Raw genomic sequence first — 206205 nt, 5'->3', positions numbered from 1 at the left:
TCTCAACTGGTAGCTATTTGATGCATCTCAGAGACATCAGAGAACAGGGCGAGTGTGAGGGCAGAAAGGGGGACAGCTGTGCATGTCTGACCAGGAGTTTTTGATCCATCTGGAAGAAGTACCCATGTCTGCTCAAATCGGATGTCTGAATCCAACCTTACACTGGTATCAATACAACTCAAAATCAGGCTAGGAAGTGATTTTAAAACTAAATTTTAGACATGCATATGAAGTACTGATGTTTTCTTATTAGTTTTATTCTAGCCTCCCATCCTTCCAAGGTCCGTAAAATGAGTCTCCAGCTTGCTGGGGGTAAAGTGTAGAAGACTGGGGAAGGCAATGGCAAACCACCTTGTAAAAAGTCTGCCACAAAAACGTCGTGATGTAACATCACCCCATGGGTCAGTAACCACTCGGTGCTTGGACAGGGGAACTAAACAGGTAAAGGTAATCCCCTGTGCAAGCATCAGTTGTTTCCAATTCTGGGGTGACGTCGCATCATGACGTTTTCATGGCAGACTTTTTACGGGGTGGTTTGCCATTGCCTTCTCCAGTCATCTACACTTCCACCCCAGCAAGCTGGGTACTCATTTTACCGACCTCGGAAGGATGGAAGGCTGAGTCAACCTTGAGATGGCTACCTGAACCCAGCTTCCTCTGGGATCGAACTCAGGTCGTGAGCAGAGATCTCAGACTGCAGTACTGCAGCTTTACTACTCTGCACCATGGGGTTCCCTACAGGGGAACTACCTTTACCTTTATTGTTTCTAGAACGGAAAGGAGGGATATAAATTCCTCAGTAACTAAATCAGTAGGAGGGTGGCCCTGTTTCACAGCAGATAATACCATTTCCAAAAGCAGCATCAAAGGCAACCCTGTGGACGACACTTTGCAAGAACCTCGCCTGGATGCCATACAGACATGAATGAATCTCCCCCAAAGCACTTCCTTTCCAGGATTCGTATTCTATTGATGAGCTCCACTATTGTTAACAGCTCAAAGGACACCAGTGTGTTTAACTTCACTTATTCAGACTGCCTCCTCCCCCCTCATCTTCATCTTGTTCGGATGAACAATTACAGGCTCCCTGGCTTATTATTTGCCTTCTCCTTGATTCTTCATAAGCCAGCCTGTCGTTTAAAAATACTGTGACATTTGCCCTGAGCAGCTGTCAATCCGGCACCTCCTTTCCTGAACATGGTTCTCAGCAGCCATTTGAAAATAGGATAGCATGAAGATTAGCAGGCCTCATTTTGGGCAGGAAGGAAGGTCTGGAACCTCTAGATTTCATTGTGCTCCTTCTTTCTTACCCCTCCCCCCCATGCTTGCTTCTGGGCTCCGCTCCATTATTCAAACCCCCTGTGAGAATTTTCCTGTACTCTAACATTTGACAAACTTTCTAGTATTTTTCTTCACAAAAAATGGGGAAATAACCAAAACATATAAAGCAGACAGATGGAAATCTTCATCATGCCACTGTGGCCACATTTGTTGTTCAGTCGCACAGTCAAGTCCAACTCTTTGCAACCCCGTGGACAAAGTCACACCAGGCCCCCCCAAAGTCTGCTCAAATTCATGTTAGTTACATCAGTAACACTGTCCAGCCAGCTCATCTTTTGCCGTCCCCTTCTTCTTTTGCCTTCTTTCTTTCCCAGCATCAGGATCTTCTCCAGGGAGTGCTCCCTTCTCATTTGGTGACCAAAGTATTTCAGCTTCAGCATCTGACCTTCCAAGGAACAGTCAGGGTTGATTTCCCTTAGGACTGATTGGTTTGATCTTCTTACAGTCCAGGGAACTCTCCAGAGTCTTCTCCAGCATGCAGGAGAAAGCAATTTTAAAAGTATGATGAGAGTAAGGTTTTATGATGACAATTATAATTCAAGAAGCATTTTAAGTAGAAGCTGAGCTGTTATAATTTAGTACTCCTTGCGGTGATGTCAGGGGTGTGTGGCATATGCAGATGAGTTATGCCAATGAGTTGTGCTAATTAGTTCCAGCACCTCTTTTTCTACAAAATGACCCCTGGTGATTAGTACAGCTTAGATCAGGAGAGGGCAGATGTGTTGTTCGGCTACCTAAATATTATGTGTGTGTTTTATTTACGTTATTCAGTGTGGGGTTTTATATGTATGTTGCAGTTAGGTTTGCCAATCCCCAGGTCCCAGCGGGGGTTGTTCCACTTTCCTAGGTTCCTTCCCGCCCCCAGTCAGCTGGCCGGCGGAGGGAAGCCCCGCCCCCAGAGCCACCATGTGACTTTCTCCCTCCGGAGGCTCCAGTCTCTGATTGAAAGGCTTCCTCTTTGGATTGGGTGTCTGTGCTACTTTTAAGACGTTGGCAGCAACCCGTGAGTAGAGAGGCCAATCCTTCGCTTCAGAGTCGCCAGAAACTGGGGGGGGGGGGACGTCTGCTGAGCACTTCATTATTCCCTATGTGGAGATCAATTCTCATAGGGTATAATGGGGAATTGATCTGGAGATTTCGGGGGCTCTGGGGAAGCTGTTTTTTGAGGTAGAGGCACCATATTTTCAGTATAGTATCTAGCGCCTCTCCCCAAAGTAACCTCCAAGTTTCAAAATGATTGGACCAGGGGGTCCAATTCTATGAGCCCCAAAAGAAGATGCCCCTATCCTTCATTATTTCCTATGGAAGGAAGACATTTTAAAAGGTGTGCTGTCCCTTTAAATGTGATGGCCAGAACTCCCTTGGAGTTCAATTATGCTTGTCATACCCTTGTTCCTGGCTCCGCCCCCAATGTCTCCTGGCTCCACCCAAAAGTCTCATGGCTCCACCCCCAAAGTCCCCAGATATTTCTTGAATTGGACTTGGCAACCCTAGTTGGATGGTAAGCTGTACTCAAGGGATGGTTCTGGCATTTACTAGGTCTGTAGAGAGGATTTTATGTGTGAAAGAAAGGAAGGGAGTTAACTGGGTGGAGAGACTGACTGAGGTGCTGTGGAGTGTAAGGAAAATCTGTGTTCTTTGTGGAAATTATTGGCTTAAGTGGCAAGTGAGAAAAATAAGCTAGATCTATTTAAGGAACGTCAGAGAAAGAAGAACTGTACCTACCTGTACCATTACATTTAGTAATGATATTGAATTGCAACCATTATGCTGTTTACTAAATAAACTCTCTGTTTAAGTGGAAACAACTGTTTTATGTAGAATAATGGATTCCCCCTGTGCCTGCCTTCAACGGCTCAGGCAAGTTCGTTCGCATCAGCTCTCAGAAGCTAAGCAGGTTGGCCCTGGTTAGTCCTTGGATTGGAGACCAACAAGGAAATCAAGGGTCACTATGCAGGGCCAGAAAATGGCAAACCACCTCTGAAGTCTCTTCCCTTGGAAACTCTTCAGGGTTGCCATAAGTTGGCTGATCCTTGACGGCACTTTACACAGAGAGAGAGAGAAAGTCTCCCCTTTAACTTCAAAGCCACTCCACACACTGACTGTTCTGTCATTCTACTGAATATAAGCCTTCCTGTTCTTTGAGTTCCACTAAGAAGTCTAAGAAAAGAGCTTTTGGTTGCAGTGAAAATATGTAAGAAAACTAAGGAAGGCAGCATAACAGACATCGGGTGCAGTCAGATGAGCACTTTGATCCGTTGTTGTTGTTTCTCCCCAATGGATTTAAAGTGCTCATCCATACATCTGTCCTTGTTCCCCACTCGTCAGTCACGCATTCTCACCCCCAACTTTCCCCACTCGTCGGCCACCCATCCTCACCCCCAACTTTTTGCTTGTGCCAGTCTCACTGCACACTTCCAATGTTTGATCTCTCTGTGGTTCTCTTGAGCCCCTTAGGAGGTCTGACTTCCGCTCCCTGGCTACCATTTTTGTTGTTGTTAGCAATGTGTGCATAACCACATATTTGCCCAATGGTGAGCGGTTATGTGCATGTGCAAAGTAGACTTTTTTTCCACCACCACCCCCAAAACAAAGCTGCCCACCCACCCTCTCTGGGGTGACTGCGCAGTTGCAATCTGATCACTCAACCATGGAGTGAGGTGAGATTAGGGTGATGTGTGTGATGGTATTCCTCTGGAACAAATAGTTCCAGAGAAATTCGAGGCACAGCCAAGTCTGTAGTCTGACTGCACCTATCATCTCAGAATGCTACAGAGAGATGACATTACAGATGTTACATATAAGGACTCTTGGAAAAGAACCAAAATATTACAGCAGGCTTTATGTTTCTATGGCTGCTTGTTTTCCCCAAGAGCTTTGGGAGCTAGATGTCACAAAATGACAGCTTGTACAACATGTCAGAACAAGACTACACTATTCAGTAGGGAAAGCTTTCCCCAGCTGTTTTCCCAAAGCATACCACTATCAGCTGGGAACCAATGAGGCGGTAAGGACAGGGGGAATGATGCTATGCCATTGGTACAAAGACTCTTCTGCTGAATACATCGAAGTGATGTCACATTGCTGGTGTGACACTGATGCAACACCCTAGGATTTGAATAAAACTCTATTGTAAAACCATAGAGACTTGCCCGAACTGTAGACTGTTACATTGGCATCACACTGGCAACATGACATCAGGGTGTTCACTGGAAGGGATGGTGTGCCATCAATGTAATGCTTCCTTTAAAAACATTCCCTCCCCCATCAGTCATCAGTAGGCTGGTGGGCAACATATGGGAAGGGTTGGAGGTCTCCTTCTCCCAACCCAAATTGTATCAAGTCCTACAAGGGGGGGAATATACAATTACCTCTATGTTTCCCTTGAAGAAGCAAGTAGCCGTTTTGACTTGCCATCGGATTACCAAGACACAGCTATCTGAATTATCCCTGTGATGTAGAACTCATCCAGGAATGGGATACTCTCAAACCTCTAAAATGGACAGCAAAACCGGCAATGTGCTCCAGACAAATCATAAATTCAGAACAGAGCAGAACCTTACGTGCAAGAATTCTAAGAATTCTATAGACATACAGCTGGAGGGCCTCATGGAATTCTTAGATATGTTTTTACCGGCTTACACTTGTCAGCGTACTATCAGTTCTGGCACCTTAATGAAGAGAATCCAATGGTTTGATGAAGAGTGCAAGGACGTCAAATGGGTTATTCAGCAATGCCACAGATGTTTCTGTTCAGTGAGTGATTCTGCCACGTTGCTGTTACTGGATTTTTAAACAATCTATAAATCAATGATCGAAAAGAAGAAACATGAATATCAAATGAAAGATTGGAAAATGTTAATTAGGGACTCTAAACACAATGACGCTAGAGCCTTTTGGAACCTAGTGTTAGAAAGTTTTGGCAAAAAAGTACCACTAAATTTTTTATATCAGCCAACACTTGGGAAGCTCACTTTTGCAATATATTTAAGACTCAGGCAGCAGATATCATGGAAGTGTATGAAGAAAAATCCAGCATATCAACATGGCCACCAGCATCATCTACGGAAGTGTCAATATTGAAAAGACACTTGGAAGCATGTAAACCTCCAGGGATTGATTTGATACCAGCTCAAATGTTTAAGAACAACCCAGAATGGCAGAGCACTTTGTCAGTACGTGTATTCTCCAGAATTAATCTGATGAGTAAAATAACTGCCACATGGAAGAAGATATTAGATTTATACCCCGCCCTTCACTCTGAATCTCAGAGTGGTTTACAATCTCCTTTACCTTCCTCCCCCACAACAGACAACCCTGTGATGTAGGTGGGACAGGGAGATCTTTCACAGAAGCTGCCCTTTCATGGACAACTCCTACAAGAGCTATGGCTGACCCAAGGCCATTCCAACAGCTGCAAGTAGAATAGTGGGGAATCAAACCCGTTTCTCCCAGATAAGAGTCCACACACTTAACCACTGCATAAACTGGCTCACCACTACACTCTTCATCAAACCACTGGTTTCTCTTCATCAAGGTGCCAGAACTGATAGAATGTTGACAAGTATAAGCACATAAAAACATATCTGATAACCACTATACCAAACTGGAGGCCTGCTCTCATTATTCCTGTATTCAAGAAGGGTGATCAAATGGACATAGGTAATTACAGGCCAATTAGTTTTCTACCAGTAATCAGTAAACTATAGACATCCTATTTTTATTACAAGTTAGCCAACTGAATATACTTTGAATCACTGGCAGGCATAGAGCAAGCAGGCTTCATACAGGAAACATCAGCCATAGACCACTTTATCATTCTACATCATTTAGCATAAAAGTATACTAGCTACACTAGGGGGAAGTTATGCATTGATTTTATGGATCTGAAATCTGCATTTGGCTCAATCCCTTGGACTCTCTTGTGGCAAAAACGTAAGAAAACCACAAGTGATCACAGATTCCTGTAGCTAATACAGATGTTATATGATAATCCAACTGGTCAGGTTACATGTGGGCCAGAGAGGCAAACTACAAGAACATTTATTATGAGATCTGGTGTTCAGCAGGGTGCCTGATGGCTCCACTTCTTGTACCCACTTCTAAACAAGACAATTTCATCTACTAAAACTCAGAGCTTTAGAAATTACCATACTACTATATGCTGGTGTATACTATATACTGATGTAACAAACACGAATTTGAGCAGACTTCGGAGGATGGTGGAATACAGGAGGGCCTGGAGTGACTTTGTCCATGGGGTCGCAAAGAGTCGGACTCGACTGTGCGACTGAACAACAAAATATGCTGGTGATGCAGTTTTAATATCACAATCTACTATTGGGCTTTGAAGATTAACATAGTCCTCAAACTATTGTTCCTGAGTTGAAAATATTAGTCTTTACAAAACAGAGAAGAGACAGCACCTATAAATTGAGACTAGAGAACAATAAATTGTAACAGGCAAGATCCTTTAAGTACTGTGGAGTAATCTTTGATGGTCATCTAACTTGGAAATCCCAACGGAAGGCTCTTATGGCATCAACAGCTTGCTCTGGTGCAACAGTAAAGCATTTCTTCTGTAGAAAAGGCAGACAATACTTCCCAATTACAGTTTATAATACCAAGGTGTTACCTCAATTACCACATGGAGCAGCAGTCTAGATTCATAAATGGGACCACAGACCGACCCAGGGGTGGAATTCTAGCAGGAGTCCCTTTGCATATAAAGCCACACACCCCTGATGTAGCCAATCCTCCAAGAGCTTTCAAAAAAGAGCCTTGTAAGCCCTTGGAGGATTGGCTACATCAGGGGTGTGTGGCCTAATAGGCAAAGGAGCTCCTGCTAGAATTCCAACCCTGGACTGACCACTTACACAGTTCTTATGGCAAATCTACAGAATACCAAAGTATGTGGCAGGTACTGCCATCAGATTAGAATTGGGCCAACATTCCATCAAAGCTAGAGGTTAGATTCTGGCATTGAATACGAGACTCAAAATAATATTATCTGAGAATAATAGTTTACGGTTTTATATGAAGCAAGATAATCTGCCCTGAGCCTGTTTGGGAAAGGGCAGAATATAAATTTACCTAAATAAATAAATAAATAACTTCTCTAGTGCATGGAACCAAGCAATAGAAGAAAAATGGAATGTTATGCCATGCTCAGAAAATGAAATTGCTGCACTAGGATGGCTTTTAGTTTGTAAAACCATCAACCCCCCCCCCCCCTAATTATGAAGATTGATGCAAATAGTACCATATGTAGAGCTACGTAGGTTTGCTCTTTTCTACATATGGGGATTCCCCCAATCTTTACAATTTCAAAGTATTTGTTCAGTTTAATAGTCCCAAAGTACAGATGAGCAATTATGCTCACAAGATTAAATGCATTACATTCTGCGATTTCTGAATGGGCATACCATTCTCAAATAGATATTGTAGCTGTGGTTCATGTGCTAATTAATCTATAAGACATGTTCTATTTGAACGTCCCTGGTATAATAAGACACGACAGAAATGGATTAAACCTTAGACCAAGTCCTCAGTGGATATCCTTTTTTCTAAATTACTAACAGCTTAAGAGTAGAAACTATTCTCATTCTAGCTAAATTTTTCGTTCAGGCCATGAAAGTTCAGGCAACGTACATGAGAACAGTTATCTTTGTAGCATACATACTAGCCCTGTCTGGTCTGAATTCTTCCTTATATTCCCAGTTATGTTTGATAAATGATACTTAAGACTTATACGTCAGAGGAGTAGAATAAAAAAGAAATAACAGCTTTGATGTAGGGAGAAAGAGTTGATAGCAAGTTCCTTTCCTGTACATATCATGTTCTCTCTTAACGATATTGCGAGACGATTTATTGACTCTGGAATGGATATCCTGATGTAGTGATACATCTCAGTCTTCATAAAATATTATATCATCTGGCAAAACTGTTTTCACATCACCATATGACAAGATGCGTCAGCAGAAAAATGCATTGTCTGTGATACACAGACCTTGGTGTTCACCTGGGTTCCATTATCTATAGCAACCTCCCCAGTCTGGCCGCTGAATGGCTGACTATGGAAAAACAGACTATGCTTACGGTTACTCTCTCAATAGTTTAATGTATGTTACTTTCAGCATTCTTTGATTCAATTTCAATATGGTTTAAAATGTGGATTGCATTCATAAATTTCAGCAGTTCTTCTAACAGCAGCAGCTCTTTCAGTGACTACAAGACCCACAACATTTGTGATGACCATGCAATGTTTCTCAGTGATGTTTTTATTAAGAGAGATACACTGACGGCATAGATTGTGTCAGTCGAATGGATTCTTGAGATATGGAGATAAATGGCTTGCCGTTCATTTTATTAAATCTCCCAGGATCTGAGCAGCTCAGATAACAACCTTCAAGAAACCGTAGAAGCTGGAGACAGATGTTTTCCATTGTTCCCCACAACTCCAGCATTGCTCTTTGCCTGTCCAGACTGTTTATGAGAAAGATTTGTATAGTATAGTTTTCTCTTGCTTTAATGGATACTTACACAATATGTAATAAATGAAATTCCTTTTTCTAGCAACTCTTCTCTTCTCGCTGTTCTTGGTTTGGCAAAGGGATTCAGTTGTGAAGTAGAGGCACAGTTAGCACAACTACACTGGAATCTGCTTTCCACTCAGCAGCCTTGTGCTTTAGGGTTGAGAAGATTCAAGCAAGAGTAGTAGCGTCTGCAGAGGAAAGGTTTTGGCAATTTGCTTGATGTTACTAATCTGTGATTGAAATAACAAAGCTTGCTTTTCAATCTTCTGCCAGAATTTAGCCCATTTAGATGAGAAAACTCTAGAAATAGATGTACCTTTGTAACATTTTTTTTAATTTTTTTCAAATATATGAAAAGGTACAGAAGAAGCAAACAGACACTCCTACAATAGGCAGTAAATCAGTGAACACCACAGTCCTAAGGGGCAGATGTTACAGTTCACCTACCCATCCAGGCTTCATCCAGTCCTCTCTCCCTTATTTGTTTCCTTCTCTCCTGTAGTGACTTCAGAATGTTCTTCTGATTTCATCTCTGGATAGAAGAGCCCTGCTAGATCAGACCAGTGGTCTACCTAGTCCTGCACCTCACACAGTGGCCAGTCAGTTTCTCTGGACGGCCAACAACAGAGCATGAAGGCCAAGGCCTTTTCCTGATGTTGCCACTTGGCACTACTAAAGTAAGTAAGTAAGTAAAGTAAAGTAAAATTTTATTTGTATCCCGCCCTCCCCCGCCGAAGCAGGCTCAGGGCGGCTAACAACATTTAAAAGTGAACAGTACAATAATAAGGCATTAAAATCACATTAGAACCAATCAATAATTAATTAAAAACATTTCTAAATGTTTTTAATTAAATATTCAGAGACTTGCTATCATTTAATGTAAAGGTTCTCTTTAGTCATCATGATAGATCTGTCCTTCATCTGTCTGAAAGTCTACTCTGCTCTTAAGAAGAAACGATTTGATTTATACCCTGCCCTTTAAGAAGATGAAGAAGATATGGGATTTATACCCCACCTTTCAATCTGAATCTCAGTGTCTCAGAATGGCTTACAATCTCCTTTACCTTCCCCCCACCCCCAAACAACAGTCATCCTGTGAGGAAGGTGGGGCTGAGAGAGCTCTCACAGAAACTGCGCTTTCAAGGACAGCTCTGCGAGAGCTATGACTGACCCAAGGCCATCCCAGCAGCTGCAAATGGAGGAGTGAGGAATCAAACCTGGTTCTCCCAGATAAGAGTCCACACACTGAACCACTATACCAAACTGTCTCTCCACATGTGGCTCCCGAGGCAGTTTGGCCACTCCTGGTATGGAACATAGGTAGTGAAATTCTTTCCTCAAATAGGTGGGGAACATATTTCCTGTGCCCCTGACCTATGGCCAGAGTCAGGTTGTTGATACACATCTATATTTATGTCAGGGCTTTTTGGGTAGAAAACCCCCAGCAGAAACTCATTTGCATATTAGGCCACACCCCCTGGTGTCACCATTGTTTCACATAAGGCTTTTATTTAAAAAAATCCCAGCAGGAACTCATTTGCATATTAGGCACACCCCTGACACACCGGAGCTGCGTTCCTGTGTGTTCCTGCTTAAAAAAAAAAAGCCCCGATTTATGTCCTTATTTTTCATGTAGCAAAACCTTGGAGTTGCTGGGAATTAGGCAGATGAGACGTGAAACGAAGCAGAAGCCCAGTGGCACCTTAAAGATGAATTAACATTTATTCCGGGATGAGCTTTCGTGAGATGTGAGATGAGACGTGGCCGGCTGGGGCTGCCAAATGCAATCCTTTTGGAACTGCTGCTCTGCCTCACTTGGGCCTGACATTATTACTGTTTACACAAAAAGTAACTGTGGATTAGCAGGGAAAATAGTTCCTCTTTCTTTAATGCATTATAAAATACAGCTGCACAGCCTCAATGCGGGGGTTATCCAGGAAAGTAAGCTAGGATGATATATCACACTTCAAGAGGCAGTGTGGGAATTACTCTAAAATATGTTGAAGATAATGGGGGGCTTTCCCTTTTCTGGATTTTAGATAAGACCTCCTAAAAATATCTGCTATGTTTGCAGTTTCGAGGGAGAAATCTGTTGACTAACTTTTTTTGTCCTTTAATGGTGAAAAGTTCACATACCCCGGTCCTTGATACGATTACAGTGCAGATTCATACATTTGCCTCCATACACCACACAAGCAGCCGGGTATTACATAGGTCACCCCTGTGAGAGAACTGCCAGTTGTAAATCTAGCCATCACTTCCTTCCTAAGAGATCACTGCTGTCTGTTAGATGAACTGATGATGATGCTCTGGCTTAAGGGTGGCCAAACTGTGGCTCGGGCGCCACACGTTGGTCTTTCACACACATTGTGTGGCTCTCGAAGCCCCCACCGCCCCATCAGCTGGCTTAGAGAAGGCATTTCTCTCTTTAAATCACTTCTCCAAGTCAAGCCAGCTGGCAGCTTGGAGAAAGCATGTAAAGTCAAAGTTGCTATCTTTCCACCTCACCCTCCTCCCTTCCGCATCTATTTCCTCCCTCCCTCCCTCCTTCCAACATCTGATGTTCATGTCTTGTGGCTCTCGAACATCTGATATTTATTCTATGTGGCTCTTATGTTAAGCAAGTTTGGCCACCCCTGCTCTGACTGCTGGGTTGGGTGTGGCAGTGGCACTGTTTGCGAGCACAATTCCCCATCCAGACAAGATGGAGAAGATGCTGAATGAGAAGGAGGATGTTTTGAAAGGGACTGCTTCACCACTTGCCTTGAAGGCAGGGCCGGTGCTAGGCTTCCTGGCGCCCTAGGCGAATCACCCACTAGCGCCCCCCCCCCTTATTAAAAAAAATATAGGGGAAATGAAGAGCACAAAACTTGAAACTTTTCACATTTTTAATTTACTGATTTTTAATTTTATTTTTTTTTAAAAAATGTGATATGTTATTTAAAAAATGTGAGAATAAGTGCTTGCCAGCCAAGCCAGGAAGGAGGGTGGCAGGATAGGATGAGGTGGGAGACCAAGTCACACATCGGGGAGAGGGGGGTGGCTTGACTTAGTTGAGGGCAGCTTGGTGGTGGGAGAAGACAAGGTGACAGTGGTCAGGAGCCAGAGTAATGTGTCTGGGAGGGGGCACCCAGTGGTACCCCCTAGGCCAAGTGGCAACCTAGGCAACTGCCTACTTTGCCTACTCCCACGCACCGGCCGTGCTTGAAGGGAACATTTCATGGGGCAGTTCAGCCAAGAGCTTTAGTGTGGTGCTAGACTCTTTCCTATCGATAGGGAAACAAGCAGGGCCGTCTCCGCCTCTAGGCAAACTAGGCAACTGCCTAAGGTGCTAGCCTTCTGGAGGGCGCCAAATTGGGTGCCCCCGTGTTATTTGGTGATGTTTTTTCATTGTTTTATTGTTTATTGACTGTTGTGAGCCGCCCAGAGCCTGCTTCGGTGGAGAGGGTGGGATATAAATCCAAGGAATAAGTAGATAAATATATAGATGTTATCAGTGTGGGGGGCGAGGTGTCAGACAGTCCAGGGCTGGCCCTGCCAGCATTGTTATCAAAAGCACTTTTGGGAGGAACTTCCTACAGCCTGAGGTAGGTGATAGGCCACTATCTCTAGCTTTACCTGGTGATGTTGCTGAAGTTTACAAGCTATATTGGGTGGCTCACAAAACTCAATGACAGTGTAGTGTGCCTGTGGGGTTTTATTTCATTGGCCAGGAGATCTCTCATTTGGTTCTTTGAGCACAAAATCCATCTTAAACTGGGTAGAGGCAAGAATTCAAAAAAATCTGGAAGAAGAAGAAGATGATGATAGTGGATTTATATCCTGCCCTCCACTCTGAAGAATCTCAGAGCAGCTTACAATCTCCTTTATCTTCCTCCCCCACAACAGACACCCTGTGAGGTGGGTGGGGCTGGGAGAACTCTCACAGAATCTGCCCTTTCAAGGACAGCTCTGCGAGAGCTATGGCTAAGCCAAGGCCATTCCAGCAGTTGCAAGTGAAGGAGTGGGGAATCAAACCCTGTTCTACCAGATAAGAGTCCGTTCCCTTAACCACTACGCCAACTTGTGTGTATGTTAATTGCCGATGAGCCTTTGATCAAATGACTCCCCAAATGTCCTATCATTAACAACCTTGTTTGGGTCTTGCACACTGGGGGCTTCCTTGACTGAGTCAGTCCATCTCATGTCGGAACTTCCTCTTTTCCTGCTGCCTTCAACTTTTCCTAGTGTTATTGTCTTTTTTTGGTGACAAGTGTCTTCTCATAATGTGGCCAAATGCAATAGCTTCAGTTCAGTCATTTTAGCTTCCAGGGAGAGCTTAGGCTTGGCTAGATCTAGAACCTACTTATTTGTCTTCTCTGGCAGTCCATGGTATCCATAAAACTCTGTTCCAGTATACATTTCAAATGAATCAGCTTTCTTCCCCGCAGCTTTCTTCATTGTCCAACTTTCACACCCATATATTGGAATGGGGACTACTTATGGCATGACTTCCCCTGATCTTGGTTACCAGCGACATATCCTTACACCTAATAATCTTTTCTAGCTGCTTCATGGCTGCTCTTCTCAGTTTCAACCTCCATCTGACTTCTTCGGTGCAGTCTCCGTTTTGGCTGATGTTGGAGCCAAGGAATAGCAAATCTTGAACAATTTCAGTTTCTTCATTGTCAGCCTTCAGGTTGCATAATTCCCCAGTTATCATCACATTTGTCTTCTTTTGGCACTTTCTGCTTAAACCTTCATCGGCAGCTGTTTCAAGTCTTTACTACTTTTTGTTAGTAATCTTATTGTAAAGTGAGTTCAGCCAGCTCTGAATCAACCAAGAACACTTTATTGCAAAGAAGAAACATTCACAAACAGCACAGGCACTTCACTCATTATATACACTCTGGCCATGGTTAGCCATGCCCCCCAGCAGGCAACTGTTACTCCTATTGGCTCACTCCAGAATCCCTCATTTGCATCTCTTTGTTACAAATTGTTACATGCCTAGCATCCTGATTAGCCAGTTCTTCCAGGCTTCAAGATCCTGGTTTGCAAGGAGTGCCTGTCTTAAGCTCAGGCAACAAGACCCCAGTACAACACAATACATAACAAATGTGGTACAGTCTGAATATCTCATATTGTTAATGCTCCTTCCACCAGTTTCTACTCTATCTTCATCTAAATGGTTCATATTCACTTAAACATAGTAATGTAAACATGTTTTTTACTTGGTCTTTAAACTCTTCAGAAATATTGTTTAGATTGTATTTTGACACTATCAATGTTTTGGTATTTTTCCTCAGCTTTATTATAATTTTTGATATTAAAAGTTCATGGTATGTAGCATAATCACCTTCTGGTCTTGTTCTAGTAGAGAAAACAGAATTTCCCCACCTTCTGCTTCCGATTCTGTAATCTATTCAATTTCTACATTGGCCATGTACTACAGTCATCTGCTTGATTGCCTGAAACGTGTTCACAATGAACAAATTATCTTCAAGAATTCTATGAGTTGTTCCGCTGTTTAATTTTGTTCTTGTGCCCCAAGTCCTCCAACAATTCCCCACTTTTCCAAAAAGTGTTTCCTACTTTTGCCTTCCAACCATCCATGATTATCAGCATATCTCCTTTAGGTGTGTGATAGGACAATCGCACAAAAACTTTCAGTTTCTCCCTCATTACTATCTGTAGCTGGAGCATAAACTTTAATGGTGGTTGTGTTGATAGCTTTCTGTTGTATATGTGATCTGAATTGTGACTATTATATGGAGTTCTTGCCTGGCTCATTGGAGCCTGTAGGACTGAGCTTGGGGACTTAGGAACAATAGGCAGCAGGATCCAAATCCCTGCTATCCTGCTCCAATCATGAGCCCCCTGCTGATTTGAATGGTCCAATAGCATGCTAGCGCGGGAACCTTGAGTGTATATATAGTTGGCCCAGTCTGCAGCCTTAGAGTACAGCGCTATACTATGCTGTATCTAATAAAAGAGCTATGATCACTTCTACCTTGCCTCATCATTGCACGGAACCCACTATATTATACTTTCCAATGAATTTACATTATTCTGCCAGACTTTGCATTATAGTCCCTGACAGCCTGTGCTACATCTTGATTCAGCTTAATTCCACTTCTTGTGTGTTTATTATTCCCTGAGAAAAAAACACTTTGAATTTTCTGACTGGAAATGTCCAAATCCAGTCCATTTTATTCAGCTCATTCCCAGTTCAGTTCAGGATGGTGGCGTGGGGGGAGGGGGCTTCTGTCTTCTGTCCCATGCCTTTTTCCTGAGCCAAAACCAGCCCTAGAGGGGGAGTTATTGACATAACTTTGGAAGTGCATGTGACATATTCTAAGCAGGTGCAGTTCAATCAAAAAAATGGTCCAGTTTCACATTGGACCCAACGCATACTGGGTATATCTGTCAAGTTCTGTGCAGCTCTCAATAATTATACCTTTTTGATGTAAATCAATTTAGGCTTTATTTATTGATGAGCATATTCACCGCAAGAACTGGTCTTGCTAGAACTGACCTCCACCAGCCAGGCTATGCCTTTATACTTTACTGTGACTGTTAATAACGCAGATATTTAGGTGCACAAGCTTTGGCGGGCAAATAATCTGCACCAATAATTCAAAGGTAGACACTCTCCCTCTTCCCCCCACTGTTCAGTCAGAGGAGATGTGAACATTCAGAGGAGATCACTGTACAGCGGAAGACTGTCTTCTCTTCTGTACACAATTGAGCCTGCTGGGAGGAGAGCCATTCATTAAACTGTTGTTCTTCAAGGGTTCAAAACTCTGTTGGAATTAGGCACACAAATTCAGTAATGAACTTGATGTCTCACTATATGGTTCCACTGATGCAGGGCTTTTTTTGTAGCAGGAACACTTTTGCATATTAGGCCACACCCCCCTGATGTATCCAATCCTCCTGGAGCTTACAATAGACCCTGTAAGAACAGCCCTGTAAGCTCTTGGAGGATTGGCTACATCAGGGGTGTAGCCTAATATGCAAAGGAGTTCCTGCTAGAAAAAAAAGCCCTGCACTGATTATTCTGTTTTATATTCCCCGTGGCGCAGTGTTAAAGCTGCAGTACTGCAGTCCTAAGCTCTGCTCATGACCTGAGTTCAATCCCTGGTGGAAGCTGGGTTTTCAGGCAGCCTTCCATCCTTCCGAGGTCGGTAAAATGAGTACCCAACTTGGTGGGGGGGAAGTGCAGATGACTGGGGAAGGCAATGGCAAACCACCCCGTAAAAAGTCTGCCGTGAAAACGTTGTGAAAGCAACGTCACCCCAGAGTCGGAAACGACTGGTGCTTGCACAGGGGACCTTTCCTTCTTTTCCTCCCCACCCTTTTGGTTGGCATTGTGTGTTCAGGATCGTTCAAAGCCAAACTGATATTGCTAGCCTACAAAATATGTATGCGTGGTCAAACTTTGAAAATATTGTAAATCTGGCTGCTTATTTAACATCTTTAGAAATAAATGGATTCAGAAGTATTGCAGTATTGGAAGGCAGATATAACAAAACTCCCTACTTGGAAAGGCTCTAGTGCTGTCCGCTAAGAGACATTGAAACTATTGAGCACGTTTTTAAAAACTGTCTACACTATAAGGAAGCACATGGCAAGATTATTACTCCTTTGTTAGACAAAATCTAAGTTAGACTTGATTATCTTCTTTCTGAAAAGAATGCCAAAATTATTCATCAAGTAGCTAGATTCTGTTTGATGGTTTTTAGATCTCAGAAACTGTACTGTAATTAGATTTCAATTTAAATTGTTTTATCTGGTCTATTATAGGCATTGAATCTTTTATGTGTAAATGTGTTACATAATTGGTCAAATTACTTAACTCAGAACAAAAATTAATGATTGCTGAAACCCAGTAGTTATCTTTTCTCCAGTAGTTAACAAATTATTTTCATTCACATATGCAGAGCATTTTTCCCATAGGGAAAGCAAAAAAAAAATACAATCTGCCTGTATAGATTATAATACCAACCCCCCCCCCCCCACACACACACACACACTCTCTGTTTTGATTACAAAACAGGTTAAATGTTGCGAGGTTGTAGCTGTCATTCCTTAGCACTGCCTCAACTTACTCTGTGTTCATAGCCCTTTTTTAAAAAACAAAGGACAGAGCTTTTAAACAGGTAGGGTTGCCAAGTCCCCCCCCCCCCCCCCCGCCCAGCCTCCGGTACCTATGTACCTATTGTACCATAGAGTTTACCCTCCCAAATTGCTAGAGCGTCTGGGGAAACCATAGAGTTTTCCCGGAAATGCCTAGAGCGGCCGGTGTGCAATGTTGCTGCCGCGATGATGTTACTCGTGGGTGACATTATCACGCCAGCAACATCAGGGGAGGTTCCCTCAGCTGGCCCCAAGTCGGCTGGCAGGTTGGGAACCTCCCAGGCAGGAGAACCCCTGCCCGGACTGTGGGCTTGTCAGCCCTATAAATTCTCTGACTGTAACTCAGAGTGTAACTACATGATACAACTGATACCTGCTGTGTCACAGGTGCATAACCAGACTGGCAGTCAGAACAGTCAAAACAGAGTCCGATGGATGACAGGGGAACTCGCCTCAAAAAGCCTGCATTCATTCAGTGCTCTGAAGAAGTGGTGCAGGGTGGAAGGAGGAGCTTCCATTTTCCTTCACACCCCATTTTCATTAGTGACAAGGGCAGCAGTAGTGAGCATTTACCCCTTTTCCCTCCCCCCCCCCCCGGTGTCATTACTGGGACATGAGTGCTTTGTAAGTGGAGTTCCCATAATATACATCTGACTGTGAGTCTGGTTGCACACCTGTGACCCAACCAGTGTTCCCTCTAAGCTGAGTTAGTGTGAGCTGCCCACAATTTTTTATCCTCCAGTTCACGCATTTTTGTCTCAGCTCAGGAAAAATGGCCCTAGAGCAAACTAATTTATGCAGTAGCTCACAACTTTAATTCCAGTAGCTCACAAAGCAGAATTTTTGCTCACAAGGCTCTGAAGCTTAGAGGAAACATTGGACCCAACGCATACTGGGTGTATCTGTCAAGTTCTGTGCAGCTCTCAATAATTACACCTTTTTGATGTAAATCAATTTAGGCTTTATTTATTGATGAGCATATTCACCGCAAGAACTGGTCTTGCTAGAACTGACCTCCACCAGCCAGGCTATGCCTTTATACTTTACTGTGACTGTTAATTACGCAGATATTTAGGTGCACAAGCTTTGGCAGGCAAATAATCTGCACCAATAATTCAAAGGTAGACACTCTCCCTCTTCCCCCCACTGTTCAGTCAGTTTCTTCAGAATCGAAAGTTAGCAGTCTTTAGCGGAACAGATAACAAGTGACCCTCACCGCTCCTGAGAGGAATGCTTGTTGCTGGCCAGGGCAGAGAGATTACTTATAATAAAGTTACAAAGAATGGGTGCATACAGACACAGCCCAAACAAAGGTGTGTTAATACAAAACACGTGAAAATGCAAGTTACATGATAACATGGCAAGAACCAAATCTTGACACTTGTGCAATTTGGCCCTTAGTGTGAGTGTTGATGGAGGGTGAAGCTACTTGTTACAGGAGATGGGAGAAGTGTTGCAGCCAGAAAAGGGCAAACTTGTACTGAATTCTCTTCTGTGAAAAGAGTGAGAATAGGGAAATGCAAGTGGTGACCAATGTCCCCTCTAAGCTGTGAGCATGAATAGCTGCTGAAGAAGACTGCAGATTTATACCCCACTCTTCTCTATGAATCAGAGTCTCAGAGTGGCCTACAATCTCCTTTATCTTCTCCCCGCCACAACAGACACACTGTGAGGTAGCTGGGGCTGAGAGAGCTCTTACCGCTGCTGTCCTTTCAAGGACAACTCCTATGAAAGCTATGGCTGACCGAAGGCTATTCCAGCAGGTGCAAGTGTGGAGGAGTGGGGAATCAAACCAGGTTATCCCAGATAAGAGTCCACACACTTAACCACTACACCAAACTGGCTCTCAGGAAGCCCCACTCAGCAGCAGACTGCATTCATGCAGGGTTTTGCACTGCCCATTGCACATTTGGCTGTGAGCCAGTGTAAGCGTAGTGCCTGTCTTTGAAAATTGTTTGGAAACACGTTTTTGTGCCCATGTAAAGAATTAATATTATTTGCAATCACGAAATGCTGTGGAAATATCAGTGTTAATTTTGATTTGAACTGGAATCTTTTTGCTTTAACATTAATGGAACACCCTATGCATGAAGAATGATCAAAGTAGGAAGTTTCAAGTCGACCCCCTGCACGTCGGGACTCTCCTTTGTTGTTAATCATTGTTAGCTATTGCAATTGTACCTTGTCTTATTATTTTGTTATTTGGTCACTATAACCGTGTGGTTGTATTTTTTCTCTGTCTGTGACTCTTTCCATTTTTTTCTGCCTCCTGAGAGTTATGGCTCAAGTTGATACACTATTTGCTTATTCTGAAACTGAAAAGGAACATATTCTTGCAGACATTCCGGACATACTGCATATGGATTGGGGTCAGTTTCTATATAGTAAGAAAAAAGAAATTAGGTTGCAATTTCATGCTATATCTTTATCTGAGTACTGCAAAATGAATAAGATTACTCGTGGGCTATGTATTTATAAACCACCTGCATTTTAAGATTACAGCAGTTATATTTTGCTCAGGATGTGAACTGCTTGCTCAGTGAGAGGGGGGATTAGAGTGAACATTGGTGGTAACACAATGGTGCAGAGAAAGTGCTACCATCCCTTGCAGAGTTTATGGGGGAGAAGAAAAGCAAACATGGGGATCCTGTTTCTGGCAGTAGCTCTGTATCAGCCACAACATGACACAGTGCCTCTCTACTGTGCTGCCTTTAAGGGAACACGGCTCAACAACCGTAGACAGCTCCTTCCCAAATGCTGAGCTCAGCAGAATAAAACAAGGAAGAGATGGGGCATTTCAGAGAAAGTTAGGTCAGTCAGTGGAATACAGGAACACCTTTAGTTTGGGTGGCATTTTTGAGGGTTTGCTGGCATCTAGATTGTATAGTCAATGTAAAATTTCCAGTGTTGTGAGATGAGCCAGGATTTCTTTCCATTTGCTTTGCCTGTTCCCCACCCCTGCATTAGAAATCTTGGCTAAGAGTCATCAGAGGATTAGGTGTAGTGGTGCATAAAAGGAAAAGAACTGGAGCCAGTGTTTCACATAAGACTATTTCTTTGTAAGTTTGCAGAATAAGAAAACACAGAGGTGGACAAACCATAAAAAAGCTATCACATCTCCTAGGAACTCTGTCCGGTGTATATAATTGTCTCTTCCTCCACTTCTGTCTTCACAACAGCTCAGAAATGGGACTCAGATCATTCTGAGTGGAGATTTGAATCCATGTTTCCCTATCCTAGTTCAACATAGCAACGACTAAAAAAACCTGGATCTGTGAGAGCTGCTATCAGTAGCATTTCCACCATCAAACTGCACCTTCCCTCTCGGAAAAGGCTCTTCATGCACTGTGGATTGCTGACATGGCCCTGTCCAGATGACCACACTGTTCTGAGCAGGGGTCATTTCATTTAGCACAACACATTAGCACAACTCATTTTCCTATGCCACACACCCCTGACATCACAGGAAGGTGTACTAAATTCAATCAGCTCAGCACCTAACTTAAAATGCTTCTTGAATTATAATTGTCATAATGAAACCTTACTCTCATCATACTTTTAAAATTAGTTTCTCCTATGGGGTCCCAATGGCATGAGAAAGATTTCCACGAGTCTGCTTTATATGTTTTGGTTATTTTCCCATTGTTTGTGGGGGAAAATATTAGAAAGTTTGTCAAATCTTAAAGTTCAGTAAAATTCTCACAGGGGGTTTGATCAATGAGCCCTGAAGCAAGGGGGTTTTTTGGAGGGGGATTAAGAAAGAAAGAGCACAATAAAATTTAGAGGTTCCAGAGCTCTGTTCCTGTGAGCTCCTGCCCAAAATGAGGCCTGGTTCTGAGGGAGTTCTCCCACCTCAAGATCGTTTGGTCATCTATATCATTCTACCCAGGGTTGATGAGGAAAATTGTGCCACACCTCAGCTAGTTACATGGATGTCTGTCTCAGAGCTGATGCACACACCAGAATCATAGAGATGGAAGGGGACCTTACAGACTGTCCAGTCCAACCTTCTCTTCAGTTCAGGTATTCTGAAACAAGAGCATTCCCGACTAAGGTTGCCAGGCCTTCAACTGGCAATTTAGGGAATAGGTTTGCCAACATTCAAGTGAGGCCTGGAGATCTCCTAAAATTAGCATCAATCTCCAGACATAAATAAATAAGAAAACGGCCGCTTTGAAGGGTGGAGTCAATGGCATTATACACTTCTGACATCCCTGCCCCCCCAATCCCCACCCTCCTCAGGTTTCACCCCCCCAAATCTCCAGAAATTTCCTGATATGGAGTTTGCAATCCTAATGGGGCACAGGAATGTAGTTCAGGTAAAGGCCATAAAAACTTGGGAAAATCCTGGAGAGTCACTCGATATGATGATGTCATTTCTGTCCAATCACTCTGAAGTGTCTATCATCTCAGTTCATAACATCGTCCCCTCACTCTGTTTCTGTAATATTCTTGCCATCTTGTGATTATTTCTAAAATTGAATTATCGTTTGACTGTTTTTAAAATGTGTTGTTGTTGGGGTTTTTTTGGAATTGTGTTGTGAACTGCCCTGAGCCTGCCTATGGGGGAGGATGAGATAAATATAATAAGATAAATAAATTATAACTTAAGCACATTAGGTCTAGTCTTGCTACCTGGAGTAGCTGAAATCGAGTTTTTGCCCTCTTGTATGCGAACAACCCCTTCAGATAATACCTCCCCCCCAACCCCCGATGGAACCAGGGCTTTTTTTGTAGCAGGAACTCCTTTGCATATTAGGCTACACCCCACCGATGTAGCCAATCCTCCAAGAGCTTACAGTAGGCCCTGTAAGAAGAGGCCTGTAAACTCTTGGAGGATTGGCTACATCAGCGGGGTGTGGCCTAATATGCAAAAAAGTTCCTGCTACAGAAAAAGCCCTGGATGGAACATACCGAGTTCCTTCAACTGTTCCTTGTCGGACTTCTCTTCAAGATGCTTAAGGATCTGTGTTGTCCTCCTCTAGTCTGAACTGGTTCAAATTTGTCTACATTTTGTCAATTTTGTCCACATGTAAACACCAACATTTTGTCAAATTTGTCAATTTTGTCTACATGTAAACACCAACACTAGACTTGGTTCTTCAGCTATCCTTTTTATACCCTTTCCAGATATCCTTTCTTGGGCCTTTTCTTCTTCTTGCAGCTGCATCTTACCAGGGACTCATGTCTAACTTGGGGTCGACTGCAGTCTTCCTGAGATCTTTTTGACCTGTCCCCCTGCCAAGCCAAATATCCTCCATCCTACACTAGAGTATCTGACTCCTTCCCAGCCACCCACCCCTCTGCAGATCTTTGCATTTCCTTTTGCTGAATTTCACTTTGTTTTGGCCCAGCTTTCCATCCTACCAAGGTCATTTAAAATTTCTCACTTTTAAGATGCTAGCTATGTCTCCCAGTTTGTGCCTGTACTTCATTGGCCTTCCTGCCTTGACATACTAGAAACATCTGGTAACCAGGATCTTAGCAACAAGAGCCATATATTTTCACTTTCCAGTTTATTTTGGGTCTTGCTTGGGTTGCCCGGGGCTGGGGGGCTCTGTCAATGAAGGGGTTTCCCCAGAAGTGACATGTCTCTTCAGGTAAAATAATAGTTTCTGGCAATTCTTAGGTGTGAATAAAGTGGGAGACCTCTATTTGTTACCCACTGGGGCCTGAAGTGCTGGTGGAAGGAACTGGGCGGGAGGGGAATTGGGATGTGTGCTAGCATCACACTGGAGCATTGACATCACTTCTCCAGTGTTTTTGCTTTTTAAAAAGGCACCTGTACTCATATATAAATTTGCATTCATTTTTTCCAACTGTCCCCTCAGGACTTGGGAGAGGCCTCCTAAAAGGTGCTGGTACTTAGTACTGCTGAGTACCACTACAAAAAAACCCTCCTCTGGCGCATACTGGAAGTGACATCATGGGTACTCTAGCATTTGCAAAAATTCTATGGTTTCTTCTACAATGCTAGACATTACCACCACTTGCTCCCAGGGGTTGTTAGCTGTGGCATGGCGAGTGTACTCTTGGTAGTCACATCAGTGGATCAAAACATTGAAGAAAGGGCGGCTAGGCATGAGCTGACATCTGTTGGGGGGTGGCTCTGTCAGTAATGGTGTGACTACTTCTGGGGAAACAAGAGGCATGATGTCATAAAGTGACATCATGCCTCTTCATAAAACCATAGAGTTTCTGGCAGTTCTTAGAGAGGTGTGATGTCACTTCCAGGGAGAATGTCTGGATTTCCCCTGTAAGTAACATCATACTGTTGAAACATCCGGATTTCCCCTGGAAATGTCATCATACTATGGACCCAACAGGATTTTTTTCTCTCCTGCCACTACTCCAAGTGGCAGAGGGAAAATCAGGTTGCCATAAGGAGGTTTCCTACTATAGCAGCTGAAGAATACTATACCCAGGAGGACAGATTCCTGCAGCATTGCACTCTCGCCCGCCCTCTAGGTTGATAATGTGTCACTATTTGAGTGTGGTTCTCCAAAAAGAGCCATGAATCCACCTGATAGGACTTAACTTGCTTTCTAATCAAAACAGTGTGTGTGTGTGTGTGTTTAGTACTATGGTCCATACCAGCAAATGGCCATATTTTTACAAGCACCTTCTCGAAAAATGCGCTCTACATATATACTAAACCTTTCTCTCTTGCGCATCTACTTTTATACATGCAGGGTGGGTTCTTTACGAGCCTTAGAACATTCAGGAATGCATCCCCACCCACAGCCTGAAATGGTGCGGAGGAGAGGAATTCAGATGTCTGACGTGGCTGCCTTTGAGCTTTGCCTAACCTGCAGAACTGCTTTGAGCTTCAAAGACGGCCACTCCTTTCTTGGACATTTTACTGAAATTGTCTATGGCCATTTCAAACTCCCAAATGGTTCTGCTTGGTAATGTTCATTATATTATTGTTCTAATGAGAAAAAAGGTGCAATATAAACTGTTAATTGGTTGGAAGTGAAGGACTGGGAATCGTCTCACTGCACATTATACACCAGTATGTAGAGGGGCCAGGGGTGGTTGCAAGGTGGACCGTTTGGAGCCATCCATCCTCTTTCCCCTGCATGTTCTTCTGCCCTTATCCCTTGGTTGCTTAGACTGCTATTCTCAGGGGCTTCCTACTTTCCAGCAGTCTCCTTTCTTGCCTCTCTCTCACCATCTTCCAAGGCAGCAACATAACTTTTCTGAGTCTCCATCCCAGGCTTAGACAGATAGCTAGAACACCTCCCTCTCCCTGCATTTCTCTAGCAATAAAGAGGATCCATCCCTCTCTCCCCCCGTAAAGCAACAAGCCTTGTGCAGACTTTAGTCTAAAGCAGGGATGGCCAAACTTGCTTAATTTAAGAGCCACATAGACTAAACATAAGATGTCTGAGAGCCACAAAACATGAATGTGAGATGTTTGGGAAGGAAGGAAGGAAGGAAGGAAGGAAGGAAGGAAGGAAGGAAGGAAGGAAGGAAGGAAGGAAGGAAGGAAGGAAGGAAGGAAGGAAGGAAGGAAGGAAGGAAAACAAATAGGTGGGGGCAGAAGAGGTGGAAAGAAAGCAACTTTAAATAGAAGCCTCCAAGCTGCTGGCTGGCTTGGTGAAGTGATATAAAGAGAGAAATGCCTTCTCCAGGCTGTCTGACCGGGCAGTGGGGCTTTGAGAGCCACACAATATGTATGAAAGAGCCACATGTGGCTCCCGAGCCGCAGTTCTGCCACGCCTGTTCTAAAGCAACCCCCCTGCCCTTTGCATGCCACTGCAAGCTCATGCTAATGTAAGTAAATTGAAATGACAAATAGACAAGAAAACCCATTCCATCCCACTGCTCTGTGCCTTACTTGGTGAGCTGGTGCTTCCACACTAGCAAGAGTATCTGACAACAGTTCAGTGCTGGCTCCAGGTTTGGGAGCCCTGGGCAGAAAATGCACTGCGGCAAGCCGAGTGGAAACTTGTTAGAGAGCCGATCAATGACGATCTGCTGACCAGGCATTTGGAAATGCGCATTGGATTCTTCTGAGCTGACCTTGCTGGGAGCAGCGCTTTGATGCCTCTCACATTTCTCCATCAATGGTTATCAATGAAATGCATGGTATCGTTAGCAACAAATGACCTGCTCTATGTCAAGTTCAGGATAAGTTCACAAAGTATGGAAATAAGGAGAAGGCAGGGGGGAAAGGACACACAATGGCAACAACACCACCAGGTGTGTCTGTGCAATAATAATCTGTTTATTATTGCAATAAATTATAGAGCAGAGATGAGCCAAAGCCTGCAATACCAAGCTGCTCTACCTTCTTTCAAAATGGTCACAATCTTATATACCCTTGATGACATATTGGCATGCGTTAGAATGTACACATAAAAATTGGCTGCAACATCCAGCATTATTTCATCACAAGAGCCAGCTACACACTGCTGATACATTCTGCCAAGTTGGCATCAGTTTATTGGTCAGGATTTATGTCACAGAAAGAAATTCTACTTTTGCATGCGCCTGGACCAGATAAATCCAGTTTGGGCTCTAAGAACCCCCTACTTCTGAAGAAACACAGTAGAAATTCAGTAAGGCATAGTGTAAGTTATGTTTCTGTTACAGACATGACTGGAATGTTGGTATCTCTTCCGTCTTCACTTCTTCTCAGTCAGGTCTAGCTGTGTGTTAACCTTAAGGATGTTACTTAAGCATGCTTGCGGCCTTCCCAGCTAAAGCTGTGTCCCACACTTAGAAACAGGAAAATATTGGGAGAACTTAGAGAAGCCATATGCCCACTTTGGGCAGGCCAAAAGGCACCCTCACCCACTCTTGTCTGCAGGACTTGTGGCAGAACATGGAGTGGTGGTGGTGAAATAATATTCTGCTACACAGGGCTAGCATCTACATAGCCTGAGGTGGGGCAGCTGCCAAGGACTCTGGTGGGGCCCACAATTGCTGATTCCCTACTCATGCTCCTCTGATGTGCACACTCACACCTCTCCCAGTGCCTGCTCAAGAGTGCTTTGGCACCTGTGTTCTTGGCTGCATATGCTGCCTAGCACTGCTAGAGGAGGATGTGTAGGTTGTATATAGAATATCAACATTCCCGGTAGCCATGGCAGTGGTGTTTCTGGCTACACCTGCTAGTGTGGGCAGTTTTGACTGCAGGTGGTGGTGGAGCTTGTGAGTGGACAGAGGAAGGCACGTGGGGCACTTGGATGGATGAGAGGACTAACAGTGGGAATAGTCCCCTTGGGCACTCTTTGCCCAAGTCCCCCCCCCCAAAGAAACCATGGAACTAGCCCTGCCACTACGTGCCGACATCATAGCTGGCAGGGCTCTTTTTCTATCAGGAGCTCCTCTGCATATTAGGCCATGCCCCACTGATGTAGCTGATCCTCCAAGAACTTACAGGGCTCTTAGTACAGGGCCTACTGTAAGCTCCAGGACTGGCTACATTAGGGGTGTGTGGCCTAATATGCAGAGGAGCTCCTACTAGAAAAAGAGCTCTATTAGCTGTACAAAAACTGGGATATGATGTTAGCGCATCAGCTGGTGCTCCAGCGTTAGCTGAGGCACAGATAAGAACATAAGAGAAGCCATGTTGGATCAGGCCAATGGCCCATCCAGTTCAACACTGTGTCACACAGTGGCCAAAAAAATCAGGCGCCATCAGGAGTTCCGTCAGTGGGGCCAGGACACTAGAAGCCCTCCCACTGTTGCCCCCCCCCCCGCCCAAGCACCAAGAGTACAAAGCATCGGTGCCCCAGACAGAGAGTTCCAACAATACTCTGTGGCTAATAGCCACTGATGGACTTCTGCTCCCAGATGTCCAAGCCTAGTTTTCACTTGGCTGTAATGCTGGTGTGTAGGGGTGAGTGTTCCCTCCAAGCGGAGTTAGTGTGAGCTAGTTGACAGTTTTTTAGCCTCCAGCTCACACATTTGTGTCTTAGCTCAGGAAGGATAGCCCTAGAGCAAACTAATTCATGCAGTAGCCAAATTGTTTGCTTACAACTGTAATGCCAGTAGCTCACAGAATAGACTTTCTGTTCACAAGACTCCACAGCTTAGAGGGAACATTGGTAGGAGCCACCCCCAAACCTCCTGAAGATGCCAGATAGGCGGTCCAGCATCTCTAGAAAAAGACTTGGTTTTATGCCCCACTTTGCACTACCTGAAGGAGTCTCAGAGTGGCCTTCCCTTCCTCTCCCCACAATAGACACCCTGTGAGGTAGGTGGGTGTGAAAGAACTGTGACTGACCCAAGGTCACCCAGAACTGTGACTGACCAAAGGTCACGTGGAGGAGTGGGGAATCAAACTCTGTTCTCCAGATCAGAGTCCACCGCTCTTAACCACTACACCACCCTGGCTCTCAGAAAAAAGCTCTAGTAGAAAGCACAGGTTGGGATGAGGGTAGTGAGATTGGTGTATCCATTCCATACAGATTCCCCTGCTGTCCAAAATGTATGGAGGGAATCTCTAAAGGCAAGCAAAGTGATGGGGATGGCATATATTTTGCTGTGGGGAAACCCAGCTTGCAGACTGGCTTGTACTGCCCAATATTTTAGAATAAGTTCCACTTCAGTTCAGGCAGCTTCCCACATTTTGCCCGAAATTTCACCATGATACAACATAGCACTGGGTTCTTTGCTAGAGCAAAACTCTTCCTGAACTGACTCCGTTATGGCTGAGAAAAGAAAGAACAAAGAAGAGCTTGTTCCAGATCACATGGATGCATTTAAAAGTACATTTCTGTTGATTTAAAAACAAATGTCTAGTGTTTGAACTCCAATGTCACTGTCGACAGGCAGAAATAATACTTGCCAAACTTTAAAATTTCAGAATGTGGGTGGGGCTCTTCCCCTCCCCCCTTTTGATCCAACCTTATAGCCTTGTCTCAATTCCAAAAATGACTTCAGCATTAGGCTACAATCAGTTGGAATTAACAGATTACCAATGCAAGAATTTTGTGAGCACCTTATTGCATTGAATAAGAACTAACACAAGCACTTTAAATTCGTTCTGTGGAGTTGGTGAAACGATGTCAGCACGTTAGGGTTTTTGACAGGTATTAAATGGAACTTTCGTGACATTTGTGAATGATTTTGTGAATGTATTATAGAAATTGTTCTTCAGTATATTGGAAATAGGCAGAATATTTGTAAATATTGTGTTCGTTATTTTTCCACAGTTATTCTTTGGTTTGGATTTCATCTTATTCTGTGGAAGAGACACTCGCACACCAAGCGAGGGGAGGGGGAGGCTGGGGGGGGGGAACAGTGGAACTTACCCAGCCATGGGCGACAGTCCTCACGTGCAGAACCTCCGGGAGCCTGGAAGCTGTGGAGACCTGGAAACAAGAGCAGTTAGCCCTAGGGGAGAGACCTCTCTCTCCCCCTCGTAAGTCAAAGATACTGTCAAAGCAACCACGCAGTGCAAAACCCGTCACCGACATGACTGCCTGTCCCTCACTCTAAGTCTGTATGGCTGGGAGCTCATCGGCAAAGCTTCCCGCCAACACTCCTCTCCCTGACAACTGAGTTGTGTGAGGCCAGAGTGGAAGTATTTCTAGGAGGGGGGAGACCGCGATTGGGTGCTGGGGAGGGGGCTCGTCAGCCCGAGGTGCAAGGGGATTGGTGAGGCAATCACGCCACTCCCTAAGGAGTTTGCGAGCTTCCGCAGCAGTGGAGGCGACCTTTGTTTTTGGTTTCAACGAGTGCCTATGGGACACGCCACTATTTTTGCTGGTGTAAAGTTGCGTCTCTCGGAGGGAGGTGTGTCATGGGCCAAACTGCTCAGGAAGCTGCCTAAGCCTGGCCGCGCCCCCAACTCCACCCCCTCCTCCGCCTGAATGCCGCGCTCCACCTCACTTCTGCCCACGCTCAAATGCAGCCCTCAGGCTGCTCCCCTCAGGCGGAGCGTTGCTCGGGTGGCCCCCCTGCCCACGTAACTCCCCTCCATTGTGGCGGCGTCGGTTGTACATCGGCGCACGCCCTTCCTGCATCCACGTAGCGGCTCATCTGCTCCCAAAAGACTTTCCGCCCCCCTCTCTGGATTGTGCTGTCATACATTACATTTATAATTTGAGATCCCGATTAACAACTTCTTACAGAGGGATACTACCCGAGAATTTGAATTATGTGAAGCTGTACGGCTGTAAGAAATTGTTAATCTGAATCTCGAATTAGAAGTTTAATGTATGAGGAGAAATGATTAGGCGAATTGCCCTGGGTTGGAATAAGACAGCTGAGGAACGGCTACGTCTTTGAAATGCATTAGACATCCAGAAATCACATTGTATATGTGTATTTTGGGGCTTCAATACCTTGTACCGTACTTATAAAGATGTTTGCAACGTGTAGTACTGAGGAAGATTACTTACTGTTACTTCAAGGACATTGCCAATGTACACCTGCTGAGGCTTTCAAAGCCCCTTGGGACTTTTGCTTTTCACCTGTAATTTGTTTGTTCAGTTGTGGAATGTATTATTAATTTTGAATATAATTTTGAATATAGCGGACCATAGAACAGTTTCCTTTGGGATTTGACTTTTGGCACCTTATTATTGTGCTACGCTTCAGTTACATTCTTACTGGCGGAACATCTCTGCCTCACAGGCCCTGTGGGATAGCATAAGGCCCCAGAGGGTCCAGATGCCACCTCCTTCACTGGGGAGCTGAAGCAGCATACATCATTCTCCTCCCCTCCATTTTATTCCCTGCCACACCCTTTGAGGGAGGTTAAGCTGAGAGTATGTGACTGACCCAAGGTCACTCAACTAGTTTCCATGGCAGAATGGGGATTCAAACTAGGGTTGCCAAGTCCCCTGCATTCTCCAGCAGGGGACTTTCGTGCATGTGCGACGCAATGATATCACCTAGAAGTGATGTAATTGCGCTGGCAAAGTTGCTCGCGGCCACTCTAGGCACTTCCGGGAAAACGCTATGGTTTTCCCGGATGCTCTAAGTCATTTGGGAGGGAAAAACTCTATGGCACATATTGTACCAAATGGCTAGAGCATCTGGGAAAACCATAGAGTTTTCCCGGAAACGCCTAGAGTGGCCACCGCATGCTGCTGAGATGATGTCACTTCCGGGTGACGTCATCATGCTGATGACGTCGGGGGAGGTTCCCCCTGCTGGCACAAAGTGGGCCGGCAGGTTGGAAACCTCCCAGGCAGGGGAACCCCCGCCCAGATGAGGGGCTTGGCAATCAAAGCCGGGATCACGCTAAAGAAAACACCTCAAAGCCTCTCCGTGTAACAAAAATAATACCCATTCCTACTTATCCAGTATTTACTAGTAACAAACACAGTGCTTACAGTGATAGCCAAACATAATATAAACAAACATATTTATACAACACAAAATCCCTCCAGAACCAAAAGCACACGCTGCTCCTACTGTATGATGGATCAATGTCCTATAGAAAAAAATATAGAGCTGTGATACAAGTCCGACAATATCCAAGACCAGTCCAATATTGTTTCGAGGGCAGAGACTCTACTTCTTGGGACCGTCTTCTTTATTGTTGATTCAGTAGGTAAGTGATGCTTCTTTTAATTTTTGTCTCACTTTCATGGCTTTGTTTTCATTTCTCCTTGGAATGCCTACAAATTGTCTTCATATCCTTCTGAAATGGCATTCCCTTTCCAAGGAGAAATGAAAACAAAGCCATGAAAGACAATTTACAATCGTTATTTACAATATATCATATTCCCATCTACTATTTTTCCCTGACCTAATTCATTTATTTCTGGTTCTTACGTCTTTCTTACCTATTATATCTTATTATACCTTTTTCAACCAATCATATAAGGGTTGTCAGGTTTCTTTACAATCCCGTATGTTTCCTTCCTTCAATTTCACTGAAAGAAAGTCCATTTCTGCTGTTTCAAGTAATTTTGGAACAAATTCTTCTCTCTTAGGCATCTGTGGTGACTTCCACAGATATCTAAGAATTGTTTATCTTGCATAAACAATTCTTGCAGCTGTAGTTGCGTGTGCTAAGAATCTAGCTATTAATTTAGATATGGGGGTTTGATATATGTTCAATAGATACAACTCAGGTAGATGTTTTATATTTGTTTTTACTATCTTTTGCAACCAACTGTGGATTTGGATCTAATATCTCTTTGCTTTTTCACATTGCCACCACATATGGTAAAAAGACCCAACTGCCTTCTGACATTTCCAACATTTATTAGAAGTGTTCTTCTTCTCCTCTTGATGGACTGATAGTTTGATTGCTAAGGCAATTTCATGTGTGTTCATGTGAATGTGTATCCCCCCAGTGACATTTATACTCAAAAATACATTTTGATATATTTTCAAACAACCCAGAATGCTGTAAGTAAGTTTAAAAAAAATAATCCAAAAAAGCAATTTAATTTCCAGGCTGGGTGCTGATCTGTTTTAATACAAAACGCAGGCTCGTTATATCTCCTTTTGTCACAGAAGACTAAACCAGTGGGCTTTTCTCCAAGCCGAACAGAAATTCCCTATTAAACGGTCACACCCCAAGTCAATTCTAATGTCAAGCAACAGAATGGAAATTTGCAGAAATGATTCACTGCTAAGGGAACCCCTTGGAAGGTGTGGGCACCTTTAGGGAGCGTCTCCCATGGAAGCAAAGCTCACCTTGGTACCCAAAGAGGACACGGTGATATCTCTTTCCCCCTTTTGTTTGATCAGGGAGGAGGTCAGGTCCTGCTGATAAGGCCTGCAAAGGAAAAAAAAAACTTGGCAAGAGGATTTTATGGCCTTTGGACAGGAATCCTGTCTCCTTGTTCTAAAAATGGAATGTGTTTGTGTGCAACAGCTTCCCCCGCCAGCGATTAAACAAAATTAGTTTTTTGGATTGGGTCCACCTGGAGCAATGGACAGAAAGAGCTGTTGTGCCTCTAAATCCCTCCCCTCTCCCTCCATCACCCCCATTCACATTTTTCGCATTCACATTTTCTTCCATCCTTCCCAAAGATCCAGATGGCAGCAGAAAAATATAGCAACTTTCCTATCTCCCTAATGCTCAGTAGGGTTACAGGCTCTGGGATGGGAAATACCCAGAAATTTGGGGGGTGGAGCCTGGAGAGGGCAGGGTTTAGGGAGGGGACTGACCTCAGCCGGTATAATGCCAGCCAGGGGTGGAATTCTAGCAGGAACTCCTTTGCATATTAGGCCACACACCCATGATGTAGTCAATCCTTTGAGAGCTTACAAGGCTCTCTTTTGTAAACTCTTGGAGGATTGGCTACATCAGGGGGTGTGGTCTAATATGCAAAGATCCTGTAGAATTCCATCCCTGATGCCAGCTATAATGTCTAAAGATCATTTGTAATAGGCTCCAGGGCTTTTTTTGTAGCAGGAACTCCTTTGCATATTAAGCCACACCTCGATGGTGTAGCCAATCCTCCAAGAGCTTACAGAGATCTTATTATAGGGCCTACTGTAAGCTCTTGGAGGATTGGCTACATCAGGGGTGTGTGGCCTAATAATGCAAAGGAGTCCTTGCTACAAAAATAAAAAAGCCCAATAGATCTCCAGGTGCCACCTCTTCTTCTAAGAGGAGAATACATGGTTGCCTACCTCATATCAAAACCCTGCAAGGCTGAAAGGTACCAAGGAACCCAAGGTCAGCATGTGGGGGATTTGAACCCAGGGTTCTCAAGCACTCTATCCATTATGCCACAGACTCTCTAAAAGGAGGAGGAGGAGACGAAGAAAAAGGCAAAGAAAGAGAGGAGATTGATTTATATATGCCCTTCACTTGGAGTCTCAGAGTGTCCTACAATCTCCTTCCCTTCCTCTCCCCACAACAGACACCCTGTGAGGTAGGTGGGGCTGAGAGAGCTCTTTTGAGAATTGCTCTTGGGAGAACAAGCTCTGAGAAAACCTGTGACTGACCTAAGGTCACACCAGCAGCTGCATGTGGAGGAGTGGGGAATCAAACTCGGTTCTCCCAGATTAGAGTCTGCAATCTTAACCACTACCAAACCGGCTCTTTAGCCCCCTTTACATGATACAGTGAATGCATATACTTTCTGCACATACATGAGTACATGTTCCGCTGTAGTTGTGTTGAGTGTAAAATTACAATTACTCCGGGCACATGCTTAAAATATCGAGTACACTGTACAAAAGATTGGATGTGCATTCAGGGTAACTTGTAAAAAGCTGAACGTGGACTCACTTTCTGCGCTGTTCACACACACTTCTACAATATGCTTTTACTGGACTCAGAGCCTAAGAAGAAAGATTCAACGATGGTTGCATGCAGCAATGGCCCACTAAATCCTTCCCCTTAATCTCCAGTATCTGCTAGATCAGGGGTGGCCAAACTGTGGCTCTTTCACACATGTTGTGTGGTTCTCCAAGTCCCCACTGCCCATTCAGCTGGCTTGGAGAATGCATTTGTCTCTTTAAATCACTTCTGCAAGCCAAGCCAGCTGGTAATGTGAGAATGTGTTTAAAGTTAAAGTTGCTTTCTTTCCACCTCTTCTTCCCCAGATCTATTTGCATTCCTTTCTCCTGTGCCTAGGGTGGCCAGAAAATATCTGAGCACTTTGGGGGTGGAGCCAGAAGCAAGGGTGTGACAAGCAGGACTGAACTCAGAAGGGAGCTCTGGCCATCACATTTAAAGGGCTCGTGCTCCTTTTAAAATTTCCCTCGGTTGGAAACAATGGAGGACGGAGGCATCTTATTTTGGGGCTCATAGAATTGGACCTGTTCATCCAATCTTTTTGAAACTTGAGGCGTCTTTTTTTTAGGGGCACCAGATGCTGGTGCCAGAGCTCCAGAACATCTGGTGCCCCTACCTCAAAAGCAAGCCCCCTGAGCCCCAGATACACACAGATCGATTCTCCATTATACCCTATGGGGACCAGTCTCCACAGAGCAGGGGTGACAAACTCATTTGTTATGAGTGCTGAATCCAACATAAACCTTGTTGGGTGGGGCCATGTGTGTCATAAAATGTAATGCCAGATAGCAGAGCTACTTTACGAAGGACACAGACAAGCACAATTAACGATTATTCACAAAAGTTTAAAACAAGCGTAAAACATTAGCAGTTGTTAGTCTTTCAGGTGGTGCTTTCTTTGTATCTCTCCCATGCGATCTGGGGAACTGGGCAAAGGAAACTCTGGCTCTTTCTTTCCTTCCTTCCAGGGGTCCAGGAGGAGGAGCAGCCACAGCCAGTAGAAGGAAGAGAGGCTTGGCTCAGTAGCTCTGCTGTGCAGTTGAGACAATCTGGCAAAGCAAGCTCTTCCTCCCCAAGGGAGGAGCCTCAGCCAATAGAGAAAATAGAGGCTTTGCTCTGCAGCTCCTTTCCACCCCAGATGCACTTCTCTGCTGCTTAGGGTTGCCAGTTCTGTGTTGGAAAATACCTGGAGACTTTGGGGGTGGAGCTGGGAGACGGCGGGGTTTGGGGAAGGGAGGGGCCTCAGCAGAGTACCGTGCCACACAGCTCACCCTTCCAAGCAGCCATTTTCTCCAGGGCAGCTGATCTCTGCCAGCTGGAGATCCGTTGCAAAAGCAGGAGATCTCCAGGCCCCACCTGGGGGCTGGCAACCCTATTGCTGCTGTTGCTCAAAGAGCAGCGAGAGAGGGGCTGCCCCATCTTCCTTCTTTCAAGTCCGTCTCTCGCGAAGCTGGGCCTTCCGCATCCTAGGCCTGTTCATTCACCTCGACAGCCTCCTCCGAGCCCCCTTTCTCCTGCTTGCCCCGCAGAGCGGCAACCCGCTTGCCTTCCCCCGCCGGCTCCCTGCAGCCCCTGCCCCGTCGTCCTCTCTGCCCAGCCAGCCAGGTACACCTGGGGTGAGGGGCAGCCCCTGCGAGCCGCCCTGCCCTTTGGTCTGCCTCCCTTGCGCAGGACGAGCAGCTGCCCAGGAAGTCCCCGGGGCGAACCCGCGCGGCCGGGGCCATGTGATCGCTTGGCAGCGGCACAAGGCCAGGCTGGGTGGGTTGCGTTGCGTTGCCCTGGCTGGCCCGGGGCGAGGGGCCAGGATGGGCGCCCGGCGGGGGGAGCATGTGACCGAGGAGCCGGAGCGGGACGCCACCTTCTAGGGCGAGCCGCCCGGCAGAGAGCAGAGCAACGCCCAGCCCGCCGCGCTCCGCAAGGTAAATGCAGCTGCGCGCTTGCTTCTTTTTTTAACCCAGCAGGTGAGGTAGGTCGGCTCTCGCGGGGCTGGGTTGGCCTCCCGCCCGCCCGCAGCAGCTGCAGCGCGCCGTCGCCAGTGGAGGAGGGCTTGAGCCGGGAAAAGAGTTGAACCAAGTGGCTGAGGTAAGGGGCATGTGGCGGTGGGGGAAAGGAGGGGCACTTTTCCAGGCTGGAGTTTGTAGAAGCCCGTGAATCACCCGCCAGGGACCCAGTCCAGGAAGGGGCAAGCGCTCCCTGGCCTCCAGGGTTGCCAATTCCAGGTTTGGGAAATCCCTGGAGATCTAGAGCAGGGGTGGCCAAACTGAGGTTTCAGGAGCCACATGTGGCTCTTTCACACAGATTGTGTGGCTCTCAAAGCCGCCACCGCCATGCCAGCCAACTTGGAGAAGGCAGTTCTCTCTTTAAATCACTTCGCCAAGCCAGATGGCAGCTTGGAGAATGCATTTAAAGTCGCTTTCCTTCCACCAATCCCTCCCCCTCCCTCTCCTTCCTTCCCTCCCTCCCTCATCTGACATTCATGTCTTGAAGCTCTCCAACATCATTTATTCTGTGTGGCTCTTACGTTAAGCGAGTTTGGCTGCCCATGATCTAGAGACAAAGCCTAGAGAAGAGGAAGAGCTTAGCATGGATGCCCACCATACAGTCCCCCCTCCAAAGCTGCCATTTTCTCCAAGGGGAACTGATTTCTGTAGCTTGGAGAGCAGTTATAATTCCAGGAGGTCTCCAGGCCTCACCTGGAGGTTGGCAGCGCTACTTCCCTCTCAGGCTCAGGCTCTGAGGGGCGCCTTTGGAAGGGGGAGAGCAGATCCCACCCTTCAAATGACCAAGGCTGCCATCTGTCATGTACACCTGGCAGAAGAGGCATCTCCCGTTCCCCTTCAGGGACGCCTGCTAGTTCCCTGCAAAGACAGGAACTCTTCATGCCTTTGCCCGTGGGGGTTTGGAGCTGGTGATGGGAGCTGGGCTGGAGTGTCCTATGCCCCACTGAATTGGAGGTATAAACCAGAAAGAAAAGGCCTGTGCAGAGTTGGACAGTTTCGTAGTAACTTCCCATTTAGTAAAAATTTAGCAGGAAAATGGACAGATTTCTGGAAGCATGTCCAGTGTTTGGGCAGGCCTGGTCTGGTGTAGGATGGACATGATCTGGAAGCCTGGTGTGTGTGTGTGTGTGTACATACATGCACACACAACTGGCTACCCCTGGCAAAGCAAGAGCTTCTTTTCAGTTTCATGCCAAACCTGCATAAATCCCATTACGGGGCAACTGCTGCTGGTCAAGTGATGTGCTGAGTGTTATCTGCCCTCAGCCCATTCTGCGGCTTGTTCTCTCTTGGTTGCCGCAAGAATGTCCTGGGCTTTGGCCGATTTGTAAGACTTGTTTTGACTTCATCGACGTTTTAGGGTAGAGCAGTGGGGGACTGGGACCCCTGGGGAGTCTGCCAAGTGATCACAAGGGGTCTGCGAATCCAGAAGTGCACTCAACAGTGACATTTTGATCTCTTTTTGTCGTTGTGTATTTTCTCAGCAAGTGGATGTGAAGAGTAAAAGTACAGTCAGGTGCTGCTGCTGGTGGAAAGTGCCACCAAGTCACATCTGTCTTATGGAGACCCCATAGTCTCCCCTCCAAGTACTAACTAGGGGTGACCTTGCTTAGCTTTTGAGATTTGGTGAAATCAGGGCTGCCTGGACCATTCAGGGCTGGATACTATCATGTGGGAGATTTGCAAATCTGTTTGCAGTTAAAAAGGGGCCCTTGTATTTAAAAAGGTTGGGAGCCCCTGGGACAGACATTATATCAGCTTAAACACTGAGCCAAGGTCTGGGTTATGTTCTGATTTTTACCCAGTTCTGAGCTCTTCTGTGTCAACTGAAGATAGTCAGGAGCGCCACTGGGGCACAAGGATGAGGACTGGAGTTTGGGGGTGGGAAATCCAAGGTCGCGTCAGAGTCACTGGATGACTGCTGGCTACTCTTCCTTGGCAACACCGCTGAGACCTCCTCAGAAGAAAAGCAGCAGATGCAAAAGGAAGAGATGTCATGAATTGGGCCTCTTCTGTCTGCCTTTACAGTTCTGAGGGGAAGCACCCGCCCACTGGAGCTCATCTGTAGTGGCTGTTCTTTGGCAAATACTTGTGAGGTGAATGTTTCTTTATTGCTTCATACTCAGACATATGTTTCCGCAGTCACTGTTTGCTAGGGACAGCCCTTATTTCTGGCCCTTGTGTCTGGAAACTCAGGATCCTGTTTTTGCCTTGGCAGGTTGGGGCGGGGTTTTTTTTAAAATGCTGCCACTCTGAGTCCCTAACATTGTCCCTCCCCTCTCCAGAAGTTGCATCTCAGCATGGTGTTTATACCCAAATTTGTAGGTGCTGATTGTGGAATAATGCAGATGTTTTTAAGAATGTCTGCTGCTGCCTACTAACTATGTACCATGGCTTGGCATTCCCCCCCCCCTTTTTTGGGCAATTTTAGGCTGGTAGCAAAAAAATGGACTCCCAAAAGCCATGCGCTTTCAAAATCTTCATTTAGAAGTCAGGTAGACCAGCATAAGTGAAGTCCCTGCTACCTTGAGATGATACACACTGGAGAGCTGCCCCAAAGAAACCGTCACCCGACTATACCCTATACTATGGGTGGTCAGATTTGCTTAATGTAAGAGCCACGTGGAATTAACATCAGATGTTTGAGAGCCACAAGACATGGACATCAGTTGTTTGAGAGCCGAAAGGAAGGAAGAGGGGGATGGGGAAGGGAGGGAGGGAGAGGTGGAAAGAAAACAACTTTAAGTGCATTTTCCAAGACACTGGTTGGCTTGGCTAGAAGAAGTGATTTGAAGAGAGAAATGCCTTCACCAAGCTGGCCAATGGGGCAAGTCTAGCTTTCCATGGAAAATTATTCTTCTGTTGCTAGTGGTGGCTGTCAATGAGGAAGTCCCTTCTTTGAATTTAACCTCTGCCTTCAAGCATCTTGACATCCTTAGCCAGACAGTCTGTCCCCAGTCTGCAATATGTGGGCAGAACTGCAGTCTGAGCTCTCTGCTCACGACCTGAGTTCGATCCCGGCAGAAGCTGGGTTCAGGTAGCCGGCTCAAGGCTGACTCAGCCTTCCATCCTTCCGAGGTCGGTCAAATGAGTACCCAGCTTGCTGAGGGGAAAGTGTAGATGACTGGGGAAGGCAATGGCAAACCACCCCATTAAAAAAAAGTCTGCCGTGAAAACATTGTGGTGCGACGTCACCCCAGAGTCAGAAACGACCGGTGCTTGCATAGGGGACGACCTTTACCTTTTAACGCTGATCTACCTTAACAGGGTTGTTATATGAATTGCAGCAATGCAGCTGCATGGAAGTTACTTGGAAGATTCTGAAATACTATTGAAATTGGCTTATGTACTTTGCTTAATAAGCTATCTGATGTGTCCAGCATGGGAGAAAGGTGGGGTTGCCAACAATACTCCCTTTAAACTGTGGAATCCTGTGAACAAAAAAATCTACTTTGTGAGCTACTGGCATTAAAGTGGTGAGCTGCTGCATAAATTACTTTGCTCTGGGGCCATCCTTCCTGAGCTGAGACAAAAATGTGTGAGTCGGAGGCTAAAAAGCTGTGAGCTGGCTCACACTAACTCAGCTTAGAGGGAACAGTGCTTGCCAGGTCCCTTCTGGCCACTATCCAGGGATGGAGGGGATGGTGGGGTGACCAGATCCTCATAGAGAAAATCCTGGAGATTTGGGGATGGAGCCTGGGGGGTGGGGTGGGCAGGGACCTCAATGGAGTACAATGCAGTAGATCCCACTCTCCAAAGCTGACATTTTCTCCAGGGGAACTGGCCTCTGTAGTCTGGAGATGAGCTGTAATTCTGGGGGATCCCCAGGTAGGTCACAACTGGAGGCCAGCATTCCTAGGGAAAAGTAGGACAGAACCGTTGAAAGAAAGAAGCCATGGCATCCTCCATCCTTCTAGGAATGGCGGGAGAGGGAGTCAACTTGATTTCCAGATCCAGAGTATTGTCCTCTGTGGGAAGATGGGTGAAGGGCATGATCAGGAAGCTTGGGCTTAGCAGGGAACTGCAGCTTCAGGCTTTTCCACAGCAGCCCTTTATTCTTGTCGTTCCCAAAGCCACTAGGAGTCACATGACTCATTAGTGGACCCAAGAACTGTGGCTGGTAGGGCTGCAAGACTCACATCTTGCCTTTCTCACCATTCTTCTGATCAGGTCCGGCTCTGCTGTTAGGCAAACTAGGTAATTGCCTAGGGTGTTGGCCTTCTGGGGGCGCCCCCATGTGGCTTGGTGACATCAGTGCAGGGGGAGGGCAACAGAAGTTAGCCTTGCCTAAGGTGCCAGACAGTCTAGGGTTGGCCCTGCTCCTAACTCCATTCTAGGGTTGCCAGCCTCCAGGTAGGGCCTGGAGATCTCCCACTTTTACAACTGGTCTCCAGCTGCCAGAGATCAGCTCCCCTGGAGAAATGCGCTACTTCGATGGGTGGCCTCTATGGCACTGTACCATGCTGAGGCCCTCCCCTCCCCAGACTTCACCCTCTGCCAGATCCACCCCCAAAGTCTCCAGGTATTTTCCAACACAGGCCTGGTAACCCTACTCTTTTCCTCCCGAAGAAGAGGAACCCGGTTCTCCCAGATAAGATGGTTTCTGGTACCTCTAGTGTTGGCAGCTCCAGGCTGGAAAATACCTGGAGATTTTGGGGGTGAAGCCTGAGAAGGGTGGGGGTTTTTTTTGTGGGGGGGACTTCAGTGGGTTACAATGCCATAGACTCCACTTTCCAAAGCAGCCGTTTTATCCAGGGGAACTGATCTTTGCATTAGTGGGAAATCTTCAGCCACTGTCTGGAGATTGTATGAAAAACACCAACACCGTGTTTAAACAATGTCAATCTCTATGTATGCAGTACCAGCATTGTGTAATACTGGCAGTGCTTGCATAGATATTGCCATTGTTTAAACACGGGTGTTGGTATTTTCCATACAGCCTTCTGTACCTGTGGTCACTTAGGAGGATTGCTAACCTGGAGATTGGCAGCACCAAGTATCACCTGTATGCAGAGTTACACCCTTCTAAGCCCATTGATTTGGATGGACTTAGAAGGAGAAGAAATTGGATTTATATCCTGCCCGACATTCTGAATCTCAGAGTCTCAGAGAGGTCACAATATCCTTTTACCTCCCCCCCCCCCAACAACAGACACCCTGTGAGGTAGGTGGGGTTGTGAGAGCTCTCCCAGAAGCTGCCCTTTCAAGGACGGCTCTATGACAGCTATGGCTGACCCAAGGCCATTCCAACAAGTGCAAGCGGAGGAGTGGGGAATCAAACTCAGTTCTCCCAGGTAAGAGTCCGCGCCCTTAACCGCTACACCAAACTGAGCTTCCGCTCAGAATCACAGTATTGGTGTCTCAGTTGCTCTGCTGCAGTTAAGGCACATCTTCGAACAGCCCTGGGCACCCACCTTCAGGAAATCAGGTGCTTTTCCCTGTGGACCTCCAAATAGCGTTGCCATCCTCCAGTTGGAGCCTGGAGATCCCCTGGAGTTACAACTGATCTCCAGATGACAGAGATTAGTTCCCCTGGAGAAAATCCCTGCTTTGGAGGGTGGCCTCTGAGGTCTCTTCCCCCCCCCTAAACTCCACCCTGAAGCTCCAGGAATTTCCCAAGGCAGAACTGGTGGCTCTTCCCTCCCAGGGCCCCATGTTAGTCCTCTGAGCCCACCTCTCCAGTTTAACAAGAGAGTGGGAGGGCGTCCCTGCTAGAGCAGGAGAATCTCTTCCTTCTTCCTGGGAGGCAAAGCCAAGCCTCTTTCCCCCACTCTGAGAAACTGAATGGTTCTGGTTCCCAGCCCGGAAGGTTCTATCGCATTAAGGCTCAATCATGCAAGCCCTGCAAGCTCTTTTTTTAAAAAAAGAAAATAAGCCAGCATTTTAAATAGTTCTGCAAGAAGTGGGGGGAACCCTTACAACATGCATAAATCTTCTCTCAAGCTTCCAGAAAGCATGAAACAATGCTTTCTGACCTGTGCAGGTGCGAGTTCACTGACTGAGAATTGAGTCTGACCATTTCAGTGCACACCCCATTAATAATTACACCAGCTGAAGCAGGATGGGGCCTTCTGTATCAGTGCAAACTATGCACACTCAATGGGGCAGCTCAGCATGGTTTGTTTGTGGAGGGGTTCTTTTTTTGGGGGGGGGGGGAGTTTTGCAGTATGTTGAAAACACTGCTCTCGTGAGGGTGGCGCATCACTTCCTTCGGATGGAGGCTGGGGCCAGGCTCCCCCGTAGGACTTGCAAAAACAAGCTAACAAAAGGGTGGGGGGCTCAGGTGCTGTCTTGTGATTTGGGAAGCTGACCCATCTCTTAAGGTGTGGTGAGGAGCAGTGTTCCCCCTAAGCTGAGTTAGTGTGAGCTAGCTTACAGATTTTTAGCCTCCAGCTCACACATTTTTGTCTTAGCTCAGGAAGGATGACCCCAGAGCACACTAATTGATGCAGGAGCTCACCACTTTAATGCCAGCAGCTCACAAAGTAGAATTTTTGCTCACAAGACTCCGCAGCTGAGAGGGAATATTGGTGAGGAGATGTATGCTACAGTCTTTGTGCATTAAATGTGTAATTTACATAATTTGTTCTAAAGTCTGTTTTGTTTTGTTTTTAAAACCTATTTTAGTTTTTCAGCTTCTAGCTGGACTAGCTGGTTTCTGTATTTGATTGCATTGTTTATATGGGCTCTTTTAATCATAGTGCAAACACCGTGAACTGCCTCGGGCAGTTACGGCACTGGGTGGCATATATGTGTTTTAAAGAAACAGCATGCGTTTCCACCAGTCTGTGAATCCTTCCCCTTCTTCCAAGCCCTCCCATTGCCTGGGCTCTCAGCTGTCTGCACTGCATTCACACCCTTTCCCCAACAACATAGGCTGGTGCGTGCAGCCGCTGTGGACACCGGAAGCATGCCACTGTGTACCATCTGTGTGCACTTCTCCATTCACACTGGGAAGCTGGGAGCATGGGTGGTGGCAGGGCTTTTTTAATAGCAGGAACTCCAGTTTGGTTAAGTGCGCGGACTCTTGCCTGGGTGAACCGGGTTTGATTCCCCATTCCTCCACTTGCAGCTGCTGGAACGGCCTTGGGTCAGCCATAGTTTTCACAGAGCTGTCCTTAAAGGGCAACTTTTGGGAGAGCTCTCCCAGCCCCACCTATATCTCATAGGGTGTTTGTCGAAGGGGAGGAAGGTAAATGAGATTGTAAGTCACTCTGAGACTGATTCAGAGAGAAGGGCGGGGTATAAATCTGTAGTCTTCTCCTCCTCCTCCACACACCCTGATGTAGCCAATCCTAGACTTATCCTCCACACACACTCTGATGTAGCCAATCCTCCTAGAGCTTATTAGCTCCTGTACTAAGAGCTCTGTAAGCTCTTAGAGGATTGGCTACATCAAGGGGGTGTGGGCTAGTATGCAAAGGAGTTCCTGCTACAAAAAAAGCCCTGGGTGGTGGAGTGCTTGCAAGCAAATGGGCAGGGAAAGGCACATGTCGAAGGTGACAGGGGAGGTGAACAGGTGCAGGGTCCATGAGAGTGGGCCCCACCCAAAGTCCCAGACCCTGGGCAGTGCCCTACTTCAGTATTTGCTGGCACCAGCCCTGGCTAAAAGCAATCAATATTGACTCCTCCCTCCTATTTTGTTTTTCATTGATCTTTATAGTGGAGGCAGGTCTTTGCCTAGTAGCGCATAATGACCTCAATTTTGATAGATGGGAAGCATTCATTCACATCAGTTCCAAGAAGTGTGTGTGCAAAGTATTCATGAATACCACTAAGTCTGACTCGGCAGCCTCTCCCATGATGTGAGGTGCACATCTGCATGGTCCCTGACGAGGACCAAGGCGAAACAAACTCCTCTTGATCTATAACATTGTAAACTTGGCTTTTCATTCCAGTTTGGTTGCATCTGCTAAACTTGCTTGATGTAAGAGCCACATCGAATAAATGTCAGATGTTTGAGAGCCGCAAGACGGCAGGGAGGGACGGTAGCTCAGTGGTAGAGCATCTGCTTGGGAAGCAGAAGGTCCCAGGTTCAATCCCTGGCGTCTCCAAAAAAGGGTCCAGGCAAATAAGTGTGAAAAACCTCAGCTTGAGACTCTGGAGAGCCGCTGCCAGTCTGAGAAGACAATACTGACTTTGATGGACCAAGGGTCTGGTTCAGTATAAGGCAGCTTCATATGTTCATGTTCAAGACATGAACATCAGATGTTTGAGAGCAGGCAGGAAAGGAAGGCAAGTAGATGGTGGAGGAATGGAGGGAGAGGTGGAATTAAAACAGCTGCTGGCTGGCTTGGAGAAGTGATTTAAAGAGAGAATGCCTTATCCAAGCCAGCTGAAGGGGTGATGGAGGCTTCCAGAGCCACACAATATGTGTGAAAGAGCCACATGTGGCTCCCGAGCCAGTTTGACCACCCCTGTGCTAAACACTGTTATTCTGTATGTTAATTTGCGGCTCACCCTCTAGGGTTGCTTTGTAGAAAAATAGGTGGTGGAGCTCATCCAGGGATTGTTATGCATCTGCACCTGCTATTCAATGGACAAGGTGGGAAGGAGGAGGGGAAACCCTCAGAAAGGTTCAGGAGCTGCACTCCTGTGAGCTCCTGCTGAATCCGAGGCCTGTCTATATCTCATACCAAACCTTTAATGGCATAATAGATTCAGATAAAAATACACAGAATATAAAAATTTAAACATTGGAGATAAAATCAAAATAAAACCGAGCTTACAGATACATTCAAACATGGTCAGAATTAAATTTAAGGATGTCAGCCAGAAATTTTGCCACAGCCTCACTAACCACCCCCTCAGTATCACTCAATAAATAATAACAGGGTGGCAGAATAGACAAATCTGGAGAAAAAGAAAGCATGCCAAATAAATCTTTACGGAGGTTATGGTAAAAAGAACAATCAAGCAATATATGCTGGATTGAGTCAGGGGTATTCGCTCCACAGGAGCAAAGTCTGTCGGCTAAAGGGACTCGCTGATATCTCCCTTGTAAAACTTTGGAGGGAAACGCGTTTAGTCTGGCCAACATAAATGCCCTGCGATGACTTGGAGTGGTTAGGTCTGATAGATAATAGTGGGCAAATTGTATGCAAAACATTTAGAACTCCGATTAACTGACTGGATGCGCCTAGGCAACATCATAGGTCCTGAACAGATTGGCTTCTCCAAAGGCAAATCTGCTATGGATCACTGCTGCACTCTGGCCTTCCTTGCTGAAAAATATACGCATACCGGGTCAAAAAAATTATATGCTGCCTTCATCGATTTGAAGGGTGCTTTTGATTCAATAGATAGAGCCCAACTATGGATCAAGCTAGGTTACCTGGGAATGGACCCTCGTTTGCTGTTTCTCTTGAGGAAACTTCATTCTAATACCTTTTGCCAAGTGAAATTTTCTTCTAGCGGTGACTTGACTAGTAAAATCCCAGTGTTAAAGGGGGTAAAACAAGGTTGTGTGCTGGCCCCACATCTTTTTAATTTATTTTTAACTGACCTGGCACAATTTTTGACCCCTATCAATGGTCATCCGCCTAAACTTGCAGGCCGAGCGGTCCCCTTATTACTTTATGCCGATGACACTACCATCCTCTCTTGTACAAGAGTGGGCCTGCAAAGGTATTTGAACGCCTTTTATGACTACTGTAATTGTAATTCACTTACTATCAATTATACCAAATCTAAAGTAGTTGTCTTTTCAAATTGCTGGGGCCCGCAGAGATGGTTTATTGGCAATTCAACAATCGAGCAAACAAAAAATTTTAAATACTTGGGGATCACTTTTAACCACAAGTTAAGCTGGGTTTCACATCGTAACAACACCATCAACTTGGCTAAGTGTTCAGCTGCTCAAATTAAACAGTTTTTCTTTGCAAGGGGCAACCAATTAGTTCCAGCAGCTATTAAAGTATTCAAAGCCAAAACGCTTGCCCAAATCCTCTATGGTATCCCTATATGGATCTCAGCTTTTACCAGGAAAGTGGAGGGCATTCAAGCCTCATTCTTTAGACAAATTCTTGGTTTGCCAAAATGTGTGTCCTACTTTGCTCTCTGCTCTGAAGTGGGTCAGTCTTTGGTGGAGACAAAAGCCTGGATTGCAGTGTTTAAATTCTGGCTCAAAATTCATTTTAGAACAGATCCCAACAGCCTTCTTGATTGTATGAAAAGAGACCCATATATTTCGTCCTGGACAGCAGTGCTTCTGTCTAAACTCAATCAATTGGGGTTAGAGGTAGATGATTTTTCTACCTCTGAAGAGTCATATATCTTCAGATGTATTAAACTGAGACTGTGGGAATTGGAGGAAATGAAATTACGGCCAACTCTCCCTTATACTTGCTCTCCAGCTTCCTTAGGTCTTTATGCTTTTTGTGGCAAAATGCCTGTCTATATGTTTGGACTGGTTACTTCCATTTCAGTGTACCCAGAGAACTGTGCGTGTGCACAAAAGCCTAAACCTTGAATAAAACTTTGTTGGTCTTTAAGGTGCTACTGGACTCAGACTTTGTTCTAATGTAAATAATGTACACACATAGGATGATTCTGTTAGCATGTAGCTTTGAATTCACGTATATAAGTGATGCAGTGATGTGCAGTAGTTAGGAAATGTCAGACTGGGATCTTGGGGACCTAAGTTCAAATCCCCGCTCTGCCGTGGAAGTTAGCTTCATGACCCTTGGGCCAATCCAATACTCTCTGTTTGTCCTACCTCACAGGAGTGTTGTTGTGGGGATTAAACTGAGATCAAAATGGGCAGCTGTGTTAATCCGTATGTAGCAGTTGAAAAGAGCACGGGCCCAGCTTTGAGCGAGCATTGAGCTTGTGCCGTCATTGAGAGAATGTCGTCGGAGTCTTAGAATCCTTATGAGTTTGTTTTGAATTAGTGATATTTATTGAGACTATACCTTGTTGACAAAGACTTTGAAACAAGTGCATCAGAAGTCGACAGCCTGTCCAGGGATTTCTTTGTACACATCGGTTACATCAAGAAGACCAGCATAGTTCATCCTTTTGAGGAACAAGTTATAAGGACGTTTATAATTTTCGGGTCTTAAATGTATTTGTGTAATGATAGTCTATTTTTGCAGTACATTAGTTGACCAGGGACCCTGAGATCTGATGAGATTGGGCTATTCTGGGCCATCCACATCTTTATTAAAACTCTTTATACTTTCTTTGCACAGAAAGATAAAATACATGTATAACAACTTTACAATACGGCCATGCTAGGAGGAGACTTTAAAAAAAAAAAAAAAAAAAGCTGGGAATAACAGTCCCTATAACACCAGCACAGGGAAAAGTTTGGAAATTATTTTTTGGCACCAGGGGAGAAGGAAACACACATGCACCATATAAATCACTGACTACTATTTGCATCATTATGCATCTCTCTTTGCCTTGACACCAAGGTTAGTAAATATAGCTGCTACTGGAGCTATGAAACCAATGGGGAACCCTGCACAGCCCTCTTTAATTCTGTCCCTCCTTCCAGTGGCTCCCTCAGCTCTTGCACTCTCCTTCCTCACTCTAGGTCTCCAGGTGACCTTTATGGTGGTGGAGAAAAGCTTGCAACTCACCCTATTTCCCCCTCCTTCCCTGGTTCACACACAGCAGAAATAGTTGCCTACCTATGGGTCAGTGCTCAGAGGGTGACTGAAGTCCCAGTGCTAAGCATGCCTACTTGAGAGTAAGCCTGCATTAAGTTTCTCCTCGACCTCCAGGAGGTGCACATACAATATGTGTGAAAGAGCCACATGTGGCTCCCGAGCCACAGTTTGGCCACTCTTGGACCATAGTATTTTAAAGGTGATTAAATATTAATGTTAGTTTTAAAATATAAGGAAATGATCCTTCAAACTAGCCTCCCAGTCCACAAATGAAGCTCCTCAACAAACTGATTGGCAGCGATACATCCCCCAAACACTCTCCCACCCACCCCACCCCCCGCCAGTATGGAATCTTTTGCTAATTGAACCTGATTTCATTGAGCCAGATTTCTCTGCCTGATTTCATTACTTCAATAAATAAGTGGCGGTTTGCTGTTTTTTTTCACTGGAGGGGAAGAAATGCTCCGGAAATCAGCTGAGAGTCATGCTGAATTTGTTTTCCTTCTCATAATAGGAAGCAGTATTTTGCCTGGGTGTTGGCTAAACGCTTTGGCTGTAAAGGTCTATCAACTGCCCAGTATTCAGATCATCTCCCCTAAACAGAAGGAAACTGTTGTGTGTGTAATGTAATTTCTGAAAATGCTCAGTCTTATCTGAGAAGCACACCATGTGTTTCTGTCTGCCTTTTGTATGGCCAGAGCTAAAATTATAGCTTCTCTTGGTTTATTTTTCACATCCTAAGAGGCTGCTGATTAAGATGATGCAGGGACTGGAGCATCTTTCCTTCGAGGAAAGGCTAAAAATTCTGGGACTTTTCTGTTTAGAAAAAAGGTGATTAAGTGAAGTCAGGGCTGTGGTTTATAGAATTGCAAACCTGAAACCTACAGGAACTTACAGAAGGCATCTCATTTTCTGCTTACCCACAGTTTTCCTCCTCCTTTTCTCTGAAACCCCCCATAGCCTCGCCCTTCTCCTGTAAACCGTGGGCATTTTTCAACTTTGTAGTCAGATCTGCCTTGTCTGTCATGGCTTCAGTCTCCAGATTTAAGTATCCATGGCCTTGCTGAGAATTAGGTATATTGGTAGTTGGTGTGGAGACAATGGATAGAGCAGGGGTCCCCTTTTAAAGCTTGGAAATCTGACAGAGGGTGGTGGGCACAACAACAAAATGACTGCCATGGAAGGCGGAGCCAGCCACAAAATGTCATGGAGTTAAGGTTAATCATGAGTCTAGTAGCTCTTCAGCATTTGAGACAGAAGCTCTGTTTAATAGAATGCCCTGCAAAATTGACATATTGTTTAAACATATATTCTTGCATGAACACACAGTCTGCATATTGAGCTAGCCCTCACCTGGCCGTCTCTGTTTGCATTTTGCAGGCATCCACCTGAATATGTGGTATTGTTAAGTGGTCTGACTGGGGAAGGGAATGGCAAACCGCCTGGTAAAAAGTCTGCTGTGAAAACATCGTGATAGTGACAGCACCCCACAGTCAGAAACGACTGGTGCTTGCAGAGGGGACTACTTTTACCTTCTTAAAGTGGTATGGTATTCGTGGTCAGCGAATGGCTCTCTTTCTTTTCTATCTTGGCAGCCATGTTGGACAGAACTGGCTGAGAGGTGTGGCATCAGCAGACTTTCTTGGCAAGCCTTTAGAATTCTTTATTGGCATCCCTTTGAACACTTTTTCACTTAGCCAACTTTTGGCAGACAAAGCCTCTCAACTTAGTTTATTTATAATATTTATGTGTGTGTGTATGTGTGTAAAGGGGATACAGAAAGCAAAAAGGGATTATAAAACATAATAATGGATATCAGAAATAATTATATATCACAGAGTGCATAAAACAGAAAACATTTCTCCCCAGCATCCCCTTCATTACAGTTTTTCAGACACCGTCCATAAGATATAACATTACTTCTGTTGGGGTACATTATATTCAGCATTTTAGATTTCAGATTTCATAACTTATGTGTTACATATACCCAGGGGTCGTTTTGTAGAAAAATAGGTGGTGGAGCTCATCCAGGGATTTTTATGCAGCTGCACCTACTATTCAATGGACAAGGAGGTGGAACTCTCAGAAAGGTTCAGGAGTTGTGCTCCTGTGAGCTCCCACTGAATCCAAGGCCTGCATCTACTCATTGGTTTCATCTTTACTGTATATTCGGTATTACATATTCTCACCTCTTTTACCTGCTCAATGGAACTTTTAACATAGTTAACATATCAAAGTATAAAAGGAAAATCTATTATTATGATTATCTCATAACAAGAAAGCAGAAGATATTTCTGCTCAAGATCCACTTCCTTATACATTTATATTAATGAAGTTATATTTAAAACTTATTCTTGTTCTACTTCTACATTGCAATACATTTATATACAATTTTTGAACTGTTTCTCATTCTAAATTTATCTCCTACTTGCATAACACACACTCCATCACTCCTCATTACTTTTGTAATGTTTCTCAAATATATTGTTAATTTTGACATTACTGCACATTTGGCAGGTTTATTTGCTTCTCCACTAGTTTTAAATGCTACAAAGAAATACACCCAGCTTTTAAAACCATCCAGTATGTTATCTGAATTTCCTTCAGTCATTTTCTGGGGCACCTCCCCTATGAGGAAAGACAAAACATTCCTCCATTCCGGCCTCCCAGTTGGAAAGGGGAAGAGGTTCTGACACCCTCATTCTTGCTCTTTCCTTCCAGGAGCTCAGTCCCTCCTTCCCTTCTTCTCTGGCTGGGTGGGGTGCCTTTCCTTTTCTGGTAGGGTTGCCAGCCTCCAGGTGGAGCCTGGAGACCTCCCACTTTTACAACGGATCTTTAGCTGGCAAAGATCAGCTTCCCTGGAGAAAATGGCTGCTTTGAATGGTGGATTCTATGGCATTGTACTGTGCTGAGGCCTCTCCCCTCCCCAAACCCACCCCTCTCCTGGATCTACCCCCAAAGTCTTCAGGTATTTCCCAGCACAGACCTAGCAACCCTATTTCATGGGGTTCCTGGCCTGTATTCATTCCTGCCCATTGTGCTCCATGTGGTAGGCTATAAAAGGCTGCCTCTTCCCTTCTCTTGTCCTGACTTTCTCCAAGTCCAGGCTAAGCCTTGTCTTCGGACCACAGCCCTCCCCGCTGCTGCTGGGCCCCCCTCTGCTCCCTCTCCTGGCCTTCCTCACATGGGTGAGCCAGGCCCCTGGCTGTCCTGAGCCAGTGTGTTACAGAAAGAGAAAGGCTGCCTTGCTTCCTTTTTCAAAATCGTTCAGTTTAGTGGGATATGTGGGGGGTGTGTGTGTGTGTATTATTGTGGCTAATCTCAGAAAGCGGGAAAAACTGGCAGTCGGGCATTTTGTAGTCCCTCAGAGGCAAGTAACAGTAATACAGCAGAAGTATACATTCGTTAACCCAGGAAAGCAAGCCACTTTGTAGAAGGGGCTCAGGAAGGCGTTTGTTAGTTGATTTGAATAGTAGTGCCAGTCTGTACGTTAACATTTCAGCAAGCTGGCAGGCAGTAATTTGTTTCCACCTGCTGAAAGATGGGCAGCGAGACATTATGGGCATTTGGGAGCCTCATCGACGGCAGGCAGAAAATGGAAAGGGAGGTGTAGACAGAGGTAGGCTTTAAAGGAGGATTGAGAGAATTTACAGAGGGGATTGAGAGAACTTACAGAGGGGCACTAAATATTAAATAAATTTAATATTTATTTATTAAATTTCATTTGTATCCCACCCTCCCCTGACAGGCTCAGGGGGGCTAACAACAGTTAAAACAACATAGCACAAAATAAATTAGCATCAGGTGTTAGAGCTGTTGGAAGATTGGCAGTAGATCAGAGAGGATCTTAACTTAAGCAGGTTATCCATGTTGTAACGTTAGAACATTAAAAAAATTGTTGAACGTTATCTTGGAACCATTTTTCAACAAACCTTTGTGGTTAGAATAAAGTATACTTAAGTAAGCGTTGATGTTAAGGCAGTAGCCCATATTCTTGAAAGACACTGTGATATAGGTTGGGGATTTATTTTCTTCCAGTATGCAGAAATAGGAATTTTAGGCACTGTTAATAAATGCAGAACTACTTTAGAATTTACAAGCTCTACTTTGCTTTTCAAATATCCCAAAAGAGTTATTTTGGGATCAATGTTCCTTCTGAGCTTAGGATCAGTGTTCCCTCTGAGCAAAAATTCTACTTTGTGAGCTACTGCATAAATTTGTTTGCTCTGGAGCCATTTTTCCTGAGCTAAGACAAAATGTGTGAGCTGAAGGCTAAGAAACTGTGAGCTACCTCACACTAACTCAGCTTACAAGGAACACTGCTAGGGATTAAGCCGTGTCAGAACAGAATTAAATGGTTCATTGGGGGGAAATTTGTACATATATCCCTATGGTTGCCAGCCTCCAGGTCCCTGTGAAAGAACCATTCACACTGTTTTCTTAAAAGTACTTTCACATCTAATAGCTTGAAACAAAACTGATAATATTCCAAAAATACAGACTTTCGAAACACAGAATACAAAATGGGAGGTCGGACATCACAATAGCTCCAGTTACAGTTCAAAAAATGGACAACACAAATATCTTCCTTCCTCTTCCTTAGGTGAATGTAGGTAGCTCCCATAATGTAGCAAAAAACTTCCAAAAGGACACCAGCCCCTGTCTCTGTCCTCTCTCAAGTGCAGTTCACAAACTTTTCTTCATGTACCTGATAGTTAAATGGGCATTTCTGGAACATTTCCAACCGTGTTTTCGCCAAAAGATTCCTCTTAGGTTTGTATTCAAGGCAAGGCTTTTTTCAGATCCAAACTTCAACTCTTACATTTTCAATAGATTTCAGAAATGCAATTTCAGCTGACTTGGCATTGGGGGTGTGGCCTGATATGCAAATGAGTTCCTGTTGAGCTTTTCCCACAAAAAAAGCCCTGGGTATATCAATTTTGGAATGCCTTCCCTCGGGGGATCATCTGGCATCAGATTTATCATCCTAGTTGTCACCAAAAAGACCATGTCAGGGGATGCAGATATGAATGTCTTCTTTACATGAGATAATGTCATCTCAAGTCTGTGGAAGGGGAGTCTGGGGCAGAAAACTCGAACTGGGAGGGGCTGAGAAAGTGTGCACTACTGCATGGTGTAGAGTGGTTAAGAGCAGTGGACTCTAATCTGGAGAACAGAGTTTGATTCCCCACTCCTCCACATGAAGCTTGCTGGGTGATCTTGGGCCAGTCACAGTTTTCTCAGCCCCACCTACCTCACAAAGAGTTTGTTCTGGGGAGAGGATGGCAATTATGTTCTTCTTCTACCATTTCTTTTGACTAGCAGAAATTAGTTAGCTGGGGAGGCTTCTTGTGTGTAGAGGTTGACCTAATGCAACTGACTGGGACCCCTCACGAGATAACTTAAATGACTAATGATGGAACATGCTTGGGCTCTGGTGGATTCGGATTACTAATATCTGCCATTGATGGGCCAGGAGATGAGTTCATCCTGCGTTGATTAAGCATGTGATTAGGTTTCCAGAGAAGTCTTCATTGTAATGGATGTTCCTAAGCAGCCTGGCGTGTTTAGTTTAGGGGTGTCAAACTCATTTGTTATGAGGGCCGAATCTGACATAAATGAGACCTTGTTGGGCCGAGCTCATTTGCATGTTACCTATTTAAGATTAGGGAGCAAGATATAAATTTTATAAAGCACACAGACAAACACAATTAAAGATTTTTTTTTAAAAAAACCCTTAAAATAAAACATGCTTAAAACATTAGCACTCGGTCTTTGCATCTCTCCTATGGAATCCAGGGAAATGAACAGAGGAAGCTCTGGTAACTCAAAAGTAGAATTTTTGCTCAGAAGTCTCCACAGATTAGAGGGAGTAGACCTTTCTTCATCACTGCTAGATGTATTGCTTGGTATTAATAAATTAATATTTGGAGTGTCTGTATGTTCTCACTTATATAAAACCTTGCCAGATAATTCTACAGGTAAATCCAGGCATCCAATATTACTTCCAGAGGTAAATTTATAAATAAATATTATGCACTCTTGTCGGATCCTGATACTTAGATGCAGTTTTAATATCCAATATCCACTAATGCTATAAATCTTACTAAAATATCCTATTGGTTTATATCTATATATTCACATTGATCAGTATTAATTAACTGATATTTATACAAATTTATGTAAAAGGTCACAGCACATCAGGATGTGTCATCATTATTGCTATGTCATCTGTATAGGACATGATTTTACTTTTTGTTAAGCCAAATTTGAGTCCTGATATATTTGTTTCTTCTAATGGTGGTTGCAAACAGTCCTTTAACAAAGGACATCGCTGTTATATCCCTCTATAAAGGGGGAATCTATTGAAAAGATGTTCATTAATAAAAACCTGAGCTATGGATCTATAATAAATTATAGAGACCCATTTAAATTTCCCACCTTGATCAAAGTGAGGTAATAGTTGTTAAATATGGCCACTCCACAAGGTCAAATGCTTTCTCTGTATCACAAAAAAGTAATAAATTCTCTTGCTTTAGTTTCTTTGCTAGTGTCAGCCTGTGTTACATTGAAGTCACATTTGCTTTCTGAATTGATTATTTGTTGCTTACTAACCTGAATGCGTAATAACTTTTATAATACTAACCCAAGTGCCTGCTTAGTAATGAAAGGGAGGGGGAGATTGAAGGTTGAATGTTGCTAAGGTGCCAAAGGCCAGCCAAGCCTTTGAAGTGCAAAATACTCGGCTAGTTTCCCAGGCGCCTCCTGAAGCCGAGCAAGGACATCACCAGGAGGGGGATGTATCCATCTAACATGAAAGATAAGCGGGCCTGTGAAAGTGTTACTTGCAGAGACAGACTGTAGTTTTATTATGAGAAGTAGTTTAAAGCCTCAATCCTTTGAAGTGTATGCATAAATGCCAATGGTTCAAGCTATGTGTTATCAGTTCCAATGCATTCATGTAGAGAGTAACATTGTAGTTATCAATAAAGACAACTTAGTTTTTTTATCAAAGACAAGTCTGATCATTTTGAAACTTCAATGAACGCTTTGCTGACAGCTAGGTTGATTATACTGTGTTTTTAAATGTTTGGAACATTTTTTTATCCCTTATCAGTCCCATATACCTAACATTTAACTGGCTGTCACAGTACAGCCCTTGAGTGTCACCAGGGTTTTTTTAAAGAAAAAACCCAGCAGGAACTCATTTGCATATTACACCATGCCCCCTGACATCACCATTGTTTCACACAGGGCTTTTTTGGTAGAAAAAGCCTAGCAGGAACTCATTTGCATATTACACCACACTCCCTGACATCACCATTGTTTCACATAGGACTTTTTGTAAAGAAAGCCGAGCAAGAACTTATTTGCATATTAGGCCACACCTCCTGATGCCAAGCCAGCCAGAAGTGCGTGACATAGCTTTAAGAATATGGGAATATTGTGTGTAATGTATGCTGTACAGATGGCTGACAGTGGGCCTTGCATTCTGGATGTTGTGGACACGTAAAGAATCTGGAAGGCTTCCTGGGAAAGACCCAATCTTTACCTTGGACATTGAAACAAAGGGTTTTGTAGTAACACCTCTGATTATGACTTATTTGATTTTTGTTGCTTATTTCTCAGGTGCTTTGCTTCCTAAAGATGGGAAGGAAACTGGATCTCTCCAAACTGACAGATGAAGAAGCCAAACATGTTTGGGAAGTGATTCACCGGGACTTTGACCTACGCAAAAAAGAGGAAGAACGTTTGGAGTAAGTACCTAGTAATCAGAATTTGGCTCTTCTCAGAAAGTATATAGAGAGTATGGAGGTGTGAGGTGTCTTCCGTACTTAACAGTTCGTAATCTGTTCCCACCTACCATTGAACAACTCACTCTAAATGCATTAAAATTAGCCACTGAAAAGGTCATGGGGTATAATCTACACTGTATGTTATCACCACAACATTTGTTGTCTTTTTGTAATACCGTAGTTTTATTGAAACTAACAGTCTATTGAATTTTTTATTAGGCAGATTCATTTACTCCACAGATAGCTGTCATATTAAATCTTTCAGAACATACCTGCACCCAGCTGTGTGGTTCCAGGTAACTGGAGGAAGAGGCAGCTTTCATCCCTTCAGACCATTTTCTGGGCGCTGTTTAGCAACACAGTCGTTGTGTTTAGACACTTGCAGTTCTGAGAACATTTCCCTTGGGAGTAAGGTCCATTGAATAAAACATGACTTAATTCTGAGTAGACAGCTTATGATTGTTCTCTTGTAGAGTATGCTGAAATAGGCCTCTTCAGAAGTAAGTCCCATTTGATTCAGTGGTACATACTCCCAGGAATCAGAATTTTATTTTTCTTGGTACAGAATTTGTGGGCATTTGGGAATATAATGGATCCTTGTAGGTGCATCTCTGCCAGAGTTGGCACTGGAATGAATTATCGATTCATCACAACTGCCACAAAATGTCTGGAACACTGGAAAAGTGGAATGAAACTGTTAGTCAGGGTGACAGCTAACTGCTTTCCCCCCAGACGGTTAAGAACTGATCCACATGATGGGGTTTGAGGCTTTTACCAGACAGAACAAGCTGCCTACATTTTCAAAAAACAATTAAGCGTTATCTTGAATTACGACAAGGATATGAAGGGGTGAGGGGAGGAAACACATTCCTTGGGTAGAGAAGTGGGGAAAGTAATTTGTTCCTGTTAAAGGAATTATTTATTTTGAGGGATGAGGCAGAAAGTGAATCATCAAAAATGGGAGGCTCCTTCAAAGAGTACATTAATGGCTTTATGGTATCCATAATTAGAAGAAAAACATTTTCCTATGTTCGTGGTGAGCAAATTGTACCATGAGTGGTTCAGCAGGAGATACCTTTTCAGCACAGAATTGGGCCGTAACAATCTCCTCAGGTTTAACCACTTTTAACTTGAAGAGAACGTACCATTCACACTGCGTGTTCCTCTTATTCTAGATCCATTCACACTAACTGTCTAGGCTTGAGCCTGGATTTTCTTGAAAGGCAGCAATTAACTGTAGAACTGTTCCAGTGGCTGGGAGCCATTTTGGCCATCAGTAAATCCAGCTGCCTCCTTTTCTCCATGAAAGCTTTTCCAGACTCTTTCTCCATCCCAGAAAGCTTTTATCAGACATTCTGCTCGAGGCTATAGCCTTTGGCAGCAGAACCCTCTTGTGATGCTTGTAAAACTTGCTCCCTTTCCACTTCAGGCTTTCTTCAGCACCCCTCGCCTTCCTTGGCCTCTGCCTTTCTTTTTCCTCTTGATCTGGTCTCTCTCCCACATTGCTGTGTCACTGGCAGCTTGTTTCCATTGTAGCCTCTGGCTTTCCCGTCCCACTCATGATCTGACACTCTGGAATTCCACCTGTCTGGGGGAGGAATTAATCAGCCTTATCTATTAATGGTGTTTTCTTTATGCGTTGATCCTGACATTCATGAATCTCTCATGCCAGGTAGTGTGTGTGTTTGTGTGTGTGTAAAGTGCCATCAAGTCGCAACTGACTTATAGTGACCCCAGCAAGGGGCTTTCAAGGCAAGTGAGGAGCAGAGGTGGTTGACCATTGCCTTCCTCTGCAGAGTCTTCCTTGGTCATCTTCCTTCCAAGTACTGTGACCCTACTTAGCTTCTTAGATCTGACAATATCAGGGTCTATACCATGCTGCCTTCCCTCCCATGTCAAGAATCACCAATACCCTTATTCTGGAAAAGTTAAGGGAAAGTTTACATTATTGATTCCCCAATGGACATGGTGTAGATTTAGAATGAGGGTGTGGCTCCTGACAGGCAGAGCTTCTGATTGGCCACTGGACACTTGATTGGGTTAAAACAACATTTCAGTGGCAGCTATCTGCACAGTGTTGGTTTTATTCTTTCCCAGTTTTTTTTTTTAAATTACCCTTCATGTCACCTGCACTTGGGTTTCCTGTGTGTGTCTCTGTCTCCTGTGACAGCCATTTTGTGACTGGCTCCACCTTTGGGGGCAGCTATTTTGTGGTTGTGCCACCACACTCTGTCAGAATTCCAAAGGTACCCACAAGTTCAAAAAGGCTGAGGACCCCTGTGAATGTACATTGTTGTATCCTTGACAGCAGCTACATTGGCAAAGCCAACTCCCAAAGTGTGCCATGTTGCCACCTGGGTTATGGCTGCCAAACTCTAGGTGGGTCTAGAGTTCTCCTGAAATTACAACTGATCTCAAGACAATGGAGATCAGTTCCCTTGGAGAACTTGGCATCTTCAGAGGGTGGACTCTGTGGCATAGCATTATTCTAAGTGAAATCCCTTCCCAAATTCTCTCCACCACAGAAACCACCCCCAAACCTCCAGGAATTTCCAAAGCCAGACTTGACAGCATGATGCCAGATGCTTTCTCATTCACACACATTGATTTGATTCCCTTCAAAGTCATTTGCCATCCTATAGTCATATGAAGAAAAGTGACACTAGGACTTTTGTATTCTTGGTGCTTGGGGAGGGGGCAACAGTTGGAGGGTTTCTAGTGTTCTGGCTCCACTGGTGGACCTCCTGATGGCACCTGATGTTATGGTCACTAAGTGACAGAGTGGTGGACTGGATGGGCCATTGGCCTGATCCGAGATGGCTTCTCTTATGTTCTTATCTGTGCAGACAGCACCTCAGCAGCTCCTGTGATGTTCTGTGAAGTTCTGACAGGATGGCCCAAAGAAAGGCAAGAAAAGAACATTATAAAACCAATTTAAAGCCAAAAGTAAAATTCATATATAGAAAGGCAGCTTTCTGACAAGAAGTGGGAGCAAAAATGTTCCAAGGGTGAATCTAGCTCCAAATACTGGACCAGTGAAGAAGCAGAAAATCTCTTGTAGGATTTGCTGGAATTTTGAATCACAGCCTGAATGTAGTCGACTATGATTAACTGTGACAGGGATTAGTTGTGGTTTTTTCTGCTCATTGGCTCTGAAAACACTCTGTACTGATTCACCAGATAAAGGGAAGGCTTTTCCTTGTGACTTAAGAAACTAGCCGCTCTCAACAATGCCAGTGCTTTGATCATATAATTGTAGGGGAACAAAAATCTGAAGACATTTTGAGCTGCGCAAGGCAGTATTCTACCAGCTAATCTACACTGGGAAAACAAAAGTAAATAGACAGTTTGACATTTAGAGCTGCCCAGTTTCCGCCTGCTGTGAGAATTTCTGGGTGCTTCTGTATGCCTGAGACGGTGGCAGATTTTTTGCAGATTGTAGGGCCCAGTTAGATGTCACATGATGGTGGGAGCTGCACTGATCCAAGTCATGTCTTGCCCTCATTTAATGTACAAATCTGGACTCAACTTTTTACACTGAATGGGACATAAGATTGGGGGAGACCCATGGATGTGTGCACATGTGCATACACGCGCACACACACTATTGTAGGTTGCTTTCCAGGAAGACCGAGGGTTGGCAACTGATGAGAGACTAAGAGGCAAGAACATGGGGGGGGCACCACTGAAGTGACAGGGTGACATGATGTCATGCTGCTCTAAGATTCGGCAGAAACTGTGATTTTACTACAGAGTTTCTGTTGAATCCTAGAGCAGTGTGATGTCACTTTTGGGTCATGACATCGCAATATTGCTGCAACAGCTATTTTAAAATTATATTTACTCTTGCCGGCCTACTAGGCTGGGGCAGGAGTGGGCAGCTTGCGGTAGGAGGCCTCCCATTACAGGAGCAGACCTGGCAAACCTAGGTGAATGCAAAGCAAGGGGTCTGGGGAGATACTTTTCTCCTCACCTTTCAGCCCCTCCTTAATGTGCAAATTTAGTTGTAAGGACTGCTTGTTTCATCTGCCGTGTGTTCAGTACCCTCTCCTACCTGCCTTATGTTTTAATAGCTGAGTTTATGTTTTTAATGTATGTGTTTTACTTTTGGCTTCAAATTGGTTTTATGATTGTTTTATAATGTTTTTTATTTTAACTGATAGCTGCCTTGGTAGCTCTGATTAGACAGAAAGGTGGGATATAAATTCTGTAATTAAATAATGATAATAATAAAAGTAGAAGCAGTGGTAATACGAAACAAACAGCTGCCAACGTATATAAAAAAACTGGGCTTGTGGAGTGCAGGGTTCATGTTCTCAAACTCTGGTTTCACCCTCTTGTAAGCTATCAGGGACTGTATCACCATGAAACTGAAGAGTATCCAGGGAGGATACTGTTCATTAGCATTTGAGGAAATAAGCCAGTTTGGTGTAATGGTTAAGTGTGTGGACTCTTATCTGGGAGAACCAAGTTTGATTCCCCACTCCTCCACTTGCACCTGCTGGAATGGCCTTGGGTCAGCCATAGCTCTCGTAGGAGTTATCCTTGAAAGGGCAGATGCTGTAAGAGCTCTCTCAGCCCACCTACCTCACAGGTTGTCTGTTGTGGGGGGGAGGTACAAGGAGATTGTGACCATTCTGAGATTCAGCGTATAGGGCGGGATATAAATCCAATATCATCTTCTTCTTCTCTTCTGATTCTTATTAACTGGCCAACCAGGACTTCTTTAATTTCAAAGTAGTTTTCAGTCCCATAATTCCTCTTGGCCTCAGTCTAGAGTTGGGGTCCCCAACCATTTTGAGCCTATGTGCATCTTTGGAACTTTAACACAAGGTGGTAGGCACAATCACAAAATGGCTGCCGTGGGAGGTAGAGTCAGCCACAAAATGTCAATCATGGAAGGTGGAGCCACACAAAAAGGAAGCCCAAGAGCACAAGACAAGAGTTGTAATTTTAAAAAAATATACCAGAAAGAGGAGTGAGGGGATAAAACACCTAAGGTGGTAGTTGTCCCCAAAACTAAGTTATTTTAAGATGTACAACCAATCAGATCTCCAATAGCCAGTAAGGAGCTCCACCTGGCTCCAACCACATTCTAAAACCACTTGACAAGTGCCTGAAAAGGTCTCAGCAGTTACCTCGGTGCCTACAAGCACCATTTTGGGGTTCTCAAGTCTGTCTGGGCCCTGCTTCAGCTGTAACTCCAGGGCCTTGATACAGTTTAAAAAAAAACCAAACAAGTAATCTATATGGGGTTGTATATGTTAAAGTTCCTACAGTTGAAAATCAGATTGGATAAAAGATTGGACTGCCTGAATCCATATGTAATTGTCCTCCATAACTTCTCAGGTTAAATGCCTAACCCAGGTCTAAAATTTCCAGAACAGTCAGTTCTCTTCAGTTCTTACTGGCCAAGTCCCTAGCTTAAGACACTAGCTTCCCATTCCTGCACCATTTCTGTGGGGTATTATTAGTGAACGAACCACAGGAGACATGTTAATTACTCTGCATGTGGAAAAAGGTCCAGCCCTGCCTACATGTAAAATACGCCCTCAGGGAGCCCATCCTACAAACCAAACATTATACACGTTAATCATATCCCCAAAAACAAACAGATGATGAGGTGTATTCCTAGCTGCCCCGACAGCAAACAGAAACCTATCGGATAACCTGGCAAATCTTTTGCTAGCTGAATCCAGCATTAAAACATTCGCTCTGATTAGAGGCTAATTGGAATGTGTGTGTGTGTGTGTGTGTGTTTACCACATGTCAGAGTGCTGCTTGGGTTGCAGTTTGTACATTCATTTTCTACCATGGTCACTGAGAGGCTGGGATCTTGATCTTTAAAGCTGGAGGCTAGAATGAGCAGTCTCAGTCCTAGTCATCTGCAAGAGTCACTTGATTGTCAGGAAAAGCGCACACACACACACTTGTTTCTCCATCAGTTGCTAGCCTTTTTCTTTATCAATCTGCAGTGGAAAGTGCTCTTGAGTCACAGCTGATTTATGGCAATCCCCAGGGCTTTTTTGTATATTAGGCCACACTCCTTTGCATATTAGGCCACATCCCTCTTATGTAGCCAGTCCTCCCAAGAGCTTACAGGACCTATGGTAAGCTCTTGGAGGATTGGCTACATCAGGGATGTGTGGCCTAATATGCAAAGTAGTTCCTGTTACAAAAAAAGCTCTGGCAACCCCATAGGTTTTCAAAGCAAGAAACCTTCAGAGGTGGTTCGCAGTTGCTTGCCTCTGCATCATGACCCTGGTATTCCTTGGTGACCTCTTGTCCAGTACTAACAAGGGCTGACCCTGCTTAGCTCCCGAGATCTGTTGAGATTGGGCTAGCCTGAGCCATCCAGGTCAAGGCATTTATCAATCTACATTGCTTTATTGTCTTAATCAGGGGTGGAATTCTAGTAGGAGCTCCTTTGCATATTAGGCCAGACACCCCTGATGTAGCCAGTCCTCCAAGCCCTTACATAAAAGAGCCTTGTAAGCTCTTGGAGGATTGGCTACATCATGGGGGGGGTGTGGCCTAATGTGCAAAGGAGCTTCTGCTAGAATTTCACCCCTGTGAATAGTTAATATAAATATGATAGAGAGTGAAGGCTTTGGATTATATCACTGTTACTTCATTAAGGTCTTCATTGGTTTTATACAATTTCATAGAGTTGGAAAGGGCTATACAGACCATCTAATCCAACTCTCTGCTGCATGCAGGATCAGCCTAAAGCATCTCCAACAAATAATCATCTGCGGGGGAGGTTCCTCCCCTCCAGGGCTCCAGGTTAGGAAATTCTTGGATACTGGGGGGCTGGAGGCTGGGGAGAACAAGGCTTAGGCAGCAGCATAATGCCATAGAGTTCACCCTCCAAAGCAGTCAGTTTCTCCAGGGGAGCTGATCTCTGTCTGCTGGAGGTCATCTGGAGATCCCAGCTGGAAACTGGCAACCCTATCCCCACACATTTGTGATTGCTGATATTTGGAGGTAGCCCTTTCACCTTAGCTATCATCAGATGCTATTGTTTGTGTACACCGATTGTGCATCGGGGGGAGCAATGCATGAAGAGGAAGTTCTCTCCTGAACATCCACATGTTCAACAGGTCTGAGTAGAACAAGTATTGGCTCTTCAACACGGTCTTGAATGCTACAGACATAATATCCCTGTGTGTACAGAGCATCTGTATGGATAAGTTCTCTTTAGACCTTTGGATTTACAGGAGTACATCTATGGTTGTCCTGTCCGGCGCTCCATTAGGTTCAGAGTGCCTTTTAGGTGTGATCAATGCACTGAATCATATCAGTTTTTATTGATCTCCCAAGATGCACAGTAGGATATTTACTCAATGTGTTCCGTTACATCAGGTAGGGAAATTCATGCTGGATTCTACTGTAATCATGTATTGTGGTGAAAGAAATGTGAATTCCTCCTCTCTCTCAAGCTAGCTACTGCAGCAAATACAAAACAAAGAAGGGGGAAAAGGGCAATAAAGGGCAATCAACACAAAAGAGTCACAGAATAAACATCAGGTGTTTGACAGCCTCAAGACATGCACACCAGATGTTTGAGAGCAGGCAGGCAGGCATACAGGAAGGAAGATAGATGGGGGAGGAAGGTGGAAAGAAAGCAACTTTAACTTTAAATGCATTCTCCAAGCCTCCGGCTGGCTTGGCTTGCAGAAACGATTTAGAGAGAAATGCCTTCTCCAAGCTGGCTGATGGGGTGGTGGGGGCTTCGAGAGCCACACGGTATGTGTGAAAGAGCCACAGTTTCGCCACCTCTGGCCTAGAGTATTCTAAAACTACACATCCCATGATTCTTTGGCACTTAAATGTAAAAAACTATTTTCCCTACTTCGTTGCCTTTTCACCGGGTAGCACAGTGGTCACCATTACAAAACCTCAAAGTGTTTTTGAAACAGCTCTTCTTATGGCAGAATGTTAGACAGAGATTTCTAGGTTCCATGCCAGGAACAGGAACAAGGTCGTCTTTTTAGCTTTCCTTCATAATGCTTGGGGCTCTTTAGCTTGGAGAAACATCGACTGCGGGGTGACATGATAGAGGTTTACAAGATTATGCATGGGATGGAGAAAGTAGAGAAAGAAGTACTTTTCTCCCTTTCTCACAATACAAGAACTCGTGGGCATTCAATGAAATTGCTGAGCAGTCAGGTTAAAACGGATAAAAGGAAGTACTTCTTCACCCAAAGGGTGATTAACATGTGGAATTCACAGCCACAGGAGGTGGTGGCGGCTACAAGCATAGCCAGCTTCAAGAGGGGATTGGATAAAAATATGGAGCAGAGGTCCATCAGTGGCTATTAGCCACAGTGTGTGTGTGTGTGTGTGTATTTGGCCACTGTGTGACACAGAGTGTTGGACTGAATGGGCCATTGGCCTGATCCAACATGGCTTCTGTTACGTTCTTATGTTAGGAGGGCAGTCAACTAAAGTGGAAAAAGTTCAGAATCCTACTAACAACAGGCTATGAACCAGATTATCTCCTTTATGGTCACTCAGCTAATTCAAACATTCAGAAATAGTCGATGGTGTGGCTTTTCCTAGAAACATTCTGCAGGGAAATTTGTGAGGAGCATTCACTATCTCAGCTCAGGAAGGGCTGACATATGTTTAATAAGTAAGCTTTGAAATAATAAAGAGCAGAGATTTTAAAGCAAACAAACAAAATAGCGAGTTAACTGAGATTCAGATGAGCCAGTGTAATTTTCAAATAGCATCATTGATTCCAGGGGTTTTTAGTTCAGTTTTACAGTGTTGTATTTAAGAGAAGGTTATATGAGGAATTAAACAACTGCATCTACATGCTTCCTTGGATTAGAGGGAAAATCAGTTGGCATCAATAAAAAAATTATTGTGAAATGGAAAACCATGCTAAAGATGTGTTGAATGCATTCGACTGTTAGCTGTGATGAAGAGGACACTGGCCCATGAAACCTTATGCCATAATAAAACTTGTTAGCCCTCGGTGGGCAGCTGTGTTAGTCTGAAGCAGTAGAACAAATTTTGAATCCAGTGGCTTCACACGAAAGCTCATACCTTGAATAAACTTTTGTTGGTCTTAAAGGTGCAGCTGGACTCAAAATTTGTTACTTTGTTGTGTTTGCTGCATCATGAGTATTATTCTAAATTAAATTATGACAGGGTTAGGGTTAGGGTTTCTCTTTAAAGGAAAAGCAATAATATTGTTGAGAATTTAAGGTTGGGACCTACTTGGAAAATCAGGATTTATTATCAGCCCTGCCTTGGGGGCAAAGCGGTCAAAGGGGAAAATATGTTTCTATTGGCCCAAAGGAATCCAAGAAAAAGGAGTGTCAGTGAAGGAATTATGGGGCAGATAACAGTCTGGTAATCGTCTGATTATAATTTGACAGATACAAGACTTTTTCTTTTGTTGTAAAAAAGTAAATAAGAATGAAGCTTTCTCCCTGCTGTTCAGCTAACTTGTTCAATCAGCCATCATCTATTTGCTAACCACTTTCCACTGTCAGAAGCCCAACTGTTTAAACTTAGCTGACTCTCTGCTTCTCAGGCCACAGTTCCTGTTGGTTGCTGGAGCTTCTCCCCCCCCCCCCCCCGCATTGGCTCCTCTGTTGCTGAGTAGCCCCCCCCCCCCTTCTCTCTATCACAGAGCTGTTTTCACAATGTGGCTAAGGGAAATCCCTGATTAAAATCTCCCCTCTGCGTGGGGACCTTTGGGATTCTGACAACAGCAGCCACAAAATGGCTGCCACAGGAGGTGGAGCCAGCCACAGCTTATTTTCAGTCACACCAGGGTTGTTAGGTGCATTCCTCCTGCTGGCTGGCGAGGGGATTTGGATAGCATTCTAGGGGTGGGCAGGGATGTCAACAATGCGCTGACATCACTTCTGGAAGTGCTGTCATCATCTTGGCAACATCAGGGTGATGCTCTATTTTTTGGGCAAAACTCTATGGTAAAAATGACTACAAAACCATAGAGTTTTGCCTCAAAAGTAGAGCATCCCCCTAACATAAGCAATGTTGCCAGTATTGTGTGGGCATGTCTATTTGGGGGAAGGGTTCCCCCACCATCCGACTGGCTGGTGGCAGGCCAGAGCCACAAAAGCGGGGGATCCCCTGCCCCCACCTGGGGATTGGCAAGTCCAAGTCACACAGTGAATATCCATGTGCTTTGGTGGCAGCTGCCAAAGTAATGTCTTTTTTAATTTTCATAGCCAATCAAATTTCCAGTGGCCGGTCAGAAGTTTTGCTGAACAAAAGCCTAACTTGGCCCCACACACTTTCTAAAAACACTTGATGGGTACCAGAAAAGGTGTCAGTGGGCAACATGGAGACCCTGCCCTCAGTGGCGGACTGGCCAGGGTGTCAGCTTGCCTGATGACAAGTGGGCCCCTGATGAAGTGGGCCCCCTTAAACTTTAGAGACTAGACAATATATTAAAAATGTTAATGACCTTTTAGTAGTTTGAAAATATAATAAACGTTCCCAGGGCTTTTTTTGAGCAGGAACACAGGAAAACAGTTCTGGCTGGCTTGCTGTTCAGTGATGTGGCCTAATATCCAAATGAGTTCCTGCTGGGCTTTTTCTACAAACACCCTGTGCGAAACAATGGTGATGTCAGGGTGTGTGGCCTAATATGCACAGGAGTTCTGCTGGGCTTTTTCTACAAAAAGAGCCCTGGACGTTCTAATATTATTATTGTAATGCAACTAAAATTTATACCGTATTTAGGGTTGCCAGCCTCCGGTATCTACTGTATACTGCCAGTAATATGTACAATATATGTATAACATAATTACTAAAATATATATTAGTAATATTAAGGGAGGGACGGTGGCTCAGTGGTAGAGCATCTGCTTGGTAAGCAGAAGGTCCCAGGTTCAATCCCCGGCATCTCCAACTAAAAAGGGTCCAAGCTGGTAGGAGTGAAAAAACTCAGCTTGAGACCCTGGAGAGCCGCTGCCAGTCTGAGTAGACAATACTTTGATAGACCGAGGGACTGATTCAGTTTAAGGCAGCTTCATATGTTCATGTTCGTATATATACATTTATTTCACAAAAGTTTTAATTGTACCTTTTTTCCACTTATGTATTTTTGAAAATTTTATTTCTTATAAAAAATTAAATGATAGCTTTATAGTTGTAGTTGGGCCCTTGTCTCCTGGCAGCCCATATTTTTTGACCCAGTCCACCACTGCCTGCACTAGATGGTTTTGGACCAGCCCCTCTCTTTCAGCTTTGACCCTCCTTCGTCTGCATCATGAGCAGGGCTTTTTTGTAGCAGGAACTCCTTTGCATATTAGGCCACAAACCCTGCTGTAGCCAATCCTCCTGGAGCTCACAGTAGGCTCTGCACTAAGCTCCTGGAGGATTGGCTACATTAGGGGTGTGTGGCCTAATATGCAAAGGGTTCCTGCTACAAAAATCTACAGTACAGAGCTGCTGAATGCCTAACAAGATGGTGTATGTGAAGCACTCAAGTGCCATGTAGATGCTAAGAGGGTTGCTCTTACAGGAATTGGTCATGAAGAACAGATTCCCAAACCTCCCTTGGAGAGTGTTCTCTTCTTGTTTTGAGAACTGTGGTTTTGGAATATAGGCCTGAATATAATTATGCATTAAGGGCTGCCCTGGAACCCCCATAATCTTTTTTCCCCTCAACAATGAGTATGGGTTTTGATAGAATTCCATAATGGTTTGCCAGTAATATATGACTTTCCATTCCCACCCATGTTCACCATGGATGCCTGAGGAATTGAAAAACCAAATGTACAAATCCTGCCTGAGTCAGGTTTTCTCAATGGCTTCTATTACTCCAATCTGGAATTTTTTCTCTCATGATCTACCAAAAGCCCAACCCCAACAGTCATCTAGAAAAAATACAAAATTCTGTCTGTGTATTTTTTATTTTTTTTTACATTTGGTGTAGCATTCAGTGGTCAGGAAGATAAATATTAGCCTTGAGAAATTATGGTGTGAGTGAATTATATTTGTAAAGAAATTACTATGGAGATACAATGTTCATAGGAGAGAAAAATAGGGCTGCTTGTTTTAAACAGGCATAATGACAAGACATGATTTCAGGCACAAAGTCATGAGGCAATTTGAGGATCCCAACAAGGGTTGCCAACCTCCAGCTGAAGCCCGGAAATATTCCAGAATTACAACTGATCTCCAGACTACAGAGACCAGTTCCCTTGAAGGAAATGGCTGCTTTGTAGAGTGTGCTCTGTGGCATTATAAACTGCTGAGGTTCCACCCCCCCAAATCTCCAGGAATTTTCAACCCAAAGTGTGGCAACCCTAGCCCCCACCCATCTTCTGTAAGGCTCACAATGAATCTTTGAAGGCTTTATTGTAGTTATTGAGGCAATCCAGTCTAGTAGCACCAGGGCTTTTTTTGTAGCAGGAACTCCTTTCCATATTAGGCAACGCCTCCGTGATGTAGCCAATCCTCCTGGAGCCTTCAGTAGGCCCTGTACAAAGAGCCCTGTAAGCTCTTGGGAGGATTGGCTACATCAGGGGTGTGTGGCCTAATAAGCAAAGGAGCTCCTGCTACAAAAAAAGCTGTGAGTAGCACTTTAAAGGCTAATAAGAGAAGAAGAAAAGTTTCCCAGTCTAGAGCCCATTTTGCAAGTTGGGCTACTTAGATTGTTAGTACTATAAACTGAGTTCAGATGATGCTGGGTGGTATGAAAAGAGGATGTTTTCTATAGCTCGCCTTGGGTGTGAGTTCTAAATACATTTTAGAATCTTAATTGTTGTTTGGTGGATGTTGGGTGCCAGCTCACGGAATGTACCATGCTCACTATTACCATGTTTTTTTCCCCACAAGGGAATTGAAAGGCAAGATTGAAAAAGAAAGCACCAAGCGAGAACTATTGTCCAGCCAGTCCCACCTCAACGATACACACTGCATCCATTGTCTGCAGCCCTTCAGGTTCCTGGTGAACAGCAAGTGCTGCTGCTTGAACTGCCACTTATACACCTGCAAAAACTGCAGCCTTTACAATAAAAAGGAGCAAGGATGGGTGTGTGACCCATGCCGCTTATCCAGGTAGGAGTCTGGTCTTTATGCAGGAATTCAGTCAAATGGTCACCCTCTCTTGCTTAATGCACTTGGATAAAGTTCCATAGGCGATGGACTTCAGGGCCCACAGTGCTGTCTTTAGCAGAGCTACTCCCTTCTAAGCCCACTGGCTTCCATGGTCTTAGAAAGATGTAACCCTGCATAGGATGGCACTGTTGGGCATGCAGCTCACAGCAGAAAGGGGTCGTCACGACTCAGGGGGGTATTAACAGTTGCTGCCACCACTCTGGGTTAAGGATTCCCCTTGAGAAGGCCCAGAGTTCCCTCCCAAGCCCATCATGCCTCTTGTAGCTCAGGGCAAATAATAGGTGTGAGGACCAGGCAGAGTAAACAACAAAAAGATTTATTTTAAGGTCAGTGCAAGATAGCAAAACAAAGTGCATAAAACAGTAAAAGGGGAGAAGGGGAAAATAACCAAATGCCCTAGCACGTCTGAACGTACTGTCCCTAACTGTCTCAGTCAGACCTGGGCCTACTCACCCTGCCTCACAGGGTGAGGGGCTCTCCCAGGCAGCACCTCTTCCTCAGCTCTGCCTCCTAGGAAAAGAACACCCACTTCCTGGGCTTGGCCTTTATATATTCTCTCCCCAGGCCCCACCCCTCTCTGGGCCTGTTTCCCTCCAAAACCCTCGCTACCCAATCAGAAGGACAGAGGGGATCCTGGGAGATGTAGGCTTTTCCCAGTAACTCCTAAGCAGGCTTCCCTGGGCCTGCAGGCTTCGCTAGGCCCAGGATCATGACACACACACACACCCCGCTAGACCAAATTATGGGGTCTGGCAAGCTAGATCCCCATCGATGAGTTGTACCCAAAATGGGGTTGCCTTGGAAAACCAACCATAAAACATGAATATGCTCAAATAGCAATAGAACCCATTTATACACTATACAAGCACAGTCTCTATCTCAGGAGCTTAGGGTTGGTGAGTTTGGCTGCCTGTAGCCACCTCCCTCCAGTTTCCAGAACCCATGAAGCGGCCTGAACTGCATCCACGATTCCTTTGCAGTAGCAGTTTGTATCTTCTCATGTCAAGTGGGCACCAGGCCTCACAGAACCTTTCCTTGGAACTGCTAGCTTGAGTCCTACCACCCAACCATCCACCTTATGTGGTGCAGCTGCCAGTGCAGCATTTGCCTCCCCCTGGCAAGAATAGGTCATAAACACAAACCCACGGGAACGTTTTGTCTGTGGATCTCTCACTACCACATAGTCAGTATGCCCCAGGTTTCAAAGTGTTCCCTCAAACTGTCATCAGTGGTCTCAAAACTCAGGCCACCAACAGTTTCCTCAGCTGTTCTGGTTCCTTAGAACCCTGTCCCTGTGAAGATCTTCTCTTCCTCTTGTCCTTGCAGACCACTTTGGGAAAGTGTTCAGGCTCTGTTGCTTCTTTGGCCAGCTTGTCTGCCTCTCTTTCCTGCCATCGAAGCACCTGTTCAGCCAGATCCTGCCCCATAAACATAGCCACTGGTGTGTTTTCATACACAGCAACTTTCCATGTTCCAGTCCAACCCTCATACTGGATAGGTATCCTGGCCACTGGAAGGGTAACTCCTTCAGCTTCGTTGATGCGCAGTACCTTCCTTCCTTCACCTGGGAGGAAATACTTCAGATCCACAAGAGAACAATGTACAGCAGTGTCTCGCCAGGCTACAACATTATGCCCATCCACACTCACTTCCCTGCGGTGACACTGAGGAATACGCTCAGGGTTCGGTCCAGAAGAAGTGAGTCCAGGGCCCGTTGGCATCATGTGGAATGCCACAGTAGTTGTAGACTTTGGGCACTGACTCTGGATATGCCCCAATTTGTTGCAGAGATAACAGCGGGGTACTTTCCAATCTCCTGTTGGCAACTTCACACCAGCACCTGTAGAACTACGAGGCTGTTGCTGGGACTGTTCTTCCTTCACTTCAGACTGCTCCTCGGCACCAGGGTCAGGAGGGAGCTTTGGGCTTTCCTTTGGACACCAATCACGACTGGTGCTGGGTCTCCACCCTCCATATGCCTCAGCCAGGTGGTCTGCCCACTGTCCAGCTTCGAGGGTGGAAGGGCTCTTGTCAATCAGTGGCTGTCTAATGTGCTCAGGAATGAGAGTCAAGAACCGGTCAATGCACATTAAAGTCTTTACATCATCAACAGTCTTTGCATCAGCTGCTTCAATCCATAGGTCATGGCCTTCCCCAGCCTATACATCAACTGTGGGTAGGACTCCTTGGGTCCAGGTTTCACTTCCTTGAACCTCTTTCAGGCTCCTTTGGAGAACCTGTCAAGCTCCTACATATATCTCTAGGTTTGAATAAATGAATCTGTTTGGAATAAACAAAGGGTATCGTTACTTGGACTATTGGAGCTTGACAGAACCCTACCCTCTCACGCACTCTCTGCTTAAACGTAGTCTGACTTTTCTTTGCCTTCCATCTGCCCAGACACTCGGGACTGCCATCTCTCTTTCTGGTGTTTTCTCCTCAGACATCAGACCAACAGCCCCTGGTTGGGTCTTTGTTCTAGGGACAGGCGTGTCCTCTGGCTTCTTTTTCCCAGACTGGAGGAGCATACACTATCTAGCCTCACTATCCAGTTGACCCAAGAGCTAGAAAATAAAACATCCTTCCACCACCTTTACCAGACCTTACTTGGTCTTGCCAGCACCTTGAGAAAATGTGGCTTCCTTAAGCCAGCAGGGAAAAAAAAATCTGTCAGGCCAAATGGCACTCTGCCTCACCAGGGTCCAAAACTAATCCACCCCATCGCTGCCACCATGTCACGACTCAGCGGTATTACCAATTTCTGCCACCACTCTGGGTTAAGGGTTCCCCCTTGAGAAGGCCCAGAGATCCCTCCCAAGCCCTTCAGGCCTCTTGTAGCTTAGGCCAAATAACAGGTGTGAGGACCAAGCAGAGTAAACAACAACAAAAAGGTTTATTTTAAGATCAGTGCAAGATAGCAAAACAAGGTGCATAAAACAGTAAAAGGGGTGAAGGGGAAAATAAACGAATGCCCTAACGCACTGTCTCAGTCAGACCTGGGCCTACTCACCCTGCCTTACAGGGTGAGGGTCTCTCCCAAGCACCACTTCTTCCTCAGCTCTGCCTCCAAGGAAAAGAACACCCACTTCCTAAGCTTGGCCTTTATATATTCTCTCCCCCGGCCCCACCCCTCTCTGGGCCTGTTTCCCTCCAAAACCCTCACTACCCGATCAGAGGGACAGAGGGGATCCTGGGAGATGTAGGCTTTTCCCAGTAACTCCTAAGCAGGCTTCCCTGGGACCTGGAGGCCTCACTAGGCCCAGGATCATGACAGGGGTAAATGTTCCTATTCTGTGTGCATCTTAAGCAGCACACTTAATTCCCCTCTGAAGTTGACAGGAGAAGTTGAGGATTTGAGAGGCTCCATATTACTTGATTACACAGCCCTTTCTTTCTTATCTTGGACAGAATTGTGAAGACTGGATCTCTGGATTGGTACTATGAACACGTGAGATCCCGGTTCAAACGCTTTGGAAGCGCTAAGGTGATGCGGTCTCTCTATGGGAGGATGGCGCGTGGACAGAGAACGAATCCTGCTTTGCTCGATACCGGCAGGGGGCTTGGTGAGATCCTCTCCGTAATTTCTTAGAAATTTCAAATTTCTCTTTGAAGATTCTACCAAGTATTGAGCCCTGAATTAACTGTCACTGCACTGTTACTAAAATTATGTCTGAGTAACTATGGCCTGTTCCCACACACAAATATGAATTAGTGGCTTGGCATCCAAACTGAAGAGTGTGGTTTCCCACCTGGCTTGAGTCCCTGTACCTCTTTTTTTAGAAATTAATCACCAGCGGTTGTGGTTTGGAAAAACTGAATTGCATCGAGCTGTTCACCATAATACTCAGTCAGACTAGTATTAAAAGTTAATGCTAATTCAAAATGAGTACAGCAACATTCCAGAAGGACCACTGGGGATATAGTCACCAACCAACCTTATGTTTAATAGTGTCTTTAACAGCTTAACACTTCAGAGTGGGACATTAGATCTTCCAGAACTATCTGGATCTAACTTCTATAGAAGAAGGAATAATGAGATCTATAGCTAACTATTCTGAACCAGATCCAAGTGGGCAGCTGTGTTGGTCTGAAGCAGTAGAACAAAGTAGGAGTCAAGTTCACCTTTAAGATCAACGCAGTTTTATTCAGAACATAATCTTTTGCATGCAGGCATACTTCTGTACCTTATCCTCTCATCTGAAGAAGTATGCCTGCATACGAAAGCTTATGTTCTGAATAAAACTTTGTTTATTATTTATTTATTTATTTATTACTTTACATTTATATCCCGCCCTCTCCGCAAGCGGACTCAGGGCGGCTTACAACATCATAAAAACAATCAATTCAATAAAACATATAAAACCATAATTTACTTATCAATTTTAAAACTATTAGCTCTGTTTCAGTCCAATATAGGCGGTATTGACTTCTGACTATGATCGCCAGCATTCTGTAGGATGTCCGGTGGCAGCCCCTTTTCAATCAACCACAAAAGCCTGTTTAAACAGTTCAGTCTTACAGGCCCTGCGGAACGCCGACAAATCCCGCAGGGCCCTTATAGCTTCTGGGAGGGTGTTCCAAAGTTCTGGTGCTGCCACCGAAAAAGCCCTGGATCTCGTTATGCATAACTTGGCTTCTTTTGGGCCAGGGGCAGACAGCAGATTTTTTATTGTTGGTCTTAAAGGTGCAACTGGACTCCTTCTTTGTTATTCTGAACCAGGACAGCTGTTTTCGTGTTCTTGTGTGATGTTCTGTTTAAGCACAAACAGTGATCCAGAGCTGAAATCTGTCCAGTTAGTGCTGACCGGAGGGTGCTTTGATGAAGGGCATGGCCTGTGAGATCCTTTTGGCACAATTACAGACTGAACACACCTGCTCAACAAGTTAAAGATGCTCCTAATGTAGATCAGACTAAGGTCAATGGAAAGCACTGTGAATTTTCCATGGAAAAGACTGCACTGTGTTCCCCAGGTTATAGAAGTCAGTAGCTTATGAGCTGAATGTTTAGTGCTGTGGATTCTGGACAATATCTTTTTCTCCCGTTTAAAGTTGTCCTGGAGATGTCTTGGTTCTGTATTAATGGATTAATTGATTCTTTAGGAAGCACCTATAGCTTTGCAGTAAGGTGGAGTTTGGCAGTAGGGAGAAATGGGAAGCAAGACAGACATTGCAGGTGTGTTAATGATTCTGAAGAAAACCAGTTATCTTGGGTATAAAGTTGATTATTAGCAAGAACACTGAGAGACAGGGTGAGAATCATTCTAAGTCTTCCACAAGATGGCCTGATTTGATGACAGCAATTAAAATGGAAACCCAAGATCAATGCCTTGTGGAAAAGAGGTTAAAATAAAAACAAAGGTAATCAGCGACGCAACTGGTATAAGGGCAAGGGTGGAATTCTAGCAGGAGCTCCTTTGCATACACACCCCTGATGCAGCCAATCCTCCGAGAGCTTATAAGGCTCTTTTTTGTAAGCTTTTGGAGGATCGGCTACATCAGGGGCGTGTGGCCTAATATGCAAAGGAGCTCCTGCTAGAATTCCACCCCTTTATAAGGGTCATCACTCACATTTGTATCCAGTAGTGGTTTCAGAGAGCTGAATGTAGTATGAGAGAGTACTACTTACTATTTTCATTTATTGTCCTCCTTTTTCACTGAAACTCAACGTAGATTAGAAAATGTGAACTCAATCAGACAGCAGTGCAGAAGGGCTAGGATTACAGAACTGGAAAACCATCCAACAGGAAACTGTTATAGACAGGAGTCATTTCATTAAAAAAGAGGTGCTGGAGCTCATTAGCACAAATTTTCTTATGCCACACACCCCTGATATCACCAGAAGGTGTACTAAATTATATTAGCGCAGCATCTATCTTAAAATACTTCTTGAATTATAACTGCCATAATAAAACCTTACTCCTATCGGACTTTTTAAATTAAGTTCTCCTGTGTGGCCACAGTGGCATGATGAAGATTTCCATCTTGATACATTTCCTGCTTGATACATTTTGGATATTTCCTCATTTTTTTGTGGGGGAAAATATAAGAAAGTTTGTCAAATCTTAGAGTTCAGCAACATTCTCATAGGAGGTTTGAATAGTGGAGCCCAGAAGCAAGTATTTGGGGGAGGGGGGGAGTGAGAATGAAAGAGCACAGTAAAGTTTAGAGGTTCCGGAGTTCCGCTCCTGTGAGCTCCTGCCCAAAATGAGATCTGGTTACAGACAACAAAACTGTCTAGGGTACGACACACTATACTGACGAAAGTAGCAGAAGTCTGACCATCTGGTCCGTAGTGGGGAGAAGCCCCAAACCAGGGTATCCCCACTGAGACCTGTGGGCTGGCAACCTTAGAGTCACCACACAGAATGGGCACGAACAGGCCATTGCCAGTCTTACCCATTTGCGGAGTGGCATTGTTGCACCACAGTGTACAGGCTTATCCAATTGTCCTTTCTGATTAGGCAAGTTTTGGTAGTCCTGTTTGCCCATGCACATCAGTGGGGAGGAATCGAAGAGGATATACATCCCATTTAAAAAAGACCCCTCTTCTATTTTCAGCTCCTTTTAAAAAACTGTTGTTTCTCCCTGGCCAAATAAATGTGGCTTCCCAAATCCTAACATTAGCAATTCCTTTGGTAACTTGGTTGGAATGAAGATCTTGTGGAACATGAATCATAGAACAAGATCTTGTGGAACATGAATGATAGAACTGGAGACTAGCCAATTTTCTGGTCTTGTTCCTTGGCCTCCCCTGAGCTCCAGTCCTGTTGTCTCTGTTCTCTTGGAAGGAATCCCTGATTTAAAACACAGACTTCCTCCTAGCTTTCCAGGGACATACTAGGTTGGATCCAATGGCAGTTCTGCCTTCCCCTAGTCCAAGACAGCTCTCCCTTTTACTAGAGCCAGGGGTGTTGAACTCATTTGCTGTGAAGGCCGGATCTTGACCTTGTTGGGCCGGGCCATGTTTGTCATAAAATGTAATGGCAGGACACAGACAAACACACACGCTCAGCCTAATCCACCTCACTGGCTTGCTGAGCCTCAGCCAACAGGAGGAAGAGAGGCTTGGCTCAGTAGCTCTGCTGTGCAATTGAGAGAGCCTGGCAAAGCTAGCTCTCCTTCCCCCACTTCCTCCCTAAGGGAGGAGCTTTGCTCTGTAACTGCCGTGCGATTGAGCAAGCCTGGCAAAGCAAGTTGTGATGCAGAAGCAAGCAAGAGAGGGAGAAGGAAGCAGACACCAGTGAGTTGCTCATGGGTCTGATAGGAGCCTTCTGGGGTCCTTATTTGGCCCCTGGGCCGCATGCTTGACACCCCTGCACTAGAGCCTCTTAGCAGAATGGATCCACAGAATCCAGCCCATTGTCCTGGGTGACTTTTTCATGGGGGTGTTCTTCAGAACTGTATGGTTGTCTGCAGGCCTTGGATTCAGCAGGAGCTCACAGGAGCACAGTTCCTGAACCTTTCTGAGGGTTCCCCCTCCTCCTCTGCACCTATGTTCCTTGTCCATTGAATAGCAGGTGCAGCTGCATAACAATCCCTGGATTAGGAGAGCAGGCAGCCAGCCAACCACCAGGGGCTTTGCCACGCCCCCAGCAGCCCTCATTAACCCCTGGAGAAGCCCATGCCACCCTTTCTCTATGCCTTATGTGATTTTGAGTGGCGGGTGGCTTTCTGCCCTTTTGACTGGGGGAGGGGGCAGGAGAGCCCCAGATGAGCGAGGCTTGCTTGGGCTGACTGGATCTTTAACCAGCCCAAGCAGGCTTCGCTCGCCCAGGGATCTCCTTTCTTGTATGGGGTTGCTTTTGGTGGGGGGATATGCTAATGAGTTATGCTAATGAGCTCCACCACCTATTTTTCTACAAAACAGCCCCTGATTGTATCTATTTCTGGATTCTTGTTGTTTCATGCCCTGGTTTGCCGGTCTGTGCCTTTCCTTATTCACTACATGAGCCGATCCTCCCTCAGCAACCATAGGGGAGCAGAGTCTGCCATGAAAATCTGCCTATGTAGCTAGTCGAGTTGAAGAGCTTGTCCTATCTGCTTATTCCAGATACTTGCATCAATATCTAGAATGTTCACATTCAACAACCTTGAATGGCATAAAAGAGTGAAATAAAGTACAAACAGAATCAGAATGGGATATTACGAAGAAAAATAACAATGTTGTTTGCAAAACCAACAGGCTAAATGCTTAAGATAGCAGGTTGGCCGATGGTATGCTTTTTATATAAAAAGATTTTGTTCCCTTCCCTTTTGAAATCAAACCCGGTTGATAAAAAAAGAAGCACCTGGCCAATAGATGGCAGTGTGAAGCAGTTTTTATAGGCCCCCCCCCCTCCTTCTGTCTTTCTGGATGGCATTTGGAGACATGGCTCAGTGATCATATCCTGAATCAGTTATGGCAGGTGCTTTGGTGAATTGCCCTCACTTTCAATGTAGTATTGTGACATCCAGCAGCGCAGGTTGCTCTGGGAGGTTTGCAGCCCCTCTCTCAAAGGTGCCACTCTTTTTTTTTTTTTTAAGGCTTTCCTGTTAGGGACATCCATCTGTTTCAAAAGGAATGGATGCCAGAGCCCGAAAGCCCCATTTCTTATGTTCGTTTGAATAATGAAAATGAATGATGCTCAGGCCTTGAATTCAGCAGGAGCACAGCTCCTGAACCTTTCTGAGGGTTCTCCCTCCTCTTCCCCATCTACCTACCTCGTCCATTGAATAGTAGGTGCAGCTCCATAACAATCCCTGGATGAGCTCCACCACCTGTTTTTCTACAAAACGACCCCTGATACTTACAGCAAATGAGTGACAGCAAGGGCTGTCATCCCCCTTGGATCAGAGGCAAGTAGGCCTCGTGGACCCTCAATGAAATTACTGAGCAGCCAGGTTAGAATGGATAAAAGGAAGTACTTCTTCACCCAAAGAGTGATTAACACATGGAATTCACTGCCACAGGAGGTAGCGGCGGCTACGAGCATAGACGGCTTCAAGAGGGGATTGGATAAACCTGTAGAGCAGAGGTCCATCAGTGGTTATTAGTCACAGGGTATTGATGGAACTCCCTGTCTGGAGCAGTGATGCTCTGTATTCTTGGTGCTTGAGGAGGGGGGCAACAGTGGGAGGACCTAGTGTCTTGGCCCCACTGGTACACCTCCTGATGGCACCTGGTTTGTTTGTGTTTGGCCACCGTGTGACACAGAGTGTTGGTCTGGATGGGCCACTGGCCTGATCCAACATGGCTTCTCTTATGTTCTCAGGGGCAGGCCCATCCTGCCAGAAAGCCTCTCAGCTGTGTTCTCTTTGTCATAGGTTGCCATCTGGTGACAAACGTAGCAGGTTCAAGGAAGACAGAAAGACCTGTAAGAGGTGCTGGTGGTGGTGGAATGTGCTGGCAAGTCACCTCTGACTTATAGTAACCCCACAGCGTTTTCAAGGCATGTTTTCTGCCTTTGTGTAACAACCTTGGTGGTCTCCAATCCCAGTACTAACCAGGGCTAACCCTGATTAGCTCCCGAAATCTGTTGATACTGGGCTAGCCTGGGCCATCCAGGATAGAGCTCGTAAGAGATGTGAAGTATGCCCAATTCTGTTCCTTCTGGACAGCCCTTCAGCGTGGGCTGCAGTCAGTGTGTTTTCCTACTGGTTTCTCTCTTTGCTTCTACCTCATAGCACCATTGAAAAATGTCTTTCCTCCCCTCAAACGTCTTCTAGGACTTCATGACAGAGTTTACAGCTTGCCGGACATCCGCAGTAAGTTGCCTTTAAAAAATTAGTCCTTTGAAAGAAATTGGTAGTGCACCTCCTGGAAGACCTGCTTGCTCTTTGGATTTCCAGCTGTTTCTGTTCCAGAGCCCAAAAGGGCTTTTCATATTTATATCATGGAGAAGAACATTCATGACCAAAAAAACTACTCTATCTGTGACTAAAGTTTCCGTCCTCTGTAATAAAAATACAGCCCTAGTTAACATCCTGTGTATAATCTATTGAGATTCTAACCCTTCTACTAGTCAGTTATTTTAAGATGAATTATGTATATGGTGAGATTTTACATACGTAATTAATTTTATAAAGGTTTTTTCCTCTGCTTCTGGATGGCCTTTGGGCCATAATAAAAACTGAGCATGCTGGGTATAGGCAAAGTGCACTCTGCAGTGGTTAAGAAAATGGGAGACATAAAGGCCGTAGTTGAGCCTTCTCTGCTCTTAAATTGTGACCAAAGGTTTTGAATTCTAGATTGTATTTGCCCTGGAGAAAGGGCCAATGCTTCATTCTCTTCTTTAAAGACCCAAACATGTATACAGAGCAGGGCATCCCCACCCCCAATGGGCCATGCTAATAAAATTTTGATGATACGAACATACTGTTGGGAGAATCCTTTTTGGAACTCTTCACATTTTGCTTCTGAGTTCTCCACCTGGAATAATTTAGTGTTGTAGGTAGCCCGGGGCCCTTCCTTGTCCCCTCCAGGTAGAGAGGGGAGGAAGCCCACAACCCCTGGTGAGACCCAAAGCTAGTTCTCATAATGCCATTCTGTGGTTTATTGTTTTCTGTGATTGCTCTCTTGTGTTCCAAAGCAAGAAATATTGCAGTGACTTCTTTCTGCATGCCAGTATTTCTTAACTCCTCTCAGAATTTTCCCCATCGTTCTTATTAATCTTTGCTTAGGAAAGATTAAAAAATAAGGAACAGTTAAAAGGAGAGGAGTCTGGTGTGGGTTTTGCACCCAGATAGAAATACCCCTTTTGGGTACCTTGCAATGGCATACAGCGATGCTGGGGTGGACCAGGACCTGACGGGGATGCCAAGAGGTGCCTTCACCAACTTGGTCCTTCTAACACAAAACTGCCTTTTGCCCCATTGGCATCAGCCCTTGGGCATCCACTTGCTCCCTGAATTGGGAGGCGCTAGGGACTGAACCTCCTCTATGCTCAGCAGCTGAGAACATGGCGTGACAGAATATGTTGGTATTATGGCTCTTACCTTTGGTATCTCTGACCCAGGTGATTATCAGCTCCATGGAAATTATAGGGGCAGCAATCATGAGGAGGAAGAAGAGTCCAATGATGTCCTTGATAGCGCAACGGCCGAGTGTTATGCAAGGGTAAGTCTCTAAGGTATATCCCTGCTTTCCTGGACTACGAGGCTGCTGAGTCTTTTGTGAAGTGCAGAGATGAAGGGATCCCTCTCTCTCTCCCCTTTTCTGTCTTTGGGAAATGGCTCTCCTGTTGCACTTTGCGATTCTGGCTTTGAATATTGTGATTCTCATTTGCTTCTACCTTTTTATTTTATTTTTTGCAGTTTTCATGATTTTGTTTCTGTGTGCTCAATATAAATGCATCTGGAATAGCTCTCAGCTGCCACTGTACTGTTTGGACTTGAAAAAAGGATTCCACAGGAGAGAATAACCAAGAGTGAACTCCTGGGAAGGTCCAGTGCTGATTGCTGTGTGTTAAGTGACTCTAGGGGATAACCAGGGCCGGATCTAGGGAGGGGCAGAGGAGGCGCTTGTTCTGGGCGCCGCTGGAGGTGGGGGGCGCCAGATTGGATATGAAATCTGTTCTATTCTATGGGCCTATAAAATAGAATGGGCCCATAAGGGGGCATCATTTTTTAATTTTGCCCCTCCCCCTCACCTCACAAAACATGTAGATCCAGCCCTGCGATAACATTCTTTGCAAGAAATCTTGTGGAATCCTTTCACTGCCCTCTGGGGTCTTCCTTGGAATCAGGGTTCTTCTGCTTTCTGTGCTTCCTAAGATGCGCAAGACGAAGCGCCTGCTGTCTGTCCACCCTTTTGACTTCGAAATGGACTCTGAGTATTCTGCTCAGTCGCGACGTCAGTCTGTGCAGCTCTCACCGGGACCCTACAGCGAAGGCCTTCAGGTATTAAGGAAGAGCGAGCGTGCAGTTGGTGGGGGAGGGGATGTCTTTCCTTTTGCCTCAGGGTGTTTTAAAGTATTTTAATCAAAAGTTCGCATGCACCCTATATGTTTGCTCAGAGGGTAGCATGTGTGGTAAAAGAGCTAGATTTGAGTCCAGAAGCATCTTAGAGGCCAACAAGATTTTTTAGGTATAAGCGAGGCTCTTTTTTTGAGCAGGAATGTACAGGAACGCAGTTCCAGCTGGCTAGGTGTCGGGGTGTGGCCTGGTATGCAAATAAGTTCTTGCTGGGCCTTTTCTACAAAAATGCCCTGTGTGAAACAATGGTGACTTCAGGGGTGTGGCCTAATATGCAGGTGAGTTCCTGCTGGGCTTTTTCTACAAAAAAAGCCCTGGTATAAGCTTTCGCAAGTTGGATTATCTGACGAAGGGAGCTTTGACGTTCAAAAGCTCATACCCTGAACATCTTGTTGCTTTCTCAGGTGGACTGGAATCTTGCTCTTCTGTTACAGACTGACACAGGTAGCCTCTGAGCAAACATATAGTGCGCACGATCTTTTGATTAAAACATTTTAAAACACCCTGAAAATTTAATTCGCTAATAATCTATAGTTTTCTGTTTGACCTAACACAGAGAAAAGGGTAAATCCTGAGATCCTATCACAATTAAAAAGTCAAATGAGACCTCAAGATAATACTACCTGGGGGGACAGGTAAAATGTTGTGGGTCCTGCCCTGATTTCCTCCCCTGGTGCCAGCTTATCCAGGCATGCTTGTCACTCACTGCAGTGACGCTTTACATGTGTGAATATGACAGATGGATTGCCACGGAGGCCTCCTGCCCTCTGGTTCCTTTTGGTGGAGATTGATCACAGGTTTAGATAACTCCGCAGATAAAGAGGAGGAGCTGGTCCATTCAGCTGGTCAGTTGTATGCGAAAGGCCTTCTGTCATAGTAGTTCGATTTCTATTAGACATTGAGTGGAGGTGCAAATAGAGCGAGGTTCCGACCCATAAAGAAGTCTTTAAAGTTTAACATATGCTCTTTATTGCCCATTGCTAAGCATTGCTATTACCTTCCAGGGCTTTTTTTTGTAGCAGGAGCTCCTTTGCGTTTTAGACCACACACCCCTGATGTAGCCAATCCTCCAAGAGCTTACAGGGCTCTTTTTAAAGGGCCTACCGTAAGCTCCAAAGGATTGGCTACATCAGGGGTGTGTGGCCTAATATGCAAAGGAGCTCCTGCTACAAAAAAAAAAATCCCTGACACTTTCCAATATGTAGAAATAATGTTGAGCGCTTACTCCTGATAGATATTTATTATTGGAATATATAAATGAGTTTGCTTTCATTCAGCCTCAAAAGAGTTGACTGAAGAAGCAAATTTTTTAAAAAAAATATTAAAGAACCTTTTCCGACTGAGATTTCCTGACAGAATTGCGGTCAGATCCTCTACTCTGACTATAGTTAGCATCAAAAGGGATCTTGTTCCATGTTGCACCAGGTGGTGTAACTCTCTGAAATGAAGAATGTCAGAGAAGGGAACACACCATTTGTCCCTAAGATACCCAAGGAAAAGCATTCTCCCATTCTTGGGAACACTTCTTGTTCTTTCTTCATTTTTCCCAGGAACAAGAAACAGCAACGCAATGCTCATAAGAGTGCAAAAAACATCATTAGTCCTGGTCCTTTGCTGTGGTGGGCACTCTGGTGAGCCACAGGTCCCAGGATAATGCCATGCTAGGGCACATTGCACTATAGGTGAACTGCTCAATTTCTTGGAGGGGGAAGGGCTGATTCTAAGCCCGGACTGTGCAACTGGTGAACCTGGACCAGTGGTCCCCAACACAGGACCTGTGAGTGCCATGGCACCTGCTTTCACATTTCCCACCACCTGCCAGGTATTTTTAGAGAGTGGGTTTGGCCAGGTGGGACTACTGTCCAGCAAAGTTTCTGATTAGCCACTGGAGATCTGATCGGCTATGCAAATTAAAATAATGCTGTTGGAGGGCTGTTGCCATCACAGTGTTAGCTTTCTTCTCTCTCACACACACCTCTTTCCAAGTGCATTTTTAAAAATTACTCCTGCGCTTGTTCCCTGCATTTAGGCTTCTTTTGTGTATGGTTCCACCTTGAGAGCCAGTTTGGTGTAGTGATTAAGAGTAGCAAATTCTAATCTGGAGAACTGGATTTGATTTCCCACTTCTCTACATGCAACTGCTTGGTGACTGTGGGTCAGCCACAGTTCTCTCAGAGCTATTCTCTCAAGAGCGGTCCTTCCAGAGCTCTCTCAGCCCCACCTACCTCACAGGATGTCTGTTGTGGGGAGAGGAAGGGAAGGAAATTGTAAGCTGCTCTGAGACTCCAAGTGAAGGGCAGAGTATAAATCCAATTCTCCTCCTCCTCCAGTTCCTCCTCCTCCTCTCTCTTCTTCTTCTGCCATTTTGTGGTTGCATCCACCATTTTGTATCAGAATTCCAGCAGTGCTCACAGCATAATAAAGGTTGGAGGCCCCTAGCCTAGACTAGCATAGTCTACCAACAGTGCCTGGTGATCCACCATGGGTTTAATTGGCATCATAGTCCTTGTCCCTGGATGCTGGGCTGCATTTTGCTTCGTAAGCCAAGTTATGTAGTCCATGGAATGAGGGAGCAAATCACAGTATCCTACTAGAGAGGGAAGCAACCTAACCTCTGCTATGGCCAGTTCCATAAGTCTTCCCCCTTCTATCTATCCAGGAGCTCCGCAAGAGAACGCCATCCGTGGTTTAGCAACAGGTAGCCAAAGCGTAGAGTACCTCATAGAAAGCAAGAAAAAGTAGATTCTGTGACTTCTTCCACACATCAGAGTCACAGTATGGGTGGGATTTATGGTTTCTTCTCATGTTAGAATGGGTTACATCTGTTAAACATCTGACAGACCAGAGAGTCTGCTACAACTTTGGATGTTCTAGCTGAGGCCTATCTGTCACATTTGGTCTTGAAACACACAAGTCTTGCTGGATTTAATTCCTTTCTCTGCAGTAATTAGGGTTGGGACTACACCAGCCCATTTTTTCGTAATATAATAGGAGTGACACCAGAATAGCCACTTAGCTCTTGCATTAGTTTCCAGTCAGTTTAGTTGCACCCCCAGATTTCTTACCATTGGACTTGCTATGGCTGCATCAGTGCAGCAGGGAAGCTGTGATGTGCCCTCCTTGTTTCACAGGTGTTACTTTCCCACAGCCATTTAGTTGTTACTCATTTTGAGGACCTTTTCTTCTTGAATCAGAGGAAGTATTTTCTCTTGTGTAGGAAGGGAAGAGGTGGTGAATAGTTTTATGAGGGAGAGGTGAAGGAGGGGAGGGATGAGCTGCCAGCTTCAAGATCCTGACAGGCGTTCTCTCTCCTTAGACCTTCGCAGAATTTCCCGGTGATGAAGAAGACACTTCTTGGAAGGAGTCAATGGTAGCAGAAGCAGACCTGGCCGCCGTGTTCCACCGTATCCTGGAGGAAGAGGGACAACACACAGCCCCTCCAAAGCATGAGTTCAGCACAGAGGTTCAACTTGCAGTGAACTCACGTACTAAAAGTCTAGAAAGAACCCCCAAGCCTGGTAAGTTCTGGCGATCTGATTGTAGGCTCTATTTGGCAAAACACCTGAGGAGACAATTTTTTTTTGTAGCAGGAACTCCTTTGAACATATGAAGCTGCCTTCTACTGAATCAGACCCTGGGTCCATCAAAGTCAGTATTGTCTACTCAGACTGGCAGTGGCTCTCCAAGGTCTCAAGCTGAGGGTTTTCATGCCTACTTGCCTGGATCCTTTTTAGTTGGAGATGCCGGGAATTGAACCTGGGACCTTCTGCTTACCAAGCAGATGCTCTACCACTGAGCCACCGTCCCTCCCCATATTAGGTCACACATTGACATTCCTGATGTAGCCAATCCCCCTGGAGCTTACAAAAGGCCCTGTACGAAGAGCCCTGTAAGCTCTTGGAGGATTGGCTACATTGGGGGTGGGGGATATGGCCTAATATGCACAGGAGTTCCTGCTACAACAAAAGCCCTGCATTTAATGGCTTGTGTAATTCACCTGAAAAATAATGTACCCTGCATCTCAGTTAATGTTTTTTGCAAAGACTGTTGGGTTACCTGTTTTGGAATTTCTATAATTTAAACGAAGAATTTAAATCCACAGTAGACACCATCAGTATGATTTTTTTTGCATATTTTAAGGTGTGTTCTTACTATACTATTATTGTATGTATAAAATGTTGTTAGCTGCCCTGAGCCGCCTAGGCGGGGAGGGCGGGATACAAATAAAATCTATTATTATTATTATTATGTATGTTTCCTTTTGAGTTTATTCTCTAATAAAATGTATGAGAGAGAGAAAAAAGATCCAACTACAAAGATGTACAAGAATATAAGTCCTTTTCTCTGACCCTCAGAAGAAGTTGACAGCAGGGGTGGAATTCTAGCAGGAGCTCCTTTGCATATTAGGCCACACACCTCTGATGTAACCAATCCTCCAAGAGCTTACAAGGTTCTTTTTTGTAAGTTCTTGGAGGATTGGCTACATCAGTGGGGTGTGGCCTAATATGCAAAGGAGCTCCTGCTAGACAGGATATGAAAAGGAAGCAGTTAACTGTACATTACTGGAATACATGAGAACTATTTTTTAAAATAGTTCCAAAATAGTGACTTCCAAAATAGAATCCCACAATTAAGACAAGTCAGAGGAAGCGATTAAGTAGACATCCAAATATCATACCTGAAACCAGATTTCAATATAGAACGAATGTTAAAAAAAAAACTGATCCTATAATCAAACAAGAGTTGGGTGAACAAAAAAGTTTGCAACTGCTGGTATCTAAGACTTATGAGACATGCCAGGTAAAGAATCGTGTGGTGGGGCTTCAAGCAAGGCGTCACCAACAATGCTTCCTCTAAGCTGTGGAATCTTGTGGGCAAAAATTCTACTTCATGAGCTACTGGCATTAAAGTCGTGAACTGCTGCATGAATTAGTTTGCTCTGGGGGCATCCTTCCTGACCTAAGACAAAAATGTCTGAGTCATAGGCTAAAAAACTGTGAGCTAGCTCACACTAACTCAGCTTAGAGGGAACACTGGTCACCAGAGAACTGACGATCTCTTGGGTTGGTTAAGGCACATGAAGAAAGACCTCTGTAAATGATCTGAATTGTTTGGCAGGCGCACAGTGGTCATTTGACTCCCCTCATCTCAGACAAAGCTCTAAAAGTCTTGGACCAGTCAACAGAGACACAATCTGAGGAACCAAATCCTACAGAGCCATCACTCCAGTCTTGGTTACCTATACTGGGGCTGATTCCGCAGTAACCCTTGCTCTGAGCCAGGCTTCCGTTTCTCTCCAGAGCAAGCTAGCGATTTCGCACCAGCTGCTCCACACCACCATTTTGCACGGGGAAAACCCACGATTTGCGGCGCTGCAGCGTGAACCTGTTTTTTCAGGAAAATTGCAGGTTTTCCTCGGGCAAAATGGCGGCATGGAGCAGCTGGTGTGAAATCGCTAGCTTGCTCCAGAGAGAAACGGAAGCCTGGTGCGGAGCAAGGTTAGTGTGCAATCAGCCTGGCTCTCAAAACTGTTTTGGGGCACAATTCAAGGTGTTGGTGTTGACTTTTAAGGCCCGATGTGCTTTGGGACTGACATACCTGAAAGACTACCCACTGCCTTATGAACCTGTATGACCACTGTGGTCATCTTCTGAGGCAATGCTTTGGATGCCCCTGTTGTCTGAGATTAGGTGGATGGCCATCTGGGAGGAGTCCTCCTTCTTTATGGCATCTTCTGCTAGAAGAAGAAGAAGAAGAAGATATGGATTTATATCCCACCCTCCACTCCGAAGAGTCTCAGAGCGCCTTACAATCTCCTTTATCTTCCTCCCCCTTAACAAACACCCTGTGAGGTGGATGGGGCTGAGAGGACTCTCACAGCAGCTGCCCTTTCAAGGACAACTCTGTGAGAGCTATGGTTGACCCAAGGCCATTCCAGCAGGTGCAAGTGGAGGAGTGTGGAATCAAACCCGGTTCTCCCAGATAAGAGTCCGCACACTTAACCACTACACCAAACTGGCTCTAGGACATGCAGACTTTTAAATATTCATTGGACATCCCTAAGTGAGCCTTCCTTCCTGCCCCAATGATTGAATTATTTTTATGATGCTATGTGTGTGCTTTAGTTCTAGTTTTAATTTTTTTTTATTTTTTGTTGGTTTTAATGGTATTTAAGATGCCATTTTATGACATACGTTTTTGATTTGTTGGTGGCCCATGTAAAGGCAGAAAGGCGGAGCATAAATTTTTAAAAATAAGTAAAAATAAATAATAGATGCCAAATTTGTCTGCAGATTGTCTGCACAGTTCTCAGTAAACACACCTTTACGATGTAAATCAAATAAGGTCCTTTGCTGAGACATATTACAGCCAATGTTCGCTCTAAGCTGCAGAGTCTTGTGAGCAAAAATTCAACTTTGTGAGCTGCTGGCATTGAAGTTGTGAGCTACTGCAAAAATTAGTGTGCTGTGGGGTCATCCTTCCTGAGCTAAGACAAAAATGTATGAGCTGAAGGCTAAAAATCTGAGAGCTAGTTCACACTAACTCAGCTTAGAGGGAACACTGGTTACAGCCAAGATTCTTCTTGGAAGAACTGACCCTGGAGGGTCAGCCCATGCACAGCGGCGGAGCTAGGGTGCCGGCCAAAGGGCAGCACCCCAGGAAAGCTGCAGTTACCACCCTGCCGCCAGCACCAGCAAGATTCTCACTTGGATGATGACTCATAAAAGGTTGTATAGAAATAAATGTTTGTTAATCTTTAAAGTGCCTCTGGACTCCGGTATTGCTGTGGATGTAACCCAGGGTCAGTGTTCCCTCTAAGCTGAGTTAGTATGAGGTAGCTCACAGTTTTTAAGGCTCCAGCTGACACATTTTTGTCTTAACTCAGGAAAAATGGCCCCAGAGTAAACTAATTTATGCAGTTGCTCACAACTTTAGTGCCAGTAGCTCACAAAGTAGAATTTTTGCTCACAAGACTCCACAGTTTAGAGGGAGTATTGCCCAGGGTTTGAGTAAAGTCAGACAGTCTGGAAACCAGAAAGATCGGGGCAAATCATCCTGATTGGTCCACTGACCCTGTGGAAAAGAAGTGGCGAAAACAACCATACCTTGAGCAGACAAAGATCAGTTCATGACAAGAGCTTCCATTCTGGCTTGTTACCGCCTCATCAGTAACTGCCTCAGTACAGACAGCCTATGACTTTGCCCCCAACTCAGCTTTGAACGCTGCCGTGATTGCTGTGGGAGCCATGACGCCCACAGTATGACCTAACAAAGGAGACTCAGCATGGATGTTTCAGTCCTTCAGAGCAATCAGCTTGGTGGTCCTCAGCACCAAGTCCTAGTGTCAGTCCCCCCCCCCCCCCCCGCATTCACTCAGTAAACAGTTCATTAGTTTCAAATGGTTCTGTTTATTAAGGCATTAGGTAGGTGTAGAATCACATTCAGGGTTTGAGTCAAGACTGGAGGGTCTGGACTCAAAAGTATAATTTATACTTTGCCAAAAGCGAAAGTGTGCAAAAGCATAGCACCCCTCACACACAGGTGGTTCTCACGGGAACTTTGCATTGATAGTGTGAAATGTAAACACCCACATTCTCAAAGTGCCATTCTTGTTTACAGCATTTTTGCAAGGAAGCAGCACTTAGCATAGACTAAATAACAGGTGGTAGGCATAATCAACACACGAGAAAGGGAAGAATTAACCCCATGGTGGCAAGGGTACTTGACACCTAGTGCACCTCCTGCAGCTCAGCCAGGCTGCTCATTTGATAATAATAATAATTTTTAATTTGTATCCCGCCCTCCCCGCCGAAGCAGGCTCATTTAATGGTCAAGTCCCTCATCTTCTCCAGTTCATTTGAAAAATTGCTTGAGGGACCCTTGGGAACAGCGTAGGATGGTGCATGAGGGACGGGAATGCAGCTTGAAGAGCCAATATGTAGAAGTCCTTTAAGATCTCTCTAGCACCCCCCACAAAAATGCTGTTTTGGACCCAGCCTGTTGTTTATCCTTTGCTATAGAAAATAATGAATTTCTCTCCAGTTTCACAACAGAGCCTCTGAGAAGCAAGGTTTCTAAAGGGGAGTTGAGCGCAGCAAAACAGAAAACCCTAAATGGGAATGCCTCGGCACTAAACACCCTTTCTAGAGACAAAAGAACATCCCCTGAAATAATAAATAGAATTGCAAGAGAGAAGAAATCTGTATTCATGGAATGTTTACCCGGGGGCCTCCCCATTTGGGCGGCCTACCACTTCACACAGCTTGTTCCTGGAGATTTGGGAGTGGAGACTGGGGAGGTTGCAGTTTAGAAAGGGGAGGGACCTCAGTGCTGCATTTTACCATAGAGTCAGAGTTTTTTGTTTAGAAAAAGCCCAGCAGGAACTATTTGCATACTAGGCCACACCCTCTGATGTCACCATTGTTTCACACAGGACTTTTTAATAGAAAAAGGCCAAGCAGGAACTCATTTGCATATTAGGCCACACCCCTGACACCATGCCACCTGGAACTGTGTTCCTGCTCAGAAAAAGCCCTGCGTAGGGTCCACCCTCCAAAGCAGCCATTTTCTCCAGGGGAAACTGATCTCTATAGTCTGGAAATCAGTTGTAATTCTGGGAGGTTTCCTGAGCCCACCTGGAGGCTGGCAACACAAACTGGAAGCAAGATTCGAACCTGGTTGAGTGGAGGGGCTTCTTAAGAAAAATGAAGATATTTGCTACTTGCTATTTCTTTAATTCTTGCTTTTTAAATTTCCTTCAATTGTGCCCCGCCTTTTCAATCAGAACAGCTAGGCAATTGCCTAGGGCACCAACCTTCTGGGGTGTCTAATTGGGCGCCTCCATGTGACTCGGTGATGTCATCAGTGCAGGGTGGGCACCAGGAGTTAGCCTTGCCTAGGGTGCCAGACAGGCTAGGGCCAGCCCTGGCTGTGTGTTTCAAGGACTACAGGGGGGCAGAAAGGGACTCTCCCCCCTCCCCTTCTCAGTCCAAATGCTTGAGGTCACAATTTATATTAGCTGGAGGAGCAGCTTAACCTGACCCAGTAGGCTGCCACAGTCGCACTAAAGAGAAGGATTGTTCTTGCTGAATTTTCTTCCATGTGGGGAGGGAGGTAAACCATTTTTCTTTGACTGTGGGAGGCTCACCGAACCTCGGAGAAACCCTGACCTCTGGCCCACCCTTCCTTGGCACTCCCTGTGTTCCGAAAGTATGCCCTCAAGTCATCGTAACAAAGCACACAACCAAATTGATTCCCAAGCAGAGGCCTGCAATCTCTGCAGCCATCAGTTGCTGGTACTCAATGATCCACGTTGATTAGGCCCATTCAGCTTGGCATAGGACGTCATCTATTGGAGTAGGCCTCTTGCCTTGTTCTTATTTTTCCATTGTTCAGCAGAGGGACTCATTTTGAGTGAACTTGTCATTGTTAAATTTTCTGTGCACATTTGTCTTGACAATGAATCCCAAGCCAATTATCCTCAGAAGTCTTTCCTGTGTAATAGGATTCAGCCCTTTACAGGTACTATAAATGTGTTGCAAATGAGATTATCGAAAACCAAATTATCCCTAATGTGGTTTCTTCCTAGGATAATGGGGGAAAAGTGCATCGTGCAGAGATTAGACTTCAGCAGTCTTTCAAATGTTATTCGATGTGTTCTAAATTCATCGGAAGGCTTTACTTGGTAGATTCCGCCCAGATACAAACTACAGTTGAAGTACTTTAGAAGATACAGAGGGAGAGCTCTTTAAGGAGTTTCAGAAACCTTCCAGTCCTCTTTTTTGCCCAGGCTTATAACAATTAGAGTGATTCACAGACATTCTCACATTTTGACATATTACTGTTTTATTGCTTCCTCATACTCATGCTACCTAGGTCAAAGGTTTGCTCAATTTGTAATTGGAAGTTAAATTTGTACCATTTTGCATTCTAAACCACTGCCTACCAGCTATATTTAGCTCTGCTCACTGTACCTGATTCCTCATCAGATGAAATGTGCTTGGAGCACACGAAAGCTTACGTTCTGAATAAAAACTTTTTTTGCCTTAAAGGTGCAATTTGACTCTACTTTGTTCTTCCAGTTCAGTGACAGAGGCTCAAATAGTAGTTCCATAGAGGAGGCCCTGCTAAAAGAGCTTCAAAATAAAGGTCTGAACTGAGCTTCAGAATAAGCTGTGTGGTGCCGCATCAGTTCCTGTCAAACCAGACTGAACAGTTGCCTCTCAACAAACAGCATTTGTGGAAAGATGTTTGGGAAGTGCAGTAGTTAGGGCAGATGTTTTGCTTTCAGAATATCCCAGGTCCCATCCTTGGTATCTCCAGGGCTGAGAAAGAAGTGGGAGAATTCCTTACAGTGAAGGGCTATATCTAGACCCATATAAAACAGCTGCCCATGCTGAAAACCCTTCTCAGATTTTCAGGAAGGTGTTGCCTTACTTACGAAAGCCTGCAGTTTGCTCCCTTCCAACTTACACGGCCGTACAGCTCTGCTGCCAAAAGGTAGTTTGAGAAAAACGTAATATTCTTTCATTTGTAACCCATCGATGGGTCTGAAGGGCATTTGAACCGGGAAAACCATAATTTTTTTTTGCCAGCCCTTTCAACGTTGGCTTGACTGAGTTCAAAGGTATTTGAAAAACATTCTGCGTCTGTAACCACATACAGTCCACATTTGGACGCCACATTTCTTTGGACAACATCTCTTTTAAGACACAAGCTGTCATGCGGCCCACCCAAAACACTATAACCTCCTTTGGAGAGTGACTGAGATCAAGCACTCTCTCTCCCCTCCACACACACACACACACACACACTTTTCCTGCTTAGTTGAACTCCCCGGCTAGACCAAATGCTTCCATGAGCCCTGAAAACTATCGGAGTATTTCCATGGTTAATTATGTGTCATTTTAAAAGTCTCAGCTGTATAGCAACACAAATGCAGAGAACGGGTCAGACATGTTTTCGGTCATATTGGATGTAAGGACTCAGACTAATGGGTATAAACTACAACAAAGGAGATTTTGTCCAAATTTGAGGAGGACATTCCTGACAGTGAGGTGTATTTGACACTGAAGCAATCTCCCTCATGAGGTGGTAGACTCTTCCTTGTTGGAGGTTTTAAAGTATTGATCAGATGCCTGTTGGTTGGGGATATTATAGTTCCTGCATTGGTACAGGGTTGGACTTGATGACGCTGGTAGTCCCTTCCCACTCTGAGATTAAATGAAATAAAATAAATTTGCCTTTACTCTCATTAAGTTTCTTGTAAGAATGCAACTTTGCTGTATGGCAGCTTTCATTTCTACAAATGCAGTCCAGTGCAGACTTGCTCCAGTGTAGGGTCATAGATGTCAGTGGGTTTAAACTGGAGTAACTTATCATAGGATTGCAGTGTAAATCTTTTTAATGTTGCGCAGTACGGTAGAAGGTTAGATATTTGCTCTGAAACAACAGGTAACAGTTCTGAATTCCAGAAGGATTGTTTTGTATCCTGAGTCAACTTCTATTGGCGTTATTATTGTAAGCTGCCTTGAACCAAGAGGAAGGGTAGGAAGTAAATGTTTTAGTCAGGACCTTTATTGTAGGAAAAAACCCCAGCATGAACTTGCATATTAAGCCACACCTCCTGATGTCACCATTGTTTCACACAGGGCTTTTTTGTAGAAAAAGCCCTGCAGGAACTCATCTGCATATTAGGCCATACGCTCTGATACCAAGCCAGCCAGAACTGAATTCCTGTGCATTCCTGCTCAAAAAAAGCCCTGGTTTTAATAAATGAATAATAAACAAGTTTGTTCTGTTTCCAAAGGCAAGCCATGGAATGAGCAGCAGCGATCCCCGTATTCTGCTGACATGGACACTTCTGATGAAGATACGAAGGGAGCCCCAAAATACCTAGCCCACCAGCTGCATCACCCAAAACGCAGGAGCCGGGCTTCATCCCAGGAGACCATAAATCCCTCTGGAAATCAGGTACATCAGGGATGAGATGCCTTCCTGACCATATAGCTAATATTCTGTTACCTTTTGAAGTCTGAGTCCTAGAAATGAGAGTACTTTGTGGCCCATACTCTAGTATTACATCTGAAAGTGGCACAAAGAAACTGAGAATGAGAAAAAAGGAATTGTAAAAGGTCCAGTGTGTTCAAGACAAGCATTTGGAACAGACATTTCTCAGTGTTCTGGTTATGGAGGGAATACATGATACAAAACAGGCAAATTTTCAGCTTTTTTGAGTTTTTCACAGAGTTCTTATCTGAACAGAAACAAAAAGCATCTGCTTTTCAGCTACATAAGGAGAAAACTGTTAGGCACTTCTGGCCAAGAACTGGATGATAACATCGTGTAAGTGTGATACAGTTCACTGATTGACATAAGTTTATGGGAAGATGTTTGATGACATCAACAGTTCTCTTTTTTGGGGGGGAGGGGTGGTGCCTTAATGTAAATTTGTTGTGGATTTTAATTCCAAATCACTGTAAAATTTAGCTTTGTTTTGAAGAACTGAGCTGGGTGCACAGCTTGAAATCTGATCCCAGAAGTTCCCATTGCTGCCCTCCTGGCTGAAAGCAGGCAAAGGAGAGCACGCTTCGCTCCTCAGAACTCTTTAGTACAATTTTGTTTTGGCCACAGCTTAACGGAAAGGGAGGAGATGAGAAATGAAATCTGAAGAAGACATTTTTGATCCAGCTATAGTCTTTTGGAGTTGATTCAAATTTCTAAAGTGGTCTCTGCTACAGGTTCAAGAACCTTTGGGGCTGCTTCTGTGTCTCTGACAATTGATGACCATTGGAGATGACCTGGGGATTGGCAAACCTAAGGCTGGCACGGGGGGGGCGAGGTAATGAGACAGTATCACACACTTCACCACCACTGTGATCAGACCCATTATCCAGCACAACGTTGTGGAGGGACACAGAAACATTGTGCTCTGTTGTGCTTCTGAATTTCCCAGGAAATGAAGCAGGCCACAACTCTTCATCTGAACTGGCTCAACCAGGGAACACAAAACACCTAATAGTGAAGAACAGACCCTGCCCCTTCTGTTCCTTTTCTCACAGAAAAACACACTGTAGCTAATTTATCTTTCCTTTTTAACAGTCCGGCTGTTTTTTCTTCAACAACAATAGATGAATCCTCCCCTCCCCTTCCCCTACTGCACCGATTGTTACAGAAATTCCCACCTTTTTGAAGACTATCCCTTTCACTGCCTTTTACTGTTTTCTGTTGACCAATGGGTTGAAATTAAATCAGAAGAGCTTCTGGCTCAACATTAGGAAGAATTGTTTAAATTTTATGTTTGATTAATTGTTGGAAGCCGCCCTGAGCCATTCGTGGGAAGGGCGGGATATAAATCTCGAATAAATAAAAATAAATAAACTTCCTGAGAGTTAGAGTGGTTCCTCAATGGAACAGGCTTCCTCAGGAGGTGGTGGGCTCTCCTGCCTTGGTGGTTTTTAAACAGAGGCTAGATGGCCATCTGACAGTGATGAAGATCCTGTGAATTTAGGGGAAGGTATTTGTGAGTTTCCTGCATTGTGCAGGGGGTTGGACTAGATGACCCTGGAGGTCCCTTCCAGCTCTATTATTCTATGACCTCGTGGCTCTGTCTGGAAAGTGGACTCAGCTAGTGCTTTGGATAAGATAAAATCGGGGGTGGGGGGAAGAACCTTTGCTTCAAAATCTCTTCTGCTTCATCCACCTCCTCTAAGTTTCCAAGGCCCTTGGTCACAATGACATTTCACTCTTCAGTGATACCAAATGGAAGCAAGAAGATTTCCTTTTTTCTCTCCTTTTCTTAGTGTACAGAAAAGGAGATTCATCCTTCTTCCTCAAAGGTTACACGTCAGTCTTTATTACAGACCACTAAAAACCAGAAAAAAATACTATTATAGAATTAATTAGCTATATAAAATCTCAGCATATAGCATCCATCCTAGTATATCTTACAGTTTAGGAGCTAGGTTCTGAGTAGATTATACACAGGATGATATCTCAATCTCAGCCCATGATATCTAAATCCGTGTAAGTCAGTGATCTGAGAAGAGTGAAACACTGCATAGGACAGTACTGCACACTCATCTAGCTGATAAAGGGATGGAGAGACTTCCCATCATTCCCGCCTGTTCTGTGTGTCCCCCACCCCAGAGGAGGCTGGAACTATTGACTGAGGGAGGCCCCACAAGAGGACTTTGGGATACTGTCATGCAGGGGTTTTTTTGTAGAAAAATAGGTGGTGGAGCTCATTAGCATAGCTCATTAGCATATGCCACCCCCCACCAGCCAAAAGCAACCCACCACAAGAAAGAAGAGCCCTGGTTGAGCGAGGCCTGCTTGGGCTGCCTAGAGATCCAGCCAGCCCAAGCAGGCTTTGCTCACCTGGGGCTCTCTTTGGCCAACCCCTCCCCCAGTCAAAAGGCTAGCAAGACACCTGCCACCCAAAATCACATAAGAAGTGGAGAAAGAGTGGTGCAGGCTTCTGCAGGGGTTAATGAGGGCTGCTGGGGGTGTGGCAAAGCTCCTGGTGGCTGGCTGGCTGCCCACTCTCCTAATCCAGAGATTGTTATGCGGCTGCACCTACTATTCAATGGACAAGGTAGGTAGATGGCGGGGAGGAGGGGGAACCCTCAGAAAGGTTCAGGAGCTGCGCTCCTGTGAGCTCCTGCTGAATTCAAGGCCTGCTGTCATGGCTGAAGAAAGAAGTGAAGTTTGCAAGTATTTGTGGGGGCAGTTTCCACTCTGCTGGAAGGTTCCCTCAGCCAGTACACACAGGAGGCTCTGAGTCTGCTGGGATTCTTACACAGAAGCAAGAGATGCAGGCTGGCAAGAGGGATAATCTCACTAAATCAAGAGAGCCGGCCAGCCAGCAGGCTAAAGAGAGTCTCTATCTGAATCCTAACATGGGGGCATCAGGACTCAGTGCAGAGCTGGGGGCGGGGAGAGACTGCCTTCTTCAGCCAGGCATGTAGCCACAGAGAGGGATGATGAGGAGAACCCAGGCAGGGGAGGTGCTTAAATAGAGTTGGGATGCCAACTCGCCCACAGGAGGCTGAAGTTGGTTCCTTATTCCCAGTTCCTTATTCATTCCTTATTCGTGAATGCAAGCAAAAACACTGAGGAGGGTTTGAAACCTCTGAACCCCAAATAAGGTCTGGACCCCCATATATTATACAACCCCATGTCCATGTGACTGCTCTTCGAGAAGACATGTGCTGCGTCATGGTCCAATGAGCGGTTCTCGTGCCAGCTGCTCCAAAACAAGGTGCCCCCAGGACTGTCAAGTTTGCAGATTCAATAACGAGTCGATGTAGATGCAAAGAAACTAGTTTATTGATACTGTGTACTTGTGGCCTAAGCCAAGGCTTGAAAAGACTGAAGACATACAGTAGATACATTGCATATAAAGAGGACTTCAAAGGCATTCCTACAGGCAGGGAAATTGTGCAGGGGACATTCACACATAGATGTTACAAATACATTCTCATGCTGATTAGGTGTACTGGCCTTGATTCTTTTCAGGCTCCGTTCTCTCCCCCAGGCCTGAGCTGAGAAGGTTCAGATAAGACTTTTCACACATCACCATTTCAAAGCAGGGAGATTCTCTAAGGAAGGGAGGGGGGAACAGGAGAAGGGGTGCTAGCAGCATTTGTTTATACTTTGGTTCTACCCATCCTGCTCTTTGGTTGAGCCAGAGTTAAAGCCAGACTTGACAAGGACACTCAAACAGGCAGACACTGGGGCCAGGCTGTACCACAAAATAATATTTGGACCACCCCAAGAGATGCATCCCCACGCTCGGGACACTGTCCCCTGCAAGAAGGCATGCAGTGCTGCCCAGTCCAAACAATGGTTCCTGTTCCATAAGCTTCCATTGGGAGTGCCACCTAGAAGCCTCTGTTCCAAAGGAGATTTCAATAAGGAAAGTGTGAGAAAGGGAGATGTTTCTATTACTTGCATTTCTTAACATAAAAGAGATACATAGTAGTAACTCGTGACTCAAATTGCATCTGTATGATCTTTGAACTCGTGACTTAAATTGCATCTGTATGATCTTCATTGTGGTCTCTGTGCAGTCCCACACATGGGTCTTGTCACAGGCAACGGATCCATACCTCAGAGTCTCCAATAGCTCGCCTAGAGTGTTTTTTGGCGCGCTTTCGGCTCGCCCTGGAGAGCAGGCATCTACTGCGCATGCCTGGAGCAAGCGGGAGGCGCCATTCCCACTCAGTTTCTTCCTTTCCACCGCCCGGACAACACCTACCTTGCTGCATTCCTCTCTCCTCAGCTCATCTTCTCCTGTTTGGTATCGTATTCCTCCTTTTTCTCTTATCTCCTTTATTCTATCATTTTTCGTACTTATAATTTTTTTTTTTAAAAAAAGCCCTTGTTTCTGCGCTTTCCTTTCCCTGTTTTTCTCCCCTCCCTCCCCTCCCTTGTCCGGAGCATATGGAAGGGAAATTACTTTCAAAAAGTGTTGGAGGTGTGGATCTAAAATCCCTACTTCACACGGACATCTGTACTGTCTTTTCTGCTTGGGTGAAGCTCATCAGGTAGATACTTGCCCTCATTGCGCCAACTTCGGTAAACAGGCACAAAAAAATCAAGCGGCCAGACTTCAAAGATTCCTGCTCGAAAAATCTCTTTGGGCTATGCCCAGCTGTGATTCGCCGCCTCCCCCACACTGAGCAGGAGATTTGGCTTCGTCGGCTGCTCCTCAACTCCATAAAAAGCATAAGTCCGACAAGAGACCATCCAAGCACTCCAACACCGGCCACAAGGCTTCGAAGAAGTCTTGCCATACCAATCCGTCGGCCTCGGCTCCGAAGAAATCTCGTGATCCGACAAGGTTGACTCCGACGACTTCCCCAAGGGCTACCACTTTGACCACTATAGCGACATCGATGGCGTCGGTTTCCACACACTTGGCTCCGATTCAACCTCTTGTTCCACCAGAGCTTTCGGCCCCCTCCAATGTTATCTCCGACATACCTCATCTCACTCCTCTCTCCCCAGCTGCAGTTGAGGTTATACCGGTCCGATCTCGTTTGCCCTCGGTCCATAGCGTGGTGCCGTTCGACATCCTCGAACCCGACCCCCGTTCGGATCCAACTTTCTCTCAGAAGCATCCCCGGTCTTTGCTACAGGCTGGATCCTTTCGAGACATTGGAGTCTCTCCTCTCTACATAGTCGTCGACACAGGTTTCCATCCAACATGTCTGATCTCGCTCACTAGTTCGACGTCGTGATTTCCACTCGCGCTCTCCAGTCTACTGTGAGTACCAGGACTATTACCAGAGGGGTCGATATGAATATTCACTCTCCAGATCGCCATCTCCCAGACACCGCCGGGTTTACCATCGCTACTCCTTTTCCCTCTGGGATGAGGGTTTCCATCGCTCTCGGTACCATGAATTTGAGGTCGCGTCCCACAGCCGTGATGTATCAACACCTCGAATCCGTGACTTCGAAACTCCTTGGTACTGTGAGCCCTCTGGAACCCGAGACGCGGAGTATCTCTCTTCTCAAGACTGTGAAGCCCTTCGAGTCCATGAACTTCTTTGGTACCAAGAATCTTTTATACCCCGCACAGCTTCCGCCACCATATCTTCTGCTCCGGCCACGACTTCTACATCGGCCATGACTTCGACTGCCTTACAAGTACAGTCTAAACCTTCCGAGGAAAGTGCATCCGCATGTGCACCTACCAAACCTCTGATCTCTCCCACAACCGAGGAATCCCAATCCGACGGGGACAGCTCCGGCTCTTCTGACTCCGAAGATCCTCCTGGCTCTCCTGCCTCAGATTCCACACATCCAGCCCGTCTTTCTCCATCAGATGGTTCAAAGGCCTACCTTAATCTGATTATTACCATGGCTAAAGCCTTGAATGTTACTCTTCCTTCTGACTCACCCAAGGTTTCTGACATAGTCCACGATCTGGTTCAGGTGGATTTCCCAACGGGGTCACTCCTACCTATGTTGCCAGTGCACTTGGAGGGGCTGTGTGAGGCCTGGGACAAACCTGCTTCGATTCCACCTACCTCGAAACGCTTTGACTCCCTGTACAGAGTACACGCTCCTGATACTAAATTTTTAAACTCCCATCTTGCTCCAAACTCTATCATCATGCAGTCAGCAACTAAAGCCAAACCATCCAGACATCCTACTCCTCCTGATCATAAGGGCCGGAAGTTGGACACCTTGGCTCACAAGATTTACAACCTTGCCTCTACTAATTCCAAACTTAACAATTACCTGGCTTATTTTTCTGCATATACATTTAATCTCGCCAACCAATTTACTCCTCTCATTCCTTCTCTGCCTGAAACTTCCCAGAGAGTCGCATCCAACTTAGTCTCTGAGCTCTCACGATTTTCAAAACAGCAGGTTAACACCATCAGACATGCCGTTTCCTGCTCATCTAGAGTTTTCGTTTCATTGGTGGCACTGCGTCGACACGCTTGGCTAAGATCCACGAACCTGCAACCCGATATCAAACAAAAAATGGAAGACCTACCTATTGATGGCCTTGGCCTCTTTCATGCATCCACTGATGAAGTCCTCACTTCGGTGGATGACAGCCGCAAGAAGCGCCTTGGAGTCTCTCAGCCAGCTTCTCAGCAGTTCAATCAACCCAAGTCTGGATACCATCTTTTCAGAGGCGTCAACACTCTCCTAAGCAATCCGATTACTGGAAGAGGAACCCCCCCCCCAGCAAAAGCAACCCTTTCAACAGAAGCCATGCTCTCAGCAGACAAAGAAGTCTTCTCAGCCAGCCAAGCAGTCTCTTTGACTCCCCTCTGTATCTCACCCAACAGCTGAATCCCTGCTATCAAACACGTCTTTTCCCGTTCTACCCAACCTGGAGCTCAATCACCACAGACTCTTGGGTGCTCACCATAATCCGCCTAGGTTACGCAATCGAGTTTGTTTTGCCACCTCCCAGCCACTACTTCACTGTTACTCCACCATCCCCTCATCTCAAACAAGAGATTCTGGACTTGCTCCAAAAAATGCCATAGAACCTGTTCCTCCTCACCATTGGGGGACAGGTTTCTACTCACGATATTTCCTGGTGCCCAAGAGGAACGGGGGCAAGCAACCCATTCTGGATCTCAGGAGACTAAACAAGCGGATAGTCCACAAGAAATTCAGAATGATCTCCGTCCAATCCATCCTTCCCCTAATTCCGCAGGATTCCTGGATGGCATCCCTGGATCTCCAGGGCGCTTATTTCCATGTGACCATCAGACCTCAGCACCGCAAATATCTTCGCTTTGCCATGGGACAACATCACTTCCAGTATTGATCCCTCCCGTTCCGGCTGTTTACCGCCCCGAGAGTGTTTACGAAATGCATGGCAGTGGTCACAGCTGCCCTGCGTCTTCGCAACATTCCAGTGTTCCCATACATAGACTACTGGTTACTCATTGCTCCCACAGCACATCAACTGGCGAAGAATCTCAAAACAACACTCTCTTCTCGCCTCCCTGGGCTTGTGTGTGAATGCTTCCAAATCTCACCTCACCCCAACTCAGGACCTACAGTTTATAGGTGCTCGTCTCTGCACATCTCCTCATCTCGTTTTTCTTCCCAGGGATCGTGCCCACACCATTCTGTCCCTGGCCCAGGAGGTCATACATACCACAATGCAACCTGCAATCACCATCCAACGTCTTCTGGGCCTCATGGCCGCAACAACCTCGGTTCTTTGATTCGCAAGACTGCACATGCAGCCTCTCCAGCTTTGGTTTGTTCGTGCCTACTATCCACACGTACAACCACAGAATACCATTCTCACTGTACCTCAGAGGGTTCGGCTCTCCCTTGTCTGGTGGAGAGTACCAGACAATTTACTTTGCGGAATGCCCTTTGTTCTTCCTCCTCCATCTGTCATCGTGACTATAGATGCCTCCAAGTGGGGATGGGGAGCCCACTTAGAGGACAAGACTGTCAGGGGTCTATGGACTGCGCCCGAGAGGGCTATGTACATAAACTGCCTAGAACTCATAGCCGTTCACAGGGCTCTTCAATCGTTCCTTCTGTCTGTAATCAACCGACATGTCCAGATCACAACCAACAATATGGCCACAGTTTTCTATGTGAACAAGCAGGGCGGTACCAGATCTATCCATCTGTGCTGCATAGCCATACTTCTTTGGGAATGGTGCATCAAAAACAGCATCTACCTGACTGCCGTTCACATTCCAGGGACAGAAGATGTCTTGGCCGATTCTCTCAGCAGGATTCGCATAGATGACCACGAATGGTCCCTCAATCCACGCTACTTGCATCGCATCTTTGCATGCTTCGGGACTCCAAGAGTAGATGTTTTTGCTACGAAGGACAACTTGAAATGCCCTCTCTTTTATATCAGGAGAGGCAACGATGCTTTCCTCCAAAGCTGGAGGGGTCCTCTTCATTATTTTTTTCCACCAACCCCTCTAATTACCTGATCTCTACTCAAAATTGTTTGCGACGGTTCAGACTGCATACTGATAGTGCCATAGTGGCCACGGTGGTTCACGAGACTCCTTCACGAGACACTTATCGCCGCCTCCCCCTGGCAGACTACCTCCTCACCCAGAATCATGGCCAGGTATGGCACCACAACCCCCAAATTCTAGGATTTACAGCTTGGAGAATTTGGCCACATCTTTACCACCTAGAGTAGCGGAAGTTATCCTGAATGCCAGAAAACCTTCTACCAGACGCTCATACCAGTGCAAGTGGAAGCGCTTCTGCTCCTTCGCATCCTCTCAACAACTTGATCCACAGTCTGTACCTCTCCCTTCGATCCTGGAATACCTGCTGTCTCTACAGGTGTTGGGTCTCAGTTATTCTTCTTTAAAGGTTCACCTTTCAGCCATTTCTGCTTTCCATGAGCCTATTGACGGTCAGACTGTTTTCTCTCATAGACTGTCCAAATCATTCCTTAAGGGCATGTTGCACCTTCACCCTCCTATCAAACTGATTGTGCCAGTTTGGAGTTTGTCGTTAGTTCTTGCACAACATATGAAACCCCCGTTTGAACCCTTGGCCACAGTGGACCTTAATCTTCTCTCTTGGAAGACTGCCCTGTTGGTTGCTCTCACTTCTGGCAAGCGGGCCAGTGACTTATGTGCCTTCCGCTCTGACCCACCGTATACAGTTTTTAATAGGAACAAAGTGGTCTTGAGAGCGGATCCTGCTTTCTTACCCAAGGTTGTATCGAAATTTCATCTTTCAACTTCTACTTCGTTGCCCACGTTTTTTCCTAATCCTAAGGACTCTGGACAAAGAGCTCTACACACCCTCGATGTCAGAAGAGCTTTGTCTTTTTACCTCTCTCATACACAACCGTTCTATAAGGACCCTAACTCATTTGTGGCCTATGGCAATCCTCAAAGAGGACGCAAAATTTCTACCTGGAGGCTCTCTAAGTGGGTATCCATTGCAATCCGGTTGTGTTATGAAGTTGCTAAGCAACCTTTACCTGAAGGCCTTAAGGCTCACTCGAGTAGAGCAGTCTCGACCTCCTCGGCCTTCCTGGAGGGCGTCTCCTTAGAGGACGTCTGTGCTGCTGCATCATGGTCCTCACCATCCACGTTCGTCTCACACTATGCCTTGGACATTCGTGCCAGATGGGACGCCTCCTTTGGCTAAGCGGTCCTCAGGTCCATCTTCCACTGAAATCATTCCAGGTGAGTGCATGCATACATTGTAAATATGAAGATTTTTTTTCTTGCCAGCACCCACCTTCCTTTTGACTTTTAGCTTGCTAGTCACCCATGTGTGGGACTGCACAGAGACCACGATGAAGATAAACAGGTTGCTTACCTGTAACTGATGATCTTCGAGTTGTCATCTGTGCAGTCACACATGCCCACCCAGCCTTCCCCTCTGCTGGCTTTTTCTGCCTTGGTTTTTACCTTTGTAGACTGTCAGTAGCGGCTGGAAGAAACTGAGTGGTAATGGCGCCTCCCGCTCGCTCCAGGCATGCGCAGTCGATGCCTGCTCCCCAGGGTGAGCGGAAAGTGCGCCAAAAAATGCTCTAGTTGAGCTATTGGAGACTCCGAGGTATGGATCCGTTGCCTGCGGCAAGACCCATGTGTATGACTGCACAGATGACCACCTGAAGATCATCAGTTACAGGTAAGCAACCTGTTTTTATCCTTTGAAGTAATCCTATAAAGTAACTATGTGAGTCTGTACACGTCATTACTTCCAAGGCTTTTGTCCTTGGTAAAGCTATGCAGTTTCTACAATAAAGCAACTTTTGATTTAATAACAAAGGACTGATTATTGAGAAATATCGATGCTTGACAACGTCAAGGAAGGAAGCGCTTTGGTTCTGAATGCTGGGAGCCAGATTCACCATGTCCTCATTAAACCTCAAAATTAAGGGTTATGAGGAAAGAACCGGTCCTACTTTAGCTGCAGTGATACAGCTACGAATGTCTAACACATTGGTCTGAGGTAAAAGGATAATCCAATTATTCTAGCAACATAAACAGCTCCGTCTTTGCGGTCATGCTGGGGTTTAGGTGTGTGGAATCACCTCATTTCCACTTCATACGTAGTCTAATGATGTGGTATTCTGAGCTCCCAGTCTCTACGTCATTTTCTTCATTTATACAGGGCTTTTGGGAAACAGAGCAAAGAGTGGGTTTGTGGTTTTGGTTAGAGCCACCCACAGAAGATTTTTCTTCCAGAGAAGGTTTTTTTTTCTGACTTATCACTTCACTGAAAAATGTGATAATCCTCTTGGAGATTGTTCAACCACTGCATTCCGCTGGATGTGTAGAACCAGGCTGTGTATATATAATGATCACTGATTGGTCTTGTTAAAAGAAGTGGGACTCAATTGATGCCAGTTTGGTGTAGTGGTTAAGTGTGCGGACTCTTATCTGGGAGAACCGGGTTTGATTCCCCACTCCTCCACCTGCTGGAATGGCCTTGGGTCAGCCATAGCTCTGGCAGAAGTTGTCCTTGAAAGGGCAGCTGCTGTGAGAGCCCTCTCCAGCCCCACCCACCTCACAGGGTGTTTGTTGTGAGGGGAGAAGACATAGGAGATTGTGAGCCGCTCTGAGACTCTTCGGAGTGGAGGGCGGGATATAAATCCAATATCATCATCATCATCATCATGTAATAGGGATTTCCTATCATTACTGGCAAAACTGGTGAAATCCTTCCTTATTGGGTGACGCCTTCACAGGTGGCAGTTTACAGGGAGTTTCCCTCTCTCCATAATGAGAGCCAGAGGTTTCCATTCAGATTTCAAGTACTGGGAAATTCATTGAAATGTATACAAGCCCATACGTTCGGCCTTCCCACTTTCACCTTTCATAACTTTATTGTTGACCCCTTTCCCTTTGGAATTTGGAAGGAATGTGGCCAGGAGCTGTCTCTTTCCATTGCCTCATTCTTCTCTTAAACTGTTCCTGAGCATAATTGGTAAATCATTATCAACTATAAGATTGGGTTCTATAAAATGAAAACGCTTTTCCTGTTTTGAAGGTGGTGCTGTTGAGAACTTGTTGCCCTTTCAACATTCGCTTCAGCACAGAATACTATTCTGGCATTTTTTTGTCTGAAAGACTTGACCCCAGAATGATGAAATTTATTTTATTATTTTGTACATTTATAGTCCTCCCTTTCCCATAAGGGCTCAGGGCAGATTCCAACATGCTAAAACAGTAAAATCAGCAATAAAACATCAGAACAGTTAAAACAATTAAGCCAATAAATTAAAATTAATTATTTAAGATGGCATGGATGGTTTGAGCACATGGGGCGTAATTATCATGGACAACTTTAAGTTATTTTTAAAACCCTTCATTCTTCGATATATCACATCCGGGCCTTGACCTGAACAGCCCAAGCTGCCCCAGTCGCTACCACAAATCTCAGAAGCTATTCAAATACCTTTTTAGTATTTGGATAGGAGACCACCAAAGTATATTAGAGTCACTACACAGAGGCAGGTAATGGCAAACCACCTCTGAATGTCTCTTGCATTGAAAACTCTCCACATAAGTAGGATGCAACTTCATGGCACTTATTCTAATCTAGGCTTGCCTGTTATCTTTTAAATTTGAATTGCTTTTCATTTTTACTGTGGTGATTGAAACTGGGGATCTGGTGTGTGCTGATCTTTCACTGGAATAGCAATGGTGGCGGGAACTGCTCTGTCTTTCTGCCCAGGGCTGGAATTCTAGCAGGAGCTCCTTTGCATATTAGGCCACACCCCATGATGTAGCCAGTCCTCCAAGAGCTTACAAAAAAGACCTTTGTGAGATCTTGGAGGATTGGCTTCATCAGGGGTGTGTGGCCTAAAATGCAAAGGAGTTCCTGCTAGAATTCCACCCCTGTTTCTACCTGTTCCTGTGTTGAGGCACTGTCTGTTGGTGGTGGGCTCTGTACTATGCTGCCTTCTCTCCTCTCTTGCCCTAGATATTGGAACTCAACAAACGCATGTCAGCTATTGAACGCTTGCTGAACCGTCTTGAGGAAAAAATCCTGGTTCACCCTGAAGAGGTAAAACAAGGAATGAGCACTTTTTTCCTGGAGGGGGTAAAACTCTGTAGTGTTCAAGAAACTTAATTCTTTCACTGAAAGAAGTGCCTCTAAACATCTTAGTCATTGGCAAACAGTGGCTGGCTACAGTCTGCTTTCAAAATGGAGGAATAATAATCAGTGAACACACAGTGCATGGTCAAAGCAAACAAAACAACTGTGCAGACAAACAACGGAAGTCTCTTGTAGAATTAGAAAGTGCCTTGTGATACATTCAAAGTCTGATTCCGCAATATAAATGTAAGGATACAAAATTGTAATAAAGGTCAATAACAGCATATTGGAATGTACAAAATACCTTCGCAAGTGCTGATAAGGTCAATATTAAAATCTTTATAGGATTTTCCTTTTCCAAAGCCAAAGACTTGCTTTCTGTGTTTTCCAGAAGTAATGAGTTTTCATCCAGAAAAGCCATAGTCAGAGTCCTGCTTGTTTCTCTCTCAGCTGCTTTTGCTTTCTCTTTCTCTCAACACGCCCGCTAGCTTTTCACATAGCTTTATCAAGAGCCGATTATTACAGCATTCTGTAATGTCCTAAGACTTGCTTACGGACAGGAATTTTTTTTGCGAGAAGAATTGTGCTTAATCCACTTGTTCAGATAGACATGGGTTTAGTTATAGAGTTCTGCCATGTTTATAATGTTAACCCAGCCAACATTCACTTTTCACACTTGTTTTTCTGAGTTTTTTTCAAGTCTACATTCAGTTTCTGCTTTGGTTTTTGAATATTTACTTTTGTTAGTTGATTTACACATTCCATAATCCACACTGCGGTACTCCATTGCTTCTGATTTACACTGTATGCTGCTGCTAATTCTTATGTCAATCCTAACATTTTATTAGTCAACATTTTAACATTAAATCTGATTTAGTAGTATTTCGTTTCTGTTCTGGGTAATAGAAAACAATTTTAAAATGCATTCCGTTTGTCAACTGACTGGTTTGAATCCAGTTCTGGCAACACCAGCAAACTTGCTGTCTCCAGTCTCCCCTCCTTACCACTTCCCTCATTGTGAGGGTTGGCAACCTCCAGCTAACGCCTGGAGAGCTCTGCTATTATATTTGATCTCCAGACAACAGAGATCAGTTCCTGTGGAGAAAATGGCTGCTTTGGAGAGTGGGCTTTATGGCATTGTACCCCATGGAAATCCCTCTCCTCCTCAGGCACTGCCCTCTCCACCCCCAAAACATCCAGGAATCTCCCAACCCAGAGATGGCAACTCCATTCATCATATATAATCCCCCAAATAATTGAGTGGGCAGGGGGAATCCACTTCTCCCTCTTTCACAAGCAGAAAGGCTTGTTGGATCCAACACATAATTTTGGCTGAGTCAGCAGGGCTTTTTTTGAAGCAGGAACTCCTTTGTATATTAGGCCACACACCCCTGATGTAGCCAATCCTCCAAGAGCTTACAGTAGGCCCTAGAATCATAGAATCATAGAGTTGGAAGGGACCTCCAGGGTCGTTCTAATCCAACCCCCTGCACAATGCAGGAAACTTACAGATACCTCCCCCCAAATTCACAGGATCTCCATCACTGTCAGATGGCCATCTAGGCTGTGTTTAAAAACCTCCAAGGAAGGAGAGCCCACCACCTCCCGAGGAAGCCTGTTCCACTGAGGAATCGCTTTAACCGTCTGGAAGTTCTTCCTAATGTTGAGCCGGAAACTCTTTTGATTTAATTTCAACCCATTGGTTCTGGTCCTGCCTTCTGGGGCCACAGAAAACAGAAATTCCACACTTTCCTCTATATGACAACCCTTCAAGTACTTGAAGATGGTGATCATATCACCTCTCAGTCGCCTCCTCTCTAGGCAAAACATACCCAGCTCCTTCAACCTTTCCTCATATGACTTGGTCTCCAGACCCCTCACCTTGTACTAAGAGCCCTGTAAGCTCTTGGAGGATTGGCTACATCAGGGGGATATGGCCCAATATGCAAAGGAGTTGCTGATACAAAGAAGGCCCTGTGAGTCAGAATAGGACTGTGTCATCTGCATAGAAGCAGACCTTTTGAACATTATTTCCTGATAAATTCTCATTTTGTCTGCTGGCAGTTTTTAGGGGTTTGATAAATAGGGCCAAAAGGACACTAGTAGGGAATGCCGTAGTAATTTATTTCTTGGTTGACGTTTTCCTGTATCTTATTAAAAATTGTCTGATCTAACTGTGTTATTTTGTTCTGGTGCCTGTATTTTAAAACCTTGATTGATCATAAAGATGGGCAAATATCACCTTTCTCAAATTTAGGGAATGCAACAGTTTCTGCTTCCCTCCAGCACTTACTGATGTGTTGGTTTTTAAATGAATGGATCTATTGCGTTAATTTCAAATGTTATGTAAAGCTCTAGTTCACCCATCTAAACCAGGAAAAACATTCATATTTGGAATGTCATCTCTTGTAATTGTATTCATTGCAATGTGCTGTAATATCTAGTTCACCCACTGAAGATTTCAAAATAATTGGATGAACCCACTAGATCACAAGAGGTTAAATGCTACTTTTTTTTGTTTTTTGGCCAGCTTCCTATTCCTGAATCCCAAAAGGATCCTAGCATAGAGGAGAAAGAATTGAAAAGGAAACTAGAAGAACTGGCAGGTAACATCAGTGACAAAGGTGTTTCCTCTGAAGAAGAACAGGGGAAGAAAAAGGAAGAGCCCAAACCTGAAATGAGTTCATCTAGTGATGACCCCCCTACTGGTGCAATGAAGGTATTACCTTTCCCTCCACCTGCCTTTTTTTCCTCTGTCGGTTCTGACTGAAAATCTGTTCACACATCTGAGCATGCGGGCTTCCTAGTGAAGCCAGCTAGATGCTGCCCATCACTGGAGTCTTGTGGTAGATTCAGTCCCAGTAGGCCTATCTGGGCCTCTTGTGGGTGATGGAGTCCATCCAGGGCTTTTTTTGTAGCAGGAACTTCTTTGCATATTAAGCCACACTCTTCTTATGTAGCCAATCCTCCAAGTACTTACAGGGATGTTGTTACAGGGCCCGCTGTCAGCTCCAGGAGGATTGGCTACATCAGGAGTGTGTGGTCTAATATGCAAAGGAGTTCCTGCTATAAAAAAAGCCCTGAGTCTATCACTGGGGAAAGTTTCCCCAAAACATCTAGTCTGAGTGGGCCATCACATGCAGTTATATGATTATCCAATTCACCTTGTGGAAAACAGGTTGCGTGTTCACCCTTGGGTCACCAACCTCCAGGTTGAGGCTGGAGTTCTCTCTGTATTATGACTAATCTGCAGACTACAGAGCCATTTCCCTTGGAGAAAATGGTCATTTGGGAGGGTTGCCTGTATGATATACCTTAGAGCAGGAGTGTCAAACATGTGACTCGGGGGCCGAATCAGGCCCGCAGAGGGCTCCTATCAGGCCCCAAAGGAACTGGCTAGTCATCAACTTACGTCTCCCTCTCTCTTTCTTCTGCTTCAGAGTTTGCTTTGCCAGGCTTGCCCAACTGCATAGGAGATACAGAGCAAAGCCTCTGTTTTCTCCATTGGCTGAGGTTCCTCCCTTGGGGAGAAAGCAAGGGGAGAGCTTGCTTTGCCGGGCTCTCTCAATTGCACAGCAGAGCTACTGATCCAAGCCGCTCTTCCTTCTATTGGCTGAGGCTCCTCCCCCTCCTGGTCCCTGGTGAAGGAAGGAAAGAACCAAAGCTTCTTTTGCCCATTTCCCTGGATCACATGGGAGAGATACAAAGAAAGCATTTTTAAGACAGAGTGCTGATATTTTAAGACTGAGTGCTAATAAAGTAAAAAGAAGATTCCAGCTTTACCAGATCCAGTTTCCTTGAAGGGGCAGTAATTCTTTTCAAAATGGAAAGCATTTGCAGAACAATATGCTTAATGTGTTGTTTTTAAATCCTGCCCCTTCCTTGAAGGAGCTCATGGAGGCATGCATGGGTCTCCCTCCTTTCATTTTTATCCAGATGTTCCGTGGCTTTGCAGACCCACCGCTGGAAGCCCTTGCCACCTTTAAACGATGACTAATGAGCCATTTCGGCTCTTGATTCCAAGAACCAACGAGCTTGCTTTGATAGCATGTGTTTTGGTTACAACGCATAAAGCAGAGAGAGTGATTCAAATATAATTAAAGGATGGGACAGCTGGTGCCTCTTTCCTCTGCTTCCGGGGCTCTCAGTGGTTGTTGCTCTTCCTTTTAAGGTGGTCCATTAGCACTAATCAGAGAGAGGTTTGCATTCCTTTGGGTTTCTAATGGCTCCATTGTCAATATGTCCCCCCTTTTGTTGCTGTTTGTTGAGCACTGTGATGTATCTCTTAATGAACAGCCTAAGTGCCAAAGAACCCATCCAGAGCTAGGCTGCCTGTCTCTCAGTGCGTGAAGGGCTGCTTTCATCTTCACCATAGAGGAAGCAGGAACTTAATTTCCCTTTTAGGTTCATCAACTTATGGATTGACTCAAGGGGTGGTAGAAGGGAAAGGTTTGTGAAAACATAAACACTTCAGAAAATAGAGTGATTGGCTAGGAAGACTGTCATGATACCTGCAGGGTGAGTTGATAGTAGAGGCTAGGGATTTGCATGAGCTGGAAAAATGGAGGTTTGTTTCAGTTCTTGGGAGCCACACAAACCATGAGCCTTCATGGACCTTCCCCTTTACTGAACCAGTTCATTTTATGAGGTTCATGATGTGATAAGCAGGGCTCATTTTGTAGCAGAAGCTTCTTTGCATATTAGGCCACACACCCCTGATGTAGCCAATCCACCAAGAGTTTACAGTAGGCCCTATAATAAGAGCCCTTTAAGCTCTTGGAGGATTGGATACTACAGGGGTGTGTGGCCTAATATGCACAGATGACTCTCCTCTACTCGCCCTCCAAGTTTGGTGAGGATTGGATTTAGGGAGGCTGAATTACAGCATCCTAGAGCAGGTGCCCACAAGAGAGTGGTCTCTGAGGAAATCACAGCCACAGAAGTCCACTCCTTCCCTAGTTGCTTTGAGGATCACAGTTGATCAGCGCCAGCATGTCTGCCACAGATGCTGCTGACACACCCCATCACGAGATGCCTGAACCTCTGAAAACCACGTGGAGGGTTCTGGGAGGGTCGTTGAGGTTCACATGGACCTCAGCTTGCAAATCACAATTCAGGCAATTTTAGTCGTAAATTTAGGGTCAGTGACTTCCCTGACTCCTCCTTAGAAATCACTAAGCAGCCTGCCTCATTTATATGTGAATTAAGTTAAAATTAATATTTTGGACAGCTGAAATGCCCTGCTTCTCCTTTTTTGTACTGTGAGGCCTCCAGGCCAGACATCACTGGCCCAAGCCAAGGCCTGTGATATACAAGGAGAGGGGCCGTGGCTCAGTGGTAGAGCATCTGCTTGGCATGCAGAAAGTGGCAGGTTCAATCTCCAGCAGTTCCAATTAAGGGTCGGGTAGCAGGTGATGTGAAAGACCTCTGACTTCTGCCTGAGACCCCCTGGAGAACTGCTGACAATGCTGATTTTGATGGATGAAGAGTCTGATTCAGTACATGGCAGCTTCATCATGTGTTCGTACCAGTTCTGCAGCCTCAGCAATGTGGACCAAGTGTCAGGCTCAGCACAGATGGCCACGAGATTCATCAGCCCCAGCAGCACATCATGAAGAAATGTATCCCAGTTAGGTCCCATGCAGCTACTTAATTCAACAAGCCAATTGGACCCTTCAGAAGAGCAGTATCATCCTGAGACTGAGCCAGAGTAGAGCATAACAGTCTGGCAGGAATGTAGATGGCTTGTTATCGCAAAGCCAAGTGAAGAACAGCTGTAAGGAAAGCAGCAACAAGAAAAAAATGTAAGTGCACCGAAGAATAATGTCATAGATTCAAGCAATACACAGTTACTATATATCCCACACTGGGGGTGTCAAACATGTGGCCCAGGGGCCAAAGCAGGCTCCTGGGGGGGCTCTTATCAGGCCCCCAAGCAACTAGCTGTCATCTGCTTCCTTCTCCCTCTCTCTTGCTTCCTTCTGCATCTCAGATTGCTTTGCAAGGCTTGCTCAATTGCACAGGAGCTACAGAGTAAAACCTCGATTTTCTCCATTGGTTGAGGCTCCTCTCCCTCCTGGTCCCCTGGAGGGGGAGGGAAAGAGCCAGAGCCTCCTTTGCCCAGGTCCCTGGATCCCATGGGAGAGATACAAAGAAAGAACCTTTAAGGCCAACAAGTGCTAATGTTTTAAGGTTTTTTTTTAAAAAAAAATCTTTAGTTGTGTTTATCTGCATCCTTTAAAAAGTTTATATTCTCTGCTACCTAATCTTAAATGGATACACACATGTCCTGACCATGTCAGATCTGGCCCTACACCATATAAATAACATAGAAAAAATCAAGGGATACTTTCCTCATTAATACACACTGTCCAGTTGGAAGGTGCACTGAAAGTGGATTCAAAGTGCATTATGTAGTGTGTGTTATTGCAGCCATAGCCTCATTAAGCTAAACACAACTTCAAAATACTCCTGTTAGATTGGGATCCTCAGCATGGTGCCCATAGGCACCAAGGCACCCGCTTTTCTTGGCACCTGCCAAGTGTTTTAGAAAGTGGGTGTGGCCAGGTGGCTGCTGTCCAGCAAGGCTTCTGATTGGCCACTGGAGATCCGATTGGCTGTTCAGATTAAAATAATTATGTTTCAGTGGCTGCTTTCATCACAATGTTGGCTTTATTCGCTGATCTCACTTCCATTTCCCAATGTATTGTTTCCTCCTTCTGTCCTTCATTTGGGCTTCCTTTGTGTGTGGCTCCGCTTTTCATGGTGGCCATTTTGTGGTTGTTCCAGCCCACCACCTTATGTCAGAATTTCAATGATGCCTATAGGCTAAAAAGTTTGGGAACCCCTGCATTAGGTCTTTACCAAACAAACTATCTAAGAGAGAGGCTTATCTCTTGCGGTCCGACTTCAGATAATTTGCCAGTAGAACAGAGAACTTTGAGTTAACGGTTTTATTTAAAACAATATGTAACTCATTTTGTTAACAGAACTTTGAGTTAGTGGTTTTATTTAAAACAAAGTACAACTGATTTTGTTAACAGAACTTTGAGTGAATGGTTTTATTTAAAACACAGTGTAACTGTTTTTTATGAGGCAAAAATATAAACAGGTGCAGATTAGTCCAGCAAACAGAGAAAAGGTCCAGGCCATAAAATCAGGTCTCCTAACATCCCATAAACTTACTAAATTCATAAAGTCAAGGCAAATTTGGGTTTAAACTGATGGGCCGAATACTTTGTGGAATTGGAAGCTCAGTACATCAGATATGTTCACCAAGATAAGATCTCCTATGACAGGAAGCAACCAACAGAAAGCCTGATTAGCCTCTTGCATGACCCTTTTTTATAGAGAAGGTGACAGTTACGAACAGAAATAAATCTAACTTTAACACAGATTATCCTCTAAATAAAACAATCAGTCTCTTAAGGGGTTTTTGCAAATGAGTAACAGGTGGACTGGAATACATCTTCCTGATGACTCCCATTAAATTCTCCAGGCAGGGTTATAAAGGCTCAAAACAACACTTGCTTGCAATTAAAGTGCAATAAATCTGCTATTTCTTCAACTACACTAATGAGGTGTCAGGATGGGAGGGGTTCTGCTGACCAGCCAGTGAACCTTGCAAAGGTTGTGAAACTACATAAGAATACATAGATTAACGTAACATAGAAATGATTAAAATAAGGGCTTTGTTTGGTAGCAGAAACTCCTTTGCATATTCGGCCATACCCCCTTGATGTAGCCAGTCCTCCAAGAGCTTATAGGGCTCTTCTCACAGGGCCTACTGTAAGCTCCAGGAGGACTGGCTACATCATAATTAATATGCAACATAATAATATATCAGGCACACAGAAAATTGATTATGGGTGGAGATCTCTGTAGTCTCTGTGAAAAAAGACGAGTATGGCCAAACCGATTTCAGTAAACCCTTTGGTCAGTTGTGGCGTAGCTCCCCTGTTGTACTGAAGGATAATACTGCCTCTCCGATCTTCCAGGTTCAAAGGAGGTGGCCTGTCACTTCTGGTACCGCTTTTGACACCCTAAGGGGCAGGACTGGGGAGGGAATAGAAGGGACTCACTGCTGCTACTACTGGCCCTTGCACAAAATCCAAGAGGCACTATTAGCAGGCCCTTTCTGGGGCACCAGAAGTTAGTTGTGACTTGACAGCACATGCATGCATAAACTGGCTAAAAGGTGAAGATTCCCTCAGAAATCCAAAAGCCCAAATTTTGTTCTGTATATCAAAGAAAAACACTTGGATGCCTATCTGAATTGTGAAGATTCAGACATTATAAATCACATTTTCCCCAGTTCTTGTCTGCTTTGTGCTCCATGCCAGTTTAGTGTAGTTGTTAAGTATGCGGACCCTTATCTGGGAGAACCAGGTTTGATTCCCCATTCCTCCAGTTACAGCTGCTGGAATGGCCTTGGGTTAGCCATAGCTATCGCAGGAGTTGTCCTTGAAAGGGCAGCTGTAAGAACTCTCTCAGACCCACACACCTCACAGGGTGTCTGTTGTGGGGGGAGACGATATAGGAGATTGTAAGCTACTTTGAGACTCTGATTCAGAGAGAAAGGGGGGTATAAATCTGCAGTCGTCTTCTTCATGCATCCGTGAGTATCTGGTTACCTTTTGCCATGTAGGGCAGGGATGTCAAACTAATTTGTTACGAGGGCCAGATCCAACATAAATGAGACCATGTCTGACCGGGCCATGCATGTCATAAAATGTAATGCCAGATAGCAGAGTTTAAAACTGTATAAAGGACACAGACAAACACAAAGTTTTTTTTTTAACTTAAAACATGCTTAAAACATTAGTTCTCATTCATCTTAAAGGTGCTTTCTTTGTATTTCTCCCATGTGATCCATGGAACTGGGTAAAGGAAGCTCTTGCTCTTTCCCTCAAGGGGATCAGGTGGGGGAGGAACCTCAACCAATAGAAGGAAGGCTTGGTTCAGTAGCTCTGCTGTGTGATTGAGAGAGCCTGGCAAAGCAAGCTCGCTCTCTCTCCCCTTCCTTCCCAAAGGAGGAGCCTCAGGCAATGGAGAAAATAGAGTCTTTGCTTTGTAGCTCCTGCGCGATTGAGCAAGCCTGGTAAAGCAAGCTGTGATGCAGAAGGAAACAAGAGAGAGGGAGAAGGAAGCAGATGACAGTCAGTTACTCAGGGGCCTGATAGGAGCCCTCTGGGGGCCTGATTTGGCCACCGGGCTGCATGTTTGACACACTTGATTTAGGGCATCTGTATGAACACAGTAGGCCAGAGCACTTGCAGTAGCTCAGGTAGAAGATCTCTCCTCTGGCCTTGAATGACTTGTGTTGTCAGAAGATCCTTTGAGCCACTCGCTGTTCCCTTTTGTCTCTCACTTGGCACAAGCCACTGTCTAATGGCAGCTCTTCAGTTGCATTTTGAGGTGGCACTTTTGTCTCCCGCTGCATTCAGCAAAACATTAACCAAGATCAAAGCCCTACTTTGGCCATTCCTCCTCTCCAGGCTGAGAACCCTCCACGGAGGATGAAGGACTCCTTAATTGAAACTTCCCAACCCCTTATCTTCCTGCTTTTCTTTCACACACACACACAAGGTTAAAATAACTCTTCGGGGTTTGTGCATGGTATTTGCAGAGGTCACTGGGGAAGGCTTTTTGTAGGGTCACAACCACATCTCTGAGAGCCATTAACACCACATGGAGAGCCCTATGCGACTGCTGAGAGGGAAGATACATTGAGTTGATGATTCCATTCACCACCAAGGCTGAGAAATGGGAAGGAGTTGGCCAAAACCTGTGAAGTGTTCAATAGAGACATCTAACAGTGCTTGAAAGTAACAAAGAGATGAAGTGTAACAGTATAACTCTGCAGATTTAGATTCAGGGGGTAGCAGTGTGGGTTTAAGCAGGAGAACAAAGTTTGAGTCCAGTGGTGCCTTTAAAATCAACAAAATTTAATCCAAGGCAAACTTTTGTTATGTTAACATTTTATCTGTTTGCTAATCTTGCCTTAATCTAGTCTAATCCAGTTCTTATGCATCTTGACTCTAACTAGTCCTTCCTGACAACCAACCCACTCCCCAAACCATATATCTAACGGTTGAAGAAATCCTGTTTCTCTGAATCTGAAGAAGTGTGCTTGCACATAAAAGCTTATACCTTGAATTAAACTTTGTTGATCTTAAAAGTGCCACTGGACCCAAACTTTCTATGCAGGGTTATACTTCCTACATCTGTTGTAGTCAAAGGGCAATGAAGGTATAAGTCTGCCTGGGATTGCTCAGCCTACTGCTCAGACTCCTGGCGGGGTTCCGTTTTTAATAAAAGGATCATTTTTAATAAAGATCGACTGATTGTATATCTTTACCCCCCCTCCCCCCCCAGAATCCCAAACCCTGTGGAACCCCACAGGTCAACAGCCCTAGGACAGTGCAGGAATCCACCAGCACCTCCCTCTGAGCTGAGTTGGAAACCCTTGCACTGGACAGTGATGAATTCCCTTCATTTTCAGATGTGTGTAACTAGTGGGAAAGCCTGCGGGCCAGAGAAGAAGCGTCCAGATGACCGTGCGCCACACAGCGCCACCACTGACTCCGAACTGTCCGAGCTGGAAGACAGAGTGGCTTCGGCACTGGCTGAGGTGCAATACACAGAGAGTGAGGTAAGCCCATACCAAAGGCCTTAACAAAATAAAATTTAAATGTGTTGATTCTGCAATGGGTGCAGGAAGAGAGAATGTGCTGTTCCCCCCCCCACCCCAGCCATGAGTAAATCGGCATGCAGAGCTTTAGAACAATAAAAGAATAATTCTTTTGCCCCTTGTGTGTATGAGAAAGAGAGGGAGAAAGCCTGCCAAGCAAACAAAACACTCCCAAATGCCTGTATTTTCTCACCACTGTTAGACAGCAGTGAAAAAATGGAGCACATGTGCAGTGACTCTTATTAGTGGATTTGGGGCATAGGGACATAAGAGAAGCCATGTTGGATCACGCCAATGACCCATCCAGTCCAACACTCTGTCCCACAGTGGAAACCCCCCTTCCCAAAAAAACAGGTGCCACCAGGAGGTTCATCAGTGCAGCCAGGACGCTAGAAGTCCTCCCACTGTGCCCCCCCAGCACCAAGAATACAGAGCATCTTTTGCCCCAGACAGAGTTCCAACAATACACTGAGGCTAATAGCCTTGGAAGGACCTCTGCTCCATATGTTTATCCAGTTCCCTCTTGAAGCTATGCTTGTAGCTGCCACCACCTCCTGTGGCAGCGAATCACATGTGTTAATCGACCTTTGGTTGAAGAAGTACTTCCTTTTATTCTAACCCAACTGCTTAGCAGTTTCATTGAGTCCACAAGTTCTTGTAGTGTGAGAAAGGGAGAAAAGTACTTCTTTCTCTACCTTCTTTATCCCATGTATAATCTTGTAAACCTCTATCATGTCATCTCTCAGTTGACGTTTCTCCAAGCTAAAGTGCCCCAAGTGTTTCAACCTTTCTTCACAGGGAAAGTGTTCCAACCCTTTAATCATTCTAGTTGCCTTTTCTGGACTTTTTCCAATGCTGTATAGTATCTATTCTGAGGTGTGGTGACCAGAATTGTACTCAGTACTCCAAATAAGACTGCACCATCGATTTATACAGGGGCATTATGATGACTTTTCCAGTCAGAGGATCTGTCTATAAGGTGTTAGGGATTCCTTGGGGTTCCTTCCCTTCTTCTTCTTCTTCTTCTTGAAAAATTAAGTCAATTTGGTGTACTGAGTGGAGGAAGAGCAGGCAAAAGAGACTGTGCAGTGACTCAGGAGCCTCGTGTTGTTCTTTGTCATTCTACTTGTGGCTCTACTTGTACCTGCTTCCTGATGTTTCAGGAAAGTGGGCAAAACCCTTTCCTAGGGAGGCTTGTGGTTGACCGGTGCTTCCCACTTTGAAACAGCTGCTGCTGGAAGAAGGAGTAAGACAGAAGCCTCCCAAAAGTGCAGGCTTCATGCCAGAGATGGAAATAAATGTAGCTCTTTGGGCTGATGACATCTGTGGATACAGCTCTCCACAAGCTGTGGAGTGAGTACCACTGGCTTAATTTTTTTTCTCCCCTTAGTTATTTCGCAGCTCATATTCAGATAGGATTGCCTAACTGTGATTGGCTTGAGGCTGCCTTTTGTAATTCATGACAAATTGGGGTTTTAAATGGAGGTCTCCACAACTTTATTCCAAGACTACTACACCACACTAGGATCTTGTTCGTGGTCTCTGTGCATCACACTGTTGGGATTAGGCGCCAGCGCCAATCTCGATCATAAACTTGAAAGCTGTGGATTTCCACACCCACACCTCAGTGTGCATGCCCAGAAGCCCCACTGCGCATGCCCACTGAGTGGACATCCCGCCAGTTCTCTTCTGACCGCCGCTCAGATCAGTCGATCACTCTTCGCTTCAGTCGGTGAACTTTCACTTCTGCTAGCTATTCTTCACAACTCCGTTTATTTTCTTCTAGGACGGTAAATTATATATTATTTTTCCTTTTTCCGGGAACATCTCCACTTCCCGTGGGAGAGCGGGGAGGAAAGAACTCTTTTCCCGCCTTTTTCCCCTCCCCTCCCCCAATCATTCGTATGGAAAGACGCTGGGAATTTTTTAAAATGTGTACCAAGTGCGGGAGTAAAATTATCCCAGGTCACGCACTGTGCCTACTTTGCCTTGGAGAACTTCACAGGACTGACTCGTGCATGCACTGTGCCAAATTCTCCCAAACAGACCAAGAAAAACAGAGCAGCCCACCTCGCGGTGGCCCTGGTGGAACAGGCACTGTCCCTGAGAAGAATGTCTTCGTCAGCGTCGACAAGTCACACTCGAACCAAGCAACCAATCCCGACTACCGGATCGGCAGCTTCAATATCGGCGATACCGATGGTTCCCCTTCCGACGCCGATTGCCCTCGTAAACGGGCAGGCTTGGCTCCCAGGTCGGAATCCTCTACGCCTGCTAAGAAGCACAAAGAGGATAAGCGGTCTCACTCGGAGAAGAAGAAGAAAACAGAAAAGCTGAAACACAGGAGCAAAACCGTTTCTCCATTCTCTCCGAAATCACCATCGGACTCGACGGCATCGATCATTCTCCATTGAAACTCTTCGCTTCACCAGACTGTCAGTTAAGCCCTCCAATGCTCACCTCAATGTCTACACAGCTCGTAATTTCTTCGGATTCCGACCATGACATCGATCTTACGCAGCGCTCCGGCATCGAAGATAGTCCCTCTGATCCGTCGCAGACAGCGGCTAAAACACCTTGATCCCGAAGCCCTTCACCTTGAGGCAGATCGAAGGAATCACAAAGGGATTGATCTCCACTGAGCCAATCTCCAAGATACAGAGCCAGGGACAACTCTCTGTCTCGTCTTCCGCCACCACCAATCCCATGGAATCAATGTCAGTGGCAGTACTTATACGGGGCATGCCCAATGCACTCGGCCTTTCCTTGGCTCCCTCCACGTACAATGGACTGAGACCAATATTTGGAAGCCTCCTGTCGATCCCGAACCTCTTACAAACCATCAAGGCGGGGTCCATCTGCGTCACTCTCCAGACCACCAGACACCGAATATAGAGATTCTGTGCGTTCAAATGCCTATTGAGCCAGTTCCCAAGAATACAACACCGGAACCCGTTTCGGTACTGACGCTGCACCTTTCAGATCATTCTGACTCTGCTGATGGCTCCCTGAGATCGAAGGAAAGGTCAATACCTGAGGATCTAGAAGTACTTTCCTCTCCAGAAGAACCTTCTTCCTCTCAGAAAGTGGCAGAGGAACAACCCATTTCCCCTTCAGAGAATTTAAAATCCTACGGAGACATGGCACAATCACTATCCCTACCTACAGTTCAACCACAACCCATCATTACCAACACTGTCTTTGACATCGTACAAATGGACACCTCCACAGCAGTAGCTCTGCCTCTGACAACTGTTATGCTCTATACTGCAAAAACCTCTTGGGGAAAAACCTGCTTCTACTCCTATCTCCTCCCGCAGATTGGATCACATGTACCGCATTCAAGAATCCAGTGCAGACTTTCTTTTCTCCCATCCCAAACCCAACTCTGTGGTGGTCTCTTCATCATCAAAAGCGAGGAAGACGCACTCTTCCCCCTCCCCTCCCCGACAAGGAAGGGAAGAAACTGGATAATTTGGGATGGAGATTTTATTCTGCTGGGGCGCTGGGCATCAAAATTGCCAATTATTCAGCCTTCATGGGACGCTACCAATATGCCCTTTGGGAGCAACTATCCATCATATTACCAGGTCTCCCAGAACAGAGTAGATCTGCAATCAAGAAGATCCAAAGAGAAGGTATGACTCTAGCCAAACAACAGCTGAACTCATCTAAGCATTCTGGCGACATATGTGCTAAGACATTAACTACCGCCATTACCCTGAGATGACACTCTTGGCTTCGATCTACGGCTCTCCAATCTGATGCACAGGCTTACGTAGAAGACTTACCTTTCGATGGCAATGGTCTCTTCAGTTCTAACACCGACTCCGTTCTGCAAAAAATGGATAAAAGTATTAGAACCTCTAGAAACCTAGGAGTCCCTTCTTCGTCATGCCCCCAGAGCAAACGCCCATGGACCAAACCATGGAATAAGAAGCCATACTCAAAACCACCTATGGAACAACTGTGGCATCCCAAAGGTGCAGCACCTTTCTCCAAATCAACCTTTGGTTCAAAATCCAAATATTCTCCTACATCCTCCCAGTCATCGCGCCAGAAGGGCCCTAGACAGCCTAAACAGCGGCTTTGACTGCTTTTCCCTCCCTGCCCCCCCCCTTTCTACCCGCTTTCTTCAGACTACACCCGCCTTTTCCCATTCATTCAGGCATGGTCCAAAATAACTTCAGATCAGTGGGTCCTGTCTGTAATTCGTCAGGGTTATGTGATCGAATTTATTCAGAATCCACCCACTCCGACCTTCATCTCCACCACTCCTTCCCTCACACTTCAGGAAGAAGTTCAGGCACTCCTCCTCAAACAAGCCATAGAACAGGTGCCCTCGAACCAACTGGGCCTCGGGTTCTACTCCCGCTATTTCACAGTTCCAAAGCGGAACGGAGGTCTTCGGCCAATCATGGACCTTTGGGCCCTGAACCTGTTCATCACTTACCACAAATTCAGAATGACCTCACTACCCAACATTCTTCCTCTCCTCAATTGCGGGGATTGAAAGGCCACACTGGATTTGCAGGACGCTTACTTTCACATCAGCATCCACCCATCCCACAGGAAATATCTACAATTTACCATTAGAACAGCCCATTACCAATACCGAGCCCTACCATTCGGGATCTCTACTGCCCCCAGAGTCTTCAAAAAGATGATGGTGGTCATTGCAACCCATTTGAGACTACAAGGTATCACACTATTCCCATACATAGACGATTGGCTACTAGTTGCGGAGTCCAAATCTCACCTCTTGCAATACATCTCCATCACTGCGATCGGGATCTCAAAATCTTTTGGTCGTCCCCGGGCCAAAGGAGGCCCACTTGAAGATCACAAGGGACCAGGCCTTCTCTGTAATGACTCCATTTTGGTGGAACCAGCTGCCGGAGGAGGTAAGGGCCCTGCGGGATCTTACTCAATTCCGCAGGGCCTGTAAGACAACCCTCTTCCGGCTGGCCCACAACTAACCGGCCTTGTATCCTTGTATCCCTGTATACCTGTATACCTACTACTGAATATCGAATATGGAACATCGAAATGTTGAAGACGGTATACCGAATCAGTATTTGAATTTGAATAGAGTGTAGCTTTACGACAGCTTTACGACCGCTGTCTGATTTTAACGACATGTACATTTATAACAAACGTTGGATTTTAATTATTTAATGAAATGTTAATTTTATAGTTAATTTATTTTTATGTTAGTTTTACATATGTTGTAAGCCGCCCTGAGCCACTCGATGGGAAGGGCGGGATATAAATCCCAGATAAATAAAATAAAAAAAAATCACGATCACTCTTTTACGAGAGCTGGGACCACGAATCAACAAGAAAAAATCCCATCTGCAACCCTTCCAGAGGGTACAGTTCATAGGAGCCATACTAGACACTCGTTCCTGCAAGGCCTTCCTACCACCAAAGCGAGCAGACGATAGAGAATCTCTGGTCCAAGTTTTTCTACACAACCCTACCGTCACAGTACGTCAGGTCCAACGTCTCCTGGGCCTCATGGCAGCCACTACTTCGGTACTTGTTTTTGCCAGATTCCATATGAGGATTTTGCAACTGTGGTTCCTCAGACACTTCAGGTGCAATCTCGATCCCCCAACCCATCGGATGACCATTCCCCCGGATGTACTCACATCCCTCACTTGGTGGCAACAACGTTATCATCTTCTGGAAGGAGCCCCTTTTCACAAGCCGCCCCCATCAATCACCGTAACCACCAACACATCCCTATGGGGCTGGAGAGCACTCATGAATGGCCTCTGTGTGGGGGACAAGTGGCTCGAGCACCATGCACATCACCACATAAACTTTTTAGAACTGTTGGCGATTCACCATGCCATCCACTCTTTTCAGCCATTGATTATGGACAGGACGGTGGCCATTCTGATGGACAACACAACTGCTATGTCCTATAGCAACAAACAGGGGGGGCACTGTCTCTCAGAAACTGTGTCTACTAGCTCTGAACATATGGGAGAATTGCAAAGCAATGGGCTCCACATTGATGGTGACACACCTTCCTGGGGACCAGAATGTACATGCAGACCTCCTCAGTCGAGGGGGAGCATCCTTCCACAAATGCGAACTCAACTGGGAATTCCTACGGCCCATCTTCCTAGACTGGGGAATCCCAGAGATAGACCTGTTTGCCACTTGCAGCGACAGGAAATGCCAGCTTTTCTGCTGCAGGGGAGGGATGGACCCCCTGGCCATGGGAGACGGTCTTCTTTTTCCATGGCATCATCATCATGTTTACCTGTCCCCCCCCCCCACTTCCCCTAATCACCAGAGTGATGCAGAAAATATCACGGGAGCGACCGAGGGAGATCCTCATCACTCCTTGGTGGCCCAGACAACATTGGTTCTCCCCAATCCTTTGCCTGTCCAGGGGAATCTTCCATCAGCTTCCACCAGCCACAGATCTCCTTCTTACCCACCAGGGTCGGGTAGTACATCATGATGTACCTCATCTGAAATTAACAGAATGGCGTCTGCAGTGAGTCAGTTATCTGACAGGGCTCAATATATCCTCCTGAACAGCAGGTAGTCGTGCACTCGCAAGTCGTACACCTATAAATGGTTGAGATTTGTTCAGTTCGCTACCGCACTTTCCCTCAATCCACCTTCAGCATGCTTATCCGCCATATTCGACTTTCTTCTCTCTCTGTTGAACAAGGGTTTATCTGTCTCATCCCTACAAGTGTATCTGGCGGCCATCTCAGCCAGCCACTCTCAGATTGATGGACACTCTGTCTTTACCCATCCTGATACAAAGAAATTTCTCATGGGCCTTACTAGGCTGTATCCTACCAGGCAACCTGCCCCGGCATGGGACCTCTCCTTGGTTCTTCACATGCTCTCTGGGAAGCCTTTTGAGCCCATGGTGACTTGCTTCTTCCAACACTTATCGTGGAAGACAGCTTTCCTGGTGGCGATTACATCTACACGAAGGGTGGGTGAGCTTATAGCCCTACAGTGCGACGCTCCATATCTTCGCTTCACCGATGAAGGTGTCTCGCTTCGTCCAGACATCACCTTCCTTCCCAAGGTGATTTCCACCTTTCACCTAAATGCTGAAATTTATCTGCCTGTGTATTTTCTGAATCCAGCTAATGAGTCTGAACGGAGACTGCATTCCTTGGATGTTAAACGAGAATTATCCTTTTACCTTCATTGGTCGAGTCCTTCTTGAAAGGATTCCAGGCTTTTTGTTTCCTTTGCTCCCACATCTTTGGGGCAACGAATCTAAATGGCTGACTGAGACCATATCTGTTGGGCAAGACGGCTCTCCCAGGTCCTATCCAGGCCCATTCTACTTGGGCCATGGCTACATCCACAGCCTTCATGAAGGGCATTCCGCTCCAGAAGGAACTGGCAGGATGTCCGCTCCCGCCTCGGTGGGCATGTGCAATGGGGCTTCTGGGCATGCGCACTGAGGTGTGGGCGTGGAAATCCACAGCTTTCAAGTTTACCGATCGCAATCGGTTCTGGCGCCTAATTCCAACGGTATGACTGCACAGATGACCACTCGAAGATCATCAGTTACAGGTAAGCAACCTGTTTTTCTCCATTTCCAGGACCCTCAGTTGATTTTCTGTTCTTTTAAACAACTAACCTTTCTACCTTCTGTGTGGAACTACATCTCTAAACAATTATCTCTGTCACTTAAAATCCTTCCTCTGATTTCACCTCAAAAGCCCACCTTTTCCACAAAGACTTTAGAATTACCTCTTCACTCACAAACCCTACCAAACTAAGCAGAAGGCTATTGGTATTTGTTTGTGATGACACCAAGTTTCTTCTTGGACTAGCCCACTGTTTCCCTTCTTCCCTTCCCTTCCACAATGAGTGTAGCTTCTGTCCCACAAACCAGAACCAATTGTGGCTAGCTCAAAGTGTTTTTAAAGTGGGGAGTCATCACTATTGGATTCACAAGCAATGAGATAAAGGAACTCAAGTTAAACCAGGATTACTCTCATCCCAAGCAAGCTCGCATTTGATTTTTTTGATCTGGGGGTGTCCCTCAGTCTGTGGCAACTGAGCGGAATCCATCTTCTTTTCCTATTTATCCTCCCTTCTTTTTTCACCTCCCTTGTGTTACCCCATTTGCCAAATGCTGCTTTAGATGACACAGGGCTAACCGTGTTTACAGTGGAACAGCTAAAGAAAATCACTGGTCAGACCTGACTGCTCCAAAGAAGTGGCTGAATCTAAATGATGCCCTTCAGTAGCCAATGGAAGTTTAGCAAAATTTAGGAAATAGAAAAACTGCCTTCATACCAGTGTGGTGTAGTGGTTAAAGTGTCAGACTATGATCTGGGAAACCCAGGTTCGAATCCCCTCTCTGCCATAGAGGCTTGCTGGAAGACCTTGGACCAGTCACAATCTCAGCCTAAGCTACTTCCCAGGGCTGTTGTGAAGATAAAGAAATAGAGGAGAGGAGAATAGTGTAAGCCATTTTGGGTCCCCATTGGGAAGAAAGGCAGGATATAAATAAAGTAAATAATAAATAATAATGATATCGGCCTTGATTTTTTAGAAATTATGCCTGCTGCTTATTTTTAAGGTCTCTGATATAGAAACCCGAATAGCAGCTCTGAGTGCTGCTGGACTGACTGTCAAACCAATGGAAAAGGCCAAGAAGAAATCGAGTACCCAGGTGAGTCACGAGACTGATGCTGTAAATTTGTGTGCTCATCTTGATAGCCATAAATAAAATTTAGCAGTAACTATAGTTAGATTCACCGACAGCACAGTGGATTGGGCAGTAAATTTTTATTCATTGTGATATTAATACTAATGGGTCTCTGTATCCAGCACAGATCTAGCTGGATTTTTAATGGCTGGGTTTCTAAAAGTTTGGTAGTTTTAACCATTTTTATGCTGCTTTAGGATCATTCTCATGTTTTACTTTGTGAGATGCCTGAAGAGGCAGCAGAGAAAATTCTAAAGGAATAAATAATGTACATAATAACATAAGAGAAGCCATGTTGGATCAGGCCAATGGTCCATACTCTGTGTCACACAGTGGCCAATACACACACACACACACACACACACACTGTGGCTAATAGCCACTGATGGACCTCTGCTCCATATTTTTATCCAATCCCCTCTTGAAGCTGGCTATGCTTGTAGCCGCTGCCACCTCCTGTGGCAGTGAATTCCACATGTTAATCACCCTTTGGGTGAAGAAGTACTTCCTTTTATCCGTTTTAACCTGTCTGCTCAGCAATTTCATCGAATGGCCACGAGTTCTTGTATTGTGAGAAAGGGAGAAAAGTACTACTTTCTCTACTTTCTCCATCCCATGCATAATCTTGTAAACCTTTATCATGTCACCCTGCAGTCGAGGTTTCTCCAAGCTAAAGAGCCCCAAGCGTTTTAACCTTTCTTCATAGGGAAAGTGTTCCAAACCTTTAATCATTCTAGTTGCCCTTTTCTGGACTTTTTCCAATGCTATAATATCCTTTTTGAGGTGTGGTGACCAGAATTGTACACAGTATTCCAAATGAGACTGCACCATTGATTTATACAGGGGCATTATGATACTGGCTGATTTGTTTTCAATTCCCTTCCTAATAATTCCCAGCATGGCGTTGGCCTTTTTTATTGCAATCGCACACTGTCTTGACTTTTTCAGTGAGTTATCTACCACAACCCCAAGATCTCTCTCTTGGTCAGTCTCTGCCAGTTCACAACCCATCAACTTGTATTTGTAGCTGGGATTCTTGGGCGCAATGTGCATTACATTAAGTATTTTAATGTTAAGCAGTGATCAGAAAGTTTATGGGTAGAAATCACTAGATTAAAAGGGAAGTATTGAATTTTGCATGCGGGATGGAGATCAATTTATAATTGCAGAATAGTGCAAACACTTAGAGCTGTTCTACACTCTATAGATGCAGATGCACAACTGTGAAGGAAACTCCCTGGTAAATTCTGCTAAATCCTTAGGGCACCATTCAGCCTTGCATAAGGAAAGGAATAGTGCTTTTATCTTTTTAGTTTGGTGTTACCCATTTTTAACAACAGCACATTCCACCTCCAGGGCTATGTCTGTAGGAGAAGCCCAGCAGGAACTCATTTGCATATTAGGCCACACCCCTGATGTCACCATTGTTTCCCACAGCCGGAACTCATTTGCATATTTGGGCACACACCCCTGACACCAAGCCAGTCGGAATTGCATTCCTGTGCATTTCTGCTCAAAAAAGCCCCTGTCCACCTCTATGGAGAGATGCAGCTAAAGAACAGTGAAGGTTTAGGGGCTCAAATCCAGGTGGTCTCTTAGCTGCACAGATTATCAGGAAACTGGGCTCAGGGGTGCAGGAAAAGGGTGGGCAGGGTAGATGACCTCTGGGTGGGCAGGGTAGATCAGCCATCATTTCCTGTGATTTTGCTCTGCAAGGACCTGGAGCACTATTTTCTTTTTCTTGTTTTTCCCAGGTTTTCACTGTCTATCTCCCCAGAGGTGCACAGAACTCTCTGGAGGATCATAGTTCTGACTCTACAGCATCACCTGACAACTACAAAGTGAGTCCCTCTGCATTACTGAGAAATCCACTGGACAGTCATGCCAAGAGCAGAGGTCTATGCTGGGTCCAAGGGAATGTTTATCTCTTTCCTTTCCTTCGTTCCTAGTTGAGATGCAGTCCAAATCTGCCACCTGTTTTAAAATATCCTTAGTAATGACTGCAGGCCTCATCCAGAATGCCTCCAGAGCAGGTGATTAGTGGATTTTGTACTTAGCTTAATAGTTGAATTGGTGAGAGATGGCAGGCACAATAGGACAGTTGAAACCCCATACTGCAGGGGTGACCAACGGTAGCTCTCTAGATGCTTTTTGCCTACAACTCCCATCAGCCCTAGCCAGCATGGCCAATGGCTGGGGCTGATGGGAGTTGTAGGCAAAAAACATCTGGAGAGCTACCATTGGCCACCCCTGCCGTACTGAATGAAACAGAAGAGGTTCTTAATTGTCAATCTGTTAAAATATTTACAAACTCTCCTCTCTCCCAAGGCGTGTAACAACAGATTAGAACACAATCGTGTTTTAAATAGCACAAGCTGCAAGATCATAGCAATTATGTAAATAGACACAAGATATAAAATGTAATAATTTTAATGAAGTTCCTACCATATTGAGATCATCTAATTATTCCAAACAGAATACCACTTCTAACTTCCTTGGGAAAAGAAGAGGAGGTTGGATTTATACCCCGCCTTCGCTACCCGAAGGAGTCTTAGAGCAGCTTACAATCTCCTTTCCCTTCCCCTCCTCACAACAGGACACCCTGTGAGATAGGTGGGGCTGAGAGAGTTCTCCAAGAACAGCTGTTGAGCAGAACAGCTGTGAGAGAGTTATGACTAACCCAAGGTCACTCCAGCAGTTGCATGTGGAGAAGTGAGAAATCAAACCCTGATCTCCCAGCTAAGAGTCCACACAAGGCTGTGCACAGTACTGATTGGCTGCAAATGACTGATGTCACTAATCCATCTTCTGTCTCCTCCCCCCTAAAAATGTTCAACAGGATAATAATGGGTGGGGCGGGTCTGAGCCTCTTGAGGCTCCAGCCTCTTGAGTTCTCCTTTCCTCACTCACACAGGACAGTGCTATCTGCTTTCTGTTAGCAAGGAAATTTCTTGTGGTCTAAGGGGAATGTTTCCCCACAGACCCTGAGGTATCCTAGTTCAACTCAGCTGGATCTCCTTCACTTATAACATTTGTGACCCTGATTCTAATTCATGAGAGAATTAATTAGAATTACAGAAGTTAAAACTAATTTGTGTTGTCTTTGAGTTTTCCATTTTTTTTGTTTGTGTGCCAAATGAGCAGACTCCATCTCTCGTTCTGTCTTTCCTGTTTCCCTTGTTCTCTTGCCTATCTTTCAGTTTCGTGTGCTCTGTCTTTTAGTTTTAAAATTTCTAATTATCTTTCTGCCTGTCTTTATCTCTCTTCCTGAGCTTATATAGCAATTTCATTCTCTTCTAATTCTCCATATTTCTAATTGTTCTGCCCCCATCGTTTCTACAGCTTCCGCTTCAACAGCTTGGTCGTCATCGATTGATTCAGCTCTTTGGCCGTTTTAAAAGGAGTTATGACAAAATTTTACCTCAGAAGTTACTTTTAAACTGTTTGGGACCTTTTTTGGTAGTCATCACAAGAAATTTTCCTGTCAGATTTGGTAGCTTTCATTCTTAATACCCCACTGCTCTAGCACCACTTTGCAATAGTTTGGGGTGGTAGGAGCAGGGCATAAAATATTTTCGGCAGGAAAACCTTCCCACAGCCCAGTGCCACTGTCCTCACAGTGATAACGTGTATTGCTTTTAGAACTGACTGCTTACACTTCAACTAGCACAACATCCAGCACCCCTCTGTAAGAGGCCAAAACAGTGCTCATTTCCTGGCCTGCCAGTGCTTGGCACTATATACTGATAAGCCCTCCAGATGTAGATTGTTATTGTTTTCCTGAGGTACCCTTTCCCCTGCCTTGGCAAAAACTGACTATAACAGTTTTCACCTTTAACACCAGTAAGAAGAACACAGATTGAACACAACAAGAAAAAGATTTATTTACTTTGTGCGAGTGTGGGGAGGTAAAATGGGGTTCTTAATGACCAATTTTGAAATATGGAGAGTGAGCGAGGAAAGGTTTCTTAATCTTTTGGAATAGCACTAGAGCCTTTTTAAACCACAGACTTGAGTCTGCCCAGTAGCTTTCCAATCACCCCAAAAGATGACTACATATATACCACTATGTGCCATACCAGGCCTCCACACTAAACAGCCTGCTTCCCCTTGAAGTGACTGAAGACAACGTGAGATCCCTGCCTTGCTTAAGAAACCTCTCAGTCTTTTCTGACTCCAACTCCAAGGGCTTCTTTTCCCTCTTTCCCTCCCCCTCCCTCCATAGACTCTGAAGGTTCATTTTTGGCTTTCTGTCCAGACCACCAGCATAGAAAAGGGACGAACTTGGCTCTGTCAGCCACATACCTTAATAAAAATAAGCAATTTTGCTTTTTAAAACACAGTGGAGGTGAGAAAAGAGACTGTACTGTCTTTTTTCACTGACTATATGAACTTATCTTTAAAAGAAGACTTTACAAAATTTAAAATAATAGCAGATTGCTATCCCGAAGAGTGTTGGAAGGTGGCTGAATCAGCATTTAGTTTGGTGGCCAAAATGCCTGTATTGAGGCAGCTGAGTTTGAGTCATGGAACAAAAAAAATGCTGCAATGAATCCTGATTCATACATATGTTTGTGTTCCTCTTGTGCCCTTTTAGGTGATGTCCATGCCACACCTTTTGAGGAGAAAATTTGCCTCTTCCTTTGAAATTGCAAGTAAGTCTTATGCTAATTTCTGTGTGAAGTGAAAGGAGATGCTTATGTGCAGTGGGCACAGTGTTTATGAAACATCAATAGGGAAGATCCCCCTTTCCTCAAAAGGGAGGTTGGCTAGGAATGTCTTGATGGCCCTTCATGGTTGCTGAGAGATAACTAGAGCTGAAGCACTGTTAGAATCCTACATGATTGGCCCAATCATACAAAAGGAAGCTGACCAGGATTTTTGTCCAAGAGTTAGCCTTTCTGAAGATTATTAATTGGTATAAAATTATACTAACTGATATAAAGTTTTCTGTCACTCACAACGAGTTAAAACAAGACAGAGAAGCCAAAAATCACAAGGTTTTAAGGTTCTGGCCCCTGTTCCAGCTCCATTTGGATGTACTGTCTCCAGGGCGTTTTTGTAGGAAAAGCCCATCAGGAACTCATTTTCAGCTGGAACTGTGTTCCTGCTAAAAAAAAAAGCCCTATCTCCCATCTTGCATTCTAAACTGAACTTTTGCCAGCTTGTAGGCAGAAGTTTTAAGGAAGCTGCAACTGAAATATTGAGTTGTCTATCTCTGGTAGATAATGCCATTAAGGCACAGCCAACGTATGGCAACCTAGTAGAGTTTTCAGTGTTAGAAACAAGCATGTGGTTTGCCACATCCTGCCTCTGCAAAGCAACCCTGGACTACCTTTGTAGTCTGCTTAGTTTCCCAGATCTAATGAGATTGGGCTAGCCAGGGCAGGGAGATATCCGTCTAGGACTTGCTTAACCTAAGAGCCACATGGAATAAGTGTGACATGTTTAAGAGCAACAAATCAGTAACGTCAGATTTTGAGAGCAGGAAGGAAGGCAGGCAGGCAAATAGATGGGGGAGGAAGGAAGTGGAAAGAAAGCAACTTTAACCTTAAATGCATTCTCCAAGCTGCCAGTCAACACGGCAGTGGAGGCTTCAAGAGCCACATAATATGTGTGAAAGAGCCACAGTTCGGCCACCTCTGGTCTAGGACATATGTCCTCAACTATTTTGAGCCTGCAGGCACCTTTGGAATTCTGACACAATGCGGCGCACAGCCCCAAAATGGCTACCAGTGGCCAATCAGAAGCCTTGCTGAGCTTCTGGCACCACCCACTTTCTATGCCTGGAAAGGCACTGGCAGGTGCCATGGCACTCACGGGTACCATGTTGGGGCCCCTGATCTAGGACAACATAATCCAATAGTTTCCAGGAGCTGTTGCTCCTGAGGTTATGGTCACTGGAGGAAGAGACTGGATTTCTACCCCACCCTTCACTCTGAGTCTCAGAGTGGCTTACAATCTCCTTCTCTTCTTCACCCTACAACAGACAACCTGTGAGTTGGATGGAGCTGAGAGACAGGACAGGCCCAAGGTTACCTAGCTGGGTGTATGGGGAGGAGTGGAGAAAACCTGGCTCTCCAGATTAGAGTCTGCAGCTCATAACCACTACACCAAAATGGGGGAGGTGGGGATCTGTCCACAGAGATCTGTCAGACTAGATATTCTCATGACAAATGGATGACGTTAGACCTTCCGCTCTGGCAAAAAACTGTGATACACAAACTGGACCACCGTGTGACCGATTTTGCACTAGGGCTTGTTCCGAGTGGAGAGCCCTTTTGCTCCCGGCACTTCTCTCCATTTTAACATGTTGCCCTGGACAACGACGACTGCAGATTTATACTCTGCCCTTCTCTCTCTGAATCAGAGACTCAGAGTGGCTTACAGTCTCCTATATCTTCTCCCCCCACAACAGACACCCTGTGAGGTGGGTGGGGCTGAGAGAGCTCTCCCAGAAACTGTCCTTTCAAGGACAACTCCTGAGAGAGCTATGGCTGACCCAAGGCCATTCCAGCAGCTGCAAGTGGAGGAGTGGGGAGTTAAACCCGGCTCTCCCAGATAAGAGTTCGCACACTTAGCCACTACACCAAACTGGTTCTCCCATGGCAAGCAGAAACCGCTTGGAAGAGGATCCTGCTTGCTGTGGAGGAGTGCCACACGAACTCGCAGCTCTGGGGTGACTTGTGCAAAAATGGAGAGAAGCCCTGGGAGCAAAAGGACTCTCCACCCGGACAAGCCTCATGCAAAATCAGTCCGAGAACGACGGTGTCTCCATCATTACTGTACCCCAGCAACTCTGGTTTCACCTCCTCCTGGTGTATCCAATATGGGCAAGGATCTTTTGCTATTGAAACAAAGCAACCACTGAGCCACATAACAATGCTTCGATATATGACAAAAAAAGAGAGTAATGGTGGCTCTGAGTTTATTTTATGACTTTATTTTTATTTTATTATCTTTATGGTCTGCCTTTCTCACTGGGTCTCAAAGCAGTGCAAATCAATGCAGTCAATATGAAGAGACAATTAATAAGCTGTGTCCTAGGACTATGATTACAAAAATCTGAAGAAGCATACTATATTAGATATCATACAGAATGCAGATACAAATCAGGAATATAGTATTTTTAGGAAAAATGCAGAAAGAAAACAGCAATATGTACCACAAGCAGATAATATTGTCCTTTACGTAGCGGATGTAAGGATAATCTGGCTGTGACATCTGTCATCCCATTGCTTGTCACAGTTGATCTGGCTTGCAAGGCTGGTGTCCCCTTCCTCCCTCACGGTTCCATATGCATCCCTCCCAAAGCTGCAACTCAGTGGAAGAAGACGACTATTCCAGATAGGAGTGTACCATTCTTCATTCAAGGGTATATGATACACAGTGGTATAGCCTGTGGTCCAGGACCGGCCCTAGGACACATGGTGCCCTAGGCAGACTCGTGGCCCTCTGCAGCACCCCACCGCCTCCCTCCACCACACCTCTTCCTCCCTCCCTTCCCCACCAGGCCTATTTCAATGCCCAGGAATGGCCGGTCAATTGCCACACTCCTGGGATATCTAAAGGTGCCACCCCCACCCCCCACTGATCAGCTGATTGGCAGATAAAACCGCACTGGAGACTCTCGACTCCTATGCCGGCCCTCCCATCCTCACTGTCAGTGCTAGGTTGAGGGGCAGACCAGCAGCAGTGGGAAGGACCAGCGAGCTGCTGAAAAAGTGGCCGCCGCTGCCTCCTCCCCACTTTCTTCCCAACCCAGGAAGGAAGTGGAGAGGAGGCAGCGGCAGCAGCCCCTTTTTCAGCAGCTCGCTGGTCCTTCCTGCTGCTGCTGGCCTGTCCCCTCAAGCTTGCACTGACAGTGAGTGCGTGAGAGGGCCAGCATAGGAGCCGGGAGCCTCCAGCGCAGTTTTACCTGCCGATCAGCTGAGGCTGAGGAGCAGCCAAGCTCAGCATTTGCCTAGGGGGAACGGGGGGAAGGCCGAATTTGGCGCACCCGCCCTGCCAGCGCCCTTGGCAGCCACCTGGTTTGCCTACTGGGCGAGCCGGCCCTGCTGTGGTCCCTTTCCTTTTATAAAGCACCTTCCTAAACCATTCTGCTGTAGTAGAGCCCTGTGACCATGAAATATGGTACAATCGCAATATTTGTTTAAAAAAAAATGAAATTGATTCACGTCTTTTTTCATTTTTCTTTTTGTGTTGGTGCTAAAGAGATGAAGAATTCTCAAAAAAGAATTTCTGACTGAGATAATATAGGTTGAGAGCATTGCATATTCGGAAAGCGCTCTATCAGTGTAAAGTACTATTAAATGCTGATTATAAGTGCTTCCTTGGGGAGAAGGAATGAGTAAAAGCAATAATTCTCCCATTCTTTTAGATTAAAAATGAGATGATAAGGGGCCTATTTCTTGGTCTAGACCTTGCAATACCCCTTCTATGGACTGTTGAGAAAAAAGCCATATCCTCTTCCCCCTGGAAGGTTAGGAAGATAAGCAAGAACTTCTCTCCGGCTATGCTGACGCTTCAGTGACGTCAGGACAGGATACTAATTGCTTCTAGCTGGCGGAATGGAAAGCTCTATCTGCTTGCCACTCTTCCATTCAGTGACGTGCAAAGTGGCTCCGGGAAGTACGCAGATAGGGAAAATGGGAAATAGGCCACCGTGAATGGAAAGAGGCTGAAATGGCTGACCCTGTAAGCCGAGCAGTGCTTTTATCTTTCATGACACTGCAGGCAGGGCCGACCCTGCCACTAGGCAAACTAGGCGATTGCCTAGGGCACCAGGCTTCTGGGGGCGCCGAATTGGGCACCCCCCCCCTTGTGACTCGGTGACATCATCAGTGGGGGGGGCACCAAAAGTGAGCCTTACCTTGGATGCCGGACAGTCTAGGGCTGGCCCTCAGGAAAAAGACTTGATGAGATTTTAAAAGCAGTCACCCTGCAAGAATCTGTTAGGGTTGGAACCTCCAAGTGGGATCTCCCAGAATTACCACTGGTCTCCAGATGACAGAGATCAGTTCCTGAGGGGGAGGGTGCTCTCTATGGTATAGGGATGCTAGCCTCCAAGGGGGATCTGGGGGTCCCCTCAAATTACAGTTCATCTCCCGTCTGCAAAGATCAGTTCCCCTGAAGAAACTATTTATTTTATTTTATTTTATTTTTGTAAATTTATAGTCCACCCTTTCCCATAATGGGCTCAGGGCAAATCACAACGTGGTAAAAACAATTAAAACCAGCAATAAAACAAACTGTTAAAAACTATTAAACCATTAGATCAGAATTAATTTAAGGCGGCATGGATGGTGTGAGCGCATAAATTAAGACACGAATGTCACAGGCAACTTGGATATCCAAAGAATGTCAACAGTTTCAACCTGATTTTAGCAATCAAAATAGCAATCAGTGCTGGGATGCCAGTTGAGTGGTGCACTCGGGGAGGGACGGTGGCTCAGTGGTAGAGTATCTGCTTGGGAAGCAGAAGGTCCCAGGTTCAATCCCCGGCATCTCCACTAAAAAAGGGTCCAGGCAAATAGCTGTGAAAAACCTCAGCTTGAGACCCTGGAGAGCCACTGCCAGTCTGAGAAGACAATACTGACTTTGATGGACCAAAGGTCTGATTCAGTATAAGGCAGCTTCATATGTTCATACTAAAAAAAGGATGCCCGCTTTCCTCAGCCATAAGCCTGGTAGAACAGCTCCATTTTATAGACCCTCTGGAATGGTATCAAATCCGGTTTGGAGGGTGACCCCTATGGCATTGTACCCCACTGAGGTCCCTGTCCTCCCCAGGCTCCACCCCCAAATTTCCAGGAGTTTCCCTGTTCTTATCGGGGTGGTTTGGGTTTTGCCCTAAGAAAATAGCAGCTATTTCCAGATTTCCTCTCTAATCTGAATTCTTTGTGCTCAAGAAAGTGTTGAGAGTTGACTTATAGTACAATCCTAAAAACACTTTCCTGGAAGTGAGGCTTACTGCTTAGAATTGTTTCATCAGTGCAGTGTCTTAAGAGCCTGACTGGAAAGCAGAAAGCCCCTCCCCACATCCCTGTTTGAAACGAGTTGCCAACTCCAAGTTGGGAAATTCCTAGAGATTTGGGGCAGGGCCTGGGTCGGGGAGAGTTTGGGTAAGCATGACAGGAGCTCAGTGGGGACGTGATGCCACAAAGTCCACCTTCCAAATCGGCCACTTTCTCCAGGAAATCTAATTAGGGATGGGCATGAACCTTAAAAAAAATCAGTTTGGGCAACCCCCAAGCCAAACCCCAAGCTGAGTTAAAAGGCCCCAAACTGAGCCAATCCTCATAATGGCGTTATAATATAAACCCTGTTCCCAGGCTTTCTGAGCAAATGCCAGGTTGAAAGTTGTGGTAGAGACTTTGTGTCCTTTTCGAATGCATCTTAAGAATTCTTTAAAATATTCTTGACAGTTTTTGTAATGCTGAAGAAATGTTGGAAATTAGTTCACTGGAGCTTTTGTGCATGGAGATAGATTAGTGGCGTATCCCTTGCTTAAAGATAATGTGAAGCAGAAGCATCAAGGTGACGTCCTGTCCATCATTGGGACTCTACACTTGTACTTTATGGACATTACATGGTTACGCTGTATATTGTATGCTTTTGTGGGGTTGTGAATGTGTTTATTGTCTTTACCTAAACTTGTAACTTAGATATTATTCTAACTCATAGTAATTTTGGTCACTATAACTTTCGGGTTGTGTTTTTCATATCCACCTGGAAGCTGGCAGCCCTACCAGTGGTGGCCAAGGGGGCAGGTTTCTTAAGTCAGTACTTGATTAAACATCTTGATTTGGCTGCGCAGCACAGAGTACACAAAAAGGAGTCTCCCAAGAATTGGCAGGGACAACACAAGACAACTATAGCAGCGCCAACCTCACGGCCTCACTGGATCTCTTTATTTCAGTCTCTTCGGGGTATTTTACTTTGTTATTTGATGGAAATAGAATTCTCTTTGTAAGGGACCACAGCAGCTTTGTACTTTTTCCCAAAAATATAGGCTCTCAAGAACTTTAACTCAAACCACAGATTTATTATAACACAAAGTCTTAACTTGGGGATATGGGAGATATTTACACAGGCTAACACGTTGCTCAGTTGTTTCAAGCTTCACAATCACTTTTTCTTCCTTTGAGTCTCTCTCAGTTTCCCAGTTCACAGTTTCCCTATAACTCACTCTCCACCTCTAGCCAAGGTCTGGCCTCTTGGGAATGATGTGCCAAGTCTCACCCCTCAACTGGAGCCACTACTACCAGTTCTTCTGGTGTCTCAGACCCACATCCACTCCCTCAACCACCTCACTAGATCTTCTGAGTTGTCTATAGGTGTCTGTGACCGTTCAGGTCTTGACTGACTCACACTTGTTCCTCACACACACAGCCCTCTTGGCTGGTTTTGTCGAGCTTTCAGCCTCTGGAAGTCTTTCCCGCCACTGTCTCAAGCTCCTTCACAGGATCAGCTACCCTCTCAGCCTCTGTCAGGCACGAACTGACCCTCTCAGTCTCTGTCAGGCTCCAACTCTGACAGACTTCTGACAGGCACCAACTCCTGTCAGACACCAACTGACTGAATGACTGCCTCAGTAGTTTCTGTCACTCAACCACTTTCCCTCCCTGAGAGCTCCAAGCACTTTGCCCCCACCCTCAGGTCACCTGACGCAGGCCCTGTGCGTCTTCAGTTAACCCCTAGCTTTCCGTCACAACAACCTAGAGGCTTCTGTCTGAAATCCACCCAAAATTGTGTGCCAGAACGGTACAGAATCACTGGTTCTAGCAGCTGGGTTTAATTGAGCCCAGACCAACTTAGTACTCTGTAGGTCAGCCATAGCTCTCGTGGCAGTTGTCCTTGAAAGGGCAGTTGCTGTGAGAGCCCTCTCAGCCCCACCCACCTCACAGGGCATCTGTTGTGGGGGGAGAAGATATAGGAGATTGTAAGCGGCTCTGAGTCTCTGATTCAGAGAGAAGGGCGGGGTATAAATCTGCAGTCTTCTTCTCTCGATGTTCAGCCTTCTGAGCAAAAATGCTTTCCCCTTCTCAAAACTCTCGCACGAAAACATAAAACTCATTTCTCTCAACACATTATATAATCAGCCCTTTCAGCTGTCAAATGTGTAAATCTAATAAAGATTAGCACAGCTGTATTTTACAGTCTGCTACAATCAACCTTAAATAAATCATCTTGGGGGAAAATGTGCTAACATTACCCTTGGAATTCTTTTTTTGGAGATCAGAATGGAAATTGCAAGGGACTTGTAGCTACTGCTAACCAGTGTCTCACCCACACACATCCTTGCCTGCCTCTGCTAAAGGAAATGTGGGGCTTACCCAGGCATCTGCTAATGCTTGCAGACAGCCAATAAAACCATGAAGGTGTGAGGTTTTGCCAAGTAACACTCAGGTAGACTTATACTTAGGAAAGCATAGATGAAGCTTTATTGATATGCTACCACCAACACTACTCTGCTAATGCTTGCAGACAGCCAATAAAACCATGAAGGTGTGAGGTTTTGCCAAGTAACACTCAGGTAGATTTATACTTAGGAAAGCATAGATGAAGCTTTGTTGATATGCTACCACCAACACTACTAGTTCAGACCTTTCGCTACAGAGGTCTTGCCAGAAGTGAAACTGAAGCCTACAAGCAGTATTAAGTAATTTCAAGAAAGCGCAAGCTTCTCTTCACCCCCCCCCCTCCCCACAGAAACTTCAAAGACATAATTCTTCATGCAGCATTTCACAGTGCACTCATCTCCTTATCTTCAGAGACATGGAGGGCATTTCCATCCTCTGTCTCCAGACGGTCGAAAGGGAGGAGGGGGGAGGCCATGCATTTCCAGGCACCTGTTAATGGCTCTAGTGTGAGAGACAAAACCACCTTACACAAACCGTTCCCATAACAGTACACATGGTAAGAACATAAGAGAGGCCATGTTGGATCAGGCCAATAGCCCATCCAGTCCAACACTCTTTGTCACACAATAGCCACCAGTGGGGCTAGAAGCCCTCCCACTGTGTCTCCCCCCCAGCACAAGAATACAGAGCATCGCTTTCCCAGACAGAGAGTTCCAACAATAAGCTGTGGCTAATAGCCACTGATGGACCTCTGCTCCATATGCTTATCCAATCCCCTCTTGAAGCTGTCTATGCTTGTAGCCTCCGCCACCTCCTGTGGCAGTGAATTCCACATGTTAATCACCCTTTGGGTGAAGAAGTAATTCCTTTTATCAGTTCCAACCGGTCCCATAACATACCACATAGCCAGATGGTAACAGTTGTGTTGTATGTAAAAACCGTTCAGGAAGAAAAAATAACACAAGACAGGAGACATACTATGGATCTTGACAGAAGGGAACAATGGCATGGATTTCTTTGCTTAGACTGAAACATCTATGAGAGAGACATGTCACCTCCCACCTTGCTTCCAATTCCCATGATATGGCCCTGATAGCTGAAATAAATGTCTTCCAGGACATCCTAGATCTGGCCTTGTACCTGAGGGATCTTTCTCTTTGTATTAAACCTCAAAAGAAATCACTTCTTTTTTTAAAAAAAAAGAGGGAAGGAAACATACTGATGAAGTATTGATGCAAAATATGTATCACATAGCAGTAGCAAGTGAGTGATAGCAGTTTTATCCTGACATGTTGTAATACATGAGCCTGGTTTATCTTTTCAAGGCAATGCTGATTCTTTTGCACGGAACTCCTATTACAGAGGGTCTCTGACGCAGCGCAACCCCAATGGGAAAAACAGGAAAGCCGATCACATCTTTGCGGCAAGTATCCCAAACCCGGACGGTCATTTTCTTGTATATGAAGACTATTGTGGCGAACTTGGAGACAGGAGCATTAGCTCATGGCAACAAAGAGTTATTAGAGCAGCTCACACACATACAAATGCACACATACACAAACAAACAGTGGTTAGGGAAACTGGATGGAGCTGTCTTTGTTTATTTTACAAAACAAGACACTTACAGACATATACCGCCCAGGTTCCCACCTCAGTTTCTTTCTTCTCCAAAGACTTGCCAGCTTCCTCTGAAGGTGGAAAGAGTGGGCAGGTAGCAAAAGACTGCAGGATAACAAATTGTCACAAACAATGTCAAATGAGGCACCTTCGTACTTGACAGGAAAATGTCATTCTGCTAGCTCACCCAAGAAAAGTTGCGCTGCCCTTGCACTGGGTGTTCTCAAAATTGCCATGAAAATGGGAATGCATCAGTCTGGGAATCTTCTGGGTTGTAAGAAATGGTACCAGTGCAGGGAAAGGGAGAAAAAAGAGAGACCCCCGATATTATTTGCACTGTTGCCTTTTGAATATGGTAAAGGTGTGACATTTATCTGTCACAGCTTTTCAGATTTTTCAGGAAAAAGCATAGAGAGCCATAGGGGTTATTTTTTAATTTACATTATTCTCTCACTTGGACTCAAGGCTGATTACATAGAGTGAGTCAATACATTCAAAGACTGGGATGTTCAATGAACAATGAAATAGGAATTAGGAACTGCAGTAAGATTAGGGTTGTAGAACCAACCAGGAGTCTAAAAACAATACTGAAGCAAAGCATAAATGTTAAAGATGACACATTAAATGATGTAAAAGGATCCTAGTTTTGGCAAAGACCACAATCCCTAATAATTTTTCCAAGTAACTTTGTGAATCATTTAGTACAGTGCAGCTCTGTTATTAGCTATGCACATGTAACTGATTAGTTATGCCCTCATAAAACAGTTATGCCTTTCAGGTCCATTGAAGTCAGTGAGATTAGAAGGATATAATTCTGCTAAGATTGCACTGTTGTTCTGTCAGATGAATTAGTTATGTGTGTTTTTTGCTTGTTGGTTTCAAAAAACTCACATCCGTGTTTTCTTCCACAGAAGCCTGTGATGACCCATCGATCGTGAAAGGTTCTTCTCTAGACCAGCAAGACACTTCCTCTTCAAGGCTTCACTCCTGGTTTTCTCCACTTCCCTTTCTTGCTTCCACCTCTGTCTTGAAACAGAGGAAAGAAACATGTTAGTGCTGGAAGAAATTTCTAAAGTAGCATCTTCATGAAAGTAGTGTCCTGAATTTGTCTACAAAGCACCATACAAAGTCTACAAAGCACCCTAACCCTGTCCAATGTAAAGACTTTTCCTCCACCACTAATCCACTCAGGTTATGCAGGACTAGTGTTTCCTAAATTATGTGTCTGTATTCTGTTATTTGGGCAAATCTCTCTTCAGTCACCTTGTCTAGATCGCTTGGCCTGTGTTTAGCTTTGCAACCCAATAGGTCATTCTGCACTTTTCTGGGCTTTGAACAGCCCTGGATTTAATTCTTGTTTCCAGTTGCCTGCAGGCAGAGCACGTGTGCTAAATCCTGGACTACACACAGCCCCTTGGCCAGCAGATCAGTAATGCATCCCACTCACTGGACTGTGGCCCACCTGTGGAAGAGGAAGCCCACAAGTCTGTTAGTCTTCAAGGGTCACAGACCTCTCTTTGGTCCCGCAGGCAAACGTGGCTCTTCTGTACTTTGAGCTCAAGCAGGCTGCTGCACGTGCAGGCATTAGGCGCAGGCCTCAGATTCAGTGGGAGCTCACAGGAGCACAGCTCCTGAACCTTCCTGAGAGTTCTACCTCCTCCTGAGAGTTCCTCCTCCTCCTCCTGAGAGTTCCACCTCCTTGCCCATTGAATAGTAGGTGCAGCTGCATAACAATCCCTGGATGAGCTCCAACACCTATTTTTCTACAAAATGACCCCTGCTTAGAGGAGATACTTTGTGTTCCAGTATGCCGAATGAAAGAAGGTAGTGGCAGAGACTGCCCCCCTCCCCAGGATTTCTAGGGCTGGGAGAGTTGGAAATGAAGTCTGGGGAAAGCAGAGTTTGGGAAGGGGGAGAGAGCTCAGTGGGGTATAATGCCAGGGCTTTGTTTGTAGCAGGAACTCCTTTGCATATTAGGCCACACACACCCTGATGTAGCCAATCCTCCTGGAGCTTACAGTAGGCCCTCTACTAAGAGCCCTGTAAGCTCTTGGAGGACTGGCTGCATCAGGGGTGTGTGGCCTAATATGCAAGGGAGTTCCTGTTACAAGAAAAGCCCTGTGCCATAGAGTCCACTCTCCAAAGCTATCTCACTCCAAAGCTATCTCACTGGAGTCTGGAGATCATTTGTAATTCCATATATCTATTTGATCCTGCCTTTTGTCAAAGAAGTTAAGGGTGGTCACATTTTCATCACCCCTCACCCAAACACATGCAATTTTCAATGTATGTATGCATTTGCACCAAGAATTTGTTGCAAATACATCCCACATCCAAACTTGTAGGATTACATCAGCAGCACCCCCCCCCCCCACACACACACACACAATCACCCATTTTGGACCACTGGAGGATATTAAAGAATTCCTTGAGCTGGAAAAGTCTCAGTCGTGCCTGAACAAGCAGCCTGGGTGCCAAGAATGCACTGTAACCACCCCAAATGGGCAGGTGACGAAAATGGGTTTACTGCATTCTGAGGTGCCAATATAAAGGGCTACAAATGGGTATTCAGACCTTTTTCACCTCCAAAAGGATGGCATCGTTCTGGCCTTTAAATTATTATGTCCAGACTTAATCCATCAAATGTGATTGGCACCTAGTCTTATGGAGACAGGGAGAGATGGACAAATTTTCTCACACATCAGGAGCACTGGAGAGGGAAGCCCATGTCTCTAGATTTACTTATCTGTTACTCCGTAAGTGTACCCTTAGAAATCCTTGACTCTCCAGTGCTCCTGATGCAAAGTGCAAAGCTATTTCCATTAGCTTTCTGCCGATAACAAGCCCCATCGTAGAAATCATTTCGTGGTCACAGTGGTGACATTGCAGAACGCTGAAATATTAAATGCTTCTACAGTATCTGTCATTATTTTCTTGTCTTCGGATCGCCTTTATTGCTGTAAATTGGTTTTGTCGATGCCGTATAAAGATGTCACTAAGCCTTATGTATCCTGCACAGGGCAGGAACTCCTTTGCATATTAGGCTACAACCCCCACCCCCACCCCGGATATAGCCAATCCTCCAAGAGCTTACAGGGCCATTTTTCAGTCCCTACTGTAAGGTCTTGGAGGATTGGCTAAATCTTTGGCACCACCTTATATATGTATATATACGTGTATCATATATGCTAAATAAAAGTTGGCATTGTGCCCAGGCAGCACACCAGCTCTAGTTCTTTATGCTCAAAGTCGTTAAACGGGCCTTCATTACTGTATTGGGAACATTGTGTTGCATAGATACAGTCGCGAAGCATGAGAGGAGAGAATCACTCAATGTACTTTTTGCAACACAAGGCTACATCCTTTATTGTATCTCTGGAAAACATCTACACATTTCTCTTTGTGCATACGGTGCTCTCCCACAACATAAACAATACAAAATGCAAACTCTAGAAATCCTGCTGTCGCATTTGTGTCTTCTGTAGTATTCTGTAAGCTACACGTGGCAGCTCTTGATAGCTTCAGCTAATTCCTCATGATCATTAAACAGAACATTACAAATATTTTTGTTTAATTTTTAATCTATTTAGTTCTATTTATATCCCACTTTCCCCATTGAAAGAGCCCCCTGGTGCAGAGTGTTAAAGCAGCAGTACTGCAGTCCGAACTCTGCTCACGACTTGAGTTCAATCCCCGGTGGAAGCTGGGTTTTCAGGTAGCTGGCTTGAGGTAAAATGAGTACCCAGCTTGCTTGGGGGGGGGAGCATAGATGACTGGGGAAGGCAATGGCAAACCACCCTGTAAAAAGTCTGCCGTGAAAACATTGTGAAAGCAACATCACCCCAGAGTCGGAAACAACTGGTGCTTTCACAGGGGACCTTTTCTTTCCTCCCCATTGAAGCAGGCTCACGGTGGCAAACAAGGCCAATAGGCAGATTTAAATATATAAAACCAATTAAAACTTGGTGCAATCACAACTTTAAACACTTAAAAACAGCAAATACAGTAGCAGTAAGCGTTTTCATAAAGGCAGTACACCAATCTTTCCATTATGATTTCCAACATAAGCTCAAATCTCCAGATACAGTTCTGATCTAGAGGCGGGCTCTTTAAAGACAGTTCAATATGTCCAACATGTTAACAATCCCCAGGTGGGGGCAGGGGATCCCCCGGTTTGGAGGCCCTCCCCCCGCTTCAGGGTCATCAGAAAGCAGAAGGGGGGAGGGAAATGTTTGCTGGGCACTCTTGTTATGCCCTATGGAGACTGATTCCCGTACAGTGTAATGAATTGATCCACAGGTATTTGGGGCTCTGGGGGGACCTGCTTTTTGAGGTAGAGGCACCAAATTTGCAGCATAGCATCCAATGCCTCTCTTCAAAACTCCCTCCAAGTTTTAAAAGGATTGGACCAGGGGATTCAATTCTATGAACCTCCAAATAAGGTGCCCCTAGCCATTATTTCTAATGGAGGGAATGCATTTAAAAGGTGTGGTCCCTTTAAATGTGATGGCCAGAACTCCCTTTTGAGTTCAATGATGCTTGTCACACCCTTGCTGCTGGCTCCACCCCCAAAGTCCCGAGATATTTCTTGAATTGGACTTGGCAACCCTAATGTTAACATTTTACATGTAACCAGACAGGAATCACAGAGTTTAACAATCAAAGGCTTGGTGGAAGAGCTCCGTCTTACAGGCCCTGTGGAATTGCAAAAGATCTTGCAGGACCCTAACCTCTTCAAGGAACTCATTCCACAAGCATGCGGCTGCGACAGAAGGTGCTTGCTTGGGTTGCAGCTAACCTGGCTTCTCTAGGGCCAGGGATTGAAAGGGCTGCTTTGGAGGGTGGCATTATACCCTGATGAAGGCCTTCCTCTCCTTACGCTGCCTTCTGCAGAATCCATACTCCCCCCACCCTCCCAATTTTCCAGGTATTTCCTAACTCCGAGCTGGCTGACCGCCTAGGCCCGCTGGGATTCGTTCCAGATTCTGCCATCTCACCTTTAGTGGAGAAGAAATCAGAATTTTGTCCAAATATTTTGACCTTCAGATTTCCTTTGTGACTTTGGAAATAATTCTAAAAAATTCTAGGTCACGCTCCATTTCTCTGTGGGGAGGAGAGGAGAGTGAGTTGAATTCATACTAGGTCAGAGGTCTGCCCACTGTGAAAGATTCTTTTCACTGTGCTGGGGGACCAATGTTAAAGAGACGGTCTACTGATCTCTATGCTGATCCTTCCCACACACGTGCATCTCATTTCTTACATATGGATGTAGATTACGATCCTACTTTGCACTGAATTTACATTAACATTCTACAAGCTCTCAAATATTTATCCACCTTTTTCCCATTTATACCACATCTTTCTCCCTGGCTGTAACCAAAACTCCCTCCAAGTTGAGTCTTGTGAGCTTAAATTCTACTTTGTGAGCTACTGGCTTTAAAGTTGTGAAGAAGAAGAAGATATTGGATTTATATCCCCTCCTCCACTCCGAAGAGTCTCAGAGTGGCTCACAATCTCCTTTACCTTCCTCCCCCACAACAGACACCCTGTGAGGTGGGTGGGGCTGGAGAGGGCTCTCACAGCAGCTGCCCTTTCAAGGACAACTCTGCGAAAGCTGTGGCTGACCCAAGGCCATGCTAGCAGGTGCAAGTGGAGGAGTGGGGAATCAAACCCAGTTCTCCCAGATAAGAGTCTGCACACTTAACCACTACACCAAACTGAAAAAGGTAAAGGTAGTCCCCTGTGCAAGCACCAGTCATTTTCAACTCTGAGGTTGCTTTCACAACGTTTTCACAGCAAACTTTTTACGGGATGGTTTGCCATAGCCTTCCCCAGTCATCTACACTTTCCCCCCAGCAAGCTGGGTACTCATTTGACTGACCTCGGAAGGATGGAAGGCTGAGTCAACCTGGAGCCAGCTACCTGAACCAGCTTTCGCTGGCATCGAACTCAGGTCGTGAGCAGAGGGCTCTGACTGCAGTACTGCAGCTTTACCACTCTGCGCCACAAGGCTCTCTAAAGTTAAAGTTGTGAGCTGCTGCATAAATTAGTTTGCTCTGGGGCCATTTTTCCTCAGCTAAGACGAAAAGGTGTGAGCTGGAGGCTAGAAAACTGAGCTAGCTCATGCTAACTCAGCTCAGAGGGAATACTGGCTGGAACCCAAAGCAGCTTTTCCTCTCCCCCATTTTATACTCACAACAAACCTGTGAAGTTAGGGTAAGCTGAGCGTGTGTGATGGGCACAAGGTCACCCCACAGGTTTCTATAAGTAAAGCAGGGATTCCAACCTAAGTCTCCCAGATCTAGGGTTGCCAAGTCCCTTGCAGGCTCTGGCGGGGGACTTCCTTCATGTGTGCGAAGCGTGTGTGGTGCGATGATGTCACTCACGAGTGATGTCATCATGCTGGCGAAATCATGTGGTGTCCACTAGGCATTTCCGGGCAAACTCTAACTATTTGGGAGGGGAAACTCTATGGTACGTGATGTTGCTGGCATGATGACATCACTTCCAGGTGATGTCATCACACCGGCGACATCGGGGGAGGTCCTCCCCGATGGCCCAATGTGGGCCAGCAGGTTGGGAACTTCCTGGGCAGGGGAATCCCCGCCCAGACCAGGGGCTTGGCAGCCCTACCCAGATCCTGGCCTGAGACTCTAACCACTACATCTCCTTGCAGACAGGTTGGTTCCTGAATGGCCAGCAGCACAGTCATGAATGTTTTGTGAACCTGAAAATCTCTTTCCACATGCCTGCGTATGTGTGCTGCACCCCACTTGGGGGTGTTCTGTGAAGCACAACGTAGCCGCAATGGCAAGAGCCATTCTAGCAGGAGCTGCTTTGCATATTAGGCCACACACACCCTGATGTAGCCAATCCTCCGAGAGCTTACAAGGCTCTTTTTTGTAAGCTCTTGGGGGATTGGCTACATCAGGGGTGTGTGGCCTAATATGCAAAGGAGCTCCTGCTAGAATTCCACCCCTTCCAAGAGATGCACATTTCTGGATCTCACTTATGCCAGGGAAAGAGTGCCAAGCAGCAAAACATGCCCTCTTTGAGAGCCCCCGTCCCCTTCTCTAGGCAAGTAGCTCATCTCTAGCAACCCCAAAGGGAGACCTGCAGTTTAAACTGGCCTTCAACGAGCAAAAATCCATTTAGAATATGTGTGAATAGTCGGTACCTTGTAAAAGCTGAAAGAAGACATGCAAAATAATAGGGGGGATGACCAATCTAGTTCTGAGCCACCTGATTTGTCTAAAGGAAGGAAATATTCTGAGTCACAGAGGGATAAAACCCTCCATTCTTGAGTTGATCAAAATTAACATAAGTAGTTTTGGGGGGGTGGGAGAGGAGACTGCCCTGGCCTCGTGCTGATGTCACAACCAGACATCATCCCTGAGAAAGGCAAGGCATAAAAGGCAGCTCTTCAGCACAAACTGAGAGACCAGGGACAGAAAAGCGGGACCGGTGCTCCTGGGGGGGAAAAAGTAAGTAGCTCCTTCCGTTGATCAGTTCCTCCAGGTTTGTCTAGTTTCAGGGGAAACCGAAGCAAGCGAGACAGTATGGAATGCATGATAATGGATACCCTTTTCAGTGTCGTTTGGGAGTCACCCCCTCTTCAAAATCCCTTCCCATAGGCATTGTTTCCTTGGCATTGTTGAACAGTAGGGGTTGGCGTGTGTGTAATTGTGTGTCAAGTTTGCAGTTCTGCGGTTTGCTAGAGTCATGAAAAGGACCAGGCGGTGGCTAACTAGGTGCTCCAGCTTTTTAATGTCATATTTCCTGAGATCAAATTCAGGCATCCCATTTTGGGAGCAAACTGGAGCTGCTCTCGGTGAAGCCGAGGAAACATTAGAGTTGGCACTTTACAATCCCCTGGAATTTGTTGTTGCTATTATTTTCAATGCCTACCCTGCCGTGAGACACCAACCTGAACTGCTGCAGAGCGCAACTTGTTTGGGATGTGGGTCTACTTGACATGTTTTGGCTATTCCCCCATTTGGTTTTGCATATAGGAAAGAGCAACAGGTTCACACCCTGAAAGCGAGTCCTTGTCTAAGCTGGCTTTTGACTCAGTCCCGAGGGGGGTTTTTTACCTGGAACACACAGGAACAGTTTCCAACTGGCTTGGTGTCAGGGGGTGTGGCTTAATATGCAAATGAGTCTCTGCTGGGCTTTTTCTACAACAAAAGCCCCGCTCAGCCCTCTGTCTGCTTAACCATTCCAGCTTGCAGAACGTGCTGCGTTTAGTAGATAGCCAATACATGATCAACTATATCAAACTAGATGCCTTTAAAAAAATCCGGGGGACGATTTTGCAATTCTATTTCAACTACATACATAACAAGCATGAAGCTATAACTTGAGATATGGGAAACCTGCCCTGATTGCACCCCAAGTGATTTAAACATGGGAAGAGGGTCTGTGGCTACATAACAAGCATGAAGCTATAACTTGAGATATGGGAAACCTGCCCTGATTGCACCCCAAGTGATTTAAACATGGGAAGAGGGTCTGTGGCTCAGTGGTAGAGCATCTGCTCAGCAAGCAGAAGGTCCCAGGTTCAACCCCTGGCTTCTCCAGGGATTGAACCTCGAAAGGTACAGGCCTCATTTTGGACAGCAGCAGAACTCTGGAACCTCTAAATTTTATTGTGCTCTTTCTTACCACCACTCCTCCCTGCTTCTGGGCTCCTTTGTTCAACCTCCTAACAAACTTTCTAAGATTTTCTCCTACCCCCCCAAAAAAAAGGGGGGGGGGAATAACCAAAACATATCAAGCAGACAGATAGAAATCTTCATCTGCCAGTGCGGCCACATAGGAGAAAGTAATTTAAAAAGTCTGATGGGAGTAAGGTTTTATGATGACAATTATAATTCCAGAAGCCTTGTAAGATAGATGCTGCTGATATAATATAGTCCACCTTCCGGTGACGTCAGGGGTGTGTGGCATATGCAAAATGAGTTATGCAAGCGAGTTGTGCTAATGAGCTCCAGCACCTCTTTTTCTACACAGTGACCCCAGGGAAGGTGGTATGAAAGACCATCCACCATGAGAGACCTTGGATCACCACCGACACTCAGACTAGCCCATGTGAAGCTTGATAGACCAGTGGTCTAATTCAGCAGAAGGTAGCTTCAACCAATCAAAGAGGCTTCTGCACATAGCCTACCTTTCCTCGCAAACTTCCATGTATGGAAATGGAAAGAATGCAACATATTTATGGCTGCCTGTAGTGTACTTTTTGCCTGGTCAGAACCAGCTGCTGACCTCTTCTGACAGTGCCAGTTGCTTATTTGGAGTGGAAGGAAAAACCCCAGCAGACACCTCCTTCCTTTCCCACGCTCTGGCCAAGCCCAGCAATGTTCATTTGTCTGTATCATCCAGGTATTCAGGCTACTTCTCGATGTGAAGACCATCCACTGGGGCCTGAGGATTTAGGTCAGGGGTGGCCAAACTGAGGTTCTTAAAGCTCCCACTGCCCCATCAGCTGGCTTGAAGAAGCCATTTCTCTCTTTAAATCATTTTGCCAAGTCAAACCAGCGGGCTACTTGGAGAATGCATTTTAAAGTTAAAGATGCTTTCTTTCTTTCTCTCCTCTCCTGTCTCCCCCATCTATTTGCCTGCCTGCCCTCCCTTCCTTCAGAAGTCCCAGCAACTTGATCCTAGGAGAATGCTCCCCCATAGCAATTATTGCATGTAGGGTTGCCAGTTCCAAACTGGAAAATACTGGATATTTGAGGGGTTGGAACCTGAAGGGAATAAGTGACTTCAGTGTGTTATAATGCCATAGAGTCCACCTTCCAAAATGGTCATTTTTCTCCAGGGGAACTGATCTCTGTTACCTGGAGATCAGTTGTAATCCCAAGGGGGTCTCCAGCCACTGCCTGGGGGTTGAACAACCCATAAAGAGCAACGCGGATAGTAGAGCAAGAAATTAAGGTAATAAACTTCCTCAAAACCCAGCCTCATTAAGGTAATAAACCTCCGCGAAACTCAGCCTCATTAAAGCAATAAAGCTCCACAAAACCCAGCCTGGGGGTTGGCAACCCCAGTTGCATGCTTGGGTCACCTCCCGCCACGAGAGAGTCCCGAGAAAGTGGCTTCTGTGTATGTTTGCCTCTCAATGGATATGGTAAAATATATTCAGAACCAGCAAAGAGGGCTCAGGGTACCTCAATATCTGAGGCAGAATATTCAGATGGTATTCCCCCTCCCCCGGTCATATAAATAAAAGAATAAACAAAAGAACTGACCAATTTGTTCCTTTTTAACAGTTCTGTGCAATCTGCTATTCATGTAAGGTGAAGCTCAGGGGTCATTTCATAGAAAAAGAGGTGCCAGAGATCATTAGCACAACTCATTTGCAGAACTCATTTGCATATGCCTCAAACCACTGACATCACCGGAAGGTATACTAATTTATATCAGCTCAGCATCTGCCTTCAAATGCTTCTTGAATTATAATGGTCATAATAAAACCTTGCTCCCATCATACGTTTTCAATTACTTTCTCCTATGTGGCCGCAAGTGGCATAGATTTAAAGATTTCCATCTGTCTGCTTTATATGTTTGGGTTATTTTTCCATTTTTTGTGGAGGAAAATATTAGAAAGTTTGACAAATCATAAGAGTTCAGCAAAATTCTTACAGGGGGTTTGAACAATGGAGAATGAAAGAGCACAATAAAATTTAGAGGTTCCGGAGCTCCGCTCCTGTGAGCACCTGCCCAAAATGAGGCCTGGCGAAGCTGCCTGCCTCACATCACAGCTTTACACTTTTTGACAGAGTGTTCATCAATTCATCAGCCTGCTTGTTGCTGCTCAGTGGATTGCTTAAGCTAGGGGTATCAAACATGCAGTTTGGGGGCCAAATCAGGCCCCTGGAGGGCTCCTATCAGCCCCCTGAGCAACTGGCTGTCATCTGCTTCCTTCTTCTTATATCTTGCTTCCTTCTGCATAACAGCTTGCATTGCAAGGTCTTGCTCAATTGCACAGGAGCTATGGAGCAAAACCTCTATTTTCTTCATTGGCTGAGGCTCCTCCCTTGGGGAGGGAGGAATAGCTTGCTTTGCCAGGCTCTCTCAATCACACTGCAGAGCTACTGAGCCAAGCCTCTCTTCCTTCTGAGGCTCCCCACCCCCTCAGTCCCCTGGAGAAAGAAGGAAAGAGCCAGAGCTTCCTTTGCCCAGTTCCCTGGATCCCATGGGTGAAATACAAAGAAAGCATCTTTAAAACCAATGAGTGCTAACGTTTTAAGCATATTTTAAGTTGTTTAAAAATATATATATTTATGTTTGTGTTGGTTATAAAATTTGTATCTCTGCGATCTAATCTTAATAGGTACACACACAGCCCGGCCCGACATGGTCCGGCCCGACAAGGTCTCATTTATGTCAGATCCAGTTCAGTTCAGACCCTTATTGGCATAAAAGCAATAATGATTCACAATCAAAAGTAGGTATAAAAGCCTGAAGTACAGTAAGAACAATACATAAAGCAATCAATAATATTAATCAAGAGTAGACACCCAGCAATTAAAATACAGTAGTATGCCTAGATTTAATTTTATAGGCTTCAACTAAGAAATTCACAACACATGTAGTAATGGGGGGATTAACATCTTCTAAAAAGTAGGTTGGAGTTTTCCTTTTAGTAAATACATTGTGTTGGAGATATTCAGCTAAAAATTGTCTACGTTGTGAGACCAGGAAAGGATATTCTAAAATAATATGGGATATAGAATCAAGGACTCCTAATTCACATGGACATAATCTATTCTGGAGAGATATCTGTCTAAACCTACCAAAGAGAACTGTTGATGGGAAGGCATTTAAACATGCCAGAGTAAAAGTCTGACGATGGAATGGGGAATATAAAGTAAAAAAAATAATGGAGCATCTTCCCATTTATAATAATAATAATAATAATAATAATAATAGCTTTTATTTCTATCCCGCCCTCCCCGCCTAGGCGGCTCAGGGCGGCTAACAACAGCTCATACATTAACATAAATAATAAAACTTTGGATTTAACAATTAAAATTAAACATATAAAAACCAGTTAGTTAAATTAAAAATGCATAATTTAAGTTACACTATATGTATATATATATCTGGCAGCAATAAGACTGTTCTGCTGCTGGTTCTGCCAGTTTAGATAATAGTATAGATGGCGGTTCTTTGTACCAGGCAACTCAGCAGTCCATGTCATTATAGGCTTGTCTAAAAAGGGCGGTCTTGCAGGCCCTGCGGAACTGGTCAAGGTTCCGCAGGGCCCGCACTTCCTCCGGAAGCTGGTTCCACAGTGCAGGTGCCGCAACTGAAAAGGCCCGTGCTCTGGTGTTTTGGAGTTTGACCTCTCTCGGTCCAGGGATGGTCATTTTGTTTTTACCCACTGACCTCAGTGCCCTCTGGGGTTCATATGGGGAGAGACGGTCCCTTAGGTAGGCTGGTCCTCGGCCATATAGGGCTTTAAAGGTGATAACCAACACTTTGTACTGGACTCGGTAGGTAATTGGCAGCCAGTGCAGTCCGCGCAGCCCCGGCCGTATGTGCTCCCATTTCGAGAGCCCCAATAGTAGCCTGGCCGACGCGTTCTGCACCAGCTGCAGCTTCCGGGTCCGGCACAGAGGTAGCCCCAAGTAGAGGGTATTACAGTAGTCCAATCTTGAGGTGACCGTTGCATGGATCACTGTTGCGAGGTCGCGGCGTTCCAGGAAGGGGGCCAACTGCCTTGCCCGCTTCAGATGGAAGAATGCTGACTTGGCAGTGGCTGCTATCTGGGCCTCCATTGATAATGAAGGCTCCAGTAAAACACCCAGACTTTTTACCTGGCGCGCTGGTTCCAATGGTGCGCCGTCGAAAGTTGGGAGAGCTATTTCCCCTCCCAGGGCGCCACGACCCACACAAAGGACCTCTGTCTTCGCTGGATTCAGCTTCAACCCACTCAACCTGAGCCACGTCGCAACAGCCTGCAAGGCCCGATCCAGGTTCCCTGGGGCGGAGCCAGGCCGGCCATCCATTAGTAGATAGAGCTGGGTGTCATCTGCATATTGATGGCAGCCCAGCCCGAACCTCCGGACAATCTGGGCAAGGGGGCGCATATAAATGTTAAACAGCATTGGGGAGAGAACTGCTCCCTGAGGCACCCCACAGTCAAGTGTGTGCCTCTGGGATCGTTCACCCCCAATGGCCACCCTTTGTCCCCGATCGGAGAGGAAGGAGGAAAGCCATTGCAAGGCCAACCCCCCCAACCCCTATGTCGGTGAGGCGGCGCTTTAGCAACTGGTGGTCGACTGTGTCAAATGCCGCCGGCAGGTCTAATAACATCAGTACCGCAGCGCCGCCCCGATCCAGATGCCGCTGGAGGTCATCCACCAAGGCGACCAGCTCTGTCTCCGTCCCATGGCCCGGTCGGAACCCAGACTAGCACGGGTCAAGAACGGAAGCGTCATCTAGGAATCTCTGTAGCTGCAACGCCACTGCCCTCTCAATAATTTTACCTAAAAATGGTAAATTAGACACCGGACGGTAATTTGCCAATTCGGCCGGGTCTGCTGTACATTTTTTTAGGAGAGGGCGAACCAACGCCTCTTTCAAAGGTGTTGGGAAATGCCCCTCTGCGAGGGATCTATTTATGATGTCCCGTAAAGGACATCTGAGCTCCCTCTGGCAAGATTTAATCAGCCAAGAGGGGCACGGATCCAAATCACATGTTGTTGGGCGAGCAGCGGAGAGGATCCCATCGACTTCCTCCAGGTTGAGCGGATCGAAGCGATCCAGAACCAAACCCAAAGACAGGCACGGAGCCTCAATTTCACTCACTGTTTCCAAGGTGGTAGGCAGGTCTTGGCGGAGCAATGAGATTTTATCCGCAAAATATTTCGCAAATGCCTCACAGCTGATCTCCAATTCTCTAATGTTTGGTTTGCCTTGTGGCAATGTTATAAGATCCGCAATTATTCTAAACAATTGTGCTGGGCGCGAATTTGCGGATGCAATCTTGGTTGCAAAGTAGTTTTTCTTTGCAGCCTTGACTGCCATCTCATAAGACTTCATTTAGGGTTGCCAAGTCCAATTCAAGAAATATTGGGGGTGGAGCCAGGAGACATTGGGTGTGACAAGCATAATTGAACTCCAAGGGAGTTCTGGCCATCACATTTAAAGGGACAGCACACTTTTATAAATGCCTTCCTTCCGTAGGAAATAAGGAAGGATAGGGCACCTTCCTTTGGGGCTCATGGAATTGGACCCCCTGGCCCAATCGTTTTGAAACTTGGGAGTTATTTTGGGGAGAGGCACTAGATGCTATACTGAAAATTTGGTGCCTCTACCTAAAAAAAACAGCCCCCCCCAGAGCCCCCAAAACCTCCAGATCAATTCCCCATTATACCCTATGAGAATCGATCTCCACATAGGGAATAATGAAGTGCCCAGCAGACATTTCCCTCTCCCCCCCCTTATTTCTGGCAACTCTGAAGTGAGGGATTGGCCTGTCTACTCATGATTTGCTGCCAACTTCTTCAAAGTAACACAGATACCCCATCCCAAGAGGAAGCCTTTCCAATTGGAGCCTAAAGCCTCCGGAGGTGGAAAGTCACTAGGCTTCCCAAACCTCCCGCTCTGGCGGGAGACTTCTGGGTTCACAGCCTCATCTCCCGCTCTTCAAAACTCTGGAAGCAGGGGTGGGAGGTGGAGGGGGGGAGAACATACCTTTAGGCTTCATGTTGTAGAGCTCCTGAGCCGTTTGCAAAATGTCTGCCCCTTTAAGGCTGGGCAGGAAGCAGGAAGCAGAAAGGGCTTCTGAGAACGGCCCCTCCATTTCTTTTGCTTTCGTTTTCACAGGAAGTAGAGTTGTCCGGAGGAAGATCTGGTAAGTGTGTGTGTGTGGGAGGGAGGGGGCAGGGGATTCCCTAGTTTGGAGGCCCTCCCCCCCTTTAGAAAGCGTGGGGGGGGAGGGAAATGTCTACTAGGCACTCTATTATTCCCTATGGAGAACGATTCCCATAGGGAATAATAGGAAATTGATCCGTGGGTATTGGGGGCTCTGGGAGGCTATTTTTTAAGGTAGAGGCACCAAATTTTTAGTATAGCATCTAGTGCCTCTCCCCAAAATACCCCCCAAGTTTCAAAACGATTGGACCAGAGGGTCCAATTCTATGAGCCCCAAAATATGGTGCCCCTATCCTTAATTATTTCCTATGGAAGAAAGGCATTTTAAAAGGTGTGCTGTCTCTTTAAATGTGATGGCAAGAACTCCCTTGGAGTTCAATTATGCTTGTCACATCCTTGTTCTTGGCTCCACCCCAATGTCTCCTGGCCCCACCCCCAAAGCCCCCAGATTTTTCTTTAATTGGACTTGGCAACCCTAAAAGTCACATGGTGGCTATGGTGGTGGGACTTCCCCCCCACACCGGTCAGCTGACTGGGGATGGGAAGGAGCCTGGGAAAGCGGAAGAGCTCCTGCTGGGACCTGGGGATTGGCAAGCCTACATGTCTTTGGGGTATATCTAGATTGGCTGCAGAGCAAATGGGGGGATGAGAGGGGAGCACTTTTTGGTATTCATGATCCATAAGCCTTAGATCGTCACATAAGAAAAGTGTCCACTTCAATACCAAGTTTTTGTAGTTTGTGGGTATATGTAGAGAGGAGAGCCAAGTAATGAATCCAAGATGTCAGATCCAGCCCTCATAACAAATGAGTTCGACACCTTAAGCTTTCCCTTCAGAATAGCTCATCACAGCACAGTCAGGTTATTGTGTATCCCCATTTGCATATATCTAAATGAAGTTCTTCTCTCCATCTCCCTGACGCACCACTGCTTTACTTGGTAGGGGCAGCATGAATAAGGGAGTGCTGAAATATATCAATGGTCAGAAACTTTATTTGGACAGAAAAGAAATCCACAATTAAGTACACTGTTGGAATTCTCCCCTATGTGGGTAAAAGAGAGTCAGTGTTAAAAGAATGTGGTAGTTCATTACAAGTACTGAAGCTACCTTGGAATTATTTATACCCTCTAAATTGCAAAAAGGAAGAAAAGGGAAAGCGGGGGTCCAGTAAAAGTGAAAATCATTCCATTCCCACAGGTTTCAACAAAAGCATGTCTCCTCCTTGAAATCAATGAACTGGAATTCATTTCTACAACACATACACTTTAGTTTACTGAGAAATTCAGACATAAATTGGACTATGAACTGATCTGTGACTTCTTATATGTATTGATTAGGAATCGTATGAATTTGTCACTTAGATAATAGAATATTTCTTTGCAGGGCTTTTTTTGTAGCAGGAACTCCTTTGCATATAAGGCCGCAAACCCCCTGATGTAACCAATCCTCCAAGAGCTTTCAGCAGACCCTGTAAGAAGAGCCCTGTAAGCTCTTGGAGGATTGACTATGTCAGGGGTGCATATGCATAATATGCAAAGGAGTTCCTGCTACAAAAAAAGTCTTGTATCTTTAGTTATTTATTCATGATATATGGCATTATCTTCTTTTCCATAGATCTGTTCTGGGTTACCTAACCTCCAGCTGGTAGCTGGAGATCTAATGGACTTACAACTGGTTTCCAGATGGCAGCTATCAGCTCCCCTGGAGAAAATGGCTGCTTTGGAAGATGGTCTCTGTGCTAGATGGTCTCTGAGCCAGTTTGATGTAGTGGTTAAGTGTGCGGACTCTTATCCGGGAGAACCGGGTTTGATTCCCCACTCTTCCACTTACAGCTGCTGGAATGGCCTTGGTTCAGTCATAGCTCTGGCAGAGGTTGTCCTTGAAAAGGCAGCTACTGTGAGAGTCCTCTCAGCCCCACCCACCTCACAGGGTATCTGTTGTGGGGGAGGAAGGTAAAGGAGATTGTGAGCCACTCTGAAACTCTGAAATTCGGAGTGATATAAATTCAATATCTTCTTCTATGGCGTTGTACCCTGCTGAGGTCCCTCTCCTCCCCAAACCCAGCCCTCTTCAGGCTCCACCCCCAATATCTCCAGGTGTTTTCCCAACCCAGAGCTGGCAACCCCAAGAGTTCTAAATTTTTGTACTATTTTGTTCTGGGGCTCTGTCATTAAAGGAAAGCTCCTTGGAGAAGTCCCTCTTCCTCATATAGGACTGCTTCTTTCTTGTGATTGCAGGCCAAGCACACACTTTCAGGGACAAGTTGGAGGAACTCGGTGCAAAGCTGGAAGGGATGAAACTGCCGGCCGCCTGCCTCATGTGCTTGCTGCTGCTGTGCTTGGTGCTGCCCAATGCTGGAAGCAGAATCTTCGAGCGGTCCATGGAAATCAGAAGTAGGTTTGGGGAACGAGGGCGAGCCTGTGTAGTCCATGGAATTATAATCTGTTCCAGCAAAAGAAAAAAGAAGTCCAGGGGCATTATAAGGACTAATAATTGTTATTCCGATAGGAGCTCTCATGAGTCAGAGCTCGCTTCCTCAGATAACAACAGGAAGAACGTTTCTATGACTTTTTGAGCTGTACATAACAGCTTGTTTCTGTCATAGATTCATAGAGTTGGAAGGGGCTGTGCAGGCCATCTAGTTCATCTCAATGCAGGATCAGCCTAGAGCATCCCTGAGAAGTGTTTGTCCAGCTGCGGCTTGAAGACTGCCAGTGAGGGGGAGCTCAGCACCTCCCTCAGCTGCTGATTCCGCTGCTGAACTACTCTGTAAAAAATAGTTTCCTAATATCCAGCAGGATCAGGGGATGTAAACATTTCCTGGAGAGGAGCCATAAACAGCCTGGAGAGGAGGCGGCTGAGGTGATAGGATCACCATCTTCAAGTACTTGAAGGGCTGTCATATAGAGGATGGTGCAGAATTGTTTTCTGTGGCCCCAGAAGGTAGGACCAGAACCAATGGGTTGAAACTAAATCAAAAGAGTTTCCGGCTCAACATTACGAAGAACTTCCTGACCGTTAAAAGCAGTTCCTCAGTGGAACAGGCTTCCTCAGGAGGTGGTGGGCTCTCCTTCCTTGGAGGTTTTTGAACAGAGGCTAGATGGCCATCTGACAGCAATGAGGATCCTGTGGATTTGTGAATTTCCTGCATTGTCCTGGGGCTGGGCTAGATGACCCTGGAGTAGGGCCGGTGCTAGGCTTTTTGGTGCCCTAGGCGAGCTGCCCACTAGCGCCCCACCCCCCCATTGAAAAACAGAATTTTAGGAAATATGAAGAGCATCAACTTAAAACTTTTTATATTTTTTTATTTTCAGGGTTTTTAATTTATATTTTAAGCTTTTTTAAAAAAAAATTGTGAGATTAAGCAATAAAAATTGTGAGAATAAGTATTTTTTTAAAAATAGAGCATCTTCTAAAAATAGTCAAGGACAGTAGAGTCTGGTTGTATGCCAGCTGAAAAATTTGAGATAAGTTCCTTACACAAGCACATAATATGGTTGAGCCGGCACAGAGATGAAGAGAAGGCCTCTCTGCGGCACCCCACAACCTCCCTGGATTGGCAGCCAGAGCGCTGGCAAGTGTAGATGTGTGTCAGGCTCCATTCCACATCTTTTGTGTGCCTCCCTTCTGCTACTCCCACCATTATATTTATTTTATTTACTCAAGGACTTTCATCCTTTTTTCTTTGTAACCCAATGAGTCCACTGGTGGCTAATGATATACCATGAGCCCTGTGGCGCAGAGTGGTAAAGCTGCAGTACTGCAGTCGAAGCCCTTTACTCATCACCTGAGTTCAATCCCGGTGGAAGCTGGGTTCAGGTAGCCGGCTCGAGGTTGACTCAGCCTTCCATCCTTCCGAAGTCAGTAAAATGAGTACCCAGCTTGCGGGGGTGGGGGGAGAAGTGTAGATGACTGGGGAAGGCAAAGTCTGCCATGAAAACGTTGTGAAAGCAACGTCACCCCAGATTCGGAAACGACTGGTGCTTGCACAGGGGACTACCTTTACCTTTTTAATGATATACCACCAGGGTTGCCAGGTGCTACCTCAACAGCATCTCTTCTGAACAGACTTTGCAGGCCTTTCCTGAATATGTGCTAAAATGCCAAAAGAGCTCCTCAGGGCTTTAGTCAGTGCTCCTTCCTGCCACAGGAAAGTGTAAGTGAAGAGAGGCGGGGAGAAGCCTTGTCTTTCCCCTGGATTCTCCTTATCTCTGGTGTTTTGCCTTCTAGATCCTGATATTGATCCTTCCTGGTACACGGGGAGAGGGATCCGGCCGGTGGGGCGGTTCGGCAGGCGGAGAGCAGCCTCTGAGAGCATCCAGAAACTGAACTACCGGCACCGGCAAGTTTGCTTCCCTATAGTGGAGAGCGACGAATCTGTGCAAGATGAATGACACTCTCCAAGTGAATAATGTGCCATCATGACAAGAAATAAAACACACACACACACGCACAAACACACCTTTCAGTTTCTCCTGAAGGCAAATAAAGACATTAGGCCTCACAGCAAACTCGCTTTTATGGCTAAAGCCAATGATTCAAACCATGACCGCAGTAAAATCTGAAAGAAGAATTCCACTAGATCATCTGTCTCCTCACGGTTATGTTCTGCTTTTACTGTCAAAAATCTATTTGCCAAACACACGCGGTGCAGAATGATTTTCTTAGCTGTGAACAACTGTTGGGAGGAGCAATCCAGAGCCCCTAAGCCGAGGGGGGCAGCAGAGTGCCAAATAAACAGCTCAGCATGTAGGCTTCCCAACCCCGCCCCCCCGCCCTGGCGGGGGACTCCTGAATTTGCAGCCTCCTCCCCCGCTCTCCAAAAATCCGGAAGTGGGGGGAGAACATGCGTGTAGGCATCATGTAGTTGTAGAGCTCCTGATCCGTTTGTAAAATGTGTGCCTTTAAGGCTGAGCAGGAAACAGGAAGGGCTTCATTGGAAAGGGTCAGTAAGTTTCCATGGAGAACGGCCCCTCCCTTTCTTTTGCTTTCGTTTTCACAGCAAGCAAAGTTCTGCAGGAAGAAGATCTAGTAAGTATTTGTGTGTGTGAGAGAGAGGGAGGGGGCAGGGGATTCCCTGGTTTGGAGGCCCTCCCCCCCTTTAGAAAGCGTTGGGGGGGGAGGGAAATGTCTACTGGGCACTCTATTATTCCCTATGGAGAACGATTCCCATAGGGAATAATGGGGAATTGATCCATGGGTATTGGGGGCTCTGTGGGGGCTATTTTTTGAGGTAGAGGCACCAAATTTTTAGTATAACATCTAGTGCCTCTCCCCAAAATACCCCCCGAGTTTCAAAACAATTGGACCAGAGGGTCCAATTCTATGAGCCCCCAAAAATGGTGCCCCTATCCTTAATTATTTCCTATGGAAGAAAGGCATTTAAAAAGGTGTGCTGTCCCTTTAAATGTGATGGCCAGAACTCCCTTGGAGTTCAATTATGCTTGTCACACCCTTGTTCCTGGCTCCACCCCCAATGTCTCCTGGCTCCACCCCCCAAAGCCTCCTGGCTCTGCCCCCAAAGTCTCCAGATTTTTCTTTAATTGGACTTGGCAACCCTATCAGCATGTGATGCACAGCAGCGGTTCTAGAGACCCTAGCGACACCCCCCACACTCACCAATCACAGAGTGGCTTGCTGACAATGCACCAGTGCCGGCCATAAATGGAAGCAGCCAACCAACACACAGCAATGCCAGCATGCTTCCCCCCACAGAATGCTGGAAGCACAGCAGGGAGGCCCCAGCCAGCTCAAACAGAGCCCTCTCACTCCCATGCTCCTGGGAGCGCAGCAGATGGGGCGGCGCTGAACTAGGGCTCCCATGTTCTGTTATGGGTGGGCAACCTCCCGCTGATGCTCCTCATGCTCCATGCTCTCTCAGTGGTGTGGTGGGTGACGGGAATGTGAAAGACCAAGACATTGTGTGATGTGCTGACATCACTTCCAGGTGAAAAAGTATGGGGAGGGGACATGGCTCAGTGGTAGAGCACGGCTTAGCATGCTTCAATCCCTGGCATCTCCAGTTAAAAGCATTTGGTAGGAGGTGACATGAAAGACTGAGACCCCTGGAAACCTGCTGCGAGTCTGAGTAGACAATACCTAAGGGGTAAAGTTGTGCTGTGTACCTGGCAGGCTGCTGCCTGCTTCCACATCCTCTCCCTGATTGGTCAGCTGCAGAGCTCTGAGATCTAAGATGAAAAACAGAAACTGCACACAGTTGAACAGGTGTCCTGACTGACTCAACACCCAGCCCAAACCCCTGGACCTGTGCAATAACATTACTACTGCTGCCACTGCTGCTGGGAAGGAGATAGGGTTCCCAACTCCTGGAAATTCCTGGAGCCTGGAGAGTGTGGGGATTGAGGAGGGATGAGATGTCAGACAAGTACAATGCCATACACTCCACCCTCCAAACCAGCCGTTTCCTCTTGGGGAACCATTGTTGCCAATCCCCAGGTGAGAATTCATTATTATAACTGGATTAAAGGTAGCTAAAGTGATATCACTTCCAGGTTTTTACCCAGAAGTGACATGGATGCATCACACAATGTGCCCCCACCCTGAGCCCCATCCTTAAAAGCTTCCGAAGGCACCCCTAGGCTGAACCCCCTCCAGAAAAGACATATCCTAGATCAGGCCAGCATTTAAGGAAGGAAGCTTGTGTCCTTCAGCTACATCTCCAGATGCCACCACAGTTCCCTTGGGAGGAGAAACCCACACAGAAAGGCCAGGACCTCCCTCACACAAGGTTTCTGATCCCTGGACGGGGCAGGGGAATATCTCAAGGAACAGTTTTTTGGAAGGCAAGAGACACACACTAGGACAGCAAGAAATGAACACGCAACTGCCATCCCTGTCACCTGGAGGGAGGAGTTTAAATTATACCAGAAGGAGGCAAGGAATTAGGAAAAGTCCACCTCTTAGTCAGCAACACAGAAAAAGAAGTCAAGACTAGTACCAACACCTCATACACTCTGGGACAGTCCACTATGTCAGGGCAGCCCTGCCACTAGGCAAACCAGGTGATTGTCTAGGGCACCAACCTTCTGGGGGGTGACAAATTGGGTGCTCCCTGTGTGACTCGGTGATGTTATCAGTGAAGGGGTGAGGTGCCAGAAGTTAGCCTAGTCTACAGCTAGCCCTGCTCTATTTGCACAGCTGACCTAGAAAAAGACACATTGTGAGGCATGTGCTGCCACATACGTTGGCACCACGCAGGCCTCGGTTTCAGTGGGAGCTCACAGGAGCACAGCTCCTGAACCTTTCTGAGAGTTCCGCCTCCTTATCCATTGAATAGTAGGTGCAGCTGCATAACAATCCCTGAATGAGCTCCACCACCTATTTTTCTGCAAAATGACCCTTGGCGCCATGCATGTCTGGGCAGGGAAGACAGCATCAAAAGGCAAAGTAAGCTTAGTATGTATACAACTCCTAGTTCACACCTGAGCCCAGCTAGAAGGAGTCCCAGGCAGAACTGAGGTTTTCTACTATCAGACGCAATCCCTGGGAGAGGCCCCTCATGCCAACTGGCAGCCTCAGACTCCAGTCATTTTGTTCCACGCCTGCCCACGGGATGCAGGATGTTAATGACTGCTACTTGCTGCTGTTCATCCCAGCACCTCTTGTCCTTCATCTCCCTCCCCACAACGTGTCCTTATTGCTGGATTCATACCCAGCCCTTCACTTGGGAGTCTCATAGCGGCTTACAATCTCCTTCTCTTCCTCTCTCCACAACAGACACTCTGTGAGGTAGGTGGGGCTGAGAGAGCTCAGAGAGAACTGCTCTTGAGAGAACAGCTCTGAGAGAACTGTGACTGGCCCAAGGTCACCCAGCAGCTGCATGTGGAAGAGTGGGGACTCAAACCTGGTTCTCCCAGATTAGACTCCACCGCTCTTAACCACTACACCAAACTGACCTGGATGCCCCAAGCTAGCACAATCATGTCAGATCTCATAAGCTAAGCTGAGTTGGCTCCCGTTAGTCTTTGGATGGGAGACCACCAAGGATATCCAGGGTTACTATGGAGAAGCAAGCAATGGCAAACCACCACTGTTCATTTCTCACCTTAAAAACCCTACCGAGTTGCCATAAATCTGCTATCACTTGACAGTACATCCACCATCACCACTTATCGCTGCTGGATCTTCTGTGAAATGGGGTGTGTGTCTTTCACTGGCTTCAGAGGCAGAGCCTGTTCATAAACTAACCATAAAAGGTTGGGATGCTTAAAAGGACATGTTTAATCCTACCACAGACATGCCATTGTTATGGCAATTCTTGGACAGCAACTCAAATGCACCCAAGTGAAACTGACATTCTGGTTACACTGTTCAGCTGAAATGGGAGTTAATGCTAATCTTTTAAACGGGGCATCCTCAGACAGCACCCTTCCTCAAGAGAAAAACAGGGACAGGGTGTATACCTGGCTGGGACAGGTACCAAAAGATGAGAACTAGGGCTTTTTCTGAAGCAGGAACTCCTTTGCATATTAGGCCACCCACCCCTGATATAGCCAATCCTCCAAGAGCTTACAGAGCTCTTAGTCTGGGGCCTACTGTAAGCTCAAGGAGGATTGACTACATCAGGGAGGTGTGGCCTAGTATGCAAAGGAGTTCCAGCTTAAAAAAAAAAGCCCTGATGAGAACTGTGCCTGATATATATATTGTTGCCTGCCAGGGGCTTGATAAAATGCCTGGAATTTGGCTTGCCTTTGTTAAAATTGCAGTGATGTGTGACAAGAGCAGAGAAGAGCAACTCGAATAGGCCAGGTTCCTGAGAACTTGGAAACTATGCAGGATTGGTCAAGTTTCACCCTCGGATGAGAGACCACCAAGAAAGAACAGCATCTGTGTAGAGGAAGGGAATGCCAAACTGCCTCTGCTCATTTCTTGGGAGGAACCATAGCCCAGGGGTAGAGCATTACTTGGCATATGAAAGATCTCAGGTTCAAACCCCAGCGTCTCCAGTTCAAAGAACCAGGCAGTAGGTAATAGAAGACTCTGAGACTCTGGAGAGCAGCTACCATTCTGAATAGAAAATACTTCTTTTTTAACTTTCAAAAACATTTTATTGATCAATAAAAATTACATGACATGAATTATGCCAAGAGAACCAATTAAGTAGACAACTGTGCTTGTTTACAAAATGTGCTGAGTTAAATTGCATTTAAACAAAAGGAATAGTACATTAAAGAAGGCCAGGGATTTTTTTAAAGGCCCAGCAGGAACTCATTTGCATATTAGGCCACACCCCTGACACCAAGCCGGCCAGAACTGTATTCCTGTGTGTTCCTGCTCAAAAAAAGCCCTGAAGAAGGCAGTCAATCAAATATTTACGTGTAAAATATAATCAGATTTCAAAAGTCTGATTCAGGATAAGGCAGCTTTGTGTGTGTGTGCACACAAATGCATTTGCACCCAACACCTGGCAGTCCACAGTCTATGGCTTCTGGATCTATTTGCCTTTGTGGGTTACTTGGGCCTTCGGTGTGCCCTGCAAATCTTATTATTTCTTTCATGTTGTTGAAATGGACAAAGTGATCATAGGAAAAGAACTCTTCAAAGAAATGACATCACACTGCTAATGTTTTTGTTGCAGCGATCCCCAACGAGGCGCCTATGGTACCCACTGCCATGTTCTTGGCACCCACCAAGTGTTTTTAGCAGGGGTGGAATTCTAGCAGGAGTTTCTTTGCATATTAGGCCACACCTCCTAATGTAGCCAATCCTCCAAGAGCTTACAAGACTCTTTTTTGTAAGATCTTGGAAGACTGGCTACATCTGGGAGGTGTGGCCTAATATGCAAAGGAGCTCCTACTTGAATTCCACCTCTGGTTTTTAGAATGTGGATGCGGCTGTCATCCAGCAAGGTTTCTGACTGGCCACTGAAGATCCAATTGGCTATGCAGATTAAAATAATGTGGGGGGGGGCAGCAGCCACCACAGTGTTTGTTTTCTTCTCTCTCACTCCTCTGTCTCAGACTATTTTTTAAATTGCCCCTCTTCACCCCTGGATTTGGGCTTCCTCTGTGTGTTTGGCTCCGCGTCCTGAAGCAGCCATTTTGGGGTTGTGCCCACTATCCCGCATCAGAATTGCAAAGGTGCCCACAGCTTCAAAATGGTTAAGGAGCCCCGCTATAGAGCAATCAGATACAAAAAAGTCATCATGTTGTTAAAGATTATTCCCAAGTTATTGGCAATATGCTCCCTTCAACATCTTGAGATCTTTTTCTTCATCAAAGAATGCTTCAAAAATCTCAGTCCCCCTGGCCTTATTTGGACAATGGGGCTTTACTACTGGCAGCATTTCATTGGGCGGAAAGTTGTCTCTTGCAAATCAATTCGCGATTTCTTCCAAGGTGTTGAGTGAAGCAGCGTCTCTTTTTGCTGCTCCAGTTTTAACAACTCACGAGCTTTGAGAGGGGAGAAAAAGGAAAACCAAGCAGAAATCTTACTTTTCTATAATTAGTTACAAACACTCTTTGGTCAGATAAATTAAAAAAGCAGAGGTTGCAACTTGTGTGCAGTAAGCAACAAAGTCTCCCGGGCAATTGTTTCCTTCCCCACATCACCACTTCCCTGGATTCACGATCACTATGATGGTGAAAGGGACCCATTAGGACCAGACAATCCCGATCGTGGCAAAGCTGGAAGAAGTTAGAGCAGGGGTGTCAAACAGGCCCCCGGAGTGTCAAGCTTGCTATTTCTGAATGTTGTATTGCCTGTACTACTTTCATCAGCCCTTCCCCCCCTCTTCCCCTTTCTTCTTTCTTTCAGTAGTGGCTTCCCCCTGCATAATCAAGCTCACCAACTCAGGATGTGTCAGTAACCTTGTAATAGTAATGTAAAATGCCTCTCCCACAGGTTCTCACCCGAAGGTCTTATCAGCACGTTGAGAATGTATGAGAACAGGAGATATTGCCATTCCTTAGTGACCAAAGAGATAGTTGCTTATAGCCTTTGAACCCTCAATGCAATTTACATCCTTATGTTATTCTTTTGAAGTTATCTGTAACCCTGCCTTTGAAGTAACCTTTAAGTAAAGTAATGACCTGCATTACTTCCAAGGTTTCAGTCCTTGGAGCAAGTCATAGAGTTTCAATAAAACAAGTCTTTGATTTAAAACAAAAGCTTGATTATTTTGAAATAGCGATGCTTGACACGGAGGGCTTCTATCAGGCCCCCGAGCAACTGGCTCTTGTCTGCTTCCTTCTGGAGAGCCAGTTTGGTGTAGTGGTTAAGTGTGCGAACTCTTATCTGGGAGAACCAGGTTTGATTCCCCACTCCTCCACTTGCACCTGCTAGCATGGCCTTGGGTCAGCCATAGCTCTGGCAGAGGTTGTCCTTGAAAGGGCAGCTGCTGTGAGAGCCCTCTCCAGCCTCACCCACCTCACAGGGTGTCTGTTGTGGGGGAGGAAGGTAAAGGAGATTGTGAGCCGCTCTGAGACTCTTCGGAGTGGAGGGCGGGATATAAATCCAATATCTTCTTCTTCTTCCTTCTCCCTCTCTCTTGCTTCCTTCTGCCTCTCAGCTTGATTTGCAAGGCTTGCTCAATCACACAGGAGTTACAGAGCAAAGCCTCAATTTTCTCCATTGGTTGAGGCTCCTCCCCTTCCTGGTCCCCTGGGGAGGATGGGAAAGAGCCAGAGCTTCCTTTGCCCAGTTCCCTGGATCCCATGGGAGATATACAAAGAAAGCACTTTTACAACCAACAATGCTAAAAATCTTTTGTCGTGTTTGTCTGTGTCCTTTAAAAAGTTTATATCTCTGCTACCTAATCTTAAATAGGTACACACATGGCTCGGCCCGACATAGTTAGGCTCAGCCCAACAAAGTCTCCTTAATGTCAGATCTGGCCACATAACAAATGAGTTTGACACCCCTGGGGTTTGGTGGTGGAGCCTGTGGGGGAAGGAGGCTGGGACCTCAGTGAGAGTTAGGGCCGCCAAATCCTACCTGGCTACCAGTGTGGGGATCCTTGGTTCTCTTTGGGATCTTCCAGTGTGCAAGTGAAGCGCATGTGATACAATAATGTCATCTGGAAGCGATGACATCACGTTTTCAGGCTATGGCACTCTTTTTCGGGCAAAATTCTATTATTAGGGTTTGTAGAATCTTTCGGGCTCAAGTGCCATGTTCTACTGGAGAAAGTTTTCCTTCCAGACGTTTTGTTCTCGGCTGCGGAGAACATCCTCAGTGGCGTTGCAGCCGAAGCAGGCGCTCTGACCTTCTTGGCTGCTGTGCATTGAGTGGGGCTAGGGCTGCTGGAGAGCTGCTATTTCTAGGCTGGAGGGGCTGTGATGAAAGGGCAATTGGTTTGTGGATGTGCCCATTGTTTGGTGGGGCTTCCTGGAAGGGTAGTAATAAGGAAACTGGCTGTTGAATGTGACCATTGTTCTGTGTTAATTGCTGGGAGGGTTGGAAGGGGTGTGAAGATAAGGAAGATGGTTGTTGACTGTGCTGATTGTTCTGTGTAATGTGCTGGTTGTTCTGTGACTTTCTGCAAAATTCTGTTGTTTGCAGCTGATTTTGCCATAGAGTTTTGACCAAAAATTAGAGTGCTGTCGTGCAACATTAGCAATGTGATGTCGTCACTACAAAGAGAGCCCACAGATTCATCCCTTGACTACTTGGTTACTACAAGGCTTAAAACGTATATTACAAGTTGTGTGTTTGTGTTTTTCTTGGTACCCCAATCTTTATCCCATTCTTCCTCCAGGAAGCTCAGGTAGGTGATTCTCCCCTCCTTCACATTTGATCTCCACAAGCAATCAGAGAGAGAATACGCTGGCCCAAGGCCACCCACTGAATGTCACAGCCAGGGGTTGTTTAGTAGAAAAACCAGTGGTGGAGCTCATTAGCATATGCCGCCCCCCCCCAGTCAAAAACAACCCAATGCAAGAAAGGAGAGCCCTGGGCGAGTGAGGTCTGCTTAGGCTGGCTAGAGACCAGCCAGCCCAAGCAGGCCTTGCTCACCTGAGGCTCTCCTGCCCCCCCCCCCCCGTCAAAAGGCCAACAAGCCATCGGCCACCCAAAATCACATAAGACGTGGAAAAAGGGTGGTGCAGGCTTCTCCAGGGATTAATGAGAGCTGCTGGGGGCGTGGCTGGCTGGCTGCCCACTCTCCTAATCCAGGGATTGTTATGCAGCTGCACCTCCTATTCAATGGACAAGGTAGGTGGGGAGGAGGAGGGGGAACCGTCAGCTCCTGTGAGCTCCTGCTGAATCTGAGGCCTGGTCGTGGCTAAGTGGGAAGTTAAGGCTGAGCAAATAAGAGCAGATAAGATCTTCTTGGGCAGGACCAGCTGCACGAGAAAGCAAAACTCACCTAGTGTCATGAAGAGCTCCGTCACTTGGTAGTCCGACTTTGCTGAGGTTTCCATGTATAATATACATTTCGTTTTTGCGAATTCTGTTGCCTCCTAGGTGTGTGTGGGGGGGGGGAGCACAAAAATGTAATCATTTTAGCAGTCTTTAGCAGATTTGGGGGGTGGAACCTGCAGAGGGTGGGGTTTGAGAAGGGAAGGGACTTTAATGGGGGTATAATGCCATAGAGTCTACCTTCCAAGTAGCCATTTTTTCCCATGTAAATTGATCTCTTTTGCCTGGAGATCGGTTGCAATAGTGGGAGATCTCCAGGTACAGCCTGGAGTTTGGCAACCCCATCCCCATAACATTCCAGAGCACAATAAAAGCGACCTACCTGTATGGTGACTTCCCGTTCTTCTGAAAGATCTACCTTATTACCAACCAAAATTATAACTATTTCATTCTGAAGGAATTCCTTGTCCAGTTCGCTCAGCCACACTTTTGCTTTCTCAAAACTTTCCTGACAAGAAAAGAAAAATAATGTAAATAGTTAAAATAGCTCGGTTGTCACATGCTTCTAATTTTTAAATTGTTGGTGAGGAGCACAGTGGACAAGTTTGTGGATGATAATACCACATTGCTCAGGATGGTAACTATATCGAGTTATTGGGGATCAACATTTGCAACTGAAGTTCAACAGGATTGGTTGCAAGGTGATGCATCTTGGAACAAAATATCCTAAGGGCTTTTTTGTAGCAGGAACTCCTTTGCATATTAGGCCACACACCCCTGATGGAGCCAATCCTCCTGGAGCTTACAGTAGGCCCTGTAGTGAGAGCCCTGTAAACTCTTGGAGGACTGGCTACAGCAGGGGTGTGTGGCCTAATATGCAAAGGAGTTCCTGCTACAACCCCCAATCCTGGCCAGTCAAACTTCCCGCCACAGATCTTAATGGGCGGAGAACTTTCGCGCGCTACACCCAGTGACCAGGGGACTTCCTCTGGTCACCTCTGCTGCGTCGCTGTGCAGTACTTCCAGATTTCATTGCAAGACACAACACTCCTCCCCCCTAGTTCAAGATACATAGTCCTTCAAGTAGGCCGGTGCCCTGCGTTCCCGGGTTGACCGCCTCGGGGTTATTTGGGGCGTTGGGGCTGCCGCCGTGGAGGGGGTCTCTTCTCGGGGACTCGCCACCGGCGGATGGCTGCCTGGCTCTGGTTGCGGTTCCGGAACTGCCAGTCTGGGTGGGTCGAACTCCCCGCTGGTTGGCTCTTCCGCTTATGTCGTCGGTAGGGTCGGCGCCTGTGGGGCCGCTTCCGGGGGTTTCGTTGCTAGCTCTCCCCCGCTCGCCGCTTCCCCAACCCCTGTTGGTTTTTACAGCAAGGTGCGGTGGCGCAACTGGTCTATGTGCCTCCTTAGGATCTGACCCCCCTCGGATGAGACCTCGTACGAGCGGGACCCCATTACCCGAAGCACCAGGCCAGCAACCCACTCTGGGCCGCTTGCGAAGTTCTTTGCATAGACCGGGTCCCCCGGAAAGAATCCCTGCACCGCTTCCCTGACTTCGGGGGAACTGTGGATGTCTGTGGCCCTCTCTGGGTGTAGCCTGTCCAGCCTCGTAATCAGTTTCCTCCCCATTAGTAGTTCGGCGGGGCATGACCCGGTGACGGGGTTGGGGGTAATTCTTTTATGAAATAAGAAGGATGCCAGGCGGTGGTCCCAGTCCCCCTGTACGATGTGACCCAGGGCCTCTTTGGTGGTGCACACCATGAGCTCTGCCTGGCCGTTGGTGGCTGGATGGAAGGGGGCGGACCGGATGTGCTTGATGAGGTACCTATTCACAAACTCCCAGAATTCCCGGGAGGTGAAAGCAGTCCCATTGTCCGTGACCAGGGTATCAGGGATCCCGTGCGTGCAAAAGGCCCTTCGCAGGGCTCTGACCGCCGCTGCTGTGGAGGTGGAAGCTACGGGGATCACCTCTAACCACTTAGTATATGCATCGACCAGGATGAAGAATATTTGGCCCTGGTATGGCCCTGCAAAATCTAAATGAAGGCGGGACCATGACCACCGATTGGACTCCCAGCGGTGGACGGGGGCGCTCGGCGGATCGGGCTGGGATTCCTGGCAGGGTTGACACCTTCTCACCCACCCCTCTATCTCCTCATCCATACCCGGCCACCATACGTAACTGCGGGCCAGGGCTTTCATCCTCACTATCCCCGGGTGTGTTTCGTGTAAAGCGTCTAATACTTGCTTCCGCATTGGGGGGGAACCACCACCCTGCTACCCCAGAGTATGCATCCCTTGTATGTGGATAGCTCATCTCTGGGTGTATGTGTATGTGTATGAGTTCAGAAACTGGTTCCACCTCAGGACTCACTGTGATAAGATTTGTGGGGTCTGACGGTCTGGAGCAAGGAGGCCCAGGAGCGGCTTATGGTCCATGGTAATCGTGAAACGCCTACCATACAGGTAGTCGTTGAATTTGTGTATGCCCGCCATGATTGCCAAAGCCTACTTGTCGATCTGAGCATAGTTGCGCTGTGCGGGGGTCAGGGTTCTTGAATAGTACGCCACCAGAACCTCCCTCCCGTCCAGGAGTTGGTGTCCCAGAACTGCACCCACTCCGTACGGGGAAGCATCACAAGCCAAAATCAGTGGCAGGGCTTCGTCGAAATGGTGGAGCACCACATTGGAGACAAGGAGGTCTTTGACTGCCTGAAAAGCGGCGCCTTGCTGCTTTCCCCAAACCCACGGGGCTTGTTTATCAACCAGCCTGTGGAGGGGTTCCACGATGGCCGCTTTGTGGGACAAGAACGAATGATAAAAATTTAATAAGCCCAAGAAACGTTGTAGCTCCGCCTTGCACGTGGGAGGCGGGGCATGGACTATCGCCCTGGTTGTGCCCTCCGTCGGGTGGATTCCCGCGACATCAACAGCAAAGCCCAAGAACTCCACCCTCGGCACCCCTAGCGAGCATTTTTCCTTCTTTACTTTTAGACCCACTGCCTGGAAGTGGCGGAGTACCTCTCTCAGTCGGCTGCTGAACTCTGCGTCCAGGGCGGCGATCAGAACGTCATCGAAAAACAGTTGCACTCCGGGGATCCCTTTGAGAAGAGAGCCCATTATGCTCTGAAAGATCCCCGGAGCTACACTAACCCCAAATTGCAACCGCCGTACCCTAAAAGCTCCACTGTGGGTCACAATGATCTGCGCTTCTGCTGTCTTGGCGTCTACCGGGAGTTGCTGGTACGCTTGGGCCAGGTCCAGTTTCCCAAAAATCTTAGAGCCAGCTAAGGCCACCAGGACGTGGCTGACCACTGGAACGGGGTCGGGATTGTCCTGGAGCGCTTTATTTATAGTGCACTTGTAGTCAGCGCATATTCGCACATCCCCGTTCGGCTTCACCGGCATGACTATGGGAGTTTCCCAGGCCGCATAGGACACTGGTTCTAATACTCCCTGGGCCGTGAGTTGGTCCAGCTCCGCTTCTATTTTGGGTTTTAGAGCGAACAGAACTCGCCTGGCCTTTAGTCTGATTGGTCTAACTAGGGGATCGAGAGGTAAGGTGATGGGTGACCCCTTGTAACTCCCCAGGGACCCATCAAAAACTTTGGGGAATTCCCAGCACATGTTCTCGAAGTTGGTCGTTTGCAACTGCTCCACCCCCACTAATTGAATACCTAATGATCGAAACCAGTCCAGTCCCAGTAATGTGGTGAGCTGGCGCTTTACCACTAGAATGTCCAGTGGCCCCCTGAAGTTCATTCTCTCTACCTGTACCCTGGCCCAGCCCAAGATGTGTACAGGGTTTTTCTGGAAGTCCCGCAGTATAAAATCAGCCGGTCTCAGTTGGAGCCGGTGGCGGGGGCACAGTTTCTTTAGGGTCTCCTCCGAAATTATGGAGATGGAGGATCCTGAGTCCACCTCCATTAGGCATGGAGTGCCCTTGATGAGGACCGACATTTTGACCTTGTCGGGGGTGGAGAGGGGCAAGTTCATTACCTGCAGGCTAGTCAATGATGTCGTGTGAGCATCGGTTGAGTCATGGTGCGCGGTCTGGCGTCTGTGATTGGCCTTGGCCCGGCAAGCCCGCACTATGTGGCCCACCTTTCCGCAGTTCCTGCAGTCCATGTTGTGATAGGGACAGTCCCGCCTCTCGTGGGGGTCGCCGCAGCTGGCACACTTGCTGTTGGCCGGTCTCTCCGTTGCTCGTTGTCGCGTGGGGGCTCTCGGGCCCGTTCCTTGTGGGCAGCGGAGCTGGAATGCCTCTTCGTCCTCTGGGTCGCCAGGCGCCATCTCTTCCTGGTGGACTGCTTCTCCTCATGGGTTGTTGTACGATTTGGTGGCTCTCTCGAATGCGGTTGCTTCGTTGAAAGCTTGTTGAAGGGTGAGCTCCTCCTTTGCGAAGAGCTTTTGTTGCAGCCTTTTGTCTCGGAGGCCCCAGACGAATCGGTCTCTCAGGGCTTCCTCCCGCTTGTCGAAGCCGCAATTCCCTGCGATCTGGAGGAGAGCGGCCAGGTAGACGGCAGCCGTTTCTCCGGGCCCTTGATCTCTCTTGTGGAAGAGGAATCGGCAGGTGATGATGGAAGGCTGGGGCAAGAAATGCCCGGTGAGGAGTCTGACGATATCCCCACACGTTCTCTCGGTGAGCTTCGCGGGGGCCGAGAGACCTCTGGCGATCTCAAAGGTGGCCTCTCCGCAGATGCTCAGGAGTACGTCCCTCATGCGGTTGTCGTCGGTAATCATGTTTGTGCGTAGGTAGCATTCGACCCGCTCCGTGTAGGTCTCTCACCTCTCAAGGTTGGCGGGGTCAAACTCAGCAAGATGGCCCATCGTTACACTCGGGTTCGCCATGGCAGCGGCGGGCGCTTCTGTCTCTTGCGGCTCCATGCCTTCCTCGTCTCCAGCCAGGTCAGTGACTTCCCGCTTGGGGAGTCGTCCCAGCTAGATCCCATCCTTGTCGCCAGTGTAATGTACTCGAAGACGAGATGTGTTGAAGGCAACATACTTTATTAGCTGGTACATCACAAGAGGGCAAAACGCGGGCCGGGTCCCGCTTTATATACAATACCCGGAACAGCCCTCCAACTGGCCTAGTCCAATCCTGGCCAGTCAAACTTCCCGCCACAGATCTTAATTGGCGGAGTACTTTCGCGCGCTACACCCAGTGACCAGGGGACTTCCTCTGGTCACCTCTGCCGCGTCGCTGTGCTGTACTTCCGGATTTCATTGCAAGACACAACAGATATGAAGACAATTTGTAGGCGTTCCAAGGAGAAATGAAAACAAAGCCATGAAAGTGAAACAAAAGTTAAAAGTAGCACCGCTTACCTACTGAATCAACAGCAAAGAAGACGGTCCCAAGAAGAAGAGTCTTTGCACTCGAAACAATATTGGACTGGTCTTGGATATTGTTGGACTTGTATCACAGCTCTATATTTTTTCTATAGGACATCAATCCATCATACAGTAGGAGCAGCATGTGCTTTCGGTTCCGGAGGGATTTTGTGTTGTACAAATATGCTTGTTTCTAATATGTTTGGTTATCACTGTGAGCACTGTGTTTGTTATTAGTAAATACTGGACAAGTAGGAACAAAAAGGAGTATTATTTATTTTTGTTACACGGGGAGGCTTTGAGGTGTTTACCATCTGGAGGTTGGCAAATATATCCTGCTGAGCTAAATTCTTGCTGCTGGTGTAGGGATGTCAGACCCCTTGGTGGAGGCAAGGATCCCCCACCACCAGGCCCCACCAGCTGGCCATCAGGGGGCAAATGCCTCCCAAATAAATGAGGTACACCAGAAATTAAAGTGATGTGTGTACATTACTTGGAAGTGATGTAGGCACGTCGGTGACAACACTCTGGTTTTTGGACAAAAACTGTATGGTAGGAGCTATAATGAAGGGCTATAATTCCAGGGATCCCCAGGTCCCGTCTAGTGAAAGTACTGATGGGCACTGGCACAGATAGCTTTAACAGAAATTCAGCATCCGCAAGAAGTGCAGAAGATTACCCGAGCCAGAACCAGCAATGAGATAATCCAGGTCCAGACCCAAAAACCAGACAGGAAGGCCAGCCGGCCCCAGGGTAGGGTTGCCAGGTCTGACTCAGGAAATATCTGGGGACTTTGGGGGTGGAGCCAGGAGACATTGGGAGTGGAGCCAGGAGCAAGGTTGTGACAAGCACCATCAAACTCCAAAGGGAGTTCTGGCTATCACTTTTAAAGGGACCACATTCCTTTTAAATGCCTTCTCTCCACTGAAAATAATGAAGGATAGGGGCACCTTCTTTTAGGGCTCATAGAATTGGACCCCATGGTCCAATTTTTTTGAAACTTGGGGAGTTTACTGAGGAGGGGCACCAGATGCTATGCTGAAAATGTGGTGCCTCTACCTCATAAAACAGCCCCCCTCTGAGCCCCAGTTACCCATGGATCAATTCTTCATTATAGTCTATGGGGATTGATCTCCATAGGGTATAATCCATAGGGAGATCTGCAGGCCCTACAAATGACACATTCAGTAACAGAGATGGGGCAAAAGGAGGGAGGAGTGAAGGTTAAGTTGGGAAGCAGCACCTCACTTTGCCCTTACCTTCCTGGCAATGTCGTAGACCAGAAGAGCTGCATTTGCTCCTCGGTAATAGAGATGGCAGACGCTGTGGTACTTCTCTTGGCCAGCTGTGTCCCAGATCTCCAACTTAACTATGGTGGTGTCTACAGGGACGCACTGATTGAAGAAGGAACCTAAAGGCAAGAGGGAAACTGACAATAGTTAGCACACTAGATGGGGGTGCCCAACTTCTTTGAGCTTGCAGGTGGACACGGGGGTGGTGTGACTGCAAAATGGCCGCCAGAGAAGGTGTAGACAACCACAAAATGATTGCAACAGCCACAAAATGTCATGCATAATTCTAAGAGTAACTTCCACATTTCAGGCAGAAGCTCTGCTTAACAAGATGCCTTTTAAAATAACACGGTTTAATTTGTTTTTTCATATTAAAACTTTTCTTCAGTCATGTTGTGAACATTTTTGTGCTATGGTGGAAGCTATGGCTGAAGCAGCGCCCAGAAGTGACATATCGTGTTGGGCATGTCGCACAGAGACACTCTAGGGTTTCACACAGGGATACTCTAGCAATCTGGGGGGGAAACTCTAGTTTCCCCCCAAATTGCTAGAGCATCCCCATGAAAAACCATAAAGTTTCCCACGAATTCCTAAAGCGTCCTGTGTGATGTGCCTGGCACAATACATCACTTCTGGGTGACGTCATTGTGCCATGTGGTCTGCTTGTGCACAATAAAAGTCTCCCGCTGGCAGCTGTGGGGGACTTGGCAACCCTACAGGCCTCAGATTCAGCAGGATCTCACAGGAGCACAGCTCCTGAACCTTTCTGACAGTTCCCCCTCTTCCTCCTCACCTACCTTGTCCATTGAATAGTAGGTGCAGCTGCATAACAATCCCTGGATTAGGAGAGCGGGCAGCCAGCCAGTCACCAGGAGCTTTGCCACACCACCAGCAGCCCTCATTACCCCTGGGGAAGCCCACACCACTCACTTCTTCTCCACTTCTTATGTGATTTTGGGTGGTGGGTGACTTGCTGGCCTTTTGACTGTGGCGGGGGAGGGGGCAACCCAGGAGAGTCCCGGGTGAGCAAGGCCTGCTTGGTCTGACTGGATCTCTAGCCAGCCCAAGCAGGCCTCGCTGGCCTGGGGCTCTCCTTTCTTGCATCAGGTGGCTTTAGGGTTGCCAATCCCCAGATGGGGCAGGAAGAAAGGTTACATAAACCTCTGCGCAGACCAGCCTCCGATAATATAGATTGAAATTTACTACAAAAATATGGTTGTTCAATCCCCAGATGGGGGCAGAGGATCCCCCAGATTGGAGGCCCTCCCCCTCTTCAGGGTCATCAGAAAGCAGAGTGGAGAGGGAAATGTCTGCTGGGCACTCCATTATTCCCTATGGAGATCGATTCCTATAGGATATAATGGAAAATTGATCTGTGGGTATCTGGGGTTCTACGGGAGCTGGTTTTTGAGGTAGAGGCACCATATTTTCAGCTTAGTATCTGGCAACTCTCCTCAAAATACTCCCCAACATTCAAAAAGATTGGATTGGGGGATCCAATTCTATGAATCCCAAAAGAAAGTGCCCCTATCCTTCATTATTCCAAATGGAGGGAAGACATTTAAAAGGGGCATGGTCCCTTTAAATGTGATGGCCAGGATTCCCTTTGGAGTTCAATTGCACTTGCCACACCCTTGCTCCTGGCTCCACCCCCCAAAGTCTCCTGGCTCCACCTCCAAAGTCCCCAGATATTTCTTGAGTCGGACTTGGCAATGCTATGTTGCTTTTGGCTGGGGGGGCATATGCAAATGATTATGCTAATGAGCTCCACCACCTATTTTTCTACAAAATGACCCCTGCTTATATATAATCATTCTGTACTTCTTCAGTGGCTTCGGTTCTCATTCTTCAACCATCAGCAGCTGCATTTCAAATACTAAGGGAGAGGGATGGGAGATAGACAGCTGGACACACATAACCCCGCCCCCCCCCCCCAACACCACATGCCATAGTTAATTCTGTTCAGGGTCTGCGCTGTGTGGCCTGTCTCACTGGGTGTCACTCTGTCACTACGGAGTTAGCCATGAGAAGGGAGCGAGCGAGCAAGTCATAGTGGACTCTCTTTCAGCTGATCTTGCATATGACCGATTAGAAGATGATCTGATGCGATTCTTACCGTTTTTGCACACAGCTTACCTCGCAGTCACAATCCTGTTTCCTCCGCAGCGTCTGTTGGATTTCCCACCATCTGTGCCGGAGTTACAGGAAGTGCCGCGGCTTTTGCGTAGCAAACGTAAACTGGGTTTTAGCGGTTTACGTTTGCTACGCAAAAGCTGCGGCGCTTCCTGTAACTTCGGCGCAGATGGTGGGGGAAATCCGACCAGACACTGCAGAGGGAACAGGATTGTGACTGCGAGGTAAGCTGTGTGCGAAAACGGTCAAAGACTAAAACCCACCCAGCTACTCCATCTCACAGTGTTTCCAGAACCAAACATTGGCTGTTTTCACAGGCTTTTACACTGGTCTGATGATTGCGGGTCCATTTGCAACACAGAGAATGCCACAAAACCACATCAACTTACAGCCCACTGTTGGCAGAGAGTCCTGGAAGTCTTTTTTCACGTAGCGGTAAGCTAAGCTCGACTTCCCTACAGAACTGCTACCTAGAAGAACGACTTTAAAAACATAAGAAGATTCTTTAGAGCGAGGGGAATCCTGGCGCAAGCTGGCCTCTTTGTTCCCTGCCCTTCTCTGGGCCATATCCTGCAATGGAAAAAAAGAGATATAAACAATAAACATATAAACAATTAGGCAGAACTTCATAAAAAGTGATAACATTTGAAATGGCTGTTTGAAATATCCCCCCCCCCTTCCTTGCCCTTGCCCTCTGTGACTACACACCAGGGCTTTTTTTGAGCAGGAACGCACTTCTGGCTGGCTTGGCATCAGGGGGTGTGGCCTAATATGCAAATGAGTTCCTGCTAGGCTTGTTCTACAAAAAAGCCCTGTGTGAAACAATGGGAATGTCGGGGTGATGCAAATGAGTTCCTGCTGGGCTTTGTCTACCAAAAAAGCCGACTACCATTGAAGGCTTTTTCAAGAATGTGGGACTTCTACTCTTCTCTCCTACTCTTTTCAGTGTTCGTGCATCCACTGAAAGAGATCGTCTGTCTGAAAGAGATCGTGTCTATGTTTTTTCCCAGGTACAATTCAGGGCGCTGATCCTTATAAAAGTCCTAAATTTCTTGTGCCCACCATGGGTACTTGAAGGACTAGCTTCTCCTGTATTGTTCATCCTCCCAATTTAAAACTGCCCCACGTGCCCTGTTCATGTGCCCACACCTGAGACTTGAAACAGGGCTTTTTCAGTGGTGACACCTCACCTGCAGAACCACCCTGCCCTGGTGGCTCACTTGGCCCTTCCCACTCTTTTTTCAGGTGCAAAAACATGTCATTTTACCCAGGCTTCTAATTAAGCAGTTGATCTATTACTGCCATTTTAATAGATTGCTGCTAGTCAGAACTGTTTTGAGTCTCATTTTAAGCTGCATGTTGGGTTTATGCTCTCTGGTTGGGTTCTTATGTGATTTTTAAAAAATAGTCATAAAGTATGATGGCATTTTATGTTTAGGTTCCCATTTGCCTGCTTACGGCAGGAGATTTCCAGTCAATTTTAGCTCTGGAAGAGGGCATGATATTTCTGGGCAGAAATTTTTAAAAGAAGAATAAGGCCTAGTCAGGGGTGGAATTCTAGCAGGAGCTCCTTTACCTAAGATGGCGGTGGCGGTGAGAGCCTAGGTGCTAGGGCTCCCACCAGGTAACAGCTATATAACATCATGATATTAACAAACAAAGCAAACAAATACTAAAATTAACAACAGTGCGACCATCGCACATTAAAGAGTCTTCAACTCACAAGACGACGGAAGCGACGGCTCTCAATTCTTGCGGAGAGAGGACATGGACTGGCATGTGATGCGGAAGCGGGGCGTGGCCGCAGACTGGCATGTGAGAAGAGTCTGAACGGTGCCGGGGAGAGGAGCGCAGTGCGGCGGTGGGTGTAACGAGAACGCGGGTGGCGAGTGTGTTACCGGGGTGTGGCCGGAGGCTGCTGCAGACGGAGGCCAGGAAACTGTTGGAGTGCTATGAGTGGACGGAGTGGTGGACTGGTCCTGGGGCGTTCGTCTTGGGGGGCACCCTCCAACTCTCATCTCTCGCTCCCCACCTCTTTACCGTGTGAACGCTACCCAGGCGCAGCTGGGCCGGCAGCTGGGAGTTCCCCAACTGGGAAGCCCTGTACAGGGCTCGAGTGACACAAGGAAGCCCAACGTGCTGAGCTACGGAGCGTTTGGAGGTAGTGATGGGACTGTGATTGTGTAGGGGCTTAGCTGAACAGTTGGGAGGACATGGGGGGGACTCACCCCTCCCGGGTCACCTGAACTGCGAGTGCTAGCAGGTCCCGAGGAAGCCACATCTACATGAACTGCACCCGCACTTTGAGAACATCTGTGAATGTCTGAGCACTGACACTTTAAAATAGCACTTTAAAGAACCGCACTTTACTATCTTCCCCCCTAACTTGGTATCCTGGACTTCCATTCCACTGAACAATAGATTTTCTACTGACCACTATTTTGATTGGAAATTACTATTAATTAATTAATTGGATTTTAGTCAATTGATTGGTATTATGGATTTATTATTTATATATTTATTTTTTTAGCAGATTAATTGGGGGGATTGAAATTTGGGGAGATTTTCTTATTAAAATGCTAAGAATGAAATTGTTTAATCTTGACTAATCAATTGGGGGGAATATTAGGGTGGGCTTTATACTAATTAATTATTGATTAAATAAATAGTGAGTCTGATGATTAGGGGGTTGAAGTGGATGGTGGGGTGGGAACTTAAATTGTGAGTGTAAAATAATCTAAGTGGGAAGGGGAGGTCGTCCTAGTATTACTAAGACCATACCGGGCATAGGTGTGGATGCTTGGCCAGGAGATTCCAGTGCTCCTGGGGAGGGGAAGGTATGACGGTGGGAATGGACAGAATTATAAAGGAAGGAGGCGGAGACAAAATAGTGCTCGGCCTCCTTCCAGTCTACTTCCCATCCCAATGGTGACAGGTAGTGGGGCCAAGAGGAATTGCCCGTCTCCGTCATTGGTGTTATGTAATGCCAGGTCCGTAAATAACAAGACCTCGATCCTTAGGGAGTTCCTGCTTCAGCAGGATATGGACCTGGCTTGCGTGACCAAGACCTGGGTGCGAGATGAGGAGACGGTGGCTCTCACCCAGATGACCCCCCCAGGTTACTTGGTCTTTCAACAATCGCGGACTAGCGAGCGGGGGGGAGGGGTGGCGCTATTCATACGGGAGGGTTACTCCTTCTGGGCTCTCCCGGCCCCAATGATCGATGGCATTGAATGTGCCGGTCTGGTGTGGGATGTCGGAGAGGGGTCGCGATCTGGCTGGTGTACCGTCCGCCTAATGCACCAGCCAGCGCCTTACCATCCCTGATGGAGGCGGTGGTGGGCTGGGCGTTGGAATACCCAGGGCTTATGGTCCTGGGTGATTTCAATGTCCACGCCGATGATGCGGCCTCCAATCAGGCGACGGGTCTAGTGTCTTCCGTGGCGACACTAGGACTCTCTCAATTTGTTACGACTCCTACGCACCAGACAGGACACATGTTAGACCTGATCTTTGCGTCCGGGATTTTGGTGAACGATATTGCGGCAGAAGCGGTGCCATGGTTGGATCACCTAGCCCTCAAGGCCCGTATGGAGATGCCGCCTCAACCCTGTATGGGCAGCGAGCCTATTTTGGCTTGCCCGCGGAGCCTGATGGACCCAGAACAGTTCCAAACGGCTCTGCGGGATCCCTGGCCCCCTGGAGATTCTTTTGATGACCTGGTTGAGACCTGGCAAAACCAGCTATCCAGGGCTATCAACGAGATCGCACCTCGATGCCCTCTGCGCCCTCGTGTGAGGCTGACTCCATGGTACACCTCGGAGCTACAGGGCTCAGATGGCTAGAGAGGCAGTGGCGGCATACTCGTGATGAAGCGACGAGAACATCCTATAGCAGCCAAGAAGGTCAGAGCGCCTGCTCCGGCTGCAACGCCACTGAGGATGTTCTCCGCAGCTAAGAACGAAACATCTGGAAGGAAAACTTTCTCCAGTAGAACATGGCACTTGAGCCCGAAAGATTCTACAAATCCTATAGAACGTTTATGAAGTCTTATGAGATGGCAGTCAAGGCCGCAAAGAAAAATTACTTTGCAGCTAGGACTGCGTCAGCAGATTCGCGCCCGGCACAATTCTTTAGAAATCTTACTACACTGCCTCAAGGCAGACCAAGCGTGAGAGAATTAGAGATAGGCTGTGAGGCTTTTGTGAAATTTTTTGCAGATACGATCACGTCGCTCCGCCAGGACCTGCCTATCACATTGGATACAGTACATGCACTTGAGGCTCCGTGCATGTCTTCTGATTTAGTCCTAGATCACTTCGACACACTCAGCTTGGAGGAAGTTGAGGGAATTCTCTCGACTGCACGCCCAACAACTTGTGATTTGGACCCTTGCCCCTCCTGGCTGATTAAATCTTGCCAGAGGGAGCTCAGATATCCTTTACGGGACATCATAAATAGGTCCCTCTTGGAGGGGCATTTTCCAGCACCTTTGAAAGAGGCTATGGTCCGTCCGCTCCTGAAAAAGAGTACAGCAGACCCGGCCGAATTGGCAAATTACTGACCAGTCTCTAATTTACCGTTTTTAGGTAAAATTATAGCGAGGGCAGTGACGTTGCAGCTCCAGGGCTCCTGGATGATACTTCCATCCTAGACCCCTGCCAGTCCGACTTTCGCCCAGGCCATGGGACGGAGACAGTGCTGATGGCCTTGGTAGATGACCTCCAGCGGCATCTGGATCGAGGCGGCGTGGCAGTGCTGATGTTGTTAGATCTGTCAGCTGCATTCGACATGGTCGACCATCAGTTACTGACCCGCCGCCTTACCGACATAGGGGTTAGGGGGTCGGCCTTACAATGGCTTTCCTCCTTCCTCAAGGGACGGGGACAAAGGGTGGCAATCGGGAGTGAGTTGTCCCAGCGGCGCACACTAGATTGTGGGGTGCCGCAGGGAGCGGTTCTCTCCCCGATGTTATTTAACATCTACATACGCCCCCTTGCCCAGATTGCCCGGAGGTATGGGCTTGGGTGCCATCAATATGTAGATGACACCCAGCTCTATCTGCTAATGGATGGCCGGCCTGACTGCGTCCCAGGAAATCTGGACCTGGCATTGAAGGCTGTGGCAGGTTGGCTTAGGCTGAGTGGGTTGAAGCTGAACCCAATGAAGACAGAGGTCCTTTGCGTGGGTCGCGGCGCTCTGGGAGGAGAAATTCCTCTCCCATTTTTTGACGGTGTGCCGTTGAAAGTGGCGCACCGAGTCAGGAGCTTGGGAGTTCTACTGGAGCCTTCATTATCAATGGAGGCCCAGATAGCAGCCACTGCCAAGTCAGTGTTTTTTCATCTGAAGCGGGCAAGGCAGTTGGCTCTGTTCCTAGAGTGTCGGGACTTAGCAACAGTGATCCATGCAACGGTCACCTCAAGACTGGATTACTGTAATGCCCTCTACATGGGGCTGCCTCTGTGCCAAACCCGGAAGCTGCAGCTGGTGCAGAACGCAGCGGCTAGGCTGTTATTAGGGCTCCCGAAGTGGGAGCACATACAGCCGGGGCTGCGTGGACTACACTGGCTGCCAGTTGAGTACCGGGTTCGTTACAAAGTGCTGGTTATCACCTTTAAAGCCCTATATGGTCAAGGACCTGCCTACCTGAAGGACAGTCTCTCCCCATACGAACCCCAGAGAGCACTGAGGTCAGCGGGAAAGAACCAACTGACTATCCCCGGGGCAAAGGAGGCAAAATTAAAGAATACTCGTATACGGGCCTTCTCTATTGCAGCTCCAAACCTATGAAACCAGCTCCCGGAAGAAGTGCGGGCCCTGCGAAGCCTTGAACAGTTCCGCAGGGCCTGCAAGACCATCCTCTTCAGGATGGCCTTTACCTGATTGAATACTGATGGATTCGCCTTAAGTGATTTCCGCCATCATACTTACATTTAACAGAATAGCACCAGAAATGTTAATTTTAAATTGGAATGTTTTTAAGTTGATTGTTGATTTTAAATTTATGTATAACCTATTGTATGGATTGATATGTTGTTAGCCGCCCTGAGCCTGCTTCGGCGGGGAGGGCGGAATATAAATAAAATGTTGTTGTTGTTGTTGTTGTTGTTGTTGTTGTTATAATATTAGACCACACACCCCTGATGTGGCCTGTGACGGAACCGGCCCGATTCTGCCTTCAGACCCGGTCCCGTCAACTCCCTATTGAGTCGCCAACTCCTGGAGGGAGCTATTTCTCCTCCTGCCACTTGGGCTTGCTGCCACCACCTGCTCAGTCTAGGGGTTCAGATTGAGAGGAACAGGACTCCCAATCCCCCTCTCCAGCTATGAGGCCAGGCCTTAAGGTCCTCTGCCACCCTGTACTTGGGTATCACAGAGACCTCAGCACTTCTTTGGGGAACCCCTGGAGGACTGGCACCTTATCCAACTGCATGCCTTCCCCCTTCCCTGGGGCCCCCTTCTTAAAACAGCGCGGTCTAAGGCGGTTGGGGATCTATGTGGTACAGAGTTTGACTGCCAGCATTCAAAACAGTGAAAATATTTAATTAAAAGAGAAAAGGAAAAGAAAAGAAGAACAAAACAAAAACAGTTGTCTGTAAAAGGTTAGCACAGCACAGCACCCGCACAGCAAACAGCATGACAAATAAAAGGCGATTTTAAACGCATCCTACTGTCCCTGGTCTAAACTTACCCTCCCTTGTGGGTGACTTACTTGGTCTGACTGCCTGGGGGCCTTTTCCTGAGCAGGCCTATCCCACCGGCAAGAGCCCCCATGCTCACAACCTCCTCCTTGGAGCGCCAGTTGAGGACTGCCTTCTCTTCCTCCTAACTCACATACCAAGAACAAAAGAACTTCCTGCCGCTCTAGGAGGCTTTCCCCCTAGAGTTGCTGGTTTGGCTCTGGAAGGGAGGGGGGGTTGGAGGGAGGCTAGGCCAAAGCCTGCTTAGCAGTTTCATGTTCCCTCCCAACTAAGATGGCGTTTCTCCACATGGCCAATCCTCCTGGAGCTTACAGTAGATCCTGACTAAGAGTCCTGTAAGCTCTTGGAGGACTGGCTACATCAGGAGTGTGTGGCTTAATATGCAAAGGAGCTCCTGCTAGAATTTCACCCCGGGCCTAGTCTACTTATAGGAAGTTCTGACTACAGAGTTCCTGGCAATTCCTAGAGCTCCCTGTAAGTGACAGGGGTACCTTTAGCAAGTGCCAGAAACTACAATACAGTTATGACAGAATTTCTAATGATCATACAGGGACTTCAGTGAGGTGGGGTACAATGCCATAAAGTCCACCTTCCAAAGCATCTATTTTCTTCAGGGAACCTGATATTTGTCATCTGGAGAACATCTGTAATTCCAGAGGATCTCCAGGTCTCACCTTGAGGCTGGTATCCCTGTTCCTTGGCGGTTTCCCCCTTCAATACTAACCAGAGCTGGCCCTGCTTAGTTTCTGAGATCTAATGAGTTCAAGCTAGCCTGGCCCATCCAGGTTTGGGGAACTTGAACCAGACACTATTTTGTTTCTAAGGTCTCAGGAAGCTTTATTTTTTCCCTCCTACTTTTGTGCTGATTACAAAAGAATGAAACACACTGAAAGTCAGGGAAAATCCAAACTGTTTCTTTACCCACCTCTCAAAACAGCAGAGTAACCAGCCCTTCTTGGCAATTGCTTTGGAAGTTAAATATTAGCAAGTTCCCTTTGCCAGGCGAAGGACCTAGCAGAGTGTTACGATTTCAGTGCTTCACTCTAAAAGATCTTTATCTTACCTGTTTCCAAGTGTTAGATCTCTTTTTCTGGGTCTCTCGATTTCAGCTCATTCGTTCCGTGGTGGCCCACAGATTCGTCCCCCACGACCTTGGCACGGTGGCCGAGGGAGTCTTTGCTCAGTGAGGGGCCCCTGTCAGTTTCCAAGCAGACTCGACTGCCTTTAGCAACAGGCTGACCCTAGGTATAAGGTCCACTGATTTTCTCGGGCAGCAATCTTTGGAATTACTGCACCGTAAAGAATGCGGAAGAGTTGTAAAACCTTGTAATCAAGGTGAGATGTGATTGACAGGCAAAACAGGCATTTGCAAAGGGTGTAGCCCAGGTGTAACTCTGGACAAAAGTTTTCCCTTTACCTCTCCTCCTAGAGACCTAGTGGGTTTTTTGCCCTCCCCTCTTCTCATCCAATGAGATCATTTGCAGCCTGAACTGACATTTCATAGATGAAGCAGGGAATGTGAACACCCCATTGTCGTCCCAAGGATCACTGCCCAAGTGCCTAGGGATTTTGGTTGCCAACCTCCAGGTGGTTAAGATAGAACCAGGAAGCCCGCCTGAAATCTACCAGGGATAGGGCTTTCTCTGTAATGGTCCCTTCCTGGTGGAACCAGCTGTCGGAGGAGGTGAGGGCCCTGCGGGACCTTGCTCAATTCCGCAGGGCCTGTAAGACAACCCTCTTCCGGCTGGCCTACAACTAACCGGCATAGGAAATTAAGTGTAGTTCCAATAGACTTCTGATGTTTTAATGTTTTTAATGTTTTAAATGTTTTTAACTGTGTAAAATGCCTAAAACTTAATATTGTTATGTTAGACTTCATGTGTTGTGAGCCGCCCTGAGCCACCTTGGTGGGAAGGGCGGGATATAAATCACAAATAAACTAAACTAAATAAACTAAAACCAAAGGTTTCTATGATAGACCAGCCTCAAAACAACTCTGAATGATGAACTATATTAAATAATTCTTATCAGAGACAGTGAAAATCAGGGGTCGTTTTGTAGAAAAATAGGTGGTGGAGCTCATCCAGAGATTGTTATGCGGATGCAATGCTATTCAATGGACGAGGTGGAACTCTCAGAAAGGTTCGGGAGCTGTGCTCCTGTGAGCTCCCACTGAATCCGAGGTCTGGTGAAAATATTTCCAAACTAAATCCAAGATAATTACAACAATATACAGTACAAGAATGTTACTGATGAGTCAAAAACCTATCTCATGAAGAACAGTCCATTACATTCCAATTAAAGTCCATCAAAGGCACATCTTCAAAATTTTGACTGTAGTAAACCTGAGTCCTCCAAATGTACGGCTCAGCATGGAAAATTCTTAGTGCGCAGCTATGCACAAGTAATTCTTGGTGCGATGAAGTGGTACTCAACTTCCCCTGTTTCACTTTCACTTTATCCCGCTGCATAAGAGAGTTACAAAACTACTTCCAAAATTAATAAGGCCAACCATGGTCAAGATAAAATCTTACAATGCAATATATAACATCCTACCTTTACATTTACATAATTAGGGCATGGCAGGAACGCTTCACAGCACAGCAAGCTCTCAAGCCCACAAGCAGAAAAGCTTGCAAACTGTAAAACCCAATGGTAGGTTCTTCAAAACACAGGTGCAGCCCAACCATGGCTGGTGCGTGGGAGTAGGCCAAGTAGGCAGCCGCCTAGAGCTCCACCTAGCTGGGCGCCCCCTCTCCCCACGCACAGTGGGTGTGCTCCTTGGAACCTGCCCTCCCCAATGGAAAGCAGGCTCCATGGAGCGCAGACGCTGCCCACTGGTTTTGCGTTCCCTGGGTCTGTTACACACCTGGGAAATGCAAAAGTGGATGGTGCCTGTGCTTGGCAGAGATAAATTAACCAATTGTAAAAGCCGAAGAAGAGTCAATTGCAGTTTCTTAAAATTGGCTGCTGTTGAAGTTGTATGCTGCCACTCATCCTTCCTACTCTACTTTAACAGAGCCATGGGGTGGGAGCCATAGCTCAGTAGCAGAGCATCTTTCTCGCATGCCCAAGGCCTTGTCCCTGGCACCTCCAGCTAAAAGGATCGAGTAGAAATGGTCATGTGAAGGTCTTGTCCCTGGCTCCTCCAGCTAAAAGGATCAAGTAGAAATGGTCATGTGAAGGTCTTGTCCCTGGCGCCTCCAGCTAAAAGGATCAAGTAGAAATGGTCATGTGAAGGACTTGTCCCTGGCACCTCCAACTAGAAGGATCAAGTAGAAATGGTCATGTGAAGGACTTGTCCCTGGCGCCTCCAACTAGAAGGATCAAATAGAAATGGTCATGTGAAGGTCTTGTCTTTGGCGCCTCCAACTAGAAGGATCAAGTAGAAATGGTCATGTGAAGGTTTTGTCCCTGGCGCCTCCAACTAGAAGGATCAAATAGAAATGGTCATGTGAAGGTCTTGTCCCTGGCACCTTCATCTAAAAGGATCAAGTAGAAATGGTCATGTGAAGGTCTTGTCCCTGGCACCTCCAACTAGAAGGATCAAATAGAAATGGTCATGTGAAGGTCTTGTCCCTGGCACCTCCAACTAGAAGGATCAAATAGAAATGGTCATGTGAAGGTCTTGTCCCTGGCACCTCCAACTAGAAGGATCAAATAGAAATGGTCATGTGAAGGTCTTGTCCCAGGCATCTCCAACTAGAAGGATCAAGTAGAAATGGTCTTGCGAAGGTCTTGTCCCTGGCACCAACTAGAAGGATCAAGTAGAAATGGTCTTGTGAAGGTCTTGGCCCTGGCACCTCCAACTAGAAGGATCAAGTAGAAATGGTCTTGTGAAGGTCTTGGCCCTTGCTTTGAAAATCTGATGGGCTTTGAAAACCTGATCAGTTTGCAAATTGCTTACAAATGTAGCTGACAGCAAAGCAGCACACGCTCAAGCGATTCGTCCTTGTGGGTCTTTGACTGCATGAACGGAAGAAAGCCTCAGGTTAGCTGGCGATAGCAAGCACTTATTATAGCAGCCGTTTCGCATCCCAGAGAAGGGCAAAGGCTTTTAAACGAGCCAGTGTTTTGTAAGAAAAATGTGGGTTGGATCCAACCACTGCGATGACACGTGAGAAAAGGACGTTGGGAGCCATGCCTTTGGGGATGTTATTATGTACAAACCATAGAAACCTTCTCAGTCCATTGGATTATTATGCAGCCGACCAGAAGATGTTGCGCAGGATCGTGTCCCTCCTCAGTCTGCCCACATCTCGCCCTTTAGAGATCATCTTTCCTTTCTACCAAGCAGAGGTTTTTTTTTTCTTGTAGGAGGAGCTCCTTTGCATATTAGGCCACAGACCCCTGAGGTAGCCAATCCTCAAAGAGCTTACAAGGCTCTTAGTGCAGGGCCTACTGTAAGCTCCAGAAGGATTGGCTATCTCAGGGGTGTGGCCTAATAAGCAAAGGAGCTCCGGCTACAAAGTAAAGCCCAGCTACCAAGTCTGCATTCCCCCCCCCCACCCCCACCCCAGGGCCTTTTCTGCTGAAGACCAACACGCAGGCTGATGATGGCAGCCTTATATCCAAAGCAAACAGAAGGATAAAAGAAAGGACAGACTGTGTGGTGTTCTTGCATTGCGATCTGTGCTTGCTTGCTTTTAATCAGATGGTTATTTCAGCCAGTGATTGCGCAATGGAGTAAATGTGGGACGAGAGGGGGGGGGTTTGACCACGGGATCCATTCTGTGCCTTGGATTTTAATCTTTCTCTCGCTCTCTCTATGCAGCGCCCCCTCTTTCCCATGATGTCACTCCGCCTGCCCTGCCTGTGCCAAGCTGCAGAGGCACCTACTGGCTCCTCCACAGCTGCACCCCTCCTCCCTTTCTCCCCCTCCCCTGAAGGAATGACCTATATTTGTGCTTCAGATGTTGTCCTCTTCTGGGGCCAATTGCAGACGGAACAGAAGGGCTGCAATGGAAATGAGAAACAGCAAGAGCTCTCCCTGTGTGTGTCTCTCTGAAATGGGCAGCTCTGAAACATATTCTGCACACCAGGGGTGGCCAAGAGGCACATGTGGCTCTTTCACACATATTGTGGGGCTCTCAAAGCCCCTACTGCCTGTTGGCCAGCTTGGTAAAGGCAGTTGTCTCTTTAAAACACTTCTCCAAGCCAAGCCAGCCAGCCAGCCAGCCAGCCGCTTGGAGAATGCACTTAAAGTTAAAGTTGCTTTCTTTTCACCTCTCCCTCCTCTCTCCCCCATATATTTTCCTTCCTTCCTTCCTTCCTTCCTTCCTTCCTTCCTTCCTTCCTTCCTTCCTTCCTTCCTTCCTTCCTTCCTTCCTTCCTTCCTTCCTTCCTTCCTTCCTTCCTTCCTTCCTGTGTACTACAGTTCCTTCCAGTTTGATGTAGTGGTTAAGTGTGTGGACTCTTATCTGGGAGAACCAGGTTTGATTTCCCACTCCTACACTTACAGCAGCTGGAATGGCCTTGGGTTAGCCATAGCTATCACAGGAGTTGTCCTTGAAAGGGCAGCTGGTGGGAGAGCTCTCTCAGCCCCACCCACCTCACAGGGTGTCTGTTGCGGGGGGAAGAAGATATAAGCCGCTCTGAGTCTCTGATTCAGAGAGAAGGGTGGGGTATAAATCTGCAGTCTTCTTTTTCACCTTCCTTCCTTCCTTCTCTCAAACATCTGATGTTCATGTTATGTGGCTCTCAAACATCTGATGTTTATTCCATGGGGTTCTTATGTTAAGCAAGTTTGGCCACCCCTGACATACACTATGGTGGGGTTTTCTTGGCCTTGCCCAGCATACCTGACTGCAGAAACTGGGGTTGCCAACTCTAGGTTCAGAAATACACAGAGAATGTAGAGTCTAGACGAGTGGGGTTTAGGGAATGGAAGAACCTCAGTAGGGTATAATGCTATAACTTTGACTTAACCTTCCATCCTTCTGAGGTTGGTAAAATGAGGACCCAGCTCGCTGGGGGAAAGTGTAGATGACTGGGGAAGACAATGGTAAGGAAAGGAAGGAAAGGTCCCCTGTGCCAGCACCAGTCGTTTCCAACTCTGGGGTGACGTTGCTTCTCCAGTCATCTACACTTTCCCCCCAGCAAGCTGGGTACTCATTTTACCGACCTCAGAAGGATGGAAGGCTGAATCAACCTCAAGCCGGCTACCTGAAAACCCAGCTTCCACCGGGGATCAAACTCAGGTTGTGAGCAAAGCTTAGGACTGCAGTACTGCAGCTTTACCACTCTGCGCCACGGGGCTCTTATAGGCAATGGCAAACCACCCTGTAAAAAAGTCTGCCATGAAAACGTTGTGATGCGATGTCACCCCAGAGTCGGAAACGACTGGTGCTTGCACAGGGAACTACATTTTTTGTAGAGATATAATCAGGACTTTTTTTGAGCAGGAACTCAGTTCCGGCTGGCTTGGTGCCAGGGGGTGTGGCCTAATAAGGAAAAGGTGGCATAGTGCATATTGATGTGAGTTTTATGTATTTTATTGTAAAATTATTAACGTATTTTTAAACTGATCCTTGTTAGTTTTGTATTGTGAGCCGCCGTGAGCCCGCCTCGGTGAGGTAGGGCGGGATATAAATCGAATAAAATAAAAAATAAAATAAAATAATCAAATGAGTTCTTGCTGGGCTTTTTCTACAAAAATGTCTTGCGTGAAACAATGGTGGCACCAGTGGGTGTGGCCTAATATGCAAATGACACCCTGCTGGACTAATATGCAAATAATAACCTGCTGGGCTTTTCCTATAAAAAGGCCCTGGTTATAATTGCAGGAACTCTCCAGCTGCCACCTGGAGGTTGGCAACCCTGGTGGAATCAGCTCCGCACTTCTGTCTGGTTTTACCGTGCAGGCAAACCTTTCGTGCAAAAGCTCCTGTTCATCTCTGCACAGCTTTTAGGTTGCCTGTTGCCAGCGGGTCCCTTCAGGGAATCGATAGCAGATCACATAAACAAGAACGTCTCGCCCCTTGTCCAAGGGCACAGCCAGTCACATGGGGAGGACCGCACTGCAAGGGAGGCGAGTTGGAGCCTGCCTGGCAGGGCTCCTAAAATTCGGGAGATGGTGCCTTCCATTTTTGTAGTGAATCGCTGACCCTTGACACTGCTGCTAAAAGTCTTGCTGGGGAAAAGGTGGCAATCCAGCGCACTGAATCCCTTCTTGCTCACTGGCAGACCACATGCACGAGCAGGGCCCCGCAGAAATCCTCTACGCCAAAGACTGTAATATAATAATCAGGGTTGCCAGGTCCAATTCAAGAAATATCTGGGGACTTTGGGGGTGGAGCCAGGAGACATTGGGGTGGAACCAGGAGCTAAGGTGTGGCGAGCATGACTGAGCTCCAAAGGGATTTCTGGCCATCACATTTAAAGGGACTTTACACCTTTTAAAGGCCTTTCATAGGAAAAAATGAAGATAGGGGTACCTTCTTTGGGGGCTAATGGAATTGGACCCCTTGGTCCAATCTTTTTGAAACTTGGTGAGTGTTTTGAGGAGAGGCACCAGATGCTATGCTGAAAATCCGGTGCCTCTACCTCAAAAAACAGCCCCCCCCCATAACCCCAGATACCCACAGATTAATCCTCCATTATACTCTATGGGAATTGGTCTCCATAGGGAATAATGGAGTGCCCAGCAGACATTTCCCTTCCCCCCCACTTTCTGATGACCCTGAAGTGGGGGGAGGGCAGGCCCATAGCTACGGTCAGGCCGCTCCACCCAAACCCCCTTCCACTTGTATGGCCCCTTGTTCTACTGCCCTGCTCTCGCTGCCATTGCTCTCCCCGACCCCTCTCGTGCCACCCTGCTCTCCCCGCCACCACCATTGCTAGCGCCATCCCTGCTCTCCCCACCGCACTCTCTCTGCTGCCGCTGTTGCTCTTGCCGTCCCCACTGTTCTCGCCGCCACTCGCCTTTAAAATGTGTCAATTTGGGCCCCAAGGCCCCTCTACCTAAAATTTTATTCCCTGGCCCCCCCACCTAAAATGTTCTGGCTACGTGTCATGGGTCTGGGGACCCTGCAGAAGAAGCTGAGCCTGCAGAAGAAACTGTGCCCCTGCCACCTGCACCAGTGCCCCTGCCTCCTGCTGGAGAAGATCCAAGCCCCCCTGCCTCGCCCTCTCGGGTGGCTCGTGTGCGTGATCGCCTTTGTCAGGACCTCAGGGATCGAAGGAGGGCGGCACGCTCACGAGCAAGATGCTCCCTGAGCCCTGAGTTTTGAAAGGATTCTGGCCCTTCTGGAGTGAGGATGCTTGAGTCACAGCAGGATCCTGGCTGCCTCTCTGAGCCAGCAATTAGCCCAAATGGGCAACAGCCAGCAGAGGGCTATATAGCTGTGGGCTTTGGGAGGAGGCTCTGTGGAAGCAACTAGTCACTTACCTGACGTTCTAGCATCCATGCCGGCTTTTGACTTTGGCTTCTGGACTCCCTGACTTTGGCTTTGACTTCTAGACCCCCTGACTTCGGCTTCTGAACCTCTGACCTGCGATACCTGGACTGTGATTCGGTTTTGGTGCCTTGGACCCTCTTTGCTCACCAGCTACAGACCTTGGACTGCCCCTGGACTTTGCCTGACCCGGCCTCAGCCCGTGACACTACGGGCCTGGGGGAGGGCCTCCAAACTGGGGGATCCCCTGCCCCTACCTATGGATTGGCAACCCTAATTTTAATCTATATTCTTATTGATGTTTAATTTTATTGCTAAATGGTTCATGATGTTTTCAGTTGTTTTTTATACTCCTTGTTGTTCTCTGTCCTGAGCCCACTTGTGGGGACAGTGGGTTAGAAACCAAAGATAATAAACAAACCAACAAACCAGGACTGACCCTGCTTAACTTCCCCGATCGGACTAGCCACGGCCACAGCAGAGCAGAGGGTTGCTCATTTGATCCACAAAGGGAGACTCCAGGCAGGGCAGTCCTAGGTGATTGCCTAGGGCGCTGGCCTTCTGGGGGCACCAAATTAGGAGTCCCCATGTGACTCGGTGATGTTATCAGTGGGGGGGCACCCCAGAAGTTAGCCTTGCCTAGAGTGGCGGACAGTCTAGGGCTGGCCCTGACTGCAGGAGACAGAGATGGTTTAAACCAGGGGAGTCAAACTAATTTGTTATAAGGGCCGGATCTGCTATAAATGAGACCTTGTTGGGCTGGGCCAGACTGTGTCGGGCCGGATCATGTGTGTACCTATTTAAGATTAGGTAGCAGAAATATAACTTTTTAAAGGACACAGACAAACATAACTAAAGGGTTTTTAAAAAAAACCCTTAAAATAAAACATGCTTAAAGCATTAGTACTTGTGCTTAAAGGTGCTTTTTTTGTATTTCTCCCATGGGATCAAGGAAACTGGGCAAAGGAAACTCTGGCTCTTTCCTTCCTTCCCCAGGAGATAGGGTTGCCAAGTCCAATTAAAGAAAAATCTGGGGACTTTGGGGGTGGAGCCAGAAGACTTTGGGGGTGGAGCCAGGAGACACTGGGGGTGGAGCCAAGAACAAGGATGTGACAAGCATAATTGAACTCCAAGGGAGTTCTTGCCATCACATTTAAAGAGACAGCACACCTTTTAAAATGCCTTTCTTCCATAGGAAATAATTAAGGATAGGGGCACCATATTTTGGGGCTCATAGAATTGGACCCTCTGGTCCAATCGTTTTGACACTTGGGGGGTATTTTGGGGAGAGGCACTAGATGCTATACTAAAAATTTGGTGCCTCTACCTCAAAAAATAGCCCCCCCAGAGCCCCCAATACCCACGGATCAATTTCCTATTATTCCCTATGGGAATCGTTCTCCATAGGGAATAATAGAGTGCCTAGTAGACATTTCCCTCCCCCCCCCCACGCTTTCTAAAGGGGGGGAGGGCCTCCAAACTAGGGAATCCCCTGCCCCCTCCCTCTCTCACACACACACTTACCAGATCTTCCTCCGGACAACTCTACTTCCTGTGAAAACGGAAGCAAAGAAAGGGAGGGGCCGTTCTCAGAAGCCCTTTCTGCTTCCTGCTTCCTGCTCAGCCTTAAAGGGGCAGACATTTTGCAAACGGCTCAGGAGCTCTACAACATGAAGCCTAAAGGTATGTTCTCCCCCCCCCTCCACTCCCCACCCCCAACCCCCGCTTCCAGAGTTTTGAAGAGCGGGAGATGAGGCTGCGAACCCAGAAGTCTCCCGCCAGAGCCGGAGGTTTGGGAAGCCTACCAGGAGACCAGAAGGGGGAGGAGCCTCAACCAATGGAGAAAATCAAGGTTTTGCTCTGTAGCGCCTGTGTGATTGAGCAAGCCTTGCAAAGCAAGCTGAGATGCAGAAGGAAGCAAGAGAGAGGGAGAAGTAAGCGGACCAGAGCTAGTTGCTCGTGGACCTGATAGGAGCCCTCCAGGGGCCTAATTTGGCCCCCGGGCCACATGCTTGACAGCCCTGCTTTAAACCCTTCCCCTGGCCATTTCCCCACTTTGAATCCCCAAGTACAAGTTCAGGGGAGGAGAGGAGGGACTACATGCCCTGCACATGACTAATGGTTGCTTCCAGTTTAGATTGTGGGAATAAGATGGGGAAGGAGGGAGTGGTTAAATTAGGGTTACCAGCTCTGGGTTGGGAATACCTGGAGATTTGGGGGTGGAGCTTGCGGAGGGCATGGTTTGGGGAGGGGAGGGACTTCCTCAGAGTATAATACCACAGAGTCCACCCTTCAAGGCAGCCATTTTCTCCAGAGGAACTGATGTCTGTCCCCTAGGAATCAGTTGCAGTTTCATGGGATCTCCACACCACACCTGGAAGTTGGCAAGCCTACCTCTCAATTATGGGTTGCCAACTCCAGGTTTGGAAATTCCTGGAGATTAGAGGGTAGAGTCTAAGGAGGGCAGGATTTGGGGAGGGACAATATTGATACAGCAAGGTTGTGAATGTTATATGGACATATGCTTTAACATACGATTTATTCCAGCACCCCTTGAGTAGAATTGTTGATGAATACAATCATTTGCATTTACTAATGATTGTTAGTAATTTTTGTCACTCTGACCTTGTAGTTGTGTTTTTTCTATGCACCTAGCAGTTGGCAACGCTAGGTTAAAGACCCCATTACAAGGAGCCGGCTCTCACCTGGAAGTCGGCAACCTTATTGGAACCCCTGCGCCAGCATCACACCGTTGGTCGTTAGCTGACTGCTCAGCTTCTGTTGCTCGTGTCTTTCTTCTTGAATTTCCATGAGTAAACACTAAAGTAGATTTTTAAAGGGGGGGGGGGGAAGAAGGCTGCTTTATGAGAATATGATTGGAGACTAAAAGTTGTCAGCCTGAAAAATCTTTCAATTTGAGTTCCTCTTGCCAAACAGACGAAATGTCTCTCTGGATTATATTCTCTGCCTGATGGGGGAAGCGGCGGGGTGGGGGGTGGGGGGAAGCAATGTCTGCTTTGTTCATGGAGGCACCCAGATTTTCTCAGCTCCTCTCTGCTGAGGCAAACACCCAGCCCTCGTCAGCTTTACTGGGCCCAGTTTGTCTGTTTTTGGCCCTTTTGCTTCGTGTCCTGGTGTCAGTGCATCTATACAAAAAGGTATTTTTATTTTTCCCCCCCCCTTTTTGCTGAGCGCGCAAGTGTCCTGACAAAGCACTCCAGGAACGCTATTCCAGAAAAGGAATTGCAAAGAAGAGGAACCAGAGATGTGTGCCACTGAGCTGGGCCTTCCTGCCTCGCGTGTGCCTAGGAGGGGATGTGACATTATTGAAGTCTGCCCTTTGAGGCTGATCTGTTCCGACAGCTTGTTCACTGGGACATTAAAATCACTGCCTTCTGTCTGGGCAAAAGACACAGTGAGCAGAGAGATGGCAACGCAAGTCAGGGAAAGAGGGTCCAAACCTCTTCCAATGTCACCTCTTCTGCCGAGCTTAATATGCTGCAGGGGTAACATTAGACACCCACACACGCTTGTCCTTGGGGATTTGGTGACCAGCATCCTTGGAGTTCCTTGAGACCCAACCAAGGGCTTGTGGATCTCTCCTGGGCCTGGAGACAGCCTTTCCTTTATCACCCCGTTTCTTTTCTGTTGTTTTAGTGTTGCCAACTTCCAGGCAGGGGCTAGAGATCTCCCAAAAGGAGAGGATTGTGAGGAACTCCAAAGGGATCTGTTGAGGCTGGGTGAGTGGGCGTCAACGTGGCAGATGCGGTTCAAGGTGGCCAAGTGCAAAGTAATGCACATTGTGGCCAAGTGCAAAGTAATGCACAAAGTAATGCACATCCCAGCTACAAATACAAGTTGATGGGGTGTGAACTGGCAGAGACGGACCAAGAGAGAGATCTTGGGGTCGTGGTAGATAACTCACTGAAAATGTCAAGACAGTGTGCGTTTGCAATAAAAAAGGCCAACGCCATGCTGGGAATTATTAGGAAGGGAATTGAAAACAAATCAGCCAGTATCATAATGCCCCTGTATAAATCGATGGTGCGGTCTCATTTGGAGTACTGTGTGCAGTTCTGGTCACCACACCTCAAAAAGGATATTATAGCATTGGAGAAAGTCCAGAGAAGGGCAACTAGAATGATTAAAGGGCTGGAGCACTTTCCCTATGAAGAAAGGTTGAAACGCTTGGGACTCTTTAGCTTGGAGAAACGTCGACTGCGGAGTGACATGATAGAGGTTTACAAGATAATGCATGGGATGGAGAAAGTAGAGAAGGAGGTACTTTTCTCCCTTTCTCACAATACAAGAACTCGTGGGCATTTGATGAAATTGCTGAGCAGACAGGTTAAAACGGATAAAAGGAAGTACTTCTTCACCCAAAGGGTGATTAACATGTGGAATTCACTGCCACAGGAGGTGGTGGCGGCCACAAGTATAGCCACCTTCAAGAGGGGTTTAGATAAAAATATGGAGCAGAGGTCCATCAATGGCTATTAGCCACAGTGTGTGTGTATATAAAATTTTTGGCCACTGTGTGACACAGAGTGTTGGACTGGATGGGCCGTTGGCCTGATCCAACATGGCTTCTCTTATGTTCTTATGTTCAAAATTGCAACAGATCTATACTGGATTCATTTTGTAGAAAAAGAGGTGCCGGAGCTCATTAGCACAACTCATTTGCATATGCCTCAAACCATATGCCACAAAAATATTAGAAAGTTTGTCTTATTATTATTATTTTATTGTTGGTTTTAATTGTTATTTATTTATGTCTGTAATCCGGCCTGAGCCCTTTCATGGGAAAGGGCGGAATATAAATCTACTAAATAAACAAACCGCTGACATCACCAGAAGGTGTACTAAATTATATCAGCTCAGCATCTACTTTAAAATGTTTCATGAATTATAACAGTCATAATAAAACCTTACTCCCATCATACTTTTAAAAATTACTTTCTCCTGTGTGGCCACAGTGGCATGACAATGATTTCCATCTATATGTTTTAGATGTTTTGGTTATTTTCCCATTCTTTGTGGGGGGGAAATATTAGAAAGTCTGTCAAATCTTAGAGTTCAACAAAATTCTCTCAGGGGGGTTGAACAATGGAGCCAAGAAGCAAGTATGTGGGGGGGGGGGGGTAAGAAAGAAAGCACAATAAAATTTAGAGGTTCTGAAGCTCCGCTCCTGTGAGCTCCTTCCCAAAATGAGGCCTGAATCTCCAGATTACATAAATCACTTACTACTTTATTACTTATTTAACATTTGTACCATTTCTTCTGGAGAAAACAGACACTTTGGAAGGTGGACTCCATGCCATTCTGCCCTATGAGGTCCCTCCCCTCTCCTCCCTAAACCCCACGCTCCCAGGCTCCATCCTCAAATCTCCAGGTATTTCTAAGAAGGGTTACCACCCCCCAGGTCCCGGCAGGGGTTCCAGGGTCGTCTTAACAGCATTATGGGCAAAGCCGTGTACTGGGCCCCTACGACAACTACTCGCAGGAATAAAAATGTAAATGATCGATAAACATAAATAAATATTTATTTTATTGGCACTTCCAACAAAATGGGTGTTGAAACATTAAAAACATGCTGTGCAGCAACAACTAATCAACATGATAAACATTTGAACAATACACCAGGCTTGAAAAACACAATGATACTCAGTAAACCATACAGATTAGATGTCGCAGTATGAAATTACTTACGGATTTCTTATTATAACAAGCATTTGCGGGATTTCTTAGCAGATAATTGCTTTATTATTGGCTTGAAGTCAATGGTCTTCAGATTAGTATGGGGCCCCTATGCTCGTGGAACCCACGGGCAAGTGCCCATCAGGCCCATGCATTAAGACAGCCGACCAGCCGGTTTTCGGGGCTTCTGTCCACTGCCGACCAGCTGGCCAGTGGGGGAAACCCTACCCCCAAACAGCCATGTCACTGTGTGATGTCCCTGATGCGACATCACCCTGAAGTGATGTCAGCACATTGGGGATGTTGCATGTCTGTGCTCTGGTTTGAAGGCAAAACTATGGTTTGAAGCCAGTTTTACTGTAGAGTTTTGCCAAAACTCAGAGTGTTGTCGAGTGACATCCCTGATGTGATGACATCGCTTCTGTGTGATGTCATCACAGCAGGGACGTCCGGGAATGCCCCCCATGCCCCTGCCGCCATAATGAAGGGACATGGCTATCCTATTTCTAAATTCCAAGTGAACTGATCGCCTGGAGATCAGTTGTAATCCCAGGAGATCTGCAGCTACCACCTAGCAGTTGGTTTGGCAACCCTGGTGTGTGTGTGTGTGTGTGTGTGTAAGAAACACAAGTTTAAGACCTCAGTGAATGCCTGGGGCAGGTCCTGGCTATTATCAGGGTTTTTTTTTTTTAGCAGGGACACACAGGAATGCATTTTTTGCTGACTTGGTGCCAGGGGGTGTGGACCAATATGCAAATGAGTTCTTGCTGGGCTTTTTCTACAAAACCCTGTGCAAAACAATGGTGACATCAGGGGATGTGGCCCAATATGCAAATGAGTTCCAGCTGGCTTTTTCTACAACAAAAGCCCTGGCTATTATTCTCATTTCTGTGTCACTAGCCAAGTGAAGAATTCATAACCTGAGCATGAGGAAGGACATGGATTTTATTTTTCAAAATAATAAATGACTGAAGTGCCTCTAAAAGATGATAAGGGGGTCAAATTCTATGAGTCCTCAAATAAGGTGTCCCTATCCTTCATTATTCCAATGGAGGGAAGACATTTAAAAGGTGTGCGGTTCTTTAAATGTGATGGCCAGAACTCCCTTTGGATTTCGGTTCCGTTTGTTACAACCTTGCTCCTGGCTCCACCTCAGTGTTTCCTGGCTCTGTCCCCAAAGTTGCCTGGCTCCACCCCCTAAGTCCCCAGATATTTCTTGAATTGAACTTGGCAACCGTAGGAACTGATCTCTGAGGCCTGGGGATCAGTTCTAATTCTAGGGCATCTCCACACCACACCTGGAGGTTGGCAAGCCTACCTCTCAATTATGGGGTGCCAATTCCGGGTTTGGAAATTCTTGGAGATGTGCAGGTAGAGTCTGAGGAAAGCAGGGTTTGGGGGCAGGGAGGGACCTCAGCGGGGTACGATGCTATACAGTCCAGCCTTCAAAACAGTTATTTTCTCCATGGGAACTGATCTCTATGGTCTGGATATCAGTTGTAATTCCAGTGAAGATGCAGCTGGGTGTTGAATGAAATATGAAATTTCTGGGACCCAGGCTTTCTAGAAATCTTATTCTGGATAGCTTCAGAGTGAGGAGGCAGTCCTGAGCGTGTGCTTTGAGCCTTACAGGAAGAATTCCGTAGCCCTTTTAAGAGCAAAAGGCACCCCCTCCCCCATTTTCCAGTCTGTTTCTCTCATACATATAATGATAATTCCATGTAGGGTTTTTTTTTCCTGTTTGTCATGTCTTCTTTTTGAAATAGTAAGTCTGAAAGAGTCCAGAATATGTTCATTGTTGCCAGTGTTTCACACAACACAGACAGAAAAGCCTCTCTTTGCCCGAGGCGATCCATCCTATCATTACCCAAATAACTGACAAAGGAATGGAGAGGCACAGTGTTCCATTAGCCGCAAATAGGCCATATCTGGCCTATTTCTTTCCCCAAAGAGATGAGATTTCCATGCAGCAAAAATTCCAGGGAATTCAGCCTGCCCATCATATTTCATGAGACTAGATAGCCGGTGGACTGAGGGGCTGGCAAGGCCGGCCCATGTCCCCCAAGGCAGCTTCCGCATGCTTCATTCGCCTCCCCAGACAAGCCAGGAGCAAAAGCAAAATTTTTGCTCCATAGTAGGGCAGGCAAGACCAAAGGGCACATATCGAGACTTGGCTATATTTGGTTGCCCAGTCATCTTAAAATGGGGACAGAGGAAAGCTCTACACACTGATATTGGGGAGAAGGGAAATATGGCTAGGGCTAACGGCGGGCTGGCCAGGGTGTCAGCTTGCCCCATGGCAAGTGGGCCCCTGATGAAGTGGGCCCCCTTAAACGTTAGACAATATATTAAAAATGTTAATGTCCTTTTAGTAGCTTGAAAATTTAATAGAAGTTCCAATATTATTACTGTAATGCAGCTAAAATTTACATTGTATTTAGGGTTGCCAGCCTCCAGGTGGGGTCTGGGGATCTCCCGCTTTTACAACTGATCTCCAGCTGGCAAAGATCGGCTCCCCTGGAGGAAATGCAATCTGTATTTACGTTTAATATCTACTGCATACTGCCAGTAAAATATCCAATATATATATACACTGTAATTACTTATATATGTGTGCGTTTTTCACAAAAGTTTTAATTGTACCTTTTTCCCACTTACGTATTTTTTTGAAAATTTTATTTATTTCTTATAAAAATTAAATGATAGTGTTATAGTTGTGGGTAGGTCCACTTTGTCTCCTGGCAACCAATATTTTTAGACCCAGTCCACCACTGGCTAGGGCCTGAAGTTGTCTTTTAATAGTGGGCTCTGTATTTGTGCCCACATTTAGTGTTGTTTGGAGGGCTGGGGCATTGTAATCCTGCCCCCCCCCCCGCCCAACATTCAAAGAACAGCTGCGTCTATGAATAACAAGTGGAGAAGGGATTATACTGTATTGAAGGCAGGGGGTAAGGAAATGAAGATTTTTGTGGCACCTTAAAGGTTTATCATGGCATACATGCTCATGGAGGGCTTGGAGGAGGAGGAGGAATAGGAGGAGGAGACTGGATTTATATCCCATCCTTCACTCTTATAGTCTCAGAGCAGTTTACAATCTCCTTCCCCTTTCCACAACAGATACCCTGTGAGGTAGGTGGGGTTGAGAGAGTTCTTTTGAGAACTGCTCTTGAGAGATTAGCTCTTTAAGACCTGGGACTGATCCAAGGTCACTTCAGCAGCTGCATGTGGAGGAGTGAGGAATCAAATCCAGTTCTCTGAGATTAGAGACACTTTCTTTTCTGCCCCCCACAGCAGGCACCTTGGGAAGTAGATGGGGCTGAGAGAGTTCTGAGAGAATTAGGATGGCCCAGGGTCACGTCACCCAGCTGGCTTCATGTGGAGGAGGAGTGGAGAATCAAACCCTGTTCTCCAGATTAGAGTCTGGGCGCTAAACCACTACACCATGCTGAGCAGAAGTCCCATTAAACCTCACAGGATTTCATTCTGAATAAATCAGGCTAACTTCGCCACACACCATTGGCAGGATGCAGAGGCTGAGGCCTGAGGGGGAGAGAAAGGAAGTCATTTTTACTGTCAAGAGCCTTGTTGGTGTCCAGTAATCACTACAAAGGAACAGCTGAAGAGTCCTGCGCTTTCAACCCGGAGTGGTTTTGAAAGGAAAAGTCCATTGGCACCCACATAATGTCTTTGTTTGACCCTTCTGCTTAATATGAGCTTGAAGGTGAGCCAATAGTTAATTGTATTGATCTAGGGAGTGGAGTGCTTTCTGTGGTATAATGCCCTGAAGGGAAACTGCTACCATGAGCATTTGTTCCCTCTTCATTGTTTCCTGCTTTCTCTTCATGCCCTTCTGATACAATTAGTCAGAAAGCAAGGCCTCTCCCATTGTGGAACATGGTCAACCTTGCTAAGGGCAAAGAGGAATTTCATCGAGAGGATGGTACATAGAGGACACATTTGACGTTCACATCTGATGTTGTCTGCCTGGGGTGAGCTGTTCACCCTGCCCTGGCAAACTTCTTGTTAGCATGTAAGGAGCAATTTACTTCATCCATATTTGGATCTGCGCCCTCAAAAGCAACCCGAATTGGTTGTTATAGATTTTCCAGGCTGTGTGGCCGTGGTCTTGGCATTGTGAGACCTGACGTTTAGCCAGCAACTGTGACTGGCACCCTCAGAGGTGTAACCCAGAAAACTGGAGTTCTCTCTGGGTCAAATTGAGAAGAAGTTGGTAGGCAGGTAATTTATATCTATTCAGGCAGGTGGTTTAGGGCTGAGTCATTATCTTGTGGGAGCTTCCTGGGCTGTAACATGCTAATGGAGGAGCTTACCTGAGGGGTTTCTTTTGTATATGGATTGACTATTGTTTTATATCAGGTGATGATGATGGTGGAAAGCACCATCAAGTCAGCACTGACATATGGCAACACTGTAGGGTTTTTCAAGGCAAAGAGATGGACAGAGACGGTTTGACATTACCTGAGTAGCAACCCTGACTTCCTTTGTAGTCTCCTAGGCAGATACTAGCCAGGGCAAATTTTAACTGGCGGGCAAGACAACATATGTGGGAAGTGATCCTTCAAGTACCTCTTCCAGAGGCTGTTTAAGGCCTTAAACGTAAGAGTAAGAATGCTGAATTGTGCCCAGAAAGAGATGTGCAGCCAGTGCAGATCTTGCAGCTGAGGGGTTGACAGGATCTCCATATGCACCTTTCAGTGTATGCGTGTGTTGTGTTGTGGTAGGGAATACTTTAGTCTTATCTAGGGTTGCCAATCCCCAGTTGGGGGCAAGGACCGCACACCTTTCAAATGCCTTCCCTCTATTGGAAATAATGAAGGATAAGAGCACCTTCTTTTGGGGCTGATAGAATTGGACCCCCCTGGTCCAATCTTTTTTGAAACTTGGAGGGTGTTTTGAGGAGACGCACCAGATGCTATGCTGAAATTTTGGTGCCTCTACCTCAAAAAACAGCTCCCCCCCCCCCCGATATGGAGGTAATTGGCTTCCATAGGGAATAATGGAGTGCCCAGCAGACATTTCCCTCCTCCTCACATTCTGATTACCGTGAAACAGGGGGAGGGCCTTCAAACCAGGGGATCCCCTGACCCCACCTGGGGATTGGCAACCCTATCAGCTGGGTACAATGCCAGGGGAACTGAGGCCAGGAGATCTTCAAGCCCTACCTCAAGGTTATCAGCCTTTCTCCACAAGTATGGTGGTCTTGCTAGGATGCTGCAAATGAATCTGTTGAGTGATTTATTTATTTTTTACATGGAAGGCATTATTTACTAGTAGGGTTGTCAATCCCCAGGTGGGGGCAGGGGATCCCCCAGTTTGGAGGTCATCCCCTCGCTTTAGGGTGATCAGAAAGTGGGGGGGGGAGGGGAGGGGAGGGAAATGCCTGCTAGGCATTACATTATTCCCTATGGAGACTGATTCCCATAGTGTATAATAGAGAATTGATCTGCAGGTATCCGGGGCTCTGGGGGAGTTGTTATTTGAGGTAGAGGCACCAAAATTTCAGTATAGGATCCAGTGCCTCTCCCCAAAATGCCCTCCAAGTTTCAAAAGGATTGGACCAGGGAGTCCAATTTTATAAGCCCCCAAAGAAGGCGCCCTTATCCATTATTTTCAATGAAGGAAAGGCATTTGAAAGATGTGCAGTCCCTTTAAGTGTGATGGCCAGAACTCTCTTTGGAGTTCAATTATGCTTATCACAACTGTGCTCCTGGCTCCACCCCCAAAGTCCCCAGATATTTCTTGAATTGGATTTGGCAACCCTATGGCTGCCAGCTTCCAGATGGGGGTTCTAGATCTCCCAGAACGACAACTGATCTTCATACAACAGAGGTCAACTCCCCTGGAGAAAATGGCTACTGAGGAGACTGAACTTTATGGCGTGATATTCTGCTGAGGTCTTTCCCCTCCCAAACTCCACCCTCCCTGGGCTCCATCCCCAAAATCTCCAGGTATTTCCCAAGCAGCTCTTGGCAGCCCTATGAGACAAGGGGAAAAACAGGCAGCCATTTTGGCAGGGCCTGTTCTGTGCTCTCAGGTGCTTTCCAACATATACTGCAATAAAGTGCCCTTTTCTCAAAGACATTCCTCCTTTTAAATATCACAGTGGTTTTAATCTAGGTCCTGATCTTTTAATCCAGCGGGCTTCTCCTGAGGCAGGAAAGGGAAATGATTTTGCCGTCTTATATAACCATTTAGTGGAATATTTAGCATGGAGTTTGATTGAGTCAGGTGGTTCTCAGAGGAGGACAGTGGTAGTTTGGATTTGTGAGGATGGGGGAAGGTGGCTGCTGCTTTCCTTTCATGCTTCTATTCTCCTGTGATTGATAACATTAGGAATTATTAGGGAATTATTAGGAAGGGAATTGAAAACAAATCAGCCAGTATCATAATGCCCCTGTATAAATCGATGGTGTGGTCTCCTTTGGAATACTGTGTACAATTCTGGTCACCACACCTCAAAAGGGATATTATAGCATTGGAAAAAGTCCAGAAAAGGGCAACTAGAATGATTAAAGGGTTGGAACACTTTCCCTATGAAGAAAGGTTAAAATGCTTGGGGCTCTTTAGCATGGAGAAACGTCGACTGTGGGATGACATGATAGAGGTTTACAAGATTATGCATGGGATGGAGAAAGTAGAGAAAGAAGTCCTTTTCTTCCTTTCTCACAATACAAGAACTTGTGGGCATTCAATTTCATTACTGAGCAGTCAGGTTAAAACGGATAAAAGGAAGTGCTTCTTCACCCAAAGGGTGATTAACATGTGGAATTCACTGCCACAGGAGGTGGTGGTGGCTACAAGAGGGGACTGAATAAAAATATAGAGCAGAGGTCCATCAGTGGCTATTAGCCACAGCATATTGTTGGAACTGTCTGGGGCAGTGATGCTCTGTATTCTTGGTGCTTGGGGTGGGGGGCAAAGTGGGAGGGCTTCTAGCCTCACTTGTGAACCTCCTGATGGCACTTTTTTTTGGGGGGGGGGCCACTGTGTGACACAGAGTGTTGGACTGGAAGGGCCGTTGGCCTGATCCAACATGGCTTCTTTTATGTTCTTAACACTAAATTGTGACAAGAAAATGGGAGAACTTTGTATCTAGGATTTCCAGCTCTGGATTTTGAGGGTGAAGCTTTAAGATAGTGGGGCTTGGGAGGAGAAGGGAATTCAGCAGGGTACCATGTCATCCAGTCCATCTTCAAGGTAGCCATTTTGTCTCCTGGGGATCAGTTGGAATCCCAGAAGATCTCCAGTCCCCACCTGGCGGTTCAGCCAATAATAATAATTACCATGAATTATTACCTACATCAATTATTTCCAATGTTTATCAATAAATCATATATAAATACATTCATAGAAATAATGTCTACGGTAAGAAGTCCACACATTATCAAAGGCCAATATCCTGCTCTACCACATAAAGGCGGAAAAAAGTGCTTGTGTCATTCCTATGCTTCATTAAAGTGTTTGGAAAGTCTCTTATATTTTTATAATTAGGTCTGATGTTCACAAATGATGGTATGGATGAAGCCATTTAATCCCAGCCTCTTCCTCAGCCCCTGACAGAAACTGTTGACCTTTAAACTGTTTCTTTCAATTCTTTTTCAAGAGGCATCATCATCATCATCATTATTAGATTTATAGCCCGCCCTTCCCGAATGGGCTCTAAGCAGGTATAAACGATCAATTAATACAAAGTTAAAATCGGATTCATATACTAAAACAATATGACAGTCTAAAAACAAGCTCTAATTCTGCAGTTGGTGGTATCGGTTGCCTCCACATCCTTTCAAAATGGACAGCATAGTTTCAAGCACAAATTTTCTGGAGAAAAAGTCTCCAGCTTCTTGAGATGGTCACTTAAGAAATCAATTCAAAATTCATATTATAATTGTGGGATGGTATATTGACTATTATTTTGTTGTTTTACTTCACATTCCTAATCTCATTGAAATGTAGCCCCATTGTGATTGATAAAACTACAAGGGTGGATCTGATGGTGACAGTTTCCTAGATCATTGGCTTCCAGCTTTTCCTGACCCTGCACCCCATGCTTCCATGAGGTGAAGAATGATATCATGCCATGTTCCCAACCAATACTCCCTCTAAGTGGTGGAGTCTTCTGAGCAAAAAGTCCACTTTATGAGCTACTTACAGGCATTAAAGTTGTGAGCTACTGTATAAATTAGTTTGGCCTGGGGCCATCTTTCCTGAGCTAAGACAAAAGTGTGTAAACTGGAGGCTAAAAAACTATGAGCTAGCTCACACTAACTCAGGTTAGAGGGGACACTGCTCCCAACTGGAGATACCATGTCCTAACTAGGCTGAGGAGATTCCAGCTACAGTTCACCTTATAATGAACCAGCCCCTTGGTAGGTATGTGGAGAAAGTGGCTTGTTCCATGATGAAGAATTCTATAGCCCGCTCAAACCCCTTTTGGATTCTTAAGACAGCCCACAACATTTGTGCCACAGGACTAGTCCCCAAGCAGTGTTCTTACTACAGGCATTCACATTAGATATGGGCACAAACCAAACCATGAATTGTGCACGAATCAGGCTGATTTGTGGTTTGTTCCAAATTGGTTCTGACCTTGCTGCTTCATTTGGTTCGTTTTTGTGGTTCCTTTTCCTAGAATGCCTGGCACTGATTCAATCAATTCCTAGGCAACACAGGGGGTAGGCTTCTGGGAGTTCTCGAAACACCCATAGCAGGTGTCCATAGATTGATTGGCAGCTTTGGGAGCTTTCCCAGGGTCTCCTACTTTGGGGGGCTACAACTCAGACATTCCAAATCTAATCTTTGCCAAACTTGGAGGATGGGTGGACAAGAGCCTGCTAAAGACTCCCAGTGAGTTTTACAAAATTTACCAAATTAAACATGAACCAGATTAGAAATCAAATAAAGTACAAAATGAAACAAACCACCATCTCCCTCTGTTTGTGCCCATCCCTAGTTAATATTTCTTATTATCCAATAATGTTAGAATCAGAAGTCCATAATTTTTTTTTAAATATAGTCTGACGGTAGGATCAATTTGTCTCCATAATGAACCAAAACTGTAGGTGGCCATTTGGGGCCTCAGAAATAGTCCAAAATTACAGTAGCCCTCAGAACTTGAAAATGCACTTGCAATTTTGAGATAATTTGGTTAGTTGCAAGGCTTTTTTTTTAGAAGGAATGCAGTTCCAGCTGGCTTGGTGTCAGGGGGTGCAGCCTAATATGCAAAGGTGCTCTTGCTGGGCTTTTTCTACAAAAAAAGCCCTGGTTATTTGTAATAAAATTGGATCACACTCTTGTTGTTTCCCTCAGTGTGTTATTTCCTCCTGATTGTCTGGCTATGTCTCTCTGTCATAAAGGCTGCCAACCTACAAGTGGGCACTGGAGATCTCCTGGTATCACAGTTGCCCTTCAGGGTATAGAGATCAGTTACCTTAGAGAAAATGGATGCTTTGGAGGGTGGCATTGTAACCTGCTGAAATCCTTCCCCTACATATATCCTGCCTACCCCAGGTGACACCTTCAAAATATCCAGGTATTTCCCAATCCTGAGCTGGCAATTCTGTCACATCTGAGCTTTCAATCTGCTATTTTTAATACTATTTGCCAAGGGATATTCCTGCCTCTTTCCTTCTTAGGAGTAGGGTTTTTCTCAATTTATATATTTTACTACCAGCAACTACAAGTCAGAAATAAATAGATGATATTGTGGGATGAGTCTTGAATAAGGATGTATGTGTCTTGAACAAAATCATTCAGGTCAATTCTGAGGGAGGATGTCCTCCTTCACATCTGTTATGTAATAATCAGGGCTTTTTGTGTGTTTGATGATCCTCACTGGTACTGAGTACCAGCACCTTCCCGGGGGCGGGGGGGGGGCGGGGAGTCAGGAAATCAACAATAGAAGAATTTAGTGCACATTTTGGAAAGGCAAGTAGAAATGAAATCAGAATGTCCCAAGATCTACTCTCTCCACTTCTTTGAATTCACTGGTAGCCTTAGGTTAGGCTAGTCAAAATTTATCAATCTCAGACTGGTGTTTACCCCTGGGAGGGCACATCTGAGGAGGGAAGGGACTTAAGTGGCCATTTTCTCCAGGTGAACTGATCTCTGTCACCTGGAGATCAGTTGTAATCCCAGGAGATCTCCAGCCACGACCTAGAGGTTGTATTGTAGCAAAAAGAACACAGTGTAATAGAATCTATATATTATTAATTCAGTATCCAGTAACTTGGTAACAGCGCCTTACTGGTGGAACCAGCTGCCGGAAGAGGTACGGGCCCTGCGGGACCTAGGGCAGTTCCGCAGGGCCTGTAAGACAGCCCTCTTCCGGCAGGCCTATAACAACTAACTGACATTGAGAATATCTTCTGGATGGAACTAAAAATGACATTGAGAACATCTTCTGGATGGAACTAGAAATGCATCTACAGACCGCTGGTTTTTATTCTTATTTCTATGTCTTATTAATTATGGTTTTAAACTTTATTATGTAAATGTTTTTAAGCTGAATCTATGTGAATTATAATGTTGTAAGCCGCCCTGAGCCACTTCGGTGGGAAGGGCGGGATATAAGTCTAAATATAAATAAATATAAATAAATAAATATAATCCACAATAGATTTCTGTTTCAACAGTCAAAACATGATGTATGCAATCACTACATTTAAGTTATATTTTCAATAACACCTCTGATAAAGCTCCAAAGCACAGCAGCAAATAAGAGAAAAGACCCCACTGAGTCAATATACATAAAGTTAAGATTATAATGTTCTTATTATAAAGTCCCAAGAGGACTCCATGTGGTCAACATACTATTCTGGAGGTCAGTGAGT

At 46.0% G+C, this 206205-nt stretch overlaps 3 protein-coding genes and 1 non-coding gene across 4 annotated transcripts; 3 read left to right on the top strand and 1 right to left on the bottom strand.

The window, feature by feature from the left end:
- The first annotated feature begins 35011 nt into the window (after nucleotides 1–35011).
- On the top strand, nucleotides 35012–138687 carry MLPH (melanophilin). The gene is made up of 17 exons (XM_060232163.1): nucleotides 35012–35093; nucleotides 54419–54546; nucleotides 67420–67641; nucleotides 71110–71264; nucleotides 77407–77445; nucleotides 78696–78796; nucleotides 79453–79578; nucleotides 82970–83171; nucleotides 91463–91626; nucleotides 104089–104172; nucleotides 106736–106924; nucleotides 114710–114859; nucleotides 123486–123578; nucleotides 125369–125455; nucleotides 128212–128269; nucleotides 137305–137402; nucleotides 138508–138687. Exons 2-17 carry the CDS (start codon nucleotides 54437–54439, stop codon nucleotides 138532–138534), a joined length of 1905 nt encoding a protein of 634 aa, XP_060088146.1. The 5' UTR covers nucleotides 35012–35093; nucleotides 54419–54436; the 3' UTR covers nucleotides 138535–138687.
- Nucleotides 138688–145043: 6356 nt separating this feature from the next.
- Nucleotides 145044–156939, top strand: PRLH (prolactin releasing hormone). The gene is made up of 3 exons (XM_060257868.1): nucleotides 145044–145080; nucleotides 154723–154878; nucleotides 156716–156939. Exons 2-3 carry the CDS (start codon nucleotides 154779–154781, stop codon nucleotides 156877–156879), a joined length of 264 nt encoding a protein of 87 aa, XP_060113851.1. The 5' UTR covers nucleotides 145044–145080; nucleotides 154723–154778; the 3' UTR covers nucleotides 156880–156939.
- Nucleotides 146098–146175, top strand: TRNAA-AGC (transfer RNA alanine (anticodon AGC)). The gene has a single exon. It is a non-coding gene; the product is annotated as a tRNA-Ala (tRNA).
- A 4591-nt stretch (nucleotides 156940–161530) lies between the features above and the next one.
- Nucleotides 161531–175128, bottom strand: RAB17 (RAB17, member RAS oncogene family). The gene is made up of 5 exons (XM_060257859.1): nucleotides 174951–175128; nucleotides 172396–172547; nucleotides 166188–166313; nucleotides 165813–165906; nucleotides 161531–162897 (listed from the first exon to the last, which is right to left on the bottom strand). The coding sequence occupies exons 1-5, from the start codon at nucleotides 175126–175128 to the stop codon at nucleotides 162779–162781; spliced, it is 669 nt and encodes a 222-aa protein (XP_060113842.1). The 3' UTR covers nucleotides 161531–162778.
- Between the last annotated feature and the right edge of the window lie 31077 nt (nucleotides 175129–206205).

Source organism: Heteronotia binoei, chromosome 1 (genome assembly GCF_032191835.1).
Source record: "Heteronotia binoei isolate CCM8104 ecotype False Entrance Well chromosome 1, APGP_CSIRO_Hbin_v1, whole genome shotgun sequence".
Taxonomy (NCBI): Eukaryota; Metazoa; Chordata; class Lepidosauria; order Squamata; family Gekkonidae; genus Heteronotia; species Heteronotia binoei.
The sequence above is the reverse complement of the archived record's forward strand: the minus strand, read 5'-3'. Positions and strand labels throughout refer to the sequence as shown.

What these genes read in the sequence shown, in the direction of transcription:
- MLPH (XM_060232163.1), top strand. Translation starts at nt 54,437, where the DNA reads ATGGGAAGGAAACTGGATCTCTCCAAACTGACAGATGAAGAAGCCAAA. An exon ending in TAAATCCCTCTGGAAATCAG is followed by an intron (nt 91,627 to 104,088) that starts GTACATCAGGGA and finishes CTCTTGCCCTAG; the next exon opens with ATATTGGAACTCAACAAACG. An exon ending in CATCACCTGACAACTACAAA is followed by an intron (nt 125,456 to 128,211) that starts GTGAGTCCCTCT and finishes GTGCCCTTTTAG; the next exon opens with GTGATGTCCATGCCACACCT.
- PRLH (XM_060257868.1), top strand. Translation starts at nt 154,779, where the DNA reads ATGAAACTGCCGGCCGCCTGCCTCATGTGCTTGCTGCTGCTGTGCTTG. An exon ending in GCGGTCCATGGAAATCAGAA is followed by an intron (nt 154,879 to 156,715) that starts GTAGGTTTGGGG and finishes TTTGCCTTCTAG; the next exon opens with ATCCTGATATTGATCCTTCC.
- RAB17 (XM_060257859.1), bottom strand. Translation starts at nt 175,128, where the DNA reads ATGGCCCAGAGAAGGGCAGGGAACAAAGAGGCCAGCTTGCGCCAGGAT. An exon ending in TCTACGACATTGCCAGGAAG is followed by an intron (nt 166,314 to 172,395) that starts GTAAGGGCAAAG and finishes TTTTCTTGTCAG; the next exon opens with GAAAGTTTTGAGAAAGCAAA. An exon ending in AACGGGAAGTCACCATACAG is followed by an intron (nt 165,907 to 166,187) that starts GTAGGTCGCTTT and finishes ACACACACCTAG; the next exon opens with GAGGCAACAGAATTCGCAAA.